This window comes from Xyrauchen texanus, chromosome 9, assembly GCF_025860055.1.
Source record: "Xyrauchen texanus isolate HMW12.3.18 chromosome 9, RBS_HiC_50CHRs, whole genome shotgun sequence".
Classification (NCBI taxonomy): Eukaryota; Metazoa; Chordata; class Actinopteri; order Cypriniformes; family Catostomidae; genus Xyrauchen; species Xyrauchen texanus.
In genome coordinates this window covers 13923909-14154936 of record NC_068284.1, presented here as the reverse complement: position 1 = coordinate 14154936, position 231028 = coordinate 13923909, and the positions used below count along the sequence as shown (strand labels likewise).

Below are 231028 nucleotides of genomic sequence, written 5' to 3'. Positions count from 1 at the left end.
AAGGTTTCCTTGGCAGGGGACTTGAATCGAATCAGCTGCCTTATGTCATGCCACAACCCAATTAACTGCTGCTCCTCCTGCCTGCTGCAACAGATTGCATCAAAGATACTCTGGAACAGATGCTGTACAATCACAGTCTCCAACAGAATGTTTATAATAAATTAATTCCTCCCCATAAAATGTCTTATATCTTTTCATTGACCAGCCTGAGATAAATAGCATTTTTCTTTTCCAATTGAAAGTTATAACCACATGAACAAAACGGAGAAATGATAAGCTAGCTGAATGGACTGTCTCAAAGCCAAAGCCTCTGGCTTCAGTGCTGCTGTGGTGGTCTGTTCTAAGTTGGTTGCTGTTGGCAGACTAATGACGCAGTGATACTGGAAATGATGAGCACAACATTTGCATGCACATCTTCTAGAGATAATGCAAATTGTAAATATGCAATATTAAGCTTCTGCCATTTGGCTAAAACTTGCTGCCACCAACAATGAGAGCTACAGTACCTTTTGCAAAACCTAACAGTTAAGTTTATTACTTGCACACTAGCTGTCATATTCAAGAGGAATATTGATCTAGTAGAATTCAATTTAATTCTACAACCCATTTTTCTTATTTTCAAAAGGCAATAAAGATAGTTTACCCAGAAATCGCTTTAAGATGTCAGTTTCCCTTTAACCCTTTTGAGTTTTTGTGGTATTGCGTTCAGCAAAGTCTTGAGAGGGCATAAACACCCTGATTTAACAAACTTCACTATATTGACACAGTATTTTTATGGCATAATTAATATTTCAATCAGATTTCTTAGCTTAAATTATTGTTATTAACCTCAATGTGACAGAAATTAACTATATTTCTGCATGAGTGCCAATTTAAGTGATGGAGGCTATTAAGTGGTGGAGTTCTAATCACACTAATACCTCCTTTCCACAATCTCAATCAACTCCGCTCTCTCTGAAGTCAAAGACTAAAGCGCCTCCAATCAAATTTTAATGAGGAACACGCTGGCAGACTGAGGCTAGCTAGAGAATGGGCAACGGTTCAAAGGAACACTCAGATAATAACTTATTTCGTCATGGGGACATTTCAAGCCACAAGTTCTTTGACTTTTGTCACTTTTTCATGGATAGTTACATTTGGGAAGAAAAAATCTCATAGACTTACATTGAACAAGGGACCTAAGCCATATCTAGACAACAGAATATGCTAGAGAACTAGGTATGAGCTCTTTTGACATGGGCCAGCAAGAAACCACCCAGCAACCACCCAGAAATCTTTAGTCAACACCTATCACTTATGAACCCAGTGTGTTAGCAACCACATAGAAACAACCTGGCAACCACCTACAAAACCTTAGTCAAAGGAGCCCAACCAAAGTCTCTATGACATTATGAGAGTGTTTACATATTTTCGGTCTCTCCTTCAATGTTAGTCCAAGGTATTTTTTTGCCTATTTTATATTCGACCAGGTGAAAGTAAAAACAATACTAAATTCAATCTATAAAAATATTCAATTTTGAATTTTTTGAAAAAACTAATTTTCAAACTCCTCCTAGGCCGTTTTTTCCCCAAATTGCATGAAAATTGGTATACGTCATCTACAGACCCTCCTGACTAAATGTTATCAAAATAATTTAGATGCGTTAAATCGTCCCAAAGATATTAGAAAAATTTATCAAATTCCTTCGGAAGAATGCAATTTGATAAATTGATCAATATCTACTCAACGCAGAGTGCAAAAGTAAGTCCAGTCCCTTATTAGTATAATAATAGTAACCTAACAGTTTACATGATTTGAAACATCATTCATGTCCGTAGCTCAATAAGTACAGGTCGAGTTAAGCGCAGATGTTTAATACTTAGTGTTAGGGGTTTGTTTGAATCACTCACTAGGTATGATAAATAGTAATAGTGAAACTTGCCTTAAAAAGAATTCCACTAATAAATAATTAATTTCGTATTAATGAAAGGACTGTTAAAACAGCTGCATTCTGTCCAGATCAAATCTTAAGCTTCTAAGCCTAATACTGGTTCCCATAAGGGTATTGCCTTGTAGGCTAATTATTTAAAAAAAATGTGAAAAGGAAACAAGGTGTAGTTGCTTTTTCCATTTGTGTTATGTGAATGAGGGCAAAATGTCTACAAGGGCTGATGTGTATAAATCAGCCAGGCATAAGAGCTGGAGTCCCACAGCACCTGTAGTGAAGTCACCCCTGAAACTAGATCCATCATGCCTCAGGGAGCAATTTAATTAAAGCTCTGCACTGAGCTCAGGACAATCATCGACTCTGAGAGAGAGGAGCAAAAGTTGAGAAGAACAAAATCTTGCTGGACATTGCTTTCCCTTTAAATAACCAGGGTACAACATTTTGAAACAAAACAAACACAAGAAATTATAGGGTTTACTAGATTTTTAAAGAAGAATAAGAGCATTAGTCTAATTGAGCCAGACCTCATGTTAAAGGTGCAGTCGCATTTACCTTTGTGCAGCGGAATTTCATGGGCGAAGGTGTCGGTGGACGTAAACGTGTGTGAAACCAGTGAAAAAAATAAAAAATACATTGCCAAGCAGTATTTCTTTTTAATTTTGCACTTTGTTCTCTGTGAGAGTGATGTAAAAACAATATTTATGCTAAATTAAATTCACGTGCATTGTGAATATTTAGTGTAGCTGTGTGCAAAGCACCCCCACACAGAGATCACTGCTAAACCAAGCAATTTCCTATTGGTCAACATGGCGAATTCACCAAACTTGAACTCCACATGAAATGTGCTTATTTTCACATTCAAATGAGCTTGTGACTTGGCGCAAATATTTGCCAGATGTTTACAGCTCTTCACCCATAGTGGTGAACCTGCAGCAAATCTTTGGCAACAACGGACAATTTGCCTCAAGTTTGCCGCAAAGTTAATTTGCATGTGAAAATAATCAATCAGTGGCAAATTTGCAGCAAGTTTTATGAACTCTCAATTTTTGTAAGGGGGTATAGGCCTACATTTTGTCTTACTTGGAACTTGACTGCCCGTGTTCACTGTGAACTGTGATTCCTTTAAAACCAACACAAAAGGCATTTCATCACAGCACCAATGTTACCAATGAATAAACACATTTTTATGCCATAGAGAAATCTGCTGAAATACAGCAATGGCTTGCCAAATGAGCTCATTACACAAAATAAAGAATGGCTGCATGTCATTTCAGTATGACTCCTCACTAGCGAGATGATTGCTTCCCTGTTGATAATGAGCATCTTCATACGTTTCTTTTTATACAAAGACAAATTTTCTTCATCAGCTATGGTTCTTGCTGCAGTAGCGATGAGACCTTGACTCACGGCTTTGGCTGGATTTTTTCCCTATATATAATTAGCAAGTACGTACAATCCACTTCGTTCTTTACCCAAACGCTGGTGACAAATGGGAGGGAGGCCTATTTTCACTCCAGTATCTGTTCCCTGCAGAAACATGGCACTACTGAGAGGAACACATTGAGTTGATGGACGATACTGTGTCAGGAGCAACAGAAGTTCCATTAAGGACATTTTTATATATATATTTCATGAAATAGTCTGTTTTATATAGTTTTTATTGTGTAATGTTTCCCTTAGGATAGTGCTTATTTACTCTAAATATATATATATATATATATATATTCTGGTTTAAAACCACCCAATATGGGTCATTTTTGAACACACTGCTGGGGAAATATTGTCCAGAACACATACTTAGTTAATCTAACCATTTACATTTATGCATTTGGCAGATGCTTTTATCCAAAGCGACTTACAATGCACTTATTACAGGGACAATCCCCCCGGAGCAACCTGGAGTTAAGTGCCTTGCTCAAGAACACAGTGGTGGAGGCTGTGAGAATCAAACCAGCAACCTTCTGATTACCAGTTATGTGCTTTAGCCCACTACACCACCTGGGTTCAACCAAGCACCTACATGTTCTTTTGGGAAATCGACATGTTAGTTGCACTCATGTCTTGGGCTTACGCAGTGCATTGCATGAAGGTGTACATGGGTTCAACTGAAGTTCCAGCTTCAGCCACTTAGGGCTGTCTGGAAATTTGGAAAGCACAGACCGATTTTAGGTTACAAAAAAATCCATCTCTTATTGCAGATTTCCCATAAGATCAGCACTAAGTTACTCATTTAATCTAAATGGTTACTGATGCTGAATTTGAATTTTGTGATGTTGTTGTTTTTTTACATCATAAAATTGTTGTTTTCTATATTTCTTAAAGCAAGATCTGTAAAATGTAATTAAATGAATAAAAATAAAATAAAAAATAACAACTGAAATTGTCCAAATTAATCAGCATAAATGTTAAAACAGCGTTATCATTTTAGAAACGCACTCCATTCACGCGGCCTCTCTTCAACTGTTTTCCAGAAGTTTCTCATCCACACTGAAACATCTAAAAATGCTTGAATCCCCTTACTGTGCATGCCAAAAAAAAAAAAAAAAAACGTAAGAAGAGTGGCCCTGTGTCATTTCCATGTACAGTCTGAAACGCAATTGTCCTTGTGTTCTGGCAACATACATCATTTCTGAGTAAACTTCTCATTGCCTTTGAAGGTTGTACAAAGTAACATTTATCTTTAAAAACTCTATCAAAGTGAATTGCAGGCACAACATGGGCCGCCATCTTGATTGTTTTGGGTTGAATGGATCACATGACTGAGTCACATATCAAAAAATACGTAAATGTTTTCGAATATCTATGTTTTCACTGTCCACACTACAACGTGAAAATGTTTTCAAATTTATTCACAGCGTTTTCTAAAAGCTCTGGTTTCGCTGGACAAAAACGCCATCTCATTGTGGACGGAAGGCCAAAACAGAGAAATGAATGTGTTTTCATGATGATGCTAATTAATTCTATTCACTTTGCTGGAGTTCAGTTGCGGAGAGTGTATGATTTTGGTCCAAGTGAGTACACATGATGACAAAATCACAGGCAGTTTTACATCATTACCTTATTTAACATTATTAGTCTGGCTCTCAATTTCATCCTTTCATATTCATAATACAGGAAGATAAATTCAGTCATATGGACAATATGAGACTCTACTGATTCCTAATGTCTGTACAATGTCCCAAGCTAAGCCATTTTCGAAAACATGTGGTAATCATTTGAAACGTTCCCCTTAATGGCCCATAAAAAGACTCAGTGATTATTTGGCATAAATGGTCCATATTATCTGTAATACAATCTATAATACTGGAAAAGCGTTGAAGCTTTTAACATACCTCTCATAGATGGATGTCAGCATGCTCCTTTTGGCACTGAGGCTTTTCGAATCTTGGTTCTGACACATTTGAGAGGTCTTGATAGAGATCTTAGTACACAATGTGCTTTACAAGGCACACGTGCCACTCTGTTTCTTAGTACATTTCGTGATTACCTTTTATAGAAAAGCTTAATGGCCATTTATTTAATGAAAAAATTGAATGAAGCATAAATAATGGTCTTAGTCACATGTTTCCCATTTACATTTTATTGCCTAGGTGTCCCGTCACCATGGTGTCATTGTTACTTTTCAGTTGAATTTTCTCTATTTTGATTCTCTTTAATATTTAATGGATATGTGCAGTCGTTGGCTTGTTAAAATATCTGTATTGTTGTCTCAAACCAACTGTCTGCTTATTACTTGCCAGGAAGCTATGTGAGGCACAAAACTAATCTGGATCCAACTGTATCCATATTTGGCATTGTTTAAAATTTGTGACATTCAATTCTATATATGTCCCATACATGCATTTTTATATCAGTGAAAACATGTATTTGAGACTTTGAGACACCTGAATTATTCATTGCACGTTTTTAACACAAAAGCGTGTTCACTCAATGGCCACTTTGCACAGTAAAAGCCTCTCTGAGAAGTTTTGTCTTTAAATTCATCTCCTCAACACTATAGCCATTCCAATATGGACTTCTTTGGCCATGTCGGTGTGTTCTGCACTTTTGAGCATCCCATCACCAAATGTTGTGTTTTTAGTAAACACAAATAAAAAAGGTAATTCTGATTGTATAGCTCACAATTCTGACATTATTTATTTGATATATATAAATTGAAATTCTTACAGTTGAAGCGAGAAGTTTACATATACTTAGGCTGAAGTCATTAAAACTAATTTTTGAACCACTCCACAGATTTAATATTAGCAAACTATAGTTTTGGCAAGTCGTTTAGGACATCTACTTTGTGCATGACACAAGTCATTTTTTTTACAGACAATTGTTTACACACAGATTGTTTAATTTTTAATTGACTATATCACAATTCCATTGGATCAGAAGATTACATACACTAAGTTAACTGTGACTTTAAGCAGCTTGGAAAATTCTATAAAATAATGTCAAACCTTTAGCAAATTAGCTTCTGATAGGATGTGTACTGAATTGGAGGTGTACCTGTGGATGTATTTTAAGGCCTACCTTCAAACTCAGTGCTTCTTTGCTTGACATTATGGGAAAATCAAAAGAAATCAGCCAAGACCTCAAAAACAAATTGTGGACCTCCACAAGTCTGGTTCATCCTTGGGAGCAATTTCCAAATGACTGAAGATACCACGTTCATCTGTACAAACAATAGTACGCAAGTATAAATGACATGGGACCACAAAGTCATCATAAAAGACAAGGAAAGCACAAGGCCCAGATGGCATTTCACATGCATGTCTTAGATCCTGTGCTAACCAGCTGGCCCCCATCTTCACACTGATCATCAATAGATCGCTGGAGCAGTGTGAAGTCACAAGATGCTTCAAACACTTAATCATCATTCCGGTCCTATCACTGGACCATTTCTAGATCCTCTTCAATTTGCTTCTCAAGCAAACAGGTCTTTAGAGGATGCAGTCAACATGGGATTGCATCATATCCTGCAACATCTGGACAGACCGGGTCATATGCAAGGATACTTTTTGTGGACTTCAGTTTGGCTTTCAACACCATCACACCAGCTATTCTCCAGACTAAATTACACCAACTCTCTGTTCCCATGTCTATCTGTCAGTGGATTACCAGCTTTCTGACAGACAGGCAGCAGGTTGTGAGACAGGGAAAATTAACTTCCAGCACCTGTACAATCAGCACTGGTGCCCCCCAGGGATGTGTGCTATGTCACATGTAGGCCTATACAATACAAGTGAATGGATGCTAAAAATGTTACACTCCAAAAAGCACATAAATGCAGCATAAAAGTAATCCATATGATTCCAGTGGTTAAATCCATGTTTTCAGAAGTAATATGATAGGTGTGGGTGAGAAACAGATCAATATGTAAGTCAATTTTTGCAAGAAATTCTGCACCCTGCACAGTAGATGGTGATATGCATGAAGAATGTGAATCACCAAAGACAAAAGAAGAAGAATGTGAAAGTTAAAGTGAAGATTGACTGAGCAGGGAGGAGAATTTATAGTAAAAATTGACTCTATTCATGCTACATTTTTTAAGATGTAACAGTATTTTACTTGAGTATTATTTTTCAGAACTTTTTCCACCCCTGTGTATATAACAGATTTATATATATATTGTTTTATTGTGTATTCTATATATACTTTATTTTCTATTACATTCTATTTTGGTTTATTTTTAATTTCTTTATTATTATTATCTCTGTCATGTTGCTGTATTGTATTGTTGTGCACTGGAAGCTCCTGTCACCAAGACCTTGTATGTGTAAGCATACCTGTAATGAAGCTGATTCTGATTCTAGAAGGAGGAGGAAAGAGACACATTCTGTTTCCTTGAAATTAATGTAGTTTTGTGCAAAAAGTGCAAATCAATCCCAGAACAACACCAAAGGTCCTTGTGAAGATGCTGGAGGAAACAGGTAGACAAGTATCTAAATCCACTGTAAACGGCACGCAGGCATTGCTTTGTGTTGGTTCTGGTGGACTATGCAACACGATATCTGGAAGCAGTGCCTCTACGCAACATCTCCGCAAGTAATGTTGCGGAGGCAGAATAATATCCTGAGTGGGAATTCCGAAAGAAATCCTCCCACTGATCAAGTCACTACATTTATGTCACTTACACTATGGCGAACTGTATGAATTATTGGGAATTAAATTAGTTCGTACCAGCTTTATCACCCTCAAACTGACAGCTTGGTCGAACGATTGAATCAGACCCTGAAAAATATGATTCGTAAGCTTGTTCACGACGATGCAAAAAATTGGGATAAGTGGCTTGAATCCCTGTTATTTGCAGTTTGAGAGGTCCCATAAGCCTCCAAGGGATTTTCCCTATTTGAACTTCTGTATGGGCATCAGCCACGTGGCATGCTAGACGTCCTATGTCAAAATTGGGATGGACCTTCAACTCGTAAGAATGAAATTCATTATGTTCTTGACCTGAGAGCAAAACTCCACACTTTGGGGCAACTAACACAGGAGAATTTGCTCCAGGCTCAAGAACGGCAAACCAACTGTATAATAAGGGTACTTGACTATGATCATTTGCACCGGGAGATAATGCTCTTGTATCTTGTAGCCCTACATCGAGCTCCAAATTACTCACCAAGTGGCAAGGGCCCTTTGAGGTCACACTGTGAGTCTGAGAACGGATAGGGGCGGGTTACGTCAGATATACCACCTCAACATTCTAAAACCATGGAGATAAGCAGTACCCGTGACTTTGGCATTGGTGGTTACCGAGAGGGAGGAGCTTGGACCCCAGTGGTCTCTTGTGGAGACCACCTCTCACCACCTCGACTTTCGGAGGTTGCCAGGTTGCAGAAATAATGCTCTGACGTGTTCTCGCCTCTCCCCAGATGCACGAATCTCATAGAGTACCACATTGAGACAACCCCAGGGGTAGTGGTATTCAGTCGTCCCTACCACTTACCCGTACACATAAAACAGGTGGTATGGGAAGAATTAAAGGCCATGCTCAATATGGGAGTAATAGAAGAATCCTACAGTGATTGGGCCAGCCCAGCCGTTCTAGTGTTGAAGAGCAATGGCTGTTTCTGGTTCTGTGTAGATTATAGGAAATTCAATATCCAATGCCTTGTATTGAAAAACTGCTCGATCGGTTGGGTGCGGCTCACTTTTACTCGATCCTGGATTTGACAAAGGGTTATTGGCAAATTCCCTTAACTCCAATGTCCCATGAGAAAACAGCTTTTTCCACACCGTTTGGCTTACACCAATTCGTGACCCACTCGTTATTTTTGTTCGGGGCCTGGCAACGTTTCAGTGCCTTATGGACAGAGTCCACAAACCACACTCTGCTATCTCCGCTGCCTGGCAGCGGCACATGCGGCATCTGAGGGCTGTTCTGAGGTCGTTGCGATGGACGGGACTCACAGCAAACCCTAAGAAGTGCACAATTGTACAGGTGGAATTACGGTATCTGGGGTTCCATGGACTATGGGCAAGTGCGTCTCCAAATTGATAAGACCGCAGTGATTGTGACCTGCCCGAGACCAAGACCAAAAAGGATGTGAGACAGTTCCTGGGGTGTTTCAAAATTACTATTGAGATCACATGACCATATGAAAACTACTTAGTAACCACTCTGTTATTGGACACTCGTGGATTAAATTAATCATTGCTAAATGTGAATATACAATTTCTACAATGGCATGGCAAGTCCAAGATGGCAATCAAAACAAAAATAGTGAGTGCACGTTTAAACATTTAAAACAGCTGTCAAATGCCTTCTCTCTACTGTATGTGTGTGTGTGTGTGTGTGTGTTTGCGCGCAGGCAGGCGTGTGTGTTTGCGCGCAGGCAGGCATGCGTGCGCGAGAGAGGCAGCTATGACTGTGAGAACAGATGCTTTTCAATGCCGAAATAATGCAAAAGCAACTAATGATGGACAAAAATAACCATGATGCAAATTTTACATAGCATATCATTTGTGTCGCATAAAGTGTATTTGCCACACAACCTCTGACTGGAATGCGCATTCTGTACCATGCCGTGACGTTTCGCGTAAGCATGAAAAAATATATTTGAAAATGTGTCGCGGTTGACAAAATTCTGAGCAGTGTGTGTACATGTGACTTTTATTGACACGGTTTTGGTCCTTTATTAAAATGTTTCAGATTGCACCTGGTGATTTCAGCCAGTTTTGCCATTTTTGTGTGCAACACAGTCAGCGAACAGACTGAGACTAGATTATTGGTTGCATGATTTACACACTTGTTATAAGGAAAATATATGAAAATATTAACCACTTTTATTAAGATGTTTATTGGAATTCCCATAGTGTCCACAATGAATAAATATGATTGTGCAATTTGCCTGGAATGCTCTGTTGGAGGGCATGGAGAGACATCACGTTAAAAACACAATGATCTTTAGGACCGTGAGGTGTCACATCGGTCTATCTCTGCTCGCTGCTTTCAGTCTGTGTGAATTCCACTATAAGAATGGGTTGAGTCCGCACACACACGCACACATACTGTAATCTCACACTGTGAATTTAATGACGGCATAATCTGATAAAGTAGCAACAATCAATTGGAAAAAAGTGGATCTTCATGCGCACTTTCCCGGGAATATTCCAGCTGGCTTCAGGATGAAGACACCGATGGTAATAGTTGTAAAAATTGTTTTTAATGGATTCCCTCTCTCCTGTGCTTTCAGCATTGTTCCTGAAGTACTGCGGCTCTCTATTGCTTCTCACTGCACATGCTGAATGAATGAAGATTAAAGAAAAAAACAAAACATAACCTTAATCCCCATTTCCTGAATTATGAGGACTTTGTCGGAAATTACATTTTGGGGGACAGGAGATTTTTGCCTTAAGGAAAGAGCATGGCTTTTGTATTATTGTATATTCTTAAATTATGCATGCATTCATTTATTCAATAAATAATAAACTTTAAAATAAGGGTGCAGCTTTTTATTAGCCTATGATATGATGATGCCTCTTACAAAGAAGCTGTTATTCTGTAGTGAGATTATACTTAGTTTAATGTTGTTGCAAATCAATGATGTATGATCTTACGCGTTAGTTTCAGGCATCAATGTTTAACAAGAACACGCTTTTAATATTGCTTAGTTATTATTATCTGAAAATCTCAGTCTAATAATAGGTTTAATATTTCATCTTGTGACATTTCATGTGATGTGATTGCACTGTGGATATTAGTTGGTGATGATTTATGACCTTGCGCTCTGATCGGTCTGTGATATAAAGTGGTGGAAATGAACTTTTACCCTCGTGTTTTCCAGCGTCATGGAGTAGCCGTGTTTCTCGCGATCACCATGTGCACCAGTCTGTTCTTCTTGTACAGCGTCAGCTATAATAACAGTACAACGTCCAGCGCGTCGAAGGGTGCGTCGAGTGACAAAGTGGAGCCCACCAATGCGTCCCTCAAGACGCACCGAGCGGCGCCAGCACTACAGGGATACAGCAACATCATTGACCACAAGGTAAATCCAGGCCGTTTTGCATTGAAAAAAAAGTGTCCAAGTGAAGTTAATTGTCTGTAACAATAGCCATTATTGGTTTATATGTAAGGAATAATTGACAACGGACTGTTGATTTATTGAAAAATAATGCGGCCATGACGCACAGCTGAGTGACTGTTGCACCGGCTGTGCATTATTTTTCAATAATTCAATGGACCGTCGACAATTCTGCTTATACCACGGTTACTATACCTTAAGACGTTGTTCAGAGTTTTATCTCAAGACATTTGATGTTTTCATCCCTAAAAGCTCTTATGAGAGGAACTACTTTCAATCGTCTTGCTCTGATACAGCTCAAGTCTTCGTTCCTAGTTCGAAAACGTCACTTTAGAACTAGCAACAGAGGATTGGAGTAGCCAGGTAGTGTGTGTGTGTGTGTGTGTGTGTGTGTGTGTGTGTGTGTGTGTGTGTGTGTGTGTGTGTAAGTTTGCATTTGAGGGATCGAAAGAGAGAAACTGAGAAAATTAGAGAATGAGAGAGATCGCCTGAGGGTTTCACTTTTTTTGTTGCAGCTCTCAAGATGCGTGTCGCCATATTCCTGTTGTTAACCTTAATATAACGTTTTCATCTCCACTGAGATGCAGGAGTGCACTGACATGACAACTCTGTTTTTCTCTCAGGAGTATGTTTGGGCCTTAAGTGTGTGCGTTATGAGTATAAGCTGTGTCCACGAATGTGGGAGTGTGTGTGTGAGAGGGGGAGTGCGAGGGTTTTTCTCACAGAAATTTCAGATGATATAGAAACTGTTGTATTGATCAAGTGTATCTAGCTTTGATACAGTTCAAGCCTTCGTTTTCTAGTTCAAAATCGTCACTTTAGAACTAGCAACGGAGGTTGCGCTGCTTTTCAGCATTGGAGTAACAAGGTAGTGTGTGTGTGTGAGTGTGTGTGTTTGTGTGTGTGCGCGCTTGTGCGTATGTGTGTGTGTGTGTGCGCACATGCGTATGTATGTGTGTGAGCGTGTGTAAATGCGGGGGAGACGAGGGAGCTTTTCAACTGAAATTGAAATAAATAAAAAGGATATTTTAGACATTGTTTTGAAGTTCTTAACTGATTTACTTATAAATTACTTTGAATTACTTTGTTTTAAATTTGTTATTTTGTTGTGGTAGCCTGTAGGGCTCTTTGAAATAGCTGAAATGATATGGAACCGTTATGCAGACAAGACCTGGAACTACTTCATAGCCGTGCATTTACTGAAAAATAATTGCACGCCTTAGAATATCCGTGAACCAATCAGAATCAAGTATTCAACAGACCTGTAGTATAACAGAAGAGTGATGTTGCACATGTGCATGGAGCCTTGTGACAGCTATTTCTACACAGTTGTGAATAGTAGGCCCTACATGGTGAAGTTGTCACAAGGGCTATATACCTTTAACTATAAGGTTTCGAGTCAAAAGTCTAATTACACAAACACTATAGTGGTTAATAATGAATGTCATAAATAAGCAGTACAATAGCATCATGATTTTGCAAAGGCTGTTGTGTAAACAAGAAAATATTGCAAGAAAAAATTGTTTTACTGTTTAAATGTTGCTTTAAAGCCAATAAACAGACCATAATAGGCCACATGACAGCTTCAAACTGTGACAACTTACCGCATGTAGGGTGACAACATGAACGATAACTGTACAAACTGTATCTTTTCTCCTAGCCATGATACTAAAATGGTCAATAGCTTTTTGTAACATATACATTATGAAAAATGTTACGATTTAATGGACAATGGCCATAAGGGTATCGCTATTGTTGTAACCTTGTTTTGGGTACATGCTGTATTTGTACCCTTAATGAAGCAAAAAGTTATCTCAGAGGAACAAAAACATATACACTGATGAGTCAAAACATTATGACCACCTGCCTAAGATGCTGTTAGTCCATAAAGGGGTTTACCTGGTCTGTAATGATGTTTAGGTTGGTGGCACGTGTCAAATTAATGTCTACATGAATGGCCAGACCCAGGGTTTCCCAGCAGAATATTAACTAGAGCATCACACTCCATCTGCCGGCTTAACATCCTCCCATAGTGCATTTTGGTGCCATCACTTCCTCAGGTAAACTGTGCACATGTACAAGGCCATTCACGTGAAAATGGGACTCTTCTGACCAGGCGACCTTCTTTAACTGCTCCCAGGTCCAGTTCTGATGCTTGCTTGCCCATTGAAGGAGCTTTTGACTGTGGAAAGGGATCATCATGGGCACTCTGACCAGTCTGCGGCTACGCAGCCCCATACTCAACAGGGTGTGATACATTGTGATACATTCCTCTCATAACCATCATTAAAATTTTCTGTGACTTGTGCCACAGTAGACCTTCTGTCAGTTTGGACCAGACGGGATAGTCTTTGTTGCGCTAGCACACCGATAAGCTTTGAGCGCCCAACGACCTGTCGCTGTTTTGTGGTTTGTCCCTCCTCGGACTACTGTCGATAGGTACTCACCACTGCTGACCGGGAGTAGCCCTCAAGCCTTTCCATTTCAGAGATGCTCTGAATCAGTCATCTGGCCATAACAATTTGGCCCTTGTCAAAGTCGCTCAGGTTTTTACTCATACCCATTTCTCCTGCATTCAACATGTTGACTACGAGAACTGATTGTTCGCTTACCATCTAATCTACCCAGACCTTGAAATGTGACCTTGTTAGGAGATGATCAACGTTATTCGCTTCACCTCTGAGTGGTCATCATGTTTTGGCTCATCAGGGTAAGTATACAATTAAAACTACACAGTAGGTCTTTAGAGTACAATTGTGTACCCAAAACGAGTTATACATTTAACTAGAGGTACAAAAAAGTTGCCCTTGTGGGTACTACCCCAGTGAAGGCCCTTGTGAATATTCTGGGTTCAATACAAGTGTGATGGTTGTAACCACTACAGTATTTACGGGAGTCCTGTTGGGTCGGGTGAGAACGGTAGTTTTTGGTCCCGTGTCCTCTTTATGAATGGAGTAGTGTTAGCTCAGTAGTAATGGTGGCGTGCACGCTGAATAGACAACGCCAGATAGGTGGCTGCAATTTCTTTCTTTGTTTAAGACGTAACGATGGTTCGTGCCTAGGTTGGAAAACAGTTGTTGTAAGCTGTTTCCAGGAGCTGGCCTATGTCACTGTTTTGAATTATTATTTAAGTGTGAGTTAAAGTATTACACGTCTGCACGTGATCTAAGTGGGGTCAACTTGCTACCATATAAGCCTATTTCTTTGATTGTTTTGGAGTTTTGTGTAGAGTTGTTAATAAATTATGATTAAAAGGACAACCGGGTTGGAGAATCTTAATGTGTATCATAGCTAGGCTTTACACAAGATTAAGCTCAACAGCTTTTGATACATAGTGTTGATTTCCACAAAAAAATTATTTTGACTTGTACCTCCTTTTCTTTATAAAAACCAAAAATCTGGTTTACAGTGATTCACTTACAATGGAAGTTAATAGGGCCAATTTGTAATCATCAAAATTAGTGCTGTCAGATGATTAATATATTTTATTGTGATGAATCGAATAACTTTTCATAGTTAATCACGATTAATTGCAGCTTTTGAAATAGCTGAAATTTGACTCTATATATACTTCTTTTTAGGAAATAAAGCAAAAACAATATGTAACAATGTAATGCTTTTCAAACATTACCTTCCACAGTATAAATATAGAAATAATGTGTTAACTTGTTAATTTTGACAGCTCTAGTCAAAATGCTTACTGTTTTAAAAGTATAGCCACAAGATGTAAACAATATGTGTGTCAACATGATTTTAGTGTGATAAAATCAATTACTAACCTTTTCTATGTAAAGCTAAAATGACAGTAAAACAATGATTAAATTTTTTTTACAGCTCAAATAATACCCAAGTTTTAACAAAAGAATGAATGTAAGTGAAGTTATAAAATTATAAGCTTCACATTTCTGCATTTAAACCCTCCAAATATTGGCCCCATCCATTTTCATTGTAAGTGCCTCACTGTAACCTTGATTTATTTTAAGAAAAGGTGGGACGAGTTGAAATATTTAAATAATTAACATTATGTCACAAATGCTGTTGATTGAGCCTAATTTGTATTGAACCTGGAATATTCCTTTGAACAGAACAATTTTTACTTTGTGTACCACTAAGTAAAAGGTCTGACATCTAGCCTCAGGTTTTTCTCCCACAAATTTTCCACTGTCTCACTGTTCTTAAATTACCACAACACCCAACACAATTTTTAGGAATCAATTGTAATTTTTTTAGCTTAAGGTTCTGGGTGTAATTTCGCGGTATGTTATTTGGACTTAATGCAATTCTTGTGGAAACATCCTGGTTACTTCTGTAACCTCTGTTCCCTGATGGAGGGAATGAGACATTGTGTCGATGAAGTGACACTAGGGGTCACCCTTGGGAGCCTGAGACACCTCTGATCTTTGATAAAAGGCCAATGGGTATTGGCGAGTGGTATTTGCATGCCACTCCCTCGGACATACGGGTAAAAAGGAGCTGGCGTGCCAACCGCTCATTCAGGTTTTGTGCTAAGGAGCCAAGAGAGAAGGTCCAGCATTGTATCAGGAGGGACACAACGTCTCGTTCCCTCCATCAGGGAATGAAGGTTACGGAAGTAACCAGGACGTTCCCTATCTGTCACTCACTGATTCAATGAAGTGTGTGACAATCTTAGAAGACATGGTTCAAAATTAAACTGTGACATTCAAAATGTATAACCAACCACAGTCTACCCAGGCAGACATACATCTCCTAGCTTTTTCCAGGCTTTTGAATCTAAATTCAGTAAAAGCTTCCTAAGCCATTCTGAAAGATTTAAAGCTTATTCATTTGGTGAAACTGCTAATCAATAAACCAGATTAGTCTGGAAAATAAAAACATTCTTTAATCATCATTATTGGTTAACTGGAACATTTAGCAGTTTGGATGCAAAAAGAAGGTGCACTTTTATTAGTAAATTCCATTCTCCTATTAACATTGATTCACTTGCATGGGAATGAACAGATTCTACAGAGTGTAGTCAGATTGCAGGCACTCACACAGTTCTTTGAAAAACCTTTCTGCATCTCCTATTAATCACTATTTACCACTGGCTCAGGCAGACGGGCCGTTCAATACTGCCGTTAGCAATATCAGCTTCCACTCTAGCGAAATCCCTCACTGCCCTCTTCTATCTATTAATGATAAACCTAAAGCAATTTTTCTGCAATAAGATCTGACACCACTTGTTTCACGCCGCCTCCAATGACTGACATTGCTGTTCACATGAGAGCTAATAGAAATGCATTGTTATGGTAGTTGCTGTGCTCTTTAAGTCACAGAAGAGCTGTTGACAAAGACAAATGACACTGGGATCGATCGCTGAGTTACTTTGATGGGTTGGTCTTCAGGCACCCAGGTTTACTGGAGAGGTCCCTTGTGGTTGAGGTTGGCATTTGTTAGATGCTGTAATTTCACAATAACATTAGTTTTAATCAATTCATATAATTCATGTGAATGATGAAGGCAAAAGCTTTAAGATGAAAAGTGTAATTTCTTCATCACTAGTGTCACCATATTGCAAAAACATTACTGCAAAAAACAAAAAACAAAAAAAAAAACACTGTTTTCATGGGGAAATCAAATTGCATATTAAACTGAGATAGGAGAAAGTATTTTAACATGAAACAAATATGCACATTACCATTAAAGGTGGAGTGAACTGTAATATGTGAAATCACATTTCTACATGAGTCACTTAATGGCCTTTGACCTTGAAAATGCATTAAACATGTTGCCTCTTTCTGGGCTGTTGAGATCAGCCTTTTTGCTTTTTTTGGTGGAATAACTGCTATTGAACACAGTTGCAGACAGATTTTTATTTTATTTTGAAATCTTGAATGTTTTTAGATTGTGACATATATTGGGTGTATATATTTATATATATGATATATCATTAGTGAAATTGATACAGAACAAGCAAAGCCTACAGTATATAAACATATTTGAAAGTGCCAATAAATCTCTTTTATATTAGTATACAAATGAGCCAAAATAAATAACCGAATATTACAGCAGTTAGTATTATTATATGTAAGTTATACAAGTGAGAATTGTATGCATTTTTCTTTTAATGAACATTTGGCCTTGACTGTATGCATCAAATGCAGTGGATCAGAATTCAGTGCATGTATCGTTTAAGTACTAATAGTGTCTGAGCCTGAATAGACATCTGGGTTGGCCTCTTTCAGCATTTAGAATTTACTGGGTTTCTGCATAGATTCACTCAAATGTCAGTATGAAAGGGACATATGATTTTAACATTTGTGCTTTGTTTGTGGCAGTAAGGTCAAATGTGAGAGAAAAGATATAAATATAATCTTAAAAGTACTTAAGCAGTCAGTGTGGTACACCTGATGGTGAAGTGCACATGCATTGCTGCCTATATGCTGCTTTAAGACCTTAAAATGGGCAGCAGTTTAATCTCTAAAGTAGATGCCAAGTGCTGCTCATTGTTTAGTTTGCCATAGGATTATGTTGGTGGATTAAGTCCACCATTACAGTCAACAATCTCAGGCTGACATTATAGAAATGCATGCATGGTATGCATATTATATGCTGTCCCAAATTCAGACTTGCCAGTTCAGAGGAAGCAATCCTCCAGAGCATGTTAGAGAATGTAGAGGCCCCCTCACCCTGGAATCCAGAATATGCTTGACCGAATAAGTGGGTTCCCCATCTACGAGATGCAGAGGAACAGGAATTGGCAGATTTATCAGAGTTAAAAACAGGCTTAATTTTAGAGACGTGGAATGTGAGGTTGACTCTCCTGTACGTTGGAGGCAATTTTAGATGCACTGTTACCTAAGAATCTTGGTAACAGGGAATGGGCCAATAAATTTGGGAGCGAGTTTATTGGAGATGGAACGCAAAGGAATATCCTTAGAAGAAAGCCACACTTTTTGACATACTACGTAGATGGGAGGCTTAGACCGGTGGTGAATGGGTTGGGCCTTAGTGCAGCATCCCACCTTGATGAGAGTCTGTCTGGCTCTCTTCCAGGTATGACGGCACCTCTGGATGAGCGCATGGGAAGAGGGGAACATGACTTTCCAGCCAGTGCTGGAAATATAGGTGGCTGGTATCCTAAACTTGTCCGAAACGGAGATAGGCCTGTGGATGAAACAGGCAAAGAGTTGTGTCCATACTCCACCCACACAAGTTGCTGACTCCAAGAAGAGGGATTTTGGGTAGCCAAACAACGTAAAGTTCTCTCCATGTCTTGATTCTCTCACTCAGCCTGCCCATTGCTCTGAGGATGGAACCCAGAGGTAAGACTGACAGTAGCCCCCTATAATCTACAAAACTCCTTCCAAAATTTGGAAACAAATTGGGGCCCCCTGTCGGAGACCACATCTGTCGAGAGGCCATGAATTCAAAAGACGTGGTCAATGACAGCAGGGTCTCGAAGGCATCGACAGCGGCTGAAGAAGTCCCGCTGGGGGCAAAATAGAAGTCTTAGAAAAAGGACACACCAAACAGTGACCACAAACTGATGAACATCAAGGGCCATGCATGGCCACCAAAATCTCTGTCTGACCAGAATCAGGATATGCCCAACTCCAGGGTGACAGGCTACTTTGGAGGAATGACACCAATGGATAACATCTGGAAAGCCAGACTCCGGAACACAAACAAATGGCCCTGTGGGGTTAAAAGCTGGGGCGTTACCCCTTGTAAGGCTGTGCGGACCTTCGACTCAATCTCCCAGGACACTGCCTCCACCACCAACTTGGTAGGGAGGACAGGTTCTGGAGAGATCGTTGCTCGGAACGATCAAAAATACAATACAAGGCATCCAGTTTGATGTTTTTGTAACCAGGACAATAAGAGATGGAAAAATGAAAATGACTGAAAAAGAGCCCACCGGGCTTGTCTGGAGTTCAGACGTTTGACAAGCGAATGTACTCAAGATATTTATGAACGGTCTAGACAATGAAAGGTACCCCAGATCCCTCTAACCAATAGTGCCACTCCTCCAAGGCTAATTTGATAGCCAGCAATTCACGATTACCAGTGTCATAATTTCGTTCAGCAGGGGACAAACGGTGGGAGAAAAAGGTGCATGGATGCATCTTGTCATCGGAGGGACTCCATTGGGAGAGTACCGCACCTACTCCCACATCTGACACATCTACCTCCACAACAAACTGACAAGACGAGTCAGGGGTAACGAGAATGGAGGCCAAAACAAAGAAGCCCTTGCGTTTGGAGAAGGCCAGGTTGGCCTCCTTGGACCAGCGAAACTCAGTCTTGTTGGAGGTAAGGTCCATCAGAGGTGTAGATAGTTGGCTGTAATTGTGAATAAAATGCCTGTAAAAATTGGCGAAACCCAAGAATCTCTGCAGGGCCTTGCGAGAATCCGGGGTTGGCCATTCAACCACAGCCTTAATCTTATCTGGGTCTACCTGAATCCCCTCTAGTGACACGATGAATCCCAGAAAGGTTACCGATCGAGTGTGAAACTCACACTTCTCGGCCTTGACAAAAAGCCCATTCTCCAGCAGTCTGACGTGCTGAACATGTTCCTGGAGAGAATGAGAAAAAATGTGAATGTCATCCAGGTAGACAAAAATGAACTGCTCAATCATATCTCTCAGCACGTCAGTGACTAATGCCTGGAAGACTGCGGGAGCGTTGGCTATGACGAAAGACTTTACTAGATACTCAAAGTGCTCCCTAGGTACCCCGCAGATTCTCGAAGGCTGATGACACCAACGGTAAAGGGTAGGTGTTCTTAATGGTAATGTCATTCAGTCTCCGATAGTCAATACAGGGCCAAAAGTGTACATCCTTCTTTACCACGAAAAAGAACCCCACACCTGCTGGAGAAGAAGAGAGTCGAATGATCTTGGCTTCCAGAGAATCAGAAATTATTTTCTCCATGGCCTCCCTTTCAGGAGCTGAGAGCGAGTATAAACCTTGCTTGGGGGGAAACATACCTGATTTAAGCTCAATAGCACAATCATAGGGACGATGAGGAGGAAGAGATGCAGCCCAAGACTTACTGAACACCCCTCTCAGGTCGTGGTTCTCCATGGGAACTCTGGAAGCATCCTCCGGTTCATCCTGCAACACAGAACAAGAAACAAGGGAAGGTGTAGACAAAAGACAAGAAGCATGACAGAAAGTACTTTAAGCCAAAATCGTGTTGCCAGACCAGCAAATGTGAGGATTGTGTGTGGATAACCATGAATGTCCTAGGACGACTGGGGTGAGTGGAGAGTCAGTGGCTTAAAATGAGGTGAGTTCAGAATGATTACCAGAGACAATGAGGTTTAAGGCGGTGGTGCAGTGAGTTATTTCCGTAAGTTGAGTGTTGAATAGAGTATTGACCGGAATCTTGACATTGAGAGTAGATGTGGAATCTTGAGAGCCTTGACCAGAGAAGTGTCATTGAGGTTAGCTTCAGCACCAGACTAGGTCGACTAGGGCTTGACAGGAGTGATGCAGAGAACCCCACTGCAGTAGTATCTGGAGGAGAGTGGAAGATGAGGATTTCTGTTGGAATTAACTACCCACCATTAATCTCTGAACTACTGGTGGGCTCTCTCTTTTTTACAGGACAGGAACATGCTTGATGACCTGGAGATCCACAGTAGAGACACAGACCTTGTGTGCGTCGGTGGTTCTTCTCCTCCCGGGACAACTGAGCTCTGCCCACCTGCATGGGTTCTCCCTCTGATGACTGGCTGACTGCAACCTGACTCAAATCTCCGCTGGGAGGTGACAAAGCCTACGGCAGATGCTCATGAGTTGCTGTGGATCCTAGACATGAGCGATGCTGAAGACATGCGTCCACTCGAATAGCAAGATCAAGCAGTCCATCTAAAGTCTTGGGTAGGTCCAGGGCATAGCTCTTGTCCTTGAAGCGGTCAGCCAACACATGCAGGAATAAGTCCGACTGTGCCTCCTTGTTCCAGTTGCAACTAGCAGCAAACATCCGAAACCCGGTGGAATTCTCTGATACTGAGACCGTTCCTTGGTGAAGTTCAGCTAAACATGTGCTGCCTCTCTGCCATGCACTGCACGGTCGAAGACCTTCTGGAGTTCATCAGCGAAGGACTGGAATGAGGTGCAACATGGATGTTTCTGTTCCCACACTGCCATCTCCCACAGACATGCCTGACCAGTTAGCAGCGAAATAACATAAGCCACCTTGGATTGCTCTGTGGGAAATACAGATGGCTGCAAGGAATAAACCAGAGAGCACTGAGATAAAAAAGCTCTGCAAAGGTTATGCTCACCATAATAAGATGCTGCAGGGTTGATCCGAGGTTCAGATCATGAAGCAATGGGTGGTGCTGACTCCGGCGGGGGCGGCAGTGGTGGTGTGGGCGCACGGGACTCAACTTGAGAGGACTGTTGCTGGATGAGGGAGGAGAGCTTTGTGAATTGCACTGCCAAAGCTTCGATTGCTTGCCCGGTGGAGTTCACGACCTCCTCTTACTGAGCGAGAGGGGAATCCTGACGAGGAATTGCTGGATTTCAGCGAGTCCTGCTGGGTCCATGATAATGGTCGGATTGTTATGTCAAGATAAATAGAGGACCCAGATGCAGGTAACAGTTCAAATGATATTTAATTAATATTTGAGTGGTAAACACAGCAAGAGAAGTCCAATGGTGAAGATGATGATGACGCAGCTTGGCAGGCAATGACTGCAGTGAGGTGGGATGATGAATGCAGAGAAGACCAAATGCTGAGAGAACTGAGAGATATATTAGACTGGAGTACAGGAAAACAGGAAAAGATAAATCCAACAAAAAACTAAAAAATAAATGTGAGCATGAGAGAGAACAAAAAGCACAGCACATGAGAACGATCCGACAAACACAACTAACACAAAGGGCTACTTATAAAGGGGAAAGTAAATAGCATGCAGGTGTCACGGTAATCAGGCAGCAGCTGGTAATAAGCATTGCTGAGCCATGTCACAGCGTAATAAACGCCACACCCACCACAACACGTGTCAAGACACACAAACTCCTCCCATGATATACTCTCTGTGAAGTATAGGTTTAAAGTTCAGTGTAGGGATGGCAGTTTTTGTCGATCAATGTTGCTACTGTTTGTTGGACCGTTCAAACAATATGATTGGCTCGACTATGCACATTAAACCGGGATACGAGAAAGCATTTTATCATCATCATCATCATAAAAAATAAAAAAGACACATTACCTTTAAGTATCAACTTTAAAACATGAAAGCCTTTTTTCATGATTCGTATCATACATTAACTTCATAATATGTGGAGGCTTGGCCCCATATTCCCTTTGAGTGTCTAGTAATTGAGAGGACTGAAATAGATCTAATAATAAGAGGTGAGCTAGAGATACGTCACTAGCATTCATGTGGACTTCAAAGGATCTTTAGAGTGCACTATTAGCATTTCCTACTCATTAACCTTTAGGCTGTGTCTGTGTATTATACAAGCAAGCCTTTGACATCACGCATAAGATGGAAACTATGCTATTTTAACATGTTGTTGAGCCATGGTCAAGTATTGTTGAAATTGTGCAGTCAAATATTTTATTTTATTTTTACAAGTATCATTTAGTTTTTTGGTCACAAAGCAATTGGGAATTTTTTTTTATTTTCTCCAGCCTGTGCAATTAATGGCTTCCGAAAGGTGTATGGTGATATAATAGGTCCCTGCTCTCTCCTCTGCTCTCTCTGCATTTCATTTGCTGGATGACTGCTCCTTTGAATCCTCCCAGTGTGGGGCGAGATGAGTGTCAGTTCTTCTGTCGACTGTGGAGAGGAATAGAGGATGAGATAGAGACAGCCGAGAGAGAGATCCCAGTGGTCTTCGCTGTGCTCACCAACCCAGGCTGATGTCTCAAGTGAGGGTGGATTTGCACACTCTTAGCTCTGGGCTGAAAACCTCCAATCCATTCGCTCTGAAAACACATAACCTGTGGACCTAACCAATAGGGGAGCTTTGAAGATGTGCTGATACATGGCTGCAGGCTCAAGTACTCAGCAGTGATTCTCAACTGATTTTGCTTCAGGAGCCAAATATTACATTGTACATCAAGTGGCAAATCAACAAAGTTCCAAAACGGTTAATAACTCAAAAGTAAATAATTTTTTTTTAAAAAAGGCCATAAAATAAAATGCTGACATTTATTTGTATTATTTAATATATCTTAAGCCAATAATTCAACACACACAGTACATTATAGTTGACAGAAACCCTTGTTGCATTTGAACCTGTAAAGGAATCGTTTTCTCCTCCCTGTTAGAAGTTAATAAGCCTATTTATTTTCTATCCTAACTATGTACAATTATTAAATAGTTGCATTTTATTATTTGCATTTCACATTGTTTTTCCCTGCAGTCCGCAACTTGATCAGAACAGACCTGCGACCAAATTTTGTGTCCCACCAGTGGAGAGGGTTAAGAGAGTCAATTCCCACCTATTCTATTTCTAATGTGCCAATATAAACAGATTTGTCTGTACTGCATCAAGCCAAAAATGAGCTCCTGAAGTACATTGCGTATCTTCCATTGCAGTTAGTTACTGCTACTACATACCTGATACCTAATTTCCATTTGGTGCTTAAATTCTGTTCTCAGCATTGTGAGACCATTACTTTTAGATGAGCCTATGGCCATTTTTATTTCGTTGACTTTGGGTAAAGGATTTGAACAACCTTACAAAAAGTTTTAACTTGCAGCAAATTGGCCACTCGTTTTTTTCACAGGCAAATTACATTTTGATTCCCTGCAAATGTTTGCCAGAAGTTTAAAGGCTTCACTGTTAATGGTGAACCTCCAGCAAAACTTTGGAACATTGGACAATTTGCAGCAAGTTTGCATCAAATATCATTTGTATGTGAAAATGATCAGTGGTGAATTTGTGTGAAGTTTGTCGATTTTCGTAAGGAAAACCCCTTACCTTACAGGAATGTTCCAGGTTCAATACAAGTTAAGATCAAGCAACAGCATTTGTGGCATAATATTGATTACCACAAACATTTATTTAGACTCCTCCCTTCTTTAATTTTTTTTATCGTTTTAGGACTTTTGATTTTGTTGACTACATCATCATGGCAACAAAGTTGTAAAATGGACTACAACTTTACACAGAAAAGGTTTGTGAGCGATTTTATGTCTACACACATAATGTCTATCTGTCTTCTGGCTAAACTTTTGAAACAGTGAGTATTTTAACAAATAAATTGGCCCCCATTCACTTCCAGTGTAAGTGCCTCACTGTAACCCAAATATTAGCTTTTTTTTTTTTTTAATGAAAAGGAGAAACAAGTCGAAATACATTTTTGTGGTAAACAATATTATGCAACAAATGCTGTTGCTTGAGCTTTAAGTATAATCTTCAGTTTGTAACTCCAGCATCGACAGCTTAAATTGTGCACATTATTGAAAAGAGGCGTGCTATGACACAAGATTTGTGATTTTTGCCTGGCCGAAAAAAAAAAAAGGGCAAAAATTACTTCCTGATGGCTAATATGTTTCTAATGCAGGAGAAACATCTCCAGTTCTTGAGCAGAAGTTTCCATTTTGTTCACGTGTGTGTGTGTGTAATAATAAGTAACAATTCAGCACTGGAATTTGAAATTTTTTATGTTATAATAAGTGCTCGTTGCAGCTGTTATCAGTGCTGTTCAGTAACATTTAGACAACATCCCTTTTTTATTCCTCTGTTTTGCTGCTCGCGTCCTTTCCAGATAAATCGCAAAACCAAATGCAAACAGATGTGTCCCTGCTCATGTTATACATTCACTGATGTACAGATATAATCTTCGTTTAATCAAATATAAAGTTATAGTAGGGTGGATTAGAACTCCTTAAACTAAAGGCAAAAACTGAGACCAAGCCATCATCCTTGCTAAGATTACCTGATGTATTTATCCACTGACTAACAAAATCACAATACTGACAGTATTAGATATACAGATGAAGATATCAAATTAATTATATGAAGTATTTATTGTAGCGCTTGAATTGGTCATCATGACTATTGATCAAAACAGTCATTTTAGAGTAATTTAAGATTATTTTACATTATTCACCCATTCATTAGTTTAGCCAGTTAATGATGAAACTGTCCACACAACTTTTTAATACAAAGTGATGCCCATGCCATCAAAGCTCAAGTATGTTATATTACATTCGAGTCGCTAAACCCTAGTCTTAAAGCCTATAATTTTATTTACTTTCCCTTAAAAGGAAATGAATCTGTTAAGATATGACTCTCAATTCAATGTTTTAAACCATAGCAGGCCTCTAATATGGGGCAAATCAAGCACGCAAATTACGAATGTTGTGTTAAATTGAAAATCCATTTTGGCTGTTCACACTGTAGGCACATTTGAAATATTCAGACAGATACCTGATGTATTTCCACAAATGGATTTGAAAATGCATTTGTGGCTCACACTGTCATCTAAATCACAGATCTGTGTCAAATGTGAGTAAAAAAAATGTGTTTTGGGCTACATTCAGCTGTGGTGTGAACTGTGTAAACAGCCAAAAGGCGCGTTGAATCTGACATTTCAGATACATGTAGCATGCATTCATCTCTGAGATGTCTGTTGTAGATCTTTGGATTTTGAAAGCATCGAATTTGAGTTAACATCTGATAGACGTCTTTAAGAGCAGATTTATACACATGCTTAATCATAAACGTCTCAAAGACATCTGCTAAATGCTTATTTACATCAGAGAGGAAACATCTTGTAGACGTATTGCGGATGAGCAAACAATCTAAAACATATGACTTCCAGATGTAAACACACATATTAAATAGACGTATGGGTGATATATGCGTGTTTTCTGCATTTAAAATCCAGTCTGGCCTAATTTAATATATGGAAATAAATCAGATTACACATCTGATTTTTTTCCAATGTGACATCAGTGTGAACAGCCAGGTCAGATTTAGCTCAAAATTCATAATTTGCATGCTTGATTTACCTTGTATATAGACATATTAAGGTTTAAAACTTCCATATATTTTCTAGTTAACAAATTCAGTTCCTTTTTAAGGAAAGACAATAAAATGATAGGATTCAACAGTTGGATCCAGTATTTCGTTGCAAGCCAATAATTACAGGTAACACCTTACATATATGAAATGTAATTTTCCCTGCTGTGTGTTTTGCTCGTAAGTAGACCTAACATAACATTCATGAGCTTTAATTATAATTAAATTCCACCACACGACTGAAGATGACTTTATTTAAAAGTACTTTATCCATCAAGTCGGCCTTTCTCGAGCACTTGCTGATGATATAATACTCGATTGGCATTAAGTGTCTTATCTGCATTAGAAATAACAATAACAGCTAATTACAATTTAAATTCTAATTTAATTCATTAAACATTTTATAATGATGAACATGTCACGGTTTGTTATTTTCATGCTCGGACAGTGTTACACGTGTGCAGGTCATTTTAGGACCATCAGCTGTTCAGACGACAGTGTCTGATATGAGCTACATTTAAAATATCATGTGAACATCCTTACAAAAAATTTAATTTGAGCTCTTTAGACTTGGGCCAATTATAAACATGCACAAATATGTGTTTGATCAGCACCTTGCTGAAAAACTAAATACAGCTTAATCAAGCCTAGGATGGTTCGTTTGGTCTCCAGCTGGTGTTCAGCTGATTTAGGTGGGCGGTCAGCCTGACTGGTGCCAAAAATAAAACAATCTAACCAGCAAATCAGACAAGGCTGGAATACCAGCTAAGACCAGCAAACCATCTTAGGCAGGTTTAAACTATTTTTCCCCCAGCAGGGCATTCATTCATTAACATAATACTGTGCAAAGGGTGTTCTGGGTATTTCCACGCAAACAGGAAATAAGAGGATGTTGAAGGTAGGCCTACTTGTCTGTGCAGAATGCCAATTTCATGCTTTTCATGTTTAACCTCTTATTCTCTGTAATTCGTCAGCTTGAGGGGATGATATCTGCCAGTTGAGTCTCAAGAGGTGTTTCAAAAACCATAAACACTCACACAATGACACTTTCTTACTGTGGTCTACAGCAAGGTGTACAAATATAACACATGAATTGATTTTCCTTTTGCTATATTCATGTTGAGTAATAAATAGGGGGGACAACAGCAGATGCCTTGGAGTACAGTATATTAATGAATTTGTTTTTCAGTGGCCCATACAGCTTGAAGAAGCCTGAAGCATTATACAGCTATTTAGATGTGACATGTTTCCGGATGAACAGGTTTAATCAAACCACAGTACCTGCAAAGAAAAATGATTTCTTATTTTAATGTCATCCTTTAATTTCCCCTCTAGACTCAATACGTAGTGATCCGAGAACCAGCTGACACTCTGGTATTCCCAAAGGTATTCACCTCCAATTCAACAGTCACTAATGGCACAGCTTTGAGAGTATGATGGTTGCTGTTGGCAGCTCTCATATGTAACAGAATGAAATGTTGCACAATAGTTTGGCCCCAAACACACTTGACAGCCCATTGTGTGATACTTTATAAGCGCCATTGTACATATCGAGCATTGTCTTCCATTTTTATGCATATGGAGATCGCCGCTGGGAGTCCACAGTAATTCAGGATCAGTCTTGTTGCTGAGGGATAAGCAGCAATGTGCCATCTGGGTGATGAATGGATAACGTTTGTGACAGCATCTTCTTGATCACAGTGGTTAAATTACTCGTTCTAAAATCTGTCAGCCATTAAAGGTATGAAGCAGCTATTAAGGAGGTCAGTGGTTTATAGAGAAGGGTTCAAGATGAGTAGTGAATCGTGGATGATAATTATAGAGGGACAATAGACCATATTATCAGACTAATCATATCGCATTAATCGGGTTTACATTTAATTGAGTCTGAGGTTAATTGTACTGAATGCGCATAATACTCAGAATGAATTGATCGTTTATGGCACGGTTCTGCAATGGATATGATTGCATAGATGTTCTGTAATAATCGTAAACAGCTGTAATGTCCAGGGTGAATCGTTCAGAACTGAAGATAGAATGTCCTTTAAATTCCAATTCAGTTCCTACATTTGAAATGAATTTGAATTGAGGTAGCAAAAATGATGCAGACGTCTTTTTGTAATTTGAATTTAAATGGATAGTTCACTCATTTCATTACTTACCTACATTCATGTTGATGGTGAAGAAAGGTCTATCCATTCAGGAGCCCTTGGAGAAAGCAGGCATATTTCAGAGCTTTATCAACACAAGGTTATAGTCTCAGTAGCTCAGCAGAAACTCAGCATCATTATCATTATCTGATAAAGAGCTGAGGAGTTAATGACTGGAACAGCCTACGTGTGTGTTGTGTTTTGTATATGGAGGTGATAGGATGTCTCTAATGAATACTGAGTGAGTCTTTTTGGGTGACGGCATGTGTCTTCATTGCTGTATGTTTCTATTATCGACACTTCTACTGATTTCAACCAACACAAATACACACAAACACAGTATGCATACATAATGCCAAACAGAAAACCCACCAGCATTAGGGTTCTTATCATATGAACCATCACAGCTGGAGTACTCTCTCTGATGTTGAGTATTTGTGTAAAAATAAAACAATTGTTCATTCTACTCTGAGATGTTTTTGATAAAGTTTTGATCTGTAATTTTTGATCAGCTCAAAGAAAAGCAAACAAAGTTACCATGGTAAATTATGTATTAATTACATCTAACAACATATTATTTTACAAAAGTAACACATTTACGTAATTTAACATTAAGATGGGTGCACACGGTACAATTCATATTGTCATTTATGACTGTTGCTTCTCAGACTGTTATGATACCCATTATGATCCCAATGTGATCTTGGCTAAAAGCCAAGACTGTGCGAAACACATGGTAGCCAAGACTTATGTCCCACTCATCCTGATTGACAGCTTTGACTATGTGTTATGTCATCTGGCCATCATAGGAGCAGTCATACTGTGATGCAAAATGTCTGACATAGCTGTATACTGCAAAAAATAATTTTCTTAATTTTTATTGTCTTGTTTTCTAGTAAAATATCTATACATCTTTAAAACAAGGAAAATTGTGCCCTACAACAAGAGAAATCTTTTACGATCCCCCAAATTTGTCAGACAGCAAAATCGTAGCTAAAATTGTAATGTGAACCCAGGTTTACATTGCAAAAAATATTTTTCCAAATCAGTATTTGTCTGTTTTTCCCAGTAAGATATCTGAACATCCTTAAAGCAAGGTCAATTTTGCCCTAAGACAAGAGAAATATTTTACAATACCTGAAAGTTCTCTCAGACTGGAAAATCGTGGTGTGAATCTGGATTTACACAGCAACATTTTTGTCTTGTTTCCCTGTAAAATATGTAAACATACTTAAAACAGAAACATTTTGCTTATGACAAGAGAACCCATATTATTGTTTTTGACTTTGTTAAAACAAAGTGAATATATTTGAGGATGTGCAATTATCATAATATTGCATAGGATGTCCAATTACCATAATATTGCATAGGATGTGCAATTATCATAATATTGCATAGGATGTGCAATTATCATAATATTGCATAGGATGTGCAATTATCATAATATTACATAAGATGTCCAATTATCATAATATTACATAGGATGTGCAATTATCATAATATTACATAGGATGTCCAATTATCATAATATTACATAGGATGTGCAATTATCATAATATTACATAGGATGTGCAATTATCATAATATTACATAGGATGTGCAATTATCATAATATTGCATAGGATGTGCAGTTATCATAATATTACTGTTACGATTCAGACGAAGGTAGACGAGGAGTGAGGATCCAAATGCAGTTCTTTAAATGACAGAAACAAACGGTGAACAGTATAACTCAGAACGAGTGAAACAAACGGTGAACAGGATAACTCAGAATAACTAAACAACACTGGAACAAACAAAACATCCACGAGGGGAAAACGAAACATAAACACGAGGAACATCCACGGAGAACACGGGCAGGAATACAATCATGACAACCATAACATTACCATTTGGATTTGACGACCGACAACGAATGAACAAACAACAGGGTTTAAATACAGAGGGATGATGACTAAATTAAACACAGGTGAGAACAATGACACTGGCAGTGATGAGGGCAGGGGATAAACACAGAGCAGACAACGGGGAATCGTGACATAACCCCCCCTCTGAGGAGCGGATTCCAGACGCTCCTGAAATAGAACAAAAAATAAAACAAAATCATCCAAGGAATGGGGGGGCAGGCAGGCAAGAACAGGTTCAGGAGGCCTGGGAGGCGGCCACCGGACAGGGACAGGATCTGGGGGCCTGGGAGTCGGCCACAGGACATGTTCGGGAGGCAGAGCCGAGGGAGGTGGCACTGTAGGAGGCTCTGGAGGCGGAGCAGTTGAAGACTTGGGTGGCAGAGCAGTTGAAGACTTGGGTGGCGGTGCCGAAGGAGGCGCAGGCAGGGCCGCAGGTGACTCAGGAGGAGGAGCTGAGGGAGGCAGAACCATGGAAAGCTCTGGAGGCTCAGGGGGCGGAGCCGTAGGAGGCTCAGGAGGCAGAGCAGAGGGAGGCTCAGGCTGTGGAGCCGTAGGAGGCTCGAGGGGCGGAGCCCTGAGGGGCTTGAGGGGTGGAGCCCTGAGTGGCTCGAGAGGCGGAGCCCTGAGTGGCTCGGGAGGCGGAGCCCTGGAAGGCTCAAGAGGCGGAGCCCTGGAAGACTCGGGAGGAGGAGCCCTGGAAGGCTCGGGAGGAGGAGCCCTGGAAGGCTCGGGAGACTTGAGAGGCGGAGCCCTGGAAGGCTCGGGAGGAGCAGCCCTGGAAGACTCGGGGGCGCTGGCTCTTGGACGGTCATGGCTACTGGCGCTGGCTCTTGGACGGTCATGGCCACAGGTGCTGGCTCAGGGGCGGTCGAGGCTACAGGCGCTGGCTCAGGGGCAGTCGAGGCTACAGGCGCTGGCTCAGGGGCGGTCGAGGCTACAGGCGCTGGCTCAGGGACAGTCGAGGCTACAGGCGCTGGCTCAGGGACAGTCGAGGCTACAGGCGCTGGCTCAGGGACGGTCGAGGCTGCAGGCGCTGGCTCGCTGACGGTTGGGGCTGCAGGCGCGGGCTCGCTGACGGTGGGGGCTGCAGGCGTATGCGCTGGCTCGCTGACCGTGGCAGGCGTTGCCGCTGGCTCGCTGACCGTGACAGGCGTTGGCGCTGGCTCGCTGACCGTGGCAGGCGTTGGCGCTGGCTCGCTGACCGTGGCAGGCGTGAACTGGGGAGCGGAAGCCCTTCTTCTTCTCCTCCTTCGGGCGGACGAAGCTGGCAGCACTGGCTCTTTGACCAAGGCTGGTGTGAAGGGACGAGCCATGGACGAATGGGAGGTTACCCTGCCTCTCCTCCCACAGTGAACGGCGAGGCGCAGGCCAGCAGAGTCTCCTCAATAAAATCGCGGAGCGTCCAGCCGCGCGTCGACGGTGGCAACCGCTCCTTGAGCGCACCGTTCAGGTTGGCCTGGAAAAAACCCACCAGGAAGGAGTCTGGGAAGTCCGTGACACTCGCCAGCTCGAGGAAATCACGGATGTGGTGCTCCACCGGACGGTTTCCTTGCATTAAGCTGAGCAGACTCCAGTTGGCTTGTAGAACCGCTGGATCCATTATCGGGTCGGCCGTTCTGTTACGATACAGACGAAGGTAGACGGGGAGTGAGGATCCAAATGCAGTTCTTTAATGACCGAAACAAACGGTGAACAGGATAACTCAGAATAACTAAACAACACTGGAACAAACAAAACATCCACGAGGGGAAAACGAAACATAAACACGAGGAACATCCACGGAGAACACGGGCAGGAATACAATCAGGACAACAATAACATTACCATTTGGATTTGACGACCGACAACGAATGAACAAACAACAGGGTTTAAATACAGAGGGATGATGACTAAATTACACACAGGTGAGAACAATGACACTGGCAGTGATGAGGGCAGGGGATAAACACAGAGCAGACAACGGGGAATCGTGACAATTACATAGGATGTGCAATTATCATAATATTGCATAGGATGTGCAATTATCATAATATTACATAGGATGTCCAATTATCATAATATTGCATAGGATGTGCAATTATCATAATATTGCATAGGATGTCCAATTATCATAATATTACATAGGATGTCCAATTATCATAATATTGCATAGGATGTGCAATTATCATAATATTGCATAGGATGTGCAATTATCATAATATTTAACAAATATAAAACAACAAACAAAATTTAATATTATGCTTAAAAACCAGAAAAAAAAATTGGCAGTGGGGCAAGAAAAATGTAATATATGCTGTAATCTCTGAAAAAAAAACTTATTATATTACACGATTTTGTTTCCCTAGTAAATGTATTGTGTTTTAATAAGGGTGTTTTGATATTTTGACTGTAAAACAAGGCAAAAAATGGCATGAGAAAATTATTCTTTGCAGTGTACAGCTGTTTTATTCTCTTCTGTTTTAACATACAGAAACACAACAATCTCATAATTGGCCTCTTGTTTATTAGTAAATGATGCAGAATGGATTTCTAAAAAGCAAATCGAGATGGGATGTTTGACTAACAGAAACCTATTTGTGGTCCTATGACAAAATCTACTGTATCCATCTATCCCTCATCCATCCATCCTTGGTGCATCGGTCAGTTAGAGCTATATATTATTTTTTAAATTTCGTTGTACCATGTACTTCAAAAAAGTGCTTTTCAGGTGAACCCATGATTCAAGCTAGACTCATTTCCTTTTGCTGTTAGGACTCTTCCCAGTTTTTTCCTAGAACCCCCTCCCCTTTCAAAACACTTGTTCTTGCAATTCTAACCCCTCCTTTCAGTTCACTATGATTGCTCCTTCTCTCCATACCCCTGCCATCGCTCTCCTTGAGAGGAGCATTTTATCATTGCAGCCCATCACTGCTTATTAAGCCTGTGGATAGATGCTAATTCCTCCCCAAGGGCTTGTTTTAAGGAATCACGGGTGTCTGCAGATGACCTAATCTGTGCTTGCTAACTACACGAACCGGGAGCACCTTTTATATTCAGGGCAAGGCAATCATTTCGATGGGGGTCATCTTCTGCTCACCTCTACTCTGACAGTGTCTCCTCTTTCTTGTTTTTTTTCCATTCTCTTTCTATCGCTTATATCATGTAAGGGGGACAATAAGTAATGGAGAGTAAACATTCAGTCTGTGTCTTACCTGCTGAGCAGGCAATGAGCACTCAATATGGAGTAGAAAAGAGCCACTGTGGCTTATAGATTAAGTTGGAGGATGAAGATGAATCTAACAAACAACAGAGATGATGCTGGAAGGGTTACATCCAAACAACATCCACAAACGTGTCTGCTGCAATGCTTTTGTACACTTCAAATTCTATTAAAGGAAAAGGTTTAGCCAAAAAGTAAAGTTTTGAGATCATTCACTCACACCCATGTTGTTCCAACCAATTATTATTTTTTTCTGTGTCAGAGCTTCTGTTTTCCTTATAACAAAAGTGAATGATGATTTTATACTGACAAGTATCCAAAAAAGGACCATAAATGTAGTCCATATTAGTCATGCACTATATTCCAAGTCTTCTCAAGCTAAATAATAGCTTTGTGTGAGACTGAACAGACCAAATTAAAGTCGCTATTCATCGATAATCATCCCTTCCACATTATCTCTCAAATCTCAGTTTTGGTCCATTTTTTTTAACGAGTCCTTCTGTGACCGGTGTTTGCCATCAGTTACACCAAAGACGGCTTTTTTTTTTATTTTACTTTTTTTTACTGAACACAAGCACAAATGAGATTTGAGAGCTACTGTAGAAGGGATGTACATCAATGAATAAGGACTTTTGGTCTGTTCTTCTCATAAATCTATCATATGGCCTCAGAAGACTTAGAATATAGTGCACAAGTTGTATGAACTGTTTTATGATGGTTTTTTTGTCCTTTTTGGAGTTTGGCAGTATAAAACACCATCCACTTTCATTTTATGGAAATCTGAAGCTTGGGTATTCTGCCTAACATCCCCTTTTTTGTTCCACTGAAGAAATTAAATAATATGGTTTTGAAACAACATGAGGGTGAGTCAATGATGACAACATGTTTCTGAGTGAACGATTCCTTTAAAATAGCTCTTTTCTTTCTTGCATAAGCTGGTACTAATTGAATATAGTTTTACCATGGTTGGAACTGTAACACTAGGTAGATATTACAGCAGGCTCTACACTTGCTGGTTCTAGTGGATATGTTGGTTACAAATGCATCCTTAATTTCCACTAATAACAATAACTGACTGGCTAGTTGCTGGAGATTTGTCTAGTAATTGAAAGACCAGTTGTCTTTACCACTGTTCTATTTTGGATTGTTCGGGGTACTTCCTCCTTATAAGCCAATAAAAACTGTAGTGGTCAACTATATACTATATATATATATATATATATATATATATATATATATATATATATATATATATATATATATATATATACAGTATATACAGTATGTGTGTGAGTGTGTGTTTATATTAGGGCTGTCGTTTTAAAAATGGTTATTTAGTGTGATTCATTATATTTAAAAAATAACGTGTTAAAAAACTACTGCAATTATTCATTCCCCAAAACCCGTACATAACTTCTGTTGTAAGGAATGTTCCTACCATCGAGGCAATTCAAGATTGATGTACCACCATGTTCTTGAGAATCTTTGGCAGTAGGGGGCAGTCAGTACAACTCCAGCTGTACAGGCAACACAACTAAAGCCAACATGCAGGAAACACAGCTTTTACACCAACATGATCACAGAGGAAGTCGGCATGTAGTTTCTGAGAGTTCCAGTACCCTAGGATCGGCCACACTCACCGACTCACTGGCAAGTGCCATCTCCTATCAGACAATTTTGTATCGGCTCCAGCATGTTCACCTTCTCTTTTGGCACATCATGGAGCATGTTACATTAGCAGCGAGGCAGACCCGAGTTTGTATCCTGTAATTGCTTTCGCAATATAAAAAATGCATTCCTCTTCACTGTATTACAGCCTGTAGAGCTGAAAAAAAATCAGATTTTTATACCCAGAAAATGAAGCACACACATGACTGTACGCCCAACAACAATTACTGCTTTGGCCACTTGGGGCAATGTTTCAAATTTCAGTAAGCACAGACTGATTTTATCCTAACAGTCAAACTCCTGCCACAACACTGAACCAACCGCTAAAATGGCCGGGTCTTTGGCTCTGCTCCACAGTGCGATACCTGATGTGTGTTTGCAATGTCACTCCTTTTATACCCGTATGTCTGGGGGAGTGGCATGCTAATTCCACACTCCAATTTCCATTGGCCTTTTCTCCAAATCAGAGATGTCTGCGCTCGACACAATGTGGAGACCATCACATCAGGGACTGATTTTTGCCACAGCTGGGCACACGGGGGTGGGAGGCCCGCGCCATGCCTGCCAGAAAGAGAAACCGTGCCCGGTGGTCGTGATAACGATTTGATCCCAGGAAATGAGAAGACTGCTTTTTTCTTAGAATGTGGGTACCTTAGAGGGTGGGTACCCTTGGGGCATGCTGTGAGGTAGGAAAAGGAAAATAAAGAACCTCCTTCCGGCCCTCCACCGGGGGAAGGAGTGGTGCTCTTACCAGCTCCTGTGCAGCTGGTCTCCTACTTCCTGGACTGCCCGTCTCGGGGAAGGCTATGAAGCCTTTCTTGGGTTCTTGGCGACCGGACATGAGACGGGTGGTGTCTGCTTTCTGCGGGTGGCTTGAGGCCGGGGCTAGCCTACTGTGGTGGGCTGTGGTGGAGCCAGTGTTGCTGCCGCAGGGGGACACCCTTGGCGACAAACAGACAGGGGTGCGAGACATTGGGTCGTGCTGGGGCAGGATGTGTTGAATGGTCCCCGTCTGCTTTTAACCTCTGAGGATTGCTGGGCGAAATCCTCTACGGTGCCACCGAATAGGCCAAACTGGTTCGACCAAGTTGGGCCAAAGGTGGTACTCCTGGACCACTAAGGTGGACATCGCTTGCCCGAGAGACCAAGCCGTGACCATCATCGCTTGGAGTGCAAGACCAGTCACTGAGCACAGCTCCTGCATAAACCTCGGGTCAGAACTACCCTTGTGCAGTTCTTTGAGCGCCATGGCTTGGTGCACTTGCAGGAGAGCCTGTCCAGTGGCACTGTAGGCTCAGTCGTGAGTGACAATGTAAACCCATGGGCCCTGGACGGGAGACTTGGACGGCTCCGCCAGGTGGCGGCGTTCTGCAGGCACAAGTGCACCGTGATCGCCTTACCAAACTGGGAAGTCTGGGGAGCACCCCCTGGCAGCTCCACCGTCGAGGGTAGTGAGAGAGGACGAGTCCGTGAACCGAGTCTGGGCAGTAAAAGGTGCCCGCCGCGATCAAGAAAGGTATGGGGGCGGGGCAGGACCGGAAGCGGTGCTCGGAGCCCCGGGACTGATTTCCGGGCCACGAGGGTTCAGGGGGGAGCGGAGGATTCCACTCCATCCCGACGCTCGCAGCCGCCCGGGCAAGCATGGCGACAGACTGAACCAACCCACTCTCCGATGCTGTAATCAAAAGCTCATCCAACCTCGCCCTGAGACGAGCCGGCGGTTACATCGCGAATGCGCTGATTCAAACGAGCGTGCTGGGGAATGGGAGACCCGTGGGTGGTTTCCCGGCGGAGAAGCTCCCATTAAAATCCCCAAATAGCCCCCAGTGCATACCCGTAGGTAGAAGGACCGAGTCAGGGAGCCGCTGGAGTGGCTTTTGGACCGTAACGTTTTCCAGAATCATGCCCTCGCAGTACGAGCATGGTCCATCTACAAGTGCTGTCCCTATGTGGGCCGTGCCCAACACGAGAGGCAGCAATAGTGGCCGTGGGAAGCGGAGAGGTAAAGATCGCAACCAGGAAACATATACAAACGAAAAAGGCATCTTGAAAAATACGTTTTTTGTTTGCGCCACTCTTTTAGAGGAAATTAAAGTCTTTTATGTGTTTTTATATATATAGATATATATATGTATATGTAGGTATAAATATATATATATATATATAAACAAAGTTGTTCACTCCGTAGTTTTCTGCTGCAGCAGCGCCATGGGGTTTTTGCTCAGCACAACCGTGTTGTGCGAGGGGGAGGACCGCTGGAATGTGCAGTAGATCCAACAGCATAGAGAGATGAATGGAGGCAGAAGAAATTAATCTCTGAACTTTCTCACAAGAAGATATCTGGTGTGTTTGCTGCATCACTACTTTTATACCCGTATGTCCGGGGGAGTGGCATGCAAATTCCACATCCCAATTTCCATTGGCCTTTTCTCAAGATCAGAGATGTCTGGGCTCCGCAGTAGCGACCCCTAGTGTCAACTCATCGACACAACGCCGAGTGAGTGACAGATAGGACACAGCATACGAAAATTTTATTTAATTTGACACAGCATATGAAAAAAAACAGCGCTTTTGACTGAAATCTAGTGAGACGCATCACAACCGTAGAGGAAAATAGGCCAATAACTGGGTAAATAAAACCCCCCCCCAAAATATTTGACTTTTGAATCCACTTTTTGGATTGTCTAAATGCTTGAATTGTCTATTGCTACAATATATGTTTTTGATTAAATGTTTTTGAATTGTCTGAATTATAATATTAAATAATATTTTTATTATTTTAATTATGTTATACTATCTTTTTTGGGGGGCCTTTTTTAGTAAACTTTGATAGGTGATATTATAATTGTAGTTTTCCACTCTACATGGTGTAAAAAAAATAGTATTGTACCAGTGGAGGGACTGCAGGCATTCTAAATCCAACTGCAGCTTAATGTGTAGAGGTCTTCGTTGGCTCTATAAGATCAAGATTTAAAAGGTGCTTTTTCCATAGGACATCATCCAGGTCGGTCAAAGTTCTGTGGGGGCAGATACTGTGTGGGCCTGCTAATACCTGCAAGGGAGAAAACAAGCCAGTGAAGGCATCATGCCCTCTGACAATATAGCATTCAGTAGTTAATAGTAATATTCAGTTCTTCTGAGACTAAAGCAACACTGTCAAGTATCATAGCAAGAACAGCGTGGAACAAGTGCACTGTACTGGAGGTGGCTCCTCATATAGAGATTAATCAGCTGTGCTGTTCCCCTATGGGTCTGTGCAATGATGATTTGAGTAGGTTTCCGCCTATATAAACATCACAGAAGGTGGCAAACAGAATAGAACATCTCTAGACACTGCAGAAACGAGACATCTCCCCTCATCTTTTTAAAACACAGCACCAACATAACCCTAATAACACTGTCCTCTCTTTCCCTTCCTCTGCCCTCTGAAGAACTCACAGCCCCTGCAGATAGCTGGTAATCAAGGCCCTGAGGTTATACGCTGTTGTTGTAGGCTCCAAATAATTGGGATACACTTAGTAGACTGTTTGGCAAAAATAAAAGCCTTTTGTCTAATTAAGAGCTTGCAGAAACATGCCGCTTGGAGCAGCAGGGGCATGATGGGTGGCCGATGGGATTTGGCTAATTGCCACTTGTTTCTTTATGGCTGGTATGTCCTGTCGCGTCTCCTTCGTTAGCTCGGTATATCATGTGCACCGTGGGCTGCTCCGGTCAGCAAAGTGATTTGCAGGGAGTCTGTGATCTCGACAAGGCCCTTAATCGACGATGCCCCGGAGCCACTTCCTCCCACAATGCAAATGCAATTTTAGTTCCTCTCTCTGCACGCATTGAAATGTATATCTTTTTTTTCTTTCACGTCAGATTGCCTGCAGTATGTACACTGCAGTGAGACTAATTGTTGCCTCTCTGTGTATTTTTGTCTTCAGACTTTATTCCCTTTTATGAGTTTCATTTTTCACTAAGCACAATGGAATATGGAGACAAAAACCTGTCTGAGCAAATGAAACTTTGCCAAACAAATGTCTGGGGTAGACAACATTAGGGTACAAATTCCAACATAGTCTAATGACAACTCATAATAAGCCGTTAAAGATGGCTAAGTCATAAGATAACATACGACTTTTATTCCCATAGACAACAACCAATCAACAAACAGAAGTTTGTATCGATGCAATACAGGCATCACATTTTAGCTACCCTTCCTATCCAACACTTTATTAGGTTTAGGTTTTGGGTAAGGGGTCAGTTGTTAGGATTCTCAAAAACCCAGAAGGAAAAATCCTAATAACATTGTTTGTTGGTTCGTTTATTTTTCTCTGGGAGTAGAAGTTGTACGTTTTTCTATGAGCCAATTTCGATTTGATTTCTCACGATTTTACAATCTCATACTATTATTTAGACTTGTCACGAGACCATCTGTGCAAATGAAACTTGCCAAACAGAAGTCTGGGGTTGACAATATTAGGGGGTAAATTCCCTAAATTCATTTCATTGTCGTTCTTTTAAACACAAACACCTCCTATTTTTATGTAAATTAGGCTTATTTTGTATATGAACTTATTTTGGATCAAGCTTTATTCACAACACTCAAGGCTATTTGCTTGGCACAATTAACATTTCGCTATGACGGCCCATGGAAATCAGGAGATAAACTGAACTGATCATGGCATGATGGTCATATGATGGAGATGAGCATTAAAATTGGACATATATACAGACGTGCAGTGTAGTCGAGTGAACATTCGATTTTTAAGAGACGATTCAAGTGTCTGGATTACAGTGGTGAAACGATGCTGTTGCATTCAGCACTATTTTTTGTAACATACTTGTTGCTTAAAAAAATTGCCTAAACACAATGTATCTTCTAACCTAGGCTATAGACAAAAATATATGTCCCTCATCAATGTATGTGCATACATTCATAGAAAACAATGGTTGAATTTGAAGGCATGATTAATTTAAATTGAAGGTTTGACTTCATTTCCACTAAAAAGAAAGAGATGCTTTTGTTGATTGCAACTCTAATTCTATTTGACATCTTGTTATTTCACAGTTTGTAAACATGATCTATATTAATGGCTTCAAGTAAAGAACTAATGCTAAATTTAGCACTTGGGTTTTTAATTAATTTTATATTTAATTTTAAAACTTCCCAGTGTAGCACTTAAATAATTAAAGTCATGTTATTACACCTTTCGCAGAAGGAAACCAAATTATTCAATTCACAAGTAGTAATGCAAGGGTAGGGTTCATACAGTATGTTATTTTAAAAGATTACTCTTGTCATCTGCTTCTCAGATGGCTGCCACTTATGGTGCCTTTTCTATGTGATATTTCCTCAAGCTCATTGACAGAGTCCCAGTCTCTCTCGTTTTTTTTAGCACAATTGAAATTTATTTGAAGGATAGCCCCTTGAGATGTATCATCTCATTTTCGAGGGGTCCTAGGAACAAACATGAATACAGACAACGGGTTACATTATATATCACATAATACTTCACATTCATACCAACATTCTTCAATATGTTATTCGCTTGGTGGATTACAAGCTCCACCACTGATGGTCTAGATTCCACTGGGGGCAGAACAATGTGCCTCCTCCACTTCTCACAGATATTGCTGATTTCCAGGCTGGTTGGTAAGCACTTCTTGAGCCCGTGGGTGTTAATTCAAGCAGGTCCCAGTGCAGTTTTCATCACCCACAGCTAAGATATGTTGGACGATGACTGATCTTAGCAATTGTTATTGTCCTCATGTAACCCACACAAATACACGACACATCTGAATGGAAAGAGTCTCCCATGCAGTTATTATTTCTCTCACAGCAGATGCCTTCATCCAGGACAAATTATGCAACTTTGACTGTGCTCTTTGCATATTATTGATTGAAAGAGAATGACAGAAGATGGGGAAGAGGAAATTTTACCTTAAATTCAATACTTCCATTAAAAGCGGTGATGGGCCTTTATTCCCGAAACACTTTATCCTCCAAGGAGGGGGTTGGTGGGTCTGGCCTTATCACTGTAAGAATACCAATGGGTCTTTAATGTCGGGTTGGAATAATTAATGGAAAGCCGTAGAGAATGGAGAGACATGCAGGGGGATACTGTTTGGTATGAATGTGGAGGTGTGTTGGAGATGCTGGATGGATTGTAAAGACTACCAGCTATTCAAGTTCAGGAGGCAATGACCTCTGAAATAAAAACCACTGTAATTACTGACAAACAAGATTTCTGTTACAGCATCATTTTCTGTTAAGCTGCTTTGAAAGGATGTGTGTCGTGAAAAGCGCTATACAAATAAAAATGGCTTAACTTGACATTACCACTATTAAAATCTAAAATATTGACTGTGCTTTTACACAGGTCATAGGCATGTGCTAATCTTTCCAATCTGTTCCCCGTAGCCTCTGAAGATGCACTGCAGTAGCTGCGCGCTGGTCACTAGCTCTGGTCATCTGACAGGTGGGGGTCACGGAAAAGAAATAGATCAGGCAGAGTGCGTCATCCGGATGAATGATGCACCAACAGCCCGTGGCTACGGCTCGGATGTGGGTCACCGCACAAGTCTGAGGGTCATCGCTCATTCCAGCATGCAAAGAGTACTGCGCAGCCGCCACGAACTCCTTAACTCCAGTCAGGACACGGTCTTCATCTTCTGGGGACCCAGCAGTTACATGCGGCGGGACGGGAAGGGTCTGGTTTATAACAACCTGAGGCTTATGAACCAAGTGCTGCCCAAATTGAAGGTCTACATCATATCCTGGCAGAAAATGCTACAGTTTGATGAGTTGTTCAAAAGAGAGACGGGCAAAGACAGGTAATGAGCTTTATAGATTATTTTACGTTAACAGATACGCGATAACTGATATGCGATAACCGATATCCATATTCGATTTTTAAGTATTGTTTTATTTTTGCATTTAGATGCAAAAATAAAAATAATTTTCCATTATGTAAGTTTAGTTTTGTTGTGAGCTATGTCTAACTATTGGTAGAACCAATAACCAATTAAGTGAAGTGTAAATATTAGTAAAAATATGGGTCAAACCGACTAAAAGTTGGGTATGCATATCAGTTACAGATTGATGAGCTGATCAAAAGAGCACTTTATGCACATTTTTAATAGAGATAGACAAATATAGGACCAATAGAGCTATTGATTTTTTTATGTTTAAGTGTCTGATAACAGATAAGCATATTTTAGTTTAAAATATTTTTTCTTTTAACTTATCAATAACTTATCGGTAAAACACAATCTTAAAAACAGATAACTGATTAAGTGGAAATGTGTAAATATCCGTTAAAAATATGTGTCAAACTGATTATTGCTCCATGTCTATATTTTACAACACAATTTGGAAGTGTATTATTTAATGTGTGGCCTATTTTAGTATCTGTTATAATGAATTCCAGAAATGTGTGATAATTTACTGCTTTAATAATACCTTGTATTAAGATAAGTGGAAAAATGTTCAAACCTATTTCTGGATTTAAATGGATCTGCAGAACACGATTAACTGAGAGCATGCATTTAAGTGATTGAGATACCAGACGTTTTCATCTATTGCCAATAATGTGTTTGTGGCATGCTCTAATTTGTTATGACCTAGTTTTATTTAAAAGAGGTGTTTTATGGAAAAGCTTATAGGTGTCCTAGAATGGAGTCTATAGAGGCCATTCTTATTCTAGTATTACTGATCTCAGAATGGACCAACCCCTTTTTCCCATTCAACTCTAGAATCACAAGGGAAATCAGTTTGTGAAAGATTCGAGATTTTAACTTTAAGCCTGGATCTCCATTTAATCAAAGGGAAAATGAGGTTACATATGGAGAGAATGTAGTCATTTCTTTGTAATGATGTTCTCTATACTGTAAATATACAGATAGAACCCAAAATAAAAATACCACCCAAAAATGGGTCGCAGATCTGTTCTGAATGGCCGCAGACAGCAGGGGATTTCAGTGCTAAATTCAAATGATAAAATCAAACTAACCAATTAACTTCATCATCCAAAATAAATGGATATATTAGCAAAATAAATGGTCTAATCGGCTATTAAAAGTGAGGCGAAAAAGCTTCCCATATCTTCTGTTGTTGATGTCAAAGGCTGTCCAATCAAACTCTACAGTATTTTAATGCAAATGTATTTGTTACTCGGTAGAAGCTAGTCAAATTAGGTAGATTCCAACATGGACAGATGCCGTGTATGATGTGCCCTTTTACTTGAAAACCTTGTGTAAAGGGATCAATGGAAAGGAGGAGGATAGAACCGGCTTGACGATATAAATAATATTTTAATGAGAAACTTAAAACAAGGACACAAACACACATGACGGACATGTCCATAAACTATATCTCTCTCCCGCACGATTCTCTGCAGTCGACCTCTATCCCTCTCGGGAGGCTTGATTAGCCTAATATGGGACCGGTGTGTAGGATCACGACCCGGCCCCGCCCTCCACCCTGCCAAATTCCTCCCTCGTTCTCTCAGGCTGTGGAGGCCCCCCCTCTTTCCTTGGGGGAGGGCGTGCCCTAAGCCCCATCTGCCGGTAGGTCATCCCCGTCTAACAGTGTAGTACCCGCCCAAAAAAACACTGTAAAATTTAAAAGAGAGGGAAAAGGCCAACACAGAGCAGCAGTGAGAGAGAGAGATGAAAAAAAAAAACAACCTACTCGCCGGTTCTCCGATACACCGTCGCATGGTCCTCGATCCCTACTCCACCCTCTCAGGTGGACGACAGCTACTTCTCCCCGGGCAGACCAGAGTCAGACTCATGACCCCCGGCGGAAAGAACTCCCCTCCACGTTCTCGGCGACTCGTGGGGACTCTCCTCCGCCCCTGGCAGCGTCCCTACCGCTCCAGGTGGTCGGGGAGACACTTGAATCCTCCCCTCGTGGACGGCGGTCTTCCATCGACCCCTCCGCGTTTCTGGGAGATGGCAGGGCTCTCCTCCGCCCCTGGCAGCGGCTCCATCGCTCCAGGCAGTCGGGGAGTCCAGTCCCCACTCGCCTCACAGACGTAGGCCGTTCACCGTGTCCGGGTGGTCGTCTACTCCCTCCCCCGGTGGATGGCAGCGGCGCTCCCCTGGGTGGACGGCAGTGTCGAGGACTCCACGACGGGCATCCCTCCTCCTTGCAGGGCTTCGGCACCAGTGTTAGCCTAATACGGGACTGGGTGTGTAGTATCACGACCCGGCCCCGCCCTCCACCCTGCCACACCTTGAAAACAACTAAAACCAGCTTTTGGCTTTTTAGTTTACTGGTCTTACTTTAGCTGGTCGGCGAGCTGATCTTCCATACTGACCAGTTGATCGGTGCTCAATACCCCAAATAACAACAAAACAAACAGACCAGCCTTACAAGCTTGGCCAGGCTGGGAGAACTGCTAACGCTGACTACCTTAAACTGTTTTTTTTTCTTCAGCTGGTTACTGATAAAGAACACATTAATGGATTATGTGCTGTAAATCTGCATATCCACTTTAAACTTTGTTTATTTTATCCCAATCCAGCAATGTATATGGCAACCACTAATCTCCTTACTGTATGATATGTGTCATTCTGCATCTCTCATTAGTGAATGGAGCATGTCTGTTTGTGTGTCATTGCAAAAAACAAACAAAAAATAAAAACACATTTTTACAGAGGTTTTTACAGATTACATATCTCTTCTAAACTCTTTCGAGGCTCATTAGTAAGAAATAAAAATACTAGCACTGATGAATTCCCTCAGAATCGTACAAGCGAGTGTTTTGTAGTTCTGGTCCCTTATTACCACAGCAGTTTTATTGCAATAGTCAAAGTGTGTCTTTCATCTTCTATCTGTTTCTTTGGTGTTATTCTCCAAAGTGACAAATAAAAGACAAGAGATTGCTGTGAGAATCATATCAACAAAAACTATCTCTCTAAAATGTCAGAGTTAGACTGGCAAAGGGTGGCTGCTGTTTTTTTTTTTGTAATTGGTTTGATCAATGTTATACATCTTCAAAGAGTTGGTCTATCAAAAGTTGCTCTGCGAAACTTTTGACAAAAGACACCACCATTGCTTACAAATGAAAAGTGAATTAATAAGAAACAAGTCTTTCTCATTTTTAGGGCAAACTTTTGCAAGATCATAAGGGAATTAGGGTTACGAACGAATAAATTTCATAACTTGCGTTTATGTTGGTGGTTCTGAAACGTCTGCATTCACACCCAATTAATCCCCTTTGCAATTTGGGATGCAATTTCACGCATGCTACTGCGGCTAAGCCATAGCTTAGGAAAGTTTATTAGATCACAACAAATTTTCATGGCAAGCTTCCTCAAGCTTCCAGTCATTCGCTTCCAGCTTCGGCCACTGGGGGCAGTGGTTCCAATTTCGGTAAGCGCAGATCGATTTCAGGAAGTATAGTGGGCATTTCCCAATCTGTGAAGAATTTCAAACCGGGATGGGCACGTCTCAACTATCCAATGAAAGTAGGGAATCTCAATGTTGTAGGAAATCCTGTAAAGCAGTTGAAAACTCCCATCCTGGTTTGAAAACGGCCATTGATTGGGAAACGTGCATTGTTGTTCTGCAGAGACACATGTCTCGATTCAGCAGAAGAACTTTCGAACTACTGGGGCTGAATTCATAGTTGGATGGCAGCAGCCTCAAAAGTTAACCTGTTTACGGCGGGTGGGCATTAACGATAAAAATCGCTAATGGTAATTAGGTACTTCTACACATATTTTTGGTTTAATAAGCCATTTTATAATAGCCAGCGTTACCTGGTGTGCTTCCATTGTTGTTAAATGTTGATTCAGAATGGAATCTAATTCCTTGTGATTCTCAATTCTAGTGGGAACAGACATTTTATTCTTTATATTTAAGTGTTCTCTACTGTGTAGAAAGTCTCTTTTAGCCATTGTCAACAAATATTTGAAGACATACATTTTGTGGTTCAGGACATTTTTAAGGAAAAAGACCCCTAGACACTTTCTAGAAATTCATGCTGAGTGTGTTGTAAATCATGCATTGTAGGTCATGTAAATAGTCATGCAAGTTTGGGAACACTTAGCAGTCAGGTTGCAGTGCCTTTGATCTCTGGCCAGCATGTGTGTGATAGACAGCCCTGAGGCACAAACATGGCCCAATGTTCTTCAGTGTTTTTCTATGACTTAGCAGCTCTGTTTTGTTTCTCTTCTGTTTTTCTATCCTTCAACTCAAAGCAGTTTTATGCACCCATTCACATATAAACAACACTGCTTTGAAAAAACGGGTCTGTCAAAGAGTGTTCAAAGGATTTTTGAAAGTAAATGTACGCAATATGTTCCCATGATATCTGAACAGCATTTGCTGGTTTGTAGCAAATGCTGAATATGAAGTTGGTTAATGCATATAAGTTCAATGTAATAACTTTAATGGTTAAAATCAAACCTCACACTTGAATTCTCTGGATAATTGAATTCAGATGTTGTGGCCATCCACTATGCTGCAATGAATTTCGGAGCAGTCTCACAGATATACTGTAACACACACACACACACTCACACACACACACATGTAGTGTTTCCATGTTTTATGGGGACTTTCCATAGACATAATGGTTTTTATACTGTACAAACTTTATATTCTATCCCCTAAACCTAACCCTACCCCTAAACCTAACCCTCACAGAAAACTTTCTGCATTTTTACATTTTCAAAAAACATAATTTAGTATGATTTATAAGCTGTTTTCCTCATGGGGACCGACAAAATGTCCCCACAAGGTCATAAATTTCGGGTTTTACTATCCTTATGGGGACATTTGGTCCCCACAAAGTGATAAATACACGCTCACACACACACACACACACACACACACACACACACACACACACACACACACACACACTTGTGTAAGAGCTGTGCATACATTAAACATCGTCATGCATGATCATCATCAAATAAGAGGCTCAGACTCCCAGTGGCGTATCATTTTGTGCGTTCCATGAATCTTTTGTTCTTGTGAAATATTTTGAAAGAAGCTAACACAAGTTTTGTGTTAAGTGAGAAAGCGTTAGGATTTATAAAAAAGATGTCTATATGACACGACTCAATAGTTAACAGTGAAGAACAAACCCAGGAAATCATCTAAGCCTCAGCTGAGGCAATTTGTTTTTGCCTTTGGGTACATCTTTATCCTTCGATGGTTTCTGAGACTATAAGCTTAATGAACTGACCTTGAACTGACAGTCATATTCTTGTACTGTTTATAACAACGCAAAAAGTCTCAAACTGAAATATCCAGAAACTTTTCATGTGCATTACAGATGATCATTCATTATAAGTGATTGTTCCTTCTGCCTTAATATATAGGGAAGGGAATCAGCAGGGACCTGGTGATATGATATTATCAATATCTGGGTCCGGATAGACTAACATTGTGATTCTGTATGTTTAGTGTATTGCAACATTGTTGATTAAATGCATTCATTTAGTGTGATTAGTTATATAAAAAAATATTGCATTAAAATGTTTACGCAATTAATCATTCCCCCTTACCCATATGTAAAACCCTTAAAAATACAATCAGTATATATATTTATTATATATATTATACTGATAATTTTTTTTTATTATTATGCATTAAATGAGTTATATATTTATTACTTTTTCTGCAAATATTGATTATTTATGATTAATTGCGATTAATTTGATTAATTAATTGGCATGTCATGTAATTCATTTAATTAAAAGAGCCATGTCATCGTAGAGCCAAAGAAGTACTATAGAGCATAGAAAAGTCAGCTTCCATGAAAACCCTTGCTGTTGATTTTGTTTACCCTTTGGCCAAATGGAAATAATTGAGTGTTCATTGACAAAATGCAACAGTATGTTTAGTCTTCTCACGCACTTGCTCTGAGTGGTGGTCAATCTCTTATTTTTTTTACAAAAACAATAATAGGAAAAATATAACAAAAAAATATGGATTCTTGCCGATAGAATATCCATATGGTGTTTTATTAACAAAGTTCAGGAGGAGCAAGTTCATTTAATCTGACCAATCTCACTATAAGAGTATAAAAACAGCTGCTTACCTCTACGTAGCATTAAGAGTTTCCAGCATCCCACCACCTCCCCATCTCCCCCTATCTATTCCATCAATACTAATCCAGTCCGGGGGGGCATTCGAGCTCAGGTCAAGTCTCGAGCCTCGAGCCCACCGCCAGGCACAGCAAACCACATATGTTTATGCTATCCTCACTGCAGGTTTACATTAACTTGTGAACTACTGAAATATTGTCGTTAGGTGAAATATTGCTACACTTTGAAATAATACTTTTTTTCATCCACCTCTAATAATGCATAAATAAGTCTTGCATCTCTTTGCTTTTGACCTTAAACTGTACTCATTTTCCCCTTTTTGACACAAATGAAGAATTAAGCTATCAAACACAAGAGGGAGTTTATTACACAGTCTACTAACCAGGTGTGACGCATCAAGTTTCCAGCAGGAAAGAATTTGTATATCCACACTGAAACTGACATTGTTTTGTGATGTGGCACAGCAACAGAGCATAATTGATGTTTAATATACAGTAAAGTTATGAGGGGCGGGATTTTTGACCAGAGATTTCTCTGTGAATGGGGCTACCTAAAACGGCACCAAAGTAGAAACCAAATGACCAAAATGACCTGTTGCTTGTCATGTTTGTAGCCAGTTAGAACAAAAATTTATACTCAAACAAAACAGTCTCATGACAAATTGTAGTAATTCGCACGAGATGGCAAAATCATAAGATGTCCTTCGATTATGCTTGAACAAAAATGTACAACTTTTATTTCAATAGACACCAACCAATCAACAAATAGAATTTGAAATCGATACAATACATGCATTAAGTTTTAGCTAGCCTCCTATCCAGTGCTTTATTTTAAGCAAGGAAAAGTCTGTGAGAAAATGTGTTTACTCATTCCATTTTTATTTATGCAATACAAATGACTGATGTATGTCAATAACCTGTAATATGCTTCTCTCGTCTTGTTTCAAACCCTGATGTTTTCTTTATTCTGTGGTACACAAAACTAATTTCCTATTAAAATCATGGTCAGGTTTAGGTTTGGGGGTTGAACTTATAAAATCGTGATCAAATCCTACGTTGGCTCGTTTATTTTTCTCTTTGAGTAAAAGTCATACATTTTTCATAAGAGTGAAAAAGTCATTACTAGTCACCTCTCACGATCTCTTCTTGTGATTTCACCATCTCTTACTGTTATTACGACTGTGTTGGGTTTACATGGAAGAGATATGTTTTATCATTTGTTGCTTTGCATCGGGCCTGGTGAAAAAAAGTGTGTCCTGAAGTGTCCTGAATAACGACAGCATACAAACTATTGTCACCTGTTCTGCTGCTTTTATAAAAAATTATATTCTATATACAACTTTTTATGTTAGAGAAACTATATTTCAAATATAGTCTTCATCTGCCAAAAAGTAGTTCCCTTAAAAGTAACATTGCAGTTGCTTTACTATCAGTGGTCTGGAAGTCAGAATGGTACATTTTGCCATTTACGAATGTAAAACATGCCACATCTGTCAACAGTTTTTCCCAGGAGTCTCCCGTATTTCACACCGATTTCCCGTCCCCCTCCCGTTTTGTTATTTCTCCCAGGAAACTCCCATAATTTGTATGGCCCAAACCTCGTTATATGAATAATCACATCAATATATTATTCCAAGGTTGTCCAGTTCCCAGATCATGTATGCATGATCGCATCCTACTCACACAATCGACACATCATACAAATTTCAACCCATTTGTGACCTCAACCTGGCATCTTACAACCCAGTTGCACTCTTGATATCTGTGCGGGTAGTAGACGCAGGAAGTTGAATCAAGCATCACTGGTAGATGGGAGGTGAAGACTTAGGTTCAGACTGAGGACCCCTCAGAGGTCTCTCGGATTTTGTTACCCAAATGTTGACAGGTAAGAAACGTGCTGTTATCATAAACAATAGCATGGTTATAACGCTGTCGCTGGCAATGACAAAGACGATGACGTGTGATGAACCCAAGTGCAGTTTTATTTTCAAACGTGAAATTTCAAAGCCGTAACTCCCTACATGAAGAAAATACAAAAACATGAACTTGACTTTAACTTGTCTTGACTTGACTGATTAAACTTGACTTGAACCATCCAACAAAGTTACACTCACAAACAATGTTACATTAACAATACCTGACCATGGACAATGGCAAACATGAGGCATAAATACGTGGACAAGGGAGAAACATGACAATGATAACCAATGACAAGACAGAACTGATAACAAGGTAGCAAGACAATAAACCAATGAAAACAAGACACATGAACATGGAGGGAAACATGAAATCACATGACCAGGAGACCACATGATATGAAACACATGAACAAACACATTAAACATTACAATGGGTTCTAACCATTTTCAGCCAATCAGATCTAGCTGTTGTGTACAACATATTAACAACTCTAAATGCCAAGCTGATAAGTGACCAGGGTACTATATATAATGATTCATCTGTGTTGAGGTTATAGTTTTGATGTTGATCAATTCCATTGTATATTCTACCACATGCACAAGGGCTTATTGATGCGGCATTTGCGTGACAGGACATGCTCTGTTGTCTGAGGTAATTTATCAGTAATCAGAGGCTTCTAATCAATCACATCCAGGGCTGTTGTTCACTAATGGTGTTTGTTTTCCTCTAATAATGTGTTATTTGTTGGAGATTCACCAGGGCTTTTAGGTCAGGCAGCAGGTTGGCAGAACTGATGAGCAGTTGATGATAACGTTGAGTTGTAGAAATGATCCTGACAGCTGGACGGCATTCTAAATGGAACGGAATCTTGGGATTGCGTGTGCGGAGTTTCTAACGGAATTATCCTCTTTAATGTTAACCATAGTTTCACGGATCAGTATTCATTTTATTACGTTTCATGCAACAGCAGACAATCTCTCTTTTTGTCTCTATTTTTAGGAGAATCTCTAACTCCTGGTTAAGCACAGGCTGGTTCACAATGACTATTGCCTTAGAGCTTTGCGACAGAATCAATGTTTATGGCATGGTGCCTCCAGATTTCTGTAGGTAAGTCAGAATTTAATTGGTTCCTTTTCTATTTTAGCATGCACTTTTTTTCTGTCCCTTAGGATGATTTTATAGAAAGAAAATCCATCATTGTATAGAAAATGCTATCATTCTGAAATTTTAAATGAAACATGAAAATATTATATTGACTCTTTAATCTCTTTTTCCTCATTTGTAAGTGTTGAAAGGATAAATATGACATTATTTTCCTCCATTAAGACTTTTAAACTTGAATACATTCTCCTTTGCACTTTGTCACATGAAAGAAATCCTATTTATTTTACATATGTGTGTACAATTTGTAATTTTTTAAAAACTGTCCCTAATACTGCTGTCAGTATTAGGGACAAAAAGATGGAGTTTCTATTCAGTTATGATGGAAACGAGAAGTGCAGAATGCACATCTCTGCCAGGGCAGAAATGTCATTTTAAGATTTTAAGTATCTTAATTGGGTGTGAATATGGTAAATGTTCTGTACTTATATAGCACCTTTTTAACCTTAATGGTATTCAAAGCGCTGCATCTCATTCACCCATTCACACACCAATGACGCAAACAACAAAATGATCAATACTTCATGTCCATGCCCATTTACATGGCACTCATGAGTTAAGTCATTGTGATGCACTTTGCACTTGCATGCTTAAAATAGGGCCCTGAGAATCAATGGGTTTATGGAGTTAGGTTAAAAAAAAAGATGTCAGACTGTTCTGAGACCAGTGCCGATAGACAGCACATTGGAGGTTTAGTCATTCACTCCTAAAATCTGACCAAAATTTCAGTTTCAGGGTGCAGATGATGTTTGGACCACAAAACATGTTTGGTAGACATGGGACAGTTATAATCAGCACATAGATTCAGAATTTATAATGTATCATTTTATTTGAACATATTTGGCAGTGATCACTAGACGCCAAAAAGGCTTTTGATATGGTATAAAGTCTTTTTAAGATTTTGGAAATATGTGGGTTCGGAAATACTTTTATTGGATGGATTAAGTTTCTTTATAGACACCCTGTAGCAGCAGTACAAACAAATGCATTCATTTCAGATTATTTTACACTGAATAGGGGCACCCGGCAGGGTTGCCCTCTCTCCACATTATTGTTCTGTTTTGCCCTGGAACATTAGCAGCCACGATAAGAAAGGAGGATAATTTTCCAGGGGTGATGGCGGAAAAGCTTTTACCCAGGATACAGAGTTAATTTGTCTAAATACGAAGCTTTAGCTCTGACTGCGCACTGCCCAGTTACGGCTTTTCAACCGGGCACCTTTCAATTGCCCAAACAGGGCATTAAGTATTTGGGCATTTTATTTCCAGCAAATTTGTCTGATTTAGTTAGTTAGAGAGATAGAGGTCATTTTGACCCTTTAATAATCATAAATTTGCACAATGAATTTTGATTCAAAGTAATGGACAGCCTCATCCAATCACTGCCAACTATGTTATAACGTAATAGTCTTTGATCACAAACTAAGGTGGGATAAATGGACTGAAGCTGTGAACAAAAAAGGACAGCAAAGGCTATACTTCCTTAGGAAGATGCTGACATTTAATGTAAATGTTTCAATCCTAAGAGTATTTTATGATTCTTTTATTGAAAGTGTTTTTACATTTTGCATCACCTGCTGGTTTGGAAATGTCACAGTGAAGCAAAAAAGTTCACTTAGAAAGGTCTTGATTACTGCGAGTAAATTAATTGGTATCCCTTTAAGAGGTCTTGAACAAATTTATAAAACTAGATACCTTAGTAAAGTAAGACAAATTCTATCAGACAATAGACATCCTCTGTTTGATAAATTTGAGATATTACCCTCAGGTAGAAGATTCAGGATGCCAGCAATTTTTAAAAACAGGGGGAAAAATTCCTTCTTGCCACACGCAGTAAAATTATTAAATGATAGGTAGTGTGGGTGTTCACTGAGCGGGTCTCAGTGAAGATTAGAATTTGTTTTTATTTATTTTATATATAAATCTGCATATTTGTTACATGTATATTGTTGGTCTTATATGTACGCATGTTGAAACACAAGCAACAATAATTTCCCTAAGGGGATAATAATAAAGCAATCAATCAATCAATCAATAAAAATATTTTCGAGCGATGTGGGCAGGTGGGCTTCATTACATTTATCTATGATTGGAAAGGTTAATGTTATTAAAATGAATTGTATTCCAAAATTCAACTACCTGCTACAGTCTCTCCCTGTAGATGTTCCCCTCTCTTATTTCAAGCAATTGGATAGCATAGCGAAGTCTTTTATTTAGAATGGAAAGCATCCCAGGTTACATTACAATAAGTTACATAGGCCGACTGACAAAGGTGGGCTAGGCCTACCCAAGATTTTGTTTTATTATCATGCGTTTGGTCTTAGGCATTTGGCTCATTGGTTGCTTCCACCTGATAGAGCCCCTCACTGGTTTTGTTTTGAACAAGAAGTTCTTGCCCCTATTTTGCCATTGCAAAGCCTTTCTATCAAACTAATCCAAGAAGTTTAATTACACCCCATTATCTCACATTTGCACTCAGTATGGACTAAAGTGTCCAGAGTGTTAAATTCTGACATTTATTTAAATGTTACCTCGAGCATATGGCTGAAACCCAAATTACATATTAATAAGTCCCCTTTCTGCTGGTCAGAGTGGATTGTGAGGGAGGTTATTACGCTCGGTGACATATATGAGAGTGGAGTGTTGAGATCCTTTGAAAATTTGATTCAACATTTTGGAATTCCCAGATCTCAATTTTTATATTTACAGCTGCGCCACCTGCTCTGTACTATCTTTTGGAGTAGTATACACCCCCCTAAAGCGGCAGACACTCTGGGAATGGTGATTACTGCTTTTGGAAAAGGTCATGAGGCATCAGTGTATTACTCCTTGCTAATCCAGAGTCTGGGGGACGGAGCTTTAACTTCTCTCATGAGATTAAGATTTAAACTTGGTATCGGAGGAGGGAGTGTGGGCTAGGATTTGCCTTATGCAATTTAAGATTTTACATTGATTTCATTTGACACCGTATAAATTGTTTAGGCTTGGTCTTAAGGGCACACCCATCTGCTGGTGATGCCATTCAGAAGATGGAGACACCACCTAGGTTTTTTGGGGATGTGTGAAGATCGAAGAGTTTTGGTCGAGGGTTCAGAGCTTCGTGTGTTACGTGATTGACACTCGGTTTTCGTTTTGCCCCAGACTGTGTGTTTTGGGTGATGGGGCAGTCCTGAATTTGGGTGATAGATATATGGAGAGCTGGGTCCTGACCGGCATGATGATTGGCAGGCGGGTAATCCTCAGGGGATGGAGGTCATCTGGTGCACCTTCATTTCGTGAGTGGGCAGGGTGGCTGCGTTTGAGGAGATGGTATATAGAAGGCTGGGCAATCTGGATATATACATCAGGAAGTGGGGTGGCTATCTGGCCATTTATTTTTATGTCTCTAAATATTTTCTGTTTTATTGTCTGTTTGTGTGTCTTTGTCAGTTGGCTTTTGACCACTTGAGTGCTTGTTTATGTTGGGGGGGGGCTTGGGGGGTTGTAATGTTTGGGGGGGGGCAAACGTTATGATTTCATGTGGTTTGATTTAGCATTTTCTGTTATGTCTGTGTGAGTTGCTGCATGGAATCTATAAAGATGGTTAATACAAAAAAACAACATAGTTGGCAGTGATTGGATGAGGCTGTCCATTACTTTGAATCAAAATTCATTGTGCAAATTTATGATTTAATGTCCAAAAACCATGAATATCCAACACTCCTGGAAACATAATAAACAATTTGACTTTCTATAGCTTGGTATTATTTAAAATGTCAGAACTTTGTCCCTTTTTATGAGAATTTTCGTTTTGCTTGTTATTAGGTGCGACTAGTTACAAATCACAAATCCAAATGGAAAATGCACACAGTAGTCATGCTCGGGTCTCAGGAGGTTAAAATAGATGGAACTTCATTTGAAGGATTTTTATTTTTCAAGTTTTCAAGCTGTCAAAAGTTCCCCTAATTGGGCCTGGGAAGCTCAACGAGTAAAGGGTTAGGCAACTGAGATTCGTCCTTCACCACCCGGATTGAGGCGAGTCGCTATACCACCAAGAGGACTTAGAGCGCATTGGGAATTGGGCATTCCAAATTGGGGAGCAAATGGGGAGAAGAAAAAGTTCCCCTAATTGAAAGATCTGATCTTTTTGTATGTGTGTGTGTGCGTGCGTGCGTGTGCGTGTGTGGGTGTGCGTACGTGCGTGTGGTTGTGTGTGTGTGTGTGCGTGCGTCCGTGCGTCAGTGCGTGTGTGTGTGTGTGTGCCATGCATGTGTTATACTGCACCCCTTGTTATCGCAGCCCCTGCTGTCTACCAGAGCCACAAGAAAAATAACCAAGATACAAAAATGTTATGATTCATTGTGATTCCCTGCTGAAGCATGACCTCTCCCCCTGCCAAGTTTGTAATGTATTACATAAAATCTATTTATTCCCCTTAAAGCAAGTTATTCTCTGAACCAAATCAGGTTCATTGCCTTGAAAATGAATATCTAGCTCAGAATTAATCTGGGAATCTGGGACTTTTCTCATGAAATGGTAATTTCAACACATTTTAATCTTCACTCTCGTTCTTTACAGGGAGTCTCAGCACCCCTCTGTCCCGTATCATTACTACGAACCGATGGGCCCGGACGAATGTGCCATGTACATCTCCCATGAGCGTGGCCGGCGAGGTAGCCACCATCGCTTTATCACAGAGAAGCGGGTCTTCGCTAGCTGGGCTCGGACATTCAACATTCATTTCTATCAGCCAGATTGGAGTCCTCCGCCGTTACCGAGAAACAGCTCGGTGACCACAGCCTCGCCTCGATCACAGAAAACGTGACTAACCAGAGCCTTCAAATGATCTCAAACTGCCTCATATGATTCACTGACTGTATTCCTGTTGCCATGTGAATTGAGTTGTACAGTATGTGTTTGATTGACTGGGATAGGGTGGGTTTAGAGGAATCATGCTGGGTATAAGGACTGAAGCTAAAAGATTTATTTAGGACATTCATAGTTTATTTATATATGAAAGACATTCCAGCAGCCTGTCCGGATCATGTGTTACCCATGAATAGAAACCCTACTCTAATTGAGTTCCACTGGGCACTTTTAGTTTGAACTGAATTGACACTGAATTGTTGTATTTCTTTGTAGTCTCTTTATGTATATATTTATGTTGAAGTCTTTTCTTTTATTCTATTATTATTGTTTTTTCAAGATAAATTGTTACACAGGATATAAATGGTGCAAATGATACTTTATTAAGTTGAATTTTAATGTTTTAACATGAATAAATATATTGTTTGTTAAACAGGAAAACCTTTTGAAAAATGATTGGCAGTGTGATGGGATCCAGCAGCTATATGTCGTTCCAAACCCATATGACTTTATTTCTTCCGTTGAATGCAAAATTAGTTATTTCATGCAGAATGTTCCAGTTGCTCTTTTCCATACAATGAAAGTGAATGGTGATAAGATTTTCAAGGCAAGATTTTCAGTAAATAACAACCTCACACAATGGCACTATTATGGTGCTTTTTGTCCTTACTGGATTTTGACAGCCTCTGGTACCCATCCACTTCCAATCTATAGAAATCAGCAGCTTGGACATTCTACTAAATATCTCCTTGTTTAGAAAGTAATACGAGGGTGAGCAAATTATGACAGAATTTTGTAACCTACACCTTTAAGCCACCCAGAACACATAATAATACACAATCATTATCCCAAATTCCATTCACAGGCCTTATTTAGTTTTCAGACGCAATGGAACAGAGGCGTCTTGAAACTCCCCAAGAAATTCAGCACCAGGAAGGTGACACAGAGCACATTAAAATGAAATAGAAACTGTACACGCAGCAACATCCATTATTTTTGTGGTCAGTCTGGAGCAGAATATGTTAGCGGTGTACAGGACGCGTACTGGTGTAATTATGCTCGTCACAGCAGGAGGGCACGCATCATTGACCATGACCGCGCTGCACCTGCCAGTCATGCAAATGTACACACGCCTCGAGACTGTTAAAGCAGCTGTCGTATTAATGTGGATGCGCCCCATATGAGTGACAAGTTGGCATCACTGTTGAATGCACAAATGCTTTCAGATACAGTGCACAGCTATGAGCGATCAGACTGCCTTTTAGAGCGTGAATTATCGTGAACGGTACTACTTATTGTATAGATGCTGAAATGTGCCTGTCCATTTTAAGCTGGAGCTCAAGAAATCTTGAAGCTTTATTTAGTTTTAATAAAAACTGTGAACAAACAAAAGTGAATTGTGTCACTTTGAAAACCAGCAGTCAAGACCAAGTTTTTAAGTAGGGTCCAAAATGAGCTTTTTGTCACAATTAGCAATGGTGTGTGAATGGAGAAATGTCATAAAAATTTCTTACCGGCCATGAAATTGGAGTTTGCATTATTTTCATTAAAATATACCGTATATATTTTTGTCCTTATGACAGTATACATTTTTTCCATGTATAGCTATTAGTGACTAAAAACACAGGTTTCTTTGTCTTATCCCAGAATAATATGCAGAGTAAACTATAAGCAAACCATTTGTAGGTTTATTTCACCTAAAAGTGAAACACTCTGGCTCTTTGGTGCTTTCAAAACAGCTCTCTTTGTTTGAGTGGCCTATCCAGCCTGACACCGTTGGTTCGACCAAAGGTGTGAGTGTGGGGTGGGACTATCAGTTTGTTCAACCAATGGAAGACGGGTTTTCTGGAATCTGTTTGAAAATGGGTTCTTTTCAAGTTTTGAGCATTTGGTGAAGCTAATGGCACAAAAAATGCATACTTCAGCTTTAAATATTTACCAAAGCCAAATTTTACTTGCATTTGGTGCTTAGCTGCTTAACCAAAATAAGGCACTCCTGAATCCTGTAGAATAATTATGTATATTTTAGAAGCTTAAAGGAATATTCAAAGTTCAATAGAAGTTAAACTCAATCGGCCACATTTGTGGCATAATGTTGATTACCACAAAAAACAAACTGGACCTACTTTATATGAGGTGTCTTTAACTACTATGTACTTAAGCATTTGATATAATGTACTTATTATGTACATTTGTGTTGTTGCATTGTACTTACATTTAACATACCTGCATTTACACTGTTAACCTTACCCCTGAACTCAACCCTAACCCTAAATCATAACCACAACCCCTATTCCTAATCCTACCTTTACCTCAACCGCAGTAGCAGCAAATGTGAATCTTGTGATCATTTTGCCAAACAACATGTAGTTACACAATAAATACATTGTTTTGTATGTACTTTGATTCAAGTACATAGTAGTTAAAGACTCCTAATATAAAGTGAGGCCAAAATACTTACAAACCCATCCCACTGGTCAAGGCCACAGTGAGTATTTTAATGTTTATGGACCATTCACTTCCATTGTAAGTGCCTCACTGGAACACAGATTTGTGCTATTTTTTAAAGAAAGGGCAAGTGGAGATATATACTGTATTTTTTTTTAAGTAATCAACATTATGTCACAAATGCTGCTGATTTGGTGATAGTGAATACGAGAAAAAAATGTCATCATTGGTTTGTGCCCCACAAAATACCATACACAATCTTAGGAAGCAGGTTTCTCATAAGTACAATGAGTACAACAAAATGCAATGAGTTTGCTTCAGAATAGCTCAATTGTGGCATAACGTTATGATATTGAACTGGTGGGGTAGGTGGAGTTGGAGATACAGACATAAAGCAATATGGGACACTGCCACGAGACCCAGATTACTTCAGAAGCAGTCTCTTCTCTTGGTTGTGTATTGATCTGTAGTGCCCTGGCTATTTTCCAACAGTGAGTCACTGACTGCGAGATAAACCTCTGCCGGCTCGGAGAATACAGATAGATGAAATAGCTGGGGGCTCTGCAATGTGCTTTGCTAAAATTAAACCCTAAAATTGCCTTTTATTTTAATTGGATAAAGCAGTTAACCAACCCTTGAATTACATGCTAAATGATTAAATGGTTGAAATGCATAAAAGAATATGATCAAGAGGAACCCATTTTGGTTCATGGGTTTCAATTTACATTAAAGAGCCAAAAGGTCTGGTTGCAATAAGCTGCTATAGAACACTTTTGTAATGGAAAAAACTCTGAAAAGTTAAATGTTAAACAATGACATGCAATATAACACAAAAAAACAGTGCTGTTGTACTAAATATCAACAATGCTGTGATTTAGCCATGCTAATATTCAGTACAACAGCACAATTGTGAGTGTGATATGGCTTTTATACACGAGTTCTATAAACAAAGTTAATATTGAGTAACTTACAAGTTGGAAGTAAATAATTATTGTTCCTTGAAAAGGCACTTTTTGTTGAAGCATCTGATGATAAACACCACAAACACAAACGTATGTACAAACATGCATGCATAATTAAATATAACTTTATATTTTATTCAGTGGGGTGAACTGGCCCTATTACATTTGAACTCACCCATTAATCTGTTTTTGTTATAATCAAACCTGCACAGAGGAAGAATGGGCACTATTAAAATGGCTTCAATTGGCTTACATTATGTAAGAAATAAACCCTAATTAATAATGATTATCTCATTTTAGAGGGCTGGTGTCTCACATAATTGAAATTGTATCAAGACTGTATTTCATGGTCCAGTGGATATTTAAAATGTCTGATACATTTGTCTGAAATACAGATGAAATATGGAGGTGAATTGGCTATGCAATTTGTAATCTGTGTGGAGCAGTTGTTCTTGACCTCTTGGACTCCCAATGCCCTTTATTCGTCTACTGAAGCACAGTCCCCCAAAAACATTACTGTCAATATATATAAATAAATTAATTACAATTAATTTTTTATATATAAAACCAGTTGATATTTGACTCTCCTGAATTTCATGAAGAACAAAAGCGGAGGTTTTACACTAAATCATCTATTTTCTGCTACATTTCTGCATTCTAACTGTCAAGTTTAAAAAGAAGGGAGCATGACCAGCTTTTATAGTCTTTTAACTTTAGGCTTTATTCAAAATGTCAACTTATGCCAGTTTTAAATAGTGTGTGTGTGTGTGTGTGTGTGTGTGTGTGTGTGTGTGTGTGTGTGTGTGTGTGTGTGTGTGTGTGTGTGTGTGTGTGTGTGTGTGATCATACATGAAAATGGAATAGAACACAAATGAGAAATATATATTGGCACTGTGCAAATTTAGTGTTTCTTATAATGCATTTACCCACATAGCACATGTGAATGCCAGTGAATATTCTGATGTCCTAAACAGTGCTGGATGCCTGGCCTGTACCAACAGTTAATGATGCGTTAGGCAGACACACAAGTAAAAAAAAACACACAAAAAACAAACAAACAAGCAAACAAAAAGAATTTCTGAATCCAGCAATTTGTCATTCTCTCTTTCACAGCATGTTCTTAACCCAGTTCAAGTGGATTGGAGATGCTAATGGACAAAAACAGGACACAGCCATGGGCAAATGGTGGTTTAGTTGCTGTTTGTGTAAATGTTGTCCATTAATTCCTCACGTGTAATTTTGGGTGAATCTCATGAAAACTGTCATGACAGTCAGGCACACTTTTTACCACCAACATCAAAGAATAAAATTATAATTACATATTGCATAGAGAAAATTAAGCCTATTTTAGGACAATTCAGATTACTTTGCATTATTTTCATGACAATTAGGCTTAGTACATTTAAATCTCAGTAGGCAACTGTAATGCGTAAATAAAAATGACCATTACTGTTATACACAAAAAAGTGTATTTTATTGTTAAGTATACATATTGTAAATGTACATCATAGTACTATTCGTTGTACTGAATTTAATTTATGCCGATTAAATAAAACATTTGTGTCAAGACAGAATGATTTAACAAAATTCACATTATGGGAATGTGAATTTGGGGTTAAAATGTGCTTAATGTTCACGGAAATTAGTACAAAAACATCTTAATGGCCCTAAAAATAGTTTTTTTCATGAATGAGATTTTTATTTTTCAAATTACAGTTATGAGAATTTGGGATTAAAATGTACTTAAATGTAATAGATAATGATAGAAAAGTCTTAATGTTCATAAAACATTTTTTTTACATGCAAAATATGATTGAGTGGAATTTAACCCAGGCATTTTATCACAATACTATAATAATGACAATGAGATTTTTTTCCCACATTAAATTCATGATAATTTAGGACTAAAATGTGCTTAAATATTATGGATAATATAATTTTTTTTAATGGTCCTAAAAATTGGTTTCATTTTCAAAATCCAAAATATTTTTATTGGTGTAAAATATGAGCTGGACATTTCTTCATGAGATTCACTTTCAGCTCAACCAAAATTAAAACCTCAGTACTACCCCCAAACGTGCATTTTCCGACACCCCCGCACCACCAGATTCTCCACTTTCATCCCCTTCACAGTACCTTTGTACAATAGTTTAAACCCACATTCTGTGAAACCACTGCTAAATTATTTTACAACTAAAAATTGTTATTAATAGGACAAAAAAGATCTCTATAGATCTGTTCAGACATAACGCCAACTTGTAGGTCAAACCAAAAGGCTAATTCGCCATGGGCTCCCTCTCAAATTTCCAATGGCTTTTGGAATAGTTTTTTGAACAACAATTTCACACAGATAGTTTTTTTCTTAACGTAACTTGCTAGTTGTAGTCCTTATTTAGCAACTTTGCATTTTAAAATACAGTGGCTTCAAAGGTTATTTTTAAGGTATGACTGTGTGCAATTAATGTTGTTGAGCAAAACGTGAAGGTCTCTTCAAGTAATGTTAACCAAAGACCTTATTTTACTCAAATTGAAAACCGCTATTCTAAAAGCCCGTTAAAAATGTCAGAGTAACTCATGGCTCAAATGCTAATTCTCTTACAGTTTTTGACATCTAAAAACTGAACAGCTTTATTTCACCCCACTGTGAACAAAATGAAGAAACCTAGGAGGTGTGCATGTGCTCATTACAAGTTTCCAAGCAGTTCGACAGTACAAGTGTAATTTAACACTGCTGTAGGATGACTGTAGATAAAACTAGAACTAGAAATTAAATAGCAAAATAAAACCTTGCCAAAAAGGAAACAAACAAACAAACAAACAAAAAGTATGCTTCTCCCTGCAAGCTTTCTGTGTTTGTCTTCAGTTCAAAAGAAAGTTCCCATGTGAAATTCAAATGGATTTCACTACCGAGTTCTGTGAACAACAAAGAATGTTTCAAAGTAGTCAGTGCATGTCACTTTCAAAACATGACACAAAGCTAAACCAAAAGATAGCCAACCACCATCAGTCAGTTGAATAAAAAGCTATTCCTGACCAAATCAGTCATGAACAAAGCCACGGTGGTCTCTTTTATGAGAGAGACTACAGTATATGGAGGCCTCTAATGTGGTGGTCGGTTCTTTGACCCTCTGGAGTTGGGAGGGTCGACTCCATCAGAAGATGTGTTTGAGGTGTTTGATGCCATAGGTCTTGAAGAACACAAGCAGGATAAGGGTCCAGAATCCTAGAATGAAGCCATCAGGAGGGTGCCAGTCTTTCTGCTTTGGTTTCTATGAAGGTAGCAGAACGAGAACGGTTAATAACAAGCAAAAACAAATTCCTTGATCTTTTCAAATAGTCTGATGTACAATGTAAATGTACTTTATTATAAGTTTCAAAACTGAAAACATCCACTCCAGTCTGTTTTGTGAACCTGTTACAACATAATGCAGGATGTGCAAAGAGGCTGTTGTCATAGGATGGGGAAGCACAACTATATTGGATCCGACAGCAAACCTGCAGCTTGTGAGTAAGCACTATTACTCATTTCACTTGCTTAAAGGAATAGTTCACCCAAATAAGCCAATTCTGTCATCATTTGTCTACTGTTAGATCTTCTTGTATTTGGCTGACCAGATATCAGGTGGCTTGCCAATGTATCAGAGTTCTTCTAATACATAAAGAAGAGAAAGTAAAACCAAGTGCTCGTGGGGAAAAGAGTTTATTGATGATGATCATGTCGCATTGCTCTTCTGAATCTTAACCCAAAGTTATGTCTGTGTGATAGACCTTTATACCTAAAGAACAAAAGTGTTAAGACCTCCCTAAAAGGCCCCAGCAACTGTTACAATGGTTCACCTTTGATCAAGAGTTGATGGCCTTCAAACAGATGCAACTCTTAAAATGTAGACATTATTAAATAATTAAAATACACATAATTCTACATTATGGTAACACAGATAACCCCTCTGTACAATTGTAGTAAGCAGAATAGGATCTCAGAATGCACAACATGTCAAACCTTGAGCGTATGGCCTACAAATAGCAGAAGATCATGGCAAGCATTTTATTAGTACCATATTGTTGCTAATAAAGTGTTCCGTGAGTGTGCATACAACTGTTTTGAATGAAAAACTCTGTGGTACTGCTGGCATTATGAAGCTTGAGTCTATGGTTGTACTATGGCACCGGTAGAGGCGACTGTGCAACACCAAGTTAACATAGAACCGTCTACTGAAGCATTTCTTTTCTCATTTTCCTTTTAGCATAAGATTTGAGAAAATGAACTGGCTAAAATATTTTGAGATCATTTTACACACTATTATTAACAGCCATATATGTTCTTTGCAATAATCAAAAGCGATCACACGTTGCTGACTGGTTTATATTGATTTGTTGCGTCTTCTTGTGGGTGTAGGAGATGATGTTGATTTAAAAATAAGATGTATAGTAGATTTTGTAGATTGAAATAATGTTTTAAAATTCAAATATTGGTAGTATTTCAATGAAAAATTCTAGTTTCTCAGCATTGTTGACAGCCAGTGGCTGTTAAGCTTCAAAAAAGGACAAAAAAAAAGCACCATGGAAGCATCATAAAAGTGGTCAATATGACTAGTGCACCATATTCCGAGACTTTTATAGCCATACATTAGCTTTGTGTGAGGAACAGACTAATATGTAAGTTTTATTCACTGAAATTTGTATTTAACATTTTCCTTTGCGTAAAGAAATACCTTAATATATATTCCATTCAAGGCAAAGCAGCAAAACACAGCCTATTCAAAAATGGCGTCATAAAAAAATTAAATATGACTGTGTCTGGTGCAAGAGACCTTGACGAACATTATAAGTGGACCTGAGAAAGAAAGCACACACACACTTCGGCATCAGGACTCATCAGCCTTAGTGTTTGCACATTCATCAGTTTGTGTTTGAATACTATACATTTAAATCAGCGACTATTAAACATGAATCATCAGAGGTGCATTTATATGCTAATGCGGATTAAAAATTCTACTGAGAAGAAAGATTTAACCTCTACAAAGAAAGTGCTAACAACTTTTCCAATTATATTACAGAGGTGTGGGAAAAGGCATATTCTTAAAGGCTCTTGCCATCACTTTGACCATGACTGGGAATTTAACTTAAGACCTACATTTTCAACTCAAATAGAGCTACATCCTAGGGCCCAACTCAACAACGAGAGATGAGCCAGATGTACGCATACACGCTGACAACCAGAGTACAAATAACCTGACTAGTGGATGCTGTCACCCACGGGAAACCAGAAAAGGGTTCGTGTGAGCCATACAGCTCTGGGGAAAGATAAATAAAAAGCATTTTTGGTGCCTGTAAGCATATGCAAATGTGGCATCCTTCCCATCGCAGCTTTGATGGATAAACAGCACATCCATCAAAAATATTTGAAATCAATGTAAAAGACAATCTGATAACATTGTGAAAGACAATGGGGGAATTCACATAGAATGAATTGCATCCACTGATAGCATAATTTATTCGCAAGCATAGCTTTCGCACCAGATTCACAAATGGAAATACAGTTTAAGTAAGAAGTTTACATACACTTAGGCTGAAGTCAAAAGAAATATTTTTTTAACCACTCTGCAGATTTAATATTAGCATTAAAAGCCTTTAGACAATGAACCAATTCGCTTCTGATTGGTAAATTGAATTGGAGGTGTACCTGTGGATGTATTTTAAGGCCTACCTTCAAACTTAGTGCCTCTTTGCTTGACATTATGGGAAAATCAAAAGAAATCAGCCAAGATTTTAGAAAAAAAATTGTGGACCTCCACAAGTCTGGTTCATACTTGGGAGCAATTTCCAAATGCCTGAAGGTACCACGTTCATCTGTACAAACAATAGTATGCAAGTATAAACACCATGGGACCACGCAGCCATCATAACGCTCAGGAAGGAGACGCATTCTGTCTCCTAGAGATGAACATCGTTTGGTGTGAAAAGTGCAAATCAATCCCAGAACAACAGCAAAGGACCTTGTGAAGATGCTGGAGGAAACATGTAGACAAGTATCTATATCCACAGTAAAACAAGTCCTATATCAACATAAACTAAAGGGCCTCTCAGCCACTGCTCCAAAACTGTCATTAAAAAGCCAGTATACAGTTTGCAAGTGCACATGGGGACAAAGATCTTATTTTTTGGAGAAATGTCCTCTGGTCTATTGAAACAAAAATTGAACTGTTTGGCCATAATGACCATGGTTATATTTGGAGGAAAAATTACAAGGCTTGCAAGCCAAAGAACACCATCCCAACCGTGAACATGGGGGTGGAAGCATCATGTTGTGGGGTTGCTTTGCTGCAGAAGGGACTGGTAGATTTCACAAAATAGATGACATCATGAGGAAGGAAAATTATGTAGATATATTCAAGCAAAATCTTAAGACATCAGCCAGGAAGTTAAAGCTCTTTGCAAATGGGTCTTCGAAATGGACAATGACCCCAAGCATACCTCGAAAGTTGTGTCAAAATTGCTTAAGGACAACAAAGTCAAGGTATTGGAGTAGCCATCACAAAGCCCTGACCTCAATACGAAAAGGCAATGCTGCCAAATAATAACAAAATGCATGTAAACGTCTGAAATAAAGTAGTGATCCTAACTGTCCTAAGACAGGGAATGTTTTCTACGATTAAATGTTTAAATGTATTTGACAAAGGTATACGTAAACTTCTGACTTCAACTGTATGCAAATCAGGTAACCGCACAAACACACCCAATTGGATGCAACTTCCGATGCTGTGGGTCGGATACAAGTACATTGTTATTGAGGATGCAGCAGACTGCCATGATCCAGCATACTTTACTGACACTGTACAGTATCGTTCCACCGCTGCAATTCAGATACCTGAATCAGCTCTTCATAAAAGTTGTGTGTCTGAATAGGGAACACCAGGGCTAGTTTGGGAATTTGTCAGAAGAGCTATCAGTCACAATGAGACTTTGAATCAAAAGTCTAACTGCTCAAATGTGGGTTTTCACTAGCAGTGGTTTTGTATGTTTGTTTTCAAACACCTACTTCAAACCCCTCTTAAATTAGAATATTTATATGTAAATTCCACCCTCTAAAGTACATTTTCACTATCTTTACATTTGTGTTATAGCTCTTAGGTAAACAAGCAAAAATAATCATACCACACTGGCATACATTAAATGGGTCATGATATGAGGAATACAATTTTGCTTTATCTTTTGACATGTAAGATCATACAGTAAGTTTCAGAACCTCCACCTATATACAAAAAGTGCATTTAATTAAACCAAGCTGCAAAAATGGCTACTTCCCTAATTTGTGATGCCACACAGATGAATACATCAGCACATGACTGCGTCCACAGCAAGATATCAAAGCCTACTTCTACATCATCGTACCCCTGGCCCGCCCGCCCACTGGCGCTCACGTCAGAAAGGTGAAAAGAAGAGATGGGCCTAATATTCCTGTTTTCTACTGCTCCAAACATTATCAAGAGCGGTGCAGGCTTCTCTTTTAAAAACACGTCTGTTTTGCTCCAATCCATTACTTCCACTGGCTGGGAGAACCGCGTCTCATCCTGTAAAGGATGTGCCAGATGTGCCTGTAAAGACCAGTCTCTATGCATTGGCCTCTGTTGAAGCATACCAACATAATAAAAATGACTTGAGTTTAACAAGGATCCTAATCGCATCTGTGCAGGGTGATATGTGTGCATGTCATGTTTCACCATGGATTGTATTATGTGTGTTCAGGATATTTCAGCATGGATCGTATGCGTTTTCGAACTCATATCAGCATGGAATGCTTGTGAACATGTCACAATATGATTAAAGCTTTGCAAAGGAACTGTTGTTGAAGGATGGGGCAGTTAAAAACACTATCGGACCACCGACCACAAAACCGTAAGAACCCAATACCATTCGTGAATGTTTAATATGTCATGACTCTTTGATATTTATAGTTTATGGTTTGATACACTGAGATATGGTGTTGGATGTGTGTTATGTGTAAACCCTGAAATATTTTTTTTTATTGTTGTGGAGCTGGTTCATTCTCTTTTGACTGAGTTTCAAATATACTGTATATGGCTGTATTCGAGGTGCTAGACGATGTTAACTAATCACAAAAATGGACGTTTACATTGAAGTCTTAAAGGGCAAGAGAGACGAAAATGGAGCGTTTCAGGCAGTGAGCTTGGACATATGACTAAATTCTGACTGTTGTAAAAAAACTTTACTAGCATTATAAGTAGACTCCAGGGAAAATAATAACATCATAAAAAATAGTTGTCATAAATGTGTACAATTTGACAGTTACATTTGTTGGCCAAAACAATGTTTTGATATTTTGATATGTTACCTTTTCCATTTTTGTTGTTCCTCAATGTATGTGGCTATGCAGAAATTGACTCTTAAATATAAATATAAACCTACTATAAGAAATATTCACTGGAGTAAAAAAGTCTGACAACTAGCCCCGGACTCCCCTATTTGCTTGACTATAATGCTCTTCTATAATATTCAATAAATTACAGCTGACATGATTAAAAGAAAATGTGAACAAAGTCTCTTTTTAATTCTTTTATTTTTTTAATAATTTTTTTTTTTTTCCACCCACCCTCTGTGGGTGATAAAAGGCCAACATTAATTGTGCAAAGTGCAGAGTTTTCTATAAAACTCTAGCCTAATGTACATAGAACGGAGTTGTGTTTGTGCTGATAAGGAACGACTTCCTGGCTGATGTCTAATTAAGTTTCTCAATTAGCAATTTTTGTGTTCTTCTGTTCTCGTGGACTCGTTCGATACTCAAGAACGCAATTACAGAGAATGCATAAAATTACCCAGATGTGTTCTTGATCAGGCAAAATATTGAGGATGCATCAGATAGTGACTTGTGGGAAAGAACCCATTATAAGACCCAAAAGTCAGTATGGCACAATGGTGGCAGATGAAGGACATTCATTGTCTTTTATCTCAAGTGTTTCCCGCTGTAAGCTCGAGAGCCTCGTCATACTTCGTCAACATTTGCTATTTTGTTGGGCACTGGCACACTAATTGTCTCACTGGCTACAAATGTGTTTGGATGGGAAATTCCACAACAGGAAGATCGCAGCACATCTCAAAGCTGCCAACAGATGCGTTCTACATCCTCCTATCCTTCTGAGATCATTCTTTCAAGGTAGCTTGGCAAGACTGGTATTAATAAGAATGCAAGTCCATTCTCTGCATTCTTAGCATGGAGAAACACCATTAATTTAACACATTTCAGTGTATTTAGTGCTTATTTAAATCAAACTGTAGATGGTTAGTGAATAAGACGCAGGATTTTACACTGAAATACCACTCTGTGAACATTGTGAATTTACCCCAATGTCTTTTGCACTGTTTCACCAGAGACTTAGGACAGCAATAATGAGTAGCCTTGATATGCATAATACATTGAATATGAGGGCGGAGGCAAGCGGAGGAGACATCCTGAGTGCTGCTATAGTTAACCTCCACAGCTAAATCGGGCCTGGGAGGGCGCTGGCTGTACATAAGGGGGCTTCTCACATGGCTTCTCACATAACAAGGACTGTTGGATTGACTCTGACAGTTCGCTTGGCCTACCTCTGAGAGCAGCCGAGGTACTGAACTGGCCTTTACTGGAACCACGATAAAGAGGATGACGAAGATGGATTAGAATTATTCCGAAATTATTATCACTTGGGAAGTGATCCATTCTGTGAGGTTAAAACTTGTTTTAAAGAGCTATAGAAGACATACAATGGAAAAAAGGATTTTCTTTGGGCTTCTGAAATAAAAGTGTTTAATATAGTTGGTAGACTTACTCTAATGTTCAGAACACAAAGTGGAAAATCCGACCAAATATTAAAACTAAATTGCAAAATCAGAAATCATCATTCAGAAATCGCAATGAGCACTAAAATGAATGTTCTGGGTTCAATAAAAGCCCAGTTAAATTGACAGCATTTGTGGCATAATTTCGATTAATAAAAAAAAAGAATTTTGACTCATCCCTCATTCATTAAAAAAATAAATCTATTACAGTTACAGTCAGGCACTTTCAATGGAAGTGAATAGTGCCCATCCACAATATTTAAAATACAATCTGGGTCATATTTTAAGAGCTCTAGTGCCAATCACAGTGCTTTGCCATTAGGCATACACACAAAGTCAATGGGCATGGCCATGAAGTTTTGGTATTTTTGTGCAAGCATGTGCTAAGTCTAGGTGCAAGTGGGATTGCGAAATTGCACACAAATCGCAAATGGGCCAGGTCAAGTGCAATTGAATTAGCAGGTTCTTTTCCACCACTGTCTGCGTCCTAGTCCATTCCCTGTCAAGCACCAGTGATATAAACAAAGAAAGCATATTCATAAGAAGTTAGTAGTGTAAATGGACTGTATGCAATGAATTAGAGGAATAGAAATATGGACTTATGTTCTTTTGTGCATTAATTGCATCCCTGTGGAATGTCAGGCATAATTCTATGACAGTGACGCTCCTTTTACATGCATGGACGATGTGTTTTTTGTAAGGATTTTGGATTTACACTCCGTTAAATTCTAGAGAATGTAAGCATTATTATATTGATCTACTGACACACAAATCATGGATAGTATTAACAGTGACTGTATCAGAGCGCACTTCACATCTACCGTTTTTTTATTTACATGATAAATTTAACCAAAAATATTTCAAAATTCAAATTACACTTCAAACAAACAATATAATAAAAATAATGAAGTGGTCAAAATGTTTTACCAAATCCAAACCCAATTTTATTCTCTCCAACTTCTTCCACTGGCCCCATTTGCAGTGAATTAAAAATCAATCTATGACAACAGGTGGAAAAATACCAATAAAAAATGTGATCAAAAATATAATTGTAAATATAAACATAATGATAATAATAATAATAATAATAATAATTATTATTATTATTATTGTTATTATTATTAATTACCATGACCAAAGATGGTTTAACACAAATCTCAAAAATATTTGTTTCATAAAACGGATACAACAGTGATCGTCATGGACATAATTTAATGTTCCAGTTTGGACATTACTTTATTACCAGCTGCTGTTGGAATCTCCAAACTGGAAATAAAGGAACTGAATTTAGACTTTGCGCTTCAAACTGATGTGCTTTTGAAATGTCTTTGCGCAACGACCTACTGTTTCTCAGAAAAATAGCAAATTGAGCTTTATGCCACTTCATTTACATAAAATGCACTCACAGTTTGCACACATACACCCACAGATAGCGCAAACACTCCTACTCACGGCCTCTTGCGCTGGCACGAAAATTGCTCTCAGAATTAGCACTTAGGAAAACTGGATAAGGCATTGATAGCAGTCGTATGTGCACTCACGAAAACAGAGCCCTCAGGTTAGAAAAAATAGAAACATGATTTTAGTCTGATAAAATTAACTTTTCTGTTTACAGTTACATTCAACACTACAAATTTAGTTAGTCATGACAACAAAGTTGATAAACCCCGTAATCGGGCAAAGGCTGCAACGCCAGTAAATCCCCGGTTTTATCACATTAAAATCATGTTAACACATTATGTTTATGTCTTGTGGCTATTCATTCATTCATTTCCATTGCAAGTATGTGGCGAGGGTGTGGTTGAGCATTCGTCTGGGGAGAGGGGAAGCAGTAAGGATTCATCCCTAGGTGATAATTAGATCTAACAGCTGTTTCTTTTTGCAGTAATCCAGGGAGAGCGATAAGAGGATCCCACGCCAGAGGAAGGAGAGAGAGAAAGTGATGCACATGAGTGCAACGCGTTGGAGTGTTTATCCCGACTTTTGAGTGTTTATTTTGTGAATAATGGGTTTGAAGATACCTGAACCACGCTTCCTCATTCCCACACCGACCAGTCCTGTTAAAAAGAACCTCACTGTAACCCAGATTTGTACTTTTCTTAAATAAACGATATTTTGGGGAGAGTCAAAATATATTTTCGTATTAATCAACATTATGCCAGAAATGCTGTTGATTGAGCTTGACTTGTATTAAACCCGGAATATTCCTTTAAACACATAACACCCCATATTTACAAATTAAAAACCTATTCAGCAACTTGACACACCTTGTTGAACTGTGCGAACTACACTGGTGAGCAAAGCTTACCCAGCCATAAAAGAGGTAATTTACATACAGAAGTCTTGTAAAACATGTATGCAAATGATACTCTGCTTTTTTCCCCCAGACTGCTAACTCTGTCATCAAACGTCACACTATTCAGTGATTTCATTATTTTCGGTTTAGGTGGTTCACAACCCAGCCAAAAAGGACAAAAGGAAACAAACATGCATCCTCCACCTTCAGCTTTGATTCCCTCATGCAATGAGGCTGTCAAGCGCACAAATAATTATTCAAAGCAGAACACAAGCCTTCTCTGAGCAAAATCATCACAACAAGCTAAGTAATTGAGTATGGAGAAAAGCACCTTCAGCTGAGTACACTGCGATTAGTCCCTGACATTTCAAGCTGGATTTAGAAGTGAAAACCATCTCTGCAAAAAAGGGGATAACCTCATCCTCAGACAGAGATAGACATTTTGATGCAGGAGACCGCACACATCAAGTGCCTTTAGAAGAAAAGATTAGGTTATAGCACAGTTTTTCCAAATCTATGACCACACACTGACTTGTCTTTTCAAATAAATTAAACACAGTCCTGCAACAATTCATATTTGGAGTACAGCTGCTTTTGGGTATCTTAAATAATTCTAGGCTCTTCTGAAATGTTTTTAAATATGTCTGTTTTAAGATATACTCATTTAATATCACTTAACATCTTTACATGTTCTGGATCAAAGTAGAACACATTTGAAATTAAATTACTTTCTTCTATGTAACACAAACAGAGGTGTTAGGCTGAATGTTAGCCTCAGTAACATTCTCTTTCATTTCATGCTTTTGTCTCACTCCATACAATGAAAGTGAATGGTGACTGAGGTTAACATTCAGTTTAATACATCTCATTTTGTGTTACATGGAAGACAGAAGGTCATACAGGTTTGGAATGAATCGCCGTCATATCATTAAAAAAAATTCAACTTTTGGGTGAACTTGAGCTTAAAAAGTCAAACTTTCACTGGCCCCTGGCTACATTTTCAATCAAAAATATAAGTGGGATCTGAATGGAAAATAAATATTTTTTTTATTTCAGTTTTCACAAAATTTGATGAATATCTGACCAAATATAACTGTAGGGGAACAGAAGGGAAGGAGATAGAGGTGCTTGGAAAATAAACTCTTTATCTAGCAGAAGGCATTATTTTAAAGAATGTTTCAAAACACTGTCTAGTCTGGCTTATGCGTCTGCCCTTGTGCAATGCAATCAGACTATTTTTGAAGGTAACAATTAAAGTAACTTTACTCACAATACCGTCAAGGTATTCTTTAGTAAGGATGGGAATTTAAATAATTTAATGATTCCAATTCCTCTAAACAATTCTGGTTTCTTAAGGGATCCATTACAGATTCCTTTAGTACTATTGAGAAATACATATTTGGATATAAGAAATGCAACTCTTAATACATTTACTGTCCTCAGCCTCCTGTTAGAAAGTGATAAAATCGTTTCATATTTTAACAGAGAAAATTTCTGCCAGTGGTGTGTTTTCACAGACATTTTAATTAAGATATTTTATGAATTCATAACTTTTTAATAATAACACAAATTAAAGCAATACTCGTAAAGTATTTTAACTACACATTGTCCTAAAAATACTGGAGGATATGTATCATTCATTTGGGAGGAAGAGCATGTTATGTGGTGTAGATTAAATTTAACTGCTTCATTGGTTAAGGAATCAGACTGCACTGTTTGCGCTGTACGCTTCATGCTGTACTGTAGATTCAAAAGAACCGGCTCATAAGAGCCATTTGTTCGAGAATCAGACTACAATTGTCACGTTGTAGGTTTCGTGCTGTGGATTCAAAAGAACCGGCTCATAAGAATCATTTGTTCAGGAATGGAATTACACTGGCCTTGTTGTATGTTTCATGCTGTGGATTCAAAAGAACCGGCTCATAAGAGTAATTTGTTCAGTAATCGAACTACACTGGTTGCGCTCTATGTTTCATGGTGTGGATTCAAAAGAACCAGCTCATAAGAGTCATTCGTTTGGGAATCAGACAACACTGGTCATGCAGTATGATTCGTTTAATCTGTTTTTAAGTTACATTCTAAGTTTACAACATTATACATGTATTACTGTTTGAAATAAATAACGCATGTAAGAAAGTTTCAGATAATTTAATGCTCTTATTCTGATCATACTGATATAGACAATATATTAATAACAAGAATACAGAAGTTTGCTTAAATGCGCCACATTTGACCACATATTTTCGGATTTCCGAGGGTAGGTTTCTGATTTCAGGACAACACGCATCAATCATTATGTCAGTTTGTTACTGCATGATAATAAACTTTAAAAAAGTAATAAAAAGCATGAAAAAAAAAAAAACTTTTTCTTCTAGATGCAGTTGGATTTTAATCTAAGCACAAACACAACATTTCGAGCAGAATTCTGAATTAATTTAGTGGAGTAGCAGCATTAAATTGAGATTCAGATATGTGTGCTTCTCCTCTGTCACTGCATGTTGATATCAGTTACACAGACGTCCACTAAGTTCTTGTGCCTGTATATGTGTATGCTTTTTCAAATTTACCAATCGAATAGTTATTTCCTTTTAAAGCTGCATGTAACTGGCAAAGTTTAAAACTCTTGTTTTAGCGCAGCGGTTGATTGACAGGTGACTGGAAGGTGCATCGCTACTACATATGCCTTTTTGACTAGCTCCATATTTGGTTTTTGTGAGCCGATCACAAAACAAAACCTGTATTTAGCGCTGAAACGTATCTTAATACTGGGAGGGCCAATGGGTAAATCAACTTTAAAGGGTTTTTGAACATCTCATGACCTAATAATCGATGAATGAATTTGATAAAATTATTGTAGGATATTTGATACAGAAGAATTACAGCAATATGGCTTGGATCTAGAAAACCCAACCTTTTAATCCTGGAATTCCTCAATGTCATAAATGAAAAGACTAAGGCACCAACAAGTCTCACATCTGGCCAATGAAACTAACAAAGAGACCTGAGAACCTCTTTCTAAGAGGTCCTAAGTGCAAAGGTTACAGGCAAAAAAAAGACAGAACACACTCCCTGGAATTCCCAAGAAAGACTATGAACACACTCTGTTTTGTCCTCTGATATAAACCAATTTGATACACATAGACTCATCATGATTATTATCATCCTGCAAACAGCAGCTAAAAGAATCCATGAAAGTTGTACTTTGCTGAGTCAACCATCTAAAATGAACAGAATGTAATTAAAACCACAATGTACACAATACCTAGCCTTGCTAGATATTTCTGAAAATGACTCTATGACCTGTGATCTCTGTTATAACTGACAAATTAATTATTAGTCCCTGATGTACCTTTTAAAATATGTGTAATGATTTGTAATCAGGAATTTTCATGTTTTGTTACCTACACATATAATATTCATGAAAGAATGTCATATTTAGTATGTAAATGCATGAGTGGTGGTGGCGTAGTGGGCTAAAGCACATAACTGTTAATCAGAAGGTCGCTGGTTCGATCCCAACAGCCACCACCATTGTGTCCTTGAGCAAGGCACTTAACTCCAGGTTGCTCCAGGGGGATTGTCCCTGCAATAAGTGCACTGTAAGTCGCTTTGGATATAAGCGTCTGCCAAATGCATAAATGTAAATGCTGGCTTGTTTACGTAGAGAATGTTGATCACAACGAATGTCATGTCTCTTGTACTTTTGTCAACATATAAAAGTTCATGATTAAACATGCACTATTTTTGAGCAGGAGTTTGTAAGAATACTCCACAAAGGATTGTAACTCAACTCTGAAAAGGGGCAGGAAAGTCGACCATCTGACTCTGGAAATTCACTTCTGATTGGCTCAGGACACCTTTGGGGTGCTGCCAATTTCAGTACAAAACTGTCCTACCCAAGGAAGAACTCTCTCTTCTGCTGAACTTCTCACTTGCAATGTTCTCTTGGAACCTTCACTTGGTGTCCTCTCTTCGGCTCTCTTGCTTCTTCCAGATCCTCCGTGTCATGTAGAGTCCAAGGAAAACTTGGGACACACAAAGTCTCGAGGAAGCCTCTCACTCTCTGCTCTATGGTTCACACACCCAATGGGAGTTGCGAGTCCTTCTTGTAGAAGGCCTCGTTTCATCCAGACAATAACTATCCGCGATCATAACAGAGTCCAAAACTCTGCAAGGAAATGCAACGACACGCAAGTACATCTCCAGACTTTTGCTCAAAGTGCTGGTGTATTAGTTGAATACTTTGGGTAATCTGACAGCAAATCGATTTAGACTCAAAGAAGGATATATTGTTCTTATGGCACGGTCAACAGACTCCATAAAGTTAATTTTCTCTGTATTGATAATTTACTTCACACTCTATCACTAATCACCAACCTGTTACATGTTGTATGTGTTAGATTAGTTTTATGTTTAGAATAGCAATACAGTTTGTCACTATTCAAAGATAATTTGAATTGTGGAAAATTGCAGCACTTTAATCCGTACCATGTACATTTATACTACCAAATGTCCTACATTATGTACAGTCCACTTTGGATGCAAAAGAGTGGACTAAAGCACTCACAGTACTCACATATTACACCACTTTTTCTTTGAAGAAGAGCAAGAGAAACAGACATCCATCCACACATTCTTTGATTGGGAACACTTTACTCAAAGTTTTGAATGGACAAAATTTCCACAGTTAAGTTTAACTAATTTAAAATAGGAAGTATATAGGGCCACCACATCTCATTTGCATAAAGTTGAACTCCACTCAACATCACCAATGGCCAATCACCAAATTTAAGTGCAAATTAATTCATTCAGTTGCATTGTCACTGGAAAACACTGTCAAAAAAAAGTAAACCTTCTTCGCTATTATTTTGTATATCACAAGAAAAAGAAAAACAACCAACAGAATAGAATTTCCCAAAGCTAGTTTATATTGCACTATATTTGGCCATTAATTACACACATCCCCTTGCAAAAGACTTGTTTTATTCTTAATTCAAGAATCTGTTGCATTATTGAAACATTTGCAATGCACAATCCAACTAAATCGCGTCTGCCAGGAAAAATGGGCGAAAATATGACATGAAAAGTATGCAGAGCTTTTTGAGAATTGTTTCAGAAATATTTCTCCAGCAATTTCATTTCCGGAAAGCTATTTGAATAGTAGCATTTGGCCTTATGAATGAATCACTTAGATGCATGGACATTCTGTCCAACAGTAATCTGTTTATACAAGTATAAGAGCTAGTTAAGAATGCTGAGCAACACAGGCATCATTTATGTCCTTGCTCAAAATTCACAAAATACCAGGAATGTCACTAATAAGAGCTGATGCAGAGAGCTAAGTAAAGAGACAGAAAGAGAGAGATCAAAGGTTGTGATGTAGTTTGCATGAGGCCAGTAATATAGTCCAGCACACAGTGGGAGGGAGCATCCAATCAGAAATTCCTGACTGAACGACTGCTGGAGGGATGGCTCATCCCAGTACTCAGTGTCACACTGTTCACTGCATATCCACTCACAACCTGCACTGTCCTTTATCCAGAATAGAACATTCATATTTATGAATGTCATCTGCAAGACTCAGTTATAGCAGAGTCTTGACTCTTGACATGAATTAATCACTAGAAATATGGCATAGTCTTTCAGATGTGTTCTTAAACCAAGTGGGGATTCTACAGTAACCTCCACTATATCAAATGGAAAGGAGGTGCTGGTTCATCAACAATTTATTACATATAGCAATGCCTTCACTTTATCTTTAAAAACGCCACTTATTGCTTCATTTTAAAAAGAACACAAACAAAAATCTAAACCTCAAAAGAAGGTCTGAGTATGGTTTGCTTTTTTTGTCATTAATACAATTATTCTATATATTTGACTTATAATATTTCATTCATCTTTATTTCGGGGCCTTTCTCAGCAAATCTCAATGTGCCCATTGATTAATTGTGATTCATATATCTGGATATAATGTAATTCATTGTATCAGCATTTTTTATTAATTGACTATATTACTATGAAATATAACAAATAAAATTCATAGCAATCAGTTCACACATGTATCAAAATACATATTTATATAATAAATTATAAACAATACAATTTATTTCTAATAATAATAATTATAATATAATAATTATTCGAGCTAAAATTAAATCATTTCGCTTCTCATAGATGGAAATATAGATGGAACATGCTTCAAAGCAGACAGCGTTGTAGATTATAATGAAGCTGAAATAATTTTGTTTTATCTAGTTATTTTTGCAGGGACAGAGACAAATTTTCCTTCCCAGAACCAGGGGCATGAAACAGCACCAGACTGGGCTTCAGGTCTGAAACTAGCATTGGCATCATGTTGGTGGAAATGATTTAAATTTGAATGCAAATTCACTTATTTCAGTTTTTGGTCCACTTAAAGTGGGAATGTGTTTCTTTAAAAGCGGTCTTAAGTGTGAACAATTCTAAGGCTATTTAAACCTGGTATTACGATGCATTTAGAGTAATCCCATTACAAGTGGACAATGCTAAAAACAGGTCAAAATATTTTGTGATTGGATCACTGAAACCACATAGTAAAAGTAAACCCTAAATGTGTGTAAAAAAAAAATTGATTTTAACTTTGCTGGTTACATGGGACTTTACAAGGAAATAACTGTCCGATCTGAAAATTTGAAAAAGCATACTATATGAAACTATATGCATAAGACTTCACAGAACATCTTCACTGTGCCTGATATCAACATGCAGTGACATAGATGAGAAGCACACACATCTAAATCTCTGTTAATACATGCACTCTACTAAAATATCAGAGAATTCTGCTCGAAATGTCAGCTCGATTGGGCTTAGATTAAGTTTCACGTGTATCTGGGAGAAACTTTCCCATGCAGTCCTTGTTGAATGCAAGCAAGGCCATCACAAATTGGTACATTTCACACATAGCATGGTCACTACATTGGTTTTCAACACCTACTAACTATTTAGGTACAGCAGCAAGGTAAACACAAAACATAATTAAAGACCTTAGTAGTGTTTAATTATAGTATGTTGTTAACGCTGGGAAAAGATAACACAGTGCATTGTACTGGCGGCATTAGGTCCAAATCGTTCAATTATCTATGGTAATAAATGAATATTTACTTCTATTATTTGTACTTTTGTAGTACAAAATAATGCTGTTTTGTGCTCTATGCAAAACTCTGTTTAATAAAAAGAAATACAAAAAATAATAATTCTTCAATACCAAAACATAAGTATTGCTAAACAGACTCAGCATACTATTTTCCAATTCACAATCATGAATCACATTTAAAATAACCTATGTTCTAATTTACACATTCAAACAAGAGTTAAACCCAGACTTACCTGATGAATAATTTCAGCCACTGGTAGCTGGTCCACATACATCAATGAATTGATCTGCAGAGTGCCGCTCACAGAACTGAAACAAAACAAAGAGGTAACTGTAATCTTATATTTACATTTATGCATTTTGGCAGACGTTTTTATCCAAAGCAACTTACAGAGCCCTTATTACAGGAACAATCCCGCCAGAGCAACCTGGAGTTAAGTGCCTTGCTCAAGGACACAATGGTGGTGGCTGTGGGGATCGAACCACTAACCTTCTGCTTATCAGTTATGCACTTTAGCCCACTACACCACCACCACACCCACTATATAATAAACTACTCATAGGTTGATTTCCCCATAAAATGTAAATACTGTGGCTCTATGGCACTTTTAAAACTTTACTCTGTTAAGGCCGATTTATACTTCTGCGTTGAACAAAAACAAGACAAGGACAATAGAGATATCTGAAGTAGCGTTGCATCTTATCACAGTGTAGTTTGACACTGGTGCATTGTTATAATAATGAAAATCTGTTGTTTTTATAGAGGCAAGAATATGTATGTGAACCCTTCGTAATTACCTGTATTTATTCTTAATATATGGTTTGATTCTAAGTTCCAATAATGAACAAACACAATCTGTTTGAACTAATAACACACAAAATATTGTTTTGTTCTTGTACATATTGAATTCTTAATTTTAACATTCACAGTGTAGAATGGAAAAAGTATGTGAACCTCTAGGCTAATGACGTCAACAAAAGCTTATTCGAGTCAGAAGTTGGCAAACCTGGCATCCAATTAATGAAACAAGATTGGAGGTGTGGGTTACAGCTACTTTGACTTATAAAAAATCACTCAAATATTTTGAGTTTGCTATTCACAAGAAGCATCTGCTGATGTGGACCAGAAGGAATCACTGGAACGGTTTAACATCTCTGTTCACGAGTCTCCTATATGGAAAGCAATGGAACGAAGGAAGCCGCTGCTTTTCAACAAAAATATTACTGCTGTTGAAGTTTGCCAAAGACCCCCTTGACACTCCAAAACGCTACTGGGAAATGTTTTGTAGACTGATGAAACTAAGGTTGAATTGTTTGGAAGAACATGCAACACTATGTATGGTGTTAAAGGGCATTGCATACCAACATGAATACATCATCCCAACAGTGAAGTATGGTGGAGGGAGCATCTTGATTTGGGGCTGCTTTGCTGCATTGGTTCATAATAAGATATTAAGATCCTATAGGATAATGTCAGGGTGGTTGTGCGCCAACCCTGACCTTAACCCAAAAGAGATCCTGTGGATTGACCTCAAGAGAGCCGTTCACACCAGACATCCTAAGAATATGGCTGAGATAATGCAGTTCTGTGAGGAGGAATGTTCCAAAATTCCTTCTGAATGTTGTGCAGGTCTAATCCGCAGTCTAATCAACACTTGGTTGAGGTCATTTCTGCCAAAGAAGGATCGATCAGTTATTAAATCCAGGGGTTCACTTTTTCCACAGCACTAAAAATGTTTAATGGGATGTGTTCAGCAAAGACATGAAAGATTATAATTATTTGTGTGTTGTTAGCTTAAGCACATTGTGTTTGTCTATACATGTGACTGATGAAGATGAGATCACATTTTATGACCAATTAATGCAGAAAAACAGCTAATTCCAAAGGGTTCACATACTTTTTCTCACCGCTGTCTATTTTGTTTATTATGTTTCATGAAGTCACAAGTGACAATGTGACAAAAAGACATATAAGAGGTAATTCTACTGTAAAAACAAAGCAAGTTTGAGAAATAAAAACGCCCTCCTCAATGGAAAAATAACATTTATTTAAATCACACTACAAAAACGTCAGCAAGACATTAACAACCATTTTTATATCATCACACCTTTGGTTCTGCTCACTGGCACTCAGTCAGACAGGTGACGAGGAAAGAGATGGGCCACATCTGTCATGGGGGATTAATCTACACCAAAGCAACTTACACAGGACACCTTCCTAAATATTTATCTACATAAACATGTACTAGACGAATTGCTTTGACCGTTATCATGCATCTCACACCATTTTAAAAGACGAGATGTCAAGTTATAACTCTAGGAGACCCCAAATCTGTGTCTTGCTATTAGGAGTATGGGTTGAGATTTTGAGCCCATCTTCACTATTTTTAATTGTGGGTCTATGTAAACATGCACTAGATGGACATCTTTGATAATTTTGATAAGTTTCAAAATTTACAAGATCCACGTTTTAAGAGCGTTGCAAGCATAACATTTAAAACATTTATCTGTTCTGGTCCTTCCACTTTTGCTTTCAGCCCATCTCAGCGTGGATTACTTGTGAACAAATATGATTGTCACGATATGATTCAAGCTTTGAAAAGGATGGGACAGTTAAAAATACTATTAGACCAGATCGAAAAAATAAGTAAACAGTTTAATTAATGTTTATTTCAAATGTCATGACTGTTTGATATTTTATTGTGCTGAATGTTAACAGTTGTGCTTGAGGGAACATGTATTTGGATGCAATGTGTTGAATGTGCATTATGTGTAAACCCTAAATTTTGTTATATAATGTTGAGGTTCTTATTCATTCTCTTCCAATTGAGTTTCAAATATGGCTGCATTCGAGGGGCTGCACTATGTTAGCCAATCAGAACAGTGTGCAGTAACATTGCAGTTTTAAGGAGGTGCTTAGGCCAAAACTGAGCGTTTCAGACAGAAGGCCAGAGACAGGGTGTAAAATGATCATATTTAACTAAATTATGACTGTTTTGGTCCAAAAAAAACTTCACTAATATTATCAGTGGACCACATGGAAGATAATACAGTTATTCAAAAAAAAGAAGAGTTTGTCATGACCCCTTTAAACAACTTTATGTTGGTCATGCGAGAAGTAATTAATTAATTTGCTGGGGGGATTTTTCAGCAGAGCGTGAAAAGTATGCCAACATATTTATTTATAATTACTCAAGCGAAGTCTAAGAACGTTTGAGACGTTGTTGAGATCTCATCTGAATCTATATAGAATGCCAGGTTTGGGCAAAATTCTGAATGTAAGAATTAGCTCCATTTCAATTCATGAGTTAAAATTTGAATTGAATAAGACACAGGATGTTGAATTTATTAAACACCATCATGTTGTTATTAAACAACATGAATTTATGAAATTGCAATGCACCTTTAAACACAGTATTTTCAAGCTTTGATTGTAGTCAAACCAAAAAAAAAAAAAAACATATTTTCAGACTAAATATTTTACTTGTTTTGACAAACATCCCTCCAATTTAAGATCCCCTAATCTAGCCACATTAATATGCAGTGGCCTGTGGAAGCTAACACCTTGCCACCATACAGCCATGCCTTCCACAAGTGCCCGCAGTCTGTTCGTTTGAGTGGTGGGATGAAGTTTTGGCCCTCATGTGTGCCAGCAATGCTCTGATAGAAGGGACCAGATGAAACCCCTCAGAGTCAGCTGTCTGTCTGAGGTGGCTTCATACAAAAGCATAGTCTGGATAATGAATGGAGGAAAGAGAAAAAGCACAGAAAGCTAATTTTGTGCCCTGGCACAAATCTACAGAAATCCCATTAGACTAGATATAGGATAGATAGATAGATATATTAGGATAGATATTTTTTCCATTACCCACATTTTATCTTTGTATAATACATATTGATATACAGTGTGTGTGTGTGTATATATATATATATATATATATATATATATATATATATATATATATATATATATATATATTTAAGAAACTGGTTTAAGCAACACTTTTATGTGTAGCAGGAAAAAATAAAGATTCACAGGGGGGGAAATAGCTTTTCAGATTTTCTTTGGGTGACGTGTGGGTGGTGATTGACAGGTAATTTCAGAGTTGTCTTTGCTATTCACTGAACAAACAGCAAACAAACTGAAAAGTGTGAGGAATGAGGAATGGAGGTTAACAAAAACAGTGTGGCGCAGCTATATGTTGGAGAGTGGAGGCAATTGGTAATCTATAGGTGGGCATGGCATTTCAGCCGACAAATCACTCCAGTATTTCAATGAGCAGCCTGGGCAGCAAATTCATGGCCCACCGGGGATGAGGCTTTTTCTATTAGCAGACAAAATATCCTGTCACTCTAGCCATGTGTATGGTATCAGCACATTGAACCACATTTGGTCTGAGTTCAAATGGCTCGGCTTGAATTACAGCAAAACGGAGAAGCAACCTGAATATAGATTATTTGAGTGAGGCTGCTTGCAAGAACATCTCCACACTCTGCAATGTAAAAGCATAAAGTGTCAGAATACCATTGTAAAAAATAGTTTCCCTACATCCCACACACTTGTCAAACTGACAAGCAATAACATGAACTAGATTTGTACATTTTCAGAAGGAAATGCGAATGGTCCTTGCCCGGCTGCCACAATGCTTGGGTTTTGTGGGTGGTTGTTAGGGTATTCCAAGTGGTTTCCAGAGCATTGCTATGGTGTTCATGGTAGTTTCTTATGGCTCAATTCAAAGGAGCCCACCCCCTGGTCTCTAGAAGACCTTTTCCACCATCTGGCCAAATGGTTGTTGTTGCAGAACTGTGCCGTTCTGTACCGATCTAAGCTTGTTTCAAGATTACTCACCATGCACAGATCCTCCTTTAATGCAAGTCTATACATTTATTTTGCCCATTTTATCACCCAGAAGGTGAAAATCATCCAATCGCTAAGAAAATGAAACAATCCGAATGATTTGAGGTATAATTCATGTCCATAGCACAAACAGTTAGTTTAATATCTAAGCCCCATTAACACTTACAGCAATTAAGGCCACATACACAGTAAAATGTTTTTGGTAGAAAACTCAGTTTTCAGTTTTCCTAACATCATCGTTTTCCAAAGCATGTGATACTAGAGCATTTTCTTTTTAGAAATAAATTTGAAAACTCCCTTTATTACTGAGAGCTTTTTGGTGGAGGAAATCACGGCTCCAGTGTGAATGCAAGGTGTAAACATAGCAAAATCAATGCATTTGAAAGTATTAGTTTCAAGGTTTTCCATTTCCAAACACCATCAATTTCTAAAGTATGCTGTGCTAGAGAGTGTTTTCGCAAGTCTCCATTTTCGGTATAGGAAAACGCTGTTCCAGTGTGGATGAGAGGAATGATGAACAGTGGACATTGCCAAAATCGCTGGATGTTGCAAAGTCTCTGAAAACTCAGTTGTCCATTTCCAAGCATCATCGTTTTCCAAATGATGCGGTACTAGAGATACTTTACAAAATTCTACGTTTTCAGTGGAGGAAAACGCTATTCCAAAGTAGATGCTAGGTGTAAACGTAGCAAAATCAATGCGTTTCAAAAGAAAAAGTCTCCAGTTACACATGTAACCTCGGTATCCTGAGATGAAGGGAAAGGGATATTGTGATAACACGCTATGGGGAATTCCTTATCCGACGACTAGTTGAAGCCCTTATACAATAACGGCAATCTTGTGATTGGCAATGGTTATTAAGTCCTGCCCCTTTAGGCACACAGTTGGCCTATATAAGCAGGTGTGAAATCACCATTTCTTCAGGATTTTCTGACTGAGGGACAAGAGCACTCGTAACTCCCAACTCTGAAGCTGTAGTGTGGCCAGTTTTTGCAATGTCTAATTCCCTTCATATTAGGGAACCGAGGTTACATGTGTAAGCGGAGACGTTCTGATCACTCGACATTCTGACAAAACGCTATGGGAAACAACGTTATCCTCCAGAGGGATAAACACTTGAAAACGTATATCCAGCATATTATATATATATATATATATATACACTCACCTAAAGGATTATTAGGAACACCTGTTCAATTTCTCATTAATGCAATTATCTAATCAACCAATCACATGGCAGTTGCTTCAATGCATTTAGGGGTGTGGTCCTGGTCAAGACAATATCCTGAACTCCAAACTGAATGTCAGAATGGGAAAGAAAGGTGATTTAAGCAATTTTGAGCGTGGCATGGTTGTTGGTGCCAGACGGGCCGGTCTGAGTATTTCACAATCTGCTCAGTTACTGGGATTTTCACGCACAACCATTTCTAGGGTTTACAAAGAATGATGTGAAAAGGAAAAACATCCAGTATGCGGCAGTCCTGTGGGCTGAAAATGCCTTGTTGATGCTAGAGGTCAGAGGAGAATGGGCCGACTGATTCAAGCTGATAGAAGAGCAACTTTACCTGAAATAACCACTCGTTACAACCGAGGTATGCAGCAAAGCATTTTTGAAGCCACAACACGCACAACCTTGAGGCGGATGGGCTACAACAGCAGAAGACCCCACCGGGTACCACTCATCTCCACTACAAATAGGAAAAAGAGGCTACAGTTTGCAAGAGCTCACCAAAATTGGACAGTTGAAGACTGGAAAAATGCTGCCTGGTCTGATGAGTCTCGATTTCTGTTGAGACATTCAGATGGTAGAGTCAGAATTTGGCATAAACAGAATGAGAACATGGATCCATCATGCCTTGTTACCACTGTGCAGGCTGGTGGTGGTGGTGTAATGGTGTGGGGGATGTTTTCTTGGCACACTTTAGGCCCCTTAGTGCCAATTGGGCATCGCTTAAATGCCACGGCCTACCTGAGCATTGTTTCTGACCATGTCCATCCCTTTATGGCCACCATGTACCCATCCTCTGATGGCTACTTCCAGCAGGATAATGCACCATGTCACAAAGCTTGAATCATTTCAAATTGGTTTCTTGAACATGACAATGAGTTCACTGTACTAAAATGGCCCCCACAGTCACCAGATCTCAACCCAATAGAGCATCTTTGGGATGTGGTGGAACGGAGCTTCGTGCCCTGGATGTGCATCCCACAAATCTCCATCAACTGCAAGATGCTATCCTATCAATATGGGCCAACATTTCTAAAGAATGCTTTCAGCACCTTGTTGAATCAATGCCACGTAGAATTAAGGCAGTTCTGAAGGCGAAAGGGGGTCAAACACAGTATTAGTATGGTGTTCCTAATAATCCTTTAGGTGAGTGTATGTATATATATATATATATATATATATATATACACACATACACACACACACACACACACACACACACACACACACACACACACACAGTGCTGTGAAAAATTATTTGACCCATCCTTTGACAGAGGGTGGAAACATTCAAAAGAAATTCTAAAATTCTTACAAAATCTAACATAAAACAAAGGCAATCTGAGTAAACCAAAATTCAGTTTTTAAATGATAATGTTATTTATTGAAGCCAAAAAGTTATCCAATATCAACTGGGCCTGTGTGAAAAAGTATTTACCCATAATTACTAAATCCCCAAATCTATAAAACTGCACTCATAATGGGGTTCAGATGGATCAGACACACCCAGGCCTGATTACTGCCAGACTTGTTCAATAACATCAACACCTAAATATAACTTTTTCAGAAGCATGTAATTGGCTAAGGTCTCACCAAGAAGCACACTATGCCAAGGTCAAAAGACATTACAGAAATGATGAAGAATGTCCATATTGTGCTATGGACATGAGATGCCAAATGGGCTGGTTTGAGTATTTCTGTAGCTGCTGATCTCCTGGGATTTTCACAGACAACCGTCTCTAGAATTTACTCAGAATGGTTCCAAAAACAAAAAACATCCAGAGAGCAGCAGATCAATGAAAATGAATGACTTCAGCTTGCTTCATCAATGCAAAACACTATAAGTGTGAACGCGTCTTTAGGGTTAGGCATTCCCAACTCTAACTGTGCATGTGAGGTGCTGCAGCATATTAATAATTTAAACAGGCTCGAAATTATTCAACATCTGTCATGGCAATTTTGCAACTATTTCACACAATGAACTTTTAATCAAAGTGTTTTCGTAAATTTATTTGAAAATAAATCTGAAGGTGTCTTGAGAGAGTTGTATGGAGAGCGCATTCTCATTTCCTTTATGCCCATGCCGCAGCTCCTGATTTATTTTTCCTTTGGTAACATCACCTGACATTTAATTACTTTGAGACTTGAGTCCTGCTCTAGGCAGTCAACATAATCACTGTGGGCAAACCTGATATACAATACAATCTTATAAAGAGTGGGCGCAAATAAAAAAGAACAGAAGGGAGTCTATTAAACCATCCTTCTCTGTAAAACTAAATTTACCTAATGGAAGACCTCTGATACAGTGGCGGGACTACGGAGGAGAAAATCAAGAGGATAACTGAATGATTTAGCATAGTCACGCCTCTACTGTTATACTGTACTACAGAGATTCACCTCATAGAGGGGAAAAATCTCAGTTTTTTTTTTTTTTGCTAATTTAAAAAGTGCTATTCCTAAAAAGATTTAATAGTATTTCTGAAAAAAACCCAAAAAAAAAACAGTATGTTTGAAATCATGCACACACTCACATGAGATTAAGCCTCCAGTGACATCTAACCTAATTCACTTAGGTTCAAAACAAATCAATATTTTTGCAGTTTCATTTGGTGACTCTAGTGGCAGAGAAATTACAATAGATTCGAGCCAGGAGAGTTGAAGTGCTGGCACAATTTCCATTTGAAAATATAAAATATTAGCATACTTGACACTTTAAATAGAGTAAAGTGAAAGCTGTCTACCCCTGATGCCATGCCAGCACACTGCTCCTACATGACAGACAAACAATGCTCTAAATGTGTCACAACTAGTCCGTACTGTCACTGGTACAGACAGAGAGCAAGGTGACCAGGCATTAGACGCATACCAGTGCTGTAAAGAGCGGAAACGTGTCCTTGTCAAGGTGTTCAGATGGTGGAAGAAAGGGGAGGGAACTCTAGCCATGCATGACAGATGTGAGACAGCCAGAGACAGGGGACAGAGACCTCCCCTCATGTGCATATGTTGCCATTTCACCCACAGTGATGTGCCAGCATATAGCGAGCCTTTTAGAGATGTGTCTTGACAACCTGTGTCGGTGGCAAAAAAAGAGGATACTTCCATTTCCCAAAGCAACAGTCAACTCTGGCACTAGCCGACAGCTTGTTTGGTGCAGCACTCCAATTCAGGTTTCATCCGGCAGTCACGTTATGTTTGAGTTTACCAGCAATAATTATATTTGAGTGCAGATAAGAGATGGTTTTAGTGTAGCAGACTCCCGCAGGCCTGACCTGAATAATCCAGCTAAATCCTCATTTTAAAATGCTAATTAGTTGTAAATTATCTTTGATGATTAGAATAAGGTATAATGCTGTTTATGTAAGTATCATGCAGCTTTATTATGAAAATCTAATTTGAAAACCTGTCAATGGTGATTAATGAAATAATTATGCTAAATCCTACAAGCAGGACTGCTTTTGTACTAAGGTAGTGCGCGAGTGTTATATTGCTTTTATTACACAGTAAAATAATACTTGTATTTTAAATATTACAGTAAACTGTAAGAATGCAGTTTTTACATTAAAGGTCAGTTAAAAATAATTATTAACACCATGGAAAGATAAATGTTCCAAAGTTTTCTTTGTGTCTTCTATTTAAAATTTGATTTCTTTATTTGTATCTTTAGTTGCTCTCATGCCCTGTCATGATGCGCACAGGAGATCAACTGTCAGTGAACATGATCACTAAATAATACATTAGATTTCAGTTTGTTTCTCACCAAACCTCATAACAATCATGAGTCTCATGGAATAATTGATTAGACTTCTAAATACTTTTCTGTCCTTTTGAAGATTTAAGAGGTGGTCATCATAAACTGCCATTGTATGACATCACTGAGCCAATTTTTTTTTTAAACTTTTATAAATAAACTTTTCCCTTTGTGTTAAGAAAAAGAAAGAAAGTCATGTGGGGTTATAACAACACAGAGGTGAGTAAACAATGACAATTTCTGGGTGAACAAATCCTTTAAGTTTAACCTAGTCAGATTCTTTCAGTCAAATGAAATAATTATGTAATAATTTGTATTAATAATTATTAATTAATAATAATAATAATTTAGCTTTGACCAAATTAAGTACATAGTTCAGGCCAGCTAACAAAGCATTTTTACAGTCTACATAGACTATATCTGATGAAAATTATTTTTTATTGTATTTGATTTAATATGACGTTGAACAATCTGAAGTGTGTTATGTGTGTGAATGGATTATGTAGTCTCATCCTTTCACTGAATGTCTTATAGAAGAAACACTTTTTAACGTAAACATTTTCTTTTCATACTCAATCTAGACATGCTAGTGCCATCTTGTGGCCTTCACCGTCCACAGCACAATGAGAGTACAAATGCCAGCAAACACTCTTAACACACATTAACATTCAAAAGACAATTCAACATGTCAAAATGTGAACTTTATAATGTCATTTATTTAAAATAAGGTGTTATGATTGGTCCTGTCCAAACAAGAAAATAAATGCATAAAAACTTTTATGTCATTTAGCAAAGTGTTGGCCTGATTTGGCCCGTTTCAAAGTAGCCTTATTGACTGAGGCATGTAACATCATTAACAGGTCATTAGGGGAGTCAATATCAATAATGTTGCTTTTAACTGTTGCTATTTGAAAAATAATTGCACACCTTAGAATGTCCGTCATGGACGTTCTAAGGTGTGCAATTATTGATCCAAATACATGCACGGCTATGAGGTAGTTACAGGTCTTGACCGCATAATGATTCCATATCACTTCACCAAATTATTTCAGTTATTTCAAAGAGCCCTACAGGCTACCACAGCAAAATAACCATTTAAAACAAAGTCTATGATATCCTTCATTTATTTCAATTTCGGTTGAAAAGCTCCCTCATCTCCACCACACTTACACATGCTCACACACACACATATATATGCACGCACATGCACACACACACACACACGCACGCACGCACGCGCACACGTGCATGCACACATCATTTTGTGACTGACATATAGAGCCGCACCTCCCACGACTTGATCAATACAACAGTTTCTATTATCCGAAATAACTTTTATTATGTGAAACCTTTTATGTTTCAATGTATTTGACCCTAATCAGCCTCACATAGCTATAATGGAAAGTACCGCACTACCCCTCTCCCTCTCTTTCGATCGTGCACACACACACACACGTAATATCTCTGGGGAAACCCTCACACTCCCTCTCCACTCTCTTAAGCTCTCTCATACACACATGGACACACATGCATATATGCATTACGCACACACTTACTCGAGAAATCGAACCGTCATGTCAGTCACCGACAGTTTACATCGTAAATATGGCAACACTCGCTGCTGCGGAGAAGTGCTTAAATTACATCTTGACGTTTTGAACGATGTTAATTCTGACGAGAGCAGAAACAAATAAAGGTAATCCCACAGGTGATCTCTCTCACTTTCTGAGCTTTTCTCTTTCGATCCCTCAAAATCAAAATCAAAATCACACACAAACTCTCACACACACGCACACAATTCTCATTTCAAAAATCGCATTTCTTCAGTAAGTGCTCCAGGAAAGCAGTGTAAGCCTCACTGTCCTCCGTTGCTAGTTCTAAAGTGACGTTTTCGAACTACCATAGAAGACTTGAGCTGTATCAGAGCAAGATGCAGAATCCATGGTGGAAAAAAGTAGTTCCTCTCATAAGAGCATTTTAGGGATGAAAACAGGAAAATTTGATAAAACCTTGAAAGGTGTCTTAAAGTGTGGTACCATGGTATAAGTTGAATAATTGACTCCGGCTCCCGTTGAATTATTGAAAAACAATGCACACTCCGGTGCATGTCGTGACCGCATTACCAGCTCTATTTTTCAATAATTCAATGGTCCGTCGTCCATTATTCCTTACATAATGCTGTCAATGATTTAAAAAATGTTTAGAATCATTTAGGAAAATCAATATGTTCACCTTACCTCTCTATTGGCTGCTCAATAGGGGATGTCAGATTGATGGTTTCCTTGGTGATCTCCACTTTGCGGACACTCCCAAAGAAGTCCGTGATGAGGACGCTCCTTGGATCTCTCTGGAACAGGTCAGTACGGTGGCCCGGTGTGGACACACACTGACTCTGTGGGCATACCTTAAACTAAAACACAGACACACATTTCACTCTTTATTAATCAAATAGGTGAGAGAAAAACAACCAAAGAGACAACCGTTAATTGCCAAGAAATGAGAGTGCATTCATTCACGAATGTTTGTGCAATTTAATAGATCTGCAAGCCATCATAATTGAATACAAAGAAAAATTGAACAAAATCATTAGCATTTTAACAGTTGTCTATTGTATGCACATCTAGCTAGTGCATTGGCTTGGAAGTGGTATTAATATGTGGTCTTGTGAATTCTTACAAGGATAGTCACTGAAAATTAATGAAAGTGGTCTTGAAACCAGTAAAAACAACAGCTACTGCTGATAAAACTGGCTGATTAAATAGACATGAGTTTTATTGTTCTTTATTTTCTTAGCATTTTTCAAACTATGAGAACAATACATTTAAAGGGTTCATCATAAATGTTTTTTCCTTGAGGTCACATATAATGTTACTCAATCATAATTCATTACCTTTTCCAACACACTCTCTTTTATCTAAATATCCTCTTCACATGTGAAATGTGTAATAGTTCTTTGCTCCACACATCCAGGAACAGCAAAAGGTTTGACAAACTTCACACATTATACACTTTGTTAAGATTGGTTAGTTCTTCTGGTTCTGGTGTTAGGAATAATAGCATCTAACCTGCTTCCTCCTTTTTACTTCACTGTAACTGAATGGGCTGAGTTTCTGAACAACAATTCGGTTCATTAAGGCCAGAGACTATTTAGCAGAGATAGGCGACTTCTATTAAAATGAATGGGAGAAATTGGAACACCCATCAATCAATGGATGTAAAAAGGAAGTCCCGCCTTACAGGTAAAAGAGCCAATCACCTTTAAGATACAGACATTGCCTGTCAATCAACTGGAGAACTATTAGCTATTAGTTATACATGCAGGGAAAATTTCATTTTTTTGTGTAATCTGGAGGTAAAAAAAAGCAAAATTTTTGATACCAGTGTTTTCAGATTTTACTGCTGATTTTAAATATGTTCTTTGATCATAATCTTGACCAAATGTTTATGAGATTTCTGTGTTCCCCCATTCAAGTAGATAGGAGCTGCAGACATGACTGGAAATAGCCTCCTGAAAGCATTCTAAAGATGGCAAACAGTGGACTGACTTGCTAGAAAGACTTTAAGGCTTAATTCGTAAATGTTTTCAGGGTTTTTTTTTTTCATAGGGGAAATAATTATTAACGATAACTAGTCAAATCTTTAAAGAATGACCTACCGTGAGCTCAGAGGTTGTTAATCATTGGTATATGCTCCTGTTGAAGTCATCAGCCCATATTATTTCAAATTCATGACTAAAAAATCTTGAAGAGCTATACTACACATGATCTTGAAGGGAAACTATCCATCAATCAGATAAATCGCAGCAAATAAAGTGGGCCAAAAGAGCTCTGCAACAACCGCCCACTTTCATGACACACTGCGAATGTAACAATCGAGACGTCTCTCAACACTCAAACTACTTATGTATTTATACTTATCTGAATAATTTGCAATTTACTTTAAATATATTGATTCTAATGTTAAAATAAACAACTTTAAATAAATGATTTTATATTTTTCCATCGCTTGTAATTCGATTATGTCATTTGCAATGCTTCATGAAATTGTAGTACTTGTAAAGTACACAGTCTTGTAACTTTTTATTTTTGTCTGATTACTTTTTGTTTCAAATCAAAGTTTGGGATGTAATGTCACCTCATGGTTGGTTTGTGTTAATGGGATAGAACTATGAAAAAATGAATGGGAAAATTACTTCCAAGATGGCTGAAAAAGTGGGAACTGTTACGCTCTATTTCAGAACAAGCCATTTTTTCAGCTTAGTTTCAATAAAGGCTCTTTTTGGACTGGGGAGTAAGTTTTTAGGTCTGAAAGTTCCAGTATGTTTTCATAGCAAAATGAACTCTCAAAAGATCAAGCAACATTTTTATTTTGCATTATGTTGCCTTAATAATTATCCTTTTATTGCCTATTTTTTCCATTCCAAAGATTAAGCATTTGTTTCACTGTCTGTCCCATCAATTTTAGGACATTATAAAAACATACTTCTATATTTAGAATATGTTCTTTTTAATCCACTCCAAGCTCTAATATAATCTTGTTTAGCATGACCTCAGGATCAAATATTTTAAGATCCAATCCTGCCCACCTGCAGTATTTTTAGGTCTGCAGAGACATACAATCTACACAACACCAGTTGTATAATGAAGGCCTAGTCTGCAGTACTATACAAATGCAAATATAAACTCACTGAGCACTTAATTAGGAACATTAAGGTCCTAATAAAATGCCGGATATGGTCTTCTGCTGTTGAAGCCCATCTGTCTCAAGGTTCAACAAGTTGTGCATTCAGAAATACTATTCTGCTCACTACAATTGTACAGAGTGGTTATCTGAGTTAACGTAGCCTTTCTGTCAGCTCCAACTAGTCTGACCTCTCTCATCAACAAGATGTTTCATCCCCAGAACTGCCACTCACTGGGTATTTTCTTTTTGGCACCATTCGGAGTAAACTCTAGAGACTGTTGTGCATACAAATCCCAGATCATCAACAGTTACAGAAATACTCAAACCAGCCCATCTGGCACCAACAATCATGCCACGGTCAAAATCACTGAGATCATATTTTTCACCATTCTGATGGTTGATGTGAACATTAACTGAAGCTCCTGACCCATATCTGCATGATTTTATGCACCGCACTTCTGCCACATGATTGGCTGATTAGATAATCACATGAATAATTAGGTGTACCTAATAAAGTGCTCAGAGAGTTTATATAAATGGAAGTGGAGTGTAGTTCTAGCGGGAAGACCAGCAGGTGTACATCACATCATTAGCTGGGTAACTCCTAGCCAATCGCACGCAAGCCATTGCTTTATAAGTCCGCTCACAATCTATCACATTGCTGTTTCGGTGTGCTAACACTGCAACCTCCACCTACCCACCACCACCAGTTGAGCCCTGTCCTGCAGGGGGGTAGGCTCCTCGCCCCTGCCTCCTATCTCCGGCAGGACATGACAGTTCCGGGTACAACTCCCTCGGACTGCCGAACAGGGCCTACGCCAAAGAGAGAGACATTACCTCCCTGTGGCAGCGGGGGCGTGGTCAAGCGCCCGTCCGGGAGAGGAAAGCGGTAAGGGCGCTTACACCTGAGCTAAATTATGCCTAACACCTGTCTCTAATTCCAGTGAGCACGAGGAGAGCGGCATAAAAGCAGACACAGAGCCTCCAGTCAAGGGGAGACGACAAGCCAACTCAGTGCGCTTGTATTACATTGTGTGTTGTAAAGAAAGAGAATAAAAGCTTACCTTGCGCTGAAAACCTGTTTCCTGTCCTCCTTCCTGTGGGAAGCGTTACACTCCCGTTTTACATCTATCAAATAAATGACATCTCAAACTTCACTCAAGCCTGCGTGTCTTCCCGATAGAACTGTTACAACGCCTAAAGTGGTTCATTACACCGACTATTCAATGCAATTAAATTCTATTTAACAAAACTTGATAAAGAGATCCTTTCAAAATACTTGAATGAGTATGGTGAATAATTTGAAAATCATAAACTACTGCAGCTTCCACAAACATGAAGATTAAATAGCATGTATACCTTGTGTTTTTGTTTGGGCATTCCTGTTCTTCCTATTTCAAACCATGCCATCAATCATCCTTAGCTGTAAACTAAAACATCACAATTTCATGATTCAGACTTCAGACTAATTAAACATCAACTCAGCACCATTTAAAGTGAGACTGCTGACTTACAAACAATAAAAAAGGGCATTTCTTTATTCTCTCCCCTTGACACCAAGTTATATTTCTAAACATCAATTGCTCAGCTGGAGGCAAATTGGAGGCAAGAGGAAACATTTCTTAAGTGCATACTTGATGCATACTAAGCAATTTTAGAATTAGACAAAAGGAACCATTAAATGGAGAACAGTATAATCTTGTTGCACAACTCAGTACACACTGACAGACAACTCAGTCATTGAGCAAACTTTCTGATAGGAGTGAGACAGATCAAGTGGCCCATTTCTATCAAGATTAAAACCTCTTTCTCTCTCTCCCATGGGAACTCCATAATATCACTGCTAATCCAACAGAATGGAGAGAGTGCAGGGAACAAAACACAGCAGAAAAAAGGCATTTGTTGGACCTGTTTGATCTGGGATGCAATGTGCCAAGAGAAGAGGATATGGAGGGCAGGAGAGATCAAAGTGGATTGTGGGAGTTAGTGAGACTCAAGCCATTGAGATGAATGGGAGAGAAACTCAAGCTCAGCCAGGCCTTCAGATAAAAGGTCTGCCTCCTGACTGTTTCAAAGCTGTTTGACCTACACCAGTATTAGCCACTCTGTTTAAAGTGGCATGTTAAGAGAACTGCCTTTCTTTTCATCTGAGGCAACAGGACGCCTTTGTGACTGCAGTTTTAAGTTCACATCATACCAACACTGTGGACAAGAGAAACTGTTGTCTATTTATGATATTGGACTTACAATACAAAGCTTGGGAATTAATAGGCAGGCATCTATGTGTTATGAAACAGTCTTAGACAGACACACACACACACACACACACACACACACACACTTACCAGATCATTCATGTTGGCTTGACTAGCAGGATGGACTTCCTCCAGGAATTTTAGTAAGTAGAAAGTGTACTTGTCCATCAAGTGGACCCCTATAGCCAAGTCTGGCTGATGCTGTACAGACAAAACAATACAGATGAACCAATTTACTTTTTCTTAACGTCCTTAATCAATTTAAAAGCATTTAAGCATTGCACTTAAGTAAAACACACATTTTCCAGGCATACATAAGTTACATAAATGATTTCCAGAAAATAGACTGCCTTTAGACTGCTTCATGTCATAAAAGGTACTAAAAACTGTACTGCAAGTTCAGCAGATGTACGGGATAATATGAGAGGTAAAATGACAGATGTGTAGCAGATCAAGTAAGGTTCGACTCACTGAGAGGGAGTCCTCCCCCACTTGGCTGCTGGCCAGGGCCATGAGGTTGGGTGAGTAAAACCTCTCATACATGGAGGCCCCCTGACAGGTGTCTATAATGAACAGCAACTCGTTGTACCTGCAGAGAAAAGAGCTCAGTTACAGCAGCAGTTGTTTTCATTAATCTAAATCAAATGGGCTTTTCCTTGTATAACTGTTCAGTATAACATCTATGCAATTAAAGCCTGTTCTGGAGTGATATGAGGCATCTTTGACCTGCACTGAAGCCATCACAGCCTTGCTCGCTATACGAACAAACACAGCACTCCTCTGCAAGCAGTTGCCACAGTAACCAAGAACCCAGCTCCCATTAATGCTCCGCAAAAATATATAATAAAAATTAGAAACCACTTCTGGCCATCTCAGATGAGAGAGAGAGAGGGAGCACGCACTTGGATCACATGAAGCTAAGATGTAATGGTGGAGCAATGTAGCACAAAAGGGGCTTCACTAATTTATTGGATCAAGCCTGCAATTACCACATTGACAGCACAAAACATCCTGTGCAATGTATTGCTCAACAGGAAGATAGGAAGTGCTTATTGTCCCTCACATCAGCCCTCCACAATATTTACAGAGAGCTGAAACCTAAACACACTATTAGAGCATTTATAACACACAATTTATACATTAGGCTGATGAAGTGGAAGAGCCACAAAATGAAGACTAGACTAGATGCAGCATGTCATGTTAGTTGTCAATTACTACATGTTTAGAAATTGTAAGTGTACACTGTAAAATACATTTAAAAAAATGCTTTGTGTTAAGAAATGCATACTTGCGTATAAAATGGATAGTTCACCCAAAAATGAAAATTCTCTCATCATTTATTCACCCTCATGCCATCCCAGATGTGCATTTTCTTTCTTCTGCTGAATACAAACATTACAAACAAGATTTTTAGAACAATATTTCAGCTCTGTAAGTCCTCACAATGCAAGTGAATGGGTGCCAGTTTTAATGCCCTAAAATGCACATAAACGCAAAATAAAAGTAAACCATAAGACTCCAGTGGTTAAATCTATATCTTCAGAAGCAATATGATAAGTGTGGGTGAGAAACAGATGAAATTGATGTATGTTTTTACCATAAATTCTCCTCCCTGCTCAGTAGGTGGTGATATGCAAGAAGAATGCAAATCACTACAAACACAAGAATGTGAAAGTGGAGAGTGACAGTAAAAATATTGATCTGTTTCTCACCCACAACTATCATGTATCTTTTAAAGATAAGGATTTAACCACCGGAGTCATATGGATTACTTTTATGCTGCCTTTATGTCCTTTTGGAGCTTCAACATTTTTGCACCCATACACTTGATTGTATGGACCTACAGAAATGAAATACTCTTCTATAAATCTTTATTTGTGTTCAGAAGAAGAAAGAAAGTCATTCACATCTGGAATAGCATAAGGGTGAGTAAATGCTGAGAATTTTCATTTTTGGGTGAACTATCCCTTTAAGTTAAGTACTATGAAGACACCCAGCCAATGGATGCAATTGGATGTATTATGGGGAACACTAAAGATGTCATACTAATTTGACAACAAAACAAAACTAAAAATGAACAGTCTTGAGTGGAAAGCATGTGTAAACACAAAATGAACGATCTATCAATGCATGAATCAAACTCACTCAGCATGCTGACCATTTCTGGATGGTTTTCCATGCATGTAGGTATCATACTGAAATGTGTCTTGCTTACTGTCTATTAGAGTTTAGATGGATCATGTGAGCTCCACTGTCTTCACTCCAATAAAAAAATTGGGCCAGATAGTTTTCCTAAAAATGTATGTCCACATTGTGAAATTTTAAATAAGCTACAGAAAGTCCGATTTTTATCAAATTGTTTATTATATCTATGATTTGAGCATAAATAATTCTGATTTACTATGTTAAAATAAAATGATACATTATACATTCTGAATCTATGTACTGATTATCATTGTCTCATGTCTACCAAACATGTTGAGTGGTCCAAACATCATTTGCACCCTGAAACTAAAATTTTGGTTAGATTTTAGTATTGAATGCACTTAGCTGCTCCCTTGCTCCCTATTTATTGAATGAATTATCCTACTTTGCTGTCTGTCTGCACTGGTCTCAGAACAGTTTGAAATCTTATTTTCAATCTAATTCCATAAAGCCTCTGAAAGCCATTTTTTTCCTCAATGTGATAATGCAGAGTGAATACAGGATATTTTAAGGAAAATTAGCCTATAGTCCACAAACACTGTCATTGTGTTTAACAGCGTGCCGGTTTGCGATAAATCTATAAAAAAAAAATGAAATGGCATATCAGATGAAACTAGTAATATTTTGAATCAAACAGGTTTTAATGTAAAAACTGAATTAGGTTTCTTACCAGATGTAGTTTTCTTGCCTTCTCTTAAGGACAAACTGCACTGAGATCTGCGCCATGTTGTTTAACCCTTTAATGACTGTCTAGCGTCTCCTGAACTGACATCAGTCAGTTTATATGAATTTACATTTTTGCATAGCCTATAGCGAATCCAAATTTAATGTCTACACATGTGGACACGGGGTCTCAGAAGGTTAACAAAACTCAGTCAAGCGGATACAGTTGAAAATCTTGCCTTGCGTTGTTGTGTGGACATGGAAAATGTAGATTTTCAAAAACAATGATGTATTTGTTATCATGTGAAGCAGTCATGATCCATCCAACCAAAAATAATCAAGATGGCGTCCCACATTAAAGCGGTATTGTTTTGCTTGTTATCCACTCTGATAGCATTGATAAAGATAAATGTTACTTTGAAGAAATGCATTGTGAATGTTTTACAAAGGCAACAGGAAGTTTACGGAACTCGGAATTTCTGTCCAGTGACGGAACACAAGAACAATTGCGTTTTAGACCATACATGGAAATTTATTTTTTATTTTGTTTGCAAATGCAGGAAGGGGATTTAAGCGTTTTCGGAAGTGTGGACCAATAACTTTTGGAAAACGCTTGAAAACAACGGTGTAGATGGAGAGCATTTTGAAAATGGATTTATTCTGATTAATGTGAACGAAGCCTCATTTTGTCACACTTGAAGGCCCTCTTTAGTATTATAAACAATGGAGAAAATGCTAGTGTAAGATGACTTGGACCCTAGTCAGAGTATTTAATTTGATGCAACTGGCATCTGTGAGGGATAGAAGTACCATCCGTTAAATGGGTTCTACATAGTAAAGCTATGTTCACACAGGCAGAAAAATATAATTTTTTGGCTTTTCTAACTCAAATCTATTAAACTTTTTGTAGTCTGAAAAGGACAAAAACACATAAACTCAGATTTTTACAATTCTGATCCAATCTACATTGGTAGGTGCTTTGAAATCAGATTAAAATCATTGTTAATGCATCTCTGTCTGAACGGTCAGATCGGATTGTGTGTGTTTTAATTTTTTGTGTGCGACCTGTTGTTATGTCAGGTTTTGCACAAGAAGACATATACAGTACTGCGTTCCAAATGGCATTAATGATGCCTTCACAGGGCACTTTGAGGGGAAAACAATCATTATGGCCATGCTGTAGGATCATTACAGAATTTTCAACATTTCAAAAGTTCACTGTTTTATTTCATATTTCACTGTTTTATTTCATATTTCAGCACTCTGAAACTTTGAGAGTGGAAGGTAAAGTCTTTGAGGGAAACAGGCAAAAGGGATGATCACTTCTGAATGGAATGTCATATAGGACAGTCAAAGCAGTGCAAACCTCTTATGCAACAAAACAGACATTGGCTTTACATCCAAAGAGATGCGAAAAGGTGTAGTATCACACACCGTTTGCAAGCCACCACAACAAGGCTCAACGCTAAGGATTATTTCTACTGGCCCGGTTGGGCCAGTGATTCAGATTTTTACTGGCCCTGGCAAAATTTTTCACTGGCCCCAACGCAAAATAGACAAATAGCTGTTTTTACCATCATGGCTTTAAAAAATATGTCCGAAGTAGCTGGGTAGCTCAGCGAGTAAAGACGCTGACTACCACCCCAGGAGTTGTGAATCCAAGGCGTGCTGAGTGACTCCAGCCAGGTCTCCCAAGCAACCAAATTGGCCCAGTTGCTAGGGAGGAGAGAGTCACATGGGGTAACCTCCTTGTGGTCGCGATAATGTGGTTATCACTCTCGGTGGGGCGCGTGGTGAGTTGTGCGTGGATGCCATGGAGAATAGTGTGAAGCCTCCACATGCGCTAGGTCTCCGTGGTAACATGCTCAACAAGCCACGTGATAAGATGCGTGGGTTGACGGTCTCAGATGCGGTGGCAATTGAGATTCATCCTCCACCACCCGGATTGAGGTGAGTGACTATGCCACCACAAGGATTTATAAACAGATGATTTGGGCATTCCAAATTGGGGAGAAATCTTGTATGAAAATAATCATAATTAATGGCAAAACATCCATCACTAAACTCTCACTCATTCGAAAAATATGTGTGTTTGTTTGTGGTAACTAATGTGGATATGCTAGCAAAAGCTACTCAAAAGTGACAACTTAAAAATCAGATCTGGCCACATATAACTTGCAGTTTGAACAGACAGTCTAACAAAATGGGATTTGAGAAAAAAAATTATATAAATATATATATATATATATATATATATATATATATATATATATATATATATATATATTTTCCCTGCAATGTGAACAAAGACTTACAGTTCACTTATAACAGGGACTATCCCACTGGACTTCCCTGAGGTTCAGTGTCTTGGTCAAGTGTGCCATGGATCATCCCTTGCCCAGATCCTTCAGCACAAGGCAACACTACTCCTGATGATGTCACTGAGACTGTATGTGCTAGAATCTTTGTATATACTTAATACATTCTGCCAGTAACAACAGGTTAAGTGTCCAGTTACCTCCTCTTCTGCCACATCTGCTCAAAGGCATCAGCAAGCTCCATGTTGCTGATCTCCTCTGAATCCTGGAACTTGAGGAAGCCGTTTCCACCATGACCTGTAAAAACACAGATTCACACATTTAGGCAAAGGAAGGAATGGAAAGGTTAACAAAGATGCACTGTTCTCAAGAAACAGAGATCTCACCTGTCAGGTAGATGAGAATGTTGCTGCGATCGTCTGACAACAGCCGTTTGGATCGAGGGGTACTGGTGGGAAGCCGTCCTGTCAGGACTCGTAGGAAATTTTCTACTGTGACCTAAAATATCAAAATAAATGCCTTTTTAAATAGGATATCATCAAAGCAATGGGCTAAAACAGCAAGTGAAGAGGTCAGTTAATTGTGATAAAACACATTTGACATAGTTCTCACCTTTGTAATTTCTTGGACATGTTCTACAGCTGCTCTCTTACTACTTGTACTTTAAATACTGTCAACTCCAGGGTAAAATGTAACATCCAAGAGAATACAAAAACCTTGTATACCTCCAATAAGACTGCTGTTGCCAATTAAGAAGATGCAGTCTCTCCAGTGGGTGTGATCACTTCGAGGGATGGGGCAGGCTGGTCGACTAGTCCTCATCCAACAACTAACTAGTCGATTTGTAAGGTCAACTAGTAAGTTCATCAATATTTGACCATGTTGAGATCATATGACCAGCTGAATATTACACCATTTTTTAATTGAAATTAGTCACTCAAAGTACAAATGAATAACGAACAGCACATTTTTACAATGACATCGGTAACTGAGAACTTCTGTTTTCATGTGAGACTGCATCTATGCCGCTAGCTGTCACCACAACAAAAAAGGCAATTTTACTGTGTGCACATTTATGTTATCTGAGCAGTGGGGCTTTATAGAGGATTAATTTAGAGACACAACATCTCGGAGCGGGTTTTTGCTGACAGCGTGGTGCGCTTGAGCAAGCTAACAGTAACAGTATATGTTTTGTCTGCCAGCATGTTGAAACCCTCTAACGAGGTATGTCTCTAAACACCACTTCTACACCCATCAAAGCACAACTTTCAATCAATTTAAACACAATAACTGTCAGACTTTAATGAGTGTTGCATTTTTAAGACGAGTCATGTTATAAATATTTTTTTTTTTTTTAAATGAAATGCATATCAAGAACCCTGAGATCTGTTCCATTGGGTTTCACCCAGTCCAGCAGTTTTTAAACGCATCCTATTTGAACACCCCTTTTCTGATCATTATTTGTTGGACATGCAACTAATTATACAGGGTTTTCTTAAAGAGACAGTTCACCCAAAAATTACAGTTCTCTCATCATTTACTCCATGCCATTCCAGATGTGTATGACTTTTTTCCTTCTGCAGAACACAAATTCAGAACACAATACAGGTCCATACAATCCAAGTATATGGCGACCAGAACTCCAAAAGCTAAAAATCACATAAAGGCAGCAAAAAAGTAATCCATAAGACCAAGTGGATACATCCAAATCTTCAGGAGTGATATGATAGGTGTGGGTGAGAAACAGATCAACATTTATTTCAAATTTTTATCAATAAATTCTCCTCCCTGCCCAGTAGGTGGCGATATGCACAAAGAATGTGAATCGCCAAAAACAAAAGAAGAATGTGGAAGTGAAAGTTGAGATTGATAGTAAAAAAGAATTTATATTTGTATCTGTTTCTTACCCACACCTGTCATATCACTTCTGAATATATGGATTTAACCACTGGCGTCTTATGGTTTGCTTTTATGGTTCCTTTATGTGATATTTGGACCACAAAGTTCTGGTCACCATTCACTTGCATTGTATCGACCTTCAGAGCTGAAATAATCTTCTAAAAATCTTCATTTGTGTTCAGCAGAAGACAGAAAGTCATACACATCTGGGATAGCATGAGGGTGAGTAAATTATCAGAGAACTATTCCATTAAGACTGACTAGTCTACTAGACATTTAGACAACCCACAGACTACTTTTAGGAAATACGTAGATAATCACTTCATATTTTGAAAAATCTCTAGATCTATGTCAATCACAGTTGGAGTTGGAGTCTTGATCCCATGGTCATCATCTGGGTCTCATTACTCAGTGTTTTGGTCTAGGTCACAAAATGTAAAGTCTTCTTCTGGATGTTGATCTTGGCTTTATGGTCTTAGACCAAACCAAAAGTTTATTTCCCAGCATATAAAGGAGATACATATATCAACCTCTAGTCAGTGTGGTGCATTCACCAATACAGAGAATTTAAATGGCTTTGAATGCCCACCCAGTCACTGAATACAGTAGCCCATTGTTTGAAATAAATGCTGCAATACATCAAGAATTTGCTGTATTTAGCTTCTTTAAAATGGACAGCTTGGTTTTTTGGATCTTGGGGTTAGGTCTTGATTTGGGTCTGTTTTGGTCTGGTTTTGATGATTTGATTCAAATTTGGTTCAAAATTTTGATTAAATTCAAATTAGTTTTATAAATTCCACACTACATATATGACCATCATATCCATCCTAAACCAAACTAAAGATTACAACATTTTCTTTTATTGGAAGAACTATCAGGTTTTACAAAGCAATGACAAGTCTGAGTGATGTTAGTGCACAACCATGTTGGACAAGAGCAACCTCACCTCATATCCACGATAATCCACCTCCACATCGTCTCCATAAACATTGAGCTCCATATTTTTATGGCTGAACACAGTGGCTGGTTTGGGGTTTCTATAGTTACAGGCCATATCGTCAGCTAGCATCAGCACAATGTGACTGTGGAAAGCAGAGCAAACATATCTGATTAGAGCAGACAGGAAGACTGTGCGAGACTTTCCTGTGGCTAGAGACACAAATATCACTGCCTCACTTTTATAAAAGACAGCTATCTCTGGAGAATACAACTAAACTAACAGTAAATCAGCGGGTTAAAGAAAAGTGTTGCTATAATGAAGATGCTGGGAGGTAAAAATTATTAACATTCAATAAGTTAGTCCAATTATATTGTGATTCAATAGGCATTTCCTCTACAAGTCTGTCTAGAAAAGACAAAAGTGTTATTAAACCACATGACTGTTAAAGTTTACCTGTCTGGAATGCCCAGTCTCTTTACGCTCCTGTATACAGACAGTGTGTTTGCCACATGTCGGTAATTAAACCAAAATCTAGATGTGCAGACCTAGACATAAACATATAGATTTCAAAAATAATGGGAAAAGCAACAACTCAGGAAACATCTTGAGTTACGAGAAGCTAAGAAAAACATGTAAATGTTGTAAATGCAATATAAAATTATGCTATAAAAAGGAAATGAAAATGAAGTTGGCTAATGATATTTTAACATACTCACTGTGCACTCAAAAAAATGATTTCTGCTCCTTGTTGAATTTAAATACTTAAAATGAGCTAATGTTACACAATTCTTGGATTTTTATTTATTTTTTGGTCACAACTTAATTTCATTGTGTGCAATAAATGTACATTTGAAAAATTGGTCACTTAATCCATTTGCATTGGAACAGCTTAAGTTTATTTCATTGGCCATGACCAGACAGGTGTACATGTGATGTCAGGCTCCCAGAACGCATGAGTAAAAATTGTGAATCAATGTCTTAATATTTGCTTTTTATTGCAGTATTTGCACTAGCGGTGTTGTATTTGATGTCCCTTTGGGTTTTGTGTAATATGAGTGCATCTATTTCCAAAAATACGATTGTTAAGTGTCACCGTCATTGTGGTTTGTGTGTCGCCTAGTTGGAAAGCTTGACTTTAAATTCATTGGCAAGATGTTGTCCTCTATTGCTGAGACTACAAGCTTACAGCTTTTTATACTTACAACAATAAATGTTTGACCAAAAAAAAAAAAAAAGGAAATGGTATAAATGAAATTCCCTCAACGTAAACAAAATTTTGACTTAGACAAATTTTGATCAAGTAGATGTGACAAAATTACTTCAAGTTCATAAAAACAAGACTTGATCAGATTCATTCAAATTAACTTTTGTTCAAAACGTTTTATTTAATTGTGAGGAGAAGTTCTACTTAATTCTATTAAGTTAAATGAACATTAATAAATCTTTCCGGTTGCCACAAGATAAATCTGGTTTACAGATGAGCAATTGAGGGCAATACTATTACTAATCACATATTATTGTGATATAACTCAATCTATGACATGGCTCCATGCAATACTTTATTCTAATTCATCAAACATTGCATTCAACAAGCAAATATCATGACCAAGAAACTGTATAATTGACTGCTGTACTAAACAACGGATAAATTGTTATAATGACCAGCTGACTGTACATTATAACTTATATGACATTTGAATAAGGAAAGTACATGTTTGGGATTATTTACATAAATAGAAAAGAAAAACATTGTCAAAAGTCTTACCAGGACTGCCCAGTTGTTGGTGTGGCCACTGCTGAAGAACTGGCCAGCTTTGGACTAAACAACAATCAGAAAATGAAATGTACTATTAAAAGTGTACTAATAATAAATAAACAAGACTCATTGTGAATTTAAAAGATAAAAGTATTCCTTTTTGGTTGTATTGTGTTTCCTAGGGTCTAGTATCGTGTTATTTTTATTTATTTATTTTATTTTATCCCCTTTTCTCCCCAATTTGGAATGCCCAATTCCCACAACTCGTGGTGGTGCGGTTACTCACCTCAATCCGGGTGGTCGGAGGACAAGTCTCAGTAGCCTCCGCTTCTGAGACTGTCAATCAGACTTACAGCATGTGGAGGCTCATGCTATTCTCCACGATCCACGCACAACTTACCACGTGCCCCATTGAGAGAGAGAACCACATTATAGTGACAACAAGGAGGTTACCCCATGTGACTCTACCCTCCCTAGCAACCGGGCCAATTTGGTTGCTTAGGAGACCTGACCGGAGTCACTCAGCACGCCCTGGATTTGAACTTGTGACTCTAGGGGTGGTAGTCAGCGTCAATACTCGCTGAGCTACCCTGATCACATTATAAATATAATCAAACTCTTAAAACTGGCACAACATGTACAAATTATTTATTTTCAGGCAAGTCGAAAGAGAAAATCAAAGCGACACAGAGACTTTGTCTACTGTTTGAAAGCTAATGAAAGCCACTGAATTATGGATGTAAAATAGTATATGGGCTTACATCCAAAATTACCTTCTTATGTATGATCTAAATGCCGTTTTGTGCTGTATAGTGTACAATGACATGGCATTTAATGATTGTATTCAGATGTGTATGCAGTAGCTCTGCATAAGTGGCTTAAAACATCATGTGCATGTTTGTCGATGCTTTAAAACTAGTTTGGCAAAATGGCTAGTTGGCAAAATCAAAAAGATAATCTATGAAAATTACAATTTTAACTGTAAGCGTAAACAGAATATCCTAGAGAATGAAACAGGGACTGAAGAAAAATAATAACGAATGAAAGAAAATCATTAGAAGCCAAGAAGCTAGACTGAAAATAGATCACAGTATGACTGCAGGCTACTGCTCACCAACAGCATCCTCTACGATTAACACATTTGATATACCTCCATTAATGATCGCATAATAGTACACATGTTTAAAAATAAAATTGATATGATTGACATGACATTTATGGAATGAAAGAACTGAAGGATGAAATAGAGAAAATTTGACACAATTAAGACGTCATTTTGTCACATACACAGAAAGTCAATGGGAACATTTGTATTATAATTGTTCATGAGTGAGTTTTTGTCAATTACCTCTGAACACAACATGTGATTTTATATTTACTCATTCTTTCAAAAAGATTAAAGGGTTTGCTCTGAGACTGCTGAAAGCTTCACTGACTATTCAGTGAATTAAGAAATGACACTATACACCAGCTGTTAATGAAGACACTTACCTCAACATAATCACTGTGTGCACGAGGTATGGAAAAAAGCAAACATATAAATGCAAATTGTGTCATTAAATAGCAATAATCCATGTTGATTTTGTCACCGGTGTAGTGACAGTCGCGGTTTAGCTTAGTAAGGAAGTTTAGTACTTCCGGCTTGCGTAAAAGCCCACTTTTCCAAAATAAAAGTGACCGATCAGATATTTACACAAAATGCGTAAGGAATTTACATAAATATATACTTTTCTTGAATTTACAGTTAATTTTATTTATTTTATTATTATTATTATTATTATTATTATTATTATTATTATTATTCTATAACGTTAGAAATAAACTGAAAGTTTCAGATTTTGAAAAAAAAAAAGTTAAACAGGAAAGTTATGATTTTAAATGAAAAGAAAATAGTAAACATTCTGCAGGCCACTAATTAACCATTTTTAACTAATTTGTACAAAAGGTCAGATTTCCTTGCTTCCATTGAAGCTCTCTGGAACATTCTCAAATTGTGCTAGAAAACATGGATTATCAGGTTTGCACAAACTTGTGGGGTCCATGCCAGTTTGAGTGCATGCTGTCATTAAAGCAAAAGGGTCACATATCAAATACTTGTTCCAGGCCCCTAACATTTAAGCAGCAGCCAACAGCAATGGGCAGAGTGTGCTGTAAATGAAATTAAGCACTAAAAATAATCACGCTCATATATTGGGGGGATCACATGGGGGTCCAGGCTTTAGAACCGCCACTGGCCTATTTATGAGGCACTCTGGTGCACTGACAATGGATTAACTGAGATTTTAGATCAAATGGAGGATAAAACGTTTCCAAATCCCTCACTAAACATTTTCAGATCATCAGTCGCTGCCTGTGTGACATTCACTGCGAAAATGATGTCAGAAATACTATACTATAGATTACATACTAACAATATAATCTGAAACTCACCCACATGCCCTTATGAGACCCAACAATTCATGTTTGCCCATTTGAGACCCAACTTGCATGCCATTGTTTTGACAGGTGTATCCTAAAGAGAACAGTTTGTGCTTTTCTGAGAACGCCTGCTAAATGTCTGAGGGCGTGGTCAATATTATAATATTAATACATTGCATAATAATAATAATGATGACGTAATAATAAGATAATGATATGAATCAAATTAAACACAAATACAATTATGATGCAATCTGTTATTTATTCAGAAACATATTTTAAACATTTATATAAAGGCGTCAAAATATCTAAATGCATTTTTTTTTATGATTTCTTTATCTATTTATTTATTTGTTGCTAGGCTTCAGGAGCACAGTTTGAATTTTAAAATAAAAGGAAAATGTAACACGTTCTCACAATTTGTTTTGGTTTCCTCGTTATTTCAGATGAACTCGGAGAGAAGCGCATCATAAATCTCGTGAGAGCGCGCAAAATCAGTCTCTCCATCAGCGCGCGTGCAGCATGCAGCTGTAGCGTCTCGTGTCAAAGACTGAAGTGAGAGACTAATAACTAACGGGAGAGGTTGGAACTAATCAGCATGTCACTTGTACAGCTATTTACTCAAAGAGTCGCTATCTTTATCCATCTAGTTTTCTAGACACTTGGAGAATGCGTTAAGATCGGGACAACATCACGGATTCTTGTATCAGCAACTGCCTGTACTCAATAGATTAGCATATTTATTTATCTACTCAACGCAAGAGGATCGATAGTTTCTCAAGACAGATATGAGCACCAACGACGCGAAGGAATATCTCTCCAGAAGAGAGATACCACTATTGTTTGAGGTGAGGATATTTCAATGTGAACTTTTTTCATTGGTGAACCCTAAAGAAAGGAAATATAGGCTATCCGTATCATAGACGTAACAAAAGTAAAAGCTTAACATGTTACTTGAATAAAAATATGGCATGTAAAATTCTGTTATTGCCTCGGGATGTCCTCTCCAATCCGAATGCTGACAATCTAGAAGAATCAATGGAATAAAGCGTGTAAATAATCGTATTATGTTGTTGATTCTATAGGCCTAGTATACAAAAAAGTGAATCAATTAAAGTTGTAATGATTCATAATTAATAAGTAGCTTATTTAAAGCGTAATAGTTGATTTAAAGTTATGTGCATATATCTCATATAAATATGTTACTGCAATGTTGTATTGCATTATACTGTAGATAATGGCGTATATAGGCGTCTGATATGTTTTTACGCACAAGGATACAAAACACAATTATGTCTCTAACTACAGTCAACATCAATGATTTTCCATTGTTGTTTATTATGGCAGGCGTAATTTCAGAAGCTTTAGACAGTGATTATAAAGGTCAGTCTTATATGAAATAACAGGCTATAACAGATTGGATGACTGTTTTTCAACTGAATGATGCAATAACCTACTGTTTTTTGTTTTTTCATTTTTTTAACTTTTTTTATGGAAAATGTGATACTGGAGTCAAGACCTCTCTTTACACTGCTAGTTAACCATGAGGACCATTTCTCTTTCTTTAAAGAGTTTCGTCCAAATTGGTTTTGATTGTCCTTGAAATATATGGTGATGATGATGATGAGGATTTGTGACAAACAGTTTTGGGTGTAATCGGATTACAAAGTACTTAGTGACTGTAATCAAATTACTTTTAGGCACAAAAAGTATTGTAACACGTTACATTTTAAATTGTTATTATCAGATTACAGTTACTGACTTTCAAAGTAATTCATTGTAAGTATATTACTTCATTTACAAATATTTCAAAAATATTATTTATGTGTAATACAGTAAAAATGTGAATTCATATGTTTGCATTTCAGAGACAGCTAAAGGGTGTGCGAAAATAAACAAGGAGAAAATAGACATTATTTTAAATTTGTTGGGCGGAAAAACAAAAAAACATTTGTGGCAAGTGTTTTAGAAATTAACTTGAACGCAAAGAAATGGGGGCCTGGGTATCTCAGCGAGTAAAGATGCTGACTACCACACCTGGAGTCGTGAGTTCGAATCCAGGGTGTGCTGAGTGACTCCAGCCAGGTCTCCTAAGCAACCATATTGGCCCGGTTGCTAGGGAGGGAAGAGTCACATGGGATAACCTCCTCATGGATGCTATAATGTGGTTCTCGCTTTCGGTAGGGCACTGGCGAGATGTGTGTGGATGCCGCGGAGGATGGCGTGAAGCCTCCACTCATGCTAGGTCTCCGTGGTAACACGCTCAACAAGCCACGTGATAGGATGTGCGGACTGATGGTCTCAGACGTAGAGGCAACTGAGATTTGTCCTCCGCCACCCAGATTGAGGTGGCGGAGGACAAATCTACACCACCACGAGGACTCATTGGGAATTGGGCATTCCAAATTGGGGAGAAAAAGTAAAGTAATTAGTAATGTGATTGCTTTTCAATTAAGTATTCAGTAAAGTAATATTATTTAAAAAAAATTATATAAGCAGTTTTCAATTTGTAGAGGATTACTTTTTAAGTTTAAACTGGAATTTGATCAGTGTCATTTTTTAAACATTTATATTTCGGTTGTCAAACTGTTGTTATTTTATAGTAATAACTTTCCAAACTTGTCTTTGACTGTCCTTGACATATGATGATGAAAAGTATATACACCTGTAAACTACACTGGTCATTTATTGTGTAAGTTCAACGTAATAACACTTAAATACAAAGGTTAACCTGTAGAATGGTAATTACAGATAAACTATAACAAAGAGTTTTTTCCCCTTGATCTGTCAATGCTTTCCCAGAGTCTGTTGACTGGTCTGGTGTACTACAGACCGGATGACCCAATAGACTATCTAGAGATCTGTCTTAAAAAGGTGAGGGAGCTCGGCGGAACTGACAAAGTTCGGTGGGACACATTCGTTGGACAGGAGAAGAAGTCTTTACCACCTCTCAATGGTGGGCAGTCACGACGTTCTTTTTTCCGAAATGGTGAGTTGAGAAAAACTGAGGTGTTGAATTAGGTGTTGTCAGCCAACGCAAGTACGAATTCAAAGCAACTCTTAAATTAATGTAAATAAGAGCTGGTCTACTGCTTGTGTTGAATATTACACAACAGGCTCTTTCTTGACTTTTCTGGAGTAGTTAAAATATGGGATGCACCAGTGGGGTTTTCCTGTCTTCATGCTGCGTAACTTGAAACATTGTTCAGCACACCTTGCAGCAATACCCAAGGCAAATTGATGCAAAGCACCTGTACATTTTAAAACATAATGAGTTTCCCCACTAAACAAAACCTATTCATCCAAATATAGACCATCAGACTCTAGGATGGTTGAGCTATGACTTCCCTTGACTTGCGTAGCCAAACGGCAAAAAAAATATTGTCAGAGCAGTCTTCATGAACGATTGTACAGAAAACACATGGAAAAAACTGTGGATATTTTATAGATCATTTTATAGAGACTATATGTACAGTACAAAATATACACTCATTGAGCACTTTATTAGTAACACCTTTACATATACTTATTAATGTGATTGTCTAATCAGCCAATCGTGTGGTAGCAGTGCAGTGGTTTGAGCATTTCTGTAATCTCCTGGGATTTGTGTTCACAGCTGCGAATTAGTACTCAAATAGATACAGATGACCAAATCAAATCAGTAAACTTGTTTTTGTATCAAACTGTAATTCAAGAAGCTGCGCGAGTAAATTCTCTCTCTCTCTCTCTCTCTCTCTCTCTCTCTCTCTCTCTCTCTCTCTCTCTCTCTCTCTCTCTCTCTCTCTCTCTCTCTCTCTCTCTCTCTCTCTCTCTCTCTCTCGTGCAGCTGTCAGAAGTGTGAGCGCGCGCAGAGAAAGCGCTTTGTCACATAGTTACTGAACTTAAGATGTTACAGATGTATAAACTTTTCTTCACCTGTTAATTCGGCATGCAAATTGCGTTATATATTACGTAAGTGAGCGATGGGATAAAACTATATCGTTCCTGTTTATAATCGACATAGCTGTTAACATTGCAAGCGCGTGTGCCTTTCGTATCTTGGCGCTCCCTCAACATTCATAATGCAGCACATTTGCAAGAAAGGCAAAAATGCGTTGTGTAATGTACCAGCTGCATGGTGAAGAGAGATGCGTAAACACCTATCTCTCATTTTCATATCTAGTTCCATCCAGGGTCGGAAATTAACGGGGGCTCTGGACAAAAAAAATAATTAAAAAAAATCCCCTGCAATATGATATAGTTCCAAACACATACATCGCGATCTTCATTTGAATTTTCGCTGGACATGAATTGTTTATTGCTGTCCGTTGTGCAGATGTTGTCGTGTCAGTGGCGGATGCTCGCGCCATAACCGCGCATAGACGGGCACTCAACTTCTCTCGCTGCACATCAGTTCATTGTCGTGCTCCCGTGCTAAAATTACCAAATGCCACAATGTAGTTTATAATAATATTAACAAAAATAATATCTGGATGTGTTAAATAGCCTTGATGTTAAATAGAACATTATTAATGATACATTAATAATTTTACAGAACAGTTACCACTGTATGAATCATATCTCTGACTACTGTTCATTGTTTTATTCAATTGGCTTTTTTTTTGTTTGTTTATATATATATATATATATATATATATATAAATCTCCTCATTCCAAATCTGGAGAAATGCTGTCATATTCTCTGTGTCAGTGCATTTGTTTTGTAGGCTATTAATTTAATAGCCAGAATATTTGTAAATATGTGAATGAGAAAAAAATAATAATTCAGTAACAATGCACATTATGCAATGTAGAGGTCATGCAATTTTGTATTTATTGAAACATGTCATTTTAAAATGTAATTAATTGTTTAAATAAAGTAAAAAAAAAAAAAATATATATATATATATATATATTAATATATATTTAAAAGGATGACGGAGTCATAAGGCTAGAAAAAAATACCTTGCCAGATCCACTGATTGACTGCTCAATATATCAAGCCGATACCTTGTAAACATGACATTGTTTCCAGGCGGACAGATAAAAAACATGTGTCCTTACCCGTGGAAGTTGCGTTGAGAATCAGATTAGAGCTTTATTAGATTGAGAAAGTACTTTTGTATGCAGCAATATGCATCAGACTGTAGGCGGTCTGTAGACGTGCCTTCTAAGGCTGTGACAGTATTCCAAGCTTTTTACAATCCAATGTTTCACATCTACTACATATAGTATGAATTATTGTAAAAACATATTGATTTGAAAGTTTGTTTGAGGATATCAGAGTGTCTCTAACTCATTGCATTCATTCATGGAGTTCTCCCAGACAGCCCCAACTTCCCCTATCGGAGGTACGACCGCCTCCCACCCATCAACCAGTTCTCCATAGAGAGTGACTCAGACCTTTCTGAGACAGCGGAGCTCATAGAGGAGTATGAAGTGTTTGACCCCTCTAGACCCAGACCCAAAGTCATCCTCATCATAGGTAAGTCCAATATTTGGGTACTTTTATCACAGTTAACAGGCTTGAAACTTAAGACTTAAACCTAACTGCATTTGTAAGGTGTTTGAGAAAATGTTTTTGGTGTTTATGTACTGTATGTGCTCTTGGATATGTCTTATGTGGGTAAATATTGGTATAAATTCAATTCATGTGATAAAATACTTAAAGCTGAAGTGTGTAATTTTTTCAATGTTTAAATACTGTCTCCTATCAAATCTAATAAATCAGATAAAAGAGAAATACAAGTCGAATTTAGATTTGGAGGTGTTCAGAAATGCTTGTGACCACATTTCATTTATAGTGTAAAAGCTAATCTGTCTGACTTGTATGCTGTGTCAACAATGATTTTATTCCAAGTGGGGGGGTTACATGCAGCAACACACTTACTTAGTAGGTAATGGACGCTGTCATGGAATCAATGACCTCCCCTTGTCACATGAGTTGCATTTTAGACACATGTCAATACCAGGTGTAAACAGTTCAGATTGTTCAGTTTGAGATGTCGGAGAATTCTACATTTCCCTCGTACCATATCTGACTTCCTTGCATGCATTTCTTTTTGATGTATTATTGATTGATTGATTTAATTTGCCAATTAATTTTAATTAGTTACCAGTGCTGGATTTAGCCCACATGCAAATAAACATGCATACGCCAACAATTAAGTTACTTAAGTTACATGCCGTGTTATCTTATTTAGATCTCAGCAATTATTCTTCATCTCCGATTTAATAGTTCAAAGCTTGAATATGTTTGAAGCACATGCAGTCCGCATTCCACATTGGAGTAGGCAGAATGCTTTGATATTGAAGGCAATTATTAGCTGTGCTTTCTTTAATTTTTGGTACAGACATGAATGATACCTCAAATTGTGTGGTTTGTTTAGGGAGGGTGTGCCACCTACACTGAAAATAATTATGTGTTGGATTTGCTTTAAATATATACTGTACCATTTTTGCGAAGGGATAGTTCACCCAAAATTGAAAATTCTCTCATTTACTCTCTCATGCCATCCAAGGTATTTATGACTTTCTTCTGCAGAACACAAACAAAGCTTTTTAGAAGAATATCTCAGCTCTGTATGGCCATACAATGCAAGTGAATGGGTACCAACATTTTAAAGCTCCAATAAAGGCAGCATAAAATTAATCCATAAGACTCCAGGGTTCTTCAGAAGTGATATAAAAGGGCATAGGTGAGATACAGATCAATATATACAGTAAGTCAGTTTTTACTATAAAATCTCCTCCCTGCCCAGTAGGTAGCGATATGCACAAAGATTGAGTATTGCCAAAAACAAAAGAAGAAGAATGTGAAAGTGAAAGTGGAGATTAAAGGAACTCACAATTAACCTTTTACTTTATGTATCACTCTAAGTTCAACTTAGAGTGATACATAAAGTTAAGTAAAGCTAAAAATGTTCTAAATATGTACGTTTCTGAGTAGAAGCTACTTATCTTCTTACGTTATGGTTGTTGAGCCAATGAATAATTTTCTTTCAGTGTAGCAAGCACACAAAGCACCCTAGAAACTGCCTAGGAATGCCCTAGCAACCACCCAAACACCTTAACAACCACATAGCAACATCCTGACACCCTTCCACAATCCCCTAGCATTGTGGGAGCAACTTTGGCATGGGCAAGCGACACTCACATTTTATAAAGTTCAGTTGAATTCAGAATGACCTAGTTATTATTAATACTATATTTGCTTCTTTCCCTGTCTCAGATAAGTGATACATTTCTATAAATGCTAAATGATTACCCCAACTTCTACTAGAGGTCGGCAACCTTTTTATCATGGAGTGCCATTTTATATTTTCCTGGTCAATGGCTGTGATGACGAAAATGTTTCTAGTTGGCATTTTTCTATTTTAATAGTTTATTTTCATTACAAATGATATTATTGGCATAAAAATCTTGTGAAAAATCTTGCATGTGAACTTTAACAGAGCATCTTGTGAAAATGCTTTAATGAAAGGTAACATCACAAGCCTATCAACTATTTAGCCCTTTTCGGTGAATTGCATTAAAAATATAAATTAAACTTGGAAATATAGTTTTAGGATTATATTTCCAGGTTTAATTTATATTTTTAATAGACTTCAGATTTTTGAACCAGACGATATGGGTTTATGTTTTCTCTTTTAATCTTTTAATGAGTTTTGTGTGTGACCATGGTTTATGGTGGGTGTACCTGTATGCTGGGTTGGAAACCTCACAGATTAATAGTGGTGTTTTCCTTGTTACATCATGTGTTGTTCTGAAACCAAAAAGAAACAAATGAAACACAGCATGTAGGCTGTCATCCGCGCAGCCTGACCGAAGCAAAGCGGGCAAATTTACTCGCGCGATTAACCAAAAGTAAAGCGCTGCCGGCTTGTGATGCACAAATGGCTTATACGCACTGCACGAGTCTGCTGGATATTCTGTAGTCTCATCACATTTAAACTTTTTGTTTAGCCTTCCATTCAGCTCATGAAAACACGCTGCTTGATCTTGAGGAAGGATAATATCAATATGTAGATTGGAATGCAGGTGTGGAATTTATATATATAAAATAGTCTCTCTCGCTGTTGCTGGCATGCCAGTGATTACCCCTCTGTGTACCAATGCTGGCATGACCTTAAGTGGTTTTGGCAAACCATGTTGTTCAATGACAGCAGGTCAGTGGAAATCTAAGAAATCATGCAAGCTCAAGACATATTTCTAGCTTCATTCACTCTCAAGGGATATACAGGTGCTATTGATACTCACTATATGAATGTTGATACCCTTTTCACCTTGTACCCAAACAGGTGGCCCAGGCAGTGGTAAAGGGACGCAATGTCTTAAGATCGCCAAGCGCTATGGCTTTGAATATGTGTCAATGGGTGAGCTACTCAGGAAGAAGATGATCCATAATGCCACCAGCAACAGGAAGTGGAGTCTGATTGCCAGGATCATCACCAATGGGGAACTGGCACCACAGGTATGTAGAAGTCATTGGAGAAAGGATGATAAAGTAAATGTAAAATCTTCAGCATGCACATAATTGGATATCTCCATGAAACATAGCACCTGCTTTTTTGGTTTTCTATGCTTGCCCAGGCAGGGCACCTTTTTTAAATATTAGAAATTTTGCCATTGGTCAGTGGTGGCACCAAGCCTTTTTCTGAATCAACATTTGACAATTAAGTCTCACAAACAGTGTTGGTTAGTAATGCAATGGACTAAACGTGATCTAGATTATGTTAGCAGATTACAAATATCAAGTACTTGTATTTGGATTACATAACCTTTTTAATAGTGCATCATTAGTTTAAAGTTACTGGATTACATGATTACATATTGGTTACATTACCTATCAGTCTTGACTTAAAAAAATGGAGGTGGATTTTTAATGAAAGCAGTGTACATTGGTACCTTATACACTTAAAACAAGATTTTCAACAAAACAAGTAATAAGTAATCCAAAAGTAATCATATTGGATTAATTACAATTTACTGATTACAGTTTCAATTACCAGGTTACATTTCAGATGTAATCTATCCAACAGCTCACAAACTCATCAAAGTCATAAAGCAGGATATGATGAATATTAAACATTGCACTTGATGTCAGGAGGGGCGTGGGACTGGGTGATAGACCTCAAGTAACAGGGGCCCACATAAATCTTAATTGATATTACAATTATATTATAATTTGTTATACATATTTAATAATAACATGCTATTGGTTGGAATGAAATGTTGCAAGACTCTGTTTTCCACCTGTAAAAATGGAGAGTTCCCCTGTAATCTGCATTGCCACCTCCCAAATTAGCAAATCCCTCCACTCCACAAAAGCGAAAGTGGTCTGGTCCATTAGCCACCTTACGGTCCAAACTGAGGACATGTCATGATGTAAAATGCTTACTCCATTAATGTAAGTACAGAATTGAATCCAAAATCAGAACTAAAGGGACAGTACTGATTTAGCATGTGCTCTGATTATCAAGGTAAATAATTGTAAATAGAACAATTTATGCATGTAAATAATAAACATATTAAAGCAAAGCAAAATATTAAATGCAATTTCAATACATTTCTTGATGAAATATAATGAATTTGACAATTTTTCAAAAGCTAAAATGCAACCAATTTGATGCAAAACTGACAAAATATATATATATTGTACCTAGAATGGTTACCTAGAAGGTTAGAAGGTCCCTTCATAATTAACAGCATGAGCTGAGAAATGACCAGCCCGAGTCATTTAATCCTTATCTGCATTAAATGTGCCTCTACACTGAAACAGAGGTCAAGTCTAGCTTCCGTATACTTTGCCAGAGAAATAAAACCAATTACTAACAATTTACTGGATTAGGAAGACAAAGAAGACAATTTCCAGGCTGTGACATACTTGAAGGGAACATAAGGGCCAAAACTTCTCTGTGTTGTAATGACCACCATTTACTGCCCACATTGTCGATAACAATATGTATTCATTGTTCCACAACTTTGCCCACCCAGGCGCATTGAATCAATAATGAGGAAGTAGGAATGATACTATTATTCTTAAACACCAGAAAAACCAAAGGATCCCAACTTTAGAAAAGTTTATTATTAACAACATCCCTGATGATTCTTATGTAAGTCTTAACATTTTGCGTGGCACATTTCAGCACAGATTATTTTGTGAGAATGTCAGATTAAATTGCATGTTGTATTTTCATCGTCCATTGTAATATACAGGTTTTTATGGTGTAGTCTGTGACTTTTCTTTAAAAAAAACAAAACACAAGGTTACAGTGAGGCATTTACAATGTATGTGAATGAGGCCCATTTTTGGAGGGTTTAAAGGCGGAAATGTGAAGCATATAATTTTATAAAAACACTTACATTAAATTTTAATTCTCATTTACTCACCCTCATGCCATCCCATTTCTTTCTTCATCAGAACACAATTGAAGAAATATAGGAAAATATCTTAGCTCAGTAGATCTTTATAATGCAAGTGGATGGTGATACAACCTTTGAAGCTATAAAAAGAACAGACAGTCAGCATAAACATCATCCATATGTCTCCGCTGGTTAAAGTAATGTCTTCTGAAGTGAAATGATTGCTTTTGGTGCAAAAAAGATCAATATTTAAGGACGTTTTAAGTATGAATAATAATTTATGGTCAGCAGGAGTATGCACATGATGTAAATGCGTTGGCATGTTCACATGAGAACTGTTGCACATGAGACATACCTGGAAGAGCAGCACTGTTTACAACTGAGTAGGAGGAAAGCTGTACAGAAGCTTCATTGGTTTTGGTTTAGATCTGAATCTGTTTGTTTACTCACAATGAGGCATTTGTGCGCTCATCCTGGATGTCTCATCCAAGAGAAAAACGTGAGATTACGTCCATAACATGCCAACACGTACATGTCACATGAGAGACCATTAGAACTCCGCCCTCTCGTGGATTTGCGTACTTCTGCTGACCGGAAGTGATTATTTACAGTTAAAAAGTACTTAAATATAGATCTTTTTCACACCAAAAGCGGTCATTTCGCTTAAGAAGGCATTCATTTAACCAGCGGAGTTGTATAGAAGATGTTTATGCTGACTGTCTGTGATTTTTGTAGCTTCAAAAGTCGGATGAATTAAGATATTTTGTAGTTTTTCTTCAAATGTGTTCTGCTGAAGAAAGAAAGTCATACATACCCGGCATGGCATGAGGGTGAGTAAATGAGATAATTGTAATTTTTTGGGTGAATTATCCCTTTACTTCTCCTGTTAAAGCTTTTGTTTTATTTGAGCTGTAAAGTTTAAATCGTCGTTTACTTCCTTAATTGTCATGGCAACGCCGTAGGTCCCTCTTTCCCTGGGGGAGGGCGTGCCTTACACGTCTGCCGGCAGGTCATCCCCGCCTTCCTGAATCTGGAAGGGGACAGGGGGATGGAAACAATAAGAGTGGCAGTGGGAGTGAGAGATGAGAGAGAGAGAGAGAGAGAGAGAAAAAACACTTACATGCCGATTCTCCGATACACCGTACCTTGGTCCTCGGCCACTCCTCCACCCTCTAACGGACGACAGCCGTGCCTCCCCGGGCGGATCGGAGGCAGTCCCCCAGCCCCTGGCGGATGGAACATCCCGCCACGTTCTCGGGGAACAGAAGGGCCCACCCCCCCAGCAGCGGTTCTCCCGCTCAAGGCGGACGGCAGTGAGCCCCTCCCCGCTCGCGGTCAGCGGTCTCAGACCCTGCTGTATTTCAGCGGCTGGTAGAGGTCTCCTCCGCCCCTGGTAGCGGCCCTGACCATTCCAGGCGGTCGGTTAGGAGCCCCTTCTCCCCTCACCCTCACGTTCAGCGGCCATTCCTCATGGCAGCGGTGAGAACTCCCCTACAATGTATCCCTCTTCCTTCCCGGGTCTTCAGCACCAATGTAAAGGGATTAATAGAAAGGAGGAGGCGAGAACCGGCTTGACAATATAAATAATAGTTTAATGAATAAATAAACCAAAAGACACAAACACACACATAGGACGGACAGCTACCCGTAAATGTCACTCTCTCTGTGGCACCAGCACCGGTCCAAATTATTTGCCATTGCTGCTGGATTGTTCTGGATCAGAACTGATTAATTCCTGTTCATTATCTCTGAAGTCACATTAAATGTATCATTAGATTTATCAAACTACAAACAGCTTTGCAAACTAGGTACACCAGTCTTGCATGTCCAGGTTTTGCATGTGGAGCAAGCATTGTGTTTCTATGGTTGGGAAGAGTGTCTCCATGTATTATGAAGATGTCCTCTGCATTGAACACTGCCTGGATCGCTCCAGCTAACCTGCAGTAAAAAGAGTGTTTGAGTGTATGAATTACTTTCCAAACAGGGGGACAAACGACTTTATTTTTAGAGCTGTCTTGTACTGACTCCAGATCTCTGCCGTATATGATCCCATTCACATCATTAGATTTGCTATGCTTGAACAATTTCCCCCTCGAGCACTGAACAATAAAGTTATCCTAACATGCCCCTGCATTCCTCAATTACACTCAAAATCGCCTAAAATGTGAAGTTTGATATATTAGTCACCAAGTGCAATTTTTAGCGTGTTTGATGATTTCCTTTTCAAGCACATCCTCTTCCATTATGGTAAAAGCATAGAGAATTCTGACAGGGATATTCTGTACTCTCAGAAATTCAGTGAACGATCTGAAAGTCTCCAGTGAATTACGGAAAGATTGCCCTTGAAGCCCAACTCATTTGAGACATCATGCCTCAGCCTTTCCTCTAAACTGATTTAGTGTGCAGTTAAAAACAGCCCAGAATTACAAAGCACATTTACCCTGCATGTACTTGTCCTATGGAGACCAAATTGCTTACAGAAATGAGGTTTACCATATTTGGAATGGAAACCAGTTTATCATTGCACACTCTAATTATATTGTAGTAATCGAGTCTGACTACACGCTGATGAGTATTTAAATTGGTATCAGAGATGTAAAAAAAAAATCTTTATGGGTGTGTATTATTTCAATCTGACTGAGTATATTTATTTACCCTCATTAGGAAACAACCATAACCGAGATTAAGCAGAAGATCATGAAGATTCCAGATGCCAGTGGAATAGTTATAGACGGCTTCCCTCGAGATGTGGCACAGGCTCTCTCTTTTGAGGACCAGGTGAGTGGATTTTATTTGTCGTGTTTGCTAAGGCAAACATCACTTCTATTATTTCTCTTACTTAAAGTTAGGGATTTCAACAAACCCCAAACCATTGGGATGTAGCTCATCCCACACCATTTGTGCTGCAGACATGAATGATACCTCAAATCGTATGGCTTGTTAAGACAATAAAAGTAGCATTAAAAAAATCACATACATTTACAGGGAATATAAATCTTTATATCTAGGGACCAGAATATCATAGAGACTTGGGGTGGGCTCTTTTGACTTGGGCCAGTAAGCACCCACCCTAGGAAGAGGGTCTCCTTAGCAACCGCATAGCACATTTTTCACGGGAAAGCACCAACTCTTTTTTTTTTTTTTTTAAATATCTAAATCTTGTCACTTTATTTTCCATACGTACAAAAACCTCCCATATCACAGGAAGCCATTTAATCTTGCTTGTCACAGTGTTCCTGTTTAGCTGTGTTTAAAAGCAAGGCAGAAACGAAGACACAAAATAACATGTCAGATTTGGCACATCTAATGGGCCAGATTCTTACTGTCAAGTTGGTAATTGCATAAGTGGATGATACTGTTGTGGAGGCTGAACGGTTGTTACTGTTTTTACACTACAGACATGTTCATCAGCTTTTAAAAGGGACTCAGTGACCAGTTGGTGAAACCCAAATATCTAATGGGCTCAGTAGTTTACTAGTTGTTTACTGTAGTTGAGTATGCATGATGAACATCAGAGGCTCTACAACAACTGTGTGTCTTATTCAATTTCACACCAATCACAAGTACAACAGCTGATTATGACTTTATAAATAGTTATTTTTCGCTCTATTACTCACATGCTGCCATGTTATGATATCGAACCATTTTTATTCTAATGTATAATTGAAAAACCTACATTTACACACTTCTGATAGACAGAATGTTGGACTTTGAACTAGGAAGACCACGGTTTAAGTCCAGTCAAGCACAAAATCTCACGAAAGTGTCACAGTAGCGACATGAAATTATGTGGTTGCTTCAGAAAATGTACTTTTTCTGTCGCATTTGCGTAAAGAACACTATTAGTTAGGTTAAGGTGTTGGTTTAGGGTGAAGATGTCTGCTATGTTTACCTCTCATTTATCTTTTAGGACACTATTGGTTAGGTATAGGATAAAGTTTTAGGTTAGGGAAGTGCATTTTACTCATTAAAACCTCCATCTAATATTCACTTAAAACCCTGTCTTATTACAACATAATTTCACTCAGTTTCAGCACCCCCTGCTGGAAATTTCACTGGGAAACTGCAGCCAAATGTGTAATACAGCATGTCATTTTGGATTGCAAAGATTTTGCCAAGGTCACGTTAATTTCATGAAATCAGGCTGGAATTAAATGACTCACAGTTGCTTTGCCGATGCAAATCGCTGTATGTGTGACTTTAGTGAGAATTTAGAGTTGTGATCAAATATTTTACATCCTGTTGATTCACACCCGTGATTAGACCAGGTAACATATGCAGATCTCAACGATACACTTTAAATGATCTATTAGATAACAGTGTTATTGACAGGAGCCTTTTGGCATTATTCATCGCAATTTCGATGTGATTGATGCAATGCCTCTGACAGGTGTACTGCATATTAATGCCTATAGGCCTGTCAAATATGTACTAATGTCAACCTCGCTGAGAGGAAATTAGTTGGCAGTTTTCAATTGCAAGTCTCAGTGCACATTCTTCTCCAAATGACAGCCTACTCCTTTAAGTGTCATCATGGCTAATTAGTTCTCTCTCACACACTTCCTTCCACACATTCCAGCATTAGCAGATAGTACGTTTGGCATTATGTCTGACTCACTGACCATATACAGCAATGTTTCTCAACTGGTTTTGCTTCAGGACCCAGATTTTACATCGGACATCAAAAGGTGTCATAACACCCTACCACAATTGTTTCCCTTTAACAAAAATTAAAACATCAAAATGTCCTTAATTAAACATTCAATTTAATTAAGGACATTTTGATGTTTTAATTTTTGTTAAAGGGAAACAATTTTGGTTATTATCATGAATTGCACAACCAAAATTATTCATACTGATCAAACTTTGAATTCGGCAACAGTAGCTTGAAAGGTCTGCTGCTCAATTCGATCTGTGCTTACCGAACATTGAACCACTACCCCCAATGGCTGGAGCTGGAAGTGTTGATCAGGTGAAATATTTAAAAAGTTTCACAAAAAGAAAGTTGTATTTTTAGTTGTAAATGATGAAATACAGTCAACAGGAATACATATTTTATTAACGCCTAACCCAAACCCCAACCCTAAACGTACATTTTATGTGGAGTAAAAAAATAATTTTTTTGTGAAATCATACCAAATCATACTCACTATTGTTAATGTGAACACAATTATGGGGGTTGCCGCTTGTCAGTAATTCTTCAGAATGGGGTTGATGTCGGGGTTAGGCTTGGGATTAATGGTTTTCACGCATCGATAATTGGAAGATTTTCCCAATGATTATCATTAAATCTGTATTTTTTTTAGATATAAATAGGGCTACTCGTTGCACAATTGTCTTTGTCTTTTCAAACATATTTATCAACACAACTTTAGTGAAGTGAGAGTGGAATGGGTAAATTAAAGGGGATCGCTAACCAAAAATTACAAATTCTAATTAAATATATTCTATGACGGTACAAACAAAGCACGGACTCAACATCTCTGGAGGCTGCTCAAAAATCGCTACTATGCGAATTAAGCTCTGTAGCGCTGCCAATCTTTGAGCAGCCTCCAGAGATTTGACCCAAATCATTATCAAAGGACAAAGATTATTTACTCTAGCCATCACTGGATGATATATTGTGCATATGCATCTTTTATGTAGCCTACACAATGTATTTTCACTTACAAGTATTTTGACAGCTTGATTGAAACCTCTTCAGAGTTACATACAGAGAAATTGCATAATCTTTTTCTTAACATTTAGTTTGCGCAGTTTCATACATTAACCTGAAAACTCACCAACGTCACTTTATTCATTCTTAAGTACAAAAACCTTTTTGTGTATATGCATCCTGTGCAAGGCGCTCTACAATACTGGTCCCATGCTGTGATACCTGTGCTTTACGATCTGCTTCAGTAACTGTTATATCACCCCCTTGTGGTCTCCCAATGCTTTTAAGCCAGACAATAAACAGCTGAGTGAATAGAACGATATGCACATTTCTTCTTTCTTCTTCTAATTTAAATGTCAGCTAATGTTAACATATCGATGTCTCAAATATATATCGATAAAATAATGTTCCGATCAAGTAAGGAATAACTGATGATGGACCATTGAATTTTTGAAAAATAATGTATACCCGAGGTGCAACAGTCACTCCACTGAGTGTCGTGACCACATTACCACCTTGGGTGTTCATTATTTTTCAATAATTAAATGAACCAGAATCAATTATTTATCTTATACCACAGTTACAAAACTTTAAGACACCTTTCAGGGTTTTGTCTCAAGACATTTTCTGTTTTTCATCCCTAAAATGCTCTTGTGAGTGGACCTACTTTCTTCTGCCACGGATTCAGTGTCTTGCTCTGATGCAGCTCAAATCTTTGTTTCTAGTTCGAAAATGTCACTTTAGAACTTGCAACGGAGAACAGAGAGGCTTGCGCTGCTTTATTGGTGCACTTACTGTGCACGTGTGTTTGTGTATGAGTTGTTTTTTTTTGGAGGGATCGAAAGAGAAAAGCTCAGAAACTGAGAGAGATCACCTGTGGGATTACCTTTATTTGTTGCAGCTCTCGTCAGAAATAACATAGATTCAAAATGCCAAGATGTAATTTTAAGCACTTCTCAGCAGCTGCGAGTGTTGCCATATTTCTGATGTAAACCTTAACAACTGCTTTCAACCCTACTGAGATGTCGGTGACTGACATGATGGTTCTATTTTTCATTCCTGAGTAAGTATGTGCATAATGCGTATATGCATGTGTGTCCATGTGTGTATGAGAGAGCTTAAGAGAGTGGAGAGGGAGTGTGAGGGTTTCCCCAAAGATATTACAGAAACTGTTGTATTGATCAAGTGTATCTATCTTTGATACAGTTCAAACCTCCGTTGCTAGTTTGAAAACATCACTTTAGAACTAGCAACAGCTTTTTTGCAATGGAGTAACAAGGTAGCATGTGTGTGCACGAGCGAAAGAGAGGGAGAGGGGTAGTGCGGTACTTTCCATTATAGCTATGTGAGGCTGATTAGGGTCAAATACATTGAAACATAAAAGGTTTCACATATTAAAAGTTATTTCGGATAATAGAAACTGTTGTATTGATCAAGTCAAGGAGGGTGCGGCTCTATTTGTGAGTCTCAATGTCTATGTGTGAGCGTGTGTAAATGTGGTGGAGATGAGGGAGCTTTTCAACCGAAATTGAAATAAATGTAGGATATCATAGATATTGTTTGACGTTCTTAACTGATTTACTTTAACAAATGTCTTTGTTTATATAGTTATTTTGCTGTGGTAGCATGTATGGTGTGTGTGTGGGTGAGACGAGAGTGAAAGAGAGAGCAAAAGGACACCAAGGACCCTTTTCAATCGAAATTTAAATACATTTAGGATATTATAGACATTGTCATTCTTATCTGATTTACTTACCCAATGTCTTTGTTTTAAATGGTTATTTTGTTGTGGTAGCCTGTAGGGCTCTTTGAAATAACTGAAATAATTTGGCGAAGTGAAACTACCTCATAGCCGTGCATTTACTTGAAAAATAATTGCACACCTTAGAATGTCCGTCAACCAATCAGAATCAAGCATTCAACAGACCTGTGGTATAATAATCAATATACCTATACAGTATTATATGACATGCCTAGTCAGGGTACATGTACTGTACATTCAGAAACAGCATGAATGGTCTTTATAGTCTTTATAGACCGTTTGGATACTAAATGTCTTAAATTTTGATGGTTATATGCTCGTGGCGATCAATAATGCCCTGCACAAATTGTGGTCGGCACAAACCATATTTTTCCATATTGCGATTGAACCTGTATTTAATGTAGTCTGTTGTATTTTCATTTACCTTAAGTGGTTTTGTTAATATTTTATTTATATTATATACATTTTATTATTCAAATTTAGTATTGTTTTTTCCCCATCTGTTCGTGGCCCAGAAGTATGACCCATTTCATGTCATGACCCACCAGTTGAGATCCACACAAAGTTCAGCTACGAGTTTGCTCTTGCAGCACTTACTGCCTGTCCCAAATTAACCTTTAATTTTTACATTAAAAACAAGATTGTAAGTCTGAATTTTGAAATGGCAGAAGTCACGACCTGCAAATGTCACATTGTGTGGTTTCCAGCCTGCAGATAATGTGATCACCCAGTTCAGGCTACATGAGCAGTAAAATTTAATGAGTTGTGAGAATCAGAGATACTTCCATCTCTCTCTCTTCCTCCCTCGCAGTTGTTCTTAGCCTTCCTCAGTTCATACCAATTATCTAAGAGGTGCTTTTACGTAGGCAGGCAGCTGTCAGGAGCGCACTTTTTGCGGTTAGAAAATAGATTTGAAACACTGTCTGCTTATCTCAGAAATTAATTGATGAAGTCACATTTCAAATAAATACAGAATAATGGTTTGTATTCAGATTATTTTTAAATTCAGAACATAAATGTCTGCCTGGCAGACAAAAAATGAGTTGGTTGGTGGGGGAATTAACACCTGCCATCAGCCAAATGAGGCTATTTGTCTGCAGTGGTGGGTAATTTTGCCTTATCTACCAGTCACTGTGGCGGGTAACCTGTAAGATGTCTCAGATTGGCCTTTGACAAGAAATCCTGTTGCTTAGTAGCAATGACGTGCGCTTGTTTGAAGGTGTTGTGTGGAATTTTTTATGTTAAAATACATTCTATCTCAGCTTAATATGTAGAACAGCTATAAGTAAGCCATTTCTAAGTGGACTATAGTAAAACTATAGCCCCATTCACACTGGCAGTGACATCGCGTTAGACAACGGCACCATTCCTTTAATTTTTAATGAGAGAACAGGAACTCCGTTCATTAGCAACAGAGATTGCCATGGAGAGCTACAAGACAAGTTGAGAAAATTTCAACTTTATACAAATGACGAGCGACAATCGCGAGTGACTACCAATGAGAGATACTGGAGTCGACTCGAGTGCAGGCAAGACTGAGAAGTTAAAAGATTCTGTGAGCGATTTCACTGTTCAATATAAGTTGTCTGTAACCACATGCATAGATATAATAAAATGATGTGTGGAAAACCGTGTCGGCATTCTGAGTGAGTTTGATTCATATATTGATATAACGTTCGTCTTGCTTAATGATGTGATGCATTAAGCACTGCTGCAAAATATATATAAAACACTCTTCCCTGCAGAATGTGCATTTTTAGAGACAAAATAACTGATTCCTTGTCAAATTAGTATGAAATCTTAGTTTTATCGGAAGTATCATCTGTAAACAGCATTGCAAATATTACTATGGCCAGTTGTACAGTCCACCAATAACGTTAGAGCGGCGGCAGCAGTAGGAACGCCCACCAGCGACACGGATCGTAAAGTCTAGCCCGCATTGTGAACGGGGCTTAGCTGTTCTCCAACCAATGTCTGATAGGGTGAGTGTTTAAGAAACCTGTTTGGAAACAGTCATTATTTTTGTATTTCTGTTTGGAGCATCACAGACTTTACAGAGTGATACATCACAGCAACAGCGTTTACATTTTTTGAAGAAATCAATATACAAATTGATTTCATATTGTCTCTGCATATTAAGCCTGGATATAGAAAAGTATTTTAACAATGGAAAAAAATTACACACTTATGCTGCAATCGCATTTTTTCCTTCACTAATTTATTTCAAATGGTCCTGTAGTGTGACAAATGAACAAAAAAATACATTTTCCACCCTGTTTACATGATCTGAGCTCAATTATTACACGTTCCTGTGTATAGCAACAGTGAATGTGCAATGGTGCTGGCTGCACTGTTTCGTTAATTAGTTTACTGTTTGCTGGCTGTGACAGTTTAAAAGGAACCCAGATTCAGGCAGCAGCATCCCATGTGTGCCTCCTCGCTCTCTCTGCCTCCGCTTTTCCGGAGGTGCCGGGCACAATCAGTGAGAGGATTTATGAGTGAAGGCATGCCAAAAAAAATAAATAAAAAAATTCCAGATTTTCTATGTGCTAGGCTACAACTCACAAAGCCTTCTGGGAGAGCAGACAGCAGTCGTGCAGCACAGCAGCAGTTGCCGTTTATTATGCGGTTCTCATTCCAGAATGTTCACTGCTGTTTCCAGGCCAATTTATCACACACTGTTTTGTCAGATAGCATAAAATAAATTTTATTTAAAATAAAAACTGGTTTTATTCAAGTCAAAAATATTATTTAATACCAGTATTATTTTAAATCAATGAAAGTCATTTTTAAGAGTTATATCAGGTAGAAAAAGCTCCTTAAAATAGCAATACCTGCAGTATTTGTAGATATTCTTATGTAAAGTGTGGTTCACATAATCTTATGTTTGGATAGACACAGAATTGTAAAATGTAGACAGCATCTAAAATGTAAACTCTTTTACACATGAACAACTTTAGAGATATACAAATTTTATGAATCATTCATATTATGTTACTAGGCACATTTAATTCATAGAATTCAAAAAAGTAAATTTTATTGTATTTACTATATATGTATATATATATATATATATATATATATATATATATATATATATATATATATATATATATATATATATTCAAGCTGCACGATTAATTGTTAAAAGAGCACAATCTCGATTCTGACACCCACGCGATCATTTGTAATCAAATTTTTATTCAAAATTCACTTCAAGAAGTCAAATTTATATGGCATCTACAAAACACAGCGCTCCTGCACGAGATGCTAAATAAACTAAAACGAAATGCCAAAGATATATGTCCAGCACAGTGCTTTACAAACTGCAGGGTGCAGCCACGATTAGCTAGGACTGTGTGACAGAATCTCTTTTCAGTTCAATATTTTAATATCCACCGATGCTACAAAAACCACCATTACCGAGATCTGACTAAATTCGCTATCCGTGCACTGTTTGATCACAGCCGGCTGTTTTCAAATGCTCACATACGTGTCTCTGCCCATGTACTTGTGTCTTGTGATGAATGCAGCTTTGATAAACCTATAATAAAGATTTATATTTTAGAGCTGTCGGATACATTTTGTAGGAAATTGCATACATACGTCATTCGCCCATGCGTGTTGACGTCATATCCGTACACAGATAAGTAATTCTGTTACGTACGATAAAATCACCAGCCTCCTTCGGGAACGCACAGACCTCTTTGTAGCGATATTCATGAACATTGCTGTGCTTTTCAGCTGCAGATAGCATCTCCACCCTCGGTTGCTAGCGACAGCATTTTTTATAAAATATTTTGTCTTATTTGAAGACATCACATACCATGTCGTTGAGTCTGGAGCAACTGCATAACTGTAAACATTTGCCAAAAATGGTAAACATCACCAAGATTACTGTCCACATACATTCAGAATTCAGATACAAAATAATACCCCACCATGTTTTCAAACAAGAAGCCTTCATTTCCGGCATAGCCGTGTAGATGTCTTTTCCAGCAAATTACATCACAGAGTTTAATGGCATTTGGTGCTGATGTGTGAAAGGAACTATCAAAAGTGAACAAAGATGGAAAGTCGTTGCATGTGTGAATAGCATATGTGGTACATTTACCAGTAAAGGCAACCCAATGATAATTTTCCTGGTTGCATGTGTGAAAGGGGATAGTGTTGCGCTTGTATTTTGTTACTATTAAGCTTTGATGATTATTAAATTCAGCCATATTGAAAGTGCAAATTACAACTTTTACTAGTCCCATTTGGATGTCATTTATAAATATTTCAGCCATATAAAATGACTTTCTTGGAGAAACTTTCTCCATCATTTAATGATAAGTCAGGGTCATACAATGGGACTCAATTACCGTCACAAATGTGTGATTTAGTTCTGACAATGTTGGTGGATTTGCAAAGATTGGTACATCTCTAAAATTGTACACATGTAAAAGAGTTCACATTGGTGCTAACAATACATTGACATTGCCTCTATATCCTATCCAATTTAAATTTATGAACTTGTACACTTTACGTACAAACATCTTTGAATATAAATGAGATCACCCTCACTGTAAAAAAAACCAATCTACTTCAATAGCTGCCTCAAAGTTGGATAAATCAACCTATTTTTAAGACTAGATGTAAAATAATGAGTTGAAATGATTTGTTAAGTCACATTGATTTTACTTTAAACTTTAAGGCAGCAGTTAAACTTAAGTTGAATAAGATGGGACATTTTTGCAGTGCTGCAACTGCCCAAATTGCCTTTTTACAGTGCACTCTGGCACAAAGTAACATGACAGAGTAAATAAGATTTTAGTTTTCAAAGCCAGAAATATGTCACACTGAACTCATTACATTGAAGAAGAAAACAGAGAAACAAGTGTTTTCATGTGTTCCTGATAGCAACCAAGCTTTGAGGAATCATTATGGAGCAAAAATAAAGGGTGTGAGAAATCTCACCTTTAATGAAACCAGAGAATACAATGAAGCCATATCAAAGGAGAAACCAACAAATTTACCAATACTGGAGATGAGATTAAAAATAATAAGACTTGTTATTGTGTGTGTTGAAAATGATAGGGAAAGGGTTTCAACAGGCCCTAGATTGTGTGTTTGGTGACCAAGCAAACAAAAGCGGTGCTACCAGAGCTAAATTCAGTAACTGAATTAGCTTTGACTCTCGCAGAATAGTGATGAGCAGCAGCAATGAAGGGATTTTGAAACCAATTATATGGCGAGTGCAGAACGAGAGAGGATCAAACAACAGCTTTAACAGTGATCATTACAGGATTACCAAATACCTTGACTGTGAGCAAAGCTGAGAGACACAGTCTCCCCAGTCTGGTTAAATGTCAACTAAATATTATTCCAGAATGTCAGCACTGGAGAAGGTGGCACATGCTGACTCAGGGAAATCAATATATGTGTTAAGCAGAGCACGAGAGCGACTGCATTCAATAGAGACTGTTGATATTTCATATGTTAATAACATTGTGGACACTGAATTTAGCTCGTAAGATACTGAATATAATCTTAAGTATATGTGGTCACACCTGACAATGTATTATTCTTGTTACACTGTAATGACATTGTAAGTACTAAGTAATTGTACCCCTCCGGAGCTGTTTGGGCCATTTTTTTGTTTAAAAAAGTTAAAAACTAATATTAATTTTGTATTTTGTCAGAATGCCTTTGGATTCTCCACAACGATTAATTAATAAATAAGTAAAAATAAATAATATTAATCACACACACACATATATATACAGTATATATATATATATATATATATATATATATGTATGTATATATATATATATATATATATATATATGTGTGTGTGTGTGTGTGTGTGTGTGTGTGTGTGTGTGTGTGTGTGTGTTTGTTTGTTTATAATTATGCAATGTCAGGGTGTTTGGGTGGTTACTTGGACTTGCAAGGGTGTTACTAGGTGGTTTCTAGGGCATTACTAAATGTTTGATAGTTGGTTGCTTACTGCCCCTAGTCAAAAGAGACCATCCCCATGTCTCTGTGACATCCTGACCCCTAGATATATGTTGCCACATTTACAATAGAAGCCTATGGGATTATTTAATTACATTCATGTAATTAATAAAAAAAAAGATCTGAATATAATCCAGGATTCTGTATTTGTTTCAAACACATACAATATGTAAGTATTCCTATTATCCAATTTTTCCCAAAAAATAAATAATTATTTTACTTTAAATCTACTGTAAAAGAAGAAAAGTGCCACCACTGATCTATAGTGCCACCCTTTCCAGATGAAACATAATTATAAAAGCTTGTATTCAGTATTAAAAGAAGCCTATGACAATGTTCAAGTTTATAATCAAAAGAGACGTGTGCTAAACATATAATGTACTCTACAGGGTCTTTTTAGACTTGAACAGAAAAGGTTGAAAATGAAATGAAAATGAAAAAAGAAAATGGTATTTCCTTACAAAACAGAAAGGCTATGGAACCACATGGACTAAATATGTAATTATTCTGTGGAACTGCTTGTAATTGCTAAGGCAAGCATAACTATTAATCGTTTGAACAAACCCCAAACCATCAGTATTGAACTGTCCAGGGTTGCAAAATTTCTACCAGCCAAATATGGGACATTGCAACTCTAAATGGGACTTTTTCAAATGAAAACTGCTACAATACAAAGACCAAGAAGAACCAAATTTCTATCAATCTTTACTTTTAACTGGGTCTTATTCATATTGAATCTCACATTTAGCATTTGATTTAAACTGTCCTGTACATTTGTACTAAGTGTTGCAGTTTTTCTCACCATCATTTAGCTGAGTCTCCAAAAACGAGCACTGACATATGCAATGCAATGTAACGGGACGTCTTGAATAGGTGCGTATACTGGTGTTTTGGAATCAGAATGGTGAGAAACAATCATCATGCACTAGAATGCTATACAGTATGTTTGACAAAATTCTCCTGCTTCTGACAGAAAACGTGACAGAAAACATGCTAATTGTCATTTATATTTCCCCCGGCCCTTCTGTCAAGTGTGGCATTCGTGTAATGTAGCAACAGCTGATGTCTCACACAACTCAAGCAAAAAGATGTGTTTCAGGTCAGTTTTTCCCGGTTTGTCAGCAGTTTGGGTGTGAGATGCTAAATTATGGGACAAACAGCATCTTGTCTGAAATTCACAAGGAATGCAATTTTGTTCCCTTAAATACGGGACGATTACGTATTATACGGGATGGTTGGCAGCCCTAATCCAACCCTAAACCCTATTAATGTGACTGGACTTGTGATATAAATTCTAGAGAGTTATCCAAGAACCAGAAGAGACTTGGGAATGTCTTTTGACTTGAACCAGAAAGCAATCATGTTCCAGCCACCTAATCTACTAGAAACTGCATATCAACATACTAACAACCTCACAGAACACCTAAGCAACCACAAAGCAATGCCCTGGCAACCACAATATCCTAGCTTCATAGTAGCAAGTTTTGCATTTGCAAGCACTTACAGTTTCCTGTCTGCCCTTGTGGAGCGAGTGCTGACCAATGGGGCTCTAGTCAGCAAGTCCATGATGGGGCATCAGTGGTAAAAGTGTGCATTTGGGACGAATATCAAGACTTCAATCAGATGATGCATTTTTTAAATTATGTTGTTATATACATGCAGTTTTAAAAATTATTATTTGAAAAAGTCATGGCATTGATAGATAGGGTAAAGGAACGCACTTATTAACACACAAATAGTACTATTAGACCGAGGTACAGTAGCGGTGATTGTTGGGTAATAGTCCATTGTGGAGCCCGCACTGATGTGGGCTCAGCCAAAGGGCGCATTGAGGGTGCAAAGGTGGCGATCTCGAGCATCCCTTGGAGAGCTAAAATGTCAAATGGGACACCCTATGGTTTCGTAGACTTCGCGGGAACGCGCATATGAAGGCCACAAGACCTCAAGTCCACATCAAGTTTGCCATTTGGGACGGGCCCTTAGGGTACTCTTTGTGTCCAACTAAAGCAGGGAATTGCACTGTATAAGTTGCTCACAATTACTTAACAAATAACCCATAGTATCAAGCATGTTCATGTCAACTTACACAGTATAATGTGTGTAGAACATACATTTTAGTAACACAATGATGTTGGATGGCAGTGTCTTTCTGTTGACTTTGTTGTTGTTAGTGGCCTTAACTGTCAAATTAAGAAAATATTATGTGCTCATGATGATTTTTCCCCCTTTGTTGGCACTAAAGGGCCTCTGCTAGTGTAGTGTTATGAGCTTGAGGTTACTGAGCGAACTGTTGTCTGAGTGCACTTGGTATGTAGTGTACTGGTTCAACTGAGGTTGTAATGCTTGAATTACTCCATGAGCTAGCAAGATGTCAGCACTGCTTACCTTAAATTGGCAAGCAAATGTCACATAGTTAATCTAACACAAAAATACAACAATTAAAACTGAAGTGTGCAATTTCTTTGTCACTGTAGCTTCACCAAAAGTAATAAAAGAAAATAATTGTTCTTGCCATCGGTCGAACAAACAGATAGTCCAGCCTCAAACTGATGCCATTGGTTGTGCCAATATTGTGGTGTTAGGTTGGTCTGAATGCTCAAAAAAACAAAGCAATATTTTGATAATGCCACAGATGCACAGTGTTTACATTTTGTGGAAAAATCTGCCTACAATTGTCCATCTATACTACATAGGGATAGGAGAAAGTACTTCACCTTTAAAATGGGGGAAAGTAAATGTCACAGGGTGAATCTAACATGAAAATAAAATAATTAAAAAGGAAGGTAATTTACAGAAATATGATAATGATTGACTGCAATGAACGAGGAGATTTAAAAACAAGTGTAAATGAGAAGAAAAAGGAAAAAATAACAGAACACTATTAATAGATTTTGAAGATTAGCAAAAGGCTAATACTCCAGAGAGGCAAGTGAGAAAGCAGAAGACAGGAATATATCTCAGAGGGTGATGATTACGGTTAAGTAGATGGCAAGTCTGTCCCGTGTGCGACACATCAGGGGGTTTAACTGGCAGGGGCTCTCAGGGGTTTTTTAGGAGCAGTTTCCTTTAAAACAACATGACAGACATTTTCTCTGAGGCATAGCACCCGTTTTTATTCTAATTTTATCCAATAGGGACACATCCAATGTCACCACCCTGTCTGGATATTAGAGTATCAGAGTATTTAAGTAGATTTGATTCCTTTTGTAGAGTAATTAAACAACAACAACAAAATTGCATGACATATGCTTGGAAAATATCTACGCAAACAATCATACAGAAGTTGGTAAATTTGCACCAACTCAATAATAACTATATGCCACTGTGTTGATGTTGACTGATCTTAACTGACTGAACAACGTAAACAGAATTAGCTGTTGGCCTCAAAGTAGGTGGAGCTTCAGGTCACACCTGCTGATGATGTGGACCAATGGCAGTAAGAAGGTGTTTAGCAGCCGTGAAAGGCAGAAACAAATGAGCAGTTCTTAAATAGCAAAAATTCACATCACTGTCTAAGCTTTTCACTGACATTTCGCCTGCCATGCTACTGTTGAGATAATCAGCATGATTTGCTGTTTTGTGACAAGCGTTCAGGCTGTTTTGAACTGACATTTTTTTTTTTTTTTTTTTTTTGTGGATTGCAATTTAAGGACCCATTCACAAAAGCATTCCCAGCAGGCAACTTGTTACAAGCATGACAGTTAATTTCAGGTCAAATATCTGCCCTTCATGGTCACAATTTTGTTAAGATCAATTTAGTTCTGCTGCCTCTTTGTCACATTAACAAAAGATAAAGTCAAATATGTTAATTAAAACATTTAAAGTATTGCTTTTTAATTTTCTATTTTCATGTTGGTTAGCTGAAGGACAGGTTCTTCACATAGTAAATCCAAGAAAAAACAAAGTGACATTGCTTTGAAGCCTCAGTCTGTTTAATTCTTTTGGTTTCATATGTGAACATTATGAGTAAGACATTGAAGTATGATTTATTTGCCCCTCATGCACATCCAGTCTCATTCAAGGGCCAAATGTTCCTTCAACTGGAAATCTTATTTGAAGATGCTTAAGCCATATGACCTCAGGGTGGCACTTAATAGCGACATCTTCACAGATCCCTTCTTCAGGTATAAGTCACTTTGAACTTGACTGCCAGAAGGTGACAATCAATATGAACTTGAAATGAGAATTATATCAAGTCTCTTGATCAGAGTCTCTCTGTCTTTGTAGATCTGTACACCAGACCTGGTGGTGTTTTTGGCCTGCTCGAATCAGCGTCTGAAGGAGCGGCTGGAGAAGCGTGCAGAGCAGCAGGGTCGCCCAGATGACAACCCTAAAGCCATCGATCGACGCTTGACTAATTTCAAACAGAATACCATCCCCCTGGTCAAATTCTTCCAGGAGAAAGGCCTCATCATCACAGTAAGGGATATTTTGGATATATAGCTAATAAGCAGTGTAATGTGTAATCTGAATACAATGTTATTAGTTACTGTAATGTAATTACTTTTCTAGTCATGTAGTGTAACACATTATATTTTAAATTCATATCATTCGATTACAGTTACTGATTTTCAGATAAGTCCATTAATTACATTACTTGGGCTACACATATTGTTCTGAAATAATATTATATACTGTATATGAAGAATATTGGCATGCCATAAAATATTGATTTTCGATTGACACGTTATTTGATTTAGGCATCGATATATTTACATAAGCCGACATTTAAATTAGAAGCTTTATTTCCGTGCTTTCACATTCACTCAGTTTGCGTTCTGTTTTATGTAGTCTGGCGTAACAGCTTTGGGAGACCACAATGGGGTGATATAACACTTACTGTACTTTGTACTGAAGGATGTGTTGATGCAGTGCAGGTGGCAGTCCAAAGTTGTTAATCTAGTCAACATACACACAAAAGTTACAAAGATTTTTGTACTTCTTAAAGATTTAACAAAGTGACGTTGATGAGTTTGCAGGTTAGTGTATGAAATTGGTGTAACTGCACAAACTGATTGATTACAAATGGCAATGTTTGTTATGCATTTTATTTGTATGTAGCTTTGAATAGGTTTAATTCAAGCTGTCAAACCACAAAAATGCATACTTGTAACTTGTAACATATGTGGGCTATATGAAAGATACGTATACACACTATATATCATCCACTGATGGCTAGAGTAAATAATCTTTGTCCTTTGATAATGATTTGTGTCAAATTGAATGGCAAACTATGCGACTTGTGCTCCATTTTTCACAAATGAGACAAGAGATCCAGGCACAGAGGCACAGTTCAAAGAATTTGTTAAAACAAATGTAAACAAAGCTGAAGAGAAAGGAAGATTCAAACGGGGGTGATATGCAGAGAGGAACCCGGCACCGACTGCAGCGTGGAGATGGAGAGTGTGTTCGTAGGCGTGTGTGCGTTGTGGCAGTATAGAGGGAAAACCAGTGAGGAATCCTCAGGTGAAGCATCAAGGCGAGAGAAGAAGCAGATAGGAAGGTAACTGCAAACCGTGCACACAGACAGAGACTGGTAACTGACACAGAGTACACGTGACAGGACTGACTAAGGCAGAGAGAGCGAGGTGAATTAAGCAGCACACATAACAACAATCTAGCAACAAACATGAGACAGAGTGGGGTTTAAGTAAGCAGGAAACAAACATGAGACTGGTGCCTTCAGCCTGCTGAAGGTTGGCATGATCAGCATTCCCATGGAAACGGTCAGGGCTCCCATGGAAAGCGGTAAAATAAAGTGACCAACGAGCATGTCTGGAATTAGATCTCTTAGTTCCGTGAATATATTCTAAGATCTTATGTACCCTCGAACCCTCTAACCCAGACATGGGCAACATACGGCCCACAGGCCAGATCAGGCCCTCCACAAGGTTTAATGTGGCCTGCGGCTCATTTATCGTAAAAGTGTTTTTCCGTTTTTTCATTGGATATTTCAGTTAACTTGCATTGGGACCTAACGCGTCTCCACAAGCATATAACATGCTCAGGGTTGCCAGATAAGAGACGAAAAACCCCCAGTTTGAGATTTATACTTGAGCAAATTGGAAATATTACGCCTAAAGTTATACTTATTTTGTGCAATCTGGAAACCATGCACATCTCACTTTCTCCTTTGAACAAACTTAGCGATCTGTAGTGCAATATTCTGCTCAAGGAAAAGTGGTATATGGCTACTCTGTCCATTCTTGAGGCTGCTTGTGATGTTTGGTGCTACTAATTTTGGTAAACCTTCTCAGTGATTAAATTAAATATAAAAGTAGATCTCGGCATCATTGACATGCAAGCAAAAGCAAGCCAGAGACAAATATGTATATGTATTTTTTATTTGTGCAATTTAAAAACGTTGAAGTCCCTTCGCAACTGTATGTTAATCTAACTCTTGCAGTAAATATTTATCATATTTCTGCAGTCTGTGTTATTCAGTTGTGTGCTGAAAGTCAATCCACCGAGGAGACCCGCATCATGACTCTTTTAGCATGTAAACGGGTAATGTTTTAGAAACAAAATAAGTAAACTTGCTGCTTTGCGACAAACATTAATAGTTCTATAAATAAATTGTTTTATTTATTAAAACAGACCCCTATTATAGAGATTGTTAAATTTAATAATAAATTAACAGGGAATTAGAGATGGCAAAATAAATGTATAATCTCTGCCTTTATTTTATTATTTTTAATGTCTGATAGAAAAGTATCTATCTTTGTAGAGCAATATAATACTTTAGGCCATTGCAGAATAGTCTCACTAGTCACAGATACACTTCAGAGAATGGAGTACACAACTATTTTTGGGCTTAAAAGATACAAAAAACAAATCAATGCAGAACATTGTATCTCAAAAGTAATACAATGTGGCCCCCCCATGCACTACTTACAGCCCGATGTGGGCCCCTTTACCAAAATAGTTGCCCACCCCTGCTCTAACTAGTGTTAATTTTGTCAGCATTTTTTAAATTTAGTCTTAGTCTTAGTCCTGTGTCAAATGTCCTTGTTAGTTTTTAATCATATTTAGTCAAGCTTATTCAGTTTTAGTTGACTAAAAGTCTGAGCATTTTAGTCTTATTTTAGTCAAAGAAAACCCTCAGTATTTTTGTCTAGATTTAGTCAATGAAAACTGTTGACATTTTAGTAATATTTTTGTCACGTTTAGACAGGTGAAACATCGAGATATCACCATGATTTTAACTTAACACCAACCCTGAGTATCCAGAAAAAGAAAACTCGACACTATCAAAACTAGGTGGTACTTTATACAGGTTATGCAGGCATATTACTGCAGACACCCTTTTGAGGTATGTTTTTGTAGGCAATTCGTTTTTAGCTTATCGCAGCCCATTCGGCACGTTTCGCGGCCATCACACCGGCCCGCCCGGTTCTCCTGATGGTCAGTCATATATATATATATATATATATATATATAGTAATTCAGAAAAAAAACAGACTATAATATTTTGTCTCCTCTTTATTCTCCCCAACAGAAATTAAGAGAGATTTTATTTTTTAAACTACATTTTAGTCTCGTCTTTTTTCATCAGCAATATTGCATGTTGATATAGTCACAGTTAGTGTTTAATGACGTCGGTGCCGTCTCGTTATCGTCTCATCTTAGTCATGGAAAAAAGGTCATTGACGAACATATTTCGTCATAGTTTCCGTTAACAAAATTAACACTAGCTCTAACCAGTGGCGCCACTCACCCTAGGCCAGTCTGACAGCCAACAATTCTGTTACTGACATAGTCATTTCGTTCTGCTGGTGTGAGGCGCATGCTGGCGGCACCTGAAACACACAAGGGAAAGAACACCAAAACAAACAGAACAAACTGGCGGACTCACAGAGACTGTGACAGGTTTTATTATTTTATTTTTGTATTATTATTATTATTTATTATCCCCTTTTCTCCCAATCTGGAATGCCCAATTCCCACTACTTAGTTGGTCCTCATGGTGGCACGGTTACTCACCTCAATCAGAGTGGCGGAGGACAAGTCCCAGTTGCCTCTGCTTTTGGAGACAATCCACTCAATCCACTCATCTTATCACGTTATTCGTTGTCCATGACACCGCAGAGACTCCGCAAGTGGAGGCTCATGCTATTCTCTGCGATTTATGCACAACTTACCATGAGCCCCATTGAGAGCGAGAACCACTAATCATGACTACGAGGAGGTTACCCCATGTGACTCTATCCTCCTTAGTAACGGGCCAATTTGGTTGCTTAGGAGACATGGCTGGAGTCAATCAGCACACACTAGATTCGGATACCCAGGCCCCCGACAGGGTTTAGTTTTGGTCCTTTGTGTTCAAATGGTAGATGGCATTGTATAATACACCTGCACACATTTCAAGAGGCCTTTTATCAAATCCCAGCAGCATTTAAACAGCGTGTAATACTGTGTGCTATTCATTAAACATGCTGGAGCTCTTTTCAGTTAATAAACAAAGGTAATGAGGATGTGATATTGGAACTGATTGCATTATTCATTCTAGGAACTTTAACCTGGAATTCACAGGATCCAGTTGTAAAAAACAAAAACTAGAAGCAGGGGAATTTGGAAAGTCAAAACATCTCATGTGAAAGCTCATGTGAAAAAAAAACAAGTATGACACTTTTGCAGTTTATTCTCTTCTGACTTAAAACGTCTACGGAGAAAAAATGTGCTACAAATAATCATTATTTAGTAAATTACTACCCAGTATATCTGATATACTGGGTAGTACGTATTCTGTCATGTTCTATTTTTATCCCTCGTTTAAGTGCTGTATTGCGGGTTCTTGGCTTTTTTTATTATTTTGCTTTCACAATGTGAAAAGGACAATCGATACTGCAGTCTTGCCATCTGGTCACTGAACAATATCACATGAATTATTCTGCTGGATTACTCTGGAATCTCTAATTTCTCTCCCAAAATCCTTACTCACAACTCTTTCCCAGTCTATTTTTCATGTAAACCTTATTAAACTCTATAAAAACTCTATTTTCTCCACTTTTTCTTCATTTCTAATCCTCATAAGCATCATAAATTTTTCTAAAGTTGTGAAATGCCATAAACCAGATACCTACATTCATATGTCAAAATGACGGAAAGCATTTAAAATTATAAGTAAATATTTTAAAACAACCTGGTCTCTCATGTTACTATACATATACTTGCACAATAATTTGAATGTGGCTTGTTGAACGTATCGTGGCAGTTTCCTTGTGAAATAAATACTAGAGGCACTAAAACAACAACAGATTCACTTTCACACAAATCACGGAAATAAAATTCAGATTATCAATTCATAAACACTTACTTTTCACTTTGTTATTTACACATCAAAACACTTTTACTATAGCACGTGACATGTACGGTGGTACATGTTAAAGGTTGCGTTACAACCAACTACATTTATAAATAGGATCAAATTGCAAAGTTTCTCAAATTAAATTGTGTGCACTTGCTACGCCATGAACCAGGTTACAAGTCCTAGACAGTCGTAATTTTCCTGAGATCAGGCTCTTTTTTTGTTTTTGTTTTTCTCCCCAATTTGGAATGCCCGCGCTATTCTCCGCGGCATCCACGCACAACTTGCGCCACACCGAGAGCAGGTACCACATTATATTGACCACGACGAGGTTAACCCAATGTTAACCCCTCCCTAGCAACCAGGCCAATTTGGTTGCTTAGGAGATCTGGCTGGATTCACTCAGCACACGCTGGATTCAAACTCGCGACTCCAGGGGTGGAGATCAGGCTCTTTTAAAAATAGCTGTTTCCAGTTAAGACAACCTCTTATGTAATATGTAAGCGCAGTATTTCATTTTGCATTGGTATATGCTAGCGAAGACATATTGGAATGTAAGGTGTAAATGCAATCCAGCTAAAGAATATCCAGATACTACCCGGATACGATGTTAATACCAGTTGTAGTAGGGACCATAGTTTCACATTCACAACATGTAGCCTGCATTGATCCACTTCACCCAAGACTGTAGCATTTACCGGTGGAGATAAGAGTTCACTGCTTGACATACAAAACATACTGTTTATATCGAGCTGGCCTTGAGAAGCCCACTGGACCTGGAAGTAGGGGAAAACCCAACAAACTAATTCATAATAGTGTACTGCTTTTTACTTCACATCAATTCCGCATTCACTTCTTGACGACAAGACTTGAAGCCAAAGTGGGTTGCACAGACTTAATGAACTGATGGTAGATTGACCCAGACTCCTGCTTTGCAAGGCTTCTTAACAGAGTGTAAATAAAGCTTGAGTCTGACAGTATAGCATCAAATACTTCGCCGTTTCCAGCGCTGCCTTCGCTCATTCAGATGCAGGAATGTTTGGAAGCGGGGATTGTGATCAGCATAGACTGTACATACCATAAGATTAGTCAAATGTTTTGCTATAAAAGCTCAGGAAACATTGGATTCAATGACTAGTTTGTTGTTTTTTTCTTTTATTACTTTGTTTTTGTACACTTAAGTTACATTTATAATATTAATATAATAATTTAGTAAAATTTAGTTTTTCATGACCATTTTCCCAGACTCTCTCTTACACTGTGTTCTAAATGGATGCAACGCAATAAAGCAACAAGCCATAAAGGGTATCTTCTTCATGTTAATCAGAGTTTTTGTTCTAACTAGCCATGACAACAATGAGCGATGGGACATTTGGTCCATTGCTTGGTTTCTGCAGCCCACTGAGACCTCTCAATGGTCCAAAATCTTGTTCTGACTGTGTCATATCAGGTAGCACAGTGGCGCTCACAGACCTCAGCAGGGAGGATTTAAAAAAGGGCACTGATTTAAAAAAAAAAAAAAAAAGATTTTTTTGGAAGTGTGGTACTTTTATATTCTTAACTAATTTATTTGCTTTTTGAGTATTTTAGCATTTTTCTTGTATTATGTAAATTTTTTAAAGAATTTCCTTTATCCCAATAAATAGCCTATTTTGTTATATTTCTCACAAAAAGCACCATGATATTACACTTGTTTATTTCAGACATGGTCTGTGATAATCCCATATTTTTGACATGTGTCATAGTAAAACTATGGCATGGTATTTTTGAAGTACCTTGTAGAACCATGACAGTATCATGAAATATGAATATAGTCATTCAGTACCATGGTATTACCCTGGTAACAGCACAGTGTATTATTTTTGACACTTTTTATATTGCATTCTCTTCATTTCTTTGAATATTCATATAATATTATATTACTGAATTCTGTCATTAATATTGATGTTCTTCGAGCAATAATATGTTGGAACCATGGTGCAATGATTTCAAGATTTTGTACTATGGTTTTGATGATTATCATGGTAGTCTATATGCAGGGTTGGAAGGATTACTTTTAAAATGTATTCCAAGTTCAAGTTTATTCTCATACATATCTTATAGGTTACAATGAATGGCAATACAGATTACAGAATACAGTCTGTAAAATGTAATTTGTAACATATTCTGTTAGATTACTCAAGGTCAGTAACGTAATCTAAATACCTTGGATTACTTCTTCAGCTCTGGTAGATTTTTTTCACTTGGTGTGACTATAAGAACTCATAAAAAATACACATGTTAAAAATTCATTCTCTGAAACCTAAATATCTTATGCAGTATTGTTTCTAAAACAAAATAAAGCAAATTGATCTTGCTTTAAGAATTTTTATTTTTTTTTTTTACAGAAAAACAATAAAAACATTCTCATCAAGAATATGATTTTTGCCCTAATATCAAAGGTCTTACTAGAAAGAGAAACAGTTTTATTATATTGATAAATGTTTTTGATCATGTCTGGTAATAGGTGCATGTAAAAGGGCTAGAAATAGAATTTAAGCTTAGCATAATGCTACATTTTTCCATGACAATTTACAGAAGGATTATTTATATTTTTGCTGCTTCAAACTTACTTCTCTGTCTGCTCGTATGAATGTAACACGTCTTAAGAAAGTGTTTTGCTGCTGTTCAAACACTATTTGGATCGCATCATTTACTGTATATGGATAAATGTTTTAAAATAGTAAATGGAACAAATGAAATACAAAATAAAATGCCACAAATTTAAATAAATGCAAAAAAGAAGGATGCTATTGCACATGTGCATTTAAAGTACAACTTTTTAATGTATATAAACAAAGTGCATATAAATGTAACAATTCAAAATGAATACAATCTGAACAACATAAGTTGGCTCTGCCCTCCCTCACACTTCTTTGGACTGGTTGACACTGTGTGTCTGATTGACAGGAATAACATGTGAGGCTGTTAGTCTAAGCAGACACTCAGAACAAATGTGTGTGTGCTTGAGCATTTAGGCCTATATTATTTAATTTATTTTTCCTTCTTTGAATTAATTAATTCTATTCATTTAAATCTTTTGATTATTCATATCTTATTTTTTTTTAAATATTTTAATAAATAGATTCGACTCTTCAGATATTTTGAATGCAATTGTATTCTGATTACCAATTATCTAAACAGTAGTGGAATACTGTACAGTTACTAATATGTTGTATTTTAAATACAGAATCCTGTTACATGTATTCCGTTTCTCCCCAACCCTGCCTACATGTTAAAAAAATGCTCATACCACTTTAAGAAAATATAATTTTCTTAAAGTGATTAGTCTTAGGCTTATTAGTTTAAACAAAAAGCCAAACTGGTCAGACAGTGCCTTCAGTTTATGACAGTACTCTATAAAAGACAAAATTGAAGCGACCATCTACTATAATTAATAAATCTGTCTACACTGCAGGTGGGTGATGTCAAAAATGCAGTTGCGATCATACTATTCTTTTAATGAACTTACAACACATATAGGGAATTTTTATCTGACCTGCTACTCATCTGAGGCCATGGCACTTCGATGTTCTGGGGTGAATTCAAAATCTCATTTATTGCTCCCTTGAAAGGCACGAGGGGACGCCACTCAAAATCTCGTTCCAAAGAAACAGAGAAAATGTATCTTTTCTCAAAGTGTCCTTCCACAAGATGAAGGGTACATCCATAAAGTAATGCCATGTTCCCTTCAAAGTACCCACTTGAAAAGCTCTGAACCTTGGAGTGAGTAGGGCATAGAGAGGGTCACTTGCGATTGGAATCTTCACCCGATTCTGCTGTAGCGCGCTGTTAAATGCAACTACACTTAATTTTCGTTAATAGGCCCGCGATTTACAAAGAAATCTCAGATTATTACTGTTACTGTAAGATTTTAATTTTGTTTTCTTTAACTTTTTTGTATTTAATTATTGAAATTTCTCCCCTTTATCTGGACGACCAGAAGGACAAAATTTGATTTGTGAACAAAAGGGGCACCGCGTTACTGTTGCCCCCTTTCTGTGCACGTCACCGGCATAGTAGTTATGCATTCAGCGTGGACAGACAAATTACTTGCCGCTGGAATCTTATGGCATCTCATCGGGTTAGGATGGTCCATTTTTTGCTGCTGTGCCTTTAAGAGTTCTATGTACTGTAGATTCCTCCTTTCAATGTGAAATGAGGAACAAGCTTTGCTGCACTTTCACAAAAGCTTCTAAGTCAGATGTAGTTTGGAGTACCATTCTTCAATAACAACCTCTTTGCAAAGTCTGTTTGTGACCAGTGTTGGGCAGTGTTGCATACTTCTGAAATGTAATTGGGTACTGATGTAATTTACTTAAAACTAAACAAATGTTTACATGATTGAATATTACAAATATATTTTAGATGACACTGCTTGGCAATCTAATCTGATTACTTCTGATTAATCACATTACCTTTGGATTACTTATTGCATGTTTTGATGAGAATCTATAGTCTTTTATGGACCAATATGCAATCAAACAGCAATTAGATTTTTGTCAGTCCCTTGTTTTTGGTAGTTGTTCTGAAAGTTACATTATGTTTTCATAGTACAAGGAACTCATTTCATTCCTCATAATATGACCCATTTCAATAGTTTCAAATCAAATTAAGGCTAACCCAAAAACTTGAAATATAATAATCTTTGAACAATTTAAAACATTTACTGTAGTGAAGGCAAAGTGACTTTATTGTAATAATTGTAAGCATTTACTGTAGATGGAGACTGTCATAAGGTATTTTTTAATAAAACGTGTTGATGTAATATAAAGTTAGGAGGCTTGTGTTAAATCTGTTGGAATTTTATATCGCTGGATGTGATTCAGACACGGCACAGGCACGATGACTTAATTAATCTCCATCTTTTGCAGTACCACAAGTACATTGCAATAATCAGATTGAATTTACTGCATGTCATCTCTTGTTGATGTGGAAATATTTCTTCAACGGCACTAGAAAATGTTGTTCCAGTAATTCAAAAAGGGATTGAAATGTTTTAATGTTTGAACACTTTAAATTGCATTTAGTGACTTATATTGCTAACCTCTAAGGCTTCCACCTTCTCTCACCCTTTCTGTCACACACATATTGTCCCGCTACTCTCAGATAAATGGCTTTTTATTTTTTAATGTTTCAGTCATAAGCAGACTTGTATAGAAATTTCAATCTAAGATGGTATTGTTTTTACAGTGTGCTGTATAGACTGTGGTATTTGATGTATCTGGGATAGGGAATACTGCACATGAGGATGTGTTTGTTTCTGCAGGACTGAAAGTGATTGATTTCACAGTTAAAGCCTTTTGGAAGTGTGCCCTTTAGCCAGTAATCTTCTGCACATCCAACAGCCAATCAGAGAGCAGAGAGAATACCGTAAGTTTAAGTTTAGTTTGCCTCAAGCCCTGGTTTTAGGTACCATGAAAGTTGGTCAGCTTTTAGCGGTGTTGATCGCCATTGCAACTTGTGCTACATGGCTATCCTGCTCCATAGCAGGATTTGTTCTAGACTACAGATGGCTAACAGATGCTGAACCAATCAGCTGTGCGTAATATGACATCTCTGACGCAATCAAGTCACTCCCCCAAATCTCTAAAAGACACTTTACAAATTAAATTGTAGAAATCCACAAAATCGAACCTTTGAGATAAATGATTTATTTGAGACTCTAAATGTAGATTTACAGCAGATAGAGTGTTGTATTTTATTTATAATGTAATTGCTTTTTATTTACGCTCTTTGCCATAGCAAAAAATATATTTTTACATAATGTATTAGGCTTTCTATAAAACTGCCAGTTAGATGGATTAATATGATACCTGCAAAAAATAATCATTTTTAAAAGCTCAAGATTGCTATGGAAAGGGATGAATGCCAACCAAACCCCTTCTTTATTTCATGGACTCGAGATAAACATACAGTATTTTACTTGAAGTTATTATAATATTAGCAATAACCAATGTAAGCAATACACAATATAAATCTTAAATAAAAAGAACAAAATACATCTTATTGCATACCATTTTTTTGCATACAGAATTCCAAGTGCTCACTATTTAATCAATAGTATCTTATGGTATTTTTATTTTTTTTACTAAAAGACAAATGTACAAATACTACATCAAGAAATAGAAATAAAAAAAACATTTTAATTTATAATATTTTTAAGCAAATCCCATTTATGTTCACATTCCAGACTTGTATCGCTCATTTTAAATGACATCATACTTTCTCCATTTGGTATATTTCCAAAATCGTTTCTCTCCATCTTTGAAATTGTGGGGGTTCTGGTTTAAGACAATTTTTAAAATCACTTTCAAAGCTGCTATTCTGATCCCCCTAAATATATTTTGTTCAGTTTTGTTAGTTTCTTTAAGAAATTACCCAAGATGCAGGACAGCAATGACAAGGGGTAATAAGGAAACAAAAACACAACTAAATACAATCAAAAACTTTTATAGGGGAGAAAAAAATAACAAAAAGGGAATTGAAAGCAAACCGGAATCTGGAAAAGACAGGAACTCTCAACAGGACTGGAAACAAACACAATGCCATGGCAGGGAAGACAACTCAAAGGAGAGAATATATAGGGGGAGGGAAGATTGAGGACTGGTGCTGCCAATAATCATGAGCAGTGCGAGTCAGAGCTGCCATGGCAACCCTGGTTGCGCTGCTGAGTAGCACCTGTGAGAAACAGGTGGGAGAGAGGAAAACAAGAGCACATGGGACAGCCTGAGAGAGATGGGTGGAGGAAACTGTCACAATCTTGCCAAAACAAGAATAAAACTTTCACTTCTGTTAATAAATATCTTCTTACCTGTAAATATATATTTAAAAAATTAATTTTGAAGCTCATACATTGTTGCTAGGTTTGAAAAGTTATCCATTCCTTTATCAGTGGACAGTTGGTGATATCTTCTCAGACCTCTATCTGCCCAAAACTTAAACGTTTTATCTAATCTATGTGGGATGAAATCAGGATCTTTAGCAATTTCTTGTAAATTAACTATATCTTTCTTAATTTTATAATTCTATCTTTTTTTTTCTTACCAAATTCTAAAAGGACTATTAATACAAATATTATCTATTGATTTAAATGTGTTTGGGTAGGAACAAGGATTTACCAATACGTTCCCCATTTGATACATTTCCATCTTCCTCCATTTCACTGTAGATTTTTCATTCATCCAAGTCTAGTCTCAAGTCTCATTTATTTATATAGCCCCTTCAACTACAACGTAGACCAAAGGGCTGTACATCCAAAAACAAGAAAAAACATACATACAATATGCAATGACAAAGTCAAGAATTAAAACAAACAGAATACAAATGCGTTTTCACACGAATTTTAAAAACATCAACTGACGGTGCAGTTCTAATATCAGGGGGAAGAGCATTCCACAGTCTAGGGCCAGCGACTGAAAAAGCTTGATCGCCTTTAGTTTTAAGTCGAGTTCTTGCAACAAAGAGCAGTAGACAATTAAAAGACCTTTGAGATCTACTAGAGTTCATTAGCACCAAATCCTTGATATATTCCGGGGCCAATTCGTGAACAGCTTTATAAACATATAACAAAATCTTATACTGTATCCGATATTTCACAGGGAGCCAATGAAGCCTTTTCAAAACAGGAGTAATAGGCTCCCTCTTCTTAATACCAGCAATCAGCCTCGCTGCAGCGTTTTGAACCAACTGCAATCTTGAGATAAGAGATTGACTAATTCCTACATATAAAGAATTGCAGTAGTCCAAACATGTGGAGATAAATGCGTGAATCACTGTCTCCAAATCAGGAACAGACAAAAAAGATTTCATTTTAGCAATAGTCCTTAACTGATAAAAACAATTTTTTACCACATTTTTAACCTGATAGTCAAACATAAGAGCAGAGTCAAAAATTACACCTAGATTTCTTATTTTAGGCTGCACATATGTTTCCCATATACCTAAAAAATCGGTTAAACCGCTGTCAGCCTTCTTCGTCCCAAACACCATGACTTCAGACTTACTGGCATTTAACTGTAAGCAGTTTTGCTGTAACCAATTAGTCACCTCCTGTAAACAAGCAACCAAGGATAAATTAGGGCTTGATCCTCCAGCTCCAATCGGTAAATAAATCTGAATATCATCGGCATATAGATGATAAAATATACCATATTTCCTGAATATTTGACCTAGAGGCAGCAAAAACAGAGAAAAAAGAATAGGTCCCAAAATTGAACCTTGAGGTACTCCACAATCCAGAGAAACTGACCCGGAGGAAAAATCCCCAACCCTAACAGAAATTGAACGCCCCCTTAAATATGAGGAAAACCAATTTAAAACCGTCCCTCTCAGCCCCACAACGTGTTCCAAACGATTAATAAGAATATCATGATCAATTAAATCAAAAGCTGCACTAAGATCCAACATGATTAGCTCCCAGTATTGCCCGAATCTGCAATAAGTAATAGATCATTAGAAACTCGCAGTAAAGCTGATTCAGTACTGTGTCCTGCCCGAAAACCAGACTGAAAGACATCTAACACCTTGTTTCTAGCCAAAAAAGAACTTAACTGAGATAAAACTACCTTTTCTAAAATTTTAGAAATACAAGGCAGCTTTGAAATGGGCCGATAATTATTAAAATCCAACGGGTCAAGAGTATGCTTTTTAAGAAGGGGCTGAATAACCGCCTGCTTAAAACTTAACGGAAAAATGCCTGTATAAAGACTGCAATTAACAATAGCAGTAATACAAGGCCCAGTATAATCCAATGTCTCAGCCAACAAATCAAAAGGCAAAACATCCCAACTAGGAGCTGGGCGTTTCAACTTCCCAATAATATGGCTAATATCCTTGATTGAGACCAAATCAAATTTATCAAACGTGCTAACATTTTTTAAAGTGTCTCCTGTCAAACCATTCCAGTCATGAAAACCAGATCTAATTGTGTTAATTTTATATAAAAAAAACATTTAAAAACTTCTCACAACACTCAGTAGATGGTAGTATTGAGACAATATTTGAGTTAAAAAACCTATTAATAGATCCAAATCAATATAATATCATACAATGTAAAAATTTGGGCAGCTTCATAATAATGTATAAAATTTGGGAATTCTAGTCCTCCAAGCATTTTTGACAGCTTAAGAATTTTAAGACTGATTCTAGGTTTCCTATTTTCCAACATATATTTACAAAGTAGTTTATTCCATTGTCTAAAAATACTTTTGGTATTTTAAATCACATTTAAAGGAACTGTCAGAGGACTGGACCCCCAAAGCTGTTCATTAAATAACACAGCAGTGCAATGTAAATTCATCTGCAGAGGAAGACAGGAGTACAGGAGGAAGTCATAGCAGGGCAGGAGCACACGGAAAAGAGTAGAGAGGTTAAGAACAAATTTCAGTTGTGAATGTCTTACAGGAAATGGGTTCTCCTGAGGTTAATGGAGTATAACATTTACTAGCTTGCTGTCAATTAAATGTAACAGCTGTCCGGTGGGTTAGCTGTTAGATTGCCATTGTGATCCAAACTCTCAAGTTTGTGTTGTCAACCCAAACCTCTGCCTCAAAGCAAAAGTTACGTTTTCCTTTAAAAATATAGTTTATCCCAAAAATAAAGAAAGAAATTCTGTTATAATTTACTCACCTTCATGTGATTACAAACCCATATGACTTTCTTTCTTATAGTGGAACACAAAAGGAGATGTTTAAAGAATACCCCCTCAGTCTTTCCTACAGTGGTTTATTGATATTGACTCACTTTAAAGCTCAAAGAAGATTTTAAGAAGAATATTGTAGCTCTGTAGGTCCATATAAAGCTAGTAAATGGTGGCCAGAACTTTGAAGGTCCAAAAAGCACTTAAAGGCAACATAAAAGTAATCCACACAACTCCAGTGGGTAAATCAATGTCTTCAGAAGCAATATGATAAGTGTGGGTGAAAAACAGATCAATATTTAAAGGTGCAGTATGTAAGATTCAGAAACACTTGTTATTAATGACACCTGTGGCTGTTATGTGAACTGCAGCCAGCTAACTGTTGCTCGTGCTCATGCTCATGCACACACTCCATAGGGAAGCGAGCGAGCGAGCATCAGCCAAAGCATTGACGTACGTGACTGAACGTGATTCACTGGCATCATCAAGTTAGCTAAAATTACACAGATCAATCCTTATGGCACTACATTTCACATACTTTGCAGTTATGTACTGTAAGCTTACCTGTCCAATAAGAAGAACACTAATTCAGGGAACAAAGGTCCTTCCAGGAATCAAATGCCCTGCCGATGTTCACTCTAGTTTTCGCTCGACCACAATCACATGGCCAGACAGGATTCAGTAGATAAATGTTTTTTGATTACTTAGAGTTTGTGTAGGAGTCGGTGTTGTGCTGGGAGCCGGCCGTTTGCTGGATTCCATCTCTAAGATAATGTTACCTAGTGTTGCAGTTTGTTGTCGCTGTTGAACCGCGGAAGAGAAGCTATTACTGAGGCAAGGCTCTCGGGAGTCTACAGGGTTTAATTATCAACTTAGGAAGTCCGGGAAGGGTGCATTTTTTAAAAGGTTACAAGACGTTCACACATTGGTAAAAATAAAAAGGTGAATATTACATAAAACATTTTACATATCGCACCTTTAAACTGTTCGCACATGAGTTTCTCCTATACTGTAATTTCCTCAGTGTCCTCAGTGTGTTGCGTTGCCATGTGTGCCAAGTTTTGTGAAATGTAGACATTGCAATCACAAGGGACAGTCCAATTAGGACCTTACAGACCAGTTGTTCTCAACCAGGGGGCCTAAGCACACTTCATTAAAATGCTTTAAATTAAGGTGTATGCCTACAGCTTATTCACAGACATTTTCTGAAACTTCTATAAAAAAAATAATTGTTTTAATCAGACACTTCTAGTTTCAGGGGAGGGGGTTTTCAAAATTGTCTCAGACAGTGAGGGGCCTTGGACTCAGAAAGGTTAATAACGTCTAGGTTACGTATGTAACCGCCATTCCCTGATGGAGGGAACGAGACTTTGTGTCAGAGAAGCGACACTAGGGGTCTCTCTTGAGCGCCGATATTCACCACTGAAGTATGAAAAAAGGCCAATGAGAGTTGGCAACCAGTATTTGCATGTCCCGCCCCCGGACATACGGGTATTTAAGCGGCGCAAATACGGGAGTTCATTCAGGATTTTTCTGAGGAGCCGGAAATGGTCCGGCCACAACAGGGGCTCGGCTCAGCGACGTGGCAGGGGAGACACAACGTCTCGTTCCCTCCATCAGGGAACGGAGGTTACATACATAACATAGACGTTCCCCTTCTGTCACTCTCTCCACGTTGTGTCAGAGAAGCGACACTAGGGGTCCACTTATAAAAGCGCCACGCGCTGAGCCGTGTACGTGAACTGCTGATACAGGAGCGAGCAGGTATTCTTACGTGCAGGACGACCAACTGTATCAGGCTGCACGTACCCTTCCCCAATGCCCCATTTAAGCTATCAGGATTCCTTATCATTACCCTGGAGGGGCGAACAAGGTGCTGGCCGCCAACCTGGGAACGGGCCAAGCCTGGCCGGGCCTCTTTTCTCTCTATGTTTCTCGCATAGAGCAACTTAGGCCGGGGCCCTTACACGCATTGAGATAAGGGGGTCTTAGCCCTTATTCAGGGCGGAGAAGACCCTGTGGAGGCCACGCCTACCCGAGAGGGGAGGCAAGTTTAAGTGGCAAAACCATCAGAGGCCTGACTTAGGGCCTATGTGGAAAAGTCGGTGCGGTGGTGGATCCAGCCTATAGAGGGGGGAACATACAGCACGGCAACCGAGGCAGCCGTGACTGCCTAAGGGAAGTATGGGAGAACCGTGGCGTTACACACAGGGGGAGTCCGAAGGAGGCCTTACCTGTGGAGCAACCATACCGGTGCAGGGTAGCTTGCGGTACCCGCAGTGGCTTGGGTCGGCGAGTTCCTCCGCTGAACTGCGACCCACGAGGGCTAGGGAGGAATCAACCAGTGTCCCAAACCTGAGATCTCCTGGGAATGAAGGCGCACTGTTTCCCCTGGTTAGGGGGAAGAGCGCTAGATGCAAGCGATTCACCCGGTCAGATCATGGGCGTGCCACCGAGTTCTACGGGCTCGGTACCTGAGAGAACACGGGACGATACTGACTCAACTCGGAGATTGTAGAATCTCGCAAAAGTGTTCGGTGTTGCCCAGCCCACTGCTCTACAAATGTCTGCTAGGGCGGTGCCCCTAGCCAGTGCCCATGAGGTGTTGCGTACACTCCTGGTGGAGTGGGCTCGGACCCGCAAAGGGGGGGGCACGGCCTGGGTGTGATAAGCCAGGGAAATGGCGTCGACAACCCAGTGGGCGAGTCTCTGCTTGGAGACAGCATTCCCTTTCTGCTGTCCCCCAAAGCAGACGAAGAGCTGCTCAGAGCGTCTAGTGCTCTGCGTGCGGTCCAGGTAGATACGTAAGGCACGTACTGGACACAGCAGTGAAAGGGCTGGATCTGCCTCCTCCCGGGGCAGTGCTTGCAGGTTCACTATCTGATCCCTGAAGGGTGTGGTAGGAACCTTGGGCACATAGCCCGGTCGCGGTCTTAGGATCACGAACGTGTCTGCCGGACTGAACTCCAGGCAAGCGTCGCTAACAGAGAACGCATGCAGGTCCCCGACCCTCTTGATGGAAGTGAGCGCGATCAGCAGGGTGGTCTTGAGAGAGAGGGCCCTGAGTCCAACTGAGTCAAGCGGCTCGAAGGGGGGTCTCTGGAGTCCCGTAAGGACGACCGAGAGATCCCAGGAGGGGAACAGTTTAGGCCGGGAGGGAGCTATCCTCCGGGTACCTTTTAGGAACCTGACGATTAAGTTGTGCTTACCAAGAGACTTTCCGTCTACCGTGTTGTGGTGGGCCGCGATAGCGGCGACATACACCTTGAGGGTGGAGGGGGACAGCCTCCTCTCCAGCCTCTCCTGAAGAAACACGAGCACTGACCTAACTGCGCACTTCTGCGGGTCTTCGGCTCAGGAAGAACACCAGTCCGCGAACAGATGCCACTTTAGGGCGTAAAGATGCCTGGTAGAGGGGGCTCTGGCCTGATTGATTATATCTACGACGGCAGATGGTAGACCGGCTAGATCTTCTGCATCCCGTCCAGGGGCCAGACGTGGAGGTTCCAGAGGTCTGGGTGCGGGTGCCAGAGCGTGCCCCGTCCCTGAGAAAGAAGGTCCTTCCTCAGGGGAATTCGCCAGGGAGGGGCTGTCGTGAGGAGTGTGAGGTCCGAAAACCAAGTCCGGGTAGGCCAGTAGGGGGCTACCAGAGTGACTTGCTCCTCGTCCTCCGTGAACTTGCATAGCACCTGTGCAAGAAGGCTCACTGGGGGAAATGCGTGCTTGCGCAGCCCGTGGGCCAGCTGTGTGCCAGCGCATCTGCCCCGAGGGGAGCCTCTGTCCGGGCATACCAGAGCGGGCAGTGGGAGGTTTCTTGGGAGGCAAACAGGTCTACCTGGGCCTTGCCGAACCGGTCCCAAATCAGCTGGACCGACTGGGGGTGGAGTCTCCACTCTCCGCCGGGCAAGCTTTGTCTTGACAGCGCGTCCGCCATCACATTGAGGTTGCTGGGGATGTGAGTGGCGCGCAGTGACTCCAGTCGCTGCTGACTCCATAGGAGGAGACGACGGGCAAGCTGTGACATGTGGAGGGAGCGTACTCCGCCTTGGTGGTTTATGTAGGCTACGACCGTGGTGCTGTCTGTCCTGACTAAGACGTGTTTGTGCCGAATTAACGGAAGAAACTTCTGCAGGGCCAGAAAAACATCCAGCAGCTCTAGGCAGTTGATGTGCCAGCACAGCGGGCCTCTGTTCCACCGGCCTGCGGCTGCGCGCCCGTTGCACATGGCGCCCCAACCCAATTTGGAGGTGTCGGTCGTGACCAGAACGCGTCGGGACACCTGCTGCAAGGGTACTCCAGCCCTTAGAAAGCAAAGGTCTGTCCAGGGTTTGAAAGTCTGGCGGCAGGCAGAGGTAACTTTTACGTTGTGTGTGCCGTGGCGCCATGCTCGTCTCGGGACTCAAGTCCAGAGCCAGTGCTGAAGTGGTCTCATATGCATCAACCCCAGCGGCGCGGCCTCAGTCATTGAGACTGAGTCTAACTCCAGACCAAGAAAAGAGATGCTCTGGACCGGGGAGAGCTTGCTCTTTTCCCAGTTGACCTGAAGCCCCAAACGGCTGAGGTGCCTGAGCACCTGGTCTCTGTGTGCGCATAGTAACTCTCGAGAGTGAGCCAGTATGAGCGGTGCGGAACAGGTAACGTGGCGTCGGGAGGCAACGTGGCGTCCCGAGGCTCTGGTGCTGAGAATAAACTCAAAGCACTTACCTTGCTCCGCGCACCCGGCAGGGGGCGGGTTCATGACTGAGGAGGAGGTCTGATGCTGGCGTCCTCTGGACTCGTCTGAACCGGCCAGCCGGGGAACAGTCGTGGGGCTGAAGGCGGGGACACCGCGTCCATGGAGCCGGGACTGTTGAGGCCTGAAAGCAGAGTGCCGTGAGAACGGCATTTGCGGGCCATATGCCCCAGAGACAAAGGAAATAGCTCTTTTATTGAGAATTTGGGTACCGCAGCCCCCGTTAAGGGGTGCGCAAATGAAAAAACAAAGGATTCTCCTCCCGGCCCTCCACCGCTTGGACTCTGGGTGCGTTGTCTCAGGAGCGCCTGGGAGCCTTCCGGGTCCTCGAGGGGGTCCATGAGACAGGGGGCGTGTGCTTCCCGCGGTTTGCTCGACGCTGGGGCTGAGAGCTGGGCCCGGGTTGAGGCGGAGCAGGAGCTTGTCTTTTGGCCGCGGGAGGACGTCCTCGGCGAGCAGACGGGGCATGGGCCGTGGCGGCAGGCTTGCGGCGAGGCATGATGTGAGAGATGGCCTCCGTCTGCTTCTTTACCGTGGAGAACTGCTGGGCAAAGTCCTCGACGGTGTCGCCGAAGAGGCCGAACTGGGAGACAGGGGCGTTGAGGAAGCGAGTCTTGTCGGCTTCACGCATCTCGACCATGTTCAGCCACAGTTGATGTTCCTGGACCACTAGCGTGGCCATCGCCTGCCCGAGCGCTTGTGCTGTGACCTTCGTCGCTCTCAGGGCGAGGTCGGTCGCTGAGCGCAGTTCCTGCAGCGTGTCGGGATCAGGGCCACCCCCGTGCATGTTGCGAAGTGCCTTGACTTGGTGGACCTGCAGGAGAGCCATGGCATGCAGGGCGGAAGCGGCACGTCCGGTGGCGCTGTAGGCCTTCGCTGTCAGCGATGAGGTTGCTCTACAGGTCCGGGAAGGGAGTATGGGGCGACCTCGCCAGGTACCCGTGGCGCACTCCGCCGTCGAGGGTGGCGAGGGCGGACGAGCCTGTGGTGGTGTGACGAGTGGAGAGGGGTGCTCCCGTCATGCACTTCCGGGAAAAACGGAACCGGAGGGGCGAGGCTTTGAGCGGCGCGCAGACCCCAGGAACCAGTCATCCAGCCGTGATGGCTGTGGGGAGGATGGAGGGTTCCAATCCAAGCCCACGCTGTTGGCTGCCCGGGAAAGCATGTCGGACATCTGTGCGTCAGCCGCAAGCCCGAAGGCGGCAGCCCAGGGGAGTCCTCTGCATCAGATGCCACGCCCTCCGATGTCGCGGCAAGCTCATCGGCTTCCATCGCAAGAGGGTCGGCTGACTGGCTGTGAGGCGAGTCGCCGCCGCTTCGAGCACGGACGGGAATCAACGAGCATGCTGGGGCGCGGGTGGTCCGAGGGGACGTATCCGGCGGAGCTGCACCCGCAGCCATCCCCAAATCGCCTCCATCGCCAGCCGCATCATCCTCAATCCCGTGGGAAGAAGGAGCAATACGGGGGGCAGCTGGAGTGGCTTGCTCACGGTTGTAAGCAAGCCGCGACCGCAACGTTGTCATGGTCATGTTCTCGAAGTGAGAACATGAACCATCCACAAACGCAGCCTCGGTGTGATCGCTACCCAGACACACGAGACAGCGCATGTGGCCGTCGGAAGCGGAGAGCACTCTACCGCATCCAGAAACAACACAGGGGCGGAAGGGCATCTTTATAAAGATGCGTCCTTAAAAGGACGTTCAACGCCGCTGTGTTTTGCTCTTTTAGAGGAAATTACTCTTTTAAATAAAATTACTCTTTTAGGGAAAAAACTCAGGAGAAAGCCGCTGTTGTGCGCCGTGGAATCCAACAGTTATGCAGCAGAGGGATGACAGGAACTCGGTGTGTAATATGCAGCAGTTGCAGACATGACCATCGGCTCCGAAGAAATTTTCTGAATGAACTCCTGTATTTGCGCCGCTTAAATACCCGTATGTCCGGGGGCGGGACATGCAAATACTGGTTGCCAACTCTCATTGGCCTTTTTTCATAGATCAGAGGTGAATATCGGCGCTCAAGAGAGACCCCTAGTGTCGCTTCTCTGACACAACGTGGAGAGAGCGACAGAAGGGGAACCCCCGATATTGACCACACCCAAATACTGCTAAAGGATTAAATGAATCAAGATTCTTTTGATAACTTATTGTCACAAGGGTCTCTAATTGATACACAACAGATTATGCGCAAATCAGAGAAATTACATTGAATGATTTAAAAAAAAAAAGTCGTTTTTTTTCATTCAATTCAGTGTCGGAAGTTGTCTCTGTCAAAACTGAAATCCATAAATCCAAGGAGTACTTAAGGATTCAGAAGAAATAATGAGTGTTATGTTAATTGCAGTTCTGAGTTATTACCAAAAAGTACAAATTAGCTTATTATAGTGCCAATTTCTGGCTGATTCTCACAAAATTTGGTTTAAAGCCTAATTCAGCTTCTCTCACATTAAAGAAGAGTGAGGTGAGAGATTGTTTAGTGTAAGAAAGATGGCCAGTGGTGTAGGCAAGAAACCACATGAGCTGTCGTGCATGACTAGAGCTTGAGTGGTATGGATAGATGAAATCTACGCTCCCTTCTGAGACTATATTTTTTCATTTTACTGATACCAGGCTGTGGTTGGCATCTCACGAAACACAACTGGCTGTTTTTCAGGTTGGCTAAGCCAAAGATCTGAAATCTTTTCCCAGTCACCTGCACAGTTCCCATGGTGACGGGGGCCCTGTGGGTTTCAGGTGAAGCTGAAACAAATAATGCAGGTCTCTTTCAGTTCCTTTGCTGATTCCTAAATGCAACAGGTTTTTAGGCAAACATTAGACAAATGGTTTATTAAAAATGACGGGAATTAAAAAAGTTATAATGCATGTATGAAGCGGACATTTTTCTGGTTACTGCCATCGGCACATTTGAGCTTATTCCAAGAGATATGGACCAGTCAAGCATGGAAGACACCCATCTGCTGGATTTGTTTGTAATGAATTGGTTTAGCAGCCATCTTCTGCAAATACTGATTAAGTCAGTGATGCAACTTTGTAAGAGATTCAGGAATGGTCATTATGTCTTATACAGGACATATGGGTTTCCATGAGGTGAATGAATTGTGCCATTTAACTGCCTGATGCCAACTAAATGCAGCATAGTCTGTGTGCTAGCTGTCAGATTGTCATTGTCACTTTGTCAGTGCTGCTATAAACTTTGGGGTTGAAATTGCAAACAGCAAAACTTTTTTTATTCCTAAAATGAGCCCTGTAGCCTATGGAACTTTTGAAAGCCACTTGAATTTAAGTTAAACTAAGTCATAATAATAAAGAAGATTTGATGAAGCAACATCATACAGTACAAAGAAATCTTGTTAGTATTGTCCGAAGTTTCATCAATCCTTCGCTGTCACCATGGGTTCTTTTAGAGTCCTCGTGACATATCTTATTCTGTTATATACAAATATATTTTAATGGATATATGATGTCTTTTTGTCCATACAATGCAAGTGAATGGTGACCAAATTTTCAAGCTTTAAAAAGGACATAAAGGTGATCCAAAAGTGTGTCTTCTAAAGCAATCCAATCGATTTTTTACTTTAAATCTTGACATCAGCAGTCTCATTGGTGATTATGATTTCAAGCTCGAATACACTTCCTATCAATCTTTTTCCTGAACGTGGAAGTGTTCGAAAGTGTCCACAATTCGACTATTTTCAAATTTGTTTTCACTCATTCTTAGCGAGTAATGTAATGTGTAATGTAAAGTCGAGATGACCATTTTTTTAATAGACAGTGCCTCAGCTGGGTGTGTAGATGACATAAAGAGATGGTCAAAGGTTACTTACGTTTATATCATTCATTATTTTTAGTTGTTATGAAAGCCAACAATGGCACAAGTTGAGCCTGAAATTCAGTTTTACACCAAGGAACACTTCAGTGGTTGTTGGTCTTCTCTGGTTCGCTCGTTTTGGCAGATTTTACTTGTCGTCTCAAGACCAGAAATACAAAACTACAAAATTAGAATCATCATGGTGCCCCCCAGTGGTTGCTCAGGAAAACTATGGATGGCGCCATCTAGTGCTCTGCACATGTGTCAAGCACTAGGAATTGTAATCAAGCTCGAACTCATGATCATACATAGAGACTGCAATGGCAAGATATACAGTGAAAAAGTAGTTACATTTTGGTGGGTTCTCAACCTGAACCAATCATACGATTAATTTTATGCTGCCTTTGTGTCATTTTTGGAGCTTAAAAAAATTGGTCACCATTCACTTACATTGTATAGACAAACAGACATCATATCTCCATTAAAATATCTTTGTTTGTGTTCTGCCGATGAAAGAAAGTCATACGAGTTTGAGACAACATGAGGGTGAGTAAATGATGAGAGAAGTATAATCTTTTGTTGAACTATCCCTTTGAGTTTCTGAGTGTTTTGCTAAATTAGATGTTTGTTTAGTGCACAACAGCATAGCAGGAAGCAAAAGTTATAATTATAGATTTTCACTGTCAGCGCTGAAGTAATGCTGTTTTTTCATAATCTTGTCCCCTTTGATATATAAATAGGTTTCATGAAAAGAGTATTGTGGCATATTGTAAACAGGATTGGCCTGCTCATTTTCCTTTACATTATCCACAGGCAACATATCTATGAAAAACAATGACTGAATTTGTCAAGCATTGGAATTACCCTAAAAGAATTCAACATTTTCATTTTACTTCTAATGACTCTTGTAATAATATCTCTTAATTACATTTGCTCACAACAATGCCTGGGGTACGAATGCTTGTGTTAAGAGATGCAAATTTAACCGAAAAGCTAAGTGAGCTATGTACTGTGGTCGTTTTGTGTACCGGTAAACAGACTATTGTAATCACAAATTGCTTCACTTAGTCATCCTCAGTAAGATTGAAATGACAGTCTTCACAAGAGCTGTCTTGAAGAACCAAATTATTCTCCACACGTTGCTTCTTTCATCTCTAACTGATGGAAATGGCACGTATTAACAGTTTAATTTACTATTATCAATTTGATCTTTTTCATAATCATTCAAACAAATAGCAAGCAACTTTTAATGATAAAGACAGTTGCTTCAGACTAAATATCAATGTAACATTTTTCACTATGCATGCTGTCATTATTTACTCACCCTCATGTCATGTCATAGTTAAAAGTTTTTTGAAACGTTTAACTCCTGCCATAAAACAACAGTTTGTAGTTTACAGTGACAGAGGCTGCAATCTCCAAAATGACAAAAAATATATATATAAAAGAAGTCCTTATGACTTGCTATACTTCAAGTACTCTTTTCCTTATCAAAGCTTTGTGTGAGGAACAGACCAAAACTTTTGTTTTTAATTTATTTAATTAATTCGTCATTATTCATTGAAAACTTCACCTCCTCTAAAGTTTGTGTCTTGCCTGTGTGCGTGTTTAGATTTTAAAATGTCGCACGGACATTGCTGATGCCAAAATGGCATTGGTTTTTGCATGTGTAGTAACCGAATGTGATACAGCATTTTTTTATTTCTGGATGCGAATACAGGCTTGATGCAAGCTTTAGTGAATGGCAAGATTATCAGTGAATAATGACTTACATTCATGTCTGCTCCTCACACAAACTTATTGTATGTCTTCAGAAAATTTGGTATATAGTGCAGAAGTCATAAATATATATTTTTTGTTTTGTTTAGTTTTTTTGGAGCTTGACAGCCATGGTTACTATTAATCATCGTTGTAAAGCAAGAGCTATGTAGATTCTTCAAAATAACACATTTAAGTACTGACCTTTAATCCTGTGACGCTCAACTGTGAAACATTTTGAATGTTACAGGGTTGAGAGAGAAATCACATGGGTGAATCATAGTTTTAAAAATATGTATATGCATAATACTACAAACATTTTCCAAACTCATGACAAATCGTAATAATTGTGCGAATTTGGCGAAATCATATACAAAAAAAAAAATAAACAAAATTATCACATAGCCTGGTCTCATGAACATTACGTGAATGTGACTACATTTTTGCAAAACCAAATTACATGCTTCATTACATGTTTTGCTGCAGTTTCCTAGTGAAATGTCCAGCAGGGGGCGCCAAAAGTGAATTAATCAGACGAGGTTAAAAAAGAAAATGAGAGGTAAACAAAACCAACACGTAAATCTGACTGATAGTGTTTTAAGATTAAATACGATATTTAAGATTAAGTAACCACGTCATTTCATGTCGTTTCTATGACACTTTCATCTCACATGTCAGCTTACATGGTCTCGAGCCGTGGTGTCCGAATCCAAATTCAAACACTATTTCAGGTGAGCTACCGCAGAAGTGAATTATATTGGAATGAGTGTGTAAATGTACTGTAGGTGGGTCTGTAATACAAGCGTTAAAATTTACAATTTTTTAAGTATTAATGGTGTTTCAATATCATAGCAGTGTGTGTGTGTATTAGTTTATAAAGTCATAATCAGCCATTGTACTCGTGATTTATGTGAAAGTGAATAAAACACACAGTTGTTGTAGCCCCTTAAGTTTTAATTTCACCAGGAAACTGCAGCAAAATGTAGAATTCGGCACTTAAAAGTCAGTTTGCAAAAATTTTGTTATATGAGACTATGTGTAATGATGTGGAAATTTAAGGGAAAGGTAGAAGGGTGTGCGGATCCAAACGCAGCTTTATTATAATACAAAACAAACAAACACTGGAGCAAAATAAAAAAGTCCACGAGGGGAAAAGTAAACACAAACACAAACTAACATAAAGCTGACGGACAACAAGGAAGAGTGACATGGAATGTGACTGGCGAGGGTGAAACAGAAAACAAGGGGCAGAGCACAAGGAAACGTGACATGAACGTGACTAGAGAAACAGAGAACACAGGGCAGACAACACAGGAATGTAACATAATCCCCCCTCAAAAGGACCGGATTCCAGACAGTCCTAAGAAACAGAAAAGAAAAAATAGCAAGAATAAACAAATGTTCAAGGAGAGAGGGGCTAGAAAAGGGGAAAAACAGACAGACCAAAGGGGGCACAAGGGACATGGAGACAGAACAAGGAGGCACAAGGGGCAATCAGGCAGTCCACGGAGGCCGAGGGGGCAGGCAGGCAGTCCATGGGGGCGTGAGACGGGGCCAGGGCCAGGTGGCCCGGGGGGCGTCCACCGGGCATGGACAGGTCCAGGAGACCAGGGAGGTGGCCACAAGTCAAAGACCGGTTCAGGAGGTCTGGGGGGGCGTCTGCTGGGTTGGGACAGGTTTAGGAGGCCAGGGAGGCGGCCACAAGGCAAAGACCGGTTCAGAAGGTCTGGGAGGCGGCCACAGGACAGGGATGGGTTTAGGTGGTCTAGATGGCGGCCACTGGGCAAGAGCCTGTTCAGGGGGCCTGGGAGGAGGAGTGGCCACTGGGGAAGCTGGCGGAGCCAAGGTGGACTTCTGTGGCGGAGCAGTCGTGGCCTTGGGTGGCGGTGCCGAAGGAGGCGTAGGCAAGGACGCCGGAGACCCTAGGGGCGGAGCAGAGACAGACAGAGCCGTGGCAGACTCAGGCGGTAAGGCCTTGGGTGGGTCAGGAGGCGGAACAGGGTTGGGCTGAGCCAAGGGAGGCGATGGCGTAGAAGGCTCAGAAGGCGGAGCTGGGGGAGCCACTGGAGGCGGAGCCGAAGGAGGCGAGGGCGAAGAAGGCTCTGAAGGCGGAGCCAAGGGAAGTTCAGGAGGCGCAGCAAAGGGTACCTCAGGAGGCGGAGCCGAGGAAGGCCTAGGAGACGGGGTTGAGGAAGGCGGAGCCGAGGAAGGTGGCGCCGTAGGAGGCTTAAGAGGCGGAGACCTGGAAGGCTCTGGAGGCGGAGCCGAGGGAGGTGGCGCCGTAGGAGGCTTAAGAGGCGGAGACCTGGAAGGCTCTGGAGGCGGAGCCGAGGGAGGTGGCGCCGTAGGAGGTTTCAGAGGCGGAGACCTGGAAGGCTCTGGAGGCGGAGCCGAGGGAGGTGGCGCCGTAGGAGGTTTCAGAGGCGGAGACCTGGAAGGCTCTGGAGGCGGAGCCCTGGAAGGCTCGAGAGGCGGAGCCCTGGGAGGCTCGAGAGGCGGAGCCCTGGGAGGCTCGAGAGACTTGAGAGGTGGAGCCCTGGGAGGCTCGAGAGGCGGAGCCCTGGTAGGCTTGAGAGGCGGAGCCCTGGAAGGCTCGAGAGGCTTGAGAGGCGGAGCCCTGGGAGGCTCGAGAGGAGGAGCCCTGGAAGACTCGAGGGGCGGAGCCCTGGGAGGCTCGGGAGACTTGAGAGGCGCTGGCTGTAGGACGGGCACGACCACTGGCACTGGCTCTTGGACGGTCATGGCTACAGGCGCTGGCTCAGGGGCGGTCGAGGCTACAGGCGCTGGCTCAGGGACTGTCGAGGCTACAGGCGCTGGCTCAGGGACGACCGAGGCGACAGGCACTGGCTCACTGACCTCTGAGGCGACAGGCTCTGGCTCACTGACCTCTGAGGCGACAGGCTCTGGCTCGCTGACCTCTGAGGCAACAGGCTCTGGCTCGCTGACCTCTGAGGCGACAGGCTCTGGCTGGTTGACCGTGGTATGCGCTGGTACACTGTTCCTGGTCGGCGTGGCTTCAGGCTCGCTGGCTGTGGCTGGCAAGGGCTCAGGCTCGCTGACCGTGGCTGACGAGGGCTCAGGCTCGCTGACCGTGGCAGGCGTGGGCTCTGACTCGCTGACCAGGGCAGGCTCTGGCTCTGGCTCGCAGACTGGAGCAGGCGTGGGCCGGGAGGCAGAAGCCCGTCTTCTCTTCCTCCTCCAGGCAGACGAAGTGGACCGTGCAGGCTCATGGGGAACGACAGGCATGGGGGTTGGCTCGCTGGCAGGTGGGGCAGGCATGACAGGAAGCGCCACGGACGACTGGGGAGTCACCACAGTGGGAGGAGAGGTTGGGTCCTCCTCAGCCACATCAACATGGAATGGCGAGCCGCAGACCAGCAAGGTCTCCTCCACGAATGCCTGGAGAGTCCAGCCGCGCGTCGCCGGTGGCAACCGCTCCTTAAGCGAACCGTTCAGATTAACATAAAGCTGAACACGAGTCGACAGAACATCCACGAAGGGCTGGAAAACCTGGAGAAAACACGAACAGAGATTACACATTGGCATCGACTTGAACATGAAACGGTAACGATCGACAATGGAGAGAGGAAACGACAGGGTTTAAATAGACATACACAGTGATAACAAAATAAGCGACAGGTGCGGATAATAATGCTGTGACAGCGGTGATGAGGAGTGAGGAAGAAGGGAAGTGTAGTTTTAACAGAGACAGTGAAACACAGGCGGACAACAAGGAAGACATGACAGCGAGCGTGTTCGGTGAAACAGAAAACACGGGACGGACAACAAGGAAGAGTGACATGGAACGTGACTGGCGAGGGTGAAACAGAAAGCACGGGGCAGACCACGTGACATGAACGTGACTAGAGAAACAGAGAACACAGGGCAGACAACACGGGAACGTAACACTATGTTGCTATTATGAGTTTTAACCCCTAACTCAAGCATTAACCTAACCATAAATTGTAATTCCTTACCCAAACCTTAAGCCTATAAGGTGTTTGATAGGAGGCTAGCTAAAATTTTACTGTATTGTATCAATTATAAATTCTGTTTGTTGATTGGTTGGTCTCTATTTCAGTGAAGTCACTTTTCCCTCACAGCGGCCATATTCATGACCATAAGCGGAAGGAAGTAATATGGCAGTGAATGGAAAAACAGCTGTGAAATGATATTTAGAAAAAAATCTAAGTCTGGTTCTGAGACCAACATTGTGGTTTATGTTTACAGGTCTTTAAACATTTAATAAATATTGTAAAGTAATCTATCTTCTTTCCCATCTTGTAAAAGCATTATCCATGTTCAGTTGTGCTGAACAGGGCTGCGTATGCACCAATAGTGGATGTGTATGTGTCAGAGTATGACTCATTGTCAATCTGACTGCGCTCAACCTGTACAGCTGGCTGGATACTCATATCCCTCATTTCTTAAAGAAGTGTTAAACTCTGTGGCACAGTGGAAGGGAAAAAGGAAGTTGCAGGTACAAATATGTTGTGTGGAGACATTTCAGGGATAAGCTTGTAATTTCTTGGTCACTGGATGAAGTTGCCAGGGTTTTTGAGCTGTAGAAAGAAGTTTCAAGTAAGCTCTGACTTTGGCTAACCTGAGGAGTTCATTTGGTAACACTTTATAACAAGGTTCCATTTGGTAACATTAGTTAACATGACCTAACAATGAACCATACTTTTACTGCATTTATTAATATTGATTCATGTTAATTTCAGAATATACATAGTAATGCATTTTTTAAATCAAAAGTTGTTCTTGATTGAACTACTTGAACATGAACTATCAATGAACAATTGTATTTTTATTAACTAGCATTAACTAGTTATATTGTTCATTATTAGTTCATGATACCTAATGCATTTATTCATGTTAACGAATGGAACCTTATTGTAAAGTGTTACTGTTCATTTTAAAGAATTAAAGTAATGACTATACAAAGTATGTTTGGTTTTCATTTATGTATTTAAAAATGTCTCCCACTTGTTGCTATGGTGAAGTGACCTTCTCCAATGAATAGTATATTTTGCACGCTCTTAACTAGCCATAACCCTTTGAGAGGAAGATGTGCTTTACAAGACACAATACATCATGTCTGTAGCCTTTGGCCAAATCAAAGGGGAGTTGAAATGTTTGATTTCGTTCTGTGTAGAATGTCAACATTTGGACAATTTAAAGTTGGCCGAGCAGTCATGATTTCACCGAACATTTATTGTTGCTATTTTGTCATCATTAATTACTGTAATATGCCACTGCCCACTTTTAAATACACATCAAATAAATCCTCAATGCTTTGAAAGACATTCGTTCAGGAATCGGACAGCACTGTTTGCGCAGTATGTTTCACGCTGTGCTGTGGATTCAAAAGAACCTTGTCATAAGAGTCATTAGTTCTGGAATCAGACTACACTGATCGCACTGTATGTCACGAGTCATTAGTTCAGAATGTGGTTCAGTAGAGGGGCTGTGCTGCCACTGAATAACACTACAGGACACACTGTTTTTAGCATTTTAATACGGTTTTCTGTTCACCTGCGGAACTGTGGTCATTTGTTAACTGTTAACGGAACCAAAGGAAATGGCCCTTAAACGATTCAAGTTTTTTTTTTTTTTTAATATGGAACCAGTTCTGAACAAAAAAATTGATTCCCAGTTCCCAACCCTACACATTACACACAACAACAACAACAACATACATCATTCAAGCAACACACAAATTCAAACTGCAATAACATTGTTTGTTGTCTTTGCATTGAATCTTGAATGTGTAATTCCAGCACAGTGCTGTGATGATGAATCATTTTCAGTGAAAGAGCAGAGAGAGAGAGAGAACAAGAATTGATTGTGGAGCTTTGATTGAAGTTCATCACTTCATAGCAAAATATGGATCTATTTAATTAACCATCTCAGATGCTTTGGTGACAGGTCCCTTTACTGTTGCCACATCGGGCATGATGAGTCTTTTAAGCGTGTACACTGGCTCTCAGTATTTTTGAAGTTTGAAGTTAATGTGATAATCATTCTGATATGCTGCATGTTGCTCTCATCTCAATAAGACTCAATTGGGCACATGTAATGTTAGACGGAACAGTGCATAGGTTGGTATTTTCAAGTTTAAAATAATATTTGATGGGCCATACAATGTCTCCATCTCTCTAGGGCTTCTGTTTTGAATAAATGATACATTGCAAATAATAAATACATTTCAAATGTATTTCATTAAGAAGATAGTCTGTATGATGTAGTGACTGTCTAGATCAAGACTTTCTAAAGAAAAAGTGAACAACAATCCTAGCAGTCTGGAATAATTTGGTCACACTGTATGTGCCTCTTTATAAGCGGCAAACACAGACCGCAAAGATGTTGTTGACACTTTTGTAAGGGACTGCGTCCCTATATGTTTTTCTATTATAATTGCAGTGCTTGGAAAATGAATACCCTACACCACTTTAGTACTGTGAAATAGGACTGCTTTCTCACTAAGAGATGTTGACATGTGTTTCAGTTGCATTTGGCCATTTCTGACCTTTTTATTTGAGAACGGTAAGAACAGAAGCAACAGAATGGCTACAATTACCATTAGGCTGACCTAGCAAAAGCATTATTTGTGCACTACACAATTTGAAAAGCACTATGCAGGGTTGAAATGCAAAATTATTCTTGTGCACAAGACGTTGGAGGCATTCGTGAAGAATAGTGAAGCCGGAGAGAGTGCAGGAAGGCACCAGGCTCAGTTTTCTTCAATGGGCGTTCATTTAAACACTGTTTACATCAAGGATATCATGTATTTGAAAGCTTTGCAACAGACAAGATCAGATTCATCTATTCTAGACAGATTTAGTTTTATTTTATAATTATCAAAATTACAAATAACATAGTAGAAATAATGAAATATAAAGGTGCAATTGTATTATCAGTGATTAGTTTATATTATGCAATTGTGACTTTATACCACACAATTGTGAGTTTAAAAGATATTAAGTCAGAATTTCCTTTTTATTTTTTCATTCCGTGGTGGGACCTGGCTTCCTTTTAAAAGTCCCAGTGCATTACCATGGTTATTTTGGAGCATGAAAGCCATGGAAGTACCATGACATTCTTTAAAGTAGCCTACCTTGGAATACCATGTAAATACCATAGTATATAAATATGGAAATTGTATATATCATAGTACCATGGAATTACCATCTGATACCATGAAATTGCCACCAAACTTTTTGTAAGGGTAAAGAATAAAGCTATCTCTCTAAGTCATTCCAATAAAAAATGACAGAATGTGTGTTCTGCTCAACAGATTAACTTGTGCTTTTGGTACTAGGGTCAGACAAGGTTGAAGACCCAATATGTGTGACTTTATTGCTAAAAAGAAACACCTTTTTCTGTATCCAAAAATAATCCGACAGGTACACAATCTTATGAAGCTCCAGGGGTACTCCCACGTGCTACCTGCTACGCTGTGGCCCGTTTTAGTCTGTTGTCATGGAAACATTCAGGGAGGTTGGAGGGTGTTGTTGTTTTGCTTCCCCATTTCTCAAGAATTTTTTATTTATAATTTTGTTTTTTGACATGGTGCATTCTTAAGCATTTATACATTTCAGCTGTGCTATTAAAATGCTTTTTTGAGGGAATTTCATTATGGGGATAATGAGAATGTGAATGTGATGAAGTCTGTTTTTATTGATGAATCACAGCATGGCTTCTATCTAATGGGTCTCTGCCTCAGCCTAAGATCGATGCCCACCCGTTGACCCTAATCTTGTTTACGCTGCTGTGTTGCACCACCTAACAATCTATCCTTTGACTTTATAGTAGTTCACCCCAGAATTACATTTTTTCATTGTTTTCTCACTCTCATGTCGATCCAAACCTGTATGTTTTTATATGAGAAACACGAAAGAGAAATAAAAGAATAATAATAAATAAAAAATAAATAAAATTAGCCCATCTGACTGATGAACTGTACTCCAAGCCTTCGGAAGCCATACAATAGCTTTATGTGAGTAACATGCTCAAATTTGGAGCGGCTGTGGCTCAGGTGGTAGAACGGTTGTCCACTAATCGCAGAATTGGTGGTTCGATTTCTGGCCCACATGACCTTGGGCAAGACACTGAACCCCAAGTTGCTCCCAATTGCAGGCTAGCACCTTGCATGGCAGCTCTGCCATCATTGGTGTGTCAATGGGTGAATGAGACGCAGTGTAAAGCACTTTGAATACCGCTAAGGTTAAAAAGGCGCTATATAAGTTCAGACCATTTAAAGGTATAGGCTAATTCACCCAAAAATGAATGATTCTCTCATCATTTACTCACCCTCATGACATCCCAGATGTCCATCCATCCATCCATCTTCAACTGCTTATCCGAAGTCGGGTCGTGGGGGCAGCTGCTCCAGCAGGGGGCCCCAAACTTCCCTATCCCGAGCCACATTAACCAGCTCTGACTGGGGGACCCTAAGGCGTTCCCAGGCCAGTGTGGAGATGTAATCGCTCCACCTAGTCCTGGGTCTTCCCCGAGGCCTCCTCCCAACTGGACGTGCCTGAAACAGCTCCCTAGGGAGGCGGCCAGGGGGCATCCTTACCAGATGCCCAAACCACCTCAACTGACTCCTTTCGACGCAAAGGAGCAGCGGCTCTACTCCGAGCTCCTCACGGATGACTGAGCTCCTCACCCTATCTCTAAGGGAGAAGCCACCCATCTGAGGAAGCCCATTTCGGCCGCTTGTACTCGCGACCTAGTTCTTTCAGTCATGACCCAACCTTCATGACCATAGGTGAGGGTAGGAACAAAAATTGACCGGTAGATCGAGAGCTTTGCCTTTCGACTCAGCTCTCTTTTCGTGACAACGGTGCGATAGAGCGAATGCAATACCGCCCTCGCTTCCCCGATTCTCCGGCCAACCTTCTGCTCCATTGTCCCCTCACTCGTGAACAAGACCCCGAGGTACTTGAACTCCTTCACTTGGGGCAAAACCTCATTCCCTATCCCAGATGTGTATGATTTTATTTCTTCTACTGAACACTAGGGGTTTAACTTGTCTTGGTAAAAAAAACAAAGCGTATGCTTCGCCAACCACGGTTCGGTAAGCATTTGCTCCGCGGTCCATCGCTAGTTTAATAACTTATCTGGATCATACAGTTTGCCGAAGAAAATAAAGCAGCAAATAGACATGCATAGTTGTAACCTCCTCTAATGCACCTGTATGGCTCTGTAGATGGTGAAAACACACTTTGTCTGTGTTTCACATGGGTCAACTTTCTACAGAGAGAAGCTGTCCTATTAACGTCTAGGTTACGTATGCAACCTCCGTTCCCCGATGGAGGGAACGAGACGTTGTGTCAGAGAAGCGACACTAGGGGTCACTCTTGAGCGCCGATATTCACCTCAGAACTATGAAATAAGGCCAATGAGAGTTGGCAACCAGTATTTGCATGTCCCGCCCCCGGACATACGGGTATTTAAGCGGCGCAAATACAGAAGTTCATTCAGGATTTTTCTGAGGAGCCGGAAATGGTCCGGCCACAACAGGGGCTCGGCTCAGCGACGTGGCAGGGGAGACACAACGTCTCGTTCCCTCCATTGGGGAACGGAGGTTACATACGTAACCTAGACGTTCCCCTTCTGTCGCTCTCTCCACGTTGTGTCAGAGAAGCAACACTAGGGGTCCACTTAAAAAGAGCCATGCGCTGAGCCGTGTACATGATCCACTGATACAGGAGCGAGCAGGTATTCCTACGTGCAGAACGACCAACTGTATCAGGCTGCACGTACCCTTTCCCAATGCCCCATTTAAGCCATCAGGATTCCTTATCGTTACCCTGGAGGGGGGAACAAGGTGACGGCCGCCAACATGGGAACGGGCCAGCCTGGCTGGGCCTCTTTTCTCTCTATGTTTCTCGCATAGAGCAACTATGGCCGGGGCCCTTACACGCATTGAAGGAAGGGGGTCTTAGCCCTTATTAGGGCGGAGAAGACCCTCTGGGAGGCCACACCTACCGGGGAGGGAGGCAAATTTTGAGTGGCAAATACATCGCATGGCCTATACTTAGGTCTTATGCTGGAACAGCAGTCGTGGTGGTAGATCCAGCCTCGCAGAGGGGAAGCATACAGCCACGGCACCGAGGCAGCTGTAACTGCCTAAGGAAAACACGGAGTCAACTCTCGTGAGGGGACAGAACCGTGGTTTTACACACAGGGGAGTCCGAACAGGAGGCCTTACCTGTGGTGCACCTATACCAGTACAGGGTAGCTAGTGGTACCCGCAGTGGTTTGGGTCGGCGAGTTCCTCCAGCAGAACTGCGACCCACGAGGGCTAGGGAGGAGTCAACCAGTGTCCCAAACCTGGGATCTCCTGGGAAAGAAGGCGCACTGTTTCCCTGGTTAGGGGAAGGGTGCTGGGTGCAAGCGATTCACCCGGTCAGATCGTGGGCGTGCCACCGAGTTCTACGGGCTCGGTACCTGAGAGAACACGGGACGATACTGACTCAACTCTGAGATTGTAGACTCTCGCAAAAGTGTTAGGTGTTGCCCAGCACGCTGCTCTACAAATGTCTGCTAGGGAAATGCCCCTAGCCAGTGCCCACGAGGACGCAACACTCCTGGTGGAGTGGGCTCGGACCCGCAAAGGGGGGGCACGGCCTGGGTGTGATAAGCCAGGGAAATGGCTTCGACAACCCAGTGGGCGAGTCTCTGCTTGGAGACAGCATTCCCTTTCTGCTGTCCCCCAAAGCAGACAAAGAGCTGCTCAGAGCGTCTGGTGCTCTGTGTGCGGTCCAGGTAAATACATAAGGCACATACTGGACACAGCAGTGAAAGGGCTTGGTCTGCCTCATCCCGGGGCAGTGCTTGCAGGTTCACCACCTGATCCCTGAAGGGTGTGGTAGGAACCTTGGGCACGTAGCCCAGTCGCAGTCTTAGGATCACGAAAATGTCCGCCGGACCGAACTCCAGGCAAGCGTCGCTAACAGAGAACGCATGCAGGTCCCCGACCCTCTTGATGGAAGCGAGCGCGATCAGCAGGGCAGTCTTGAGAGAGAGGGCCCTGAGTCCAACTGAGTCAAGCGGCTCGAAGGGGGTCTCCGAGTCCCATAAGGGCGACCGAGAGATCCCAGGAGGGAAACAGGTTAGGCGGGAGGAGTCATCCTCCGGGCACCTTTTAGGAACCTGATGATTAAGTCGTGCTTACCAAGAGACTTGCCGTCTACCGTAGTCGTGGTGGGCGCGATAGCGCAACATACACCTTGAGGGTGGAGGGGGACAGCCTCCTCTCCAGCCTCTCCTGAAGAAACACGAGCACTGACCTAACTGCGCACTTCTGCGGGTCTTCGGCTCAGGAAGAACACCAGTCCGCGAACAGACGCCACTTCAGGGCGTAAAGATGCCTGGTCGAAGGGGCTCTGGCTTGGTTAATAGTGTCAAACAGGTCTACCTGGGCCTTGCCGAACCTGTCCCAAATCAGCTGGACCGATTGGGGGTGGAGCCTCCACTCTCCGCCGGGCAAGTTTTGTCTTGACAGCGCGTCCGCTATCACATTGAGGTTGCCGGGGATGTGAGTGGCGCGCAGTGACTCCAGTCGCTGCTGACTCCAAAGGAGGAGACGACGGGCGAGCTGTGACATGTGGAGGGAGCGTACTCCACCTTGGCGGTTTATGTAGGCCACCACCGTGGTGCTGTCTGTCCTGACTAGGACATGCTTGCCACGAATCAATGGAAGAAATTTCTTCAGGGCAAGAAAAACGGCCAGCAGCTCTAGGCAGTTGATGTGCCAGCGCAGCGGGCCTCGGTTCCACAGGCCTGCGGCTGCGCGCCCGTTGCACACGGCGCCCCAACCCAATTTGGAGGCGTCGGTTGTAACCAGAACGTGACAGGCACCTGCTGCAAGGGTACTCCTGCCCGTAGAAAGCAGAGGTCTGTCCAGGGTTTGAAGGTTTGGCGGCAGGCGGGGGTAACTTCCACGCCATGCGTGCCGTGGCGCCATGCTCGTCTCGGGACTCGAGTCTGGAGCCAATGCTGAAGTGGTCTCATATGCATCAACCCCAGTGGCGGCCGCCGTGGAGGATGCCATATGCCCCAGGAGCCGTTGGGAGCGTTTCAAAGGGACCACGGTGCCTGGTTCGAAGAAGCGAGGCATTCCAGCACTGACTGAGCACGCTTCGTTGGAGAGCGTGCTGTCATTGAGACTGAGTCTAACTCCAAACCGAGAAAAGAGATGCTCTGGACTGGGGTGAGCTTGCTCTTTTCCCAGTTGACCTGAAACCCTAAACGGCCGAGGTGCTCGAGCACCTGGTCTCTGTGTGCGCATAGTAATTCCTGCGAGGAGGCCAAAATGAGCCAATCGTCGAGGTAATTGAGTATGCGTATGCCCGCTCCTCATAGCGGGACCAGAGCCGCCTCTGCGACCTTCGTGAAGATGCGAGGGGACAGAGACAGGCCGAAGGGGAGGACCTTGTACTGATACGCCTGGCCGTCGAACGCGAACCATAGAAAGGGTCGATGTCGAGGGCGAATTGAGACGTGGAAGTACGCGTCCTTCAGGTCTAGCGCTGCGAACCAATCTAGATGCCGGACGCCAGATAGAATTTGTTTCTGGGTAAGCATTTTGAACGGGAGTTTGGACAAGGTCCGATTGAAAACTCGCAGGTCCAAGATCGGTCGTATGCCGCCGCCTTTCTTGGGTACAACGGTAAGGGCTGTAGAAACCCTTCTTCGTTTCAGTCGGAGGGACAGGCTCTATCGCGTCCTTGATTAGAAGGGAGGTGATTTCCTCGCGCAGGGAGTGGGCATGTTTGCCGTGCACTGCGGAGGAACGAACGCCCACGAAGGGGGGCGGAGACCTGGCAAACTGAATTGCGTAACCGAGTCGGATGGTCGGTGCAGCCACCGTGGACGAGCTGGGCAGTGAAAGCCATGCCTCTAAGCTCCGTGCTAGGGGCACCAAGGGGACGAGTATTTTGGGCGTACCGGCGGGCTTCGCAGCGGTCGCGAAACAGGTACCGCGGCGTCGGGAGGCTGTGGCGTCCCGAGGCTCTGGTGCTGAGAATAAACTCAAAGCACTTACCTTGTTCAGCGCACCCGGCAGGGGGCGGGTTCATGACTGAGGAGGAGGTCTGATGCTGGCGTCCTCTGGACTCGTCTGAACCGGCCGGCCGGGGAACAGTCGTGGGGCTGAGGGCGGAAGCACCGCATCCTGGGCGCCGAGACTGTTGAGGCCTGAAAGCAAAGTGCCGTGAGAATGGCATTTGCGGGCCATGTGACCCAGAGGTAAAGGAAATAGCTCATTTATTGAGAATTTGGGTACCACAGCCCCCGTCAGGGGGTGAGGCAAATGAAAAAACAAAAGATTCTCCTCCCGGCCCTCCACCGGGGGACGGAGCGGTCTTACCACCTCCGGAGCTAACTTCTCGTCCTCTGGGTCCGCTGTCTCAGGGACGCTTGGGAGCCCAGGTTGGGGTGGAGCAGAAGGTCTGGGCGAGCAGGTGGGGCCTGGGCCGTGGCGGCAAGCTTGCGGTGCGGCATGATGTGCGAAATGGCCTCCATCTGCTTCTTCACCAGGGAGAACTGCTGGGCAAAGTCCTCAACGGTGTCGCCGAAGAGGCCGAAATGGGAGACAGGGGCATTGAGGAAGCGAGTCTTGTCAGCTTCACGCATCTCAACCAAGTCCAGCCATTGCTGACGTTCCTGGACCACCAGAGTGGCCATCGCCTGCCCGAGTGCCTGCGCTGTGACCTTCGTCGCTCTCAGGGCGAGGTCGGTTGCTGAGCGCAGTTCCTGCAGCGTGTCGGGATCAGGGCCACCCCCGTGCATGTTGCGAAGTGCCTTGGCTTGGTGGACCTGCAGGAGAGCCATGGCATGCAGGGCGGAAGCGGCGTGTCCAGTAGCGCTGTAGGCCTTCGCGGTGAGCGAGGATGTTGCTCTACAGGACCGGGAAGGGAGTACAGGGCGGCCCCGCCAGGTGGTAGTGCTTTCGGGACATAAGTGGAGTGCAACTGCTCTATCCACCTGGGGGATCTCCGTGTACCCGTGGCGAGGGCGGATGTGCAGGTGGCGGTGCGACGAGTGGAGAGGGGTGCTCTCCACGAAGACGTCAGCTCATCATGCACCTCCGGGAAGAAAGGAACCGGGGGGGCGAGGCTGTGAGCGGCGCCCCACGCCCAAGAACCAATCGTCCAGCCGTGATGGCTGTGGGGAGGATGGACATCTGTGCGTCGGCCTCCTCCTGGGCGTGCAAGCCCGAAGGCGGCAGCCCAGAGGAGCCCTCAGTATCAGAGCCCACGCCCTCCGATGTCACGGCGAACTCATCTGCTTCCATCGCAAGAGGGTAGGCAGACTGGCTGTGAGGCGAGTCGCCGCCACCTCGAGCGGGGACGGAGTCAACGGCGTGCCGGGCGTGGGTGGTCCGAGGCGTACCGGCGAGCTGCACCCGCTGCCATCCCCGAATCTCCTCCATCGCCAGCCGCATCGTCCTCAATCCCGTGGGAAGAAGGAGCGACGCGGGGGGCGGATCATGACACCGCAACGTTGTCATGGTCATGTTCTGGCAATGAGAACATGAACCATCCACAAACGCAGCCTCAGTGTGATCACTGCCCAGACACACGAGACAACGCCTGTGGCCGTCGGAAGCGGAGAGTACTCTACCGCATCCAGGAACAACACAGGGGCGGAAAGGCATCTTTATAAAGACGCATCCTTAAAAGGACGTTCAACGCCGCTGTGTTTTTTGCTCTTTTAGAGGAAATTACTCTTAAATAAAATCACTCTTTTATAAATGAAAGAACTCGTGAGAGATCTTTCTTATCTACAACTGTCGATGCGCTCAGGGGCAGGAAGTGCACAGCCGTGCAAACAGGAGAAAGCCACTGTTGTGTGCCGTAGAATCCAACAGCATGCAGCAGAGGATAGCAGGAACTCGGTGTGTAAAACGCAGCAGTCTGCAAACACGACCATCGGCTCAGAAGAAATTTTCTGAATGAACTTCCATATTTGCGCCGCTTAAATACCCGTATGTCCAGGGGCGGGACATGCAAATACTGGTTGCCAACTCTCATTGGCCTTTTTTCATAGTTCAGAGGTGAATATCGGCGCTCAAGAGAGACCCCTAGTGTCGCTTCTCTGACACAACGTGGAGAGAGCGACAGAAGGGGAACTGTTAGTATGTAAATCATTTGATGACATAACATTCTGCACACGTTAGTTGGCAAAATGGCAAGCGGAGAAAACAGCCACAAGAGAGAAGCCCCTGCGTCATTTAAGTCTCCAGTCTGAGAACTTTTTTATGCAGTCAATTACAACAGTGATGGTCAAAAAACCTTTACAAAACAGGCCCTGTTTGCAGACATTGCTCGATGCGAGTGCCATATACTGGTCATCAACGTTTGATTAGTTATTTACATCGACATCACTCGAGGATATATAGCGCAGTGTGCACAGAGTGACCCGAAACTGCACACAGACACACTTCCTTCCGTCTGTAAGCGGACACTCACTGCCAGTTCAGACAGACATGAAACAGGAACTAAAGCGCTTGGGGTGTTCATAGCCAAAGATATGTTGCCCTTACCCTTACTCTGCTGATGAAGATGATGGATTTCCACATATGATTAAAATACTCCTGTCCTGTTACAACATCCATTCTCGTATTCATTTTAATTGCAAGTTCATTTCTTCTATAGTGATGTACAGATAATGAATGTTGGATATATTGAGTTGAGTTTGAAATGCACTTTATGTTGATGCATGTAGCGTAATAATGCAGGTATTAAGTTATAATGTTGAGTTAGTAATTAGAGAATCTTTTTCCACTGTAATAATTGTTGGAATAATTATAAGGACTGTTGTCACCGTGATTTTCTTTGCAGAAATCATGGTTATGATAAAACTAACCATGGTTTTATGTAGGAATACTGTAGTAGCCATATAGTAACCATAGTTTTACTATAGAAATATCGTAGTAACCATGACTGTGGTCACCATAGTTTTCTTGGCAGAAATCATAGTTTTAATTAACCATTGTTTACAACAGTAATACTGCAGTTTCACATAGCAACCTTGATTTTACTGTAGTATTATAACCATGTTTATAACCAACATTAACCATGTTAATTTTGTGGTTACTGTGATTTTACTACAAACACAATGTTTAAAGTATGGTTACTGTAGCCAAAAAAAACATGGTGATTTGTAGTGAGGGCAAATCTCTTGAAGTGTCTGTTACAAAATTGAATATTTTTACTTTGGATTTGGCCGCAATATTTTTTTCCCCCTGAACATAACAAATACCGAACTGTATCGTGAAACAAACCAAAACGTGAGAAATTTGAATTTTGTTTTAGATTTTTTGTATAATTTTTCAGCTCTGTAGGTCTATACAATGTAAGTGAATGGTGACCAGACCATTCGATTTCCAAAAATAACATAAAGGCAGCATAAAAGACATAAATGTTTATGTAATATATGTCTTCTAAGTAATGTTTAAAAAAAGTGAAAAGTAACTATTTTTCACTTTCACCCACACCTATTATATTGCTTTTGAAGATTTAATATGGATTACTTTTATGCTGCCATGTGTTTTTTTTTTTTTTTTTTTCTTTTAGCTTCAAAGTTCTTGTCACCATTCACTTGGATTGTATGGACTTACAGAGCTGAAATATTATTCTAAAAATCGTTTTGTTCTGCAGCAGAAATAAAGTCATACACATCAGGGATGGCATGAGCGTAAATGATCAGAGAATTTTCATTTTGGGGGGAACTTATCCCTTTAAGTTCAGGTCCAACTTATCCCTTTAAGTTGGAAGTTCAGGTCCAACAAGCTTCAATGTCCAGATGCCAAAATAGCATTGGTTCTTGTCTGTGTAGTAATCAAATGTGATGCAACATCTGGACGCACATACCCGATTGATGTGAGTTTCAGCGGAGACAATGGTTTTCAGTGAATAATTACTTAAATTCTGGTCTGTTCCTCACATACACTAATCGGATGATACGAAATATAACACACAAGTCATATGAACTACTTTTATGGTGCTTCAGTAATTTATTTGTCCTTTTTGGAGCTTGAAATACCTTGGTCATTATGAACTCCCATTGTGTGACAAGAGCTATGTACAGATTCTTAAAAATATATATTATAATAATAACAGCATACAGGTTTTGAACAACAGGAGGGTGAGTAAATAGAGCATTTTTGGAGCTATTCTGGTTTACTATTTTAGGTGAACTATTCCTGTACAACAAGTATTGTTGTACACACTGTATCTGCATGAGCTCTTTGCTTTATCAAAGCAGGTGAAACAAGTGTTCTCTTGTTTTACAGCTTGATGCTGATCGAGAAGAAGAAGAAGTTTTCTGTGACATCAGTATGACAGTTGACAACAAACTATACCCGACCAAAGAACCTGTTGCAGGTAAAGATATTTAATACCTACTAGAATCCTAGACTGTTTTCTCTTGAAAATTTTGTCACATGTGTCACCTATACACTTTGATTTAACTTTGTTGCCATCTATTTACTTATGTACTTCTATAAGCTGGCAAAAATGCCTCCATTTAAAGTCTTTCTGTTTTGGCAAAATGGACCAATAAAATTGATGAATGGACCTTTTCAAAATGTCCAGTTTTGTTAAAGACACTGGGGTAAACTTCTGTTAAGGTATGAAGACCATAGCAAATATTATTTTTGTGTTCTCAATTACTCTATCCGCAAAAGAAAAATCTCTTATTACGCTTCCATGGCTTTCCAAAAGCAGAAATAATTATGGCAGTCAAAGTAGAGAAAGATGCCAAATTTACTGTCACTCCCTCAGCAGCTGTATTTGAAACCACATTGTAGCAGTTGTGAATTAATGCCAGGGTAATATAACATAATATAAAAAATATTGTTATAAATAATGGTGGAAATGCATCATCACAGTCTGTGAAAAGGATCCATCATCCTGTTCGCAGGTCCATGTAAACACTTTTGTCCAATAAAATGCCCTTTAATATAACAATGCACCTCCCCCTAACAGCATCCACCTCCAACAATCAATAGCAAGTAGCAATTAATGGTATGCTGGATTGTGAAATAAATGAAAGACTATTGAAGTCCATTGAAGACCAGGGGTGAAGAAAGGTCCTTCAATATGTCCTCTTTTGGGAAATAAATCTACAAATGGCTACCCTACATACAAATTACTTAAACATTGAGTAAAACATTGAAAAAAATTACACACTTTACTTCAAAACCTATAAACGATCTTGGTTACTTTTACTATGAAGCCCATATTTATAATTCATTGTCAAGCATTTTAAATGTGATTTGTAATATCTCATAATATGCCTTTTAATATGTTATAACCTCTCATTAATACTTGTAGCAACAATTATAATGCATTATAACATGACCAACATCAAATTATATTTGCAGAAGTTATAATGTTATAAAACAATTTTTTTTAAATGTATTATGGATGTATATAAGACATTGCTTTTTTCACTTAACTTAAAGCATACATATAATACAAATATATAATATAAACATCCTCAAGAAACTTTAAGTGGTTATAAAACATAGGAAGTCATACATCCTCCTGAGACCCAAGCCTGACTGCTGTGTGCATTTTTCATTTACGTTTTTGATTTGTAACTAGTAGCACCTAATAAACATGCTAAAAACAATTCTAGAGCAAATCGTTTTTCTAAAGATTGTTGGCAACATATGTCAATAGTATCCAGCTGCAGACCCGCAGCACCACCAGTTTCAGAACCCCAGCGCCAGAACCTGAAGTGAAGGGCGGAGCTTACGTTCGAAACCGAGTAGCGCCACCTAACGTTTTGGAGAGTAGGCTACACCACCAGTTTCAGAACCCCAGCGCCAGAACCTGAAGTGAGGGGCGGAGCTTACGTTCGAAACCGAGTAGCGCCACCTAACGTTTTGGAGAGTACTTTGCTTTTATTACAAAGCGAAACATCATATTTTATACATTATGTTATAATGATTCTTTAAGGTACAGTACAATAAGCATTTTAAAACATTGATCTTGTGTAATATAATTGTATATAGTTATCCATTTCATTGTATTATGAGAGTTACTTCCTGATCATGATGGTGAAAAAAAATGCTTGAAACTTATGGGCATTTTATATAAAATATACTTTATTTCACAAGAAACATGTGCAGCATGCATTTTTCTTTATGTAAAATAAAACATGTCAAAAAACTAAAAAAGAGAGAAAATTCAGCATAATTTTAAAAGAAACAATAAAAATATATACAACAAATGACCAATTCACCCCTAGGCCCATTTTATCATGACAATCCTGTATAAATTAAACTTAAAATGTATCAAATGAGGAATTCACTCTCAGGCCCAGTTTGTCCTTACATTCTTGCTAAAATAACTCCATGTCATCCCTGAACACAAAATGAAACAGAAAGGGCTCTCTGGAAGCTTCTGACTGTTCCAGGAGATTGTTCTGGGCCTTTTCCTTGTGGTCTTCATTCATTCGAAATGTCTCTACAAGAGATGAAAGCACCACACAATAATCTCAACGTAAAAAAAACCCTCAACTATAAGGTAACATTAACTCACAAACAATGCATATAACAGAGGAACGTGGAACAAACACTTTAACACCTTCACAAGATGTCTTCAAAGCGTCACCACAAGGCTCATTTACAACACGCAAAAATGTATCGAACCATCCGTAGATTTTTTTTTTTAATACAGTAAAGTATGACAACATATTCAAGCTTCATTAAGATGATAAAGTTATGCACAAATTAAATATTTAGCAGATAAACGCTGAACTTAATATATGCGATAATTTTTCACAACATGATGTCAAAAACGTTATACAACTCACCATGCTCTCCGCCATGCTTGTCTCATTGTCAATAACTCCGCCCCTCACTTCAGGTTCTGGCGCTGGGGTTCTGAAACTGGGGTTCTGAAACTGGTGGTGCTGCGGGTCTGCAGCTGGATATGTCTCACATATGTGGACAGCGGGACTAAGTTGTGAAATTTTAAATAATAGCTGTCAAATGGTTTATTATGTTTCCAGTAGTGCTAGTTATTATTTTCATGTTTTTGAGATGTTGAAGACATTACATCTGAAATTAGCATAATTAATTCTGATTTAAAGTAATGTCCAGTGTCATCCAATCACTGCCAACCATGTTAAAATAAAATAATACATTATAAATTCTGAATCGATGTACTGATTATCATTGTCCCATGTCTGCCAAACATGTTGAGTGGTTCAGACATCATCTGCAGCCTGAAACTTAACTTTGCAACTGAACTGATTTTAGGAGTGAATGCTGCATAGAGAGTTACTGGATGCTCCCTTGTGCCCTATTTAGTGAAAGACTTAACCTCCAGTGTGCTTTCTGTCTGCACTGGTCTCAGAACAGTTCAAAATATTTATTTTCATCCTAACCCCATATAAAACATCTGAAAGCAAAAATGTTCAGCTTTTGGATGAACCCATTGATTGTCAGTGTGGTATTAACAGGAAACATTTTATTTAATAGGAAGAAATGAGCTAAAGTACACATTAGTGTAAATTGTGTTTAGCAGCATGTTTCCTGATTAATCGCACACATTTTTAAAATGGCAATTTTGATGAAACTAGATTAACTAGACTAAATCTTTTTACTCAAACAGGTTTCGATGTAAAAACTCAGTTAGATTTCTTACTAGATGTGGTTTTGTTGACTTTTCTCTCAGAGACAAACTCTGCAGTTATCAGCACCATGTTGTTTTGTCACATGACTCCAGGCGTCAAATGTTTAACACTTTACTGACAGCACAGAGTCTCCTGAACTGAGAGTTTTAAATGAATACAGTAATACCCCCTGGCAAGTATCCCATTCTTCCTTGCAAAAGGCTTCTAGTTCTGTAAGATTCTTGGGCTGTCTTGCATGCACTGCTCTTTTCAGGTCTATCCACAGATTTTCGATTATGTTTAGGTCGGGGGACTTTGGGGGCCATGGCAAAACCTTCAGCTTGCGCCTCTTGAGGTAGTCCATTGTGGATTTTGAGGTGCGTTTAGGATCATTATCCTGTTGTAGCAGCAATCCTCTTTTCATCTTCAGCTTTTTTACAGATGGTGTGAGGTTTGCTTCCAGAATTTGCTGGTATTTCATTTAATCCATTCTTTCCTCTACCAGAGAAATGTTCCCCTGTGCCACTGGCATCAACACAAACCCAAAGCGTGATCGATCCACCCCCGCGCTTAACAGTTGTAGAGGTGTTCTTTTCATGAAATTCTGCACCCTTTTTTCTCCAAACATACCTTTGCTCATTGCGGCAAGTTGTATTTTAACTTCATCAGTCCACAGGACTTGTTTCTAAAAATGTATCAGGCTTATTTAGATGTTAATTTGCAAACTTCTGACACTGAAATTTGTGGTAAGGATGCAGGAATGGTTCTCTTACGAGAGGTTCTCTCGTATTGCGTAAGCTAGCTTACGCTACGGGAAAGATTAATCTTTTCTGAGATATTGAAGCCAAAAAATTATCCTTAATTTTGTATCATTTGTCAACGCAGTGCAGCAACTGCAGACCTTGAGCGGGCTAGCTAGTGAGCTCATTGGTTGCTCTGCGGCAACTGCTGCAGCCTATAGACGAACTTGGGCGAACTTCGCGTCCAATGAGAGGCGTCCGGCGCTACTGCATCAAAGCCCGCCAAAATGGGCGTGGCTAGAGTGCATATAAGTGTAGTTCAGTAGGCTGGAACCCTGATTTTCATCTCTTCAGCGAAGCTCTTCGCATCTCTGAACTGGAAGCTGCGTCGCCGTTCGAGGGACATCTAGCAAGCTTGGACAGCTTCGAAGAAGCCGGCCGTCTCCGCCACCTTCAGCCATCCTGCGAGCTACGCCATCCGGCGGCGTATCCTTTTTAGAGCAAGCTAGTTCTTAACGAACTTCACAAAAGAGTAACGGCGTCTTTTTAAGATGCCTCGCACCACTTGCGCTTCATGCGGCGCCCCTCTCAGCGCCGGAGACCGCCACATCATCTGCGCTCTCTGCCTGGGACTGGGGCATGCAGAGCTCGCCCTCGCTGAAGGCGGATGCGACCTCTGCGAGGAGCTTCGATGTCGACCCTGCGGGCTCGACTCGAGCGCTCAGAACCGAAGCCGCCGCGCGCCTTCCATTCCGCCCGCGCAGGAAAAGCGCCGCTCCCAAAGTCTGCCAGAACCGGTGATAGAAGCGACTGCCTCGCGGAGCCTCTCCCTCGAGCATCGCTCTCACCCTCCCGCCCCGGGGCGCGCAGTTGCCGCCCAGCGGCCACACTGCGGCCATCTCGGAGGGCGAGGCGGAGGATAAGGGCTGTTCCATCATGGCTCGGACAGCGAGTGGTCAGGCTCCCACGCCTCCTCCTCGGCCCAGGAATCCAGCAGGACCAGCGCCCGAGTCGAAGGGAACTAACACGCCTCCTCACACAGGCCGATGACCGCCTCGGGCTCGAGTGGTCACCGCCCCTGAGCAAGCTCCCAACAGACTCGGCGGCTGCTTTCTTCAGAGCCGTCGCCGGCGCAACACCAGCGGCTCGGGCGCTCCCTTCCTGCGGAACTCCACACTGAGCTTGCAAAGTGCGTGGAGCAGCGCCTTTCTCGGCCAGGATCCGTTCCCACGTCTCCAACCCTCTCGCTTCGGTGGACGGCGCCACCGAGAAGGGCTACTCCTCCATCCCCCCGGTCGAGGATTTGGTAGCAGCACACCTTTGCCCGCCCTCAGCGAGATGGCGGTCTAAGCCAGTGCTCCCGTCTAAGGCCTGCAGAGCGACTTCCGCCTATGTTGGCTGCGCCTATTCCACCGCCGGCCAAGCCGCATCTGCTCTGCACTCCATGGCCGTCTTACAGATCCTCCAAGCTGACCTTCTTCGGGAGTGGGATGAGAAAGGCAGGCACCCAGAGGCTGTTACAGATCTAAGAAGCGTGGCGGACCTGCGCCCTCAGCGCCACCAAAGCTGCAGCCCAAGCTCTAGGGAAGTGCATGGCCTCGCTGACTGTGACCGAGAGACACCTGTGGCTAGCGCTAGCCGACATGGGAGAAGCAGAGCTCCACGTTCCTCAACGCACCGCTCTCTCCGACCGGTCTCTTCGGCTCCGCGGTGAGTGGCATTGTTGACCGCTTTTCAGAAGTCCAGAAAGCCACCCAAGCCATGAACCTCTTCCTGCCGGCGTCGCTAAGCTCCTCTGCAGGCCGCCCACGTGACCAGCCTCCTGCACGAGCCTCTTCATGGCGCCCAGCTCAACAAAGTCAGACTTCTCAGCGTCGACAGGGCGGCCGCCCTCGATCGCGCTCAGACAGCCACCGCAGACCGCTGCCCCAGCGGGCCTCGGTCTAAGGTTGCGCTGAAACCTGAGCGACGAAGTCCTCCTAGCCTTGTTGAAAAAATGGCGGCTCAGTCCGCCGCGGCGGACCACCGTCAAAGCTTTGCCCCTGTCAGTCCCCTCTCTCAGGCTACTACAGTGGTGGATTCAGCAGCCAACAAGCGGTGATACTGCCCGCTTGCCTGCACTCAAAGCGCCGTTTTCACGGCAATCCAAAGAAATCTTGTAAAAGCAAACATGCCTTATGTGTAGAAAATGTGCCCACAATCCAGTGTTCACCTCTACACACAAGCATTACACTTCCGTGTTCCTATCAGAGCCCACTCACATAAAGCGGACACAGCCGGCTCGAGTGTTAGAGTCAATAAGCAGCCCACGAATCCGTGCGGCGTGCCCTTCTCTGGCAGCTCTGTCACACGACCAGCCTTATGTGTAGAAAATGTGCCCACAATCCAGTGTTCACCTCTACACACAAGCATTACACTTCCGTGTCGATCAGAGCCCACTCACATAAAGCGGACACAGCCAGCTCGAGTGTTAGAGTCAATAAGCGGCTCCGCGAATGCGTGTGTGCGCCCATTCTCTGCCCGCTCTGTCACACGGCCAGCAAACACTTCTCTGTATGTAAGTCCCGTGCCCGTGACTATGCTCGCGCATCACTTAACAGATGTGACTCTTTCCCCATTCACCTCAATCGGAAGTCACTCACAGAACAGCCTGTCCCTGCTGTCTGCGAGCAGTCATGCATAAGCACAGTAAGTGCGCTCACACATTCTGTTCAGCTGCTGTGTGCAGCAATCAGGGCGATTTGGCCATTCACCCTCTAGCGTTACGCTTCAAAGCGTGGGAAGCTATCCCAGGGATATCCAAATGGGTGTTAAGCACAATAAAACAGGGCTATTTGCTACAGTTCGATCGCTGCCCTCCCGCTTCAGAGCGGCTCGAAACTATTGTGAACACGGAAGCAGCCTGCATGCTTCGTTCAGAAATAACAAACCTTCTGTGCAAAGGGCCATAGAGAAGTGCCGCCTTAAGCTGGCGAGTCAGGGTTTTACAGCCGTTATTTTCTTGTTCCCAAGAAAGGCGGCGACCTCAGACCAATATTAGATCTCAAGGGTTTGAACAAGGTGCTTGCAAAAGACCGTTCAAAATGCTTACAATCAGGAAACTCCTCGCGCATACGCGCCAGGGGACTGGTTTATCTCTCTCGATCTGAAAGATGCCTACTTTCAGATTCAGATAAATCCCGTCACAGGCCATTCTTGAGATTAGCCTTCGGCGGCCAGGTTTATCAATACACCGTCCTTCCGTTCGGCCTGTCTTTAGCACCCGTACTTTCACGAAGTGCATGGATCGCGGCTTCGCACCCCTCGCGAGTCAGGGCTTGCGAATTCTGAACTATTTGGACGACTGGCTGATTATGGCACAGTCACATACGGAGCTGCTGTCTCACAGAACAGTTCTCCTCAGCCATCTGAACAGTTTGGGTCTTGCAGTCAATTGGACCAAGAGCTCACTACAGCCCAGTCAGGCAATTTCCTTCCTTGGAATAGAACTAGACTCTGTGGCAATGGCGGCTCAGCTTATCTACACAGCGCGCCGTGTTCAGCGACTAGCAGCGTCCTTTCAGATGAACAGCCTCACGCCTCTGAAAAATTTTCAGAGAGTGCTAGGTTACATGGCCTCAGCCACAGCAGTACTTCAGCTGGGTTTACTGCGCATAGCGCCGCTTCAGCATTGGCTAAACACCAGCGTGCTCGCCGGGCTTGGGCCTGCAGGCCGCCAGCCCATCAAGGTGACTCAGACCTATATTTCAGCTCTGCAGCCCTGGACAGTGGCCAAATGGTATCAGCGGGGAGTGGCGATGGGAGCTGTATCTCGCCGAAAAGTCATCTCGACAGGCGCGTCCAACACGGGTTGGAGCGCGGTCTCGCGAGAGCTCTCCGGTTTTTGGCCTATGGTCAGTTCAGGAAAAGCTCCTTCACATAAATTGTCTGGAAATGATAGCGGTCGAGTGCGGCGTGCGCTTTCTCCGGTCATTCAGGGTCACCGCGTCCTGGTCGTTCGGACAACAGATCTGTGGTATCCTACCTAAACCGTCAGGGCGGTGTCAGATCCAGGAACCTCTTCCATCTGACGAACGCATACTGAGTTGGTCCCAGTGCCACCTGCGCTCGCTGAGGGCAGCGCGCGTGCCAGGCCACCTGAGCGGCGGCCCAGACAGACTGTCCAGAGACAATATTCCTCCAGGGAATGGTCCTGCACGCTCAAACAGTCCAGAAGTTATAGGCATATTCGGCAGAGCAGAGATAGACCTCTTTGCGTCAGAAGAGAACTCTCACTGCCCAATATTTTTCTCAGCGAGGATGTGCTGGCCCAGGACTGGCCCAACCGCTCGCTTACGCCTTCCCTCCGTCTCGCTATTGCCACAGGTAATGCAGAGGATCAGGAAGCAGCGTCACTCGGTGCTCCTCATAGCCCAGCGTTGGGAGAATCAGACATGGTTGCGGAGCTTACGCAGCTGTCACTGACAGCGCCGTGGCCCATCCCAGTGAGAGCAGATCTCCTCTCTCAAGCTCGGGGCACGATCTGGCATCCCCACCCAGAGCTGGGCTGCAGCGTGGGTGATCAGCGACTACCGTCGCTCTGCCAGAAGGGGTAATAAACACCATCATACACGCTAGAGCCCCTTCCACGAGAAGACTCTATGCGTCAAAATGGTCTGTGTTTTCAAAATGGTGCACCGACAGAGACCTGGACCCACGGACATGTGGGGTGTCGTCGCTGCTCGTGTTTTTACAAGAGCTGCTGGATAAGGGCAGATCCCCATCCACGCTCAAAGTGTATGTGGCGGCCCCTGAACAACCCTTGGCCAGTCACTGGGAAAAAATGAGCTGGTCATCCGCTTCCTCAAGGGAGCTAGAAGGATGAACCCCCCGCGCCCCCCATCGGTTCCTATCTGGGATCTTTCTATAGTTCTCGAAACTATGAAAGCCCCCTTTCGAACCGCTTCAATCCGTGGATTTGAAATACCTTTCACTCAAAACCGTTTTCTGACTGCCCTGTCATCAGTCAAGCGTGTGGGAGACCTTCGCAGCTGTCTGTCAGCTGCGTGTCTTGAGTTCGGACCAAGTGACTCCAAGGTCATTTTAAAGCCTAGACACGGCTATGTTCCCAAGGTGATCGGTACTCCTTTCAGAGCACAGGTCATTTCCCTATCGGCTGCCAGCATCCGATAGCGAGCGGCGCCAATCTCCTTTGCCCAGTCAGAGCACTGAGATTGTATACTCGCGCTCCGCCTCTTTCAGACGCTCTGAGCAGCTTTTCGTTTAGTTGGAGGTGCACCAAAGGTCTCGCCGCCTCGAAACAGACACTGTCTAGATGGATAGTGGGCGCTATTGCTGCCGCATCGCGTCAAAAGACCTGCCATGCCCGTTGGGCATTAGGGCTCACTCCACTAGAGGCATGGCCTCATCGTGGGCATGGTCCAGCGGGATTTCCATTCACGACATATGTGTGGCAGCGGGCTGGGCTTCCCCTCCACCTTTGTCAGATTTTACAATCTGGAAGTGCCGCCCTGCAGGCAAAACTACTAGCGGTTTAATACGCTACAGCTCCCCTGGTGAGCTGCACTGATGGGACTCATTCCACAGACGGCACGCCTCTGTCGTTCCCTTCCCACTATGTGCTTATGTATTACACACACACTGGCCCGCACTCTTGCCGGCCAAATATTATTTCCCCACTCATAAGGGCTCCCGGGTCCCCCACCCCGGGGCTCATGCAGTGGATGCTTGGCGCTGCGGCGTTGACAATGGGTTCCGTGAGCGTAAGCTAGCTTACGCATATCTGAAGAACCTCTCGTAAGAGGACGAATCGGTTACCTAATGTAACCTCGGTTCTCTCTAGATGAGGAGCAGTATTGCGTAACCGGCCGTGCTTTCAGCGCCACGGCGACTTTCAGCTTCATTCAATGAAAACCAGGGTTCCAGCCTACGAACTACGCTTATATGCACTCTAGCCACGCCCATTTTGGCGGGCTTTGATGCAATAAGCGCGGACACCTCTCATTGGGCGCGAGTTAGTCCAAGTTCGATCTATAGGCTGCAGCAGTTGCCGCAGAGCAACCAATGAGCTCGCTAGCTAGCCCGCTCAAGGTCTGCAGTTGCTGCACTGCGTTGACAAATGATACAAAATTAAGGATAATTTTTTGGCTTCAATATCTCAGAAAAGATGAATCTTTCCCGTAGCGTAAGCTAGCTTACGCAATACTCGTTCCCTCATCTAGAGAGAACCGAGGTTACGTTAGGTAACCGATTTGTTTTCTTCTCATGACTCTTCCATGAAGGTCATATTTGTGTAGGTGTCACAGAACAGTGCACCACTACTCCAGAGTCTGCTAAATCTTCCTTAATGTCTTTTGCAGTCAAACAGGGTTTTTGATTTGCCTTTCTGGCAATCCTATGAGGAGATTTGTCTGAAAGTTTTCTTGGTCTTCCAGACCTCAACTTGAACTCCACTATTCCTGTTAACTGCCAATTCTTAATTACATTACGAACTGAGGAAAGGCAGCTAGGCAGCTGCTTAGAGGAGCCCATGGCTGCTGATTGTTGGGACAATATTTGAGGAATCTGAGTATGTATAAATCCTTTAAATTTACATCACCTGGCTTTTTCAAATGATGATTGTGAACAAGCCACAGCCATAACAAGCTAATTACGGGCTGAGAAATTGGTATAATATATCTGAGAGCTCAAACTTCTTGGGGTGCCCAAACTTTTGCATGGTGCTCCTTTCCTTTTTTCACTCTAAAATTGTACAAAATAAAAATAATACACTAATATTGCTTAAAATTTTGAAAATAATGTTTCATCTTTAACTTTATGCCTTTTGGAGATCAGTTAATCTTCTACTCAAATATTACCCAAATATTTGCATGCCACTGTATTTATTTATTATATATATATATATATAGAGAGAGAGAGAGAGAGAGAGAGAGAGAGACAGAGAGAGAGAGAGAGAGAGAGACATATATACAACAGTTAGTTCCGGTCCTCAAATTTGACTGGACAAGAAACTTTCCATGAGCACTGATGGTCTGACAACATCAGCACTCGGACGCTTCACTGTGTGCATATCACTCTGCTTGTGTTTGAGTTGTTTTAAACTAAAAGTGTAAGAGCAGCGCAGATGTGTGAAGAGCTGCTGTTTATGTGTCTCTTTACTTGTATTTTCTTTTTTACTTTACATATGTTAGCCAGCAGGTGGTGGAAAAAGAGAATTTTTGTGTGTAATATGAGCTAGTTAGGTGACGTGAAGTGAATCCGTGTCAGTCAGTGTTTACATACAACAGCACTATGTGATCACTCATATTACTACTACATTACTAAAGCTAGGAAATAACTTTAAACGGCTTTAAAAGAACAACTTCAGAATTACGGCCCATCACAACTGAGAGACACAACAGACTGATTCATTTCACAATGGGTGCTGTTTAAAATGGCAGAGGACATTGTGGTTTCTATAGTGATTAACTCTTGCACACCGGCTACTGCAAAATAGGGAGAAATACCCCCGCTTGGATGGCTATTTTTCCACTGAGAAAGCTGATCTTCAGAAAGCTGACAGCATCTCTGCTTAGGAGTGGCAACAGGTGATCGCACATGCTCCATCTCTCTCTCTCTCTCTCTCTCTCACACATACACACACACACACACACACACACACACACACACACACACACACACACACACACACACACACACACACACACATCCATCCTTGTTTATCCAATAACTTGTTAGAAACAGCACAAGCTGAAGTGACATTTATTAATTACTAATGAATGCTTGGACGCATCATTTGGTTTGAACCAGCAACAGCAGATTCTGATCTGTCACATAATAAATGTACCTGTTCATTGAACATATATAAGCAAAATCACACTAGCAGTTGTTATATGGCCCTAAATCAGCACTGATTACCTACAGCATAGCAGAGCTGATAAAGGGTCATATTGCACTCTTGCTCTTGTGATATTGCTTAAATATATTACAACTTCTGTGAATAAAATTGGATGTTTTGTGTTACAATGTACTGTATTAAAAATAGTTCAAATTATTAATGAGAAGTTACATTATAAGGTGTAATTTGCGACATTATAAATGCATTATAATACATTTATAATGCCTTTACAATGCATTATAAATATGGGCTTCATAGAAAGTGTTACCACAATTCTTTTAGAGACTTTTGTTTAACAAGAATCATCATAAGTTGTTCAGACATTGGGCTTAATTAATCAGATTATCTAGATTTCAGAGATCAGAGAACTTTTTATCTCCTGACACCAAACGGTGCCAAAGCACCCAGCATCAATTAGATTTTTTCACAGGGGTCACTTTAAGAAAGTTTCCTGCAAGAACTCAACACAGACTTTCTGCAGTCACCTGGATCCCCATGCACCCTGCTGACATGTCTGTGTTAATTGGCCTTGACGTTTATTTACAAGCACTGGTAGCACTGCAGAGTGTAAAAAAATATAAAAAATTACTTTTTAATATCAAAATTAACCTCACTGAGCAATGGTTAATTTTAGTGGTTCATTTTCATCCGGCATCCTTTTCATTCTTTTGCATTGTGTAAATAACCAGTAAGTTAGAGTTAATACATTTTAGGTGTCTGATCTTGACACGAGCATATTAAAAATATTCTGGTATACATTTTTATATAAATACTTCCTGAAATTATGAAAAAAGCATATATATATATATATATATACACATACTTCATATAATCCTACCACAGCTTCCTTATACTACAAGAAACAGGTTCATATTCAGTCAGGCAGCTCCTCTTCCATCAAGACTCCTTCAATTGGCTTCACTGGGGAAAGATTGGCTTGGCAAAACAGGATGACAAAGGGTAGAAGGATGAAGCAGGCTATGCTTTCTGTAAGAGAGCACGTGTGACTCTATCTTAAGCCACTGTCACATTAGGTTCAGTGCTGGGGAACAGAGAATGGAGGTGTCAGGTGTTGCTACAGTGTATGGTCTATAACAGAGGTGGCTGCTGTCAAAAGGTATCGATCTCTGCTGGCCTAGTGCAGCAGTGTGATGAATCAGAGCTTAAACAGATGCTTTTTTTCTGAGAAACTGAAACCGTGTATGTGTGAGTGTGTTTTTCTGTGTAACCTCTGTTCACCCTTGTGACAATTTTCATGTTCAACTCAGTGAGCTTGCAGTCAACATCAAATTTGATCTGGCCAGTTAGAGTTCTTTATTAGAGAAATCTGTAACCAGGTTACTATATGCACTGAAAAAAAATTGTTATGAAGTAAAAATAACACTTTTGCTGTTGATTTTGTTGTTACATTTGGTAACTTCTTGTTTTTTGCAGTCTCAAGTTCATCAAAATTGCCCATTCATAATCAAACATGTTTTTTTGTTGATTGTTACCTTCATCGTGCTATGTGCACCAAGTGATGTGGTCTGCATGCACAGCTCTATGCCACCAGTAATGCAAGGTGAAGTTGTCTAATAGACTGCTTAGTATGCGTTAAACTTTTCTGTGGAAGGCTTCCTTGTGTCATGGGATACATGATTAACCTCTTCAACTCTAGAAATATTAATATGAATATAAACGTCTTTCAAATAGCACTTTAATAGACAAATCATATCTCAGGACTCTGACTGTACATTTTATTTGTTGCCCGTATATCACAGTTGGAAAGATTAAAAAAAATCACAAAGTAAAATATGATATGTGTAAGACATCAAATACAAACCTCGCTTTTATGTGCCGAGTATTGCTGCTGTAAGCCCCAAATAGCTAAAAACTTTATATCTAAATACTATATCAGTTTTCTAAACAAATTGCTAATTTTTACTTGCTAAAAAACTTGAGCTTGCTTGTTTGATTTATCCAATGTTATACACTCACCTAAAGGATTATTAGGAACACCATACTAATACTGTGTTTGACCCCCTTTCGCCTTCAGAACTGCCTTAATTCTATGTGGCATTGATTCAACAAGGTGCTGAAAGCATTCTTTAGAAATGTTGGCCCATATTGATAGGATAGCATCTTGCAGTTGATGGAGATTTGTGGGATGCACATCCAGGGCACGCAGCTCCGTTCCACCACATCCCAAAGATGCTCTATTGGGTTGAGATCTGGTGACTGTGGGGGCCATTTTAGTACAGTGAACTCATTGTCATGTTCAAGAAACCAATTTGAAATGATTTGAGCTTTGTGACATGGTGCATTATCCTGCTGGAAGTAGCCATCAGAGGATGGGTACATGGTGGCCATAAAGGGATGGACATGGTCAGAAACAATGCTCAGGTAGGCCGTGGCATTTAAACGGTGCCCGATTGGCACTAAGGGGCCTAAAGTGTGCCAAGAAAACATCCCCCACACCATTACACCACCACCAGCCTGCACAGTGGTAACAAGGCATGATGGATCCATGTTCTCATTCGGTTTACGCCAAATTCTGACTCTACCATCTGAATGTCTCAACAGAAATCGAGACTCATCAGACCAGGCAACATTTTTTCAGTCTTCAACTGTCCAATTTTGGTGAGCTATTGATGATGTAGCCTCTTTTTCCTATTTGTAGTGGAGATGAGTGGTACCCGGTGGGGTCTTCTGCTGTTGTAGCCCATCCGCCTCAAGGTTGTGCGTGTTGTGGCTTCACAAATGCTTTGCTGCATACCTCGGTTGTAACGAGTGGTTATTTCAGGCAACGTTGCTCTTCTATCAGCTTGAATCAGTCGGCCATTCTCCTCTGACCACTAGCATCAACAAGGCGTTTTCACCCACAGGACTGCCGCATACTGGATGTTTTTCCCTTTTCACACCATTCTTTGTAAACCCTAGAAATGGTTGTGCGTGAAAATCCCAGTAACTGAGCAGATTGTGAAATACTCAGACTGGCCCGTCTGGCACCAACAACCATGCCACGCTCAAAATTGCTTAAATCACCTTTCTTTCCCATTCTGACATTCAGTTTGGAGTTCAGGAGATTGTCTTGACCAGGACCACACCCCTAAATGCATTGAAGCAACTGCCATGTGATTGGTTGATTAGATAATTGCATTAATGAGAAATTGAACAGGTGTTCCTAATAATCCTTTAGGTGAGTGTATCTTGTACAGAATAAAATATTTGATCCAGCAGTTAAGCATGATAAATCATTTATTGGAAATATATTTTATCAACTATTGATGATGATAAAAAAACAAAGCTTTCTAATGACACCTAGATTGAGCTTCTAGTCCACTCAGACGCCAAGAAAATTGATGAAATTATGAGGGTGGTTCATGGACTGAAAATTAAACTGAATGTCTTATGGATGAGCACATCTCTGAGGGCTAAAATGTGTTAGATTGCCACTTATATTTCAGATCCACATTTTGTGAGGGAAAGATTCTAGTTCTTGCTTCCATCTAGCTGAATAAAACAAGACTTTCTGGAGTGAGGTTGAGTGAACAGATGTACTGTTCAAATGTACTTAGAAATAATGTAATAAATGCCAAATAAATCTTACTAGTACTTTTTTTCAGTGTACCTAATCTGAAGTACACTACACAGCCAAAAAAATTAAAGTTAATACCGTCTTCTGATAAACAGGCTTGACTAGGCCCCTTATTTCCAATGGAGACAAATGTTTACTCAAAATCTGAACCCTCATGTAGTTCCAAACTCGTATGATTTTCTTACTTCCATGGCAACATGATCATACAGGAAATCAATATTTTGCTTCCGAAAGTTCATGTACCTTGAAATCAACCATCACACTGGTAAAATACTGAAAATCATCATCCCCCATCGGACATTTGGTCACATGAGAGTGAGTAAATTATGACAGAATTTGTATTTATGTAAGCGACCCTTTCAGTGGTCAGTTGTGCAGTTTAGCGGTCATTACACAAAAATATCTGACCGCAGATTGCTGCATTTGACAAATCAAAATAAAGTATTCCAGAGAGCTATGTGATAGTATTAAATGCAATTTAATTTAATACTATAATATTTAATGCAAGAGATCATAAAGAAGCATATACTTCAAGACAAAATATATCTAGATTTCAAATTAATTGTTTGCTAATGTCTATAGAACTGGTCCTATCCTTTTGAATTATCTGCAATTATCTTGAGGTAATTTTTTGCATTATATTTTCCAGTTGAAAAAGGAATCTTGAAGTTGTTGAAGAATGCTGAAGAATTACTAGACATCTGAAGTACCTTAATCAAAATACTAATTGATGCCATTTGATATAAAAATGTCAAACATTGTGTTATAATTTGTTACAGCTTTTGTACATTTTTCTCAAAAGTGTTTAACCACAAAAAATATGCAATTTTAAAAAAGTGTAGCCATCTTGATGAAAACGTCATATCAAGAGAATCAGTGCTATCGCATTTTAAGTATAGCTGTCTTCATTATGAAAACACATATGAATGACACAAAAGAAATCTCTGTGGCATAGAAACCTTTGTTTGCATATGTTTAGGATTTTTACTTTGTGTGTTTTTTCAGTTGTAAAAACGGACCACACAGTCTTTACTACTTGTAAAAATGCTTCTATTTTACATTTACAATTTTTTAATTATTATAAATTATACCATTATAGCAATTGAATTGAAAAATGAACACGAATAGTAGAATTTCTTAGTATTTCTTACGTCCCCTTTTTGCTTCAATGACAGCATGCACTCATACTGGCATGGACTCCACAAGTGCAAAACCTGAAGATGAGCCATGTTGTCCAGCGTGATTTGACAATGATCAATTTCACAAATTTGCTTGTTTGGTTAGTGAGCTAGAAACAATGCAAAATCGTGAATAGTTTTTTTTCATTTCACATCATAACAATTCTTTGTTTCCAGGTTTTTAAATCCCAGATTTTCAATGTGAACTTTTGGATGCCATTGTAAATTACTTTTGTTACAACTTGATTGATTTTTTTTTTGCTTCCCTCTCTGTAGGACCCAGTGAGCTCAACCTCAGTCTTCTCGCAGACCGCAATAGTCTGGCAGATATACCCACCAAATTTGATGAACAGGTATGAAAACATCTATATTTTCACCTTGTTACCATCATCTTTTATAAAACCCAAAAGCCAGCCTTTGGCCAAGCACTGCTTTAATTCTCTCATTGTAATAACACACAATAATAGCACACAATGGCTTGATGTTATCTCTTGCAGGCATAATTATGATATCACAATAGATATCATCATTAGCATGTAGCAAAATGGCCCATCTGTCTCTTCTCGTTAATTTATTCTTAAGTTATTGGAATCTCAGATTAGCCGCTGATGAGATTGTGTGAATGGCTATTAGAGGCCGATCGAGTCAGTGCAGACGGTTTGGTTTAATGGAAACGGTTGCTGAGTGACAGCCCTGCATTACCAGATGCCCATTATGAATTATAACTATTTTTAGAAACAATCTTATAAAGAAAAGCTACACAGGAATGCTCTATTTATTCTTAGGGGGTTTCAATAGCATGAACAGACTAATTATAACATTAATGGTTGGTACATATTCACTGACTTTCAATGTGGAAATGTAATCAGTGTTTCTGATCACTGAGTATGTATCGGTCTAAAATAAGAGCGCTCAATTGCCCACTGTAATAACTTGCAGTATGCACACCTGTGTGTTCAGAGATTGTTTTAGTTCACCTCTCTTCACAAGGTCAGGGAGAATATGCTAGAGAGTACAATTATATGAATTTCCCGCTCTGATATCCTGAGTGCCTGTTTCTGGAAGAGCTTGAAAAGAGAGGTTGTTTCAGTATTACATAATAATAGGGCACAAAGAATTGTGATTATAATGATTAATTGTCTGTTTTTAAGGCTATGATGATTAATTGTCTCTTTAAGCTCTTTCACGATTAGTTGTCATATAAAATGTCATATTTCTTCATTTACACTGTTGTTTTTTGAACTCATATATTTTACAATATATTTTTTTTATATATACACTGTCAGCCAAAAGTTTGGAATAATGTACAGATTTTGCTGTTTCGGAAGGAAATTGGTACTTAAATTCACCAAAGTGGCATTTAACTGATCACAAAGTATAGTCAGGACATTACTGATGTAAAAAAACAGCATCATCCCTATTTGAAAAAAGTCATTTTTGATCAAATCTATACAGGCCCAATTCCAGCAGACATCACTCCAACACCTCATCCTTGAGTGAATCATGCTAAATTGCTAATTTGGTACTAGAAAATCACTTGCCATTATATCAAACACAACTGAAAGCTATTTGGTTTGTTAAATGATGCTTAACATTGTCTTTGTGTTTGTTTTTGAGTTGCCACAGTATGCAATAGACTGGCATGTATTAAGGTCAATATTGGGTCAAAAAAGGCAAAAAAAGAAACAGTTTTCTCTAGAAACTCGTCAGTCAATCATTGTTTTGAGGAATGAAGGCTATAAAATGCTTGAAATTGACAAAACACTGAAGATTTCTAATAAAGGTGTACACTTCAGTCTTAAAATATAATGGACAACTGGCTCTAACACGGACAGAATGAGATGTGGAAGGCCAGATGTACAACTAAACAAGAGGATAAGTACATCAGAGTCTCTAGTTTGAGAAATAGACGCCTCACGTGTCCTCAGCTGACAGCTTCATTGAATTCTACCCGCTCAACACCAGTTTCATGTACAACAGTAAAGAGAAGACTCAGGGGTGCAGGTCTTATGGGAAGAATTGCAAAGAAAAAGCCACTTTTGAAACAGAAAAACAAAAAGTAAATGTTAGATGGGCAAAGAATTACAGATATTGGACAACAGATAATTGGAAATGAGTGTTATGGATCTTAAACACATTGAGGTTTTGTGGGATCAGCTAGACTGTAAGGTGCATGAAAACTGCCCGACAAGACAGCCACATCTATGGCAAGTGCTACAGGAAGTGTGAGGTGTAATGTCACCTGAGTATCACATGACAAACTGACAACTAGAATGTCAAGGATCTGCAAAGCTGTAATTGCTGCACATGGAGGATTTTTTGATGAGAACTCTTTGAAGTAGTTTCAAATTGTAATATTTCAAATTGTAATAGTAATTTTTCACGTTATTAATGTCCTGACTATACATTGTGGCCAGTTGAATGCCACTTTGGTAAATAAAAGTACCAATTTCTTTCCATAAGAGCAAAATCTGTACATTATTCCAAACTTTGGGCCGCTAGTGTGTTTATATATTATTATATTTATGTAATATTTTATTATATTATGCAATAGTAAAATATTTCTGTCCTAATTTCTTCACTTTCACACATTATTTCATTGCTCTGACTAAACCCACAAGCCCTTATTTGTCATGAAGCAAAACCTTTGAGATTTAGTTTCACAATTTTATTACTCTATTTTATTACAGAAAAAGAGTAAGCGTGCGTCTCCTTATCTGTGTCATAGCGTGTATGAACCAGGAACATTTACTATTGCATTATTGTTTAAAGTGAAACCGGAGCACTTTTTGTTCACTATCAAAGTTTATACTTTGTATGGAAGCAATATAGTATCTTTGTGTGAGGAAAAGACAGAAATGTAATTCATTATTCACAGACGATAAGTCATCTGCTTTTAAAGCTTATTTGCACTACTGCATATTTAAATATGTTGCATCACAATCAGTTGTGAGACATGTGAGAACCCGTTCCAATTTGCATAATTCTGGAGTTCATAGAGCTGAATGTAATTGGCAACACTGGTGCAAGTCATGTGGAAAGGCCATTACCTTAACCCTCGGCATGACACAATTTTCGGAGAACTGTTTCTTTAAGGTGGATCTTAATTTTGCAGTTTGCATTAGCAGATTACATTCTCAGTATATACACAGGATTATAGCACTATATTCCGCTGTATCTACATATACAGTTGTACAAAACAAGTTCAAAACTGTAACCCCAGTGTACCTTTTTTGAGAAGCAATTTTTTGAATTGCTTTTGTTCTCTTCTAGGGAGCATCTTGTTCCATCACTTTTCCTTTTTCATTGTCTCTATACAAACACAAACACACACAGAGAGAGAGAGAGAGAGAGAATCACAAACACATATATATCTTCTTATTCAGAGAATTCTTGTTATCTACCTACAGATACAGCAGTGTTACATAAAAGCAGCCACACATTCCCTGTTGCTGTACTTCTGTGAAACTGAATTCTTGAAGCTGTTGAATTTCCATGGAGAGGCTGTCATGCTTTCTGCATTATATTTGTTTAAAATAGTGGCTGCATGAGACAAAGAACAGTGAAGGTTAAGTATTTTTCATGGAGGACGGTGTGAAGTCTGTTTATCACTTACTGAATGTGGATCTAATTTTTGTGTCCAGTAGCCCACATTCACACCGTGACCCCTTTCATCTGCATCCATGAGCAGACAGCAAACTCTCAGTGCCATTGGCAGCACATGAGGTAGAAACACTTCTTGAGATGGTATCAGATCTGAGAACAGTCCTCATCTCAGTGTGGAACATGTTTAGTGGGTTTTTGGCACAGTCACGCTGGCTTTGTTCTGTGCTCTGACTGTTTGCTAGCCAGTTGGATTCAGAAGTCCATCTACAATGCAGAAAATCTAAAGGATAGATCAAAATATTTATGCTCTCATTATTGTTACCTTTTTGTTTTCAACATACCAGAAAATGTGATTTGTAATCGTGACATGCAGAGATACCATTGCATCATAGAGATTTAATAGAGGCTATGTTAACGGATGTTTGCATTGCTTTTGTTGCACATGTACCATGTTAATAAAATGCTTATTTCACATTTGCCATTTCAGTCTAATGAATATTTGGACATGTTCCATGATAATACTATTACCATGATTTATATATTTATAATTTTTTTGACATGGTACCATCATATTACCATTGTTCTTTGGGCATGTACCATGATAGTACTATTACCATACTCTTTTGGTAATATGCAATATTAGTACAATGTTTTTGGTCATGTACCTTATTATTATCATGTTTATTGGGCATGTTTCATGATATTACTATTATCATGTTTTTCTGACATGGTACCATGGTATTACCATTGTTTTTTGGTCATGTTTCATGGTGGTACCATGTTTTTGGTTATATATTAAGTTATTACCATGTTTATTGGGCATGTACCATTATAGTACTATTACCATGTTTTACAGACATGGTACCATGGTATTACCATTGTTATTTTGTTCATGTTGCATGGTAGTAACATGTTTTTTGGGTTGTATACCATATTATTACCATGTTTATTGGATATGTTCCATGATAATACTATTACCATGTTTTTTTTTTTTCTGATATGGTACCATGGTACTTACCATTGTTCTTTGGGAATGTAGCATGATATTACTATTACCATAGTTTCTGGTCATGTACCATATTATTACCATGTATATTTTGACATGTACCATGATAATACTATTACCATTTTTCACAGGCATGGTACGATGTTATTACTATTGTGTTTTGTTTTATTTTTTGGTCATGTAACATGGTTGTACGTTTTTTTGGTCTTGTACAATGTTTATTTAGGCATGTAACATGATTTTTGACATAGTAACATGGTATTATAAATATATATATTTGGTCATGTAGCTTTTTTGGAATTATACATGGTAATAATACTTTTTTGGTCATGTACCATATTAGTATCATGTTTACTTGGACATGTACCAAGGTATTACTATGTTTTGTGGACATATACAATGATAGTACCATGGTATTCTTTGGAGCACCTTTATGTACCATTGTACACAAATATATTAATCATTTAGTATTGTGGAATACTGTATATGACATTACCATGGTATAACCATCTGAAGCTATCATTGAGCCATGGTACCGCAACAGTACACAAAACTGTTTGTGTATTGTTGTTCAATTTCAACTGTAACATCTTATTAAAAATGAATAGGAGGTAAAATAAAAGAGATGTGCTGTGGCACATGAGGGTTTTATTCATCTGCAGCTGCCTGTTGTGCATTTGTAAACTGGGGTGTGTGTTAAAATCATGCATCCAGCACTTCCTGCAGTGCCCATGGGTCCTGCACGCACAAAAACAAGTCAAATGTCTCCAGCGTGTCAGGCTGACCTTCGTGGCTTTCACTCCGCTCAGCAAATGAATGGGAGACAGACTAATATTCATGAGAAACCCATCTTCATAGCAAAAGAGAGAGACAACACATTTGCAAGAACAAGAGGAAGAATGTGATGAAAGAGAGGTTTCACATGAATAACAATGGGAATACATATATTTAAGAGGCATTTCCTCTCATGTGGCATTAAGGAGAAACAATCGGGGTACAAAAACCCTTCCAGCCAAACATTCATAATTTACTCATTATTTCCAGTGTAGGGGTTTGAAGCAGTAGGCGATAAGACAGCAGACATAAAAGAGAGATTCTGTTTTTAATGCTGTGATTAAGGAAAGTCATGCTTGCATTGGTGATTTATCAAGATGTTATGATTTCAGTGGGTCCTGAAAGAAACTGATATGGCAATACTCTACATATAAATTAGGTTTAAAAATCTGAAACTTCGAAATTTAAACCATGAAATAAACTACATTTTAGACCCTATCTGAAACTTTTTTTCCCAAAAAAGCAGACAAGATGATCTCGGGAGCATTTTAAATCAAGCTGGAATAACTTGGCTTTTTGCACAAACTTGTGGAGTCGAGTGCATGCTAGCACAAGGGCCACATACCAAATTTCAAGAAATTTAGAAATACATTTTGTTATGAAAAATGTAAAAGAAGCATTTTCACTTGTAGTGACAAATTTATGGACCTACTGTATGTAAATCAGCGCATCATTTGCAGCCCCAGCAATCCAACTCGGAGCGTGTGCGCGTGTGGGTATGTGTATCTGCTGCTCACTCTCCTCTGTGCCTATGACTTATCATACCGGCTTGCCTGCCCACATCACAAACATGTTCATCAGTGACACCCTGCATTCCTCCCCCTCACACACACTCTTTTTCATCTCATCTACTCTCATGCAGCAAAAAGTGGCAAGATACTGCCTTATGTTTTTCTCTTAAACAATATTTTAATCACGGTAATCAAAACTGTCATTTTCTGTCAAAGTCTGTTTATGTTCAAACATAATAAACCTGCAAAACAAAAGCTGCAGTATAATAAAATCTGTTTTGTTTGAATTACCATAACATTTTCAGTTTCAGTTGAGTGCAAAGTTTGCATTTAATATAATAAACATGTAATAAATAAGAGGGATCATAAAAATCGCATTCTGCTATTTATTTAGTACTGTCCTGATGAAGCTATTTGACATAACAGATATTTACATACAGTTACACGAAAAAAGTATGTGAACCTTTTGGAATTAGCTGTTTTTCTTCATTAATTGGTTATAAAATGTGATATCTTCATCAAAGTGACAAGTATAGACAGACAATGTGCTTAAGCTAACAACAAACAATCAATTATAATATTTCATGTCTTTATTGAACACATCCCATGAAACATTCACAGTGCTGTAGAAAATGTAAGCAAGTGATCCATTGGATTTAATAACTGGTCAATCTTCTTTGGTAGCAATAACCTTAACCAAGTGTTTCCGGTAGCTGTGGATTAGACCAGCACAACATTCAGAAGGAATTTTGGACCATTCTTCATACAGAACTGCATCAGCTCAGCCATATTCTTAGGATGTCTGGTGTGAACGGCTCTCTTGAGGTCATTCCACATCATCTCTATTGGGTTAAGGTCTGGGCTCTGACTATGCCACTCCAAAAGGTGGATTTTCTTTTTTTGAAGCCATTCTGTAGTGAATTTACTTTGATGTTTAGGGTCAATGTCCTGCTGCATCACCCAACTTCTACTGAGCTTCAGCTGCCACACAGCCACCCTGATATTATCCTCTAGGATATCTTGATAAACTTGGGTATTAATGTTTCTCTCGATGATGGAAATCAGTCCAGGCCCCAACACAGCAAAGCAGCCCCAAATCATGATTCTGCCTCCACCGTACTTCACCGGTGGGATGTTTTCATGTTAGTATGCCATGCCCTTTTTACACCATATATAGTGAAGCGTATTCTTCCCATACAACATTAGTTTCATTAGTCCACAAAACATTTCCGAGTAGCACTGTAGAGGGCCAAGGTGGTCTTTGGCAAAATTCAGGTGCACAGCAATGTTTTTGTTGGAAAGCTGAAGCTACCTTCGTGGTGTCCTGCCATGGACACCATGCCTGTTTAAAGTTTTCCATATAGCAGACTCATGTACATAGATGATAAACAGTTCCAATTATACCTTCAAATCTTTAGATTTATTTCTAGGGTTCTTTTTACCTCATTGAGCATTCTGCGGAGTGCCCTTTGAGCCATCTTGGCTGGATGGCAACTTTTAGAGAGAGTAGCAACAGTACTAAATTGTCTCGATTTATAGACAATTTGTCTAACTGTAAACAGATAAATACCTAATACCCTTCGAGATAACTTTGTAATTTCTTCCAGCTTCATACAAAGCAACTATTCTTGATTGTTTGTCTTTTTGGTCCATGTCAGCAGATGCTTCTTGTGAATAGCAAACTCAACATTTTTGAATGATTTTATAAGTCAAAGTAGCTGTAACCCACACCTCCAATCTCATTTCATTAATTGGATGCCAGGTTTGCTAACTCCTGACTCTAATTAGCTTTTGTTGATGTCATTAGCCTAGGGATACATGTACTTTTTCCAACTTATATTGTGAATATTTGAATGATGAATTCAATATGTTCAGTAAAAGAACAATACAATAATTTGTGTGTCATTGTTAAAAACAGATTGTGTTTGTTAATTTTTGTGACAGATGAAGATAAAACCAGATTTTAAGTAATTCCAATGAATTCTAAAGGGTTCATATACTATTTATTGCCTCTGTATGTTCTACAAGAAAACATAATAACTGAACTTACACAAATTATCCTCTTCACAAGTTTACGTTCATTGATGCTCAAGAAGGCAACACACTACATGTATTTTTATTAACAAGATTTGGAAGGAGCAAGTTAATTTATTCTGACCAATCACACAGCCGGAGTAAGCGTATATAAACAGCTGCTTACCTCTGCGTAGCATTGAGAGTTTCCGGCATTTGGCCCCGCCCATTGCCCACGAACAGACCCATGCAAATGACTCGGATCATTGGGTGCATTCGCCTTCACTAGAACAGCCATTCCATCCAAACAATCTCGTTATTCAACAGAAGCTGCCACAGCATCTCATTTGTTTTTGCAGTATTGGCTGCTACCACATTAAGTGTTATATTCTTACTTTGTCTTTCTTTCTATGCTCCATTCACTGAAGCAGTTTATGGCGTGAATTTGCTTCCGCAATCTGGCTGCTACTCTCCAAGACTGCTCCTATGTTCTCTTATCTAAACTTTCCACCTGGAGTGGTCCATTGCTTCATGCCACTCAAGTTCTATTACAGCTTCATTTGAACGCGAGGGAAACAAAAGATTAACTATTTTATTAAATCATCATTCCAATGCTCCCCAATGTTTCAATCTGGTTTTCCCGCAAAGGTGATTCCTTTCAGTCTCATTACCTTGCCACACAGCTCGATTTGGGCGTTATCCATTCAGCGATTCTGTTTGTCAACTTCTAACATGAATATCAGAATCGTTTTCCCTTCCAAGTGCACTTCAGAACACAGGGGCAATCATGCAACAGCGACCTACTTCCAACAGACTAATACTCTAATTACAAATTCTTTTCAAACCAACGCAGTCATTTAGCTTCACAATACTTGCTCTGACCATTCCATAGCACTCTGCAGTTATACACAGCCTCTCTCCAAACAGACACAAGCCGAATTCGGCTCCGCAAGAGGCAAATCACGCGCCGCATCCCAACTCATTCATAAACATTCCACAAACTCATCTCGCCTCTCAGCATATGAGCTCGCCTCGCACACAGCACTGATAACACGAAGCAAGCGCTGCTACAAACTGTATAATTTATCTAATCAACAGAAACATGTTGTTTTATTCACCACACTACTGCAAACGGTGCTCCTATAGTATCCATTAAATCCAACTCTCAGGCACAAACTCCTATGATTTCATACGTCCTCGTCAAAATGAGACGAGTCACCCCTTGCCAATAATATAGTTATGAAATGACTCACATTACGTTGGAAAACAATCTACAAAGGTCCAAAGTACAAAGGTTCTATCATGTCATTGGTTCATGCTCATTTTCTTGTTATCTTGTTTAGAGTTCTGTTTGTTCATTGGTTTATGTTTCCCATGTCCATGTATTTAAGTCTCATGTTTCCATTGTATCAGTGTCAGGTATTGTTCGTTGTAACGTTTTTTGGAAGTCAAGTCAAGTCAGGTCAAGCTATGTCAGAATACCTGACCGCAAAATGAACCCAACAGTTCCGCTTCTTCGTTTACGTCAGGGGAGCTAATAATAATCCCTGGAGGAATATGTAGAGGACTTCTGCGCTCTGGCCTGCAGCCCTCAAGGACTGTTTCTGTTTTGGGCTGAATGAGCCAGTCTCCTCCATGATGCCTGATGGTTGGAATACCTACAGCCTGACTCAGTATATCGACCTTGCCTGACTGATAAGTGGTTCATTGTTCACTGTGGGGGAAGCTGATAACGAGCCAGAGTCCCACATCACAGCCGCTGAGTCAGCGTCCCACGCCACGGCCGCCGAACCAGCGTCCCATGTCACGGCCGCCGAACCAGCGTCCCACATCACGGTCCACGAGCCAGCAACCCACGGCATGGTTGACGAGCCAGCGTCCCACATCACGGTCGCCAATCCAGGGTCCCAAATCACGTCGCTGAGCCAGGGTCCCACGTCATGGTCGCCAAGCTTGCACCACCTTCTGCCCCAGATCCTGAGTCTGCTCCTTGCCATGTCACAGCCATGCCAGATTCTGCTCCATGCCATGTCACTGCAAAGCCTCAGCCTGCTCCATGCCATGTCACGGCAACGCATCAGCCTACTCCATGCCATGTCACGGCAATGCCTGAGCCTGTCACAATAATGCCTCAGTCTGTTTCACGCCATGTCACAGCCGAACCTCAGTCTGCTGAACACCATGTCACAGCCAAGCTTCAGTCTGCTCCATTCCATGTCTAAGCCAAGCCCCAGACAGCTCCATGCTATGTCACAAGCAAGCCTCTGTTCCAAGGTTCAGGACCGCCTCTACTCCGTGGTCCAGGCCCGCCTCTGCTCCACAGTCTAGGCCCGCCTCCATTCTGTGAGCCAGTGCTCACACCTGCCACAGCCAACGAGTCAGAATTCATGCCTACCATGGCCAAGTCGGTGATCCTGCCATAACATATTACCACGTCATGCCATGTAGTCAAGTCACCACAACTCATGTTGTCTGGATTTTTCTGCCTACTGAATGTTCTTGAAAAGATGTTTCAATGTTTTGTCTGCAGAACGATACAAAAACAATTTAAACTGCAGTACATTCCATTGAAATGACTGTATGTCTATCACTTACAGCCTCGTTGTCATTCCGTTCAAAAATCAAAGATGGCGCTGCTATAAATAAGGTCAATGTTTACTCATGGTTTTTGCTATCGTATCCAAGTGTTTTTAACTGCCCCATCCTTAAATACCAGTTCCTTTGCAAAGTTTGAATCATATTATGTGTGGTATGATATGAGCCGAACAGACAATACACTCTAAAATATGCAGAAGACACATCCACATCCAGTTTCCAGTATCATTCCATCATGTTTTCCTACACCAACAACTAAAAATAGTGCAGATGGGCGAAAGAACACGTCCATGATTCATTCTCCTCTTCAGAGATGTAACTTGACACCGCGCCTCTTAAAATCGGTCAGAGATATGTATCCAGACAGGCACATGAAGGTGTCCTGTGTAAGTCCACTTCACCTGTGTGACTGACTGACTGACTGAGCACCAGTGGGCGGGGCCAAGGGTGCAAAGACAAAATATAGGCTTTGCAGATGCAGATGTATTTGGTCCTTGTGACGACACAAGTTCCACAAATTCCAAATTCCAAATTTATCTCTTAAATTCTGAAAGAGGATGTGCACTTATGCACGGTGCATACTGGGTGAATCTCCCAGAAAAAGTGTCAAGTATTGTCTGTGTCATACATATTTAACCCCTAAATAAAAAAGAAAATATATGAAAGCCTATTTTAGGACCATTAAGATATTTTTACAATGTAGCACACTGAATATTCTGTAACACAAATAAATAAACACATACATATTTATAATAATTATTATAATTATTTAGTTTTATTTGTAGGTCAGATTCTGCACTTTGTGCATTTGAATGTGACAGTGTGCAGAAGATCTCTGGAGGAGCATTTGATCATTTATTCCTATACAAGACTGTGATCTATTAAACATCCTTTTCTTTAATCTTTCCTTATGGCAGTCTGATGAAGAGGTGCCTGGATATGCAGAGGCTATTGCAGAAAGTGAGTGCAGTATATTTCCATTAATCTTACCATGTGTGTGTCTTGTTATATAGCTGACACAGTAGAGGATAAATACAGGCTCATGAAGATGCCTGCTTGTTTCCACAGTGCCAGATGTCTTAAGAAGTTACATTCTGCATATAAACTATTTATTTGTATGATACAGCTGCAAATAAGTATTTGAACACCTGTCTATCAGCTAGAATTCTGACCCTCAAAGACCTGTTAATCTGCCTTTAAAATGTCCACCTCCACTCCATTTATTATCCTAAATTAGATGCACCTGTTTGAGGTCGTTAGCTGCATAAAGACACCTGTCCACCCCATACAATCAGTAAGAATCCAACTACTAACATGACCAAGACCAAAGAGCTGTCCAAAGACACTAGAGACAAAATTGTACACCTCCACAAGGCTGGAAAGGGCTACGGGAAATTGCCAAGCAGCTTGGTGAAAAAAGGTCCACTGTTGGAGCAATCATTAGAATATGGAAGAAGCTAAACATGACTGTCAATCTCCCTCGGACTGGGGCTCCATGCAAGATCTCACCTCGTGTGGTCTCAATGATCCTAAGAAAGGTGAGAAATCAGCCCAGAACTACACGGGAGGAGCTGGTCAATGACCTGAAAAGAGCTGGGACCACCGCTTCCAAGGTTACTGTTGGTAATACACTAAGACGCCATGGTTTGAAATCATGCATGGCACGGAAGGTTCCCCTGCTTAAACCAGCACATGTCAAGGCCCGTCTTAAGTTTGCCAATGACCATTTGGATGATCCAGAGGAGTCATGGGAGAAAGTCATGTGAGTCAGATGAGACCAAAATAGAACTTTTTGGTCATAATTCCACTAACCGTGTTTGGAGGAAGAAGAATGATGAGTACCATCCCAAGAACACCATCCCTACTGTGAAGCATGGGGGTGGTAGCATCATGCTTTGGGGGTGTTTTTCTGCACATGGGACAGGGCTGACTGCACTGTATTAAGGAGAGGATGACCGGGCCATGTATTATGAGATTTTGGGGAACAACCTCCTTCCCTCAGTTAGAGCATTGAAGATGGGTCGAGGCTGGGTCTTCCAACATGACAATGACCCGAAGCACACAGCCAGGATAACCAAGGAGTGGCTCTGTAAGAAGCATATCAAGGTTTATATTTGTAGTACTTAATATGTATTTATTATATATACTTGGAATAAGAAATAATAAATGTTTCTCCTGCTTCTAATTTGTCAAATTTGACAAATATTACATGTTTCTTTAGGCAAATGTCTGGGTGGGGCTGTATTTTAAATGATGAATAACATTTAAAGACATTAAGTTGAAAGTGAAATAGAAGCATTTGTTATATGTGTTATTCATTTACAACATTAACTGGTTTGCATGACATGACAATGCTATTTCCTCTATATGATTTTAATATAATAATTGTGCTTTTGTTAATATGCCACCAGGTTTTCCAGTGGAAAGCAAGAAACCAAAGGTCATCTTTGTGATCGGTATGTTAGTTGATGAAACTTCATTAGCATGTGTCGTTTATAGACAAACAACTTGTCTCGTTTGCACAGAAAGCCATATTTTATTGTGCCAAAAAGCCCAAAAAGCAATGTTTTGATGCAAACACGCACATTACAAATTATTTAAAACAGACACAATGGCAAATATTACCAAGTTTCTTTTGCAGCACAGTGTGAAGTGTGAAACTGTGGGTAGGTGAAAGCTTCTGACGTTTCAGTTTTTGGTGGCAGACTTCATCTTCGATTCATGTGCTGGATAAATGGAAAGTAGATGGGCAAGATAGTCTTTGTATACTCAGGGCATTCCTCCCCTCATGTTTGTTCAAAAGCTCTAGCCCATTGGGACGTAGTTAAGTGAACTAAAAACCAAGCTTTATGTCTCTTTGTGGGGAAAAGGAGACTCAGAACTTTTTTGAATGGAACCAGGTGGGTACAGTCTGTGTTTCTGTTCTCTGTTTAGTCCCAAATTGCTAAGTTAATGAGTGAGATACAGCGCTTGGAAACTTCAAGGAATGTCATTAATTTCTTACCCTCTTGTTGTGCCAACCCTGTATGCTGTTATTTTGTCTGTGGATCACAAGAGGAGAATGTTTAAAGTGCTCTAAACACAGCCTATCTTTAGGGCTGTCAGTTGATTAAAAGATGTAATCAATTTAATTACATGATGTGCCAATTAATTAAACAAATTAATCACAATTAAATAAGATAATATTTATTAAATATTTACTGAGAAAGGATACTAAATAAATATAATGTATTAACTATTTAAATCATTATAAATATAATAATATAGAATGAGTATAATAATTCAGACAATTTAAATACATAACATCATGTTCAGTACATTTGTGCCAGCAGACAAGTAAAGATTATAGACAATACAAAAAGTGGCTTCAAACACACCCCTATTATTTGCCTACTTCCCCCTGCACTATTTAAAATTTTTGGTCTATGTACTCATCAGACAGACGCTTTTGGTTGTGTTGCTTCTCACTAGTTTTCATCGTTTCTAGTCATAAGCGCATTGCTTTTAGGACACTATCAATTTTAACATAGTTTGAAACTTTGAAAAACTAATCTCTAGATCCCTTTTGTTGTGCTCTGTTCAGCTGCCTTGAGTGCATCAGTGGAGGGTTGTGCATCCTGCTCTCGTTAGTTGGACAAGGCGTGTTGCCTGTACAGCTGGAGTTGCGCTGACTGCCCCCTACTGCCACATATTCATAAAAACATCAGTGTACATCAAGCTTGAATTGGTCTGGTTGTAGCAACATACCTTATCACAGAATTTACGTACGGGTCAGGGGCATGATTAAGTGTATACTTTTTATTAATGCAATATTTTTCATATAATTATAGGAATATTCCGTGTTCCACACAAGTTAAGCTCAATCAATAGCATTTGTGACATAATATTGATTACCATAAACATTTATTTCGACTTGCCCCTCCTTAAAAAAAAAGTTCAAATCTGAGGCACTTACAATGGAAGTGAATGGGGCCAATCTGTAAACCTTTCAAAAGTATAGTCACAAGACATAAACAATATTCATGTTCACATGATTTTAGTGGGATAAAATCACTAACTAACATTTTCTGTGTAAAGTTATAGTCATGATGATATAATGTCAACAAACCCTAAAACAACTGTAAAAATGACAATTTAAACAAAATTACAGCTCAAATAATACATGAATTTGAACAGAAGAATGAATATAAGAGCTTTTATACAGTTATAAGCTTCACATTTCTGCCCTACAAATATTGGCTCCAAATATCACTTCCATTGTAAGAGCCTCACTGTCACCTCCACATACTGTAATCCACATACATTATGCCACAAATGCTGTTGATTGGTCTTAACTTGTATTAAACCCAGAATATTCTTCTAATTGCACAAAATGACCTAGTGGCCATGGTTGTCTTATAGAAATAAAGCTGACAAGTCCTATAGACTACTTTTATGTCATGTATTTTACGTATGGAAAAGAGCTGCGTAAAGATTTCTCCTTTTGTGTCCAGCCGAAAAAGTAACCGCAAATAATGTCAGAATTTTAATTCCTTTAATGGTATTCTGAATATGCCTGTACCAAACTGAGATGTTAAAGACATAGTGAAAGATTTATCAACTCTGTACCTGCACAGTGGTACCTGTCACGAAAAAGAATGTTTAAAGATTGAACTTAATATCCAGACTCATTTAAAGCACCTTCAAGGGTGTTCTACACCTTTGCTGTTTTTTCTTCCAATAAATCAGATATTGGCATTGGATGTTTCAAAAAGCATTCCTTAAAAGTGTGAAAACATTGCTGCCAAATCCATGTAATGAGTGTAATGGACAACATCTGTGGCTTGTGGAGGACTCTGTAGGAGGATGGGGATGTCTGTAGGCTGTTTGGAAAAATAAGGGTTGCCCTGGGCTGTGTGAAGAATCTTAATGAAAGCCTATGGGAGTTTGGTCAGACGGTAGGGGCAGGGTGGGTTAGTGTTAGTCTGAGCTGCACATGATAAGATATTTGCTGACACCCCATCTCACATCTCCCCAGAGAGTCAATTACTTAGGCTCTGGCCCTTGTTCCCCTGTATCTAGAGCAATCTCTGCTGACTCTCAGTGCCTCAATTTTCTCTCATTTTTTCACAGTATCTATTTCTCGGGTTCTCAGCTGTCTGTAACAGTTTGTATTTGTGTGGGTTGTTTTGTCAAGGTGGTCCGGGATCAGGAAAGGCTTTGCAGTCAGAGAAGATCGAGGAGCGATACAGTTTGAAACGCCTTTGTCCTGGAGATATCCTGTGCAGAGAGCTGCAGTCGCACAGCGAAAGGGGACGGTTCCTCCGAGACCTCTTGGAAAGAGGAGATCAGCTTCCTGAGGTTCACAATCATATTAAAGTCCATTACTACAAATTACAATGATCTGCTTCACCATCACTGTGCAACAAACACAGGACAACAAGGATCCACTAATTTGATATCAATCTATGTAGTAGGGTGATTGGTTAGGGTTGAGGAAGGGTTGCTGCGGGACTCTAAATAAACCCAGCGTATGAATGTTGTATTTGAATCTTGCGAGAAGTGCAATTTGCGATGATGTCATCGAAATGCTGTAGCGTCATGGAATGTTAAACCAATTGGATTGGGTTCAGATTGCTCCAATCAGTGTTGATAGTCCTCCATATTTGGGCAGGGAGTCATGTGATCAATTACTCTAATTACATATGGCCACCAGGAGATGGTGCCAGGTACATGACACAGACTCAGGCTGCATCCAAAACCCAATAGCTGCCTTGCTACCTCAGTGACCTATCTGTCAGTGACTTAACAGACAGCGTTTGCATACGAAGGTATGTCTAGAAACTGGTTTTGGAGAGGCTTTCTATGCAGAGCAATGTCAAATCGTTGCTAGGATACTAGCATTCATTAATTCCAACATAACCACAAAGGTCTGATAATCTAGAACAAATTCAAGAACGTTTTGGTGATAACCAAGCATATATTTAATAACTGCAATACTACTTTCTCGCTAAAAATAGAATCAAAAGTTGGCTGGCATTTTTATTCTTCAGTCAAACCGATCTGGATCTGCATGTACAGGATTGTGGAATTTGTGCAGTGAAGGATACATCTATCTGAAGTCACACCCACATAGTTTCCCCAGTAAAACTCGCAGGACAAAGGTGGATAAGATTAATTAGACAACTGCAACTTATATTGGGTCAAATTTGACTGTATTTACTGAAGTTAGCTTGGTATGTCTATTAGAGTCAGATTCCCTCTGTTCACCGCTGTGTTATATCTGCACAGGTACTGACATGTCATTACATATTCTACCACCACATATATTTTAAACACAGTTAATTAAGCAGGGATTTCAATGTCCATAGTTATGTTTCTGTTTAACCCAGGTTAGATAAGGTCAGGTTATCTAAACTCCCTCATCATTTAGAGGAAAGGCTCTTGTTGTTGTTTTATTTGTCAACGGAGTCCGCTGAGGTTTGTATGTGGCTCATAGATTCATTGAGAATTAATCAGATGATTTGTTACAGAGCTGTTGCCTAGCAACATGACTATCATTAAAAGCTGTGAACTACTTTTAGTTGAGTTCCCAGACATCCGACTTCTACTACAAATATGTGTTTCACTTTTTGAGTACGTGTTCTAACCACTGCATTTTGCATTCAGCCTTTCTGATTAATGATGTGCATATAATGTATGTTTCTACATTTGAAGTGTCTCATCTGTGTGTGTGTGTGTGTGTGTGTGTGTGTGTATGAAGAACACACTGCTGGATCTGTTGTGTGAGTCCATGGCATCTACTGTACGTCAGGGGAAGGGCTTTCTGGTCACTGGCTTCCCGAAAAATGTAAAACAGGCTCAAGAATATGAAGACAAGGTCAGTGTTCTTCAGGAAACAACAAAATCACAGAGAGCCGTGCCAAGATTTCCTGCAGTAGTCGATGGCGTACCTTTAAATTTAGCACATCTTACTGCATAGTGCTGGGCAAATGGACAGGAGGTCAAACAGTAGCATTTAGGAAAATGGACACATTGTCATTTTTGAATAGTGGAATTAATACCACTAATCTAATAACTTAAAATATTGGAAATAAAAGACTCATGACCAACTGTTCAGTAAGCTATTACAGGTGATATACTGTTAAGGCTGCACTCAGTAAAGAAAAAAAAATTCCTCCTAAAGAAATGAATGGTAATTTTGAAACCCATGTATAAAATCATGACCTTTCACTTAAGATAAAGACTCCTGTCATAATAGCAATCTTATAAAATGCTTTATTCTACAAGGAGAGGGTCCCCTCATGGAGGCTGCCATGTTGAGATCACATGACCAGTCTAATACTACTTTCTTAATCTCAGTAACCATCCTGGTATTGGAAACTTTAACTATTGGATTAAATTAATCATGACTGACTGCAATTAGTGAATTACAATGGCATCAGTAACTGAAAATGAATGTGTTGGAATGATGCTGCATCCAGGCCCCTAGCGGTCAGTGTAAACCGGCCATGACGATGTAATCAAAAATTGACTGAGTACACCTATAAGACAGGTTAAACTGGAGTGTTTAGTGTAGCATGACCACTTTAGTAGGAAATTGTAATACATTAAAATAAATAGCAGAAAAAAAAGATGATTGACCTCATTCTTAACCCCAGGTGAACTCATCTTTTAAAATAACTTTAAAAATGCAATAAATGATTGACAGAATTGAACAATCTGCTTCAGAATACTGAAGTATTAAAATGTTACAACTTTATTTTTGTGTAATCCTGACATCCAGACTGACACCAAATGAATTAACACCTGCACAGACTCATTCAAAAACCTGTAATCACAGTAAGTTGCATATGTGTGTGTGTTTCAGATAGGGCAGCCTGATATAGTGCTGTTACTGGAATGTTCTGCAGACATCATGAGCAGACGTCTGCAGCAGAGGGCCAGCTGCAGTCTGCACACTAAAGAAGCTCGAGACAGAGACACTCGCCGTAGAGTGGATGGATTCTGCAGTCTGGTCAATCCAGTGGTCAGTCACTATAAACACAGAGAAATCCTACACAAGGTGAGCTCAGTTTGAGCTAGGTTAAGAACTAACCTATATCTAGAACCAAATCATGAATCCAGCTGAGATGTTTCAATTTAATGTGTGATCCGAATGGTGCATTCTGATTGGCTGCTCTGACCTTAATTTCAAAGGGAACATTTTAGCATCAACACCTGAATACGCATGATGTTGCTCCAGTACTTGCATCTCAACCTATAACATGTTTCCTCTCAGTTAAGTATAATTTTGACTACACAAAGCACCACAATGTTAGCCAGAATTGGGTCTGTCGTGTCACCAAGTTTTCACTCTGTCAAATCAAGGTAAGTGGCTCAGGGATCTGACTGGCCCTAGTGCATCTGATTTCTATTTGAAATATTCTCTGATCTTTTTTAAATGGAAGCAGTCTTTTAAGTCTGAGTGGATGAAGATAAATCCTTTGCCCAAATGCAAGCTAGCTAAGAAATATTGACATACAGTATAAAGCAGGATTTAGTCAATCAGACAAGTTCTGCCAGTGCAAGGACCAAAATCCAGACTTAGCCCTTCCAAAAAGTACAGTGGCTGTAACATGGTACAATAAAGGTATCAGATGGTAATACCATTGTAGGGAATAAAGGAATTGTGACATTTAGAAGTGAACTTTAAATTGCCCTCATTCTCACACCATTATATGTAAGGACATTTGGTATGCTAAATTTAGAAGGGAATTTAGGGTCTTGAAATATGTGAGCTATGAGCTAAATTAAACTGTCCTTATTGTACCTTATTAGGTAATGAAATGTATAATGGAATTAGTTGCTTTCGACAACCATTATAAATGAGATAAATAAAAAATATTTGTCTTAATAGATTCTCCACCATTGAAATCATAATACAACGTATAGCTGCATCAGCTCACAATTTCTACTATAAGGAATTAGCTTTATTAAATGAATTATGATTAATTCACTTATTGGAGTGATATTATTTTCATGGCTTATTGAAAATAATATCACAGGTATTAAGGTACAGCTTTGAAATTAAATCTTTTAGAAACAGGGATGAGATTATTTATCAAAATATACCACAGTCAATCATCTTTGAAAACAGACAAACTTTATTACTATTCTAAACATAAATCTAACACATTTATATACATGAGACAGGTTGGGAAGAAGAGTGACAGAATGTGAAATAAAGGATCAGTACAGTGAAAATGAACTTTATGGAGTCTGTTGACAATACTTTAAGAACCATTTATACTTCTTTGAGTCTACATCGATTTCCTATCGGATTACCCAAAGTATTTAACAAATACTCCAGCACTTTGAGCACAATATTGGAGATGTACTTGCGTGTCTTTGGTGTTTCCTTGCGTTCTTTGTGTTGCTTGGTTCTTGGTCGAAAGTTCGTTCCATCGATGTTTTGGATCTCTGTATGAATGATGATTTTGTCTGTATGAATTATGGGGTTATCTTTGAAGCGAGGCCATAGAGAGTGATGAGATTTCTCGGGACATCGAGTCCAGAGCTTTCTTGGACCTCACAAGGCATGGACATCTTACTGGTCAGCTGAGCGACCAGCACGTGCAGGCAGAAGAGAGAAGAGTGAGGAGCCCCCAGAGCCAAGAGAAGAGAAGATGAAAAGGCAAGAGGAGAAGAGACAAGAGAGCTTGTTCTTCCTATTCAGAAATATTTGAACTGAAATTGGCCGCAACCCCAAAGATGTCCTGCGCCAATCAGACGTGACTTTTCAGAGCCACATGGTCAACTGGGCTGTCCTTTCGGACAGTTGATTTATAGTCCGTTGTTCCAGAGTCTTAAAAATGTCCCTCTCAAAAATAGTGCATATTTAATCATGAGCTTTTATATCTTGAGAATGGTACAAGAGACATGATATTCGTTGTCATCAGCTTTCTCTGCATACACCAGTGAATGCTTACATACTAAACATTAATTTTTTTATGGATGTTATACGTGTAGGTAACAAAACATAAAAATCCCTTGTTACAAATTCATATTGGTTTTACACATCATTGTATTATATCAAGTTAAGCCTTAAAGTTACCATTCTTAGTAGAATGAGATGAATCATACAAAATGAAAGATTATATTTATCAATTATAGGCGATTGCACATCGCTACACACACTTTAAAGAGGTCCATCAGTCTATAATCATTAATTTGTCAGGTACAAACATTACCACAGTTCAAAGTGATTTTCAGCATTATCTAGCAAGGCTAGATTAAGATGAAATGTCCTAGAGTTGTGCAAATCTGATGGTCCTTGTAACCTTACACAGAACAGCCTGGTTTAACTGTGTGGGGGTTCTAGCTGAAGGTCTGTGATTTATGACTTTGAAACATTCCAAACTGAAAAACTGGGGTTTTCCTAGTTTCAAATCATGTTGCTGGAATTCTTCCGCATACAGGTGAAACTCGAAAAATTAGAATATCGTGCAATAGTTCATTAATTTCAGTAATTCAACATAAAAGGTGAAACTAATATATTATATAGACTCATTACAAGCAAAGTAAGATATTTCAAGCCTTTATTTGATATAATTTTGATGATTATGGCTTACAGCTTATGAAAACCCCAAATTCGAATCTCAGAAAATTAGAATATTACATGAAATCAATAAAAAAAGATTTTAAATACAGAAATGTCGGCCCTCTGAAAAGTATAATCATGTATATGTACTCAGTACTTGGTTTGGGCCCCTTTGCATTAATTACTGCCTCAATGCGGCGTGGCATGGACGCTATCAGCCTGTGGCACTGCTGAGGTGTTATGGAAGACCAAGATGCTTCAATAGCGGCCTTCAGCTCTTCTGCATTGTTTGGTCTCATGTCTCTCATCTTTCTCTTAGCAATGCCCCATAGATTCTCTATGGGGTTCAGGTCAGGCGAGTTTGCTGGCCAATCAAGCACAGTAATACCATGGTCATTGAACCAGGTTTTGGTACTTTTGGCAGTGTGGGCAGGTGCCAAGTCCTGCTGGAAAATGAAGTCAGCATCTCCATAAAGCTTGTCTGCTGAAGGAAGCATGAAGTGCTCTAAAATGTCCCGGTAGACGGCTGCATTGACTCTGGACTTAATAAAGCACAGTGGACCAACACCAGCCGATGACATGGCTCCCCAAACCAACACAGACTGTGGAAACTTCACACTGGACTTCAAGCATCTTGGATTGTGTGCCTCTCCATTCTTCCTCCAGACTCTGGGACCTTGGTTTCCAAATGAGATGCAAAATTTGCTCTCATCAGAAAAGAGGACTTTGGACCACTGAGCAACAGACCAGTTCTTTTTTCTTTAGCCCAGGTAAGACGTTTGACATTTGAAGCCCATGTCCAGGACCCATCAGTGTGTGGTGGCTCTTGATGCAGTAACTCCAGCCTCAGTCCACTCCTTGTGAAGCTCCCCACACATTTGAATGGCCTTTTCCTGACAATCCTCTCCAGGCTACGGTCATCCCTGCTGCTTGTGCACCTTTTTCTTCCACACTTTTCCCTTCCACTTAACTTTCTATTAATGTGCTTTGATACAGCACTTTGAGAACATCCGACTTCTTTTGCAATTACCTTTTGAGGCTTTCCCTCCTTGTGGAGGGTGTCAATGATGGTTTTCTGCACAACTGTCAGGTCAGCAGTCTTCCCCATGATTGTGAATTCAACTGAACCAGACTGAGAGACCATTTAAAGGCTCAGGAACCCTTTGCAGGTGTTTAGCTGATTAGAGTGTGACACTTTGAGCCTACAATACTGAACCTTTTCACAATATTCTAATTTTCTGAGATTCTGAATTTGGGGTTTTCATAAGCTGTAAGCCATAATGATCAAAATTATATCAAATAAAGGCTTGAAATATCTTACTTTGCTTGTAATGAGTCTATATAATATATTAGTTTCACCTTTTAAGTTGAATTACTGAAATTAATGAACTTTTGCACAATATTCTAATTTTTCGAGTTTCACCTGTATATAATCTTACTACATAGTACTTTGATAAATGTGATGATACTGAATCTACCATGGTACATGAAGGTGTCTCAAAGAAAACAATGGTACTACCATATACTGAAAACCCTAATAAGTTGACTTAATTACATTGAGAAAAGTTTACTCAATCAATAGTAACAAAATCTCCAAAACTTGTGTAATTAAGTTCACTTAACTTAATGTTCATATAGAATTAACTTAAGTAGTTAAGGTAACTAGATGCAAGTTGACTAAACTCAACTTCACTATTTAAATATTGTTGATTCTACTTAATACCTTTAATTGAATTGACTCAAATTTAAATCATACAAAAACATAGCTCAAATAAATTCTCTTTGAATTCCTAATAATAACAACAACAATTTAAATGTCCCCATACGTTCCCTTTGACCAAGGAAACAATTAAATAAAGCGCAAGGGATTATGGTTATTTTGGCACATTGCCTCAATTTTGTACTCAATAGTACACTGTAAAAAATTAAAAGTTGCAAGGCATTTTTGAGTTTACTTGACTTCAGGCAAATTATTTTTACCACCTTAACAATTATAGCTGGATTTTAAGTTACAACTGAATAAAATAAGATCTGCGAACTAAGATCTTTGACATAAGATCATGTATGAACCCCAAGAGACCAAATAGTTGGTCTAACTTAAAGATGATGTAGGTTACTAAGTAAGTATTTAAAACTTTTAGAAGTAGAGTCGTCTATATAAATAAACTTCAGAGCGAACACTATGATGGTGACTAACTAAAACACAAATTTTAACTGCAAAAACGAAAATTTAGAACACAAAGACCGTGACTCCAGCCAGGTCTTCAAAGCAACCAAATCGGCCCGGTTTCTAGGGTGGGTAGAGTCACGTTGGGTTAACCTCCTCGTGGTCTCTATAATGTGGTTCTCGCTCTCAGTGGGGCACGTGGTGAGTTGTGCGTGGATGCTACGGTGAATAGCGTGAAGCCTCCACACATGCTATGTCTCTGCGGTAATGCGCTCAAAAAGCCACATGATAAGATGCACGAATTGACAGTCTCAGACGCGGAGGCAACTGAGATTCGTCCTCCACCACCCGGATTGAGGCGAGTCACTACGCCACCACCAGGACATAGAGGGCGTTGAGAATTGGGCATTCCAAATTTGGAAGAAAATGGAAGGAAAAAAAATAAGAGCAAAAACGTCTTTGATTCAAAACAGATTTACAAATTGACATGTCTCATAAGTCAGCACGCTTTGACCAAACACACTTAAATAAATTCAAGCACAGGGGATTGTGGGTAATGTCTTCAGCCACAATGCTTCTCCAGTGGGCATGCTCAGTAGCAGGTGCAACAATGTGTACATAGTGCTCAGCCTTACAAGGTTCCCCGGATTTTGACCCTTGAATTTGCAAGACCTTTCCATGACTTTAACAAATAAATAACATCCTTAGATATGAGTCGAAATCAAAGATTTAAATCCCCAATTTCCTGATTTTCTGTGGTAGAGCCTGGCTTTATAGACTTACAACAGTAACATTTAAACTTCCATTTCACAGGAAAACATTTTGCCAACTAGTATGGTAAGGCCAATATATAATAATATACAATTCAACATCTGATTAAAATTGTACTTCTGTAATGTACTTGTGTTATGTACAAATTTACATTTTAAGAAAATATTCCTAGTCAAAGAATCGTGAGAGGAGGAGGGGTGTTGGAGGATCAGTGATCAAACTGAGCATGCTCAAAAGCCTGCATGTTCTACCTTCACCACCAAACATGACATTGTATGTGCTCACCGTTTAAAAATGTAAGTTGCTCTGACTTAAATGGCATAAAAGTTGGCTTAATTGATTGTTTTAAGAAAACTCACTTTTTATGACATTAGATAGTTCAAATCAACTTTTAAAATTGAGCTTATCTGACAAAATTGTTTACAATGTATGAGTTGTTTACACTTAATATCTTATGTCTATGGAGTTTCAAGAAAAATAAGTTCAAGAAATATAGATATTTGAGTTGTGAGCCAAAACTTGACATTTCAAGTAATATTTAATCAAGACAACTTGATTTTTCCATTAATGACAACATTAGGGTTTACAGTGTGGTACATGCTAAAGAACCATGATAGTACCATTAATAAAATCTTAAAATTCATGGAGATTTCTATAGTGAACAGAATTAGCCTAGTTATGTTCATTCATTGAACTACAATTCAAGGACATTTTTGTCCTATTATGTGTGCACCAATCAGTTAAATCTGTTCATTCCAAAGATAAGAGACACAGAAATTATAATTTGTCCAAGCAATATCCTGTACATAAAATCATATTAAATCACAAAAAAGTCATGGATATTTATTAGACAAAAGGTGTGGGAACACTGTGGTTCTGTAAGAGTAGGAGTGTGAAAAGACCAATTCTCACAAAGATAGTGATTTCTTACATTATTTTTGTACTATTTGTAGCAAAGCAGCTTGTCTTGCGGTAATGAGCTATAGACTTTAATTTACACAAAATGTGTTTGCTACCCTATCTTCACATCTGATGATTCAGTGATGGCTATAAGCAAAAAATCGTCCGACAAGTGTTCATTTTACTGACTAGTTTTCCACAGCACTCGCTACATGAAGATGCATCTTCTCCAGTGTGTGTCTTCTCTTCATACATTCAGAGTGGCTGCATGTTTTTAGATTTAGTGCTATATGACAGTTCTCCTGTGGATTGATGCCCTACTTTTCAGCTCAAGATTTCTAACAGCCATTCCTGTCTGTGTTTGTTTAGATTGATGCTGAGCAGCTACCGGAAGATGTCTTTGAGCAGATCTGTCTGGTCTTGGACTCCTGCTAGAGATTTTGGAATCGCACTGCCCCCTGGAGGACTCAACCACCACCTACAGATCTAATGCAGACTGACTTGCATTAACCATTTACACTACTGTTCATCACACACTCACATAACAGCTTCTGTCAAGTCCACTTGAAAAACCACCAACCAGCTACAGGCGCCCGGTGACCTTTCATTTCACGCCAACCTCCTTCACTGTATATACCAGCGTATTAAATCTACCCATGGCACACCAATTGTGTTTCTCTTTTGGTATTGAACATTTATGCTAAATGCTATTAAGTGGTTCAGCTCTGCTCTGTACATGTTGTGTACATTCACAATATGTTTATTACTAAATGTACTAAACATGTTTAGTATTTACTGCAGTCTGATAGAAAGTTATACTGTCACTTAACCAGTATTTTAACCTTGAGCGCTGGAATGAGCGAAACAGATCGGGATGAAAGAACCAGCAACTGGAGAGCATTTTTATAAATAATTTATGTAATTTCATGCTTTATATTGTGCCAAGCATGCCACAATAGTAATTTATTGCCATTGTATACTTAATTAAATGCAGGAATGCAGTGGTGGACAGTAACGAAGTAAATGTAATTCGTTACTGTACTTAAGTAGCTTTTTTGCGTATCTGTACTTTACTGAAGTATTTAAATTTGGGGAGACTTTTACTTTAACTCCACTACATTTCAAAGTCAAATATCTTACTTTTTACTCTACTACATTTTCAAAATCAGTCGTTCCTTTTTATTTATGAGTGGATAAAAACGTAACTGTTCAAACGAGCCACCAATCACAATACAGCGCGCGCGCTTTGATTTGAACTTGTCTTGGCGGCATCTACTAAGAGCGAACTAGGGGTGCGTTTCCCAAAAGCGTAGTTATCATCATAGTTCAACGAGTCGGTGTTTCCCGAAACCATCGTTCCAACGAACATTCGCAAACAGCATCGCAGAATTGTGTGGTTGGAACGATCGACAGCTCTCAACCTGTGGTTAGAAGCAGAGTTTATTGTTATTATAACATGTGGGCTTAAATTATTATCTTGAGCCAAATAAGCAAGATGACATTCAGTACAATCAGTATCTTTTATTTAGAAGACATACAAATGTCCTTTATGTCTTTTAGTTTGTCAATAGATTTAAAGCACCGTTTTTGAAGAGTGCGCATGTGTGAACGTGCTCTAGTGCGTAAGAACGAGCCTATGATTGAATCTGGAAATAAAGCAAATAACTGAGAAAAATATGAGATAGTCTTCAGACGACATGTCCGTAATTTATAGCAAAACATCTAGCATTAATTCGATCACAAACAGATTCATTAAAAGTAGTTTTTACTCCACCACATGTGTGACATCATTAACCAACGTGGTTGAACAACCAATTTGCGACAATACGGTTTCGGGAAACAGTCGTGACTAGCAAGTTGATTTCACAACAGTGCATCGTACTACGGTAGTGGAGCAGCAAGTTACGTCGTTGTATGGGAAACGAACCCCAGAGCCGTTAAACATGAGAGTTGCGAACATAGACGGTTGCGACAGTGATCTCGCCGCCGCGCGGTCACGTGATTCGTGTAGCTCTCAATAGTTCCAAACAAATTGCGTTGCCAACGATTTTAAGCGGGGCAGAGAGCAGCAGCTATTATTGCAGCAATTATCGGTAAATATTGACGCATAATGTACATTGCTTATTATGTTGACACTGAAATGACTTGCATATAATAGCATTTTTTTTCTGGGGAGTAGCAGAAACACTGCATTAATACGTTTTTGTGTTTAATTTTGGAGGAAATTGGTTGCTCCCATAACATAGAATATATATATATATTCTATGTATGTGTGTAATGTGTCATGCTGTGTATATATATATATATATATATATATATATATATATATATATATATATATATATATATATTTATATTTAATGGCGTTGTGCAGGTTTATGTGAATGTATCATAACATTAGGATGTTAATAATTATGACCATAGACACTTGAGAAAAATATATACAGTAAATACTGTAAATGTATTATACCTTATGGGAACAGTCCCCTTCCCTCCAAAATTAAACACACAAAAAATGTATTCAATTCAAATATATATATATATATATTTATTTCATCTGACTAATTAACATCATTTTATTAATAGATTGGTGTGCTAAGAGTGACATTAGTCTTCATGTAGACTGAGTTAAGCAAGAGACTTTTGACAAATTATAATAGGACATTATGGCCATAAAAAATCATAGTACTTGGATACTTAAGTACATTTGAAGGCAAATACTTTTGTACTTTTACTCAAGTGAATGTTTAAAGGCAGCACTTCTACTTTTACTTGAGTAATATTTTACCTTGAGTATCTTTACTTTAACTCAAGTACATGGTATGTGTACTTCGTCCACCACTGCAGGAATGACTGAGCAAGAGGAAACGGTTATAGTCTGGGTACAGGTATTATAAATGTGTTCATTTCACAATGAGGTCTGATAACTGTATTCTTCCTTATCAAGCAGAGTGAAATAAAGACATTTCATCTGTTTATGTGTTTGAATTTTTCTTCAGAGAGTAACAGAGCACTAATGTTTTCATCGAGGTTAATGGTTTGTGTGGGAAAGGAGACTGTACAAATTATTCAAGTCATTTCTCAGCTGTAAAATTGAAGCAGTAAACTATTTTTGAGCATCATCAAACATAAAATCACAAATTTAATTTTAAAATGGTTTTCACAATCACTTCCCTACCTTACATTGGTCAAACAAACAGGTAGTCCCGTCCAAAATCACACCATTGGCTGAGAACCGCCTCCAAGTGTTCTGATTGGATAACACGCGTGGGCTACGGTCACATGTGTTAGCGGTTTTCAGGGCCTAGATCCGTCACACAGGTGTGAAACCTCAGTCGAGAAATGCATCAGATTTAGCTTTGGCTTTAAAATGAGAATCAGTGAAGACAATATTATGAATTTATGACTACATATAATCTCTACATAATATCTTATTGACAAATTTTTTTTTTATGCAAATAGATTAAATGTTGTTAAAGTAAACAATAAAAAAAATTAAGTCAAGTCAACATTTATTTGTATAGCACATTTAAAAACAATAGAAGTGGATCCAAAGTGCTTTACAAATCAATCAATAATATTCAACGACAGAATGATATACATGCAAATAAAAGAAATAATAATAATAAATAAAACAAATTAAAAACTGCATCAAGTATTTACTTAATTGAACATATTAAAAGACCTATTCAAATGCTGAAGAAAATAAATGTTGTTTTCAAAGAGGATTTAAAAATGGCTATTGAAGAAGCTGACCTCACATGGTAAGGGAGAGTTTAGCACCCACCACAGAGAAAGCATGATCACCCTCGGATGTATAGCGATAATGAGTAACACTCAAAAGAATTTGATGAGAAGACCTGAGTGCTCTGGTGGGGGAGTAAGGGACAAGATCATCACTAATGCATTTGGGTATGAGACCATATAGTGTCTTGTAAGAATTTAGCAGAATTTTTAAATCGACCCTGAGTTTAACGGGAAGCCAGTGTAGAGATGCTAATATAGGGATAATGTGATCCCTCTTTCTTGACCCTGTTAAAAGCCTAGCTGCTGCATTTTTAAAAAGCTGCAGGTGGGATAACGCTGTTTGAGGGCGGCCAATGGACAAAGAGTTACAATAATCTAACCTCGATGAAATTAGTGAGTGGATCACATTTTCCAGGTCTTTGCTGAAAAGAAAATGTTTGACTGTATTGATCGATCTCAGGTGGAAAAAGTTACCCTTGACAATGACACTTATTTGGTTATTAAAATTGAATGATAAATCTAAAATCTTTCCAAGACTTCTTACATGATCTTGTACATTCGATTACAGAGGAGCTAACTGGGCGGCCAGGTAAGGAGGACATAGTGGAACCTAAAATCAGAACTTCAGTTTTACTTTCGTTTAATTGAAAAAAATTGTTTGCCTGCCAATGTTTAATATCTTCCAAGCAATTTAGGATGTTATCAAATGAACACTTCTTGTCTAAGCTCACTGGTAAGTAAAATTGGGAACTGTCAGCATAACAGTGATAGGATATGCTGTACTTCTGGAAAATAAAAATAGAGGGGAAAAAAAGAGGAAAAAATAGAACAAAGGATATATTAAGGGTCCTAAAATTGAACCCTTGAGGGATGCCACATTGTAACTGAGCTGATGTAGAAGAGAAATTCCCTTCATTTACAGAAAATATCCTATCTTTTAGATAGGAGGGAAACCACTGGAGGGCCATGCCCTGGATGCCAACCCCACAATCGAGAGGATTGAGAAGAATGCTATGGTCGATAGTTTCAAATGAGGCACTAAGATCTAATAAGACTAAAACAACATTTGAATCCATGGAGAGAGAAAATATCATTAGTAACCTTGAGCAATGCAGTTTCAGTGCTGTGCAAGGGTCAGGAACCAGACTGAAATGTGTCTAAAATGTCAAATGTATTGAGAATAGACAGCTTTATTAAGATCTTAGAAATAAAAGGCAATCTATAATTACTGTGTATTGCTGGATCCAAAGAAGACTTTTTTTTAACAAAGGATGTAGAATTGCATGCTTAAAACTGCTAGGAACAACTCCATTAGCTAAGGAGCTGTTAACTATCGCCATCACACTAGAACTAATAGTAGTAAAAACGTCTTTAAAAAGTTCCATAGTATATCCAGCTTGTAACTGGACTCCATCTTGGAAACTACGTCTGCTAACTGTTCTGACGAAACTGGTTCAAAGTGAGTCAGGGAGCTGGGTGGGGAAGGTATTATTGGTTGATCCACCTTTAATATGTTCGATTTTGTGAGTAACAATTAAAAAAAAAATCACAGGTCTCTTGAGAAGCATCCAAAAAAGCATTTCTCATAGGGTTTGAGAGAGAATGGATAGTATTTAACAATACTTTTGGTCGATTTGCAGTATCAGATATCACTTTAGAGAAAAACTTAGATTTTGCTACTTTCACTGCTCTTTGATAGTTTGTTAAAGACAACTTTAAGATGTCAAAAGAGACCTGAAGCATGATGCTTTACTACACTCTTGTCTGAGAGCGTGGGTGACATCATTTAGCCAAGGCTGTGAAACACCCTTAACTCTCTTTGGACAAGTAGAGACAGACTCAAACATTATTAAATAATGGTCAGATATGCCATAAGATAAAAACAGATCCAATGTATGACCCATGTTGTGGGTAGAACCAGTGAAATTTTGAACAAAATTTAAAGACTCAGTGGGGGAGAGAAATTCATTTAAGATGAACAGCATACATGAATATTAAAATACCCAAGAATCAGGAGTCTAATAAAGCGAATGTGATAAACCCCGTTTACCATATGAAAACATTGATTTGTAAATATATACCAGGGAATAGTAATTTTAATATAGTTGTAAAAGCACTAATTTTCAGATGTTGATATTCTAAAAATCCTTCATGAGGAACAGTCACTTCATTGTGTCGTTAAATCGGAGATAAATCGCATTTATCAATAGCGTGCCACCCTCTGGTGGCTGCAGTATGATAATATTATTAACAAGCCTAATTAGGCTCATCATTATTGGGTTCCACTTTGTATTAGGTGTCTTCATCAACCTCCTGAGACCCCACGTGACTGCTGTGTGCATTTTCTATTTTCTTTTTTAATTTGTAACTAGTCGCACCTAACCAACAAGCAAAAAAATAAATACAAAATATGTGGACAGCGGGACTATGTTGTGAAATTTTAAATAGCACTAAGCTATAGAAAGTCCGAATTTTTTCATCAAATTGTTAATTATGTTTCCAGGAGTGCTGGTTATTCATGTTTTTGAGATGCTACAGACATTATATCTGATTTTCTGTAAAGCTGAATAAATACTTATTATTCAAAATAATGTCCAACATCATCCAATCACTGCCAGCCATGTTAAAATAAAATGTTGCATTATACAATTTTGAATGTACCAATTAACATTGTCCCATGTCTGCCAAACATGTTTAGTGGTTCAAACATCATCTGCAGCCTGAAACAGCAAAATTCAACTTTTGATTGAATTTTAGGATTGAATGCACTTTGCTGCATATAAAGCTATAGGATGCTCCATTGCTCCCTAATTTAGTGAATGACTTAACCTCCAGTGTGCTGTCAGTCTGCACTGGTCTCAGAACAGTTTGAAATGCACCTTATTCTCATCCTAACTCCACATAAAGCCTCTGACAAGCAAATTTTTCAGCTTTTGGATGAACCCATTGATTCTTAATGTGAAACTGCACAGCAAATATATAGAAATGCATCAACTGATGTTAATGTATAGAATCATATTGCAGCTGTAACAAAATGTATATTAAAATGAAGCGAAATGATGCACAGATGTGTTTGAAAGTTATTCAAAATAACTAACATGTTTTTTTTCTACTTTTGAGGGAATAATGTCCCAAAATCCACATATGTGGACATCATGTTTATCAGGGCGTTTGCACACGAAAAATTTACAGATTTTTTTTAAAGCAGCATATATATAATGATACTAGGGACTCTATTCTTTACAACCAAACAGGTTTCAATGAAAAAAAACATTAAAGACATTTCTTACCAGAGGCACTTTTGTTGCCACTGCATCCGTAGGAACACTTAAAGGAAATCAACGGCATGCTGTTGTGTCACGTGACTCGGTGCTGCAGAAGGTAACCCTTTAAATGACAGCCTAGAGTCTTGGCAACAGTATTCAGTCTGTTTTTATTCACTTAAATTATGCGTTGCGTACAGCGAAGCCAAAATACAACGTCCACACAAGTGGACGAGGGGTCGCATGAGGTTAAAGGCCTAGTTCACCCAACAATGGAAATTGTCATCATGTACTCACCCTCATGTTGTTTCAAACTCGTATAACTTAATCTGTGGAACATAAAAATCTATTTTAGGCAGAATGGCCTCAGCCACAATTCACTTTCATTGTATGGGGAAAAAATTATGCAATGAAAGGGAATAGTAACTGAGACTGACATATTGCCTAAAATTTTCTTTTCTGGCATATGGGTTTAGAGCAACATGAAGGTAAAAAAAAAGTTTTTTTGGTGATCTATCCTTTTTACTACTATGTACCAATGGTGCGTTCCAGACAAGTCAGAAATTGCAATTTTCCCACATCCAACTTCAAAATAATGACTGGAAAGCCACTCGAAGCCAGACATCCAAATTGTGAAGTCGAGATAGATCGTTTAACCCAGACCCCGCGAGGAGTGTCATTTGACATAATTTCCAAGATGGTGGCGACCAGTGAGCATAACCTAAAGCTGGGTTTTGTGAAACATAAAAACAAACTTTTAAGCATTTTTACTGCAGGAAATGTGTAACCATCCAATATAAAAGAACACAAGCATTTTGTGTTCATGAATTTTATGTTTTAGCCAACACTGAACACAAAATATTCCATGGTGCCATCTTGTTATGAGTACATGTGACTGTGAATTGACTGTGATAGAGGCCGAAAGTTGGAAATTTCAACTCTGGTATCCCACTTCTGACCTCGTCTGGAACGCGGCATTACATTACAGCATTTCATACAATGTACTTCTAGGAAAGAGGTAGTTTAGAGATAGTTATGTTTTGGGATTAGGGTCAACAGTCTAATTACAGATAACTATGAGTAGGTACTTGAAATGTACACATAATGGGTTAATAACACTAGTGCTTATAGAAAGTCATCATACCTTGTCAAAATCCTTATTTGTTACATAACACCCTGCAAATTTAAATAAATTCAATCTAACTTTTTCCGACTGTACCTACACAGTATAACATTCAACATAAATGTACAAACAACGTAAAAAAAGTCTTGAACATATAGTAAAATATCTGATTTAAATAAGTGATCAGCACCCTAAGAGTTTACAAACTTGCTCAGGTGCAACTAATCACCTTTCAGATCACATACCTGGCTAATTGGCCCCACCCTAGTCAATTGTAGTGGTTTTGATCACTTCAGAATAAAACTGGCTGTTCCATGAGGATTCCATTACTAGTAATGTAATGAATTCAACAATTCACCATGGTTGGAAATGTGCTGCCAAAAGGTCTCTGGGATAAAATTGCCGAAAGGCACAGGTTAGGAGAAGGGTACAAAAGATTTCGAAGGCTTTAACTATCCCGCAGCGTACCATTCAGAGCATTATTCAGAAGTGGAAAGCGCATGGCACCACCAAAACCATCCCTAGATCGGGCCGTCCCTCAAAACTGTATGATCGAGCCAGGAGGATATTGATCAGGGAAGCTTTCAAGAGACCAAAGGGAACTTTGAAGGATTTACAAGCCCTTATGGCTGAGATTGATCAGTCTGTGCATGTGACAATCTCAGAAGCATTACACAAAGTGGGTCAATATGGCAGGGTGGCAAGAAAGAAGCCTCTTCTGAAAAAGTACCACATCAAGTCTTGTTTGCACTTTTAAAAAAAAAAAACATTTGGAGGATTCTCATGCATGTGGCAAAAGGATTTATGGTCAGATGAGACAAAAACTGAACATTTTGGACTGAACTCCAAGCGCTATATTTGGAGAAAACCAAACACAGCACAGCCCATTATGCAACATCATGCTGTGGGGGTGTTTCTCGTCAGTGGGGACTGGGCAATTGGTCAGGATTGAAGGGAAAATGGATGATTCCATGTACACCCAAATTCTTGAGGAAAATCTGTGGCCCCCTGCTTGACAACAGATGATGGGCATGTGGTTCACTTTTCAGCATGACAATGATCTAAACACACGGCCAAAACAATCAAAGCAATGGCTTAAGGATAAGAAGTTTAAAGTCCTTGAGGAGCCAAGTCAGAGCTCTGACCTAAATCCAATAGATGAACTTGGAGAGAGCAGTTCATAGGCACTCAACCCACAATTTGACTGAACTCTAACAATTCTGCAAGGAAGAATGGGCAAATATTCTCCAATCTAGGTGTGAGAAGCTAGTAGAAATGCATCCAAACAGACTGATGGCTCTAATTAAAGTAAAAGTTCGCTCTATGAAGAATTATATCCAGGGGTATGATCACTTTTCAAACTATATTATAGTTTTTCATCTTTTATAAATTTTTTTGGAACTGTTGCCTCTTTTTCCATTACTTGAATGTCGTAAGGCAACAATTGGTAAATAAAGCTGGAAAAAAAAAAAAATCGATTTTTAATGGGTATTGATTTCAGGCTGTAAGGCGAGATGATTTCCTATAGGCACTCCATGTACACAATAAATACATTGTATAAAATGCTTAATTTGTTTAATGCAAGTAGATAGCATTTAAAGATACCTACATTTAGTTATAAACATTTAATGTATAAACTGAAATGGTCAAACAGAAAAAAGAAATAATAAAAAAATCATAATACCCGAGTCATGTGGTGTAGAAAGACTTTTCACATACTTTTATTTCCACAGTTCTCCTCTAACATTTTTTTTTTTAACATGATTTAAGAACAGACTGTTATACACAGATATTAAAGCAGGTCAAAGGAGGGGAGGTGAACCGAATAGAACCCAATACAAAATGGTCTACTCAAAGCACAACAAAATGAATGTGTATAAAATAATGTGGGAGCGCCTGTGTGGTGACTACCATCAACTCGATTTCATCGGTTATCTTCATTTTTTTTAAATAGATTAATAAAAATACAATCTTTTCATGGACTGGAGGAAACTGCAAAAATTAGAGGGATCTAAAGGTGTGATGATGGTTGGGCAGTTTTTCACAGACGGCAAATGTGCCACCAGTTCTTGATTTTCTTCTTCTAAAACAAGTGGCCAGGTTTGAATCGACTGGACAGGGCAAAAAAAAAAAAATGGCACACAGCAACTACCACTGGCTACTTTTCACCATATATATGATACTCCACATGATCAATGACAGTACACATTGAGAAAAAAGAAAAGAAAAAAGAACTCTCTAAGTCCGTAGAGAGCGCAATAACGCCTTCCGAATTTCAGCTGGTCTTCTGTAGTGCTTCAAGGTTTGGAAACCTATTGAGTTATGTGGAGTGGGGTTTTTTTGTTTTTTTTAAGCGTTTAAAAAACAAAAATTGAACGTAAATAAAGTGACAACATCATGTAACGGTCATAAGAGGAAACAAAGAGCAGCTTCTAGTGAAAGTGGTAGCCCATGGCAAGAGACACATATGGGATTTGAACATCTGAATTGTGAGCAAACCTCCTCAACTGGTTAAAAACTTGAATCAAAGACAAGTCTCAGCACCAAGTTCCTTCCTTTCTACCTTCAACTCACAAAAAGAGCTCACACACAAAGCTTCACTTATAAATATTTCAACTACAGACGACACTTTGCACTTTAACGCAACCCCACCCCTACACTGAAGAA

General features: G+C 39.6%; 3 protein-coding genes across 5 annotated transcripts; 2 read left to right on the top strand and 1 right to left on the bottom strand.

Moving 5' to 3' along the window:
- Positions 1–10424: 10424 nt before the first annotated feature.
- LOC127649316 (alpha-N-acetylgalactosaminide alpha-2,6-sialyltransferase 5-like) lies at positions 10425–56678 on the top strand. Of its 3 annotated transcripts, XM_052134369.1 has the most exons (5): positions 10425–10562; positions 11207–11407; positions 41741–42153; positions 51309–51416; positions 56027–56678. In XM_052134369.1, the coding sequence occupies exons 1-5, from the start codon at positions 10548–10550 to the stop codon at positions 56271–56273; spliced, it is 984 nt and encodes a 327-aa protein (XP_051990329.1). In that variant the 5' UTR covers positions 10425–10547; the 3' UTR covers positions 56274–56678. The 3 variants fall into 3 exon arrangements, with proteins under 3 accessions (XP_051990329.1, XP_051990330.1, XP_051990331.1); XM_052134370.1 differs by lacking the exons at positions 10425–10562; positions 11207–11407 and adding an exon at positions 21950–22018; XM_052134371.1 differs by lacking the exons at positions 10425–10562; positions 11207–11407 and adding an exon at positions 23458–23539.
- A 3801-nt stretch (positions 56679–60479) lies between these two features.
- On the bottom strand, positions 60480–107165 carry pigk (phosphatidylinositol glycan anchor biosynthesis, class K). Its single transcript, XM_052134364.1, has 11 exons — positions 107031–107165; positions 105549–105602; positions 104237–104328; positions 103790–103925; positions 101331–101442; positions 101145–101241; positions 96230–96347; positions 95849–95959; positions 91058–91230; positions 79220–79295; positions 60480–62993 (listed from the first exon to the last, which is right to left on the bottom strand). The coding sequence occupies exons 1-11, from the start codon at positions 107112–107114 to the stop codon at positions 62877–62879; spliced, it is 1170 nt and encodes a 389-aa protein (XP_051990324.1). The 5' UTR covers positions 107115–107165; the 3' UTR covers positions 60480–62876.
- Positions 107166–108456: 1291 nt separating this feature from the next.
- Positions 108457–222447, top strand: ak5 (adenylate kinase 5). The gene is made up of 14 exons (XM_052134509.1): positions 108457–108805; positions 110760–110946; positions 113254–113421; positions 116237–116409; positions 120966–121079; positions 135950–136141; positions 178318–178408; positions 195321–195397; positions 206747–206789; positions 208241–208285; positions 211006–211169; positions 212572–212688; positions 213679–213873; positions 220598–222447. The coding sequence occupies exons 1-14, from the start codon at positions 108746–108748 to the stop codon at positions 220661–220663; spliced, it is 1692 nt and encodes a 563-aa protein (XP_051990469.1). The 5' UTR covers positions 108457–108745; the 3' UTR covers positions 220664–222447.
- The last annotated feature ends 8581 nt before the right edge of the window (positions 222448–231028 follow it).

What these genes read in the sequence shown, in the direction of transcription:
- LOC127649316 (XM_052134369.1), top strand. An exon ending in AGAGAGACGGGCAAAGACAG is followed by an intron (nt 42,154 to 51,308) that starts GTAATGAGCTTT and finishes CTCTATTTTTAG; the next exon opens with GAGAATCTCTAACTCCTGGT. An exon ending in GTGCCTCCAGATTTCTGTAG is followed by an intron (nt 51,417 to 56,026) that starts GTAAGTCAGAAT and finishes CGTTCTTTACAG; the next exon opens with GGAGTCTCAGCACCCCTCTG.
- pigk (XM_052134364.1), bottom strand. Translation starts at nt 107,114, where the DNA reads ATGGATTATTGCTATTTAATGACACAATTTGCATTTATATGTTTGCTT. An exon ending in CATTCTCATCTACCTGACAG is followed by an intron (nt 101,242 to 101,330) that starts GTGAGATCTCTG and finishes GTGTTTTTACAG; the next exon opens with GTCATGGTGGAAACGGCTTC. An exon ending in TGGCTGAAATTATTCATCAG is followed by an intron (nt 62,994 to 79,219) that starts GTAAGTCTGGGT and finishes CTACCTTCATAG; the next exon opens with AAACCAAAGCAGAAAGACTG.
- ak5 (XM_052134509.1), top strand. Translation starts at nt 108,746, where the DNA reads ATGAGCACCAACGACGCGAAGGAATATCTCTCCAGAAGAGAGATACCA. An exon ending in ACGTTCTTTTTTCCGAAATG is followed by an intron (nt 110,947 to 113,253) that starts GTGAGTTGAGAA and finishes TCATTCATGGAG; the next exon opens with TTCTCCCAGACAGCCCCAAC. An exon ending in AAAGGTCATCTTTGTGATCG is followed by an intron (nt 208,286 to 211,005) that starts GTATGTTAGTTG and finishes TGTTTTGTCAAG; the next exon opens with GTGGTCCGGGATCAGGAAAG.